The 288,358-nt window shown below is 44.0% G+C and overlaps 1 protein-coding gene across 1 annotated transcript; it reads left to right on the plus strand.

Annotated features, from left to right (window-relative positions):
- The first annotated feature begins 6,888 nt into the window (after positions 1-6,888).
- Positions 6,889-135,314, plus strand: lingo2 (leucine rich repeat and Ig domain containing 2). The gene is made up of 2 exons (XM_078558595.1): positions 6,889-7,008; positions 133,035-135,314. The coding sequence occupies exons 1-2, from the start codon at positions 7,000-7,002 to the stop codon at positions 134,886-134,888; spliced, it is 1,863 nt and encodes a 620-aa protein (XP_078414721.1). The 5' UTR covers positions 6,889-6,999; the 3' UTR covers positions 134,889-135,314.
- Positions 135,315-288,358: the final 153,044 nt, after the last annotated feature.

Raw genomic sequence — 288,358 nt, forward strand, 5'->3', positions numbered from 1 at the left:
CGTATCATTCCAATCCCACCTTATTAGTCATGCATTCCCAGGAAACACACCGTTTCACTGGCGGGCGGCCTCCAATTCGCCCGCCATGCCGTCACCTTGCCGCTTCCTCACGCCAGGTGCCAAAAGTAAAGTGCAGCCACGTGCACACTGCTCCGTGCTTCCAGCCCGGGCCTGCTGCTGCACAGAAGAGTGAAAAGTGCAGCCCCCCGAATCTGTGACACATCCCTGGGACGACTTGTGGACACTGTTGGACCCGCCGCGATGTCCTCTACCCTCGCTCTGTACACAGGAGGCCCATCAGTATCACCAATCTGGCTCGGGAGGCGGTGGCAGTGATGGTCAATGCCAACGCTGCACAGAAGAGGCTGGCCATCCAATGCAGAAGGAGGATGAATGATCTCATCCGTGCTGCCAGTGTAAGGCAACTATCTCATCACTCTAAACTCTCATACTCACAAGCCTACCACACATTCACTGGCATCTCACTCACTGCCAGCTCAAGGGACATTACCACTCACTCTCTCACAAATGCTCTCACATCTCCATCTGGCCTGATCTCCTCTGGAGACTGCCTCCTCAGCCTTCACCATCTTGAGGCCACTAGCACAGATTAACATGTGCCCCCCACACACACCCTAGGATACCCTCTTTCCCCAGTACAGCCCTCACCCTGCAGCCTCTTCCCTTTCCTGAGGCCACTTCTCCCCTTTTCCCAAGGAAGCCATTGCCCTGCAGCTGTTGAAATGCCACCCCTGCCTTAGGATGCTCTCGTAAGTAGAGACCCACCCGTGAGCCCCACTAAGGGCAGGATGTTCCGTGGCTTCGGGCACGAGCAGGAAGGCCAAAAGTTCCCACCATATGGCAGGAAGGCCAAAAATCAGTGTCACAGCATTGTGAAACAAGTTTGCAATCATTCGCTCCGCTATCAATGGTGGGCTGTGTTTCCCACTGCTGCACATCAGGAACTTCATTGTAATACAACTGCATATCATTATGAGCCCAGCTCACCGGAATCATCCTCCCAGGCTGGATCATCAGAGCATGTTGGGCTTGATTACCTACCTTGCTTTGGGCAGCAACCACAGTCACCAGCGCCCAGGCTTCACAGGCAGCACCACATCACTTTTAGGGGGGCCCATGGGTAGGTCTCTACTTACGAGACCAGCCATAAGGCGGATGTGGCTTTTCAACGGCTGTAGGGCTAGGGCATTACTGGGGAATGGGGGGTATTCCAGAGTGTGTTGGGGACATATGTTGATCTGAGCAAGTGGCCTCAAGATGGTGATACCTGAGGAGGCAGTCTCCAGAAGAGATGAGGCCAGATGGAGATGTGAGGGTGTGTGTGAGAGAATGAGTGGTGATGTCCCTTGAGCTGGCAGTGAGTGAGATGCCAGTGAATGTATGATGGGCTTCCGAGTGTGTGAATTTAGAGTGATGAGATGGTTGCCTTACCCTGGCGGCATGGATGAGATCATTCATCCTCTATCTGCATTGGATGGCCAACCTCTTCTGCAGAGTTGACACTGACCACCACTGCCACCACCTCCCAAGCCAGAGTGGTGACACTGATAAGCCTCCCGCGGCCAGAGCGAGTGTAGAGGACATCGCGGTGGGCTCCAATGGTATCCAGAAAGTGTCCCAGGGAGGCATCACTGAATCAGGGGCTGCAGTCTTCTTGCCTTTCAGGGCCATGTCTTCTCTGCAGCAGTACTGGGCTGGATGCACTGAGGGGTTTGCGCACGGCTGCACTTCAAATATGGCGCCTGAAATGAGGAAGCGGCGAGGTGACGGCATGGCGGGTGAATTGGAGGTCAGCTGCCATCGAAACGGCGTGTTTCCCAGAAATGCGTGATTAATGAGGCGGGATTGGGGTGATACAGCGCGAAAACCCGCCATTGCGGCCAGTGGGTAAAACGTCCTTTTTCCCCCCTGCTTCCACACCTCGTGCACATCTGGGACAAATCCGCCCTAAAAGTGAAGTTGTGCTGCCTGCGAAGCCTGGCGCTGATGACCCTGAGTGCTACCTGAAGCAAGGTAGGCACACAAGTGCAGCTCACCAAGTGCTTATGTTCAGTTGTGTAACATTTTGGCGTGCAATTACACCGACATGCTCGGATGATCCAGCATGAGGGGATGATTCCAGCGACCTGGAATGCAGATATATTACAATGAAGTCCCCGATGTGTGGCGGTGGGAAAGATAGCCCGCCATTGATGGGTGGAGCGGATGATAGCAAACTGGTTTCACAACATCGTGAAACCAATTTTTGGCCTTCCCGCCATATTGTCTGCTCACGCCTACCATGATGCCCGATGCCAGCGGGCACGGAAAATTCCACCTTTGACCCAGTGATGATAAAGAGACAGGGATGTGTTTCCACTTCAAGATTTTGTGTGACTTGCAGGAGAACCTGGAGATGATGGTGTTCCCATACGCCTGCTGTTCTTGTCTATAGTGGAGGTCACGGGTTTGGAGGTGCTGTTGAATAAGGCTTGTCAAGTTATGGACACCAAAGAGTGATTATGAGGTTCCATTTGATTTGAAGGTTCAAGTGATGATGATCAATTCGAAGACCTTTGCTGTCCGGTTTCATGTTGAATCTTTGATAAAAATTAAAGTTTTGTAAACACTCCCAGTTGTCAGTCATTTGCTACACTTTATGAACGTAGCACACTCACTGAAACAGTTCAGAAAGAGACATGATCAGGATGGGCACAAGTGAGACAAAACAGCACAGAGTTGCAGAAAATATTGTGAACAAGATCCCAATGCAGGAAATGGTATACTAGACTAAATAGCATCATAATGACAAGAAATGTTGATATACTGAACATTTTTAAATTGTTAATTTTAAGCAGTCATGTCATTGTCATCATCGATGGCGACCCCTTGGTTTGAGGATGACGTCTATTTGGGCTCTTGAGTTTCTGCCATGGGTCTTCATGTGACTGAACAGACTGATTCTCGTCCCACAGATCTTTGGGCACATGGAGCAGGACATCCCAGGAGTTGGTGCGATCCAGAGTGCAGGATTTGCTTCCTTTTCTTTTCTTCTCTGCCACCACTCTGCCTCTTCTTAAAGCATTTGGACACAAAGTGTGAAGCAGCTTGATGGACAACTTGTCGCTATTTTGAATAATTGGTAGCAAGCTCCTCCCAGTCATTAACTTCAATATTGCTGCACTTCAAGGAGCGGTTCAGAGTGTCTTTGAAGCGTTTTATTTATCCTCCTGTGAAACTCCCTCCCGTTTGACATTTGAGAGTTTAGAAAATAGGACCTGGTGGGGAAGATGCTTTTCAGCCACCCAGACACAGTGTCTGGTCCATCAAAGCTTATTTTGCAGGAGTTTTGCCTGAATGCTTCAGGAACCTGCTTCAAGAAGGAGACTAGCATTTGTTCGATGATCCTCCCATTGAATCTGGAGGATGCAGCGGAGGCATTGCTGATGGAATTTCTCTGGCGCTCTTATGTGTCACTGATACACAGTCCAGGTCTCACTGTAGTACAGGAGTGTGATGTTGACAACTGCTCTGCACACTAGGACTGTTGCTGACTTGTGGTCTTTGAAGTCAAACACTCGCTGCCACAGTTTGTAGAAGGCTGAGCTGGCGCAGCTGATCCAGTGTTGGATCGCCTTGTCAATGGTGGCCTTTTAAGAGATGTGGCTGTCAAGGTATGGGAAGTGCTCAGCATATTCCAGGTTTGGGGGTTGTGGGTGTTGTGGGGGGTGGGAGCTGGTGGGCAGGGTGGGGGCTGGTGTGGTGGTTGGTGGTGGGGTTCCTTTTCCTCCAAAGTCTGTAGGGTGAATGCATGGAGGCTACCCTCTTTCATAAAACATGTTGACCTTTCCTAATTACCCACGACCATATTTCCCTGCGAGGCCGCATCTGCCATGAAATTAATGTACTGTCCAGTTCTGGCAAAGAGGGCATCAGTTACCCAAGCAATGCAGTGATGTGCAGCCCTCTGTGAGATGCAACCAAGGTCCACAGCTGATCCTAGGAAGGAGCTAGAGGTGAAGATGTCCGAATTCACAATGGCTTTGATGGCCCCTGGCAGGGCACAGCGACCAGTGTCATGAGGTGTGGTTCTTCGGTAATGGGGGCATAGTTGACTGGAGAGTCACAGTCCAGTCAGAAACCTTCCTCCAGTGGGAACCTGACTAAGGTTCAGATTTTTGCATAGAGGCATTTCCAGGAGTTTCTGTCTTTTACTGTAGATCCTGTATTGAGGGTATGGATTCTGTTGCCTTCCAGTCCCTCTTTCCTTTCCTGTGCTGTCTTGACGCCCAGTGTTTCTCAATTCCCTCATCACCATTGGGTCCAAAATCTGGCATTCATTCTCCCAATGCCATCTGCAGCCTTCCTTTTGGACAGATGGCCACTCTGATGTGATTGGCAGCCTTGCCACCTGTTCTTCCAGCTCTGCAATGCCGGAGATTGTTCAGTGACGAAGCACTGATTGCCCAATCTCCCCACCATCTGTTTAGCACCAAGGCAGCTCCTTATCAAGTGTCAAGCCCTCCTTTCCCCTGCTGATCCTCTTACAGGGTCAGGGTGATACTCTGGGGCAGCAATGTCTGTCTCCGCATTCGGTACCCACCTCCCTTTTGCAACTGATGCCTCCTGAAATCCATGTGCCCTCATCAAAATCCCCTCCCCCCACCCACCTCCAATGAGCTCTTACTGAGCTTTTAACACACTTTAATTGGCCTCAATAGGGACGACAGCAAGATCACTGTCCCTTGATTAATATTGTCGGTGACAGTAATGGCATCCTGAGACTAACATGCTAGCTGACGCTGGTATTTTCAGGCTTCCTACCTCTGTTCCAAACCTCAGGGGCAGGCCCAAAAAAATCAGCTCTTTGTGTCCTCCTCACAACTTACTTTGCCACCCAGCTTTCTATTTTCAGCAAACTTGGATATACCACACTCAGTTTGTTCATTGAAGTCATTAACATAGATTGTAAATAGCTGAGGCCCCAAAACTGACTCTGGTGACACCCCAGTAGTAACAGCCTTCCAATCTGAAAATAATTCACTTATTACTAATCTCTGTCTTTGTCCTTTAATCAATCCTCAGTCAATGCTAATATATTACCCCCAAATACATACGCCCTTATCTTGTATACCAAACCTTTAATGTGGCACCTTATTGAATATCTTTTGCAAATCCAAATATACTACATCCATTGACTCCCCTTTGTCTGCTCTGTGAGTTACATCTTCAAAAAACTCGACAGATTTGAAAAGCAAGTTTTCCTTTTCATAAAACATGTTGGCCTTTCCTAATTATATCCTGATTTTCTAAGTGCCCTGTTACCATTTCCTTGATAATGGATTCCAACATTTTCCCGATGACTGATGTCAAGCTAACCAGCCTGTATTCCCTGTTTTCTTTCTCCCTCCTTTCTTGAATGGTGGTGTTGCCTTTGCTACCTTTTAATCCACAGGGACCATTCCAGAATCTAGGGAATTTTGGAAAATCACAACACACCCACTATGCCTGCAGCCACTCCATTTGAAACTCTATCATGTTGGTCATCAGCTCCAGAAGATTTGTCAGCTTTTAGTCCCATTGATTGCTGCAGTACTTTTTATATACTAATATTAATTACTCAAAGTTCCTCATTCCCATTACATCCTTGGTTTGCTATGATTTCTGGTACAAAATATTCACTCAACATCTCTACCATTTCCTTATTCCTCATTATTCCCTTATTCTCCTGTCTGAGCTTTTAGGAAGCCCTCTACTTTCTTTGTATTTACCTGTAGAAGTACCTACAACTTGTTTTCAAACCTTGTTAGTTAACAACCTCATTCTGTTTTCCCACATTATCAGTAAGGCTACTCTGAAGTGGTCTCTAAACCACCTTTGTCATTTCTTACCTTCATCATTAATGATTATACTTGGTGCTCTTCTGAGCCAAGATTATTTCTCACTACTGTCCCTACATCATCCTTTGTTATCAGAGCTACCTCCCTTCTTTTCCATTTTAGCTGTCTGAATTTTCAAACATTGTGATGAACATCATGCTTCAAGTTGATTTTGATCCTCCCTTTGCTGTGACACACTGAGTGCATATTTACCTGCCTTAACCTGGCCCTATGTAGCCATGCTGAAGGACAATTTCAATTGCTCTCACTCTGTTCTTTTCAGTAAATGATTAATACATTGTCTTGGTGTTTTGGTTATGATTTGTGTGTTAAAACTCTTGCAAGGACATCATCCAATATCTCACCCTGTAAATCAATATTACTTTCATGCTGTAATATCCGTTTCTGTGGTATTCCAACACATCTCAGCAGGTTTGAGCACAAGCATGATTGACCTGATTTCAACCTTATACTTTTGCCTTCCTTATTCCACCAAATAGCCATCTTGTTATTTTTGCCTTTCTGTGTCAGACTCAGTTGTTAACATTCACTCCACTAAGTTCGAAGGATTTGGGTTTAAGCCCCACTCCAGGGACTTGCGCACCAAAATCCAGGGCGATATGTTAAGTGGAGACCATGTCTGCCTCCTCAAATGGACATGAAAGACCCACTGGCACTTTGTCAAAGAGGAGCAGCTTAGTTCTTGCTGTTGGCCTGATCAATTTTTATCCCTCAACCAACATCACTAAAGCAAGTCCTCTGATTATTGTCACATTGCTGTTTGTGGGAGCTTGTGTGGAAATTGACTGGCACTTTTCCTTTCTTACAACAGTGACTGCACTTCAAAAGAACTTAATTGACTGTAAAAAGATTTGGGCCATTTTGAGATTGTGAAAAGTGCGATAGAAAACAAGTTTGCTTTTTTTTGTCCAGCCTGTTTCTAGCTTCTCACCAGCATCCTCTTTCTATTTCTGTTCACTCCCTAGGTAAGACCAAGTCAGAGTTACAATATGGGGGTTGGGGCTTAACCATGCTTCCCAGTACTGGTGAAAAGGTTTGAAAATAGGGAGAAGTTTCGGCCAGGAGAGTGGACATCTTACAGCTTGAGTGCAAGAGTATCATGATGAAGGTGAGCTCTTTTAATTTTGCTTGTGCCTATTCAGTTATAAAAATATACTGTAGTCATAGGCAACTGTAATAAGTACAGGAGTCTTATGAATTTGACTCTGGAAATTACTGGATGCATATAAAGACTTAAAGGTACACAGTTTTAAAAAATTCTTTCACATGATGTGGCTATCGCTGACTAGGCCAGCATTTATTGCCCATCCCCAATTGCCCTTGAGAAGATGATGGTGAGCTGAATTCTTGAACCGCTGCAGTCCAAGTGGTGTAGGTACGCCTACAGTGCTGTAAGGAAGGGAGTTCCAGGATTTTGACCCAGCGACAGTGAAGGAACAGTGATATAGTTCTAAATCAGGGTGGTGTGTGGCTTGAAGGGGTATTTGAGGTAGTGGTGTTCCCATTCATCTGCTGTCCTTGTCCTTCTCGGTGGTTGATGTCATGGATTTAGGAGGTGCTGTTGAAGGAGCCTTGGTGAGTTACTGTAGTGCATCTTGCGTAGGGTGTACACGGCAGCCACTGTGCACCAGTGGTGGAGGAAGTGAATGTTGAAAGTGGTGGATGAGGTGCTGAGCAAGCTGCTCTGCCCTGGATTGTGTTTCTCATAACCTAATACTAGAGATAAGCATGCACTTGAAATTCTGCACATGTGGAACAGTATTCCAGTTAATGGTGCTCACTGAAACCTCTCTGTATTGCTGCCATTATTAATTTTGAGTTAAGGGTATCCTAGATATAATGGCATCGATATTTATGTGAATTTTGGAAGGGGTGGGGAAGGTGGGGGCATGTGTTTTTTTATAATGCTGGGAAACCCAGAAATCTCATGAAGGCAGAGATCCTGCCAAATGTAATGATAGGACCTCACCGGAACTTTTTAAAATGCTTTTACCACACAGCAGCCAGCCAGTTTGAGAGGCTGGTTGTCTCCTGCGTGGGATAGCCTGTGGGCACAAGGCAGGCTGGGGATCATTGAAGATGTTCGTTAGCAATCAAGAAGGTTTGGAGTTAGTTGAGGGTGGGGGTGTCTGTGAGCAGGGAGGAGGGAGAGATCGAATGTGGGGAGGGGGTCTTCTGGAGATTGTGGGAAGGGTCAGCGGATTGCAGGGTGTCTGAACATTGCGTCAGGGGTCCAGAGATCGAGGGAGGAGGGTCTGGAGAACATGAAGTGTGACCCAGAGATCACGGGGAGATTTGCCTAATCAGAGGGAACCATGAGATTGCAGGGATCTCTGGAGATTACAGTGGGTAGGGGGTATGGAGGGGTGGTAGTGCAGTTGTTTGCTTTGGGGCCGGGAATGCATTACCGCTCCTCCTGGCCCACAAGCAGTGCCAGAAAAGGTACTTCGCTGCTGAATCTGGCAGCTCCTCTCTCCCTTTAGTTGCTGGGTTTCCCAAGCCCCTGAAAACCCAACCCACAGCAGTTAGAATCAACTGGCTGCCACAATCTGAGGTGCAGAGCTTCGATAGCATATAACAATCACTGACCCACCTTTCCAGAGTGGGTAATTCAGACACTCGCAAACCTACCACAGCTCAATTGTAAGTAGGTGCAATCACAGCAGATTGAGGTAACGTTTTAGTTTATGACAATTTAACCTCCATCCCTCTCTATGAACCCCTCCTGCAAGGCTAATCAAGCCTGGCCACCATTCATCGCTCAACGAACATCACCAAGACAGATCATTCATCGCTTTACTGTTTGTGAGACCTTATTCTAAATCAGTGAGCTGCTAAGCTTGCCTACAAAACAAATGATTATAATGCAAAATAGTTCAAAGAATTGTGAAGCATATTGCATAGGTGCTATATGCATGCAAAGTTTTTTGTTCCTAGTTCTTTGGCAGATTTAGAGCCCTTCAGTTCAAACCTGCCTGTTAGGATTTTATTATTTCATTCCATTTCAAAGTAAAGTCATTGTGCCTTCGCCTAGCTCTGTAAGCTGAAAGCATTTCTATTGTTACACTGGAACCAATGTTCTGTTCTTAATTGGGCAGGTATCATTTTAAAATATGGCTCACAGCACCATTTCTTACTGAAAATATAAGGTCCACTTCCCTTTTTATTCCCTAATGCTGTGTAAATTCTCTGTGTCTGCAAGCCTTTGCAGTCCTTTAAGCATTTATTATAAATTTGTTCTGGAATCAGAGGTTCAGGAGGATGATTCCGAAGGAAGAAATTATAAAGGTGACCCATCAGACAGAGCTCCCATTAAAAAGTAACTTTACAGGGAGTCCCTGATGGGAGATCAGCCCATTCGACATTTTAGCAGGAGAAAGATCAAATGTCATTTCTTGAAATGCACTTTCTATTAATACCTTTTGCTGCTGGAAGCACCCATCATGTACATACAAGTAGCTACGACTGCAGAAATTCACCAGGGAACACACTCTCTAACCTTGTGGTAAAATGTGTCATCTCTAATTTTTTATGACTTGTCCACCCAAAGTAAGAAATTGTAATGCTGTTGGGAAAGAGACCTGTTTTTAGCTTTGCTCCCAGTATGTAATGGGAATATGTTTTGTAGCTTAGTTGCTCTGGAGTGACACAGAAATCAATGTGGATTTAATTTTTTACCAACTTAGATTTCTTACTTTTAGACCACAAATAAACAATTTTAAAAATATATTGCGGGGGTGGGGGGGAGGATGGGGGCAGAAATTGTGAAAAAAAAGACAACAAAAATAGCAAAGTTTTATTGGCCAACAGGAAGAATATTACAATAGTCTGGCAATATATAGTTAGGTCTCCTTATTCAGGTGTCAGTGTGGTACTGGGCATATGTACAAATCAGCAAATACATTAAACATGATACCAGTGACACAAAAAAAGGCAAAATGAATTTGCACAAAAGAAAGAATAGTGTCTTTCTGTAAGCCCTAAAATGCTTTGTGGCCAATGGATTCCTGCTGACTTGCTGTCATGACAGAAATGCTACCTCCAATTATTAATGAACCACAAACACCTATGTCATCCATTTCAGTGATGTTAGTTTGAAACAGTGCCCCAGAATCTTTTACATCCACCTGAGAGAACAGATTAAAAAGAAAATCATGAGATGAATTATCAAGGTTAATGTAATTTTGTGTGAGTGAAGCATTTCCTACACATCCAGTTTTCAGCCTGACCTAGTGTTTGAAGTTATTAAAAGTGATGTAAGAGCTAATGACTTAAGGAGCACACTTCCCAACAATGTTCCATGATTTTTTGTGAGCCTTCATGCAGAGTATATTTTATGTGTTGTAATAATGCAGCTGGCAGATAAGAATTACTAGAGGGACTAATTCACCAAGGTTACTGCAATGGTTTATCATATAATTAAAGCTGCACTAACTCATAGAGTCATGAGGTTTATCAACAAATAACCTTATTCAACAAAAAAAATGCAGGTTTAAAAGGTGATTTGGGAGATATTTTTTAATAAGTATATTAGCAGTGCAGTTTGTGTCAAATATCGCACAAAAATAAACTGTTCTGCTAGTAAAAATTCTTAATTGAGGCAATGCAGTGGTTCAGGAGTTTAAGCTAATATGCTGTTTTCTGGAGCCATCCAGTGCATGTTCAGTTGAGTTCCCACCACAGTTGCTGTTGGACGTAGCCAAACTGAATCTGAGAATCTGCCCCTGCCCCCGCACCACCCCGCCCCACCTCCCCCACAACCCCCACAACGTCTGCGGTGCAAGGGAAGAGGACATGAGTTGAAAAAATGAGAGGAGGGAGGAGGGGTTTTTAACTGTCTACTTTTGTACACCTGGCACACTCAACAACAATGCTGCCAACAACAACTTGCATTTACCTTGCACTTTTAAATGTGTAAAAACATTCCAAGCCACTTCACAAGAGTGTAATCAAAAATTTGAGGCCAAGCCTCATGAAGAGATATTAGGACCTGTGACCAAAAGATTGGTAAAAAAGGTAGATTTTAAGGAGCATTTTGAGGGGGGGAAAAAGAGACCCAGAGAGACAGAGAGGCTTCAGACTTATAGGCAAAAATACAGCCACTAGTAATGGAGTGATTAAAATCAGCGATGTGCAAGAGGCCAGGATTGGACAAGTGCAGTTATCTCAGAGATTACAAATTTGGGGAGAGATGTGGTCAGGGAGGGATTTGAAAACAAGGATGGGAAGTTTAAAATTGAGGCTTAGCTGAACCAGGAACAAGTGGAGTTCAGTAAGCACTGGGGTGAGGGGTGAATGGGACTTGGTGCAAATTAGGGTATGGGCAACAGAGTTTTGGATCAGCTTAGGCATCAGCATTACACTAGTTTAATAGTGCTAGCATATGGAGTCAGAATGGGTCCACAACCATGGAGAGAGAAAAATGATTATACATCTAATATAAAAGCAAAATACTGCGGATGGTGGAAATCTGAAACAAAACAGAAAATGGTGGAAAAACAGCATCTGTGGAAAGAGAAAAAACAGAGTTAACGTTTCGAGTCCTTATGACTCTTCATAAGGACTCAAAACATTAACTCTGTTTTTTTCCTCTCCAGACACCTAATATATATTGGGCCAAATCCTGCTGGAGCAGTCAATCTCACGGTATGCCCCACTTGTTGGACCTTTCTTCCATCTTTCAGGCAGGAATTTTCTGCGCCATAACTTGTTGGAAATGGAAGATGATAGTGGCACGGTGAGGGTAATGGGACATCTGGAGCCTTAGTAAATGACAGAACCAACACTCTATCTTGTTAACCTATGAGATTTAAGGATCTAAGAGCGAAGGAAAAAGGATATATTAGAGTTGTTTTCTTTTTTTATATTCATTCACAGGCTGTGGGCGTCATTGGCTAGGCCAGCATTTATTGCCCATCCCTAATTGCCCTTGAGAAGGTGGTGGTGAGCTGCCTTCATGAACCGTTGCAGTTCATGTGGTATAGCTACACCCACAGTGCTGTTAGAGAGGGAGTTCCAGGATTTTGACCCAGCGACAGTGAAGGAATGCCAATATTGTTCCAAGTCAGATTGGTGAGTGGCTTGGAGGGGATCTTCCAGATGGTAGTGTTCCCATACATCTGCTGCCCTTGTCCTTCTAGATGGTAGAGGTCACTGGTTTGGAAGGTGCTGTCTAAGGAGCCTTGATGAGTTCCTGCAGTGCATCTTGTAGATGGTACACACTGCGGCCACGATGCATCAGTGGTGGAGGGAGTGAATGTTTGTGGATGGGATGCCAATCAAATGGGCTGCTTAATTTGTCCTAAATGGTGTCAAGCTTCTTGACTGTTGTTGGAGCTGCACCCATCCAAGCAAGTGGTGAATATTCCATCACACTCCTGACTTGTGCCTTGTAGATGGTGGACAGATTTTGGGGGGATTGGGTAGGTGAGTTACCCACCACAGATTTCCCAGTCTCTGATCTGCTCTTGCAGCCACCGTATTTATATGGCTGGTCCAGTTCAGTTTCTGGTCAATGTTAACCCCAGGATGTTGGTGGTGAGGGATTCAGCGATGTTAATGCCATTAGGATGGTTAGATTTACTGTTACTGGAGTTGGTCATTGCATGGAACTTTAGTGTGAATGCTATTTACCACTTATCAACTTAAGCCTGAACATTATCCAGGTCTTGCTGCATGCAGGCACAGACTGCCTCAGGACCTGAGCAGTTGCAAATGGTATTGAACAGTGGACAATCATCATCAAATATTTCCACCTCTGACCTTATATTGGAGGGAAGGCCAATGATGAAGGAGCTAAATATGGTTGGGCCTAGGACACTAACCTGAGGAACTCCTGCTTCAACGACCTGCAGCAGAGATGATTGATCTCCAATAACCACAACCATCTTTCTTTGTGCTAGGTATGACTCCAATCACTGGAGTGCCTGCCCCTTGATCCCCATTGTCTTCAATTTTGCTAGGGCTCCTTGATACTACATTCGGTCAAATGCTGCCTTGATGTCAAGGGCACTTATTCTCACCTCACTTCTTGGATTAGCTCTTTTGTCCATGTGTAGACCAAAGCTATAATGAGGTCAGGAGCTGAGTAGCCCAGGAAGAACCCAAACTGACCAGCAGTGAGCAGGTTATTGCTGTATAATTGCCACTTGACAGCACTGTTGAGAACTTTCCATCACTTTGCTGATGATTTAGAGTAGACTGACGGGATAATAATTAGCTGGATTGGATTTGTCCTGTTTTTTGTGGACAGGTCAGACCTGGGCAACTTTCCATATATGGCAAGTAGAAACCAGAGCTGTACTGTATAGCTTAGATTGGAGCACAAGTCTTCAGTACTACAGCCAGGATGTTGTCAGGGCCTTTGCTGCATCTAGTGCTTTCAGCCATTTCTAGTTTTCACGTGAAGTGAATTGAAAGTTGACATCTGTTATACTGGGGACCTCAGCAGGAGTCTAAGATTAATTATCCACTGAGCACTTATGGTTGAAGATGGTTACAAATGCTTTAGCCTTGTATTTTTCATTTACATGCTGGGCCCCCCATCGTTGTGCATGGGATGTTTGTGGAGCCTCCTCCTCCAATTAGTTGTTAATTGTCCATCTCTGATTGTCCATGAATGATGTGACAGGACTGCAGGGCTTTGATCTGATCCATTGGTTGTATGATCACTTTGCTCTGTTTATTACATGCTGATCTGATGATTTGCATTGTAGTTACAATTACCAAATCTTTAAAAGGTTATTTATGCTATTAATTATGTGCCCTGGCTTTCTATGGTGAGTTTAATTGACAATTAATGTGCAAATCCAGCAAGTTCTTAAAAAAAAGCAGGGAGACGAAGGATGAGATGTCATTTGTCTGAAACAAATAGCAAAGTGATATAAATCAATGAACAAGTTCTGGAGATTCATAACTTACAGTGTATCTCTTAAACTCCTGAAATAGCTGGCTGAGTTTTTTCATTAGTAATATGTCTTTAATATGCCGTTAGTTTTTTAAGGAAGACTTAGCTCATTAGATTCAATACTTGTGGCACACATTTCAAAGAAAAATCATTATAGGTACCTACTTCTTCTGATACTGGTGCAGTGATAGGCATTTAAAATGAAAGCCCCAATGTTAGGAGCAACAGCTATTATTTTTCAATGAATACATATGGCCACTGTGTTGTATATTGCACTAACACATGCTGATCTACAGGCAGCCATTATCGAACTAACTTTATTTACACCTCCCCAACAGAGAGGGCAGCAAAGAGGGCTGGGATCTGGCAATACAGTAAGCTGTGCAATATGGCCACTGGCTTTACATAAATTTCTTAAAATGCATTCTGAAATGCTTTATCATCCGCCAGTCTTCCTCTCAGTAACTGAAATTTCAATTGTACAAAATATAGACTTAAGCATTACATTTATCTACTGAATTGCTTTTTGTATTTCAATGCTTCCATCAAAATTGATAGTTGAAGCTTGCAGCCTGTTCCAAAAGGTTGCAGTTGGACTTGGTACTTTTGCCCAAAGCATTGTGTGGCCTGAGCATGTGTAGCATGCCTAATTTCTCAAGATTTGTTACTCTGATGTTCGGATGGAATTCTTTTTTTAGATTCTAATACTTTTTGCTCAGTAACTTTTCTTTAATTTTTGTTTAAACAAATTAAAAAGTTATTAAGGAAAACATTACTGATTTTATTAAAAATATTAAAGCCTTAAAGGCTGTGAGTATATGTGTGTTTACGAGAAACAATGAGAAACAAAGAAAAGAGAGCAGGAGATAGGAAGTCAGGGAGGAAGAATGAAGGGACCTTTAGCATCTTAGCACCTCTCCAGGAGACAAGTATGTGGCAGTGGGAAAGGATGAGTAGGGTAAGATGAGTGGCCGCAAAGAGTGGAGGACAGAGGATGCCAGGTTGACTGGGTTTGCAAAAGACAAGAGATCAGGATAGTAAGGGAGTCATGGGAACATGATTAAGAAATGGAAAAGTGCAGGGATGGGGAAGCATTGGGGGTGAGGGGTGAAGAGAGGGGCAGATGATTGTGGGAAGTGTTAAGAAGGGAATCAGTAAGGGCCACATTTTCCTGTAAACCCACCCTAAATGCAACCTGCAACCAGTAGTACCTCCTTTCCTGCCCTCGTACAATATGCCATGTACCACCTCTATATGAAAGACAGAAAGAGAAGACAAAGAGGGTTGATTGAGAAGCAAAAAGAATAATTAGGGAGACAGAAGATGGAGATGAAAAGAGAAAGAGAAGGATATAAATAGAATAGATGATACATAGTGGCTAAAATTTTTAGCTCGGCAGGCGGGCACGCGCCTGACCTGACCAAGCATAAGATGATGCACGATGACGTTGGACAAGTTTCCCGAAGTCATCGCGCACTTGCACGATATTTCGGTCGGTGGGCGCACACCGGGGTCGGAAGCCGTGCCCGCCAACAATTTAAAAGCCTATTAAAACCATTAAAGAGGTAATTAAAAGAAATTTTTCACTGCCTATCCAACCTTATGGCTGGCCGGCAGGCGAATTGTGCTTTTTTTTGGAAACCTCATCCACGGGCAGGATAAGGTTTCCAAAAGCAAATAAAAATAAAATAAAAACTTTAATTTTTCATGAATAACATGTCTCTGCTCGTGTGACGGAGTCACATAGGGGGACATGTTTCATTAAATTTTTTAACAAATTTTAAAAAAATATATCTCTTCATCTCCTTGAGGCAGCTCTGTGCCTCAGGGGGATTATGTAGCGCACACTCGCGAACTTGTGTGAAGATCATGCTCGCCCAGCTTGCACCCCCCTCCCTCGCGCACAGGCAGTGCTGAGCACTGCCGCTCACGTTTCACACTGGGTGGGCCTTAACTGGCCCGCCAGCGTGAAATTGCCTTCCAGCCCTGATGGCGGGCAGTGGGCAGCGTTCGCTTCCCGACTGCCCCCGCCAACCCCGCCTGACGCGGGTGAAATTCTGCCCAGTGAGAAACAGTCACACAAAGTAAGCAGAAACACGGAAGAGAAATCACAAGAGCTCAATTAGAATTCTTTTTAATTCTTTGATACAGATTACAATTTAATAACATGATCGTGGCAAAATGAAACATTCACACATTATTTTTGAAAAGTAGAAATTGAATTTTTAAATCTTCCTTCCATTTACTTTATAAATCTATTTTATTTTAATGGATTGCAAATCTCTCTGAGTTTCTCCTGCCCTGGTTGCTCTATTGACAACAATTATTGTGTTGAAGCACAGACCAGGACCAACACAAGCTCTGTGAACTTGGGAACATTATGAAGAGGAGGAGGCCATTCAGCCTCCTGGACCACCTCCTCCTTTCAGTTAGATCGTGGTTCATCCGCACTTCAACTACATGCTGCTGTCTTTGCTTCCTATCCCTGGTACAATTACCCAACAATAGTCTATCACAATCTACCTACCTCAGTCTTGACAGACCCAATAGGAAAAAATAATTAAGCATAGGGCAATGAATACAATTAAAATTGAGAAAACCTCTGCAGAATGGCACAAAATTGGCGCAATACTTGTCAAATAGCACAAGAAACACTGACAATATTTTTACATAGGTGCCATTGGAATGATGCAATTCAGGTTCATACACAAAATATAATATACTTACTTTGAGAAACGAGGGGGTTAATTTTAACCTAACTAACAAGCTGACTATCCCACAGGGTCAACTGGATCATCAGTTTTACATAGTGCCCAATATTCCCCCCTGTTAACTTCAATGGGAAATAAAATTGGATGAGTTTTAAACCCAACGTTTTTGTTTCCCAATAGATAGGTTAGATTAAAATTGCCCTTCAAATTTTCCTGAGGTGAGCCAGTTCTATTCATTGAGTGCAGCATCCAAGTGTCAGATTTCAGACAAGCTTCTCTAAGGCAGTACTATGTCGAGGCCTGACTCTTTAAAAAGAGGAAGGGAAGACTGGAGAAAGAATCATCCAGTTTATTCTGTGTCAATTCAATTGATCAATTTCAGTCATACTACAACAAACTGGAGAAGTCGGAGAAGTCATGTCATATGGGAAAACCCACAAGAAAGATTGAGATAAAATGCTGCTTACAAAACCAGTTTAAAAATCTCAATTGGATTATTGAATTTTAGACCCATGGAGAAATAAGGACCCAGAAATTGCTTAATTGTATACATCTAATGCATAAGCATACAACAAAATTAAATTCTCTTTAGTCTCCCTCCAAATGGGATAAAATGAAATTCGGTTCATTTGAAGGACTCTAGAGGGCATTGGTGCAATAGTTAGAGATGACCTTGGTTCAGGAGATCAGATGTAGAATCGGTTTGGGTGGAGATGAAGAATAGTAGGGTAAAAAAGTAATTAGTGGGAGTGGTCTACAGGCCCCCTAACAGTAGCCACAGTGTAGGACAAAGTATTCAAGAGAAAATATTATGTACTTGTGATAAAGGGACAGCAATAGCCATGGGTGATTTTAAACTACACATAAACTGGAAAAATCAGAGTGGCAGAAGTAGCCTGGATGAGGAGCTCTTAGAATGCTTTTGAGTTAATTTCTTAGAGCAGTATGTTCTGGAACCAACCAGAGAGCAGGTTATATTAGACTTGGTATTATGTAATGTGACAGGATTAATTAATGACCTCAGAGTAAAGGCACCCCTAGCTAGCAGCGACCACAATATGATTGAATTTTACATCCAGTTTGAAAGGGAGAAGAGTGGGTCTAAGACTAGTATCTTAAACTTAAATACGGTCAACTATGTAGGGATGAAAGCTGAGCTAGCTGAAGTGAACTGGGAAACTAGACTAGTGGATAGATCAATAGAGAAGCAGTGGCAGACATTTAAGGGGATATTTCAGAGTATTTAGAAGAAGTACATTCCTATTATAAAGAAAAATTCAAAGGAGAGGACCCACCAAAGAAGTTAAGGAAAGCATCAAGCTTAAGGAAAAAGCATAAAATTCCACAAAGATGAGTGGCAGAACAGATGAGAGGACATAATATAAAGAAAGGAAGAGAATGTCTAAAAGATTACCCAGGAGAAAGAAATTAGAGTATGAGAGGAAGCTAGCTAGAAATGTGAAAATGGATAGCAAGAGATTCTACAGGTATTTAAAAAGGAAAAGAGTAAGTAAAATGAGTGTTGGTCCTCTAAAGAGTGACAGTGGGGAATTAATAGTAGATAATAAGGAAATGGGAGAAGAAATGAACAAATATTTTGCTTCTGTGTTCACTGTAGAGGATACAAAAAACATTTCAGTAATAGCTGCAAATCAGGAGGTGAAAGGGAGAGAGAAATTGAAATCACTAAGGAAATGTTACTGAGTAAATTGCTGGACCTGTGAGCTGGCAAGTCTCCTGGTCCCGATGGACTTTATCCTAGGGTCTTAAAAGAGGTGGCCAGTGAGGTAGTCAATGCTCTGATGTTAATTTTCCAAAATTCGCTAGATTCTGGAAAGGTTCCATCAGACTGGAAAGTAGCAAATATAACCCCTCTATTCAAGAAGGGAGGGAGGCAGAAAACAGGAAACCATAGGCCAGTTAGCTTGACATCTGCCATGGGAACTTCTTAGAATTGATCATTAAGGAGGTTAAAGTTGGAGACTTCGAAGAGCTCAAGGCAATCAGGAAGAGTCAGCATGGTTTTGTGAAAGGAAAATCATGTTTAACCAATTAATTGGAGTTTTTTGAAGGAGTAACATGCATAGTGGATAAAGGGAAGCCTGTAGACGTACTGTTCTTGGATTTTCAGAAGGTATTTGATAAGGTGCCACATCAAAGATTATTATGGAAAATAAAAGTGCATGGTGTAGTGGGTAACATATTAGCATGGATAGAAGATTGGCTGGCTGGCAGAAAGCAGAGAGTTTGCATAATTGGGCCTTTTTTGGATTGGTAAGATGTGACAAATGGAGTCCCACAGGGGTTTGTGCTGGGACCTCAATTTTTTACGATTTACATCAACGACTTAGATGAGGTGAGTGAAGACATGGCAGCTAAATTTACAGATGACACAAAGATACGTAGGAAAGTATGTTTTGAAGAGGAATTGAGGAGGTTACATATAGATAAGTTGAGTGAGTGGGTAAATGGAGTTTAATGTGGGAAAATGTGAAGTTGTTCACTTTGGCAGGCAGAACAAAAAAGCAGAGTATTACTTAAATGGAGAACCGCTGCATAATTCTGAAATGCAGAGGGATCTAGGTGTTCTAGTACATGAGTCACAAAATGTTAGTATGCAGGTACAGAAAGTAATTAAGAAGGCTAATGGAATGCTATCCTTTATTATGAAAGGGATTGAACATAAAAGTAAGGATGTTATGCTTCAGTTATACAGGGCATTGGTGAGACTGCACCTCGACTACTGTGTACAATTTTGGTCTCCTTATTTAAGGAAGGGTGTAAGTGCTTTGGAGGCGGTTCAGAGGAGGTTTACAGGATTGATACCTGGAATGAGTGTGTTGTCTTATGAGGAAAGGTTGAACAGACTGGGCTTGTTTCCATTGGAGTTTAGAAGAGTGAGGGGTGATTTGATTGAAGTATACAAGATCCTGAACGGCCTTGACAAGGTGGACGTCAAAAGGATGTTCCCTCTTGTTGGTAAGTCTAGAACTAGGGGGCACTGTTTTAAAATTAGGGGTCGCCCTTTTAGGACAGAGATGAGGAGAATTTTTTTCTCTCAGAGGATTGTGCAACTTTGGAATTTCTGCTTCAGAAGGCTGCGGAGGAAGGATTATTGAATATTTTTAAAGCAGAGGTAGATAGATTTTTGTTAGGCAAGGGAATCAAAGGTTTCGGGGTTAGATGGGAATGTGGAAATCAAAATACAAGAAAATCAGCCATGATCTTATTGAATGGTGGAGCAGGCTCGAGGGGCCGAATGGTCTACTCCTGTTCCTATTTCTTAGGTTCTTACGAAATCGGAACATCACAGAGTTCCTGTTGAAGGTTTTGTGAGTCAGTAGAGCTGGGAATAAAGTTAAATCTCTCAGCATATGTCCAATATACTCTTAGGATCTGAAAATTTGGCCTTGGATTTTAGCCTGGAGATGAACTCTTCCCGGGGGGTGGTGCTGGGAGTGTGTTGTGAAGTCAAACAGCTTTAAATAGCTTTTGGTGGAGTTCCAGCCACAGGCCGTTTGATTGACAGGTTGGGGGCCTTTCAGGTTGGAAGCCTACTTCACAGGGCCAAAACCTGCAAGAGCATGTAGTAAAGCGAGAGAGATCGTAAGGGGTTGCCTGGATCACACAGGCAGGGGATCCACATCATCGAGGGCAGAGGGAGGGAGAATCTGTTGTGTTCCTGAGGTCTTGATTGCAATGGCTGGGGAATTTCTGATGGTAATCATGGCGTCTGATCTTGGTCAGGTGGAGCGTTAGTGGTCAGGACAGTCTGATGGTAGTCGGAAGAGCGCAGGCAAATTGTAGGGTATGGGGAGTGTGGTTATGGGTTTACTGGGTAGTTTGTTAAGCCTGAGGAAGCACTCCTGGTCCTCCTGACCCACAAGCGTTGCTGTAAAGAAACCTTGTGGATTACATAGAGAGAAACTGTTCCCAGAGACAGGAGGGTCAGTAACTAGAGGACACAAATTTAAGGGAAAAAGGACTATTGAGGAAAAGAGAAGAGGCTTTTTTTAACATAGTGAGTTATGATCTGGAATGCAGTGTTGGAAAGGATGGTTGAGGCAGATTCAGTGATAACTTTCAAAAGGAAATTGGGCAAACACTTGGAAGGGGAAAAATGCAGGGCTGTGGGAAAAGAGCAATGAAGTGGAATTAATTGGTTATTTCTTTCAAAGAGCCAGCACAGGCATGATGGCTGAATGTTCTGCAAGATCCTATGATCCATTTATCTGGCTCATAGAATTCAGAAGTCTTGCCATTTTCTGCATTGTTTTTATGTTTACAGTTCCACTGGAAGGTCTTCTATAAATTGCCTCGCTTTGATTTGGTTCATGATTCAGGAAAGCAGAGAAAATTTAAAGATATAAAGTCAGTTTTATATCCTAAAAAGATTAAGAAATGAACCACTGCCCACTGTGTTAATTGTGTACCAATTACGTTCAAGTGAATGCAGGTAGTAGGCATTAACTGAGGAATCACTTGAGCTCCTTTAAACAGGGACACACTGAAACTGTGGTTGTTGGATTAGGAGGTGCATGCATGTAATGTGTGCCTCAGTAAATAAATGCTTATAGAAGTGTGTAAAGACTGGTTGCAGTTCTGTCCTTCACCATCTAGCTTTCTGGAGTTTAACACATCATATAGGTATCTTCCAATAAACAATAACATTAATTGTTAAGGATAGTTATGCAAAGACCACGTTTGTGATATTCCATCATTTTATAAAATTAACTTGCCAGTTTTTAGTTTGTGCATTCATTGAAGTTTTCCAGCCTAATGGGGAGGTGAGGGTGGGGGTGGTGGGGTGGGTTGGGGTGGCGGCGGCGGCCATGGTGGGGGGTGGTGGTGGATGTATTCAATTACTTCAGGGAATTTGTACTTGATTTCCATAGTATTAGTTGGGGACTTGGGTAGGAGGATGTGGGGGTGGGATGGGTATCTGAGTTTCCTTGTGACCTATTCAAGTTATGTATCCAGAACCTCAGGAAGTCTATTTCTTTCCACAGCAAGCCTCTATTTTTGTTCAAGAAATTGATTTGAATTTGAAGCATTGTGATCTCTGATGTTCCACAGTGCAAATTATTTCAAATGCTTGTATTTTAATACTTAGTGTTGCAATTAAACAGCAGGATGCAGGCACTGTGATGTAGAAATGGCTAGAGAAGTATTGATGCAATAAAATACAGGTGGAGGTACATGTGAAATACTTTTAACCCATAAGTGTATTACAGCAGTATTTCTTTGCAATGAAACTGAGATTGGTTAGGGCTGGTGAGATTTATTAATTATTCACCACAGGGATATGCAAACTATTTCCTCTCCTGGGCCTGTAAATTGGGAAGCCCAGCATAGCTAATTTATTTTTGTTTCCAAAACATCAACAGAACTGGGAGCTGTGCTGTTCCTGTTTTCCCTCAAGTGTAATCATACACTGTTGCATTCAGATCTAGGCTAGCTTGGATGCAAATTGATGAAAAAGCAATTGCTTTAATCAGTGACACCATACAATGCCCTCTCCCCTACCAGAAGATGCCTTAAATAGACAATTCATTGAATGATTACGCAACAACATTTCACTTTGAATTTGTTCCAGAGAATGAATTGGCAGTACTAGGGAACTTGTGGTATTGAATATCACCATCAGGCACTTCGAAGCTAGACATGACATAGTCAATCTGTTAAAATGAACTTTCTGCATCAAGGAATGTGGCTTAATCTGAACATCAGGATAAGTGACCCATGCCACACCAGTCGGACATTTTCTGCTACAGCGGCAGCCATCTTTGTTCATTTCTCTTGGCTGTTTTTTTTTGTAGATGACATAAATTTAATTGAAGACTTTCAGGAACAGTGACAAACACTGCAAAACTACTGTCACCCACTGCTAAGGTGCCCATGTTTAAAATGACCAGTAACTTATCTCAGCCAAAAAAGGTGTTTACTATTAGCAATTTAAATTGCTGAAAAAAGAGACATGTCAAAGCTTTTTATCACGCACTCATCAGGACACTTCGCAAGAATACCAATATATGGGGAAAACAACAATTTATACTCTGTGAGAAGAGAGTGCTGATTGGATGGCAAGTGGACTTTGACTGGTGGAGGCATTGCCATGGAGAATGCACCAGTTATGGTGACTGACTGTTAACTGCCAAGCATTGTTTGAAATTTAAACCAGGCAGCTTGACCCTGATTGGTCAAGGCATTGCCCTGAGGAATGAGTCAGTGAATGACTGTCACTTATTTTGTTTAGCTGAAACAGGTGTAATGTGTGTACTTGTTCTTACTGAGTACAAGACAAAAAGGTTTGACATGCCTCTTTTTTCAGCAATACTCAAGTTCTAAACCACCAAACAACAATTTTAATTAATTCCAATTTAAAAAGGTAGCAGTTATAGTTTATGTGATCCATTTATTTTGGGCAGAAACTACTGTGCTTACTTGGTATTGTTTAAATGAAGTACTGAGAGAAACGCATATCTACACATAAACATCATTATTTTTATGTGTTTATGTAAAACAGTCAGTGATCTATATAGAACGTAAATACTAAAATCCATTTGCAGCACTTATCTGTAATCTGATAGAAAATTAAATAATGTTACAAAACCCTAAGCAGCTCTTATTTCTATTCTGACACCACACCTGTCATTGTGATTCACAATGGCAATGGGCCTGCCTGTCACTATCCAGAATATGAAGCATCACTCTTTGATATTCCTCATGTTTACAACTAAGCCACGATTCTCAAAAGAAAGGATATAGAAAAGGCTGCCTCGGTGTGACTTAATTTGGAGTATTACAGAGTTGGCATTAGAGATGACAGCTCCAGAGGAGAAAGGGGAACAACTAAAAAGGACTGGAATAAGTAAGTCCTTGGTCAGGTCTAGGGCTCAGCATTAAAGTGGTTCAGGGAGTGGTGGGTGTTGATTGTATTCATACCAACATGCCCAGTATAAGCGGTGGGGACTGTATTGACATTTGGGGCACAAGATAGAAACGGCATCAACCACTGATGATGATTTGATTTTCTACGTGGCACCAGTGCTAAATACAGGTTCCCCACAGGTTTCCCATTGACTTGTAGATCTACAGCATCAGGGAGGTACTGACAGGAACGCAGGGGGATTACTAGTATTGCTGGCTCACCGAATCATTTCTCAGAAAGAAGTTGACATTTTTTCCAAAAAGCAAAATAACAAACATAATCCCAGTGCCTTTCCCAAGTTAGATTTATTTTACTTCACTGATGGTAAACTGACACCACAGGTTGTATTCAGGTCATGCAGAATTCATGATCTGTTGAACAACAACACTGTATTTATATAGTATCTTTGATGTAGTAAAACGTCCAAAGCAACGGTCCCTCTAATTTTTTTGGTGAGCGCGGGGACGATTTGCTTAAGTGCTGACCTCTTTAAATTTATGTGTGCGGCCATGCACACGCAAGAACTTAAAAGGGTTAACTTGTGCGTGGCCTGCTTGGGGAAATTTGGTTGTGTGGCTGCACATCTTGCAGGGAATGTTGGTCTCAAGTATATTATTGTGTTGTTGGGTTGAGTAGTTTCAATAACTCCAAAGGCTGTTAGCTGCAAACACTCTAACTTTATTGTAGCATATTCACAGTTACGAGAACATTCCCTTCCACTAGCTTCCTCCTGTGCTGCTTTCTCCTGGACTCTTTCAGATCACATTAGGGTTGCCAATTCTCCAGGATTGGCCTGGAGTCTCCAGCAATTGAAGATCAATCTCCAGGACACTGCTGTGTGCAACCCTGGAGAAAAATCATAGGGACATTAAAAAGATTGTTTTTTTTTTCTTCATTTTCTTCAAACATTTTTCTTTACCAGATATAAAAATATTGAAAATGGGGAAATAAAATGTTGTTTGGCTGACAGCCAAGCATTGTCCAATTGGGTTTTTGCTTTCCAATTTGTTTAGGAAGGCAGTGAGAAGGATGGATGTGTTGGTTGACTAATGACTGGAGTGTGGGGGCCAAGTCATGTGATGAAACCTCCAGGAAAACTTTTAATTGCAGTTGGCTACCCTAGATCACATGAGTGTATGCCACTTCCTTTTGTGACATCACAGATTAGTATAGTTAACCCTTTATGGGACTTTGTCTAACATACTCCATTATACTGCACCAAGGTGCTCCACAGAAGTGTTATTAAACAAAATTTGATACCGAGCCACATGAGACACTAGGAAAGGTGATCAAAAGCTCAGTCAAAGAGGTAGGTCTTATGATGCCCTGAAGGAGCAGAGAACGGTCAGGATGCAGAGATTTAAGGAGAGAATTCCAAAATTTGGGCCCAGGCAGCTGAAAGCACAAGCAACAATGGTGGAGCAATTAAAATCAAGGGTGTGCAAAAAGTCAGAATTTAATGTCACAATCCTTCAGCCTCCTCCTCTCTCTCTCTCTCTCTTTCAGTACCACTAGATACACATACCACAATGGTCATGCTTAGTTGGATATAAGCTACAAAGCAAATTTCCTTTTTGAAATTCTCACTGGGTTCTTATAACCATTTCCTTCAGCATGAAAGAATGCTACATTATGGGCCAAATACTTTTCCACAGTGATAAAGAGGTACTTTTAAAATTTGTTTCAACAGGCCAGGGATATGTTGCCAAAGCGCACATAGGCCTATATCTTGGTCCCTATTTTGCAGCGATAATCAACACGCAAAGGCAATGATGGCAAAACTATCAGCCTTTGCTGTCATTACTCATCTGAAATCAACAGCACTTTTTGCTGTCTGCATGTATGCAATTAACCGAGGAATCCAGAAGCTGGTGTTAGTGATTCTACAATTCTCCATTGGATATACTGTTGAAGTCCCTCCAGACCACAATCAAGTAGAAATGACTGAACTGACAAAATCCTGCCCTGTTGTCAGTCTCACTGTAAAAACCCTTGAAAAAAGTACACTTTGTTGAATGAGGCATAATGGGATTTTAAGAACCTACTCAGTTCATAATCACTGGTAAATAGTCTCACTAGACCTGAAGAACTTGTGAAATGTTAAATTTCCCCACAGTGATGAAACACGTGCACACTTTTAAAATCTTTTTGTTAATAATATGTTAATCTTTATAATATTTCAGCTTCTACCTTAATCCCAATCATTTATTTTGCTCCCTGCAAAACTTTAATTAAAAGTGAAACATTTGGTGCATTTTGCTTCCTGGTTTGCTGTCTATGAGAATACTTCAATGTGACTGGCTGCTTCCCCTACTTGATGACATCACTGAGATCCCTTTGACTTGACGCCATGTTCAAACTGACATTACGAAGTAGAAATGTAAGAACATAAGCATGCATAGGCCATTTGGCCCTTTGAGCCTGCCTGGCCATTCAATAAGATCATGGATGATCTGGTTGCAGTCTCAACTCCACTTTCCTGTCTGTCCCCTGTAACCTTTGAACCCCTTATTAATAGGATCATAGGAGCAGGAGTGGGAAAGGGGGAATCCACACCACAGAGATTGTGAGAAATTTGTGAACAGCTTTCTTTGAGGTCTACCAATCTTGTGCAATAATGTGAAGATGGTGAGAGCGAGTCAGCAACCAGCTTTACCTCTCTCCCCATTTTTATTTCCAATACAGGTGGTTGATTAGTTTGCTCCAGTCTTTTTTGATCTTAAGTGTAAATAACAGAGCCTGAAATAAAAACAGAAAATATTGAAAAAACTCAACAGGTCTGGCAGCATCTGTGGAGAGAGAAACACAGTTAACGTTTCGAGTCCATATGACTCTTCTTCAGAACTGAAGTTAATTTGTTTTTTTGGACTAAATATTGTGCAGTTGGCATGAGCCATGGCACTGAAGGACATTGAACTGCTATTGCTAGTCAAATAGTTCAATAATTCTGCATAAAACAATTACATGCGGGCCTTGGCAGCAAAAGTGATGGATCTAAGTGACCAAGAATAATTACAGTGAAGATAAATTTGTTGGCAGGGAAAGTATCAGGGAAGGTAATAGTAATGGCAGAATGATTGTGTAAAGTTTAGTGGTCACTTACTGTCAATAATAATTCACTTGTCATCAATGCTTGAGCAGACAGTAGGGAGACTAAATTGGATAACCTCCAAAAACAGCCATAGACATTGTGCTGTGCGATTACCCTGTGCCCATTCAAGGTAATGCAGGCAGCATGCCATCTTCACGCTGACTACTCATTTTAATGATTGCTGTGTGCAGGCAACACTAACCGTGTTGGTCATTGGCTGCACGTATCAGCATGGGACCCGTAATGCTAGCCTAAACTGCATCACGCTACTTCGTATCTCCTAAAGGAAAGTTGCATTGTGGCCACTGGAGGCACTAAGACCATTCAGAATAGTGCCGTACAGCAAATAATAAGGGCTGACCTTGGAAGATTGTGTGCGCTGAGGTGTTACGATGCTGTTCTGGAGATGTTGATGGAGGAGCTGGAAAGGAGGACAGATATGCTGAATTCTTAGGAGGGAAAGGGGGTGGGGGTGGCAGAAGGCCCAGTAAACGCACAATGAGAAGGTACTGGGACCAGATAATCAAGGCAGCTCTCTTTGCATACAGAGCCACAGTTGCCTGTATTGTACAGCAGTGCACTGCAATCCACAAGTTGTTGCTAATAACTTCAACACAAGCCTTGAAAAGTCAAATGCTATTGGTTCAGTGCTGCAGTCACCTTCCCAGCCATTGGAAATGCAGTCCTTGCCCTGCTGTAAGGTTGTAGTTGTGGATGCAACAGATGGCATATTTCAGTGACCACCTCCTTTGTGAAGTGCAGGTGCCTCAACCATTGGCCATCGCTGAGGTTTAGATAAGAGGATTGCCCTGGGCTGATACGGCCAGTGAAAGCCCCACCTTTCTCTCTTTTCTGGGAACTTGTCCATCTATGCATGGCCCCTGCTCATTCTCCCAGTCACACTCCATTCTGAGAGGAAAGTCTACTTGTGCATCCTTGTCTGGGAGCAATTGATTTGTGCAGAAGTCTTGAGTTCAGCAAAAAGTACTTTAGCACCTGCTGCCCCACTCTCTGTAGATTTTTGAAACCTGAAATGATTATGGAGAGAACCAAAAACCAGTACAATTGCAGCAGCAGCTGAAAAACAGACCAAGAACAAACTTATTGGTAGTTGATGATCCCTTCAGATAATGCTGGCAGAGGGACCCTTCCTACTGCTGAATGTGTGTTCAGCTGTGTGGGAGACCAGTAGCTGGAGTACTGAGCTCCAAAATGGTAGCAATGTTGTCAAATCAGTGTGACATGCTAATGTCATGCTAATGTCTGTAGTATGAGGGTCTGGCACATATAGGCCGGGATTTTCTGACTCGGTCACGGGCGGGACCCGCTGTGGGCGAGGCGGCGCCATTGAATTGTGGCAGGACCGGAAGATTGCAGTGGCAGGCAGGTGCATAAAATCCCGCCCATAGGGTTAATGTGGGACTGAATACAGTAATGCCCGCACAGTGATGTAAGAGAACACATGACCCACACCTAGGAGTCAGCTTAATGTTGGACAGAGCCGTGTGTACGAACAAGCATGGAGACAGCTCCTCACTTGAACTCTTTACTGTATAACTGTACATAGTTCTTGTAGTTAATAAGTACATACAGTTAACCTACTTAAGACTACGAAGACTTGATTAAGACCAACCAAATGGTATGCAACACCACACAACACAGTAGCAGCTAATGGAAAAACCCAAAACCTCACAAAAATGCAGGGAAAAACTAAAATCCTGCAAGACTAAAGGAAAATTCAAAGAAGTATTTTGACCTGAAGAAAATCTTGAGAAGCAGAAGTATAGAGGAAAATTGCCAGGGTGAAGATCCAAAGAAAGGTGTGGAAGCTGAAAGCAGATGTTTAAAATTCCTCACTGCAGCAGAAGACTCCATGGGATTTCTTTGGAAGTCCAGTTTCAATTCGCAGAGTGAAGAGTCAGCAAACCTAGCAGGGTTTTCAGAGCTAAAACTTTTAAATTCCAGGATACAGCAAGTCCTGAGGAACGTTTAAATGGTTCAGTGGTTAGAAATTGCCGTTTAAAATTCCCGTTGGCAAAACCAGATTCCCGAGCCAGATTCCTAAGCTCACTACGAAAAGGGGAAAAAATAATTAATTAACTCGGAAGAAATGCGCCTAAACAATTAGCTTTAAATACCAACAAAGGTCAGGATTCGACACTTTTGTGACCTTGAAGTATAGTGCTGAAACAGAGAAATCTGCAGACAGTCGATCCAAGCAGCTATTGTTTAATTTTTTTCAAGGGTGAGCGTGAGCGCCATTGCAATGGCAACCCACCAAAAGCAGCAAGCATGGGAAAACCCTTTGTCTTCAACCGAATGGCGGTGCCATCTTGGATTTCAGCAACTTCTTAAAATTGAACCTACACTTTAAAATGTTATCATTTTGGATAGGAAATCCACTCTTCCAGATCAGTTTGGACCCATCCAAGGGCCAAACCTAATGGAAAATTGGGCATCCTGGAGAAGGGAGCACATCAGGTCTATGTACAAAGCCAGAAAAAGTCCAAATCAATACCTTTTTATACTGCTTTGGTGAACTTGCTGATTAAGTAATCCTAATGCAGCGCATTGATGAATCCTCAACCAGCTTTGATAAAATATCAAAAGCCTTTGGCCAACATTTTAATCTTCAAGTTGTGGAGCACATAGAGTTTAAAAAGAGGCACAGAAAACCCCCAGTAAAGCACCAAAAGGGCTAAAGACAATACTCAAGTAAACCACACAAGGGCACCAGAGAGGCATGGAACTTTCCAGAAATCTCAAAAATATATCTTTTTAGAAATCCCGTGCATTACCTGAACTGCAACAGCAAATGACAGTGCAGAGCAAGCAGTTGGCTATGATTGAAGGAAAGCTATTTGATGAAACCCAAAATAAACAAATGCTGCAAGAGGGAAATGAAATAAGATTGGAAAATGTTTGCATCAGAACTGAATTTGGAGATTTGAAACTCGAGATTCAAGCTGAGCATATATATGCTTGCAAATGCATGAGGCACTAAAGTCGTCAATGAACCAAACTGTTCAAGATCTGAACAAATTTTTGAGGTGTCGCAGAGGTACAGGAAAAAGACTACAGAGCTGAAGAAAATAGTTGGACACTTGGAAGAAAACTTAGAAAAACATTACAGTTTCAGGTAGATATATGAAGTGATGAAAATCAAGAACCTAGAATGGCAATAGAAAATGGGAGTTCTCTCAAAAGAGCATGAGGAGTCTCAAAAACAATTAACAGAAGTGCAATTACAGGCTGTGAGCTTGAATGATAGCAGGGAGGAATTGTACTCTGCCGAGGAAAAACTGATCAATGTAGAGAATCAACTTTCATATACAAAAGGTGAGTTTGATAAGGAAAAACGAGAACTAATGAGAACACTGGAATGTCGCTCAAATGAAGTAGAACACTTGAAAGAGGACTTGAAATGCTTAAATGATGAACTTGTAGAAACAAATTCAACAAAAATGGATCTTCAGTTAAAACTTGATGAACTTCAAGCATCGGAAGTCTCTAGTAAGCAACGTGCAAAATGCCGAGAACAGGAGAATGGATTACTGATGAATCAGAACAGTTGCTTGAAAGGGGAATTAACAATGAAAATTGACAGACTTCTTGAACTTCAGTCCAATCTGAACAACAGGGCGGATGAGATGCACAGTATGGAAAAGCAAATCTAGACTTTACAAGGAGAAAAGGTGAATCCTACAGAACAAATTGAAGATCTGATGAATGAATTGCAAGAGTCTAGGGAGCAGTTAGTAACCATGGAAGATAGATTCCGAAAAGAACTGAACACTCAGGCGAAGTTGTTAAAATAATTGAAGATTTCCCAGATAACTCTGAAACAAAAACAACTCAACATACCAGAGTTGTTCTTGAGCAGAATAAAAATATTCATAAGCTCTGAAAACAACTGGAAAAACAAATGTGCTAAAGTTATGAAACAAGTTGGAATGAAGGTTCCATTGTTGAAACATTAACTTCCAGATGTGTTGTGGCAAGTCACATGACAAAGGAAGAGGAAAAACTGCTATGGGCATGAGCATGGTATTCATCCACTCTGGGGGATTAAAAACAGGATAAATCAACAACTACCCCCATTGCCACAAATGCCAAACCAGCAAAGAGCCTTTCAATACCAAGAATGGAAAAGGAAGATGAAAAGATACCCAGATGCCAGAACAACCTCCAACTCAACAGAGTTTACCTGCAACAACAGAGCCTACCACTCCTCTGACAGATATGAATGGGTTTTAAGGCCTCCAGACCGCCTGAATCTATGAACTCAAGAGACTTGAAGGGAGGTGATGGGGGGATGCGGTAGTAATAACAATGTAAATACATGGGTTAAACAAGAATAACTTGAAATACCTTGAATAAAGACTTGGGGGAGGTATAGAATGTCTGGCACATATAGAGTTAACATGGGACTGAGTACAGTACTGCCTGCACTGTGATATAAGAGAACGCATGACCTACACCTAGGGGTCAGTCACACAGGGCCGTGTGCATGAGCAAACATGGAGACAGCTCCTAGCTTGAACTCTTTACTGTATATATGTATCTAGTTCTTGTAGTAAATAAATACATACAATTACTCTACTTAAGGCTGCAAAGGCTTAATTAAAATCTACCGAACAGTATTCAACACCCTACAACAATGTCATGCTATGTCTGCTCTGTACACTTCCAGTGGACTTTGAGTGCATGCCAACTAACCTCTTTGCAAAGATGGCACCTGGTGCACTTCATGCCAGATGTGTGCACACATGTCATAGATGCAATTTTGGATCCCAGAAACATGTGCTATGGAACCCAGTTTCACGCATGATCCACACAGACAGCACAATAACAGCATTAGTGAGACCTACTTGAGTGATCATTCCATAATGATTCCTTCTCCCTGCGGGTGAAATTCTATTGGCTTTGACAGAAAAGAGAGCCTGACGTCATGTAAAACACAACAGCTGAATGACAGCTGCCTTCTCATTTGCACACCCCACTTCTCCCACTCCACACCACCCCCTCTTCCCCCCCATCCATCCACCCCCGTCCCCCACTGGCTCTCCCACCACCTTCTGCAACTTCCTAGCATTATGAAAGTCAACACTTTCTTCTTAGTCAACTATCAACTGCACCTCTTGGAGCACCCATTATACAAATATGAACATTATTGTAGAACACCTCGTTGCAGGGAAAGAAATGCTTCAAAAAGCTCGATCTATACACATCCCAGAAATAAAACTTTGAAAGTTGGGATTTTTTTTGAGGTACCTGACTTGACTGGTGTCCAGTAGGTCTCACCAATGGGTCACAGTAAGCATGGCTCTTCTTTCATAAAGCTAAAGGCTCTCATAGTGGTTTAAATCATCTTTCACTGAGACATGAATGTAAAGCCTCACATACCTGTTCAAGTTGAGGTAAAAATGCCCAATAGCAGTATTTCAAGAGGAACCGTGGACTCTCCTGGTGGTTTCTTCAACTAACACCATCCAAAATTGAGAATCTGACATCAATTTATTTGCTGTTGGTTGGGACCTAGCTGTAAGCAAACCAAATGCCACGTTTGCCTAAATAAGAGTCACCAGAGGTTGATAACGTAATTCATCAGTGGAAAGCACTTTGGGATGTCCTGCAAGTGGTTTTCTCATAAATAATATAATCTGTATTTATAGCTAGTGCCACACTGCCACCAACCATTGCAATACGTGCTGAAAGTGTACAACACCAGCAAAAATATAAACCATAGAAAATCAATAATAGATGAGAGAACTGCACAACAGAACACCATAAGGCAGCAAAGAAATCAGATGTGTTGTCATAAACTGCAAGTTAGAAGCTATGTAATTTATCAACATCATCCCAGCCCAGAGGAGTATTGTATCCTTGAAATGCACTCTGGATTGTTTTATAATTTATAACTTAGAAGAATTTACAAGTTTCTCACCATTGTCCTTTTATTTTTAATTGCTGCTGTTGCTTTGACTATCTATGGTGGTTTCACCAACAGCAGCTCTGAGCAATTATTATCTATAATTTGACATCCAGTAACATGAAGAGTTATGGACTGTCAGTGCTTGTATAAACTGCAATGCAGCAAGACTTCATCTTCAAGGCAGCAAAGCCCCAGGTTATAACAAGTACAATAACGTAACGTCAGCGGTTTAAAGGAGTCGAGCCAATCACTAGATCATTGATGATATTGAAAGACCCCGTCAGGCCAGTTTCCCCATTTAAAGTGCTGTGAGATGTTTAATTTTCAGGTTGCAAAAGTTGCAATTTGCTCAAGATAGTAGAGTGGATGTAAAGAAGCAGGAACCTGTTACAAATCACTGCCATTTAATGACACGTTTTTGTCTTTGGGAAGTGGTTAATCTCGGGAGCTTACCTTGTAAACATTCCAGTTTTATCAACACATGGAGCAGTAAATGAAAGTCGTAATAAACAAAAAATATTTGAAATGAAGAACAGAAGTTTTACAGCCCTGCTTCCTGCCATGTTGTTATACTGATATAAAGGCACCAATCATTCATAAGGAATTGAGTAAACACAATGTGGGCTGATTTATTTAAATTAGGCACATGAGGACAGATTACATGGATAGAAAGCTTGAAAACATTTGCAGCAGAACTGTGTGCGTGTGTGTGCATACCTGTGTGTCGTGTGTGTGTGCGCGTGTGCATGTGTGTGCGTGTGTGTGTGTGCGCGCGCGTCTGCTTTGCTCAAAAGCAAAAGTGAACTATGACTGGATTGCATGACACATTTCCCTTCTAGTGATGCCATGCTGATATCCCTTAGAGGCACGTTACAACACTTCCTTACTTCATTAAGAAATCAAAGACTATATTTCCAAGAAGCTTGATATAGCCTTTCTTTTACTGTTTCCTGTTTCAAACATTGCAGCCAGCTCGCACAGTGCTTTGCAATTTGTAAATATTGGGGGTGGAATTGGTCTCAGGCCAGCAGTATGCAGTCGGATCAGAGCAAATCGCGAGCTAATTTTTTCACCATACCCAATCTTCTTTCTAATGAAGGTCACAGACTAATAGTTCAAACTGTTTCTTGTGGGCTTGTTTCCTGTCTCACTGTCACTTTCGTTTGGTTTGAAATGAAGGATCTTGGCAATATTTTCCAAGTCAACCGAAAGTAAAAATAGGAGCAGTGAAAAATTGGCTGGCTGCCATTCACCCTCTTTAAAGTATAACAACAACCTGCATTTATATAGTGCCATTAACATAGTGGAAAGATGCTGCACGGGAGCATAATCAGGCAAAATTTGACATGGAATCACAGAAGAAGATATTGGGATAGATGAGCAAAAGCTCACTCAAAGCTGTAAGTCGTAGGATTGTGTTAAAGGTGTTACAGAGGTTCAAAGGAGATAATTGCAGAAATTTGGGTCGAGTTAGCTCAAGGCCTGGACACCTGGGTCATGGAGAGGAGGGTGCAGATGGTGTCAAACACCAGGGCCTGGGACCAAGATGAGGGGCCCAGGCTCAGTGTTTTTAAATTGACAGCCTGCCAGTTCTGATTTTTAAAAGCCAATCTTTCGGGTCAGTTTCACTATTGCTGCTGGGCTTCTCAACTTCAGGAAGCTTCGTGGTTCCATTTTATTTCCTGAAAAGCCTGCCAGAAAACCACAAAGCTGTCCGAAGGTCGGAAGTAGTTCCTATTCTATTGTCAGGACAGTGTTCTCGGTTGAAAATCTGATCGGCTCGAAAAATGTTGAATGAATCTTGGCCTCATCAAAATAAATGTAAGAAATTAAAAACCAGGAGTGATGCAAAACAGGGTATTGACTCACTATCGCCTGTTTTATCGCTCTTGTAAAGCCTGGGAATGAATTCTCCATTTGTCACTAGGAGATTGCTTAAAGAAAGGTTTTACAAATCTTCCCTCCATCTAGGTTCACCCCAGATAAGCTGTGTACAGTGTACAGCACAATTTGTATGATAGCTTCTGGGGGAAAGGGAAACAAATCAGTTCTTCAGTTAAGGCTGCACTGAATTTTTGTATCTTGTATCGATCTTCTTTGAAAAATTCAGATCAACAATTCAATCTACATTTTTCCTGAGCTGCTAGTACATGTGTGATTGACGGGTCCTGGGGATAATGTAATTTGCGTAAAAGGGGCAGATGCCATTTATGATATTTTGTGGGTTGGTGCCAGAGAAGCCAGAATGGTAAGGTTGTAGTAGCTACAGAGTTGAATTGTTTTGTAAATGTAGTGATTTCTTTGTAGCCACATTACTAATATCAATTGATTGCTCTGTGATTAATTGTCCTCAGAGAATCAGCATTGGAACACCAAATTCACCATTGCTGCAGTCCCCCTGTCTGTTGCGTGCAGGTGTAATGAAAGAAAGACAAAACCTACATTTACACAGCACCTTGCACAATGTCCCAAATTGCTTTACAGACAATTCAGTACTTTTGAGTTATAGTCACTGGTATAATGGGGACAATGTTATTAAATGGCTCCAGCTTCCAACATGTATGTCCTTGAACACATCCGCCCTCACACCTTCCTCTCCCTCCCAGAACCATGATAGGGTCCCCCTTGTCCTCACTTATCACCCCACCAGCCTCCGCATTCAAAGGATCATCCTTCGCCATTTCCGCCAACTCCAGCTTGATGCCACCACCAAACATATCTTCCCTTCACCCCCCTGTCGGCATTCCGTAGGGACCATTCCCTCTAGGACACCCTGGTCCACTCCTCCATCACCCCCTACACCTCAACCCCCTCCCACGGCACCTTCCCTTGCAACCGCAGAAGGTGCAACACCTGCCCCTTTACTTCCCCCCCTCCTCACTGTCCAAGGGTCCAAACACACCTTTCAAATGAAGCAACACTTCACTTACACTTCCCTCAATTTAGTCTACTGCATTCGCTGCTCCCAATGCGGTCTCCTCTACATTGGAGAGACCAAACGTAGACTGGGTGATCACTTTGTGGAACACCTTCGGTCTGTCTGCAAGCATGACCCAGACCTCCCTGTCACTTGCCATTTCAACACACCACCCTGCTCTCATGCCCACATGTCCGTCCTTGGCCCGCTGCAATGTTCCAGTGAAGCTCAACGCAAACTGGAGGAACAGCACCTCATCTTCCAAGTAGGCACTCTGCAGCCTTCCGGACTTAACATTGAGTTCAACAACTTCAGATTATGAACTCTCTCCTCCATCCCCACCCACTTTCCGATCCCATTTTTCCAATAATTTATATATTTTTAATATCTATATTTTTTATATATTTTTTTTCTTTTCCCACCTATTTCTATTATTTTTAAATGTATTTCCATTCATTGTTTTATCTCCACTTTTTAGCCCATTTCGATCCCTTTCCCCTACACCTCCCCCCCCCCCCCCCCCTCCCAGGGCTATCTGTCACTTGCTCGTTCTGCTTTCTACCCTTAATATCACCATTAGCACATTCCATAGCTAATATCACCACTGTCAACACCCCTTTGTCCTTTTGTCTATGACATCTTTGGCAATCTCTTCTTTGCCTCCACCTATCACTGGCCCTCTATCCAGCTCTACCTGTCCCACCCCCCTCAACCAGCTTATATCTCATCTCGTTTCTATTTTTCCTGAAGAATCATACGGACTCAAAACATTAACTGTATTCCTCTCCACAGATACTGTCAGAACTGCTGAGTTTTTCCAGCTATTTTTGTTTTTGTTTCAGATTTCCAGCATCCGCAGTATTTTGCTTTTATCTTATGTATGTCCTTGTGTCATTCTCGATGGATAAGATGAACTTTACTCGATGATCTTTGTCATCCATAATTACCTTGCGAACAGAGGGTAGAATCATGGGTGGAGTTTTGTTTACTTTGTTGTTAATGGAAGTTTACTGTAAGTGGGATTTATGGGGTGAAATTGCCAGGACAGGAATACATAATGGGCTCGTAATGAATCAGTAACCTGTCTTACAGTGCATGTGATTCACAAGAGTCTTTTCTATTGACTTCAATCTTCTCCTTTTGTCTAGTTACCTACTCTCACACTCTATCTTGGTGCTTTTAAGAGTTTTTTGAGGTATTGAAATATTGAAAATTGTGATAAGGTTGCATCACATAGTAGATATTGAAAATATATTGTAATGAGAAGCAGCAATCGGCAGAATCTTCAGACTTGCTGATCAAGAAAACACAGATACAATTGTGAACCATTCAATCTTTGTCCTCTGGCCTCTTAAAAGTTGTGTTGTACAGAGACACCTGAGGGCTCCAATGCTTCTTACTGGCAGTGAAAACCTATGTTTTTTTTATTCATTCACGGTATGCGGCCTTTGCTGGCTGGGCCAGCATTTAATGCCCATCCCTGATTTCCATTGAGAAGATGGTGGTGAGCTGCCTTCTTGAACTGCTGCAGTCCATGTGATGTAGGTACACCAACAGTGCTATTAGGAAGGGAGTTCCAAGATTTTGACCTAGCGACAGTGAAGGAACAGCGATATATTTCCAAGTCAGGGTGGTGACTGGCTTGGAGGGAACTTCCAGGTGATGGTGTTCCCATCTATCTGCTGCCCTTGTCCTTCTAAATGGTAGTGGTCGTGGGTTTGAAAGGTGCTGTCTAAGGAGCCGTGGTGAATTCCTGCAGTGCACCTTGTAGATGGTACACACTGTTGCCACTGTGCACTGGTGCTGGAGGGTGTGAATGTTTCTGGATGGGGTGCCAATCAAGTGGGATGCTTTGTCCGGGATGGTTTTAAGTTTCTTGAGTATTGTGGGAGCTGTATTCATCCAGACAAGTGGGGAGTATTCCATCACACTCCTGACTTGTGCCTTGTAGATGATGGACAGGCTTTGGGGAGTCAGGAGGTGAGTTACTTGTCACAGGATTCCTAGTCTCTGACCAGCTCTTGTAGCCACAGTATTTATATGGCTTGTCCAGTTCAGTTTCTGGTCAATGGTAACCCCCAGGATGTTGATAGCAGGGAAATCAGTGATGCTAATGCCATTAAACACCAAGGGGCGATGGTTAGATTCTCTCTTGTTGGAGATGGTCATTGCCTGGCACTTGTGTGGTGTGAATGTTACTTGACGTCTGGGTCTTGCTGCATTTGGATATGGACTGCTTCAGTATCTGAGGAGTTGTTAAAGCTGCTGAAAATTGTGCAATCATCAGTGAAAATCCCCACTTCTGACCTTATGATGGAAGAAGGTCATTGATGAAGCAGCTGAAGATGGTTGGGCCAAGGACACTACCCTGAGGAATTCCTGCAGTGAAATCCTGGAGCTGAGATGACTGACCTCCAGCAACCACAACCATCTTCCTTTGTGCTAGGTATGACTCCAACCAGCAGACAGTTTCCCCCGATTCCCATTGACTCCAGTTTTGCTGGGGCTCCTTGATGCCATAATCGGTCAAATGCTGCCTTGATGTCAAGGGCAGTCACTTTCCCCTCACCTTCAACCATACCACTTTGTTGCTTAGGAGTCATTTGATCTTTCGACCCCATGAGATTACTGATAAAATAGAATCCAATTATACCCCTTGTATGAAATAATTATATTGAACACAGGCAGGAGAAAGTCTTTCTCATGACTTTCTCAGAACACTTTCTCATGCACACAGGCAGGAGAAAGTCTTCTGCTTCTTCTACAGAATGGAAACGATCTTGTGCAGTTTATCTAGGTTGCAAGTATTGAATCTTTCCCCCAAATATGATTTCACTGTCATCATGTCCGTATGGTGCAATGTGCAGAACATGAGGGCTGAGGCAGTCACCAAAATCAGTGTTGTCATCTGCACAGTGTTGTGAATAACTAATGAAATATTTTCCTGACAAGTTAACAATATTGCATGATGCTGTTAAAGTACAATTTGCACTTTCTGGTTTGTTGTATAATCGTAGTGCGATCACCAATAGGGCGCACACAAACTAACATTACATTATATTTTTGCTGCTCTGAATATTAATGACCCATGCTGCATAAATATCTGACGATATTTGTAGGCAGGTGTCAAGAATTGGCGTTATTTTTTTACTAGAACATTTCTGCGGCGAATTGATTGGTGAACCTTAAAAGAGGTAAAAATATCTTACATGATTGAGTGGGAGGGTTAAAGAGGATGGGGTGGGGAATAAGGGGCCCAGAAACCGGAGAAGCACCGGGGCTCATGATTTCTCTCTCGGCCCTGCTGGCCACCAGTAGAGAGTCCAAGAATGTCATGGATGTCCAAGAGGCCAGAATGGGAGAAATGCAGAGTTTTGTAGGGCTGTGGGCAGGAGGAGGTTGCAGAGCAATGGATAGGCTTACAGCAATACAGATAGTTGATCAGTCTTGTTATAACCCACTGCTCATTCACTGATTAAAGGAGGAACCTGTAGCCAGTCTTTTGTTAAAATAGGTTTATTCATACAACCCAAAGAATGCAGGTACAGACTTCATTTTCCTTTCCCCCATGTTGCTTCTTACATATACATTAAGAATAATGCCCTAACCTTTCCCCAGTTAGCAACAGCTGCTCTCACTTACTACTAGAGCATGCACTTCATTGTGATAAGATTGCAATATTAACAAGCCTGAACATATGAAGCAGTAGATAGGTAAGCCAGCTATTAGCTGCTTTAGAGTGTTCACCTTGCCACCACTAGCCTGTATTGGTATCCAAAAAAGAACAATGGACTAACATTTTAGAGGAAACGTTAATCAGGAACTAAGGGCCGAGGTTTTAGCTAGGCATGCGTGCGCGCTACCTGCTCGAGCGTAAAATAGCACGTGATGGACGTTGGGCAAACGTCCCGACGCCATCCCACACTTCTGCGATACTTTGGTCGGTGCGCGCAAAAGTCGGAGGCATACCTGCCGACAATTAGGAGGGCAATTAAGCCCATTAAAGTTCCAATTGTCACCAATTTTTCGTGGTCCATCCAACCTTACAGTTAACGGATGGGCGAATCTGCCAGGCAGACTTTGCATTTTTGGTGAAACCTCATCAAAGTGCGGGATGAGGTGTCTGTTATTAATGAATAGAAATAATGAAAATGTATGGACAGAATTTTCATCATGTATATGTTCAGGTGACTGATTCTGATGCATGGCTGTTTTTTTCCTGATTTTAAAATCTTTATTTATTGGTTTTAAATTCTTCAGCTCCCTGAGGCAGCTCTCTGCTTTCAAGGAGCTTTCATTCCATGTTCCCCCACGCCCCCACTTACGTCAACGCCCACTCTCCTCCCGCCCCCACCCCGGCAGCGCTGAGCATTTCAGCGCGGCTTCACGCTGGCTGGCTGTTAATTGGCCAGTCAGCGTAAATTGCAGTTGTGGGCCGCTCCCGGGCCTGCTGATCACACCCGCACGCCAACCTAAAACTCCTGCCCCAAATGTTAAGTTTGTTCAGATGCTGAGCAAACTTCTGTGGATTCCTTGTACATTCTGTTTTGCTTTACTTCAGATATCCAACACTTGTGGTCTTTATCCTTTAGGTGTCAGCTATGGTTCAGTGGATAGCACTCATGCCCCTGACTCAGGAGATATTAGGCTCAAGTCCTGCTCCAGGGACTTGAGCACATAATCTACCTGACACTCCATTGCAGTTCCAAGGGATGTTGCGCTACTGGAGGTGTCACCTTTCAGTTGCGATGCTAAATCTAGTCCCTGTCTACTCTCTCAGGTGGATACAAGAGATCCCTTGATATTATTTTAAGCTCTCCTGCCTTAACGTTTATCCCTTAACCATCCAGATTGTATAGTGATTATCACATCCCTATTTATGGGACCTTGCTGCACATAAATTGGCTGTCCAGTTCTCCACTACACATTGTCCCACTTCAGAGGTACTTTATTGGCTGTCATGTGCTTTGAGCTGTCATGAATAGCGCTCCATAAAAAACAAATCTTTCATTCTCAATAAATAGAGGTTACCAGTGGGAGTGGTTTAGTAGAGCCATAATCCAGTCGGATTATAGTAACATTGCAATTGCGAGACTGAAGCTTGAACAGTTTATTAGCAATCTACACCCTTTGATTGGATTACTACTCCCAGTCCATATAGCATATGCACATACAGAAAGACATGTTTGAAATGTCCACTGCTGTAGCCATCTCTTTATTTCTGCCAATGCTGGATGATGACACAAATGATAGGGACCTGCAGCATAATGAGGGTTATGAGAAGGAAAACATAATTGATGAGGGAACCATGGTGATAATGGACTGAAATAGTAAAGATAGAGCAATAGCTTCATAAAAATAAAAGACCGTAGCTGATAGAGCATGTTAAGCATTGTTCAGTAGCTGGAACTACAGAAGTGAAAGTAGAAAGGAAATAAATGTGAACAGAGCGATTTTCCCTGAGTATTTTAGGCATTAAAGTGTTGGTCAAGTTTGGTGCCTTAAGATGAACTGCTGGTTAAACACCCATTTTGTCAAGACACCATCTTGATAACGGATTTGAAGCTTGCGCTAGGAACAGTCATCCATAGAGTTGTTAAACAGCTGATTTCCACTTAAAATGCCTGCTAGCATACATTAAAGAAGCTGCATGGCATTTTGGTGGCTAGCATGTCAAGCAACACCCTCTCAAAACAGTGACCAGCTATTTGGGAGTATAAAGGGCATTGATGTCAACTTCAAGCACTATATTAAAGTGATACGCTCCACCTAAAGGGATACTCATTGCTGCTGGAGCAGTGAAGAGGACCTCTGAAACACACTAGGAGAGTTTCTGGGACATTTTTGTCAAGATTTCATCAACACTCAACATTTATTTGAGTTCCCTGAGAACTTCAACTAAAAAGATTAATAACTGTACGACTCCATCTTGTAGGATTCACCAGTAGTGCTTGGTCATGGGCAACTTGTTAGGAGTCCCGCTTGGTCTGGACAAGGAGTGGGAAGCGAGCATGAGGCCAGGAAGAGTAGCACCAGTTGCTGCAGCAGAGAGGGGGAGGGGGAGGGGTTGGAGGGTGATGGGGAGGGGTGGCATGATAGCATCCTTCTCGCTTTGAGTACAGGGCATCCCTCCTCCTTTGAACCTCCTCCACTAGAAGTTCTAGTGCTGCATCTGAGAAGTTGTGCACCCTTTCCCTTGGTCCCTGAGCCATCCGGCTATGTATCAGCCAATGCACTGAAGCGGGTACAAGGAGCCCCCTTACAATGCTCCACCCAAAACTGCAACTAATCAATCCTTGTTTAGTATCTGTTTAGCACCTCCAGGCAGGTTCAAATTTTGGTAATCAGCAATTAGGACCAAAATTGGGCACTTAAGCAGATGTGTCAGCACCCATTTAGCACCAGCTTAACCCCTTTTGACCAAACGAACGCCTGAGGTTTGTTCATCTTAACAGATGCACGTGGTGCAAAGTTTGTGAGGGGAAAACATCAATGGAAACATCAGTTGCAACATCGTGATGCTAGAGTTCTTTCCAATGGTCAATTTAAAGAAAACAATTCGTCATTTTACATTTAATACAATGTGTTAATCAAACACTGTGAGTGTACTTTCAACAATTATATCTATTGTTAAAGTTTGGAACACAGTTGGTCACTTTTGGGGCAGTCCTAGGAGACTGTATTATGGTCACAAAACTCCTTTTAAAGTCACATTTATAATTAAGTCATGTCTCACTTTATTACCAAATTAGATTTTGCAATATTCTAAATTGGGTGTACTTCCTCTGGTTATAATGAGTCCTGATACCTTAACCTTAGCTCACAGTGCAAACCTACAATTATTTCAAAAGTAATCTGCTGTATTGATGCTCCGAATACTGCCGGGTAGTGGCACAGAGGGGACTATAGCTTCTGTGCAAACAGACTCTCCTCCATGCAGGCTCCGATCAGGTGCTGCAAGCAATGGTTTGAATTTAATGGGCAGAGCAAGGGTGGCTCGGAAAATAGAAGGAGGAGAAATGCATTTAAACCATGCTGCTTCTAAAATGGACTCAGGAAGCTCCTCTCCAAAGTGTGATGATATGGCCATTGATCCAGGGCACATAGTCTGCAACGTGAGCCGTGCCTCAGGGTGTTGCATGCTTTCCTCTGAACTCCGATAGTTGTGGATTCAAATCCCATTCTGGGAGCTTGAGCATCAGAAGCGGACCAATACTCCAAGAGCAGTACCATGATAGTGCTGCCATCTTTTGGATGTGACATTAAACCAAGGCCTCATCCTTCCTCTCAGGTGGACATAAATCATCCCAAGATGTTATCTCGAATAAGAGCAGGAAAGTTCTTGCTAATGCCCTGCCAATAATTTATCACTTAACTGACATCACTAAAAAACTGATTATTTGGTGATTATCACATTGCTGTTTGTTGGCTTCTGTATTTTCAACAGTAACTATACATTTTTAAAAAGTAATTCACAGCTGCAAAGTCATTCGGGATGTCCTGGGGTCACGTAAGGCGCTATATAAATGCAAGCCCATCTTTTTTTTCTGCAAAGCTAAAGCACTTCAGATTTTAGGGAATTTGGGTTCCAGTTGCCAGGGTTTTGTTATTGAGTGAAACTGTAACCAGGAAAGCTGTACAATATGAAGCCCCATCAGACTATAATTGGTGAGGTGGTCATTCAAGGTTGTTGAGGATGTTTTGCAGATCTCCTATTTTCTTTGCATTTTTCGCTTGGAATCAGGAGCAATTGTGGTTGAATGGAAATTCACTTTTCAGCAAAGCTTTACATGAATATCATGCAAAAAAGTTCCAACGTGTACATGTGGTGTACTTGGATTTCTAAAAGGCTTTTTAAAAATTCTTTCATGGGATGTGGGTATCGCAGGCAAGGCCAGCATTTGTTGCCCATCCCTAATTGCCCTTGAACTGAGTAGCCTGCTGCACCATTTCAGAGGACTGTTGAGAGTCAACCACACTGCTGTTGGTCTGGAGGTCTGGAGTCACATGTAGGCCAGATTGGATAAGAATGGCAGATTTCCTTCCCTAAAGGACATTAGTGAGCCAGATGGGTTTTTTAATGAAAATTAACAATGGTTTCATGGTCACCATTACTGAGACTAGTTTTTTAATTCCAGGTTATTAATTGAATTTAAATTCCAGCAGCTGCTGTGGTGGGATTTGAACCCCTATCCCTAGAGTATTAGCCTGGGCCTCTGGATTACCAGCCCAGTGACATTACCACTTCAAAGGTCAACAAGATAAAAGTACATGATGTAGGGGTTAACATATATTAGCATGGATAAAGGATTGGTTAGCTTACAGGAAGCAGAGAGCAGGGATAAATGGATATTTTTTGGGTTGCTAAGCTGATGATAACACTGAGGGGCAACATCCATGTGAGAAATAAGAGGAGCCTGAGGTAGATCCTTTGGGGACAGGCCAGCAGAAGCATGAGGAGAATCCATTCAGGTGATACCCTAGCTTCCATTAGATAGATAAGAGTGGAACCAGATGAGTGCATTTCCAACCAGTTGGACAACAGTGGAGAGGCGATGGAGGAGGATGTGTGGGGAACCATGTCAAATGCTTCAGACTGGTTATGAAGGATGTTGTTTCATGGATCAGTGCTGAGAGACCAACTGCATAACCCAGACACCATTTCAAAAACTCCACATTCTATCCTTTGCCTTTGAAACCATTGGCTTTTAACCTTTGGCCAAATTCCTCCATTTCTATTTTATTTTCATTGTTTTCTCTTGTGCGTGTGGGTGTGTGTGTGAGAGAGACTTAGGATATCTTGAAAGAGTAATCAGTATAGAGTCAACTCCCGTTGTTGGCGGGGTTTCCGTTCCTGTGAAATCTCGTGAAGAGCAAAATCACGAACGGTGAACTTGCGCATATACAGAGATGGCACATGTGCAGTGCGCACTTTCTATGTGGGATCACATGGGAAGGATGAGAGCTTTAATATTGTAACTAACGGACAAGCGAAGTTTTGGGGCCGCGAACAGTGATTTGGTGTACATATATAATCTCGCGGGTAAACAAATTCATGATAGAGGGGGTTGCGAATGATGGGAGTTGACTGTAATTTCATATTCCATACTGGATGTTGATAAGCTTAGCCTTTCTATGACAGACTGGTTTTATAATAAACTAATAAGTTTGTTGTTAATTGAAAGAAGCTTGGTTAAAATCTCTTTTACTCTGGGTAGCAGTAGTGAAGGTAAACAATTGGCTACGTTGGTGAGTAAATTAAAAATTTAAACTAATGGAGTAGTGGGGTAGACCAACTGTGCACTCCTCCTATCCAGGTTGTGACAGATCAAAGGAACAAAAAGTGGGTCTTATGGTTAAGATGAACTCAGAGAGGTCATGAAGGGAGATAAGAGAGAAACTAAAGAGAAATGTGAGTTCAGGGCTAGGGTAGGGGTAAACCTTAGAGGAAGTTTGGCCCATTGGGCTACAGGAAAGGAAGAGAGTGGCAGAGGGCGCTGAATGGATGATCTCAATTCGAACACCAATGCAGTCCATGAGCTCCTCACACATGTTGGAGGTTAGGATGGAGGAGACAGGGAAGTCAGGTTTAAGAAGATGGTGACCAGAAACCAGGATTTATCTTTGCATTCCAGGAGGACGCTGGAATGGTGAGCAGTCTTAGCAGATTAGGGCAGGACCCAATCTTATATGGTCCATTTAAATCTAATGGTGGATGGCTAAACCAGTTGTCTGCCATATCCTTTCAAGTCTGCGTTTCTTGGGTTTAAGAGAGTGGAAATGCAAGTAACAACAGGGGAAATGGCCAGGGTGAGAGGGAATAATACTTTCCCTTGGGACTGTGGCATCAAAGGTTGAGGTGATGATTAATTGAACAAACCAACAACTCCAGAAATGTGGTGAGCAGAAGGTGAAGGGCTAGATGCTTTGGATTTTAAAACTGTGGTTGGAAGTGAATTTGGGGATAGTGTTTTCTTCCATAAACAGATACAGAAGGAAGTAAGGTGGGGTTGAGGAAGGGACATCTGGGGAGTGATACAAGGAAGTGATCAAAGATAGCCTTATCTGTGAATGATGCAACAGGACTGATGAGGCCATGTGAGTTGACAAGGTGAAGGATATGGCTGTGAATATGGACTGGGGAGTTTATGTGAAGGAAGAAATGAAAGGAGGCTAAGAGGTAAAAGAGGAGAGTGAACATGATGCATTGAGATAGAAGTTGAAATCACCAAGGACGAGAAAGCATTCAGTGCAGAGGCTGACGGTAGAAAACTTGAAGATATCATAGTGAGAATACTTTTTTTGGTGCCTGGGTTGTCCTTTATTGCAAGGGTTGTAGAGTGTAAAAGTAGGGAAGTCTTGCTACAACTGTACAGTGCATTGGTGACACCACAGCTAAAGTACAGCCTACAGTTTTGATTTCCTTATTTAAGGATGGATATACTTAGATTGGAAACAGTCCAGGGAAGGTTCACTAGATTGATTCCTGGGATGAAGTGGTTGTCTTATGAGAAAAGGTTGAGAACGCTGGGTCTATACTCATTGGAGCTCAGAAGAGTGAGAGGTGATCCTGTTGTAAGCTATAAGATTCTGAGGGGCTTTACAAGGTAGACGTTGAGAGGATGTTTCCCCTCATGGAAAATCGAAAACTAGAGGGCACAGTTTCAGATTCTCGGGTCTCCCATTTATGCCAGAGATGAGGAAGAATTTCTTCTCTCAGAGGGTCGCTAGTCTTTGGCATTTCTATCTCAGGCAGCAGAGCCTGGGTCATTGAATGCATTCAAAGCTGAATTAAACAGATTCTTGACCAACAAGGGTTATATTAGAGATTTAGTTGAGAGAATAGAATGGGGCAGTTGAGGTTGCTGCTAGCAATGAGGTGGCCTCAGTGGGCCCTTTGGAGGGCGTCAAAAGATACACAGAGGGACGCTTATCTAAGAGGGATCAAGCGTGAAACAATGGCAGGAGAGCTGGAGGGTCAAGGAGTACTGAAGGTTAAGGCAGGGATTTGGGAAGGTAGAATACCTAAGACGGGAAATGAAAGGAGGCATGATGTTAGAAGAGAGGGAACTAGGAGGGATAAAGAGAAAAAGAAGTTTCACAAAAGAAGAAAAATGTGGAAATGGAAGTGATGAACTCAGATCTGGAATGACAGTCAAAATATGTGCTTAAATGGATATAGGGAAAACTCAAATTACAGATTTACTGGTTACATAGAAATTATGAGGAGGGAGGGGGAGGTGGTGGTTTGGTGTAGTGGTATTGTCATTGGACTGGTAGTCCAGAGATCCAGAGTAATGCTCCAGGGACCCAGGTTCAAATCCCACCACAGCAGATGGTGGAATTTGAATCCAATATCAGTCTGGATGACAACCATGAAACCATTGTCAGTTGTTGTAAAAACCCATCTGATTCACTAATGTCCTTTAGGGAAGGAACTCTGCCGTCTTTACCTGGTCTGGCATACATGCAACTTGGTTGACTCTGAACAGGGCAGTTAGGGATGAGCAATAAATGTTGACCTAGTTAGCCATGTCCAAATCCCATGAACAAATTTTAAAAAATAATTAAGGATACAATAAAACCTGTTAGCGAATCAGAAATAGGAGATAATAGGAAGAAGTCCAGAATTAAATTAGAGGCCCCATGGTGGGGTAATATTTCCATCGGTAGTGTGGAGTCAGTATGATCATTATCAAACTGTTGTGTGAGTTTGGAGGGAGGTATGGTGTGGTGAATAAAGCCAAGAAACTATTTGAGGGTAATGATGGATTGGGGAACCTTACTAAAAGGGTTGGCAGTGGATAGGCAATGGCTAATATTTAAGGAATATATGCATGAATTGCAACAATTATTCATACCTGCCTGGTGCAAAAATAATGGTGGCTCAACCGTGGATTACAAAAGAAATTAGAGATAGTATTAGAACCAGAGGAGACATAAAATTGCCAGAAAAAGCAGCTAGCCTGAGGATTGGGAGCAGTTTAGAATTCAGCAAAAGTGGACAAAAAGATTGATCAAGAAGGGGAAAATGGAGTATGAGCGTAAACTTGCAGTGAACATAAAAACTGACTGTAAAAGCTTCTACAAATATGTGAAGAGAAAAAGATTAGCAAAGATAAATGTAGGTCTCTTACAGTCAGAAACAGGGGAAATTATAATGGGGAACAAAGAAATGGCAGAAGAATTGAACACATATTTTGGTCTGCCTTCACAAAAGAGGACACAAATAATTTCCCAGAAATGTTAAGGAACCAAGGGTCGAGTGAGAGGGAGGAATTGAAGATAATCAGTATTAGTAAAAAAAAGGGTGCTAGAGAAATTAATGGGGTTAAAGGCTGAAGAATCCCCAGTGCCTGATAATCTAAACCCCAGAGCACTAAAGGACGTGGCCCTGGAAATATTGGATGCATTGGTGGTCATCTTCCAAAATTCTATAGATTCTGGAGTTGTTCCTACAGATTAGAGGGTGGCAAATGTAACCCCACTATTTAAAAAAAGGAGGGAGAGAAAAAACAGAGAATTTCAGACCAATTAGCCTAACATCAGTAGTGGGGAAAATGCTAGAGTATTATAAAAGACGTGGTAACAGAACACTTGGAAAGCATTAACGGGATTAGACAAAGTCAGCATGGGTTAATGAAAGGGAAATCGTGCTTAACTAACCTACTGAAGTTTTCTGAGAATGTAATTAGTATAGATAAGGGAGAACCAGTGGATGTGGTGTATTGGATTTCAAGATGGCTTTTGATAAGGTCCCACATAAGAGGCTAGTGGGCAAAATTAAAGCACATGGGATTGGGGGTAATATACTGGCATAGATTGAGAATTGGTTGACAGACCAGAAACAGAGAGTAAGAATAAATGGGTCTTTTTTCGGATGGCAGGCGGTGACTAGTGGTGTATTGCCGGAATCAGTGATTGGACCCCAGCTATTCATGATATATATAAATGACTTGGATGAGGAAATCAAATGCAATATTTCCAACTTTGCTGATGACACAAAACTGGGCAGGGTTGTAAGTAGGATGCAAGGAGGCTTCAGGGTGATTTAGACAAGTTATGTTTGTGGGCAAACACAAGGCAGATGCAGTATAATGTGGATAAATGTGAAGTTTTACACTTCAGTGTGGAAAAATAGAAAGGCAGAGTATTATTTAAATGGTGATGTATTGGGTAATGTGGATGTACAAAGGGATCTGGGTATCCTTGTACACTAGTCAATGAAAGTAAACAGGCAGGTGTAGCAAGCAATTAGGAAGGCAAATGCTATGTTGGCCTTCATTGCAAGAGGATTTGAGTTCAGAAGTAGGAATGACTTACTGCAGTTATACAAGGCCTTGGTGAGATCACACCTGGAGGATTGCATGCAGTTTTGGTCTCCCTAACCTAAGAAAGGATATACTTGTCATAGAGGGAGTGCAGCGAAGGTTCACTAGGCTGATACCGGGAATGGCAGGACTGTCATATGAGGAGAGATTGGTTTGACTGGGCCTGTATTCACTAGGGCTTAGAAGAATGAGAGGGGATCTGATTGAAATGTATAAAGTTCTAACAGGCCTAGACAGACTGGATGCAGGGAGGATGTTTCCCCTGGTTGGGGAGTCTAGAACCAGGGGCCACACACTCAGGATACGGGGCAGGCCATTTAGGACTGAGATGAGGAAAAATTTCTTCACTCAGAGGGTGGTCAACCTGTTGAATGCTCTGCCACAGAAGGCTGTGGAGGCCGGGTCACTGAGTATATTCAAGAAAGAAATTGATAAATCTTTGGATATTAGAGGCATCAAGGGAGAGAGTGGGAATATGGCATTGAGATGGGGGGGATCAGCCATGATCATATTGAATGGCGGAGCAGGCTCAAAGGGCCGAATGGCCTACTCCTGCTCCTAGTTTCTATGTTTCTATGTTAGAGTATCAGAGGATGCAGTGTTGGAGATGTTGCTGTAGGAATGAAGACCCAGGAACTTGCAGGGCAGAATGATGATGGCTTAGCTGGCAGTCACCATAAAATCCAAAATCATCAGAAGCGAGTAAGCCTCTGGCTATGGGGCAAAGAGCTAGTTGAGAGAGAGTAGAATCAGGCAGCTGAGGTTGCTGCTTGCAATGAGGCGGCCTCGATGGGCCCTTTGGAGGATGTCAGGAGATACAGAGGGTGGCTTATCTAAGAGTGAGTCAAGCATGAGACATGTGGCAGGAGAGCTGGAGTCGAGAAACCAGTATAACCAACGGCCAGACACAGGCTCAGCAGGAGATTGAAGGGACATGATTGAGGGTCAGCCTGCTTTAAATTTTAAGAGATTTTAGTTCCATCCCGATATTGCCTACAAGACTGGACTACACTGAGCTCAAAAAAAAAAATCTCTGGACAACCAAGACAGTAAAATAAGGACAATAAAAAAGAAAACAGTAAATGCTCAGCAGATTTCTCAGCATCTGGGAATGGATGGTCATGTGTCCAGTGATCTGAATAAGAATTCATTCCTGGTTACATCAGATACACAGCACTCATTGACAAAGATTGGACAGGAAAGGGTTTATTATACTTTCAGTGTTATTTTCAACCTTTGTGAAAATGCACTACGGTAAAGCTGTAGTCCCTCCCTTGAGCCTATTCTTTAAGTACTGTAGATAGCTTCTACATTCTATATGAGCTCTGAAGAAGTGTCATATGGACTCGAAACTTTAACTCTGTTTCTCTCTCCATAGATGCTGCCAGACCTGCTGAGGTTTTCCAGCATTTTCTGTTTTTATTATTATTGCTTCTATATTCCAGTTTGCTACTGCTTACCATTCTGATGGGAAGGAACTGAGTGCTGGATTTTGTAACGTTTAGACGAAGAATTGGTTTAGAAAGCCACTGATGCTTGCCTCAGGAAACTAACACAAAAAGCCCACAGTAAAATATAATTATCTTTAATTCCTAAACAATGTTCTCATGAAGATTTGTAAACAACTAACGAATTAAGTCCCACCTTCACCTTTAACATTTTCAACCAAGGCTCACTAGTGTGGCCCTATAGCATATTGATCCCATAGTGTGAGGTGAGAAGGTCCCTGTGCTAACAGTTTAAATATTTCTAGAGCACATTTCAGCACAGAACACAATGTGATTGATTTGTTGAATCACAATGCTTGTCTGCTGCATTCAGCCTTTTTAATGTGCCCATGGAAACAGAATTAAACTTGAATTCATCCTTTCCCATCAAAAGATGCATTTGACAACTTGAGTTATTATGATTCAGCTTTTAAATGCAGTCAACTTTTCACATGAAAGGAAAGACAATCAACATCCAGGTGATGACTGCAGTGGACATGCTAAGACAAATCAACCACATTCATTGGAGAGACAAAGCAGCGAGATGAATTATATCTACCTTTTCAGATAGTCCAATCTCTTCCTTGCTCTTCCTGGATAAATGGAAAGGACTAACTAATTATCAGTTGGCATAAAATTTTGCTTCCAAGTCATTTGGACTTCTGAAGAAATAGATACTGAAAAAAATAACATAACCTTTAATAGTTTATGCATTAAGCTTGGGACCAGGTATCCAGTAACGTATTAAAATTGGTTGTTGTTCATAATTTGCAGAATTACAGACGCGTTTGGTGAGTTAAGAATCATTCTTGTTTCAGTATGCGACACAGCTGGTGAAAGGCTTAACAAAGCGTGATATTGCCCATGATATAATCCTAAACTGACCCCATTTGTTATGCAGTCAAACACAAATACAACGGTACACTGTAACTGATTAACAAAGACGAACATGTCCCACTAATATTTGCTTTCATTGTCGATTGGCTCTCTGTGCGCTCCCTCCTGAAAATGCAGGGAGGCCTGCAGAATGGAAAGCTCCATCAATCTGGCTTTGGAATCCTGGTGCCAGGATTTCCTGGGGGGTGACTCTCCCGCTAAAGTTTCTTCTATCAGCAGCATGACTCAAATTGGAGCCCACTGTGTGAGGATTAGGGCTGTAATGGCTAATGGAAACCTAGAACTCTCTTCCCTCAAAAAGGTGTTTGTTAAATGCAAGCTCAACTGAAAATGCCAAAATTAAGGTTGGTAGGTTATGCAAGTATATTCCGGGTGATGGAACCAACGCGGGTAAATGGAGCTAAGATACAGATCAACCATGATCTAATTAAATGGTACAACAGGATCAAGGGGCTGCGTGGCCTGCACTCATCCCTAAATTTCTATTTCACCATTTTGTAAAGCAGCTTGTTTGCATTCTGATGTGCTATGTCACCTTAACATATCTCTTCTGTGCTTATTGCAAGGTATGTATTGCTAAGGAATGGGACACATTTTGCAAGTCCATTAGCAGGACTGTGCTGCCCTAACAAGAGTCCTTAGACCTAATCTCAGCAGAGTAGTATTTATTGCAAAAGTGCAGTTTTCTCTCAGCTGCAATTGCAAAAGCAACTTTACAACCTTGCTCACGCTCTCACGAGGAGTTGGGTGAACATCATACCCAACATCACATTACTTGCAAAATGAAAGGAAGGGGAATATTTCTACCTATCAATCTGGGTCAAATTTGAAACCATTAATGAAAGGATAGCATGCTCACTCATTGTATTTTTAAGGAAGTGGTAGATAGACTGTTGTTAGGCGAGGGAATCAATGGTTAATGGGGGTAGGTGCGGAATTTGAAACACAGACAGATCTAACATGATTTTATTGAATGGCAGAGCAGGCTCGAGGGGCTGAATGGCCTAATTCTCCTATTTTGTATGTTCATATGTTTGTATCATCGTTAAATGGTTGGCAACTCAAGGCTCAATGGACGTTTCAGATGTCTCAAGTTCCTGTTATACTTATGATACCAGTTTAATGCCAGGACCTCGAAGCAGATTTTCAGAACCTCTGCTCAAAGGATTTAAAGGTAAATTGTATGAGTTTGCATTTTGGCATCGAGCTTTGCCTAATGGGAGGATCATACCTATCGAGGTCTGTTCACCAGATTCACAGCCGTAAAGATTTTCTGCATTTTATTTGTCCTACAACTTTGAAGGAGACAGTCAAAATTTCATCTTACTTTCTTCAATGAGTTCCTTTCTTCAATGATGGAACCAATCTTTGGAGAGGATTTTCCAGAGACATTTTCCACTAATTGTGTCAGATGCCTTTGTTGTGGCAGCACAGAAGTAGCAGAGGCTGGATTGTTGCCATGGAGATGGGAAACAGAAGCCAGACCTGTTTCTGTGCCAGAAACCCACATCCGGCGGGAAACTGACTGAAGTTCAGATTTTTACGGGGGGCAGTCCTTAATTGATATGGAGATGGGTTTCCTGTTCAATTAAAGCCAGTGAGGGTGGGAATGGAGGCAGGTCAGGTGAAGTGGGGAACTCATTTAGACATCCACCCACAGCAGCCATCGCTTAAGGCTGCTGGGTGTCCTGAGGGAGAGAATTTGTGTCAAAGCCTGCCTCTGCACCACAGCATAGGGAGATGTCACAGGGGAACTTGGCACCCATGAGGATCAGGAAGAAGGTCCTCTGCCCTAAGGGTGGCAGGAGGAGGCCCCCTCATCATGCACCAGTGGCACCTTTCTGTTCAGAGTTATTTCCCTTCAACTCCAATTCCTCCTCTTGCTCCTGCTCCTCCCCCAATGAGCTGTCCCCTTCCGGGGCCTCACCATGCTCGAGGTCCACAACTCTATGGAGGGCCATGTTATGGAAAGCACAGCAGACCCACCACAATGACCACAACCCTTGCAGGTGAATATTTCGGGGCACTGGCCGACCGGTCGAGGCACCGGACCCATTGGTCTCTCAACCTGTGATGCCCCATCATTTGTGAATCTTACATGTTGTCCAGCTTTGGCAAGGAGAGCAGTTGTCACCTGAGTGATGCATTCAGAGCATGCAGTCATGTGTGAGATGCCACAGAAACCCACAATGACAAGGGCACAAATCTCTGTGACTATCTACCTAGAGAGTGGCAGTCTCCTTCAGCACTGGATCTCAGTCATCTCCAGGTATCTCTCTCCCTCTGCCTGTAGGTCTTGTGCTCAGGGAAGTGTCTCCTGCTCCTTCGTGTCACTTGTCCTTCTCCTCTGGGCTCCTGATGCCCACTGCTCTGCAATTGTTGTGCAGGTTGCTGACCCTCATCTCCAACGGATTGGATTTCTGAGGGTACAGCACCCATTTCCATGTGCGCCCTTCCTGATGCTCAGGTGAAGTCGAAACAGCCTTGCCCAGTGCTCCAATGCCTATGTAATGTCAGGATGGTGCTGAACCCTTGACCTGGCAAAGATTTTAATGCCAACTCCTCCCCTGAGCTATGGTGGGCTACTACAGCTTTTACTTCAAAGGAGTAAGCCCTTTGAACTATGATCAGCCATTCTATTTACTGCCACAAACCTTTCTGGCCTCAATGACATGCACCCGACATGGTCTACACTTACTTTCAACTGCTCTGAAGTAGGCAGATGATAAGCACTGGCCACCTCCAGCAAATTCCAAAAGCTTTACTAAGTCAGACCTTTATCAAGCCCTTAACTCGCTCAATTGCCCTAACTTGCAGTCGAGTTCGCAGGCCACCCACCCTCATGAAGGTTGTTGACATTGAGAATGGAGCTGGGATGTCTACATGCACAACATCGTCACCATTTTGTCAGGCCTCTTGCCTTTTGTCCCGGCACTAATAGGGTCACGAACATTCCTAGATGTCTACAATTTTCTTGGAGTTGTCTGACTGCAAAGATCATATCAGTTGTGCTTCTTCATCTAAAAAGCTTGGCTCCGAGAGGCCTATGTTTGAACTCCATTGAGTACTCATATCCTGCTTCTCTTAATTTCTCTGTGGCCTATGATTATGTCTCTCTCACTTAGATTTGCTGAATAAAATATTCATACCAGAGTACAGGCCCAGAGGCATCTGAACACTTTTGCTCCTTGACCCAGCTGGCTTTCCTTCAGATAATGAGCCCCAGGAATGAAGCATATCTTCCAATCGTAGTGGACTTTATAAGTGAGTTTGAATCTATTCTTGACATTTCCATTTAGCAGGCGATTTCTGACTAATATTTCCACTGATTTGAACCTTGATCCTTTTTGACTTCTCTAGCTCAGTATGGGCCTCTCAGACCTCCAAAACCTAATAACCCATCACTCCTCTCATTCCACACTAACAGCTTTAATAAATGAATGTGTTCTGCTGGTCTGCAGTCACATTATAACAGGTAGTCGAAAACTTTGATGAACCAGATCAATAACTAGCATTTTAAACGTACACAAACATTCCATGGTACATTGGTGAAGCCAGCATTTTATTTCAGCTGTGCCAATTGGCTGAATTGGAGGCATTGAACTTCACTTTTATCATTGGATTTCTGAAGGTAGGAAAAATTGTTATTTTACAGGTGTATAATATAAATGTTGGTTTCAGAAAACACTGCTTTCACACTTCTCCATGTTGACTGGGTTTGACTTGGAAAGGGCGCAGAGGAGGTTTACTAGGATGGTACCTGGGGTAAAGGACTTCAGTTATGCAGAGGGACTGGAAAAGTTATAGTAGTTGTTCTTACAGCAGAGAAAAACATAAGAAGTAGGAGCAGTAGTAGGCTACATGGCCCCTTGAGCCTGCTCGCTATTCAGTAAGATCATTGCTGATCTTTGATGTCAACTCCACTTTCATTCCTGACCTCCATGCCCCTTGACTTACTTAGATTCTAAGAATCTATCGATCTCAACCTTGAATACACTCAACAACTAAGCGTTCACAGGCCTCTGAGATAGAAAATTTCAAAGATTCACAAATCCCTGAGTGAAGAAATCCTCATTTCAGTCCTAACTACCCAACCCCTTATCCTGAGACAATGCCCTTTCGTTCTAGACCGGGCTTGTCCAACCTTTTCACTTGATGGGCCACATTTCCATCTTTTTTTCACTCAAGGAGCTGATGGGCAAAGTTTGGATAGATAAGGTTTGGCACAACATTAAACATGAATTTCGAAATAAAGCTGAGGTATGAAGAAAAGAAATGACCTTGCTGAGCAAAAATAAAGCAGTATCAAAGCAATATGTTAATAATTAACAAAAATTGACAACCAATTTAAAATTGACAGTCAGGCTCGCTGTGTGGCACATTTGCGTGTACTGGAAGTTACATACATGAATACACAGGGCCCTGTTCTTTGCAAACAGAATGAGCATGTACACACATTGCGCCTGTTTCAGCTAAACAAATTAAGTGACAGCCATTCGCTGACTCGTTCCTCAGGGAAATACCTTGACCAATCAGGGTCAAGCTTCCTGGTTTGAATTTCAAACAATGCTTGGCAGTTAACTGTCAATCACCATCACTGGTGCATTCTCCATGGTGATGCCTCTACCAATTAGAGTCCACATGCCAACCAATCAGCACTGTCTTCACATACAGCATAAATTGTTGTTTTCCCCTTACATTGGTATTCTTGCAAAGTGTCCTGATAAGTACAAAATGAAAAGCTTTGACATGTCTCTTTTTTCAGCAATAATTTAAAAAGAGTAATTAATAAAGGTCACCATTAGAGTGTGAGAGGGTTGGAGTCTATTTTTTTGGCTCACTTCCCATCTCTTGATTCTCACTTAGTAACGCTCACCCACTGTGTGAGTGTGGGTGTGATTATGTGTTGGTGTGTGGGGGTGAGTGGGAACCCTGAGACTGTGAATGAGACACACACACACACATACTCACTCTCTCTCTCTCTCCCTCTCTCTCTCACACTCCCTCTCTCTCACTCTCTCTCTCCCACACTCACTCACTCGCGCTCTCTCTCCCCCACACTCATTCATTCTCTCTTTCTCTCTCCTACACTTACCCACCCTCTCTCTCCTTCTACACTCACTCTCTCTCTCTCTCACACTCACTCATTTTCTCTTTCCCCCATGCTCACTCACTCACTCATTCAGTCTCTCTCTCACACACACACACATACTCACTCACTCTCTCTCTATCTGTCTCTCCCACACCCACTCATTCACTCTCTCCCCCTCTCATACTCACACACTATATCTCCCTCCCATGCCACCGAACAGCGAGCCTCTTAACGTTCACCACTCCTACCTGCAGCACCATATCCAAACTCTTCTGGCCCAGCAACATCTTCCTCCCCCACCTGGCCTGGCCCAGCAGCCAGCCTCTTCCTCCCCTACCCGTCCCAGCAGCCAGACTCTCTCTGCCCCCGCTCCCGCCATGTTTCCCCCACCCGCCCTGCTCCCCCCCCCACCCCCGCACTCTACCCACCATGCCCCTCCGCCAGTACCTCTTTTCCAGAGCACATCTGCTACCACCAGTGTTGCTGCTCCTCCAGTCACAGACTGCTCCTCTCCCACATTTGCTGCTGATAGATTGAGCCTATCAGCAGCAAATGCAGAAGAGGAATGGCCAGCAATTGGGGGAGCAATTTCTTTCACAATCTTCCACTCCATTTACCGACATTTTAAAACTACCTCCTGGGCCCACAATGGGGGGCTTCGTGGACCACATGTTGGACAAGCCTGTTCTAGACTTTCTACCAGGAAACAACCTCTCAACATCTACCCTGCCAAGTACTCTCAGAATATGTATTTCAATGATATCACTGCTCATTCTCCTAAACTACAAAGAATATAGGCCCATTTTACTCAATTTCTTCTCATAGGACCATCATCACAGGAATCAGTCCAGTGAACCTTCATTGCAACCCCTCTAAGGGAAGTAGATCTTTCCTCAGGTAGGGAGACCAAAACTGTATGGAGGCTCCAGGTGTGGTCTCACTAAAACCCTGTACAATTGCAACAACACTTCTTTACTCATGTACTCCAACCCCTTGCAGTAAAGACCAGCATACCATTAGAAGGTTAAGAGGAGATTTGATCGGAGTGTTCAAGACTATGAATGGCTTTGATAAAGTAAATAAAGATAAGCTGTTTCCAGTGACAGATGGATGAGTATGAGGAAACAGATTTAAGGAGACTGGCAGAAGAGCTAGAGGTTATATGAGGAAGTTTCTAATTTATACAGCAAATTGTTGTGATCTGGAATATAATGCCTGAAAGATTAAATAAGAACATTGAGAAGAGAATTAGGTAAATACTTGAAGGGAAACAAATTGCAGGACTTTGGGGAACGAACAGGGGGATGGGACTAATTGGATAGCTCTTTCAAAGAGTCAGCATAGGTATAATGTGCAGAATGATCTCCTTCTGCACCGAACCATTCTAATATTCTATGACTGCATCAGTTATGATTGAAACTCAGAATGCTTTACTTTCTAACCTTAGAATGGACATAGCTCATTAGCATTGATGTCAATGCCCTCATACGCTAAGAACAAAGTTGGCGTTTCGAGTCCTCTGTGAAGGGTCATGAGGACTCGAAACGTCAACTTTGTTCTTCTCCGCTGATGCTGCCAGACCTGCTGAGTTTTTCCAGGTAATTCTGTTTTTGTTTTGGATTTCTAGCATCCGCAGTTTTTTGTTTTTATTTTTGATATCTTTCAAATTTTGTTTGCATGTTAGCGTGCAAGTTTTTTTTATTTTTGGACGAAATACCTTTTTGCTCATATTGGGAGGAATTTTACGACGGCGGGATTTTACGGTCCCACTGAAGTCAATGGACTTTGGAATAGCTCGCTGCGTATTACGGCCCTGCCCCCGCCGTGATGGGGCCGTAAAATTCTGCCCATTGTTTTCCTTTACTTCCCTGAGGTTGTTCCTGCTGTACTTGAAGATTTCTCAGGAATCGCTGGATTAATGTGAAACAAATGCAAAAATTGTACTGGCATGTGAGACTGAACTTTCGAAAGAATTCCTCCTCTCAACTCTAAACCCTAGGACATTGATTCATGCTGGGCAATGGTTCTCACCAGTGCTCCAATACTTTGCCCAAAAGACCATTTTTCTCAGGAGAACCTGGAGAATGAATGTAGATAGGTCTATTGGGCACTTGAACTGGGATTGGCCAGTCTAATCGTATCCACACCCAATGCCCCTGGAGGCAAACTGGATATTGATCATGAGCAAGGATTTTCCTCCCCCTCCATCAATTTGTATTTATATAGCACTTTTAAAGTAGGAACACATCCAAAGGTACTTCACGGGAGTGTTACCAAACAAAATTTGAAACTGAACTCATAAGCTGATACTAGAATGATTGATCAAAAACTTGGCAAAAGAGATAGGTTTTAAGGAGTATCTTAAAGGATGTGAGAGAGAGAGGTACCGAGGCATAAAGGCTATGGATGGAATTCTTGGTCTAGGGCCGAGGTAGCTGAAGCCACGAATGGTGAAGCGATTAAAATCAGGATGCGCAAGATGGCACAGTTGGGGGTGTGCAGAGAACTCAGAGGATTGTAGGACTGGAGGACTTGACGGAATTAGGGAAGGGTTAGGCCACGGCAGGATTTGAAATCAAAATATTTTTTTAAACGTACGGTCCTGACATTCTGCTTTAATGTAGAATGAATGACAGCGAGTCGGCAACCTGGTTTACATTTCTTCCTATTGAAGATAATGGAAATTTTAAAAATCAGCAGAGGTGAAACACTGGCCACTGACCTGCTATCATCAATTTTACACTGTTGCATAAATTCAAGATCAACCCCCTTAGGACCAATTGCAGTGTCCTTATTCTCATTTCATCTGAGGTCAACTAAGCAAGAATCATACTTGCATCATCTTTGGTCTGTGTGGGTCAGTTCCGCACAGGATGGTGTATTTACCAACTGATTCATTAAAGGAGAGTACACACATATTGGCTTCAATGGGCAGAATTTTACAGCCCTGTTGGGGCGAGGGTGGGGCTGTAAAATACGTTGAGCCACTCAAAAGTCCATTGACTTCAGCGGGACCGTAAAATAACGCCAGCGTAAAATGCCATCCAATGAGATAACATAGATTAAGTGTATCTCAGCAGCAGATTAAATAATCCAATTAATTAAAATAAAAGCAAAATACTACGGATGCTGGAAATCTGAAACAAAGACAAAAATTGCTGGAAAAACTCAGCAAGTTTGACAGCATCTGTGGAGAGGAAGACAGAGTTAACGTTTCGAGTCTGTATGACTCTTCATCAGATCCAATTAATTACTTTACTGAGTGTTCAGAAATGTATTATTAATATTATCTCTGCTGTTACCCGACAGAGAGTAAAAAAACAAGCAATTTTCATTGAAGTACAGTTGAATGATCCATACCAAATTAATAATACATCATGGTTTTAGCCTTCCCTGTACAGTTTCATGCATCCTGACTTGCATTAATCTTCATTTAATGCACGTCTCCGTGTTCGTTACTTGCTTAAATCAACAACTCCTCGCCCTGTGTAGGCTACAGTAATTGTTCAGTCATTAATTAAAGTGTCCCATCAGGATCTGGAATTGTTCTATTCACTGCTGTTGTTTTATTTGCAACGTCTAACTCTGATGATTTGGTTCTGTTGACAATCATATCCGCACAGACCCATTAAATTGTGGAATCTGAGCATCCCCAGAGCAGCTCTCAGGGGGTTAATTAAAGAATGAGGCAGCACCCAAATCTGTGTGTCAGACAGAACGCTTTAATTTTTCACCAATCCTACAGCATTCTATTGTTCTGTTGCACGATCAAATGCTCAGTGTTTGTGGTGTGTTTTACCAATGCTATTGTTTATTCAGTTACTAAGTTCTGTGGAAGAGACACACACGCCGGGCAATGTATTAATTAAACAATGTCATGCACAGTGTGGTTAGATGTGCTGATGTTGGCAGGGACTTAACTCTACTCAAACAGCCCTGGAAATGGCAGGGAAATATGCGCCTTTGTGGGTTCAAAGTTGCAGGAGGTTTCTGCCAGAGGAAAAAGTGGAGAGGGATGCCTGACCTGTGGAAACTACGCAATGTGTTTGCTTTTAGAAAACAAGGAATATAAAGCTGAAAAAGAAGATGAAGTGTTGAGCAGCCGTTGAACAGACTATAAGGGCAAAAGGAGAGGAAGTTTTCAAAGGTACTCCTTCATATTTAACTGAAGAAAGCTGTGCTTTTTTTTTTGTAATGCAACTGAGAGAGAAATGGTGATACAGAGTAAAATTAGGAAATGTGAGCTTTGTGAAGTCCAGAGATATCAAGGATTATTGGATTGTGAAGATTGTTTTAAAGGAAAAAGACCAAATTGAAGTTACGCTTTCAGAAAATGTAGGAGTAATATGTGCAGGAAAACAATGAGAGTCCTTAAATTATTGCTTTTCAGCTGAATTAAATAAGACCTTATTTTGTATTTTTTTTATATTGTGAACTTATTTTCTATAATTTGGCTGAATGTTTCTAGTGTGTGATACATGATCAAGCATGTTACTACAGCATGTATATGTTTACCCCAAAGTTAATAGTTTCTAATTAACTGTTGTGGTACAAAGGCTGCACTAGGCTCTGACAGTCTCCAAGTACAAATCTGAGCAATAAAGTAGAAGTAATGCACAGCTTTAAAATAACCTTTGTGTTCCATAGTAAAGATTCAGGAAAGAATAACACATCAAAAAGAAACCAGACATGATAAAATAAAAATACAGCTGTTGCTGTGCGAGAGGGAATTGAGTGACACAGCAATTCAACTGCATGAAAGGAATCGCTCCCTTTTAGCCAACTAAAATGTTTAAACCAATTCTCTCTTGAAGGCACTATCTCTTTAACCATGGAATGTGCTGCAGCTGTGTTTCATCCTGCCCTCACATGATGATCACATAGTTGTATTTCTCAGCAGGCGTCAGTAGACAGCAGTGAAGAGCAAAAATCCAAGCTGATTATATGTTCTTCCATAGGTCAGGGGATTTATGAAACCAATTATTGTGCTTAAATTGCTGTCTCCGCTCAGATCAACTACCTTAGTATAAGCTAGGACTGAAACCTGGAGTTGCTGATCTATTGCACTATCAGAGTACGTGGATGCACTACTTACAGGTCACCTACATGCAGCCCCTTAGCAACATCACCTGCAAACACAATTTCAGGTTCCACATGTATGCTGACCATGCCCAGCTCTATCTCAGCATCCAGCTCTCTGATCCCCACCACTACCTCCGTGTAGTCAGGTCGCTTGTCTGACTGAAGAGCAGAGATCTCTGCCATTTGAACATTGGGAAATCAAAAGCCTTTGTTTCTGTGCCTGCCTCAAACTCCACTCCCCAGATACTGATTCCATCCACCTCCCTGGCCACTGTCTCAAGCTGAACCAGATTGCTTGCACCCTAAGATTCCCACTTGACCCTGAGTAAAGATTCTCATCCCATATCCTATCGGTCACTAAGACTGTTCAATTCCTCCTTGATTTTCACAAATGTTGAGCTTGATTTTCAATGTCTCATCCTTGTTTTCAAATTCCTCCATGGCCTCGCCCCTCCATTTGTCTGTAATATTTTCCACCTCTACAAACAACCCTACAAGAATGCTGTGTTCCTCCAACTCTGGTCTCTTGTCCAGTTTCCTTCTTCACTTCATTGGCAGCCATGTCTTCAGGTACCTGAGGTATCTCTGGAATTCCCTCCTGAAACCTCTGCATTTCTCTAACTTCTCTCTTCCTTTAAGACTGTCTTGAATGCCCTCTTCTTTGATCAAAATTTTGATCAGTTGTCTTAATATGTCCTTCTTTGGCTTGGGATCTTTTTTTTTGTCTGATTATTTTCTTGATGAAACATCTTGAGAGGTTTAATACCATAAAGGTGCTACATGAAGAGTTGTTGTTGTCCTTGTAGGACACTTAGTGAAACATTGTTTTCTCAATTATAAGTTGATAGAGCATGAGGGCAGAGTTGGAAGCATACCATTAAAGATTTATGGTATGGGCTGCAAACCACAAATTCACCCTGCACGTAAACCACATACTCATCAGTTTCAATGAAAGCAGGAGGCTATGACAACGGTACTTTTCAGCATTGGGCTGAATCTCGCTGGAAAAACAACAAACGACACATCTGGTTATTAATGTGCAAATCAGCCAGCAAGTTCAGGGGATGAAGAGATGTTGTGAGTTGCGACTCCCTGGAATTTGCTGGTTGATTTACGTTATTCCATTGTTTGATCTGTACAAATAGCATCTCACCTTTAATCTCCCTGCTACTCCAAAGAACTTGTTGGATTTGCACATTAATTGCACATTAACTTCACCACAGAAAGTTAGGGCTGGTGATCAAGAGTGCAAATACCATATTAACCACATGATAATTGGTAATGACTGCCAATCACCCCCTTTGGCCCAGGAACAGAGCAATTTAAATAATTCAATCTCATTCCTGCATGTTATTGATAGACATTGCAAAAACTGTCAACTTTAAAATGTAATTTTGTCCTTACTTTTTGTTTCTTTTCTTCTCTCGCCAACCTTTCATTCCCTCTTTTTGTTTCCCTTTCTGTACCTGATTTGACTACAGTTCACTCTATTTCCTTCTTCATCTTCTAGTTCTTTTCCAATTCTTTATTATCATTGGTTAATGAGGCAGTCCGCTGTTCAATCAGATCTCGGATGCCCCTGGCTCTCAACATATCAAGATCAGCTCACACCGTAGTGCCTAGAATTCTGAGTTGATGGGCAAGCAGAAAAGTCCAGCAGTGCACACCATGAGGTGTCACCCTGCAGCAAAATCTCAGTTACTGTTTTGGAGAAAAAGCCACACCTAAGCTTCAATGCAAGCAATTTATAGTTGGTTAACATCGTCTGCTGGTAATGGACACATTACTAAATGGTTTAGACTATTCATCTCCAAGTAAAGTGCTTCACACAATCATATGATAGTGCAGGTGAATCTGATTCTGCTGGTCCTAAAAGCATTGTAAACCCCATGACTCACCATTTTTTGCCACACAACAATGGATAATTTTCCTTTATCCAGGATAACAATATACAAGAGGAGCTATGTATATGTGCTAAAAGTCATGCAATAGGTAACTCCCTGTCACATGTTCTTGATTGGGTGAAAGTAAAACAGCAGCAAATTAGAATTTAATGTTATCCTCTGCAAATAAATAATGAATCAATTGCATCACTCATATGTCCTTTTCTCTCCCCAGGAACTGAAATTTCTCATATCCAAAATAAGATTTTGAATTAAGGAGAGATTATAAAAATATACATTTCATAATATTAAACTGATCCAAAATAAAAGCACAAAATATGAGAATCACTCAGCAGGTCCAGCAGCATCCGTGGAGAGAGAGAGAAACATAACATTTCAGGTCAATGACCCTTCATTAGTATTGGACAAAGTTAGAAATTTAATGACTTTTAAGCAAGTGGAGAGCGAGGAGAATTTGAGAAGCTGCGGGGAGGGGATGAAGGGAGAACAAAAGTGAAACATCTGTGATAAACACAGACAGATTAAAATAATTTATTCAATTAGGACTCTGCATGATTTGCAGCACCAGTTTTCAATTTTGGATTACCCAGCACTTCACTGACCAAGTGTGAAACGTACTTGGCGCAACATAGCACTAACAGACAAGGAGATTCCATACTTAACCGAATATGGAGCTGAGCAGAGCAGAATACTCATCCTGACCTCATATGGAAAGAGCATGGCCACTTTACCTTCTCTCTGTCACCAATTGCTCCCACCACCCTGGTCACAGTCGCTCTCAGCACAATTGCAAACACTGCCACCCACAATCACAACCCCCTCCCCCACCCCGAAACCTGAGACCCCCAGCCTCATGCTTGATCTACCTTTGTTCCGAGACACAATCGTCAACTGACCCCGAGGCCCAATTATACCCCATCCCAAGCTCAACCTCCCCCACCGACCCAAGACCCACTGTGTCCGGACCCGAGCTTGATCACCTCTGACCTAAGGCCCACTTGGCCCTCTTGCTCTGAGGTCGAGCTCTTTGCCGCCTCCCCTCACCCCACCACCCACTCCCCCTGCTTCTTCGCTTAGCTAAGGGTCATTGTGTATGGCTTTTAAATAATTCTTCACTGGCAGTTCTCCACAGCCCACTGCCTTGATAGAAATGAGGTTTAAGGCCCAGTATTATGGATAGCTGAGGCCTCCTCATTCAGGTGCGTGGACATTATGAAAAAACAGGTACACCTGTGTTTCTAGCCTTGGGTCTTTCCTCATTAAGTATTTTGTTTTGTATTTTTCCCAAGCAAATAACTCATATATTTGGAACGCTGAGGCAAATATAAAGCCACAGATCACCATTTTGCTCATTGTTGGAAAGCAGAAACATTTCAATTATTGATAGTTGAGAGACAGAGAGAAACCCATGTCCAAGAAACAATCATAAAATAATTGAGAAGCTCCAAGGGACATTTTCTAGTGCTATCTGGCTTTTCCAAACTGCAAGGCTCGACCTCTCTCCGCCTGCCCATCCCCATTTGTCCTGACCCCAAAGGGCAATCTCTTCCCCTCAGGCCACCATTCAACCACCACTGCTCAAGTGCTCCACCCCTTCCACCCACCAGCCCCCCACCTCCCCCCAACCCACCCCACACCACTCCTGGCCAACATTCCTGTCCTCTGACTGTCCATGTCACCAGCTAGGCTTACCCCCTTTCTCCCTGGCTAGTGGTCTGCTTGGACTAGCAGGGGCCCCCTTTACCTTGGCAAGCCAATCCCCCAATTCAGTTAACAGGTTATCCACAGCGTACTACCTTCCCCTGCTTGACCCCTCACTCTTTGCTTAGCCGAGGTCCCTTGCGATGGCAGCAATGGCCCGGTCCTCAAACACTCTTCGGCGGGCAAGCTGCCTGTTACTTCCTGGAGCTTGCCCACTTCATGGGAATGAGGCCTGAGGCCCAAAATTGGGGGATCCTTCTGCCCAAGCACATGGATCGGATTCTCTGACCAAAAATGGTCATTGTACTCTCTTACTTTGTTTGTGTAATCTACTTAGTTTAGGTACATTATGAAAGGAAAGTCAGAATGTTATAATTAATATACATACAGTGGACAAGAAATTCATTGTTGCTGAACTGCAGATCCTTCAGATCATTTCTTACTGAGCCTCAAGTAGTGACATTTTTGCATTAAGTATGACAAGAAGCTATCCTTTAGCATTGTAAGTGACTTTTGTCCGATAAGTGGTGTTTCTTTCAACATTATGGAGCTTGAGCTGAAAATAATAATATTGTTCAGCACATGGGGGCAGTCATCCTTGGACCAACCAACAGTTTGGAAATTGGTCTGCTTATGAACCTTGTCAGCAGAGAACAAGAATAGGGCTGTCTGTCCATTGCAATGAGATCATTACTGCTGTCCCTAAAGTTGACTAAGCATAGAATAGACCCATAGACCCCTCTTATAAAAGCTGACCAGATTCAGCGTAGTGTATGATATAACTTAAATCCTTTTGTTTGGATGGCAGCATTATAATTGATCCTGAGTTCCCATTATCTAATGAATAGTGGGTTGGAAAGGGCATTTCTGAGAAATGATTTCAATACAGGATTTAGATTACATCAGCAATGAGGAGAACAACGTCTTAAACCCGGAGATAAAATGTTATTTTGATTGCATCCTGTTCCACGTTTCCAAGGTATTGTTTTACAACACAGTGATTATAGTTTCATTTGGGAGTCGTAAATATCAAATCTGAGTGTTTATTGTTACTGCGTGGAAGGTTGATGTCATACTTAGTACTTTCTCAGCCGATGTCTGATGACATTGTCACTGAAAGATTAATACTCACTGCAAAATTAATCTGTGACTAACAATGATTCATTTTTAATGCAGTATTTTTTTGGAGGGGGAGAAGTAAAACAGCTCATTCAGTTTTATCCCTTCATTCGTTCATTGTTGCAACATTGATTCATTTGATAAGAAAGGGGTGGGACCTTACTTTTCCTGAGAGATGAGTGAACGAGATAATGTTCATCATGATCTTCCATCTTTTAATCATGTCAGTCAAAAGTTGTAACAATCATTGCTCAACCATAGGCAATCATTGCGTATTTTTCACTCGTGATGATGAATGTGCCACATAATGTGAGTAGGTGTAACTTTAACACTGATGCAAATGAAAAAGTATTTCTATTCAGGACTTCAGAGAAGGTTGTTCGCATGGGTGAGGAGACCTGTAAACTTTGTATTTGTGAGCATATTCTTGAGTGTCAGCTGTGGCTCAGTGGTAGCACTCTCACCACTGAATCAGAAAGTTGTAGGTTCAAGCCCCCCTCCAGGGATTTCACGGGTTGAGACTGTCTCCAGTGCAGTATAGAAGGACTGCCATATTGTCAGAGGCGCCCTCTTAGATGAAAGATGCCATGGCACTGTTTCCATGAAGAGCAAGGGGGTGCTTCACAGTGTCTGAGCTGATAATTATCCCCCAACCAACATCACTAAAACAGATTATCAGACAATTATTCCATTGCTTTTTATGGGAGCTTGCTGTGTGCAAATTGGCTGCCACGTTTCATATATTACAACAGTGACTACAGAAGTTCTTCAGAGGCTGTAATGCACTTTGGGACATCTTAAAGTTGTGAAAGGCACTATATAAAGGCACCTTTGTAAGAGCAAACATAAAGACAATTGTTTTTGGTGACACATCATAGGGTGACTTAAAAACCAACATAATATCTATGACCAATGGCCCAAGAAACCTAACAAATTCAAGGGTAATTTTCTTTGTTAATCCCAATGTTGAGGAATGAACCACACCGGGACTCAGACAAGAAGGATGTGGGAGAGGCCCCTGATGTTGGAGGGCTCAAACAATTGGCACAGAGTCCCAGGGCGGCAAGATCAGCAGCCCAACAGAGGAACAGTAGTGAGAAAACCCTAAGGCCAGCCCAAAGGAGAGGAAAAATTCCATGAATTTCAGGAGAGAGGAGAAAAAGCTGAGCAACCTGGAGAAGCCTACCGCACTCGGCAGATGCTGACGATGGAGCTCAGTGACTAATTCCTTGGATGGTAGTGGCCATCTATCTACATAGGAGCTGTAGGCATCCGTGAGCATCTGAAACTCAGCACTAGAAAGTACGGTGCTAAGTTAACTTGTAAAGCGCAAGGTTATTTAATATTCTTTGAAATAAATTATACTGTTGTAAACATGGGGCCCAAATATAATTGTAATTTGAAGTAAGATATTATTAAGATGCTAATGAGTTATATCTTATTATTATTGCTTTGTGGCTCTTGAATTCAATGGAAATAAAACTCAAAAGAGTTGTAAAATAAGCTGGCAATTCACTCTCACCAACGTATATTATTTGCACAAAGTCAAAATTACCTCCAATATCTTTTGACCATTGTAAACCATCCTTCCATAATATTTGTTAAAATAATTAAGACATTCCAATTCTGAAGACCATAAATTTGCATTGCCTTAGATAGATTTGGCATTTTCCAACTTCTCAGCTTATGGCTAAATTGTGAACCAGGTCATTCCAGTATTAAATTTGCCACTTAACAGTCATTATACTTAAAAATCACAACACTTTGAAGTAAAGCAATTTGAACGGTGCACATTGCTATATAAATTGTAAGCATTAGTTGCACAAATTGCAATTTTTTTTTCTCCAACACATTCTTGAATACAATTCAAAATAAATTTGGTTTGAGGCTGGCTGTCTCCGGTAAGGTAAATCTAGAGTAATTCAGATATCATCATAAATATGCCCTCTGTGGCATCTTGAGTTTATTTTATCTATGTTCTTCTAACAGATAAGGATGGCAGCTTTCTGCAGAGGTGGAAAATAATGCGATAGTTACATAGTTAGCCCTCCAGTCTCGTACCATAGTGATGCAAAAAGATTCTAAATCTAGCTTTGTATGCGCGAATATTATATACAAACAGATATATGTACATTTACATATAGACATTCAAACACACACACTTCCAAAGAGGCAAAAACATTTTTCCAATTTCTAACTATTCTTTAAACACAACAGAAGGAGAAATGTTCTTTTGTAACACTTTTCATTCTTGGGATGTGAGCGTCACTGGTTAGGCCAGCATTTTTTGCCCATCCTTAATTGTCCTTGTTCAGAGTGCATTTAAGGGTCAACCACACTGCTGTGGGTCTGGAGTCACAGGTCAGCCAGATCAGGTAAGGACAACAGATTTCCTTCCCTAAAGTGGCATTAATGAACCAGATGGGTTTTTACAACAATTGGCAATGGTTTTGTGGTCATCATCAGACTTTTAATTCCAGATTTTTTTATTGAGTTCAAACTCATGGTGGGATTCGAACCCTGGCCCCCAGAGCAATACACTGGGTCTTCTTGAATACTAGTGCAGTGACAGTATCACCATACCACTGCCTCCCCTTAAGAAGGTGGTGGTAAGCTGAATTCCTGAACCCCTGCTGTCCATCTGGTGTAGGTACACCCACAGTGCTGTTAGGAAGAGAGTTCCAGGATTTTGACCCAGCAACAATGAAGGAATGGAAATATAGTCCCAACTCAGGTTGGTGAGTGACTGGGAGGGGAGCTTGCAGGTAGTGGTTTTCCATGCAACTGCTGCCTTGTCCTTCTAGGTGGTAGAGGTTGTGGGTTTGGAAGGTGCTGTCGAAGGTGCCTCGGCAATTTGCTGCAGTGCACCTTGTAGATGTCACACACTGTTGCCACTGTGCCTCGGTAGTAAATGGAGAGAAACTTCAGAATGCTTCAGTGCAGAGGGATCTGGGTGTCCTCATGCATGAATCGCTGAAAGCTAGTATGCAGGTACAGCAGGTAATAAGGAAGGCAAATTGAATTTTGGCATTTATTGCTAAAGGAATAGAGTAGAAAAATAGGGAAGTGTTGTTACAACTGTACAAGGGATTGGTGAGACCGCACCTGGAGTACTGTGCATAGTTTTGGTCCCCTTACTTGAGGAAGGATGTAGTTGCACTGGAGGTGGTTCAGAGGAGGTTCACGAGATTGATTCCAGAGTTGCGGGGCTTGTCTTATGAGGAGAGATTGAGCAGTTTAGGCCCATACTCGCTAGAGTTTAGAAGGATGAGAGAGATCTAATTAAGGTATATAAGATGCTAAAGGGGATAGACAAAGAAGATGTGGAGCGGATGTTTCCTCTTCTGGGGCATTCTAGAATGAAAGGCCATAGTTTTAGGATAAGGGGTGGTAGATTTAAATCAGAGATACAGAGGAATTACTTTTCTCAAAGGGTCGTGAATCTGTGGAATTCACTTCCTCAGGCTGCAGTAGATGCCAGGATGCTGAATAATTTTAAGGAGGCAATAGACAGATTTTTAATTAGTAACAGGTTGAAAGGTTATGGGGAGAGGGCGGGAAATTAGAGTTGAGGCCAAAATGAGATCAGCCATGATCATATTGAATGGCGGGGCAGGCTCGAAGGGCTGAATTGCCTACTCCTGCTCCTAGTTCTTATGTTCTTATGTAGTGGAGGAAGTGATGTTTAATTTGGTGAATGGTGAAGCGGTTAACATCAAGCTTTTTGTGTGTGGTCGGTGCTTCACTCATCCAAACAAGTGGAGAGTATTCCATTATATTCCTCATTTGTAGACAGTGGACAGGCTTTGGGGAGTCAGGAGGTGAGTTACTTGCCACATAATCCCCAGTCTCTGACTTGCTCTTGTAGCCATTGTATTTATTTGGTTAGTCCAGTTAGGTTTTTGGTCACTGGTAACTAAGATGCTGGTAGTGGGGGTGGAGGGGTGGGTGGGGTGGGGCAGGGGGCGTTCAGTAATGGTAATGTTATTGAATGTCAGGAGAAAATCATTAGATTTTCTCTTATTGAAGATGGTGATTGCCTGGCACTTATGGAGCACAAATCCTACTTGCCATTTATCAGCACAAATTAGGTCTTATCCAGGTCTTGTTGCAAACTGGCATAGATTGCTTCAGTTTATGAGAAGTTGCGAATGGCACTGAGCATCATGGACCAGATTTTTGTGGAGTTGTGGAGATTCTACGGACATTTATGTAAAAGATTATGAGGGGCATGGACAGGGTGAATAGGGAGTAGCTGTTCCCCTTAGTTGAAGGGTCAGTCACGGGGCATAAGTTCAAGGTGAGGGGCAAGATGTTTAGGGGGGATGTGAGGAAAAACTTTTTTATCCAGAGGGTGGTGACAGTCTGGAATGCGCTGCCTGGGAGGGTGGTGGAGGCGGGTTGCCTCACATCCTTTAAAAAGTACCTGGATGAGCACTTGGCACGTCATAACATTCAAGGCTACAGGCCAAGTGCTGGTAAATGGGATTAGGTAGGTAGGTCAGGTGTTTCACACGTGTCGGTGCAGACGCAATGGGCCGAAGGGCCTCTTCTGCACTATGATTCTGTGATTTAATAATGACAGACAGGACTTGAATCCGGAAGTCCTACCCCCATTTTTGACAGATCATATTTTCACCAGTAGGGGAAATGGGACACAGTGTGGCTCACATGAGTGAAACCCAAACTCAACAGAGTCATTTGAACTGAGTTCAAACAGATCCCATTTTTTCTGTAACAAGGCTTTCACCCGCAGCATGGGAGTCATGAATTTACGGAGGAATCTTAAATACTCTTGAAGGGAGGATAAGGTATGTAGAACTGTCAAGCTCTCAAGTTATTTAAATCGCCAACCCTTTAAAAAAATAAAGAAGCCTGCGAATGTCAGTGATAGTTCAAAAAACTCTAACTTTGAAGTTATTTAAATCCCAGCCCTTTAAAATTTTGATAGTCCCCAAGGACTAACATTATATCATTATTAATGGTTGGCTACTTTCCACAACCTACAACTCTCCCGACAGTGGGATTGTAAGTTCACAGTTTGATTGACAGCTCAAGGAGGTTACTAAAGGATTAGTTGTCTTTCATGTGGGGCTCTGAATATAAGTCTGTTTGTTGTTATTTGGATTAAGTACTTGAGGGGATTTTAAAGTTTTGAATGTGCTTTCACAAGTGGGAGTGTTTTCTTATTATAGTGAAAGCTGTAAAAGATATTTAGAAATTTCATTTTATTTCATCACAACATGGATGCTGAGGTCTAACCATGGTGGATACTGGGTGAGTTGGCATGGAGGGTGGAAAGGCAAATAGTGAGTGGAGGGGTTGGATTGGCATGCATTGGCATTAAGTTGGCATGGAGACTATAAGGAGCCAAGGGGTGGGTGGAGGGCATGAGTTAGCATGGAGGGTATGAGGGGCCAGGGGTGGTTGAAGGGCATGAGTTGGCGTGGATGGGGCATGGGGAGCATGTGGGGGTTTATGGGGTGTGAGGGCTAGAGGGCGTAATATTTAACAAAACAACTGGAATGAAATCCCAGAGAACTGAGGTGGCCCCTTCGAACAGCCCACTCAGCCTCTATGGCTGCCTGTGATATGCGTCAAGGGGTGGAGGGCCTGACTCCATTCCACATCCACACCCCCAGAACAGAAAAAGCACCATGCTGGGCTTTTCTTTCCTGTGGCAGATGTGGTGAGCCGGCAAATTTCCCAACTCATGCTACCTAGTCCGGGAGTGAAAATCTGACCCCACATGCTGCAAGTTTGTCTTTGATTTTCAAGATTGGCAGTGTATAATTTTTCCAGCTTTTATTTCAAAAGAAATTACATTTCAAAGAAATTCTATGCTCAGCAATGCTAACACTTCAAAGGCGTATATAAATTTACCAGATGATTTCATTTTGGACCCTTGCTGTTTGCTGCAGTACCTGTCAATAGTGTCAGCATTCTCTGCAGACTGTGTCCTTAACATTTTTATGTATTTTATACCATCATTGCTTTATGCAATTCAGGAAAAGGCTAAGCATCATCAATTTTTACCATTACTAGCTCAGTACGCTTTATTGTAATGGAGTGTTGTCAGTGTCTTCAACAGCACTCTTCAGAGTGGCACAGTTTTGTATTTTTACTGGCTTTGGGCTGCTGAGTTTGCGTTAAGATCTCAGGGCCAAGTCAGTCATTTTGTGACTATGAAAAAAATGATTGTTTTTTTTTTAACTTCTAAATTAGAAATCTAGGTAAAGGACATCATCAAACTTGAAAAGAATTGCAAAGAACATGGGAACAGGACCCTTTGATTCAGCCCCTCAAGTCTGTCCGCCATTCAATTAGATCATGACTGATCTCTACTTTAACTCCAGTTATCCACCCTTGTTCTGTAACCTTTAATACCTTTGCCAAAGTGTATCTATCAATCCTAGCTCTGAAATTTGCAGCTAACTCCCAGATTTTGGGGGAGAGAGTTCCTGATTTCCACTACCCTTTGTGTGGAGAAACACTTTACCTCATCGCAAAACACCGTGACTCTAATTTTAATGTTATATCCCTTTGCTCTGGATTCTCTCACCAGAGGAAATAGTTTCTCTCTATCTACCCTGTCAACTCAAACTCCTTTTAATTATCATAATTCTATTCTCAAGGGAATGTAATTCCAGTATGGCAGCAGCTCAGGAAAGGACTCATTGACTCGGAGCAGCATTTTCCCATCGGCGAGCGGGGGTGGTGCCCGCTCACTGGCGTGTAAGATGATGCGAGGTGACATTGGGCAGGCGTCCCGACGTCACCGCCCTTCATTCTGATCCTCAGTTCGGCGAGCGCGTAGCGGAGTCAGCTGCGTGCCCACCTAACTGTCAAAGGCCTATTAAGGCCTGTTAAAAACTAATTAAAGTACTTAACTTAGCTGCCCGTCCAACCTTAAGGTTGGCGGGAGGCAGACGAAGAGCCCAGGCGGCCTTCACATTTTTCATGAAACCTCATCCACGGGCGGGATGAAGTTTCATGAAGCATTTATTAATTAAATAAGAATGTTTGAAAAAATTAATTGACATGTCCCAGCTCATGTGACACTGTCATATGAGGGGACAAGTTTTGAAAGTTTTTTTTTCCTTTATTTAAATTTTAAAACCTTAAACTGACCTCCCTGAGTTCGCACTTATGCGCGAAAGAGCACAGGGAACCACTCAGGGAACTCCCCTCCCCCCGCCCACACAGGGAGCGCTCAGCGCTTCCGGGTGCGCACCACGATGAGCGAGCCTTAATTGGCCCACCCACGTAAAATGGCGGCACGTCCCCAATCGGGGGTGCCGATCAGGTTCGCGCCCACCCCCGCACAACCCCCCCAACGGTCGGGGTGGGGGGGGCGGGGGGGATATTTCTGCCCCTGGCAATTTTTAGACTAGAAAAAAAACATCTGTGGCAAAGAAGTTGCTGGTGGTGGTGCTAAAAGAACTGAAAATAATTGCAGAAGGGAATGAGGAGGAAGAGTTGGAGATAGCAACCAAAGAATGAGAAGCAGTTGGCCACCTTTTTAACCCCAGAGGTTGCTCTGCTTCAGTGGGGTGGCTGACCATCCCTGAGTTTCCAGGACCGTTCCGTAATTTGGCTTCTTGCCCCGGAGACAGTGGCATCGTGTCGATGTCACTGGTTTAGTAAACCAGAGACCCAGATTAATGCTGTGGGGACGTGGATTCAAATCCCACCACAGCAGCTGGCGGAATTTAAATTCAATTAATAAAATCGGGAATTAAAAGTTAGTCTCACTAACGGTGACCATCAATTTGTTGTCGATTGTTGTGAAAGCCCATGCCGTTGACTAATGCCCTTTAGGGAAGGAAATCTGCTATCTTTACCTGGTCTGGCCTACATGTGACTCCAACATTGTGGTTGCCTCTTAACAGCGCTCTGAAATGGCCTAGCAAGCCACTCAGTTCAAGGGCAATTAGGGATAGGCAACAAATGCTGGCCTTGCCCACATCCCATGAAAAAATAAATAAAAAATGGTCACCTTTGATCTTTTATCAGCAACTTAACTGATTTTCACACAACTCCAGTGCAACCATAAATAGGAGACAATGTTCTGCACATCTGCTGGATTCTTCCAACACAGAAAGACCAAGCCCAGATACTGTTTCTTCTGAACGCTGAGACTAGTGAAAAGGAGACTTTAGGCTCAAACTTTTCCTGAGGGCTGGATTTTTATTTAACCTGGGGGTTGGCTGCACAAACCCTTGATGCTGGCTTCATAATCCTCAGTGGCGCTCAATAAGCTGTTCCAATGCAGATCATGAGTTATCCTGCTGGAGGGCTGGGGACATGGCTAGAAAAACCACTTGCCTATTAGGTAACACCTTTCTGTCCAACTCAGCCCACTCCCTTATAAGTCAATTTTAAATTTCTTATCCTTATTTTCAAATCACTCCATAGTCTCCTCCCACTCCCTGTCAACCCGATTCCACCAGCCCTAGGACCCTCTGAGATACCTGCACTCCTGCAATCCTGGCCTCTTGCACATCTCTACCACTCTCTCTACCTTTAAGATGTTCCTTAAAACCTACCTCTTTGACCATGTTTTTGGCTGCCTTTGTGAACATCATAGTTGTGAAGAGTGCACCATTAACAAAACAATGGAGTTGGAAATATGGTGGAAGTGGGAAATTGGTGCTGCTTTTTTATTTTCCCTTCCAATACATGTAATGGAAACTTGAGGCATTAAGCATTTAAAATTTTCTAGATGAATAGAATACAAGGGGAAAGAAATTGTGCTTCAATTATACAAAGCTCTGATTAGACCACACTTTGTGTGGTGGTCAGTGTGCCCTGAATACTTGTTCAGTGACTGGACCAGGGAATCACTGGAAACCATTTTCTATTAATGCCTGGTACATAACCTCATTGAATGCACTTCTGCTTCTTCCTGTTTTCTATTTAACTAATAATCAGCCATCGACCTACTTTTCATTCTGCTGCATGCATTCTCTCTTTGTATCGGGAAATTAAGCAGCAAACATGAAGACTTCGGAAGTCTTCAATGAGAGGCCTTTGCTGGGCTATTTATGGTGCCTTTTCCTATCAGTTCAGTGGTTTAAGCTGTGATATAATGTGCATGTACCTTTAGGAGCAGTATCTTATACTGCTGTCAATCACTACCACCTCGACACAGGAAGTGATGCAGTCATCCCATGACTTGTAGTCAGTCTCCAGCAGAAGATGGTAGGAGTCAGACATGTATACTTAGCCTCCTAGATAACATTATTTGTATATGGTCTTATCTTTAAATAAAGAACCCAAATCATTGTTTCACCAATCCTTAGTACATTTAGGTCAAATAGAAGAACATAACAGTTTTCTCAACAGTCATTTCAGCACAGGTAGTGCCTGGCTGTAAATATGGTCTATTGTTCACGCCCATCATTAACCTTGGCTGCGGATGATATCCCTAGCTACCACCATCAATTGATTGGAGCCTTCAAATACGCCAGATATTGGGCCAGATTTACATCTCCCAATGGCAATGCGAATCGAGTTACAAAATGCTGAACTTAGTTTTTTTTCCTGGGGAAAAGAACAATTTTCCCCTGCCTTCCTGACCCCACAACAATTTCATGTGGCCTTTTCACAGGTTGGGAAGGCTTTGGATGCAAAACACACACACACGTTTTTCAAGGTTGGGGTCCCCATTGTGAGGACTGGAGGAAAATTGTATTTCCTCATGCACATAATTTTTGGGTGCTGGTGTGGGTTTCAGAAGCCCTAAATAAAAAGTGCACCTCCTTGGGGAGTTTGTGACCACTGGGAGAAGCCCACTGGAGTCAAGAAGTTTCTGAAAGGTAAGTGTAAAATGCTGACACCTTCAAATGTCACTATTAGATGTTGTATTGTGATGTAGATGTGCTTTTAATGCAGTGATTCAGTCTTGTCACTTCCAGGAAATGTGGTTGGAAGCTTTTGTTATGCCAGTTGTAAACATTATGAACGCTTGGCTGTTTTTCAGAAGCTACTAGTGGCTTCAGCTCAGCAGGCAGTCTATTGATCCAAGAACGATTGATACTTTTAAGAGGCTGTACTAACAGACCACGCCTTTAATGTGGTATCATGTTTGTTTACAAATCGAATAGACACTTAAAGATTACATATTTTTTGCAATGGAGTCATTTTTTTTTCTTTCCAGAACCAATGATACTGTGTTTGAATTTAGGTTTTCAGATTGTTAAAGCTTTATTTTTTTCCAATGATTTTAAATTAATTTCCATTGGGAAGGTGCAGGGCTCCTGAGGACTGTACATAGTGCACACTGGAGAGTAGCAATGAAGGATACATGGTGGGCATGGAGGAGGCATGGGGTGGCATGGGCAGCCTGAGGGGGCGTGGAGTGGTCTGGGTGACATGAGGGGGCATGGGGTGACATAGGCGTGAGGTTTAGGGGGCCTTTAAATGAAGCTGGGAGCCTGAGCTGCTGTGCTGGAGAACCAAGGCCGGCCTTCTAACTGACCTGCCTCCTTACCCACACTCCTCATGCACTCCACCGGGACTCTCAAAATGCAGTGTGAACCCAACCCCTGTGTGAAAAGACGAAAAATCCTGGGCAAAGTCACAAATGGGTCAGTGTGCATTCAAAGTGCGCAGGATGGGTTTCACCAAGCCTGCAGGAAAATCTGGCCCATTGTTTGCAAAATTGAAATGTTATATCTAAAACGAAAAATGTGAAGAAACCCAGTTAAGTTAGATCATTGACTAAGAGATTGAAATATCAGTGATGTGAAACCAATAAAAAGGCCAGAACAATAACAAATCAGATTGCAGAGTAGATACTGCATGGACCTACGACCGTGAAAACTGAGATTAAGAAATGTGGTCAAGCAAAAAGATACATATTGTTGTTATAAGTTAACTGGATAGAGAAAGAAAGACAGGGAGATATTTTTTTCAGATTCGCAAAAATGCCAGATGGTTAGCCATGGATGCTATCCATTACCCAGAACTTGACCAGCAAAACAGCAGACAAAGAGCTAAAGGGAAAATCCTATTTCCAGAGGTGGTGCAAGACTATTTCTTCACTAAGAGTTACTTTGCCTCTTATGGCTCTCTCCTTCACGTGCCAGTTGCCTGTGTGTAACATTGCTTTGTTTTTTTTTTGCAAATTATATGGTGTCAATTGTATTTGCCCTGTCTAAGATGACAGAATGTGACTTTAACACTTTTTCAAATCACATGAGAGAATGAGCGAGAGTGCGCGTGCAAGACAGAATATGAACTGGGTCCATAGAGTGCAGATGCACAAAAGAGAGCAAGCATGTAAAAGAGTGCACAGGAGAACTTGAGATCATTGGAAAGCGCCTGAGTAAGAGCTCAAGAAAGCTTGAGCGACTGAGCGCAAGCACAAGAGAGAGAGTGAGAGGGCGAATGTAAATGAAATCAGGAACAAAAGGGAAGAGTTAAGAAGGAGGGTGCATTAGAAAGTAAGAGTGAAAGTGAGATTGCAAGGATGAGAGCAAGTGTGAAGCATGAGAGAGTGAGTGAATGAGACAAAAGGAGAGGACCTGAATAAGTGTAATTATGAGGATTGTAGCAGAATGCAGGTGCAGCTCAGCCACCACTTGGGCCCATCTGACAGGTTTAGCAGACAAGCAGGTAAATTCTGCAAAGGACTCATTTCCACGCCTCAAACCATGGACACTTTTTTTCAGGGGATGAAGTCTCTAAGTCAGATATAGCAGTGAAAAGATGCTCATTTCGTCTTGCAGAGACTTCTTTCCTCAGGTTAAACAGTAGAGATCAACTCAGGTGCAGAGATGAATAAAGAGAAGGAAATAATAACTGATATAATAGATAAAACAACTTTGTGCATCTCTACCAGAAAAGAAGTAAAACTAGTAGTATAAAGGGTTAATAGTAAAGGGTTAATAGCTAATATACATCATCAGTGATGCCAGATCACGTGTCACTAGAACTCAGAGAGTGATGGTTCTGGAAGAAGCCTCGTGTTTATCTATCCCTGTACATAGTTGTACACTGTTAATTAATGTTTGAAAGTTCCTAGGGGCCTTGTTTCCAGTAGTCTGCGTTAAAAACACCCTAGGACCATTTACGATGGTACTTCATGGTGGCAACAAAAAAGCTACCGAATACTAAGGATCCCCTGTCAAACCGATGGTGGTGGGAAAGAGAAAACCATCAAATACAAGGCAGCCAGGGAATGACTGCAATAGAGAATCAGAGGAAGAAGTGCCAACAGAGTCCCAAGGCAGACGACTAAAGGTAATAGACCATCATGGAAAAAATCCTACATCTACCTGAATCATTTTACCGTATAGATGGCCCCGATCAAGCAGCACACTGGTGTCACAGATTCAACAGGTATAGGACTGCTATGGGGCTAGCACAAAAGACTGGTAAAGAACAGGTCAGCACACTCCTCCATTCCGTTGGCAGCAGCACAGATGACATTTTAATAAAGCAGGGTATTAATGAGGACACAGTGACCTATGAAGAGATTATTAAGGCCTTTAATTCATACTTCAGTCTTCAGAGGAACATTATTATAAACCAATTGAGATTTAATAGACCCACTCAAGAATCTGGGGAAAGTATTGACATTTTCATAAATGCTCTGTATTGTTGGGCTGATAGTTGCAAGTACGGGGCTCTAAAAGTTGAACTCATCTGAGACCACATTGTGGTGTGAGTGCTTGATGAAGCCTTATCTGATTTTTTGCAGTGCAGAGAGGAGCTAACATTATCCAAGGCAGTGCAATTAGTGAGAGAGGCTGAGTTATGGGAGCAGAACCAAGTTTTAACCTGGGGTGATTGAAAACCTTTGTGGAGTCAGACCACTGACTCAGTCCAATCTGTGAGTAATAGAGACACCAGCGCAGCCACTGAAAAGCAGACCTCAAATGAAGAGAGGGTGGTTGCCACCTTTATCCAATGATCCAATTGTGGCATGAAGAAATTACATTGGCATGAAGGCTCTCCTGCCACCTTTCTTTCGTGAAGTTGCAAAGTCCAAGGAGATGTTTTGAAGTGTGGATATCATAATCAATGACCACAAACCAATTTTAAATGAGTCATGGGAGCGGAAGCATCAATTCTTTCTGATACAGTAGTGGCTGAAACCTGAGTTTCTCCATCCATCTGCCATTCAACTCCACAGTCTAGGGTGCAGCCCAGTGAAGGTGCAAAGGCAAGTGACTGCTACACTTCAATGTAAAGGCAGAGAACTTACCAACACATTATTCATAATAAAGATTGTTCTTTGTTAAGCAGAGAAGCTTATATAAATTTGCAGCTTCTTTATCCACCAGTAACAGCAGAAACAACAAGGTGACCCAGAATAGTTTGAATTAGTTTCCATAGAGGAAGCCCCATACCTGCAGCCATGAGAGAACATTCTGGAAATTGTGTTACTCTTTGAGGCGAAGGAGGATGAAGAAGGAGACTGGAACATCGCTGACGACAGTGACCAGCCAGCGGAGGAAATTCTGGACCTCGCACTACTTTTTGAGAAGACAGTAAATGAGGACGGCAACTAAGATACCACTGGTAAGCGTGAACAGAACATTACAGATGAATGTGACCACGGTGCCAATCCACCTGACTATTCTGGTAAGGACACTGATAACACAGGACAACTCGGTGCTGGCACTGACTTTCACAAAAAGAAACCAGGAACAGAAGCTCCTAAAATGGCCAGTGAGACAACTGCAGGCACAAAACGGACTTCCCAAACCCTGGTGTCAACGTTGAAGGGGAAGTGATCGAAACTGCTGACATATTAGCCACAGGTCTGTCACACACTTCAGATGTACATAGAAGCGTAACTTCTCCGAACCTAGAGTCAGCAGAACACCAACCTAATCTTGTAAAATTTTATAAACAGAACTGAGGTGACATTCAGCCCTATTCCAGGTGTTGCATTGACTGTGGAAGTTCTTGAGATGCCTCCATCTAGTGAGCAGCAAATTCACACTGACCTGAAAGCATAGTGTGGACATGCTGAACAACTGCAAGCAGAAAGACAAAACTCCACAGTATTAATAAAGTATCATCAGCTCCACTTGAGAATAATCTTCATCCTTCTGTTTGTCCATCAGATTCATTCTTGAATGTGATGTTGGGACTACACAGCATTTCATTCGGGTTACAGGAATCAGTGAGTGGACACTTTTGCCAGACAACAACATTGCTGGATCAGAAGATCGCAGACCTACTCCAGCTGTACAAGCCGTTACGGAAGCTTACCAAATCTCATCCCTTCAAGAAAGACCAAGCAGCAGCACAACTTATGAAGGGGAAGAGAGAAGGTCTTCTCAGCGCCCTCATACTGTACACACATCTCCCAGGTTGGCTTTCACTTCGGATAGATGGGGTTGGCTACTGGGGTGTGGCAGACATTCCTTGCAGCTACTAGTTATGCCACCAGCACAAATGTCTTATTATGGGTACACAGCTACTCACGTACTCCTTGGAGACCAACGTTCATACTATCAACAGCCTGCTCCAGCCTTGAACCCTTTGCAAAGTGTCACATTGTTCTTGCATGCATTCTGCGTGATGCTACATGTGTCTCTCCATGAGATTGGCCATTATCTCATGGTGCAGTCCATGCAATCGAGCCCCGTGACAAGGTAGACCTCATCACTGCAGTGGACTCCTCCGCTCGGAGTTCTTGAGCTCACGTATCCTTAGGGAACTCCCCCAGATGTCCGCTTATCTGCTGATATTCCCCATAAGGTGACTCCTGAGACTCTACCTCCATGCTTACTGGAGGCTCATCGTGACCACCCTCCCCACTCCAAGGGAGGCTGTGCATCGATGTCTTTGACTCTGGCATCTCCTCCTGCACTCTGGTGCAGTGCCCTTCACCACATGCCACTGACTCTACAGATGTGCGAAATCCCTCTGATGTGCCAGTACCTGCGTTGGCAGAGTGTGGAATGGTCAGATGTGAAGGTGTTTCCTCCTACTGATGCCCGAATAATGAGCCAGCCCAGGGGTGGGTCCTGTGTGAGACAGAAAAGCTGCTGAGTTTTTGAGAGTATGCATGGATCCAAGTCGTTGCCTTCAACCATCTTTCTGGAACACTTATCATGCAACCCACCCTTCGCACTGTTTCTCATACCAATTTCCCCTTCTGCTTCGTGCACTAATCTCCACCATTCACACCATGGACTGGGTTTTACAGCCTGCTGCTGGCATGATTGAAGGTGGGGTGGGGGGACTCATAAAATGCAGCAAATGGCCTTCCCACTGCCTTCCTCCAAGGAGGCAGGTCGGGGGTGACCTGTCTCCCCATTTTACGGTGGGTGGGGGAGGCGTCAGGCAATTGCCCATCTTTATGCCAATTGAGGACCTTAAGTGGCTGATTAATAGCCACTAAATGCCTCATTGTGTCTCCGACAATATTTTACCCATGGCATGGTTGGCTTGCCATGGCTGGTTTTACTGCGCAGGTTGGTGTCAAGGAAGAGAGGGGTGGGGGGACCATATTTGGGAGTCCCCTGTGCCCATCGGAAGCACCCCAAAGGTCATACCACCCTGATTTAGCCCTCACTCCTGGCCTCTCAAACCCGGCACCCACCCCCCTCACAAGCATCTCTGGGGTCATACGAATATACGAACATAAAAATTAGGAAGCAGAAGTAAGCCATTCAGCCCCTCGAGCCTGCTCCGCCTTACAGTAAGATCGTGGCTGAACTGTTTGTGTTTCAAATTCTACATTCCCATCTACCCCGATAACCTTTGATTCCCTTGCCTAACAAGAATCTATCTACCTCTGCCTTAAAAATATTCAGTGACCCCGCCTCCACCGCCTTCTGAGGCAGAAATTCCCAAAGTCTCACAACCCTCTGAGAGAAAAAATTTCCCTTCATCTCTGTCCTATAAAGACGACCTCTAGCTTTAAAACAGTGCCCCCTAGTTTCGGACTCACCCACAAGAGGAAACATCCTTTCCACCTCCACCTTGTCAAGACCATTCAGGATCTTGTATACTTCAATCAAGTCATCCCTCACCCTTCTAAACTCCAATGGAAACAAGCCCAACCTGTCTAACCTATCCTCATAAGACAACACAGGTATCAACCTAGTAAACCTCCAAGTCTGCCAGCCAATACCCGAGACTTCCCTTGAAGTCTAGCTCCAGAACCTCCTCTTGTTTGGTGAGTGCCTGTAGTTCTAGCAGTGGCCACCACTCAAACCTGGCACTGCTGGGACTACAGAACTGCCAGCCAATCAGATTGACCACAAGGCACGACTTCCTCCCTAGATGGGGGTGCATATCTGGACTTAGGCAATCATCATTTCTACCAGCATAAAATGCAGCAGGTAACTGGCTTTTTGGTAGGCAGGTTCCCTACTAACTTTTTGTTGTGGGAGGATGGGAATATGGTGCCCCATAAAATCCAGCCCCAAGTTCAAAAGGACCCCTGAAATCGCCTTTGTTCACCTGCTATGTGCAAGTAATTCTCCATCAAGGTTAATAAGCTCAAAGGGCACCCTCGTTATTTCCATTACCGTCTCCTCGACGGTGCGAATCACCCATAGACTCGTGGACCCACCTACGGTCTGGGCCATCCCCATGGCATTGTAAACCCGCTTTCCCTGAAAGTGATTTAAGCCCATTCCATCATGCCACCATGAACAAAGCTCTTCAATGTGGCAATGGATCACAGTGGCCATTCAATATATCAACCTATAACTGCTTGTATCTACATGAGTGCCTTGGACATACAAGCATCCATGTCATAGCAGAGGTATGTACCAAGTTTGCCATAATGGGTGCAACATTCCGATGTCATCTATCATAGGGACCTCTGTGTGCTTCTGCCAAACAACCCACCTTGCCGAAGCACAGGAGCCGTGAAACCTCTGGTGGCATAGGATCCAGGAGCATTGATGTTCACCTGCAGCACTCATGGTGGAGGTAAGCTCCATCCACATTCTCTTCCTCACACAATACATGTTCCCCCTTCCTCTGGGGTATATGATCTCCCTCCTTCACTGCACCTCTTCGACCAGAATCTGGGTCCCGGTTGCAGATGTGGTATTCTGTCCTTCCCGTGCCTTCAGCAGCTGACCTTCTCTGCTACTTTCAGGCAATGCAATGAAGAAAGCACATGGGCAAGTAAGGCTTCTAGCTTCATTTATCGCCACACTTATCCCATGCCTGCTCACATGCAGGAATCTGATTCTCTAGTTCAGCATTGACTGTTGTTGGTCAGAGTACTGTGTCAATGCTGGGTGGCAGGGCCCACGTTCCTTTCACGCCAGCATGGCATATTGTGCTCCCGAGCATCAAAGAGCTAGCTGGCCTGCTCCCTCTGAGTCACACTCGTCTGCGATGGCAGTGTGCTGCTGAGAGGGTAATGGGCAAGGCGCAATAAATGCTGCACTCTGATAGAAGGGTGATGAGGTTGGTATATGGGGCCAAGGCTGGTGTATGGAGTTAAATTGCTGATCAGCCCAGATCTCACTGAAGGATGAATCAGGCTCAGGTGGGTAAATGGCCCCTACTTCTGTTCCTATGTCCAGTTGGGAAACCAGAAGACTTCACAAAACTAAAACAAACTAATAAAATACTGTGCAGATGTCCTATGAGCCTAATAGTGAGATCCAGCGCAACAGCACTAAACTCAAATTTTCACAGAGATGGTTCATTTCAACTGTGCCATATTTCTTCATGCCTATTGCATCTCTGTCTTCACACACATTTCTTTCTCTCTGCATCCTCATTGCCTCTCATTCTCCTGCCCTCTCAACCAATAGAGTGTGCTCACACTGGGATGCTCACAGATGGACAAATTGGGCATTAGAATGACTGGTATTTGAGGGAAATGACTGGGGGGTGGGGTGCCTGGTGGTTACAAAGGGAGCAGGTGGTGGAAATCACCAAGGATTTGGGCAAACTAACTGTGAATTAATATGTAACTAACATTTTGTTAATAGGTTTAAATTAAAAATCTTCAGGAGATATAATTATTATAGAAGACATAATTAATCTAAATGTAAGTGCTTAATTAAAATCTATGCTAGAGATGTGCATTACCGGGATATCAGAAAATTACTACTAAACATCTTTTGATAGCATTCATTTCAAGTGGCCTGTTCTCTACTGGCTTAATCTAAATTGAATTTCATTCCTGACTCCCGATTTGACACAAACCCAAAATATTTTAGTGTGTAAAATTAAAGCACATGGGATTGGGGGTAATATGTCAGCATCCCGAAGCCCACGGTAAAATCCAGCCTCTAGCCTAAAATTGAGGAACTAATGGTCAATCTTTATACATCATTAGTTAGATAAGTCAGTTGTAATATTGAAACCAGTTATGGGCACCATGCTTTCGACAGGATGTCAGGGTCTTGGAGAAGGTGTAGTGGAGATTTAACAGAATAATATCAGAGATCTGGGTCTTAAAGTATGTGGAGAGACTAGAGAAACACTGATTACTCTCTTTAAGAACAAAGAAGTTTGAAAGGAGTATTAATAGATGTGTTGAAAATTGTGAGGTGATATGATAGAGTAGATAGGGAGAAACTCTTTCCACAGGCAGGACAGTGGTAACCAGGTTCAGCTAATTGGCAAAAATGCTAATGGGGAAAAAGAGATTTGTTTTTTTTTGTTTTACACAACAGGTTGCTATGACCTGGAATGCAATGCCTCAAAGGGAGGTGGAAGCAAATTCAATAGCGGCTTCCAAAGAGAAATTAGGTACATAATTATAAAGGCCAAAGGGAAAGAGCCAGACTAATTGTTTACATCATTCAAAAAGCCAACACAGGCATGATGGGCTGAATGCCTTCTTCTGTGCTGTGCGATTCTGATTCAATCGATGCCAGGCGCAGCTTTGCATAAACAAAATGTGCTTTTACGTTTGAAAAATGTTTTCTCAAGCAAAGTCTAATTAGTATTACAAAATTATTATCTACACTTATTTACATATTTTGTCACTGCTCTTGCATTCCAATGTCTAATTTACTGTTAAATGCAGTTATGTGGCTACCAATGTAGCTGAACAGTTACCGGAAAGGCCCAGGATTTCCTGGAACCCGGTGTCACTATATTGGTACACCGATTCGTTGGGCCTGTTTTACAGTGCAAAGGTCCCAGGAAATTATGGCTTATGCCATTTCTTATGCCAAGTCAAAATTTCCTGGGACTTTTGGGGCCTTCCACCGCAACCCTTGGTGAAATAAATACAGTTAGTAATCATAGCACAACCACCCCCCTCACCCCAACAGCCCCCCTCCAACCTACCCCACACAGGCACCCATTAAAATCAATGGAAAATTTCCTGAACCAATGCTTTACCATTGCTGCCAGTCAAACTGTAAAATAGTGGCAGTGGTGGACCTTTGGTGACCTGGCAGCAGCATGATTTATAGCTCCAAGTTTAGTTTGAAAAATAGTAAAACTGATTTCAGTAGTTTGGTATGGCTCTGACTGAAAGTACCAATTTCTCAAATGGAGAGAGGCAGCCAATGGAAAATTGACAAATTATACTGTCTGCTTCAGTACTATTCAGAACTCTGAATCATCAGTCCTTTTAAGATTGAGCATCACTGTGCTTCTACATACAAGTAGTAAGACGATCATAATCCCTTATCATAATTACGATATTTTCAAGACATTAACCTTTGCACTTCTCCAATTCTGGCCTCTCACGTATCCCTGATTTCATCATTCCATTATTGGTGGACATGCCTTCAGTTGCCTAGATCCTAGGTTCCAAAATGTTGCTCCTGAATCAATCCTGCCCCTCTACAGCTCTCTGCTTTAAGACACTCATTAAATCCTACCTCTTCAGCCAAGCTTTTGATCACCTCCCCAAATATCTTCACAATGTAGCTCGGTTCAAATTTAGTCTGATAATGCCCCTGTGAAGCATATTGGTGAATTTTACTATCTAAAAGGTGCCATCTAAATGCAAGTTGTTGTTGTTATCTGTTTAATAACCTATGCCCAGATGAAAGTTCCCTGTGACCTGCCAGGAATGTGTCTCGTTTAACTTAAGCTAATGGCAATTTAAAAATAGGGAACTCAACCTGCACCTCAGCCCAAGTGGCTGCATGTAGTTGCAAATTTCAAATATTCCTGAAGAGTTGGGAAGTAGGAGTTTAATCACCTGTGAATCCAAAATTGATGCCACCCTTTTGGGAATGAAAGCACTGTGATTCGATAAACAGGATGCCACATTCCCAGAGTTCTATTCTAAAATTGTGTTGAATTTTTATTGGTCTGCCTCAATACGCTATTAAGTGAATTGGCCATTCAATATAGATTTAATTCCTGTCTATGACATAGATTTTCAGAATAGAGCACATTTTCCTTTGTTCACAAACATTAGTGAAATTTAAGGCATGGCCATAAAACTATATTTTTTTCTCTCTGCATTAACAGGCAGATCAAATGTACCCCATAACAACAGCTGCATTTGTATCTTCTTCTTAGTCAGTTCCTCAAGATCGAAATGACTTGCTTCCATTCCAGTCTGACAGGCTCCGAGATGGCTGATAAGTCCAACGCACGATCTGCTGACTCAGCCACATGTGGAACAAGTGATGCTTGAAGGGTTGGGCAGATGAGGTGTTTGGAGGTTTGTGCGCTGTCTCCGCCACATCAACTTCACCTCAGCACTATCCCGACAAAGTTTCTTGATATGCTTAATGCTTTTCTGAATGAACCTTCTCCATTTTGGTCAGTCGCAAGTCAGGGACTCCCAACGGCGAGGATGTCTGATCTCTTCTGCATGCTTTGAGGACCTCCATAAAGGGTTCCACTGGCCTCCTGGGAGTCTCCTGCTACGATCGAGCTCCAAGCAGAACAATAGCTTATGGAGACTGGAGTCAGGTATATGAATGACATGTCCCTGCCAGGGGAATGGGTTTTGAGTGATTTGTGTTATGATCCCCAGCTGAGGTTACCCCTGGACAAGCCTAATCCCAGAGTGGAACCCAGCTTGATAGATCCCAACTTTTATTTGTTTGTTTAAATACATGGGAAGTAGCTACTGAACAGAGTCACAGGAGTCGGCTGATGAACTTTTAGCAAAAGATATACCATCCACAAAGTTTTTAAACTCCTATCTGTATATTCCCAGAAGGAAATTCAATTAACATGCCTTGCATTCGTTGCTGTAGACCAAGCAACCCCATTTTTTGATCTTTTCATCTCTAAATCTTTTCACACATTTCAAGATATAAATCAACAAAAGATGTTATAAATAACAGGGGCTATTTTGTCCTCCATAGGGGTTTTGAATGTCTGACAAGTATCTGATCAAAGTCTAGCACTTTATATATTTAATTCCATCCTTTCAAGAGTGTCCATGTTTGAAGTAGACCTTGACATCCCTAGGTGTGAAATTCCATGTAACAGGTCTGCAGTGCAATTCATACAGACTTTCCAGAGAAGTAGTCAACTCATAGTATCCGATCAGGTGACTTGTGGCAGCCATTTTTGATCAGTGTCTTTTCTTATAATTTTTAGAAAATCAAGTCTCCTTTAAACAGTTCAATATGTTTGTGGTCAGCCGGTGAAGTTGTAGGTATGTCTCACTCAGTCACAGTTTCCTGTCGTTGTGACACAGGCAATAAGCATCTGCACCACAAGAGTATCAAACCATCTCCCTTTGACATTCAATGGCATCAACTTCGCTGAATCCCTCACTATCAACATCCTTGGGATTAACATTGACCAGAAACTGAACTGGACTAGCCATATAAATATTGTGGCTACAAGAGCAGGTCAGAGGCTAGGAATCCTGCGGCGAGTAACTCACCTCCTGACTTCCCAAAGCCTGTCCACCATCTACAAGGCATAAATCAGGAGTGTGATGGAATACTCCCTACTTGCCAGGGTGAGTGCAGCTCTAACAACACTCAAGAAGTTCAAAACTATCTGGGAAAAAGCAGCCCACTTGATTGTCATCCCGTCCACAGTCTTAAACTTTCATTCTCTTCACCACCATTGCACAGTGGCGGAAGTGTGTCCTATATACACAAGATGCACTACAGCAACTCACCAAACCTCCTTTACAGTACCTTCCAAACTCATGCCCTCTACCACCTAGAAGGACAAGGGCAGCTGATGCATGGTAACATCATCATTAGCAAGCTTCGCCCAAGCCACATACCATCCTGATTTGGAAATATATCACCGTTCTTTTACTGTTGCAGAGTCAAAATCCTGGAACTCCTGAATAGCACTGTGGGTGTACCTACACCACATGGACTGCAGCGGTTCAATAAGGCAGCTCACCACCACCTTCTCAAGGGCAATTAGGGATAAGCAACAAATACTGGCCTTGCCATGTCGCACTCATAACCCATGAAAGATTTTTTTTTTAATTGCTCATTTTTTTTTCACTCAAATGAAAAGCAGGCGTGTAACACAATAACATGTCAGACACTTCAGATCATGGTTTACATTGTTAGAGCAATGTCTGAGTAATTTATCAATGTCATCCTAAGCCTGCAATGTGTTCCTGCCTTCAAGCACACCCTAGTTTATATTATCCTCTACATAGTGGCAGGCCACAGAAGGAGGTTTCATCTCATTTCCTGACTTTTTTTGTTATTTTTGCTGGCAGCAGAGTACAATGAAGAAACAGTCACGCTAATTGAATCAAGCAATAGCAAAATACTGCAGATACTGGAAACCTGAAAACCTGAAACAGAAAAAAAATTGGAATGCAGTAAAGTCCTGCCTCTTGTGACTTTGTTGTTCGCATTTTCCCTTGCCCGCACTTTGCAGTTTGTACACTGCATCGCCTATCGCGTGAGCAATGTTCGCTCGTAAGCGTTTTCTTTTCCCTACAACAGTTGCATTCCAATACCGGGATCATGTGACGCAGACAAGATGCTCAATTGACTTCCTTTTACAAATGACTTTTGGCAGGGGCTGAGTGTTAGTGTGTTGATCCAGGCGGGAAGAAGCTTCCCGGCACGGAGGCGACACAGCGGCTCGTCTTCTAGCCTATGCTCATTTTTTTTTTAAGTGGCAATCGGGGCATTTTGTTTGGTCAAGTGATTATTATTCTGGGAGCTGAAGTGCAGCCCAAACAATTTCGAAATCTTCACTGATATACAGTATTGCTCAGAGGCTCCCCTGTCTGTCGTATAGAGGTACTGCACCTCAGTTTGCTGTAGAGTAACTGCCCAAAACAATGCTGTCCTCGCATGATTGGAACCTGTCTACTTGAGTCCCAATGAACAACATTGTTCACGATTTCGCCATTTGCGAGGTTTCGTGGGAACTCCACCACCGCAAATGGCGGGACTTTACTTTATAGGAGTTGTCAAACTGCGGAGGAGGTCAGCCAGCAGCTGTGGAGAGACCTAAATTATTAGGTCATGATCTTCCATGACTGATTGATTTTGTATTCATTCATGGGATGTATGTGTCATTGGTAATGCCTGCATTTATTACCCAACCCTATTTGACCTTGCGAAGGTGATGGTGAGCCGCCGCCTTGAATCTTTGCAGCCTATGTGGTGCTGTTTGGGAGGGAGTTCCGGGACTTTGGCCTAGTGACAGTGAAGGAAAGGTGATGAATTCCCAAGTCAGGACAGTTCCTCACTTGGAGGGGAAATTGCAGGTCGTGGTGTTCTTATGCGGCTGTTGTGCTTGACTTTCTAATTGACAGAGGTCACCAGCTTAGGAGGCAATGTCAAAAAAGTTTTAGCAAGTTGCTGCAGTGCATCTTGTGGATGGTATGCACTACAAGCCACGGTACAATGGCGGTGGAGGGAGTGAATGTTGAATATGGTGGATGGGGTGCCAGTCAAGCTGGCAGCTTTGTCCTGGATGATTTTGAGCTTCTTGAGTGCAGGTAAGTGGGGAGTATGCCATCACACTCCTGACTTGTCCCTTGTAGATGGTGGGCAGGCTTTGGGGTATTCAGCGATGGTAATGCCGTTGAACATCAAGAAAAGATGATAAGACTCTCTCTTGTTGGAGATGGTCATTACCTGGCACATGTGTGGCATAGCTGTTACTAAACAGCCTAAACCCAACTGTCATCCAGGTCTCATTGAAAGCATGCGTAGACCGCTTCATTATTGAATTATTGGACTTAAAGAAAAATAATATTGCGCCATGTGATATTATGAATTAAAACAAGCCCTGGAAATACACATGAAAATATTCAACGTCCAAAGAGCATTGCGTAACATTCAGAGCAGTGACCCTATATCAGGATTAATACTCTTTACCCAACACCTCTTTTCAGATTGTCGATAGGCACGCTAACTGTTTCTAGTGCTTTCAGCTTTTCTTTCCGATTTTCAATATTTGCATTTTTTTCTTATCTCTACATATCGAGTTTTGGTTCAGGACAGAGTGCAAAGGAACAGCAAACCATAAATATCCTCATGTGACTTTAATTGTGACTTATGCAGTTAACCTTGCTGATCAATTAAATCTTGTACCAGCTGAGGCACTGCCATTGGCATTGATTGAAGAATCAGCCAGGGTTCCCACTCCTGATTGCCAAGCAGTGATCCTTGCTGTAAATTGGATGTTGGCTGAGGACAGGACAGTAATTTACATTCGATTCGTTTTTTGGTACTCAAAGGGAAGAATTTTCCCCCTGTCGGGGGGGAAGTTCAGGAGCTGGCGCGTCTCCGATTGGCGCCCCCGATTGGGGGCGCGCCGCCATTTTACATGGGCAGGCCAATTAAGGCCCGCCCATCGTGATGTCCGCCAGGAAGCGCTATGCGCACCCTGTGCAGGCTGGGGGGGATACCCTAAGCCGAGAGTGCGCTCTTCCGCGCATGCGCATGAAAGAGCGCACTCATCTCCCTCAGGCTAAGTGCTGCCTCAGGGAGATTGGCGCCAAATTCAAAAATGTGAAATATAGAAAAATAAAATTTCCCTGACATGTCCCCTCATGTGACACTGTCACATGAGTTGAGACATGTCCATCACTTTTAATTAAACTTTTATTAAATTTTTAAAAACCTACATGAAACCTCATCCCGCCTGTGGATGAGGTTTCATGCTTTTTCTCAAGCCCACCAGGGCTCCCGGCCTGCTCAATTAGTTTTTAAATGGCCTCAATTGGCCATTGACAGGTTGACAAGCGCACAGCTAATTTGGCTGCGCCCCCCGCCAACCTGAAAATTGAAATGGGGCGGGGTGACGTCGGGAGTTCCGCCTGACATCATCCCGCATCATTTTACGCATCAGCGAGCGGGCCCCACCCCTGCTTGCCGATCTCAATATCCTGCCCAAATACTTGAAGGAGATGTGCTTCTGTTATAAGAGGAGCTACAGTTAAAATATGTTAAATTATATGTATAACATAGTGAATAAGACAATGAGATGCAACCTACAAATGTATATGAGGTGATAAGGTTTGGTTTTCCATGTGGCGTGACTTGGATGCTTGACTTGAAACACTTGGGTGTGGCTACATACGCTATGAAATCATTCTAACAGTTGATGCTGCAAGTCTACCGACTAAAACGAATCCTTAATTTCATTTATTTGTGTGCCCCTGAAGGTCTCCCATCAGCCATTTGATTGTCTCTAACGTAACCCATCTGCTTTTAACTACCTCATCCGAGATAACGCACCTGACCCGAGCCAACCTCATGCTCCTGCTTCAAACCACCCTATAAACATGACATAGAAAGATTCAATGGGTGCCTCCTTATGTGAAATTCTCCAGATGAGGGGTTAAAAATTGGATAGTTCCAGTTTCCAGATGCAGGGATCATAATATGTGATTAAGCCCTACTCATGATGGTGGTCACACACTCAGCAGACCGTCCAGGCTGACATTGGTTAAAGCTAACCTGTACGCCTTGAAGCCTGTCTGTAACTGAGAGACAGCTGACCAATTGATGCTGTGGAAGCCTGTCTTGTATAAAGGAGGATTAAGTGAATACATGATCCTTAAATTTAATATACTGAGGCACAGATATAATCTACATGTAGACAATCTACTTACTTGGATTGTGAATGCAAAGATAGAGAGCAGCAGTTCAAAATTAACTCCCCTCAAATGTCTATGTCTCAAATGCAGCCACCAACTGTAGTGTTTTCTTACATGGACCACGGGGATCCAATCCACCCCAGCCAGCTGTGGACTGAGGCCCGGCATACAGGCACTCCGCCGATAGTGCAAGAAATAAACTCACATACTTAATTTTTCTGTCCTAACCTTGCAGAATCCAAAGAATAATGGAACTCAACCAATTGCTAACCATCATTGCATAATGGCCTGCAGGTGGCGATGCCATTTATGGGATGTACATCCCAGAAGTATTCTGTACTAAACAAGCAAGCTGTGGGTTATTACTGGGACTATGGAGGTGAATAAAGAGAGACAATGGAGAATTGAGAGTGCTTTAAAATGACCTTGCTTCAACTTTAAACTCTCAACTTCCTCAAGTGGTGCACGCACATGTATGGCAAACTGAGTCTTCAGTCTGAAAAACATTAATAATTGACTCAGTTTTTAATTACTAACCATAAATATGTACATCATGCATGCAGTGGAAGCTTTGCATTGTGAACATTCAGTGGAAAACTGTTGTCAAACATCTGATTTGATCATGACTGTCAGTAGGTTATATTTATTATTTGATTAATTGGAGGCATTCAAGACCAATGCACAAGTAGATTATCAATTAAACCAATTATAACGGGTGGACTGGAGTAAAGTAAGTTTAGCTGCAGTTTTGCATCAAAGATAGAATGAGGAGGAGGAGAATGCAGAGACATTATCGTCTCCAAATCGATTGTGAAAAATTACAAAATTGTTTAAATTTGACAGGACAGCGGACACGGAAATGATTTGAATTCAATCAGCCAGTTCTCACAGGCCCACATCATCTGTTTCAAATTGATTCATAGTGATCCCTGTGATTACCTGTAGCCGTGAACTTCACCACCCCCATCAATTCCTCTGCTACTTTCTCTATGCAAATTCCAGGAAGAGGTCTTGGGCAGAATTTTCCCGGTCCCATGGTGATGGATTGGAGGCAGGAAAACAGCGGGGCAAGGAGCCACATTGGGATGGCTCCCTGCCACATTCCTGCCAGCTGGGGAGTTTCCTAGGGGCAGGCAAGAATCCAGATCAGCTGCCCGCACCAGGGAGGCGGGCAGTGAATTTACCTACTGAAGGGTCCAATTATTAGAGGCAATTTTCCCACCAAATAGGCATTTTGCCAGGAGCAGAGCTGCCCCCACACCATGTGCAGAGGCTGCCCGCTTAATGGGGGCATGATGGAGTGGGGAACATCAGAGCCAGAGATTCCATTTCCCAAAGCATGGGCTGCTGGCACCAAAGGATGTCTCTACAATCCCAATAATTCAATCCAAGGAGCCTGTCACCCTCTTAATTGATTATTTATTTTGACAGCTCTTAAAGGATACCTCCATGTTGAGGTGCCATTTCAGTCTCCCTCCTGCCTCAATAGCACCCACCTCTCCAAATGGAGTTGCGAAAGCCCTAGGGGATCTGGAAGCATCAGCAATTTGCCCGTTGCACTTGCCATAGGGGAAGTGCAATGAAGGTTCACCAGACTGATCCCTAGGATGACAGGATTGCCCTATGAGGAGACTGGGCCTGTATTTTCTAGAGTTTAGAATAACGAGGGGTGATCTCATTTAAGCATACAAAATATACAAAATTCTTACAGGGCTCGACAGGCTGAAGGCAGAATGGATATTTCTGGATATGGCTGGGGGGTTTAGAAACAGGGGACACTGCCTCAAAATAAGGGGTAGGCCATTTAGGACTCAGATAAGGAGGAATCCCTTCACTCAGGGGGTAGCGAATCTTTGGAATTCCCTACCCCAGAGAACTGTGGAGGTTTAGTCAATGAGAATGTCCAAGACAAAGCCCGATGGATTTCTGAATATTAAAGGTGACAAAGGATATGGTGTTAGTGTGGGGAAAATGATGTTAAGGTAGAACATCAGCCATGATCTAGTTGAATGGTGGACCAGGCTCGAGGGGCCGAATGGCCTACTCCTGCTCCTATTTCCTATAATGGGATATTGAATGTGGAAGCGGCCAATTAGCAGACCACCTCTGGGAAAAAAAGTCTGCCTGTTTGGCTCCTGGCAAGTGAGGCTCAAGACCGCCATTTGGCCCCAACATCCGAATCCTGAATCCCGTGGGAAACTCCTGCCCCTCGCCTCAGATTTACTCATATTTGTAAACATGCAACCAGATTTCATTGAGTCTCACTCTCTCTGGTTTCTTCTGTTTTCTAACCTGCGTGCCCTGTGCTCAGCCCTCATCTATCCTCCCTCAGCTTTACTGATTTTTCTCCTAGCTTCCCTTAGTGATCTTTTTTCTTTTTCTTTCTTAGTTCTTTTTCTCTTTCCCTTTATCTTCGCAGCAGGCAAATGCTGATCATTGACCCACTGGATAACCCAAACAATAACCTGTTGACTGCAGACACTGAACACCCTAGACAGTAAGAGGGAACACTGAGAAATGAATCCCTATTCATGTATATTTTGTAATATACATTGAGGCCATGATACCAGCCTCCAAATGTAGGGAATCAGCTGTCTGTGTGGTTGTTGTAAAGTTGGGGGGGAAAGGGGTACAGGAATTTAAAATGTTCACAGGCATGGCAGGATGGATCATGTCATTTGTTGGAGGCATGTTCAATGATACATTTGTCATTTTGTTTTGAACCTTTTTTTTAGGTAATTCATTTTATTTTTGGATGTTGTTCAGAGGAAGAAGGGCTATCAAGCTTTATTTTTCACAGGGATGTGATTGTATAGATTCTCTTTTGGTCGAGCATCACGAGGAGGAAAATTGAGCTGGTGCGAAATGGTTTAGTGTAATAAGATTAAAAAAAAACAACACTACGATAACGGTAGAAAATAACCAACAATTTGTATTTAAATAATGCCTTTAATGTAGTAAAAACACCTAAGGTGCTTCACAGGAGTGTTATCAAACAAACTGGTCACCAAGACGCGTGGGGAGGTATTAGGACAGGTGACCTAGAACTTGGCCAAAGAAGTAGCTTTTGAGGAGAATTTCGAAGAAGGAGGGAGAGATAGAAAGGTGGGGAAATTCAGGGAAGGATTTTAGGAGGTTAGGGGTTAGACAGCATGGTTGCCATTGGTTGGGGGAATGTGCAAGAGACTAGAATTGGAGGAACACAGAGATCTCAGAAGGCTGGAGGGCTGGAAGTGGTTACAGAGATAGGGAGAGATGAGGCATTGGAGGGATTTGAAAACAAGGTTTTGAGTTTTAAAACTGAGGCATCTCTGGACCAGGAGCCAATATAGGTCAACGAGCACAGGGGTGATGGATAAATGGGATTTGGTGTGATCAAGTTAGGTTATGAGCAGCAGTGTTTTGGACGAGGTCACATTTACGAATGGGTGACCCAATTGAAATGGAGAAATATCAAAGCTGAGACACTTAGCTAAGGAGAAAAAAGACTGGCCCACGTCAGCTGGTATGTTGCTCATGTATGTTGACTCTTAGAAATTTCATTCACAAAAATAAATCCTTTCATTAACATAACACCTGTGGCAAAGTATCTGGAAGCATTCACAAAATTAAGTCATTTTGTGACTGTAGTTATGTAGGTTGTTGTTAGCAAAATGAAACCAAAGGCAACCCTGTGAGTCATTCCTCATAACTCGCCCCCCCCCCCCTCCGCACAGAGTGATCTTTGTTGCTGTTCCCTGAAATTTCTGCAATGTGGCTTAAGAATGCTCAGAATGTCATTATGCATGTATATGTCAACTACCCAGAGCAATCCATAATTCTTTCATTCTATTTCACTGTTATGTGATTTATTTTTGAGACCTGTGACAGTTACACAGATGGCTGCTGAAGATGGTGAATAATAAACAAAATCACAGCTGATGACTCCTTTATACAATCTGAAAAAAACAAGCCAAGGAACTTGTCCATCTCATAGCAGGGGTAGTGAATTAGTTAGACAAGTGCCATTGCTATAAGGTTAGTCGTAGCCATCTCCAGCTTGTCCATCACAATACACTGTTTGCGTTACAAGGTCACACATAGTACAGCTCAAGGAATGGGCACAAAGAATATGACTGGTTACAAAATCACCCACGGCCCATATCATTAAAGGATTCTTTCCCACCTAACAGCTCATTGAGGTAATTGTTTTTAAAGTAGTAAATGGGCTACTTTGGAAAAATCTGACATATTGCTTGTCAGCATGTATTATAGCAATACAATCTACATCTGAATGGTTCTACAGTTCAATATTGTGTTCGGCTAAATTTTCCTCCCATGCTGCTCGTTTTGTCCTGAATGGAATCACATTTACTTGTATGATAAAATTCCACACGTGGTGTGAACCAGTCAATTGTTTCATCAGTGTTAAAAGCATATTAGCTTGGAAAACGACTGTATAAGCAATCATTGCTGTATTAGTGTGCCAACTACATAGTAAATCATATTGATTGCAGATGTTTGCATAAAGACATTTCTTTACAGAAAATGCCATGAGTTAAGAATTGAACATATTTTAATATATTGAAAATACATTCAACTCCTCAATGCAAATTGGAAAAATCTAACCATTAAGGTGCTAAGCCATGCTAATCAGGAAAGGCTTTGCTGTCAATATGCCACTCAATACTGTGGACTAAGGAAAAAGAAAGGAAAGACTTTCATTTATATAGCACCTTTCATAACCACTGGACATCTCAAAGTGCTTTAAAGTCAATGGAGTATTTTTGAAGTATAGTGAGTGTTGTAGGAGACGTAACAGTAAATTGGTGTTCAGCATGCCCCCCAAAACAGCAGTGTGATAATGACCAGATAATCCGTTTTTTGTGATGCTGATTGATGGATAAATAATGACCAGGACACCAGGGATAACTCCCCTGCTCTTCTTTGAAATAGTGCCACAGGATCTTTTACATCCATCTGAGAGAACATAGAGGTCCTCAGTTTTTAAAATCTGATACGAAAGGCGACAGCAATCCTTCAGTATGTCACCGGAGTGTCAGCCTTGAATTTTGTGCTCAAGTCCTGGAGGGGGACTCGAACTTGGACCTTGTGACTCAACCTCAACCGAGCCATGGCTGATACCTAAGGAGGTGAAAACTGAGCCACGGCTCTCATTCCTGGTCATTATCCAGTAACCTGTGTTGGTAACTGCACCATTGTGAGGACTTGGTTAGGCTTAGCTGTGAAGCACTCCTGGGCCCACGGTCATTTTTAAGACTCAAGTATGAAGAATAATCAGCTGGGTGAAGTAATGGGTTCTTCCCACATTGTGGAACTAGGCCCTAGCACATGCCAAGCTACTTAAGGGGAATCTGATACATTTAAGGGCAAGCTGGATAAACACATGAAGAAGAAAGGAATAGAAAAATGAACTGATAGGTTTTGATAACAACCTGGGGAGGGGGCTCATGTGGAGCATAAACAGTGGCATGGACCAGTTGGGCTGAATGGTCTGTTTCTGTGCTGCACGTTCTACATAGTTCTCTTTCAGGTAGATAGAATGAAAGGGAAATAAAACTATTTCTGTGTTAATAGTGTTGTGTCAGTCTTACCAATGTCAAAGAATCACCATTTTCATTTGTATTATGAAAATTGTCCAGTTAAGAGAAAAGAGAAAAAGGTGGATATTTTAATAATTCACAGTCAAAATGGCTAACCTCCTAAATTTGCATACTTCTTTTCCATACACACCAAGATCTAGTGCATTTCCTTAGCTTTACAGCATTAAGTAGATCTAGAAGTAAAAGAAACAATATGGAAGGCAAATAGAGGGAGTGGTAGGCAGGCACGTTCCTTTACATTTCCTCATCATTCCTCTAATTTGTGTTTTGGGTAGCAGTCTTGGAGGCCACAAAAACTGGCTTTATAATGACTTAATGTTTCACTGCCCTGCTGGCCCTGTCTGTTGGGCAGGTGCTCACTGCATAGAACATAAGCTATGGCAAGTAGAACCTCCCATAATAGATACCATGGGAAAAACATCAAGTGCACATATGCTAATTGGAAGAGGTGATATATACTTATATAAATTTCACCTAGGGCTCATAAAGCAAGCTGCTTAAGACTCAACCTAGAGGGCTGCCAAGTGCAAGCTCATATCCTTCACTGACATCCAAACTACTCTTAAGAGGTGGAGAAGCAAACCATGGCTAAACAGCAAGCTCCTGTCCAAAACTCAGCAAAAGAGTGCGTCCTAATCCTGCAAAATCTCCAAGCCTTGTAGGTAGAACCTCATAATCTCCCTTCTGTTCCACCTAATTGCCTGGTTGAACTAAATGAGTTGAGTAATTATCCAGTGTCCCCACCATTTGTATAACTGTGTCAACAATGACAACGTCCTTCCCCCAAGCGCAGGACAATAAAATTGTATGATAATTTTTCCTCCATATTTGAAGTCAGCTGTGTTCATACATATCATTACATTGGGCTGAATTTTACAGTCTCCTGTTGGCATATTTGAAGGTAGGAGGCTTGCAAAATAAAGTGGGTGGCCTTCCCACCCACGCTCGACCTGTTTGCCATATTAAGGTTGGGGGGGAGGTGGTGGAGGGAAAGTATTAGACAGCCAGCTCATCCTCACTTAGGCCAATTGAGGCCTTAAAATGGCCAATTAATGGCCACTTAAGGGCCTCATTCCACCTCCACCACTAGAATATATGCATCAGGGGAAGGCAGGGGCAAGATGGGCAGCCTGGCAGCTTTCACTGCGCGGTCTGCTGGGGGCAGGAAGCTCTCTAGGGTGGGACTTCTTCCCAGATGAGTGCGGAAATCCCGCTCTGAAACAAATAAGGCTGCTTCCAGCATAATATCACTGTGGGGCAGCTAGGTTTCAGGTGGGCAAAGTAACAATGGACTTTTTGGTTGGGGGAACGGGAGATACGGTGTCCCGTAAAATCCAGCCCGTCGAGTTACTCAGGATTGAATTTTAATTCCCCCCAAAAACAGGAAAGTTAAAATGTAAAAACAATCTCAAACCCAGCTACCTTGAACCTATCGGTAGCGTGATAACTTGTGAAAGTATAGTTCTGGACGTTTAATACTTTCACCTCACAATTTTCCACTTGGTTTGGACACACTGCAGAGTATATTTTTATTTTAGTTTTCACTTCATTTTCTGCTGGAGGAATGTCGTGGTTGACAATAATGGATCATCAACACCTGCAATTGAATCACATGATTTGAACAGAAATTCCCTTTTAGCATGAGACCTGAAGGCCTAAACATTAGAAGGCCTGACTGCCAATTGTGGGAATCAGGGAGATGGTGAAAGAGGCCAGAATTAGAAGAACACAGAATTTTTGGAGAATTGTCTGGCTGGAGGAGCTACAGAGATAGGGAGGGGCAAGACAACAGAGGGATTTGATCATGAAGAGGTGAATTTTAAAATCGTGGCATGGTTGGACCATGAGTCAATGGAGGTGAGTGAGCACAGGGGCGATGGGTACCTGCCACTTGGTGTATGTTAGGGTTAGGGTCAGAAGAATTTTGGATGAGCACAAGTTTGCAAAGAGTGTAAGGTGAGAGGGTAGTCAGAAGAGTAGTGAGCATTGGAATAGTCAAGTCCAGAGGTAACAGAAGCCTTCACCTCTTTGTTGTGCTTAGGCCTTTTAAAAGGGCTTCTGTTGCCTGATCTTAAGTTTCCCCTTTTATTCTCCGCTCCCCTTGTTTCTATCAGTTCTATGGAGCTGATACCATTTTCTACCGTTACAAGTTCCAATGAGATGCAAACTTATATTTCTCATTCAGATGCTGACTGAGCTGTTGCATATTTCCCTGAAGTTCCCATTTCTTGTTAATTAGGACACCAAGGGGGTCAGCAATAAATGTCTTTCTATTGATATTGAAGTAGTGTGAGAGCTGTGATGTGAGCCAAAAGCATTGTTAGCAGGAAAAGTTAAAGATTGTTTTTCACCAAACATCTACGAAGTGTACTGTCAACTCTTCAATCAACGATTATAACCTGGAAAGATGTGACCTTTAAATATCCGATTAAGTGAAAGCACTGATGAAAAGGTGACACTTGTTACAAGCTAATCATTTGAAATATTTTGGGCTATGATGCTTGGATTAAAACAGCCAACCAACTCTCAACACACTGGTGTTGTGAATGAGTAAGAAAGAAATAGTGGGGTAATTTAGAGAGCGAACATTCAACTTGCCACAATAAATGTCACATTGTTTAATTGGAGCCTATTTTGTCAAAGGGACTATTATTCATTAATTAGTATGGCAGTAGAATCAGCAAAATCGTAATGTTACAATTAACGGTCTGCCATTTAAAAGGAAATATACATAAGTTAGCATATTCTCACTCATAGCATCAAAAGATCTTTTCTGTTTCAGGCACTGACTAAAATTATGGAATCATAGAATGATACAGAAGGAGGCCATTTGGCCCATCATACACCTGCCAGCTCTTTGGTAAACCTATTCAATTCCAAGTCCCCTACTCATTCCCCGTAGCCCTGTAAATGTTTTCCCTTTACGCATTTATCAAATTCTCTTTTGAAAGCTACTACTGAATCTATTTTCCACCATCCATTCAGGTAGCTCATTCCAGATCATAACAATTCTATATAAAAAAAAAAGTTTACTCCTGTTATCCTTGGTTCTTTTGCAAATCACTTTAAAACTCGCCCTCTGCCTTCTGCCATTGTAACAGATTCTCCTTATTTACTCCATCAAAGCCATTCATGATTTTGAACATCACTATTAAATCTACTCTTAACCTTCTCTGTTCGAAGGAGAACAACCCTAACTTCTCCAGAATCTCCATATAATTGCAAATTCCTCATCCCTATTACCATTCTAGTAAATTGCCAAGGCCTTCACATCCTTCCTAAAGTACCATGCCCAGAATTAACCACACTACTAGAGTGGAGGTCTAACCAATGATTTATAAATGTTTACCTGAATTTCCTTGCCTTTGTAGTTTAGGACAGTTATTTTCGTGAAAGGGTGAAAACCGCTATGAAATGGATATAGCGCTAGTTATATTCTCTAGTTTGAAGGTCCAGTTTTAGCACGCATTTGCTGATTATCATAATTTGAACTTGGTTGACTGTTTTAATCCAAGCATCACAGCCCAAAGCATTTCAAATTATTAGCTTGTAACAAGCATCACCTTTAAAACCAATACTTGTGGGTTTTGCACTCAAGCGCTGATGGATAGAGTGTTCCAGCTGACACACAGCTGCAGGTTTCAGGCTGGCTCTGAGTTAGTGGGTGCACTGATTCTCAGATGTAGCACTGGAGGTCCTGGTGGGGGAGGTTAGAAGGGTTGCCTTGTACCTTCAGGTGGGAAAGAATCCATCTTACCCTCCTATCCTCCCCTGCTGCAGTTGGGGCTTCTCTGCCTGGCCTCATATCCTCCTGAAGGCCAAGGGGGACCCATTTCAAGTTGCCCATGACAATGCGCTCCCTTTCTCCTGGGGACTCCTATAACAAGGTGCTCAATAAACTAGAGTAGCACAGAACTCAGTCTTTTTGGATGAAGTCTTCAGTGCATTTCTGGAATAAATGTTGCTCGGGCATTGCTGAAGTCTTGACAAGAAAGTCTTCAAATGTGTTTCAAAAGCCCTGATGAAAGCTTCCACAGTGAGTGAACAGTAAAAAGCGATAAACCTTTAAGTCAGCCGGTGATGTTCTTTGAGGAGGATGTTTTCCCTGCGGATATCAGGAGGTTCAGTATGTGCCCACTCTGCTCCAGCTGTGTTGGCCTCAGTGTCCCAGAAATAACCCTCATGACTTCCTGAGGGTGGGTACCTACCACATTTGTGTGGCGGCTCCTGAGTCAGGGTGAGCTGTAGTACTCTGCCGTTGGGTAGACTAGAGTTAGTGGAGCAGTGCTTGGTTTGTTGGCTTTGCAGGCCCACGTGGTACCCACCAGTTTCCGTATGAGATTCACTCTCATCTTGACCTTGGCTCCAGTGTTCTGGAGATGTTGCTGGCACAGTCAAGAGTGATCCAAGGTATTTTGGTGTTGGATTGCGTGTGAGCATTCGGCCACGGTGCTGGACACCAGTAGCTGACAGCTAACAAAGCACTCCCATTGACACAAATCCATATACCTGTCTGAAATCCTGTAGCCCCTACTGGAACACACCCCACACCCTACAAACCGACGACTGCCCCTCCTCTTGATGGCACACCTCCTGGTTGACAGCAAACATCACCAACCACATTTTTAATCTATTTTACCACATCCTATTTTTACTTAGTTCTGTTGAAGAGTCAAACGGACTCGAAACGTTAACTGTGTTCCTCTCCGCAGATGCTGCCAGACCTGCTGAGTTTTTCCAGGTATTATTATTTTTGTTTTGGATTTCCAGCATCCGCAGTTTTTTGCTTTTATCACCAACCACAACCTGGTAACTGACCCGAATGGCAAAGTGCCAGGTTTCAGCCATCCACAGAAAACCTGGACAACCCTCAGCCGCTTGAGGACGGGCCAGGGAAAATGTGGCCGCTTTCTCCACAAGCGGAACGTGAGGAACAGCTCAAATCGTGGCTGTGGCTTTCAAAGTCAGACCATCGCCCACATACCGAACTCCTACCCCGAGAGATCCATTCCTGGTGGTGTCACCACCATTCACATTGCATCAGCTGAAGCCATTAACTAGACTGTTAATCTCAACATTGAGCTATGACTGCTTCCGTAGCCATACACATTTTAAAAAAAAACCTTTTGGTGCACAAGATCCTCTTGCAATGATTGTTGACTCGCAAATAACTGGTTGCCAAGAGGAGAGGGCATTAAGTCAAGCAATAGTCACCAAAATGTTGTGCAGCCCCATTAATGACCAGGCATTTTAAGTGGCAATCAATTGCTTAACAATCAATTGAATGGGCCTTCAAGTATAAGCTGCAATTCCTTTAGTGTTTCTCACTAAACCAGTGCTTCAGCTCAGCATCCCATTTTGAAGTCTCTTTATTGCCTAAATTATCTGGAAAAAAAATCACCCCATACGCCTCTAATTTTAGATTGCCATCATGCCTCATCTTCATTTTATTGTGCTGGCCTGTTTTTCTTTTGTTGAAAGAAATCCTGAACTTCGCTGTCCTCCATCAGTCCCAGAACCTTATCTTCTATGCTTTCAAAGCAATAATTGCTTATTAAAGTAAGCATTGGCTTGATGGTTTCAGAGGCTTCAGTGGTTTATGGCTCAGAAATGGTGTTTGTGGAAGCAATCGATGTTTAATAGTTTTCTCCTTGTACACAAATTGGGTAAAGACCAGTCATTTCTCAGTGTACCTTTCTGTTGGGAAATGATAAGGGCTTTCGTCACCTCTCGAGAAGTTCCCCTTTTATTCCACATGATGCCCTTGGGTCAGAATTCACTCTCACAACATACAATAGTGATTGCAGATTATGTTGTTCCTTCCAAAATGAATTAATAGCATAGTGGAAAGAAAGAGAACGAAGAAATTACTTTCAGCCAAGATAAAGCTACATTCTTATCTACCACTCATGGCATTTGGTATTAAATGATGAGAGCCCCTTGAACTGCAAGATGGTATATCTGGAAAGAGTTAATGATTATACCAGCACGATTGGCTTGATGACAATCTTCCAGCACCAAAGAATGCTCACAGTACCATGCTCCAACACTAAGGGCATGGAAATCCCTCTCTCTTTCTGATTAGGTTCCCTTACTGCTGTGTCTGGACTAGCATGCGTGATATGCATTAAATTAGATGATATTGTTAGGACCTCCATGTCCTTGGTTGTGCTGGGTTCATCATCCACTTCCTTCCTGACCAGCCTTGTAAAGTGATATCTTGGTCTCTTTATTACAGTTATAGAGTTAATTGGCTGAGTACAAAGATGAAACTCCACAGCATGTGGGAAAACTTGCACTTCAGCACTTGCTTCCAGTCATGGCAGCTTTAGTTGCATTCTTCCTGGGGCTGCAGCATGAGAGGAGGATGATGCAACAGCAGCAACTAAGAAGTCCAGCTGCTCACAGAGGGAGTGGGAGGAGGTGGAGAAATGCTTTGAGCGGGGGGTCTTCACCATCTAGGATCTTCCAAGAATGCTCCTCCAACCTCCACCTAAGGGAGGAACGGTGTGTTCAGCATCCATGATTCACAAAGGAGGTGGTCACAGAAATCTGCCACCTCTTTGGAACCAGGCCTGCAGCCTCAGAGCCGTGTGAAGTTGGGGCTGCCTTTGGCTGTCAAGGTGACCATGGTCCTTAATGTCTTCGTCAACAGGTCCATCCGGCCTGCAACTGGCAGCACAACTAATAGTGTGAATGAAATCCCTGATCCCCATTACTCAAACGTCTCAACCTTACCCTGTTCACCATCCATTGCTGCAACAGAGAGATGATGGAGTTGATGTAGGACAGGAGAGGGAACTTAATTGTCTTCTCTCTGAACAGGTGAAGTTGGCATGTACCTTTTTCAGGTAATTGGGGTTTCCCCATGTTGCAGGGGTTCATCGGCTACACACACACGTCTTGAGGGCACCGTACCTCAATGCTGAGGTAGACCGAAATTGCAACGATAACCACTCAATGTGTATTTGGCCCTTGACCATGCTCAGCATTTAGGGCTGAGATAGACGGATTTTTGGTCTTTCGGGGAATAAAGGGACATGGGGAGCGGGGGGGAAAGGGAAGTTGAAGCGCAAGATCATCCATGGTCGTATTGAATGGCAGAGCAGGCTCGATGGGTCACGTGGTCGACTCCTGCTCCTATTTCTTGTGTCCTTGTGTGTCTTCTGCTTGTGCTACAGTGCAGAGACATCAAATGCTGGATCATGGTTAGCTCTGCAGATGCTGTCATGGAGTCGGCAACCACTTCCACACTGGAGAATGGGCTCCAAGCTCTGTGCAAATCCCTATGCCAGGTCGGAGCTGGACTCCTTCATGCTTACTGGCAATGACAGCAGGCGTTCCAGCAGGCCTGTCAGTGTGCGGCAAGCATTTCTGCCTGCATGTCCATCAGCCTTTTCTGTTCTGCCGAAGGGCCATGAAGGCTCGAAACGTTGACTGATTTCTTCTCCGCCGATGCTGCCAGACCTGCTGAGTTTTTCCAGGTAATTCTGTTTTTGTTTTGGATTTCCAGCATCCACAGTAGCTTTTAGCTTTTTGTTTTTAGCCTTTTCCTATACGCTGCCCAAAGGACATCCCCATCTGAGAATTCCTCAGCAGAACTCACCTCGACCCAGCCCACCAAGGAGCTGGTACCCACGCTATCTTTTCTCCCAGTCCTGGCTGAAGCTGACTCATGTCCAGCACCTCAGAAGGTGCAGATCCTGCCTCCAAGCTCCCCTCTAAGCTTGGCGCAGTGCCTCTGCCTGAGCTGGTGTTTGCAAATATCAGATTGAATTACACTGTTCTTCCATCCAGGCCTTGATCACCCCACCTCACCCCCCACCCCACACCACTGCATGGCTAGGCAGAAGGCATCTGGAAGCATAAAGGCACAAGGATTGAGGTGAGGGAAGACAGGGAAAGAAATAGGCATGCTGAAGATTAAATATTATAATAGATTATGGGATAAGTCTGAACTGGGATTTAAGGAGGTAGGTTAAGGATCATCCTTGATGGTTTTAGCTACTCCCTCAGTGATGGCCAATCAAATAATGGTCAGTACTATCTCCTCCATGGGGGTAAGGACATGCTAACAGGGAACACGCACTGCTGTTTTACTGCATCTGTTGGCTATTATGGACCACCTTGTCCACAAGAGAAAGGAAATATATCAGTGAATATGATGCAATGAGATTAGGTGATATGCCTGCCACAATTGAATAACTGGCAGTGTGCAAGCTGTGAGATGTGAGTATGTGGCTTGCATTAGTGATAGGTCTGTGAGGGTGACTAGAGGCTGCAAATGTGAGACATGAGGTATGGTTGATGAAGATTGTTGGCAGGTGAATGAAGGAGGAGTGAATTATTTACTTATTCTTCTCATGAGATGTGGCATCACTGGCAAGGCCAGTAGTAGTTGCCCATCCCTAATTGCTGTTGAACTGAGTGGCTTGATCATTTCAGAGGGCATTTAAGAGTCAACCACATGTAGGCAAGACCAGGGAAGGATGATAGATTTCCTTCCCTAAAGGATGTTAGTGAACCAGATGGTTTTTTACAACAATCGATGACAGTTTCATGCTCACCATTACTGAGACTAGTTTTCAATTCCAGATTTTATTAATTCAACATTATGTGAGGCTAGCAATGCAATTATAAAGTTATGATGTGTGAAGATACATTCTCTGACCTCGATCACTTGTGTGAGGTCATTGAACTTTTTTTGGCACTGCATCCAGGTCTTCGAGTTGGATTGCTGGCATTGACCTCAGCACTTAGATACTCCCACTTTCTTCTTGGTGTCTGCTGGAGGGCCTCCTGGCCCTCTGAGGGAAGAAGACCTCTCTCCTTTTGATCACCTCCTGCACCAAGGCCTCCATCACAGCATCCAAGAACCTTGGGGCAGGCTCTCTGGTCTGCTTTGCCATTTTTGCAGGTTCCTCCTGCTCTTCAACTCTTCCTCAGCCACTTCCAGCCGCTCCTGCAGCCAGAATGCATCTTGCCTTTCAGAGATGCAGTCTAACTTTAAGCAGTGCAGGCTAGTTTTAAATGGTGCTAGGATCACATGAACTTGAGCCCCCTGTTGAGGCATGCAGCCACGCATTAGTGCATTCAATGCTGGACTGCACACTGCAGTCATTATAAGTAATAAGCAGCATGAAGTTTGTGTGTGGCCTGCATCAGTTTGAAGGGTTTGGGGGGCTGGTGGGGGCGGTGGGGGTTGGGCAGGGTGGGGATAATCATACATTGCAATTCCCAGGCACAATTTTGAGGCTAATTTATCCTCCTTTGGTTCTCAGCACCATTTCCAAATTCTTTGTGAAATGACTAGATTCCATTTGGCTGTCATTTTTTTTTTCTCTCAATCCCTAATGTGCACAGCAGAAATCCTCTGGTCAATATATGTAGTGGCATTAGCAGCATATTCATTGGAATACTTAGAATGTTACAGCATGGCAAGCACATTCTGTCAACAGGTCCCATGCTAGTGTTTATGCTTTAGAAGATCCTCTTTCCACTTTACTTCATCACGCATGATCAACATATTCTTCTATTCTTCTCTCCCTCGTGTACTTGTTTCCCCTTAAATGAATCAATACTATTCACCTCAACTGCTCCATGTGGTAGTGAGTTCCACATTCTCAGCAAGCTCTGAGCAAGTTCCTGTAGATTCTCTCTGGCTGATTTTTTTTGGGGGGAGCATTTACAGTTTTGCTAGCTAATATAGAACAGTGGAAATTTTCACAAAGGCATCTGAGCTGTTGCATCCCAGTTACAAAGCAAGGCATTTTTACCCTCATTATTATGCTAGAATAGTACAAATGGTGCTAAAATGCCTTTCTCTGTGAGGTATTGACTTTGAAAACAGGTGCCAAAGCATAAATTGGAACATGTCAACTGAAACAAAAAAGATCCAATTAATACATAGCAAAAGTAACAAACATCTCTGGCTTAGATGACTGGACAGGCATGGAAGGAAAATCTGCTCAGATCTCTATATTTTGCACTTTGCTTTATTATGTATTGTGATGGTTTGGATTGTCCTAAGCTTCTTCAGAGGAGGCATAACGAAAAGAAACAACCTAAGTTCATAATGCTGATCACTATATGCAACAAATTCCTGCCCGAAGTATCTCTCTATGGTTATCTAAGGAATGGCTCTGACGGCCATCAGGTTTAGCTGTAATGGGCTCATTCCTGCATAGCCTCCTGCTCCTCACTCACCATGTGTGCAAATTAAGAGTGGTCACTTGGCTGAAGCACAAAGGGCCTGTCATGGAACCCTAACTGCAGCCTGAATCACTAGCCCTGACATTAAAGGGGAGGCAAGCATGGTGCAGGGTGCTGGCCAAGTGTGGAAATAATCCGGCAAAGCCAGGGTCATGGAAACCCCACCGACTGGTAGTAGAAGCACAAACAAGTGGTGAGACGCTGCAGCTGGGATCCGTGAGGATGATCTCAAGTCGTCAGTAGAGACTGAGGCTCCATGCTGGCTTCAGAGTGGGGGGTGGGAGGACCGTGCACTTTTCCACAACTGTATTATTTAGCAATTTAAATCTTTCTAAAGCATATTATTTCCATCAGTTCCATTATTCAGTTAAATCAGGGACAAATTTTGTAAATTTGGGATGGAAGGCACTGATTCCCCCAAGGCCTTGGGGTAAGGGTCGGGGGCACATTCATGTTCCTTCTGGACCATAAGGAGTGCTTCCCAAACTCTTCCCCACTGTGACCGCATTTTGACGCTTCACATGTAGCATGACCCCAGATGTCAACAAAAAGAAAACAGCAGGAATAGTAACACTCAACATGTAATTATTAACATTTGCACAGATAAATATACAATACATCATATGTCCATGAAACTCTGTGTTTTTAAACTATTCTGTGAAAGTGTTATTTTATGTACTCAACTGGGCCGAACTGTTCAACTCCAGATTAGAGATTAATTTTCTGCACAGGAGCTCTCTTATAGCCACTTCCTCTCACCCAAACCCTCCAATTGCAGCATGACCTCCCTCCCACTCACCAAATCTTCCAATCCTTGTTCCTGTTGAATGATGTCATGCCTGGGGATGTTTAAATGTACTCTCCCCTCCCCTCCCAACAAATGGGGCCCAGAGGAAAAAAACCGGGTGGGCTTAAGGCAGGCACTGATGCTGCCTCAGAGCTCATTCTGTCCCCTTCCCTCTCCACCAACCAGGGCCAGAAAAAAAATTATTGCGCACGCGTGCGTGTGATAAGGTCTTGGAGCTGATCCCGGCCGTGACCCCAATTGCTCATCCTAGGGTCATGACACATGATTTAGGAGCCCCTGCATTAACGTTTAAGGACTGTGGGAAAATGGAGCCAACAGGTACTTGTGAATGTTTTAAGCAATGTACTAAAAATGACCCTAGAGGAAATTAAACCCTTTTATATTGTAGCCACATCACTTCAAAAATAAACATGTGTCTTCACTGAAGAGTGGATTCATTTGGCAGTGTTTTTGATAGCTTCCAAGATTTGCTACAGAATGTTTCTTTCCAGAAATCAAGAAATGAGGCAATAAAAATAACTCCATTTGCAGCTTTCTCCTCCCATTCAATTGTAGCTCTAGAATCTTCATACTGCTGTCCAGCTAGAGAAAGAGAGAGAAATATAAAGACAGAAGCATAAGAAGATAAGAAATAGGAGCAGGAAAGGTAACTTGGCCTTTCAAGCCTACTCTGACATTCATTACTATCATGATTGATCATTTACGCCTTCTCACACTATCCCAATATTCTTTCATTCCCTTAGCATCCAAAAATCTATCAATTCCTGCCTTGACTTTCTTCCATGACTGAGGACAGGACTTTCTGGTCCCGAAATTCCCACCCGAAGTCAGTGGACCTTTTGTTGCTGCGTCAAATTTTCTGCCCCACGGCAGGTCGGAATGGAAAGTCCCACCCTGGGTATCCAGAGCTCTCTGGGATAAAGAATCCCAAAGATCCAAGAACCCTTTGAGGGAAGAAATTTCTCTTCATCTCTGCCTTAAATGGCTGACCACTTATTCTGAGACTGTGACCCCTCCCAGGTATATGAGAGCGAGAGAAAGAAATAGAGATGTGGAGCAAATTCATCCCAGATTTGCACTAAGTGCTGTAGCGGGCGGGTAGAACCATGTTTTACACGTTGGCCACGATGGCGGGTTTTCACGCCGTATTGTCCCAAACACGCCACATTATTTATGCACTCCTCGGAAACACGCTGTTTCCATCACCTCATCGCTTCATCACACTGGGCACCATATTTAAAGTCCGGCCAAAAGTACGTATCTCAGTGCTTCCAGCTCACCACTACTGCACAGAAGACATAGCCCTGAAACTGAAGAAGACTGCAGCCCCCAGGTTCAGTGATGCGTCCCTCAAGTGCCTTTTGGATGCTGTGGAGGCCCGCCAGGATGTCTTCTACCCCTGCTCTGGCTGCAGGATGGGCAGCAACAGCCCTAGCCAAGCTTGGGAGGCGTGGCAGCGGTGGTCAGCGCCAATGCTCTTCAAAAGAGGACAGACACCCAGTGCCGCAAGAGAATGAATGATCTCTTCCGTTCCACTCGGGTAAGTCACTCTTCTCTCACACACTCACAAACCCATCGCACATCCACAGGGCCCTCACTCATTGCCAGTTCAAGGGACATCGCCATTCACTCCCTCACACTCATCGTCATTATCCTCATCCTGTCCATGAGACCACTCACCACCCACACAGGCCAGGCACATTTATCATCTGGCCAGGCAGGCATCCTGCTTACACTTTCTCCATCGCCATTCATGCAGGACAAGCTGGCACACAACACGATGGAGAGGTCACAGACTGGTGGCGGAATGCCCAAAATCAAAGTCCTCACAGACTTTGAAAACAGAGCCATCCAGCTGGCCGGCGAGGATCTGGACCAGTCCTGTGCTGACAGTGAGGTTGGCAGTGCTCTAGCAAATGAGGACCTAGCAGTGCAACATTCATCAAACAACCATGCTGTGAGAGATGTGTCCTGTTTCACAGCCCATTGCCATGCACAAATTATCTCTCTTTGGTTTCACAGGCACATCTGCCAAACAGCCGACAGAGTCCATGACCCAGGGCCTCCAATTAAGCCCCGAAGAAACCTCTGAAGAGAAATCTGGAGGCACCCTCCCTCAGCGCTCACCCACACCCTCCACCAACACAGAGACACAAACCTTGGTGGGACCTAGCTTTAGAATAGCCCTGGGATTACAGGTGAGCACATTCCACTGTCCAACCTACAGCAGTTGGAGGCAGGGACTACCCAGGTTTTTGGTACCCGGAGGACTGCCGGAGGCCAGAAATTTGCTGAGTCTAAGTCAGATGACAAGCCTCTGGATTCAGTCATGTCAAAGTTACAGGAGCTGCAAAGGCAAGCTCGGGAACATCAGGAAGGGATGTCTGCTGTACTCTACAGATTGTAAGGCACGATGAAGGAGTCTGCCCGCCTTCAGTCTGAGATGATAGCACCGGCATGCCAACGCACCAAGGTAAACACTGGTAGGATGGCGGCTGCCATGGAGACCTTGATCCAGGAGTTTGCTCCTGCACAGCTGCGCGGGCTCAATTCCATCAATTATGCCACAATTGGCCTCCAACCGTGTGTACATGAGAGGGATGTGGGGCAGCTCAATATCACTCCAGCTACCCCTGCTCCTCAAGGAGTCAGTCTGGGGCCCCTGGAGACCCATAGGGAAGGAGGATCAGCAGGTGTACATTCCGATAAAAACAAAAAACTACTGCGGATGCTGGAAATCCAAAACAAAAACAGAATTACCTGGAAAAACTCAGCAGGTCTGGCAGCATCGGTGAAGAAGAAAAGAGTTGACGTTTCGAGTCCACATGACCCTTCAACAGAACTGAGTGTAGTTAGGAGAGGGGTGAAATATAAGCTGGTTTAAGGTGGGGGGCGGGGGGAGAGAAGTTGAGGGTGGGGTGGTTGTAGGGACAAGCAAGCAGTGATAGGAGCAGATAATCAAAAGATGTCACAGACAAAAGGATCAAAGAGGTGTACATTCCGGCCCATCCAACTCCCCTCTTCCTGTGACCTCAGCAGCTCCAGCTCCACAGGCTGAGGAGGATGCCATTGCCACACAGCAGGATCCCAAAAGCAGGCCAGGGACCTCCAGGCCTCGGCTTTCCGAGGACACCTGCCAAGGTCATCACAGACAGGGCGTCGCAGTCAGCAGGCTGCCTCCACCTCTGCTGTGGATGTCCGGGGGGCACCAAGACGTAGCGACAGGGTTAGGAAAGTTAAGGAGAACTAGTCGCACAGCCTGGGCATGGGTGTTAATCGTTTGTACGTACTGTTCATTATTGTCAATAAACTCCCAAGAATGTCTCCCTGCCTATGGCTCCTTGTTCTGATGAACAGTGTTCTTATCACTCAGATGTGAAGCCTTTCTGCACAAGATAAAGGCAGATGTCTCAGTCCAGGGCCTCTTCTCTGTATTCTGTGCAGCCTTTGGACCAAAGTGATGATCCGGCCTCACACTCCCTGGAAACATTACTGATGCCTGTACCTCGCTGGTGCTGGTCATTGCTGCCTGAATGTAGTGGGCAGGTACCACAGAGTTCTCTCATTCTCTCTGTGTGCTCTCAGCATCTTTAAGGTGGGGCTGGCTCCCATCTCTCCAGCATCTGTGACCAGTGATGCTGTGCTGCTGAAGGGCTGAGGTGCTGAAGGCGGACAAAAGATCAGATGCTTCTAAAGTTTCATGGCTGTGCCTCTATGATATGACCCTGATCACAGAGTGCAAGCGATCTGCCCTTGGCCAGACAGGAGTCAGATATTCTTAGAGGCTGTGTGAAGATTCAGGGAGTGTCATCATCATCCTGCAATCGAGCGACTATTAGGGCCTCCACTGCATCTCCATGACAGGAGTATTCTCACAGAGAGTATTTGTGCTGCCATAAGCCAGTCTGAAGTTAAACATTCACAGATACAATGTGAGGATCTATGGGGTCACCTCACTGCATAGTGTCATCGTCCTCCACAAATCTAGCAGCTGTGAGGGACTCCCAAGCATACCTGCCTTATTTAGCCAGTGCGAGGGACTCATCCCCATCATTGCTGCCTCCAAGGACCTCCTCACCCTCATCCCCATTGGTGTCCTCGTTAGAGGAGATGTGCAGCTCCTCCATCTCCTCCTCAGCCAGCTTGTCTCCCCTTTGAAGCTCCAGGTTGTAAAGAGTATAGCAGACAATGACAATGCATGACACCCTCTGTGGGCTTTATTGCAGGGTTCCACCAGACCGGTCCAGGCACTGGAACCTCACCTTTAGCAACCCAATGGTTTGCTCCACCAAATCGCGAGTTGCAGCATGAGCCTCATTATACCATCGCTCTGCTGTAGTCCAAGGCTGCCACATGGGTGTCATCAGCCATGGCTTCTGTGGGTAGACCTTGTACCTGAGGAGTCATCCCTGCAGCTTCTGTGGGCCCTGGAAGACTGCAGGGATCTGTGACCAACTGAGAATGTAGGAGTCGTGCACAGTCCCTGGAAACTGTGCGCAGACCTGCAGGATGCGTTTCTAGTGGTCGCACAGCAGCTGCACATTCAGCAAATGGAACCCCTTGTGGTTGATGTAGTCCACCGTGTGTTTGATGGAGATCTGAACGCTACGTGAGTGCAGTCGCTCGCACCCTGTGCCTGTGGGAAACCCGAGATCTGGGCGAATCCAATCGCTCTTGCATCCTGGCTGTCCCGGTCCTGGGCAAAACGCACAAAGCTGTGTGGCCTTCGCAAAGATGGCATCTGTGACCTCATGGATGCATTTGTGGGTGGTGACTTGTGAAATCCCAGAGAGGTCACCCATGGAGCCCTGAAAGGAGCCACTGGCATAGAAATTGAGTGCCGCTGTCACTTTCATGGCCACTAGCCGTGGATGCCCTCCATGTCTCCATGGCGTCAAATTCTGCAGCAGCTGCAGATGTGACCAACCAGGTCAATGCGCAGTCTTCAGGCGATACTGGTTCTCGGTCATCTACAGGAATGAAAGGCGGTGCCTATAGACCCTGGGTGTCACTAGGCGCCAGCCAGGGACAGCTCGCTGTGGTTCTTGCGCGGCATGTGTGGGAGCCCCAGCCACCCCTCCTTCCTGAGGTTGCTGCTCCTGCCTCTGTGCAGCCATGAGCATCAGTCGCTCTCTCCTCTGTCGTCTTCGTGCTCTGTAGGCATACAACTAGTTCACCAGGCTCCATGATCCTGGTGTACTTCTCCTGTAGGATGAAAGAGAGAGACACGTGGTTAGCATGGGTGTACTAAAAACCAGCCCTGGTTAAGCCTGAAGGTCCCTTGACGATTCCCGGAGAGTGTTGGCCACCGCTTAGATGGCCAGAAGTTAGTGCGTGGCATGGCTGCCCTGTTAGCTTGGACCATAGGGGAGACTGGTCCAAACTGGGATGCTGACATTGCAAGGGGCTGTGAGCATCTCCATCAGTGACTGCTCCATGGCCAGTTTTAGCGAGGAGATTGTACAACGTGTGCAGTTGCCCAACTGTTCTGCAGTTCACTAAAATGCACCTGAATTTGCAGTCTGTGCCGGGCGGTGGGGGATGCTCTGGAGGACTTGGTGACACTTTGATGCCTCTGTGTTGCTTGAGTGGGCAGATAAGCTAGGAGCCCAACCCCAATCATATCAATGTGGCTGTGCCTGAACTGTCTCAGTTGCAGAGGAATGGTCAGTTCATACAGGTTTCCCTAATGCGTGGCCACTTCCCTCGCCCACCTTACCCCCATCCTGAATGCTTGTGTGCTACATTCAGTGGCAGGGCTGCCCCTGCCCCCCCCCTCCAATGCCCCGTCACCAGTCACCTCAACGCCAGGGCTGCCCTTAATCCCACCCGCCCCCGACGCCCCTGAAACTTGAAGTCCAACAGGCGACCCTGACAGGCGCTGCACAACATTAGTGTACTCCGCTCCGAGTTCCCCTCAAAGTGCAGGCGGCCAAGTGCACGCCTTTTATGTGCTGTTATGAAACACATCAGCATGCTTTACCATGGATGGTCCAGCGGGAGCGGGGGGATCGATTCCGGCGGGCTGGCCTGATAATGATATGCTAATGTATTACGATGAGGATCCCGATATCCGATGGCAGGAAAAGCGGTCCACCATCGGAGGGCTGAGCGGACGATTGCGAACTGGTTTCCCGCTGCCATAAAACTGATCGCGCCTTATTGTCCGCTCACGCCACTAATCACGCCCGACGCAAGCGGGCACGGAAAGTTCCGCCCATGAGAGAGGAGAACATGAGAGAGAAGTGGAATTTTTGAACAACTATTCCCTCTGGCAAGTGGGTCAGTAACCATAGGTCATAAATTTAAAAGCATTGGCAAAAGACGTAGAGGGGAGATGAAGAGAATTATTTTCATTTCCAGAGTTAGCTGAATCTGGAAGGCTCTACCTGAAAAGGTATGAAGCTTATTCCATAAATAATTTTGAAAGAGAGCTACAAAACTGCTTGAGGTTGAGGAGCTTACAGGGTTTTGGACAAGGAGCATGCGTGGGAAACTAAATGCAACCGCTCTTTCAGAGAACCGAGGAATGAGGGGTGAAATGGTCTCTTTCTATGCTGCAAGTTTCTACACTCGGGAGTTTCTGGTCCCTCTTACGAAATACGTAATGGGAAAGTACAACAATGCTCATTCCACAACATGAACATTGGTAGAGCAGACAATTGGCATCGTGAAAATGTGATTCCGATGCCCCGACGCATCTGGCGGAGCATTCAAGTACACTCCCCAGAGGATCTCACGGATCATCACGGTTTGCTGTGCCTTGCACAACCTGGTGCTGCAAAGGGGAGAGGACTTGCCAGAAGCCGGGATGGAGGAGCCGCACGTCTCCTCTGACGAGGACATTGAGAGGGATGAGGGCAATGAGGCCCAGGAAGCAGAGGCTGCAAGGGAAGAAGCCATAGCACAGGCCAGACAAGGCAGGCGTGCACGTGAGGCGCTCAAAGCCACCAGATTCCAGGAGGATGATGACAAGTGCAGTGCTTATCCTGTTGGCCAATGCCCTCCATGATGAACCCACATCATCACCAGTGTGGCTAGTCTTCTCACCCTCTTCATTTTGAGATTGAGTATTTACACATTCTGATCACCATGTCCTCATCATTTTGAGGATGATGAAACCTCAGGGGCATATGCCCTTGCTGAGATGAGTTACCAACTGCTGGAGGTCGTTCCGGTATAACATGACAGAAGGTGCAACCTCTTCAAGCATCTCTCCAGCATCCCAGTCGCTAAGGCCGCCTGCAAGAGGCAGGAGTTGCACTACAGCCCTCAGTGGGTATATGGCAGTTTACCTTCAGTCTGACAAAGCGCCTCAAGGAGATCCATCTCCAGCAACTGAAAAATGCCTTGTGTGTCACTTCGATGGTGATACTGCTAGGCTAGACTTGGACCAAGGCAGGCGAGGACGTCCAAAAGGTGTTAGCATTTGGTCAATGCACCCGGCCTTCAGCATTACCTTAATCCCCATCACATTGAGACCCTCCACTCTCGGTTAGGGATGCAGGGCCCCAGTTAGCCTGACCTTTCAATGGGCATAGATCACCTCACGATGACCATCAACGCATTTTCCTGACAGACATGAAAATGCCTCCTTTTTGATACCATCAGTTTCCCATGATGGTCAGCCCTGGCCCTTGCGACCCCAAACATGCAGACACAGCATAATGTCCTCAAGGTTCCTCTTCGTTAATAATAAAGAGCACACATCAGCTGCATTACATCCTAGCACCTAACCCATTTCTGTCCTGAGCATTGTCTTCCCCTCAAGCTAACACATGAGCATCGAGACCATGCTCAACCATTCGTTCCATTGTCAGCAACACATCTCCAGATGGATGTAGCATCGCTGAGCTCGGTGGGTTTTTAGGGGAGGGGAGGCTAAGCAGAATGAATGGGCCAGCGCTGCATCCTTTCTTTTTGACGATAGCCTCGTGGGCACTTTGGGTAAAGCTGTAGCTTTGAGCGGCAGGACAAAATTGTGCCTATGAGGGACAGAGCACTGGCACATTGGGATTGGAAGGTGCACACTTATGGGACAGCTTAGCAGATGTATACTCGTAGAGTCTGGTAGGAGCACACCCGACCTTTGGGTATGGGCTTATAGATTGCATACCCTCACGATGACAGAGAGCATGGAGTTCAAGGAAAGATTACCCTTCTCCATGCGCATCTATGTCGGGCGCCATGGCAGGCTGGGGAGATGGGGGGTGCACAATATGTTGAAACAGCCAAAAACTGGTTTCATGCCATCATTGCGATCATCCGCTGCACCCATCAATGGTGGGTGGCATTTCCCACCGCCACATGTTTCAGTACTTTTGCATCTCATTATAAGCCCTGCTTAACAGAATCACCCCCTCCCCACATTGGATCATCCAGGCGTGATTGCATGGTGACGTGTTTCACACTGTACATAAGTGACATTCACCTGGTAACCTACACTTTGCTCAGGACTTGGAGGTTTGTTTAGCCACCTTGCTTTGGGCAGCACTCGCAGTCGTCAGTGCCAGGCTTTGTAGGCAGCACCACATCACTTTTAGATAGGCTCACAGGCAGGCCTCTACCTACCAGAGCAGCCACGAGGTGGGGGTGGCTTTTCAACTGCTACAGGGCTATGGCTCTCTTGGGGAAAGGGGAGAAGTGGCCTCAGGCAAGGGATGAGGCTGCAGGGCGAGGGCTGTACTGGGGAAGGGGCGTATCTCTGGGTGTGTGCGGGGACACATGTTGAGATGTGCAAGTGGCGTCAAGATAGTATGAGCTGAGGAGGCAGTCTCCAGAGGAGATGAGGCCAGATGGATATGTTAGCTGTGTGTGAGAGAGTTTGTGGTGCTTTCTCTTGAGCTGGCAGTGAGTGAGATGCCAGTGAATGTGTGATGGTCTTGTGTGAGTTTAGAGTGATGAGATGGTTGCCTTACCCTGGCCCACCTCTTGTATGCAGCATTGGCACTGACCACCTCTGCCACCACCTCCCAAGCTGGGGTAGTGAGACTAATGGGCCTGCTGCAGCCAGAGCGGGGTTAGAACACATTGTGAAGACCTCCATGGCATCCAGAAGGCATCCCAGGAATGCGTCACTGAATCGGTGGGGGGGGGGCTGCACTCTTCTTGGCTTTGGGGGCCATGTCTTCACCAAAGCAGCCCTGGGCTGCATGCATCAAGAAGTGCGTGCACAGATGCAGTTTAAATATGGTGCCCTGCGTGAGGAAGCAGCAAGATAACGGTGTGAAGGGCAAACCTGAGGCTGCCCGCCTGCAAGACGGCATGTTTGCTGTTGCTGCATAATTAATGAAGTGGGCATGGGGTGATACGGCACGAAAACCCGCCATTGCAGCCAGCGGGTAAAATGACTTGTTTTTCCACCAGCTACCACACTTAATGCAAATCTGGAACGATTCCACCCAATGTATCCACATTGACGACAGATTTTTGTAACGTAGCTACTGGTAGTTTATCAAGTAACATATAGGATCCTGGACTTTATAAATAGAGAGAGGAAAGCTAATAGAATGTTATTATTTATTATGAGAGGAATTGATTACAAAAGTAGGGAGGTTATGTTTCAATTATACAGGGCACTGGTAAAACCACATCTGGAGTATTATGTACAGTACTGGTCTCTTTATTTAATGAAAGATATAAATGTGTTAGAAGCAGTTCAGAGAAGGTTTACTAGACTAATACCAGGAATGGCCAGGTTGTCTTATGAGGAAAGGCTGGGCAGGTTAGCCCAGAAGAGTAAGAGGCAACTTGACTAAAACATGTAAGATCCTGAGCGGTCGTGACAGAGTGGGTGTGGAGAGAATGTTTTCTCTTGTGCGAGAATCTAGAATTAGGGTCACGATTTAAAGATAAAGGATTGCTCATTTAAGACAGAGATGAGGATTTTCTTTCTCTCAGAGAGTCAGTGAGGCAGTGGAAAGAGAGTCTTTGAATATTAGTAAGGCAGAGCTAGATAGATGCTTGATAAACAAGGGGGTGAAAGTTTATTGGAGGTAGGCAGGAATGTGGAGTGGAGGTTACAATCAGATCACCCATGATCTTATTGAATGGTGGGGCCGAGTGGCCTACTCCTGCTCCTAATTTGTATGTTCATATGAGTCATGGGGCCGGATTTTTATGTCTCCATCCATGTTGGAATGGAGGGGGGAGGGGCGGAATTTTAAAATGGGCGAGACCTGCTTCTGGGATTCCCCCCCCACCCCCCCCCCCCCCCCCCACCATCCCCAATTCCTAGCATGTGGGATTTTTAAGGGCGCGGGATAAAGATATTAAGATATGGAAAATAAAATGAGCCCACACGCAACAATCATGATCTTGCACACTTCCTTATAGTGGTGGGCATTTTTAACCCTTATTTCTGTGGAGTTAGGTCCTTCCCGGTAGGAGACATGGTTCATGGTGCCTCATGAATCATTGTCTGGATTAGGGAACCAATTCAAAAGGTGTTGACAATTTCACGTCATAATATCATGGTGTATGATAAATTAAGTATCCTCTTACACTGTGCAATGATAGAGTTTTGTTTAGAAAATGTAGGTGACCATTAAATTAACCAGCATTGTGAAAGTGTTCAGATGCATTAGAGTTGAACATTCAATGGATAAAGTACTCTCCTGCATTCAACAGTGTTGAGATTCAGATTGTTATTATAAAATGCATGAGTTCTGTCCGTTGTGGATTCTGGGTGAGTGGGCATTGGATATGGAGGGGGCATGAGTTTATGGAAGGGGAATGGAGGTGGGTGCAAGATGAGGGATTTTGAGGGGTGAAGGCTCAGGTGCCTAACACTCATATACAGAACTAGCCAATGTCCCAGTGAATGGAGGCAGGCTTTTTAACCTGCATGTTTTGGTGCAACCCTGCAAGATATTGGGGCAGGAAAACACCATCCCACTCATTAGAATGTCAACACGGGTATGTACCTGATCCAGGTGTTGTCCACTTACATAGTTTAGGGCTTTCCCTTGAGGTTGGAGTGCTGACATTACAGACCTCTTTTTTTTAAATTTTGATTGTGCCTTTCAGACTCCAAAGATAGAGTGAAGAGGAATGTCAGCCTCATGTTCATTACATTCACTTCCTGTTTGTTTTGTCAATAACGAGTTCATCATATGAACTGGACTAGCCATATAAATGCTGTGACTACAAGAGCAGGTCAGAAGCTAGGAATCCTGTGATGCGTAACTCACTTCCTGACTCCCCAAAGCTTGTCCACCATCTACAAGGCACATGTCAGGAGTGTGATGGAATACCTTCCACTTGACTGGATGAGTGCAGCTCCAACAACATTCAAGAAGCTTGACTCCATCCAGGACCAAGCAACCTGCTTGATTGGCACCTGATCCACAAACATTCACTCCATTCACCACTGACACACAGTTTCTACCATCTACAAGATGCACTGCAGGAACTCACCAAGCCTCCTTAGACAGCACCTTCCAAACTCATGGCCAATGCCATCTACAAGGACAAAGACAGATGAGAATACCACCACCTGGAAGTTGCCCTCCAAGCCACTCACCGTCCTGACTTGGAAACATATCGCCGTTCCTTCACTGTCGCTGGGTTAAAAAGCTGGAACATCCTCCCTAACAGCACTGTGGGTGTACCTACACTACAGGGGCTGCAGCGGTTCAAGAAGGCATCTCACCGCTACCTTCTCAATGGCTGTTTAGGGATGGACAATAAATACTGAAGTTGACGAAGCCTCAGACTAATACTTGAATAGGGATCCTCACCATCATTTAATTTCTCCTAAAGAAAGCACTTAAACGTCTGAATATCTTAAAGCCAGACCAGTATGGCAAAAGAATGTAACTTGCTTTGACAGTTAATGTCGAATTAATAGTTAATTGCGTGATTTAGCCGACTTGTGTTTTGCAAGATGATAAATACATTGTTATTAAACACCAGGCAGAAGCAAAGCGACTCGATGAGAATGTTTATGACAAACAAAAGCAGGGACAGCAGCTGCTTCAAAAGTACAGATTAATTTATTGCAGATTTGAAAAGGTAACTTTTTAATATAAATCAGAAGCTGCCCGGCAAGATTGGACATAAGGGATTTTTGTGACAAAAGATAAGCCAACAGTGTCTGCTGCTATGGCAGCAGGACACACAATGTGAAAAACCATTAAAATGTTGTTCCATCTGGATAAATGGATAGAATAGTTGGGGAGATACTCATGCAGTCACAGTATGCAGGCTTACAAAGCACATGAGGCATGTCACCAAACCCCATGGAAGCTCTTCAGGGGAAAGGCAAGCTTCGAAAGCAGGTTATATGGTGAGTGTCACTACATTGGATGTTTATGTTTCAGCTAGGATTGGCAACACTCTTGGACAGTCCTGCAGCCTCCAGGAATTAATGATGGATCTCGAGAACACTGCTGCGAGCAATCCGAGTGCTAAATCAGTTGAGGCCTTGAGAAAAATTGTCTTGCTATTTACTTTAAATACTTTCGTTTTTGCATATGATATTCAAGGTGACTGAAAAGCAAGACTGTTTGACCAACAACTGAATAATGAAGAGCATGTTTGTTCCCCAATTGGTGTCGGAAGACAGTGTCGGGTGACCAGTGGCTGGAGTGTGGGGGCAGGATGCTTAGAGGTCGAAGTCAGATGGTGAAACATCCTGGAATACATGCAACCTGAGTTGGCAACCCTCATTTCAGGAAAAAAAGTGGGCTTCCCAGAAAGTTAGCAGAAGCATGCTGCATCACCTGTGTTGTAGCCATGTTTTGTATGTACCCAGAGAAGGTTTCCTGGATGGCAGACATTACTTCTGTTGCAACAGGAGCCTTAGCAATATATGCTTTTAGTGCTGAGGTTGACCAACTGTGCACAGACCAGGGATTAATTCTGGGGTCTCCCTGATGTGTGCGATTTAGTACCGTACAACAGCCTGGCATCTATCGAATAAGCCTTTTGTGGGAGCATGACTGAATATGTGCTTTCTTTATTGTTTAATTCTTCAGTGTGAACTTGTACTAAGGAATAGGACACTCTCTATTTTGTACACCCACTACCAATGTGGAGAAATCCTAGACCAATCTTAGCTGAATTAGACATAGGATAAAGTGATCTTTTTAGTGTATCCCAACAATGCGCCTCAGCACTGCCTCAGATGAGTGTCCCCTTCTGCACCACTTTCCAACTGTCATACTCGACATTTTGACATCTTTCTGTGAGGTAGACGTTAATGACAGAAATGGGAATAGCCTTGTGTCTATTAACCACTAAACTGTGACAACTGAAGGAATTTCATTTATATCCTGTTGGGCCCTTACTGCCAGCTGACAGAAATTGTTTCCTGTGAGTCTGGCTCCTTTCCTTTAAAACTCACATTACTGTCAAAAAGTAATTTATTCAATGTATCAGTCACAGTTGGTGATGAGGTTACATCACATTAATGATTGCACCTTTGCTCATTGGAATACGTGCAATCACGGGGAACCATTTTAACATGAGGACCGATTCCTCTGCTTTCCTAATTTTTCTTCCCGGGCCTCCGCTTGTTGACAGGGACCCAGATCTCCCGGTCTCCATATCCTTGGAGACCGACCTAAAACCCAAGGTGCGCCTCTGGACCCTGTGGAAGTCCTGATGCACTGATCTTCATGGGAGTTGCCCGGGAGGTCTCAACTTCCAACTGGCAATTCCCCTGCACCCCGGCACAGAGTCGGAGACCTTGGACAGCTCCGGGATACTTACTTGGATAGTTACCCAGGAAACGTTAGACGGATTAAAACCTAGGGCAGGACTTTCAGGTCACGGGTGGCTGTGATTGGCGTGCCCAGGAGCCAGGGAATGGACAACCGCCCACGATCGTCCCCCGACCTCGATTTCATGCTGGCTGGCCAATTAACAGCCAGCGTGAAAGACACACTGAAAGGCTCAGCGGTCCCGGGATGGGGGCCAGGAGGAGGGCGAGCGCTGAAGTCAGCACAGGCACGGGCAAGCGGAGAAGGCAGAGAGCTACCTCAGGGAGCTGAAGAATTTAAACTCAATAGAAGCAGATTTAAAAATGTGGAAAAAAATGTCCACGCATCGGAATGATGTCACTTGAACATTTGCTGAAATTTGTGTCCAAATGTTTTTATCTTTTTTTAAATTAATCTCGGAAATTTCATCCTGCCCTTAGATAAGGTTTCCTCAAAAATGCAAAGACCGCCTGGTCGATTCGCCTGCCCGCTAACTGTAACGTTGGACAGGCAGCGAAAGATCCCCGCCAACTGAAACTGTAATGGCCTTAATAGGCCTCTTAATTATCAGCGGGCGCGCTGCCGACTCTCACGCGCACCCACCGACTGAAATATCGTGCAAGTGTGCGATAACGTTGGGACGCTCGCCGTACATCATCGTGCGTTATTTTATACCAGATCGGGTCGGGCGCGCATCTGCTCGCAGGGCGTAAAATTCTGCCCCTACTGTAATTCCTAGGTAACTAGAGAACTGACCCTCCCAATTACTCACATTGACCCCCTGACTGCCTCCCACCTGTTCCCCCAACTACCCCTTGATCTCTTGACTACCCACCCTGACCCAACCCGACAACCCCCCTGACTACACCCAACCCCATGTGACTACCCCCCCACCCAAACAGACTACCCCTCCTGACCATGCTAGCCTCTGACACCCCCCAGCCACCCCCTGACCTGACCAGATTGCCGTTCTTCGGAAGACCTGGGCCAGGGTTGCAGGCGACTTGCTGCTGGATCTAAGAACATAGGAAGAGAGGAACAGACCCTTGAACCTGTTGCGCCTTTCAAGTTTATTTTATTTGTTCATGGGATGTGGGTGCCATTTACTAGGCCAGAATTTATTGCCCATCCCTAACTGCCCTTGAGAAGCTGGTGATAAGCTGCCTCCTTGAACTGTTGCAGTCCATGCGGTGTAGGTCCACCCACAGCGCTGTTAAGGAGGGAGTTCCAGGATTTTGATCCAGCGGCAGTGAAGGGACAGTAAGGCAGGGCAGAATTTTGCCCTTGTCGGGCAGGCTCGGTGGGTGCGGTCAGGAAGCCGACTGCCGCCCACGATCGGGGCTGGACCGTGATTTCACGCTGGCGAGCCAATTGAAGCTCGCCCAGCATGAAACGCGAGAGGCAGCGTTCAGCGCTGCCTGTTTTGGTGGTGGGGGGAGGAGGGCGAGCGGGGAACCTTGCGCATGCGCTTTGGAAAAGCTCCCTGAGGCACAGAGCTGCCTCAGGGAGATGAAGAGTTCTGTAAAACAAAATTAAAGAGTTTTTAATTGTTAAAAAACATGTCCCCTCATGTAACTCTGTCGGGACGCTCACCTGACATCATTGCGTGTCGTTTTGCGCTTGAGCGGGTCGGGCGCGCGCCCACCTGCCAAGGTGAAAATTCTGCCTATAGTTTCAAATCAGGATGCATGGCTTGGAGAGGAACTTGCAGGTGATGGCCTTCCCATGCATCTGCTGCCTTTGTCCTTCTCGGTGGTAGAGGTCACGTGGTTGGAAGGTACTCAAAGTGGCCTTGGTGAGTTGCTGCAGTGCACCTTGTAGATGGTACACCACTGTGCCTCAGTGGTGGAGGGTATGAATGTTTATGGTGGTGGATGGGGTAATAATCAAGTGGGCTGCTTTGTCCTGGATGGTGTTGAACTTCTGGAGTGTTGATGACAAGTGGAGAGTTTTCCACCATACTCCTGAACTTGTGCCTTGTAGATGGTGAACAGGCTTTGGGGAATCAAGATGAGTTGAATCAAGAATTCCTGGCCTCTGACCTGCTCTTGTAGCCACAGTATTTATTTATTAGATTGTGGTCGTTCTGTCTCTTGATGCCATCTACTCATCTTGGATCCGCAACCCTTAATAATCTTGCTCAATAAAAATCTATCTCGGTTATGATGGCGTGGAGATCCATATTTTCCTTACCCTGAATACCCAAACTCTTACGTTAATGTTATTCTCCATTGTTCTCCACTCTCCACATGCAGCAGCAATCTCCAGATCAGCTGTTAAGAAATGTTTGAGAGTAGCTGAGGACTCATGCTCAGTGAATTATCCCTCCCTCTCTGTTGGCAGGTGTCTGGCCTCCTTTAGTAACCTTGGAGGTAAAGACCACATTGTTGAGGCCGAAAGCTCAGCTAAAACAGAACTTGCACATCATCGTTCCATTATGCGGCACTCTCGAGCCAGTGTAATGTCCCTAAATTTTAAAAAAAGTAAGAGGCTTTGTTTCTGCAGAAATTCAATTTTTTACTCTGTTTAATGAGATATGCTCCAGGTATTTCTGTGGCTCAGAAATGTTACACTATATTTAATAGAGCTTCCCAAAATGGGGTATTTAAGTGAGATAGGAAGCTTAGAATGCAAATGCATTCCTCAGCACCTTTCGTACTCTGTGTGAAGTGAAGTGACTGGCAGATTTGCAAAGCCGTATTCATTTTAAAATAACCTTACCTTTGGTATGCTTCCATGAGTCAATCTATCACCGCATTATTCTATATAATTGTTATAGGCACTTCATATTCACCAAACCTCAGAAGTCGGGCATCGCCGACTAAATGAGTCCTACCCATAGTTCAGGCAGCAATGTAGAGTCAAACCTCTCTATCATGCTGCTTAAGAACCATACAAAAAGAACAATGAAGGGGGGGGCACTTTGCATACATGTTACCGAGGTCAATGGCTACGAGTTGTATTACATTGGGGGCTTTGAGGTCATAAAGTGTCTAGAATTTTTCAAGTGCTGACAGACTAGCATTTTCTGGTTTTATTTCTGGTTTTTAGTATCAGCAATATTTCCGTTTTATCTCCATGCCAGCGGTAGTGCTATTTTGATAAATAATTAATACTTGCTACTAAATGTTTCATTCCACATATGCTTGCACATAAGGCAATCCTTATATATAGGGATCTACCAATACCACATTGGAGTGATTTGGGTTTGCTTTTACTGCTTAATCTTCAAACAGGAGAAGATTTAAATTCCCTATCAGCTAGGAAGCTGGAGTTATAATTTAATCCACAGCGGAGTATTTGATTTTCTAAGGTGCAAAGAATGGAATGGAATGAATATAGAATGAACAAGCTTGCACTTGTTTGGTGGAATCTTATCAACCCTGGGAAGGTGGGGTTGGAGACAGAGGCAAAAATTAGAAACAAAAATGTGTTGGGTCAGCTCCCTGATGCATTCCCTGCTCTGAGCAAGAGGCAGGATAGAAGTGGCATGGCTGTCCGTTAGTCAGTGACGGGCAGGCAGTTACACTAATTTACACGCAATTTGCAGCATTTGAACAGGGAGTCAGGCGATCTTGTGAATATAGCATGGACTCTGTCAAGCCGCTGTGTCAACCCCACCTGCAGGTGAGAGGAGGAAACCTCACACCGGAGGTGAGGGGTCAGAGCCTCCTTAATGTTTAGACTGTGGAGAAGCTCAGTGGCAGCAAATGGCAAGGTTGCTGTCGGTACATGTCGCAGCTGAAATAGTGAAGGCAACTGTCTCCACTGGCTCTATTCACTCACCTATCAGGTGCTCCACAACCAATTTGCCACAGTTTTGCCCATTGACTTAATGGGCAGGATTTTTGGTCTGGTAGGCAGGTGGCATCGGCAGGCCCAGGAGCGGCCGGAGAACGGTCTGCCGACCGCGATCGGCCCTTGACCGCGATTTCACGCTGCCTGGCCAGTTAATGGCCAACCAGTGTGAAAGGCGCGCTGAGATGCTCAGCATTGCCAGAGTGGGGGCGGGAGGAGGGCAGGCGCTGATGTAAGCGTGGACGCAGGGGAGCGCGGTATGAAAGCTCCCTGAAGGCAGGGAGCTGAAAAATTTAAAAGCAATGAATAAAGTTTTAAAAATCCAGAAAAAAATGTCCGCACATCAGAATCAGTCACCTGAACATCAAGATGGTGAAAATTCTGTTCAAACATCTTTATTTTAAAAAATTTATAACGGAAACTCCATCCCGCCCTTGGATGAGGTTTAATCGAAAATGCAAAGTTCACCTGGAAGATTCAGCGGTCCGCCAACCATAAGGTTGGACAGACCACAAAAGATTGGAGTCAACTGGATGCGCAGGATAACGTTGGGACGCTCGAGCGGGTCGGGCGTGTGCCCACACGCTGAGCTAAAAATTCTGCTCAATCTATTAATAGCTGCTTGCAATTTTATGTTTCTAGCTACACTGCTGAAAAGGCATAACTTGGTGTCAGCAGTGAACTTGGACCGATGGCTTTCTGTCCCATCATCTATTTCGCTAATAAATATGGTGGCTCGTCGAAGCCCCAACACAGATCCTTCCAGAACACCGCTAGTCATAACCTGCCAATTAAAATACCCACCCATCATCCCTGTTCCCTCCTGCTGCTCAGCCAACTTCCTAACCAGGCCAAGATAAAAGTCCTGTTGAAGGGTCATTCGGACTCGAAACGTTAACTGTGTTCCTCTCCGCAGATGCTGCCAGACTTGCTGAGTTTTTCCAGGTATTTTTGTTTTTGTTTCCTAACCAGGCCAATAATTTGCTTTCAATTCTATGAGCTTATGTACTCAGTTTTATTTTCTTCCTGTAGCTTTATTTGCCAGATGTATTTGCCTATCCTTCCAAAGTTCAAAAGTAACACAACTCCAACTGTAAAGTGATTCCAAGCCACGACATACCCACCCAAGAATTACTCTTCTTCCTGAATTTGAAAAAATGGAGTTTATGATTAAGAACATAGAAGCATCTGTGTAAATCGTGCAGTTAAATGTGTCTTGGCTTGTCCTTCAAGCATTGGAAACAATTCAAAAATACAACATTTGTTTTGAGTGAGGTGAGGATTTAATTCTGACTGTAGATGGGTACTAACCTCCATGGGAGGAACTTAGGCCATATTACAACCCAGAAAAGATGGCAAACGGTTGAGAAAACCAAGGAGCGATTGTCCTTCACTGAACTGCACCCCCTCCTGCGCCCCCCCCCCCCCCCCCCCCCCCCACCCCCCAACTTCACCCATTGCCCACTCCACCGCAGGTCAATGCTGGTAAGAGGTCAGGGCAAAGGTCTGGTGGATTTCCTTCTGCTCCTTCTTCTGCACCATGATGCAAGGAAAGGCCTGAACAGAAGAGGCAGTCAGGGTATTGTGAGAGCAGATGGTAGCAGGAATGAACTGTTTTTGAATCCATGTGGGGAAATCTTCCACTTCTTCTTCTTCCATCGACCATTCCACTTGCACCTTATATTCAAAAGCAAAATACTGCAGATGCTGGTAATCTGAAATAAAAAGAGAAAATGGTGGAAATACTTAGGAGGTCAGGCAGCGTCTGTGGAGAGAGAAAAACAGTGTTAACATTTCAGGTCAATGATGACCCTTCAACAGAACTGACCAGATTTTTTTGCTGAGTTATGGAGACTCTGCAGACCTTTAAAGATGGCAGGCGGGACCCAGATCTGGAAGTCCCGACCCCATTTTCAACAGGGGAAAGGTGGAGGAGTGTGACTCACACACAGGAAACCCAAACTCAGCAGGGCCATTTAAATGCAGTGCTTAGTTCAAATAGACCGCATTTTTGCTGCAGCAAGGTCCTAACCTCCAATGTGGAAGTTACAAACATTTAGAGTAGCCATAAGATCCCTTTAAGGGTAAATAAGGCCTGTAGAACTATAAAGCTGTGAAATAATTTAAATCTCCAGCCCTTTAATAATTATAAAAGAAGCCTGTTTGTGTCAGTAAGAGGTTAGAAAAAAGATTCAAACTATCAAGTTCTCTAAATCCCTATCCCTTTGTTTTTTTTTTAAGTAGGCTGCCTGTGTCAGTGAGAGTTGGTAAAAATCTGATCTAGCAGTTACATTAACTGTGTGTTGATATTGCCCCATTGCCCCAAGGGCTATCATTATGTTACTATTAATGTTGACTGGTTTTCACAGCCTCTGATTATCTCAGTAGGAGATCCTCAGCTCACAGTTTGATTACCAACTCAAAGAGATTATTAAAGGATTAGATGTATTTGATGAGGGTTATAAATACAAATCTGTTTGCTTTTAAGGTATTACATCCTTGAGGAGATTTAAATGTTTTGAATGGGCTTTCATGAATGGATGTTTTTTAACTATAGCATATAGATATTCAGACCATTATTTTATTTCATCTCAACGTGGCTCCTGACATGTGCCCATGGGTGAGTTGGCACGGAGGATGTAAGGGCAAAACGGCATGATTGGGAAACATGGATTGGCATGAGTTACCTATAAGTTGGCATGGGAGTTATAAGGGGCCAAGGAGGCGGCTGGGAGACATGGGTTGGCAATAAGTTGACATGGGGCATGGAGGTGGCATGGGGAATGGATGTAACATGAGGGGGTGTGAGGTTTCAGGGCAAAAGGGCTTAAAATTTAACAAAACAACTGGGACAAAGTCCCAGAAAACCAAGGTAGGCCTTTGAAACCGCAGCACTCTGATGTGCGTCCAGGGGCAACAGGTCCAAATTTATCCCAAATCCCACGCCAGCCACCACCCTGGAGTGAAAATCTTGCCATCCTGGGGGATTTCTCCCGAGACAGGTGCGGAAAGCTGGGAAATTTCTCAACTCGCGTCACCTGCCTCAGGATTGAAAATCCGGGCTAATTACTCTGTTTCTCTCAACAGATGCTGCCTGACGTGCTGAGCATTTCCAGCATTTTCTGCCAATTATGTTTCATTTGGCTCATTCAAAGCCAATGAAAAATTTGCATGTGGAAGCTTTTGAGGGCTACATTGCCCTTTGAAGTTCACCCCTCGCTCACCCTGCCCCGATCATATATTTTGCTGCAGCACCATTATAGTTACTTTCCTCACTGGGGTAAATGGGTAGATTGCCACTAATGAATGTATAGAATCCATGCTGCAAAGCTAACAGTCTAAATGTGGTAGAGGAATCTAGGGGTACCAATGTGTAAATCGTTAAAAGTAGCAATTAGTCATTTGGTGGTACAGAACTTGAGTATTGCTTAAAAAAAAGAGACAGGTTGAAGCTTTTCATCTTACACTCATCAGGACACGTCACAAGAATACCAATATAAGGGAGAAACAACAATTTATACTGAATGTAAAGAGAGTGCTGATTGGTTGAAAAGCGGACTCTGATTTGTCGAGGCATTGTCATGGAGAATGCACCAGTGATGGTGACTGACAGTTAACTGCCAATCATTAAACCAGGCAGCTTAACCCTGTTTGGTCAAGGCATTGCAGTATAAATTGTTGATTTCCCCTTAAATGGTATTCTTGCGAATTGTCCTGATGAGTGCAATACGAAAAGCTTCAACAAAGCAGCAATGCAGGCTACCAAGGCAATTAAACATACAGACAAAGCACTGGAGTTTATTTCTGGAGCACTAGTATTGGAAAGCAGAGATGTTATGTTAGACTTACATAGACCACGCTTGAAGTATCATGCACATTTCTGGCTACCACATAATAAAAATAGATTTTTTTTCCAAAAAAGTTGCAATGTCTGAACATCTTCTTATTTCCTATATGGAAGCTATAGAATCTTACAGCCTCTCCCACCAGCAGGATTTTCCGGTCCTGCTGAAGTCGATGGACTTTTGAATGGCTCACCGCATTTTATGGTCCTGGCTCCGCTGCACCAGGGCCATAAAATTCCACCCCATGAGAGGGAAAAGAATGGGAGGATATGTTGATAGGGTTAAATGAAATATGGTGAGTGGAAAATTGCATAGAGCATAAACACAAACATGGACCACTTGGGCTGAATGGCCTGTTTCTGTTCTGTAAATTCTGTTCAATTCTATGATGGAAGAGATTTTCAGGTCACAATGGGAACTGTAGGCCAAAGGCTTGCCCCAACTCACATCAGACAGGTAACTCAAGTGTGTGAGAAAAATCCACCCCCGTACGTCCATTGATGACTTTTTAAAAATCTATTTAATTTTAGCTTCATAGCAAAGATACCTAATTTTTATTGCATACATGTTATGCTATTTAAATGAATATCTACATTAGGTAGTGTCATTAATCAGTGCTAATTAAAAGTTCACAGCTTGACCTGTTTTATTTTGTAACTTAACTGTGAAACTCTTTCGAGTTATCAACAGTCACAGATTGCAACTCTTTCGAGTACAATCACAGTTCTTGGTTTCCGGGAGTGGGACATGAACCCACAACCCTCTGATTCAAAGGCGAGGGTGCTATGAACTGAGCCACAGCTGACACCTCAACTTAACTGTGAAGAAGTAATTGCTTATGGAACACTATTATTGGATAAATAAGCCAAGATCTAATTCTGGATTAGCTGCACAGAGGTCACAAGTTCAGATCACACCATAGCAAGTGGTGAAATTGAATTCAGTTCAATAAACCTGGTGACTAGCAGCAGAAAAAATATACAAGAACTACTGGGTTGAATCAACGGACTCAGCGATGTGCTTCAGGGAAGAGAACTTGCCATCTGGCCAGGCGTATTTTGACTCGAGTGCCATGCAATTCAGTTGATCCCTAATGGCCTACGGGGAAGTAAGAATGGTTAATAAATACTGCCTTGTCAGTTTTACCCAAGCACAATTAATTGAGACAACATTGATTTATTACTGAACAAACTTGTTGTACAACTGTAGTGTTTCCAAGTGTATATGGCTGTCATGTCTATCACTTCACCAGGGTCAGCAAGCTTAGATGGACACTGGTGCGACCAAATAAAAAATAAAGTATTTATTTTCTTCTTGAACATGAAGTCCAGAGAAATATTTTCAAAAAGAATTTTTAAGAACGCACCTTTAAGTTACTCTCCAATCTATTAGATTCCCCCAACCTAGGCCTTAGTTTTCTTCAGGCTGTTAGAACCTCCTTGATGTCCCAAGCTACTTCTGTGCTGTAGCAAATGTTAACTGACATTCCAAGCCAAGAACTGCCGCATACATTTTCTGTTCCTTTTAGTTTGCCTCTGTGTGAATTAATCTTGTGTAATAAATTTAACTGATCACTTAGCCTGAATGACATCTTTAACATTGTGGTGTGGCTTTAACACGACAAGCAAAACAGAAGCATGTTGTGAAAAATTCATGTGCAATTCAGGCATGATGTGATTAAATCAAAGGGATAAGCGTAATCCTGCAGCAAACTAACTAAGTTTTTCCATATATATGATTTTAAACTTAGGTGACACAAGTCTATCAATGGAAGCTACCTTTTGTTATGAACAAAAATAAAGAGTGCTGGAAATGAACCCAAATCACAAAAAAGAAAGAAAATGTATCAATGAGTTTTTGCACCATTCAGAAAAGGAAGATTGTTTTCATTTCTTCTAACTTTTATTAAAATGGGATGGTTCTGTACACTTTTAAGGTCACTTATAAATTTGGATCAGCATTCAGTCCTATCTCAGCTTCAGTGATGTTAGCCAGTTCTGAGGGATTGTCTACATTCCCCTATATTTACTTGCGTGCTAGAGTCAGACCTGCAACAATAATACTAGCTTGTGACCTGCACTGGATCCCTGTATTTCATCATTTTTTCTGAAAGTGGATTTTGTTAATCCTAGATGAGAAAAGATTTGCCTTGAGTTGTTTAATTCTATGCTTCTATTTCTCTAGGCTGATAAGCGTTCAAAAGGCAATGGGATCAAGCTGGGTAAATGGAGTTGAAATACAGATCAGTCGCTGTCTAACCGAGCACCGAACAGGCCCGAAGGGCTGAATGGTCTATTCGAGTCCCTATATTCCAAGCCCAAGTTGGGATGCGGGTCCAGAATCAGACAGAAGGTGGCCAACATGACCATCTGAAGTTGTTTTCCTCTCTGGCTATGCATTTAGTGCTTCATTAGCTTTTTTTGAGCACATTGTAATTGCTCACCCATTGTGATTTCTACCTGTGAAAAGGAGAGTAGATGAGACAGAAGCCTTCTTGATGCAGAGAAAGAATCCTTCAGAACAGCACGGTGCACAGCAAATCAGGCAGGAAAAGACCAAAACTGTAGGGAGAGGTGGTTCCCTCTTAGTCCATGGGACACAGTGCTGAAGAGTTATCCTGTTTAAGTGAGATGACCCACCAAAGTAGAGCAGCACTGCAATTTTCTTAGCTTTATATCATGTAAAGAGAAGTTTTACCAATGGCCCTAAATGGATCTGATCACATTTTTTGCTTTGTGCATGCATATTACTGTGGATAAAGTCTTAATGGGTTGAATTAAGTCATGCCTCCTCTTGTGTTAAGGCAAAGAGGTTGAAAAAGTGTTAAGATGCGAAAAGAGACAGGGATCCAGTCCAAATCACAGGAAAGATTCATTATTACACTGCTTAGGTCCTGCTATTGTACAAGTAGTTCTTGTGAGTCAGCTCCCGTGAATGAAGGAAACTCAGATAGCTTATGGCAGAGATTGATGTCACTGAACTGACAAGGTATTGACTGCAGACCCATATTTGTATTGTTCAAAAACTGCATCAAAATCATTCCTATGTTGCTAACAACCATTTATTGTCTATTGTTTAAATAACTAAAGCTTTCTTTTTTTATTCTTGTCTCCCCTCTGCCACAGGCCCTTGACAGAATGGTGGACTGCATCAGCAAAGTCATGCTTCACGCTGCCATCTCATGTTGGCAGCCGTTTCTGGGCCTGGCTCTGATCATTGTTCTCACTGGGTCTACAATGGGATGCCCAGCTCGGTGTGAATGTGCTGCACAGAGCAAATCCGTCACCTGCCATCGCAAACGTTTGACTGTGATCCCTGAGGGCATTCCTATTGAGACCAAAATTTTGGACCTAAGCAAGAATAAGCTAAAGAACATCAATCCGGATGAGTTTGCATCATATACCTTACTGGAAGTAATAGATCTTAGTGAAAATATAATAACAATCGTGGAACCTGGATCTTTTAGTAATCTTTTTAACTTGCGCTCCCTACGCCTGAGAAGTAACCGTCTAAAACTCATTCCCCTTGGTGTTTTTACTGGATTGTCTAACTTGACAATGTTGGACATCAGCGAGAATAAAATAGTCATTTTGCTGGACTACACCTTTCAGGATTTACGCAACTTAAAGTCTCTTGAAGTGGGGGACAATGATTTGGTTTATATTTCACACCGAGCCTTCAGCGGACTGCTTGCACTTGAGCAGCTAACCCTTGAGAAATGCAACCTTACAGCAGTGCCAACAGAAGCACTGTCTCACCTTCACAGCCTCACTCACCTCCGGCTATGTCACCTCCACATCAATGCCATCCACGCATATTCCTTTAAAAAGCTATACCGATTGAAACATCTGGAGATTGATCACTGGCCTCTGCTGGACGTATTACCTGCCAACAGCTTGCATGGTCTCAACCTCACCTCCCTGTCCATCACCAACACAAACCTATCTGCAATACCCAATGGGGTATTCAAGCATTTAATTTACCTTGTATACCTGAATCTGTCCTACAACCCCATCAGCACTGTCGAATCTGGCATGCTGCAGGACTTGATACGTCTTCAAGAGCTGCACCTGGTTAGGGCGCAGTTGCTCACCATCGAGCCCCGTTCCTTTAAAGGGCTGCTCGCCTTGCGGGTCCTGAACGTGTCACATAACCTCTTGGACACTCTGGAGGAGAGCGCATTCCAAACAGTGAAAAACCTCCAAGTGCTCTGTATAGACCATAACCCACTGGCGTGCGACTGTCGGCTGCTGTGGATACTGCAAAGGAGGAAGGTGCTGAGGTTTTCAGAAGAGCAGCCAATGTGTGCCTCACCAGAGAGCATCAAAGGAAAACGGTTTCAAGATTTCAATGATCTTTACCTGCCCAGCTACTTTACCTGCCAAAAACCCGAAATACGAGACAAAAGTCCACAGCACGTGGTGGTCGATGAAGGCCAGGTGGCCCAATTCAATTGCCGTGCTGATGGTGACCCTTTCCCGATTATCTCCTGGCAGTCTCCACGAAGGAGGCTAATCACCCTCAAGTCAAACGGGAGGGCGACAGTACTGGGAGATGGAACACTGGAACTCAAGTTTACCCAGGTTCAGGATAGCGGAGTCTACATTTGTATCGCGAGTAACGCGGCTGGGAATGACACCTTCTCAGTGACGTTGCTTGTGAAGGGACTTTCTGAGAATCTGCATGGGAACAGGAGCTCTCTATACATGACTGATTTAAATGACACCCACTCCAATGGGACACATGTGTACATGACAGTTGCACTGGACCTCAAGACTATATTGGTGTCCACGGCCATGGGCTGCTTCACGTTCCTTGGCGTTGTGTTGTTCTGTTTCCTGCTCCTCTTTGTGTGGAGCCGGGGGAAGGGCAAGCACAAGAACAACATCGATATTGAATACATTCCTCGCAAGTCTAATGGAGCCACAGCTGACACTGAGCAAGGAGGCACGCGGAGGTTCAACATGAAGATGATATAAAACCAATAGCAGAAGGCTGTACTTTTCAAAATAAAAGAAACCTTTAAGCTGTCTGCTCGTTGTGGGGCTAAATCTTCCCTTAGGTAACGCTCCCTGGAACGTCACACAGCCAGGGAGCTGGTAGCCACTGATGGTACAAAATATGGTTTATCATGGAAAGTGGGGATTTGGAATTGCTTTCGTGGTGCCTGTGCCTTGAATTTAAATGGAGGAAGTGCCAGTGAACACTGGGCTTCTTTCTCTAATTTGGTTTAAATGACAGCCCCTGTTGCACATCTCTGATGACTAATCTCACTGGTGAACTGTTTGGTTGAGTGAAAGGAAAGGTCATTCAACATTTTGTTTAAAACTCTACCAGTCCAGAAGATTTGGAAAGCGGAGGTCTTCACTAAAGCATCAGTGGATTTCCACATGGAAAAATTATTGTCGCTGAACCCTCATACAAGTGCAGATTGTATTGCAAAATACTGAGGGGATTGATGGGTCGGGGGTGGGGTGGGGGGGTGGTGGGGGGGAAGAGATGATCACAGATGAATGGAGGGAGAGAGGGAGGGAGTAGGGCTGTTCTTTTTAATGGAAGTCTTTTTTTTAAGCAATATGAATGGAGTGTTTCTTGGTGTACAAGACATGCCAGCATTGGATTTGGGCAGAAGAAGCAATGCTGAAGTTTAGGCCTAAAATGTATGCTTTGTATACCTTCAAGTTCATAAGGCTATCGTACAATGACAATATTTCAACGTGAAAAGTTAACTTCACTGTCAAATCTAAATGCAAAATAAAATTCAAAAATTAGTAAAAGAAATTTTTAAAAATTGGAATTTGATATATATATATATATATATATATATGTTGATTTATTTTCTGCATTGATTTTGGGTACAAATCATGTGGTATAAAGTCTATGCTTGTATGATGGAAGTGCCCAAATGAAAAAGTCACAACATAATTCCAAAATAGTAGGTATCTTGATAACCCCATAGCTCTACTATCTGCAAGCTCAAGCCCCCCGCCTCTGGAGGGATAGGTTTCTTTCCTGATTCCATATGATTGGATAGCATCGGGTTTGTCTTTGATTTTCCCCCTTGGTCAATGATAGTTTGCCAAAACTCACTGCTCGTGATGCATAGAAAGAATGGTCAACTGGAAAAGTTACGGAAAGCTTGTTAGCACCCATTGAATCTTATCTCTGCTTCAGTGTCGTGAAGGGATGAGGGGACATTGAGCAGAAAGCAGGCAGTGAAGCTTGGCAAATGTGGGCCATTGAGTTGTTCTAACATTAACAGTATATGTTTCATGCATTTCCAATTACATTTGAACCCAAAGTCAACAAGCCTGAGGACCATATTCAATATTCTCTTATATATGTTTTATATTCTCTTAGCTGTCCCATCAGCTAAATTATGATTGTGACTGGAAAGGGATTTTTCGACTTCACCTCCCAGGATGTAATTTTAATTAACTAAACTTAATTAATCAATTTAAAATAATCCAAAATCTACCTCCTGGTAACGTAGAAACAGGGAAGTAGATTGAAAAAATCCATATTTAACTGACTGGAAACATGTTGGTGATGAGGTGTGTCCTTCCAGGCTGGAAGCAACCATCAGCCTAAAATAAGAAACAAGAATCAATCGTCATTGACGTTTGCTAAAAGCAATGAGTTACGAAACAATTGCTGAATTTTAAACAGACAACACAAGGGAAAAAAAAAAATTAATTTATTAATAGATCAAATATTTTTTACATTTCCACTGACCTTTGTGAATGGCCAAGCTGTAAAATTAATATCATGTTCTCTTGTCCCAGATTCCCCACAGGGAATGTTTAGATTTTCTAAAACATCATTCATATGCTGTTCAATTTAGGTGTAGAAAAGTTTACAACAAATGGGAATGAGCCTCTAATTCATAGACAAAAACACCAGATATACCTTTTTTAATGAAAGATACAGTTTCAACACCACACTCCAACTCCCATTCAAATTGCACGCCACTCATTACAGGGAAATGCACAGTGACTGGTTAAGCCCATTTGCTCTTGTTGCATGCTTTCTAAATCTCTTTACTTTTGCATAAAAAAACAAAGCATTTCGTCTCTCTTTCAGTTGTTCTTTCAGTAAGAAATTAAAGGGTTTTCACAGTGCAGCGCAGATTTGGAGCGTTGTGTCCATGGTTGCTATAACGACATTGAATCCCAATCACCAACTGTTCCGTGTATGCTTGCAGTTTCAATTTGCAGCCAAACCCAAATCATCACCCAGATGTCAGGGCTGCAAAGAACAGATGGACAGGTTCAGATCAGGAGAAATGGACAAGATGTTCATTAGCTGTCTCCGTAAAACTATCATCTGCAACCATAATCTAAAAGATGCAGACAGAGAGGAGACTAATGTGCCTATAAATGTGTCAACAACATTATAAAAATGTTATGGCTTTGAAGTATCATCTTACGATTTTCAGAGATTGAGGAGCCTCATAAATTGTGAATGGATGTCTAAAGATATCATCCATCATGGACACAGAGGTGAACTGTAAGGAACCCTTAAGCTACATTTTTGCTGCTCCACTTCAGCTATATTTAGGATCATCCACCTGGTTTTCTGACTTCCATCTACCTTTGTATTCTGTGTTTCTCCCCATTTTGCATGCTACTGCCTCAAATGCACCCCTTCCTATCCTTCCCTGATAGACCTGACTGCACCAATGCCTGTCATAATGAATTATCAAAAAACTAAAATTTATATTCCACTCATTGCACGAAACAAACTTGCAAATCCTCAAGTCAACCCATTCAGGCCCCATTCAAGGAGATAAATCTGTAATTTTAATTTATGCCCCCAGTGCAGGTCTGTGTGAGTTGTTACATTATTAGGGGGCATCTCTCTATGCCAGTGGTTCGCATGGGAGCCAAAGGTCCTTTTGGCAGTCTTTGAAAAGCAGAGAGTTCTTCCAATGCCTTAACCAGCACTCCTCCCCCAACCCAAAGATTAGCAACCCATTTGTGTTCACTGCTAGTTGTAGGATGCTGTAGTGTGAAAAATGAATGTTACACTTGCACGTCATATATTAGTTAGGCACTTCTAATCAAATCATTGTATGTGGCACAACTTGAGCAATGATATATAAATCCAAGTCTCTTTTTGTTTTCAAGTTTATTTCTTGAAATCAGATATCCCATGGGCCTTCATAACTTTTCTTTAAATCATCCAAAAAATACATGCAAATGGGCAAGTGTTTGACCGTGTTTAAGTTGAAAGGACACGTAGCAGAATATTCTCGAGGGCAATTAGGGAGCAGCAAATACTGGTTTTGCCAACAATGCTGACATCCATGAAAGAATACAACCAAAGAGGTCATCTCTACTGGAGGGATTACTAGCAACTAAGACAAAATATGGATGTAGCTCGCCAGCCATGCTTTTAATTTACAAACCCATTTTACAACGTTGTCTGACATTTCACCTGTTTTCATCCATTACAAGATGTGAGGTGAAATCATATTCTATATTGCGATAAAATTAATTCATAATGCAAGCCTCAATGTTGTGTTAAGCTGGAAGTCCATTACTCCAGTGGGACATTCCAGAATTCAGTCAGTTGCCGAGGATTTGATTTATTATGCATTATTCCAAGTTGGATTTAAGTTTAGCAAAGTTTATGCCACCTCCCTCACAGTTCCCTTGAACCCCCAAATATGCATTGTATTTGATTATATCATGGACTTGGAGTTTAGTTGAAGTTTAATATCAGGGTGATTTCACCAACTGTTGTAATGTAGAAAACATGACAGCCAGTTTACACACAGCAAAGTCCCACGAACAGCAATGTGATAATGGCCAGATGTAGGTTGAGGGGTAAATATTGTACACGATTCTGGGAAAAACTCCCCTGCTCTTCTTCTATATACTGCCAATGGGATATGTCTCATGTCCACATGAGAGGGCAGATGAAGCCTCAGTTTGACATCTGAATGCTGCACTAAAGTGTTAGCCTGGATTATGTGTGCTGAGGTCTCTGGAGTGGGACTCGAACCCATAACCCCTTCTGACTCAGAGGAGAAAGCACCACCCACTGAGCCACAGCTGACACTTGAAATTGTAAACTTTCCCATTTTATAATCAGTTTTATAATTAGCGCATAGCATGTATAAGCAACCATCCCCCACAATACGATGATAATTGAAATGGAATGCCATTCAGTCCAAAGACTTATTCAGACTTATTCAATAGGCCTCTCATTCTACTTCTACATTCCTAATGATAATGAACAAAACAACTGATTTATAATGGGGTGAGTTGAGATGCCAAAGCAGCCCACTTGTTTGGCACACCATCCACCAACCCAAACATTCGCTCCCTCTACCACTGACAAAAGATAGCAGCAGTGAGTACCATATACAAGATGCAGTGCAGCAGCACACTAAGGCTCCTTAGCAACACCTTCCAAACCCACGGCCTCTACCACCTGGAAGGAAAAAAACAGCAGGTGCATGGGGACACTATCACCTGCAGGTTCCCCTACAAGTCACACACCATCCTGACTTGGAACTATATTGCCATTCCTTCACTGTTGCTGGGTCAAAATTCTAGAACTCCCTAACAGCAATGTGGGTGTACCTACACCACATGGACTGCAGCAAAGATGGCAGGTCACCACCACCTTCTCAAGGGCAATTGGACATGGGCAATAGATGTTGGCCTAGCCAGTGATGCCCACATCCCATGAATGAATAAAAAATAAAGCTTTGAAGGCTCTAAGCTCAAGAAATCCTTCCATGAATCTCTCCACCACTCTCTCCTCCTTTAAGATGTTCTCTAAAACCTACTTTTATGACCAAGTCTTGGCAATCTGTCTTAATATCTCCTTTGTGGCCCAGAGTGATATGTTGTTTGATAACACTCCTGTAAAGTGCTTTGGGATGTTTTACAATGCTAAAGATGCTCTATAAATGCAAATATTTTTGACAAGTAGCTACGTTGGGTTATTTTACATTTTTTACATTAAACTATTTATATCCTGTAATAAAATAGCACATTAAATTATTGTCTAAGCTGACGGTTTTGAAAAAAACTGAGATTTTTTTAAAATTCAGTTACAGAATGTGGGCGTCGCTGGCTATGCTAACCTTTATTGCCCATCCCTAATTGCCCTTGAGAAGGTGGTTATGAGCTGCCTTCTTGAACCACTGCAGTTCCTGTGCTGTAGGTACATCCACAGTGCTGTTAGGGAGGGAGTTCCAGGATTTTGACACAGCGACAGTGAAGGAACGGTTATATAATTCCAAGTCGGGATGGTGAGTGGCTTGGAGGGGAATTTCCAGGTCGTGGTGTTCCCGTGTACCTGCTCCCCTTGTCTTTCTAGATGGTAGCAGTCATGGGTTTGGAAGGTGCTGCCTAAGGAGCCTTGGTGAGTTTCTGCAGTGCGTCTTGTAGATGGTACACACTGCTGCCACTGTGTGCCAATGGTGGAGGGAATGAATGTTTGTGGAAGGGATGCCAATCAAATGGGTTGCTTTGTCCTAGATGGTGTCAAGCTTCTTGTTGGAGTTGCACTCATCCAGGCAAGTGGAGAGTATTCCATCACATTCCTGACTTGTGCCTTTTAGATGGTGGACACGCTGTGGGGAGTCAGGCGGCGAGTTACTCGCTACAGGATTCCTAGCCTCTGGCCTGCTATTGTAGCCACAGTATTTATATGGCTAGTCCAGTTCAGTTTATGGTCAATGGTAACCCGCAGGTTGTTGATATTGGAGTATTCAGTGATGGTAATGCCATTGAATGTCAAGGGGTGATGGTTAGAGTCTCTCTTGTTGGAGAATGGTCATTGCCTGGCACTTGTGTGGTGTGACTGTAACTTGCCACTTATCAGCCCAAGCCTGGTTATTGTCCGGGTCTTGTAGCATTTGAACATGGACTGCTTCAGTATCTGAGGAGTCTCGAATGGTGCTAAATATTGTGCAATCATCAGCGAACATCCCCACTTCTGACCTTATGATGGAAGGAAGGTCATTGATAAAGCAGCTGAAGATGGTTGGGCCTAGGACACTACCCTGAGGAACTCCTGCAGTGATGTCCTGGAGCTGAGATGATTGACCTCCAAAAACCACAATCACCTTCCTTTGTGCTAGATATGATTCCAACCATTAGAGTTTTCCCCCAGACTCCCATTGACTCCAGTTTTGCTAGGGCTCCTTGATGCCACACTCAGTCAAATGCTGCCTTGATGTCAAGGGCAGTCACTCTCACCTCCCCTCTTGAACTCAGCTCTATTGTCCATGTTTGAACCAAGGCTGTAATGAGGTCAGAAGATGAGTGACCCTGATGGAACCCAAACTGAGCATCAGTAAGCAGGTTATTGCTAAACAAGTGCCACTTGATAGCACAGTTGATGACCCCTTCCATCACTTTACTGACGATGAAGTGTAGACTGTTGGGACACTAATTGGCCCGGGTTGGTTTTGTCCTGCTTTTTATGTACAGCACATACCTTGGCAATTTTCCACATTGCCGGGTAGATGCCAGCGCTGTAGCTGTACTGGAACAGCTTGGCTAGGGGCACGACAAGTTTTGGAGCACAAGTCTTCAGTAGTGTTGCCAGAATATTGTAAGGGCCCATAGCCTTTGCAGTATCCAGTTCCTTCAGCCGTTTCTTGATATCACGTGGAGTGAATCGAATTGGCTGAATCGACCTGTGATGCTGGGGACTCCTGGAGGAGTCTGTGATGATCACCCACTCAGCACTTCTGGCTGACGATTGTTTTCCATGAACAACTTGAATTAATGTTGTTCCTGTTCTGCGTGAGCTGGGATTCTGCTATTGTCCCATTCTTTTTATTCGTTGATCTCCACAAATCAAGTGCCACTCTTGGTCAAGAATTTTGAAATCGCCTAGCTGGAATGCAAACAAAATAAAATACTACTAGAACCATTGCAAAATTGTAATTATTCTCATATGCATAAGGTACATAGATATACCAATGTTTCTTAGCTTGATACTTCTCACATGGAAGAAAATCTAATTATCTGTGTTTGAAATTTATGCCAACTAATGAATTTGAAACATGCATTTTCTTGGTGCCTCATATTAAAAACCAATCTGATAAGAAATTAGGCAAAGCAAACTTGGAAAAAAGATTTTAAAAATGGTTTTAAAATATTCTTGTATTCCTTTGTGGATTAATTAAAGTCTGAAAATTGACAAGAAGATCCAGGCATGGAATATAATTCAGGTTTTCAAAATTTTGAGAGAAATAAATCGCTCTTCTATGGTACTTGGACTCAAGCTAGTGACGTCAGCTCCTGCTGTCCTAGTTAAGTGCAGCCAGCCTGCAACCCAAAATCAAGCTGGTTGGGTTAGTGTTAAGGCACTTGTTAGGAGCTGGCACCAGTAGCATGGCTCTAGAGAATTATCTGAAGTTAGCACAACAAGAGAAGACAGAGGTTTAACACTGATAGGGCTAAAGTGAGATTAGGGATTGGAAGAACTGCCACCCTCAAACACCTGCCTCACCCCATCACTGCAGAGAGAACTGTTGAGAATGAGAAGTATCACCTTGGTTGGGAAAATGATTAGAGAGAGACAGGCCCATGCTGAGAAGATGTTATACTTTGCTATGCTGCGGGTTGGGTTGCTGTCACAGAACAGCAGGCCAGAGATAAATAGGGGGAAAATGGGCTAGATAAGTGTGCTGAAATTTTGCCTGGTTGCAGTAGGGAATCAGGGAATTTGTGCAATCAGGAGATTACATAGCTAACAGGGCAAAGTCCTCAATAGGGTAGATTGTACAAGATGTGGTGAAAGAGGGTGTGATGGCCTTTTCTCATTCAGTGGCTTTTTTTTAAATTAGTCATTGTAGGCTTGCACTGAGTTTTGAAAAGAAAAACTACCCCAGTAATCAGAGTCCAATTACATCACCTCCACAATATTGACATTGTTACACACAACACTAATCTTGAGACAAGGTGCACATCCATCGTGTTGGATAGACTTGGGTTATTTTCGCTGGAGCAGAGAAGACTGAGGGGCGATCTGATCGAGATGTACAAGATTATGAGGGGCGCGGAAAGGGTGGATAGGGAGCAGCTGTTCCCCTTAGTTGAAGGGTCAGTCATAAGGGGGCATAAGTTCAAGGTGAGGGGCAGGAGGTTTAGTGGGGATGTGAGGAAAAACTTTTTTACCCAGAGGATGGTGACGGTCTGGAATGCGCTGCCTGGGAGGGTGGTGGAGGCGGGTTGCCTCACATCCTTTAAAAATTACTTGGATGAGCACTTGGCACGTCCATAACATTTAAGGCTATGGGCCAAGTGCTGTTAAATGGGATTAGGTAGATAGTTCAGGTGTTTCTCACGTTTCGGTGCAGAATCAAAGGGCCGAAGGGCCTCTTCTGTACTCTGTGATTCTGTGTCAAGTTAGGCAGTCCAGAGCATACACAGCACAACTCTTCCCCATTGTATGCAATAGCAGCGGGCAGTGTAATATTGCAAAGTCACTCTGAACATATAATTTAACAACAACAGAAGCAATAACAATTATTTGCATTCATATAGCATCTTCAAATAGTAACATGCTCAAAGTTTTACAGGAGGGATTATTGAACAAAATTTGACATAAAGAGATATTGGGACAGGTTACCAAAAGCTCGATCCAGAGGTATGCTTTAAGGACCATCTTAAAGGAGAATGAACAGGAGAGAGACATTGCTTGCATTGGAAGTTTTGAAAAGATGCAGGAGATCTGAAATTTTGCAATGAAGACCTGGATATACCCTTAGCCAAATATAATCTTGTAATTGTACAAAAAAATCCTTAGAACAACTAATTTATTATGCCACTTACCTTGTCAATTCAGAGAAAATCCCATGAAAGTAAATCATTCATGTCAAAGGGTTATTTTAGTAATAACCAGTATGTTTCCATTAAGAAAAATGTGTACTTCTAATTGATGATTTGTTAATGAGCTCCATGAGCCATAAACAGATGAACATTTCTTTTTAAAGAAAGTAGTCTATGGATTATGTGGGTTTGACAGTTGCCACGAAATGAAGTAGAGCTATGACCATATGCTGCAGCAGAAAGAATTCATGTTATTTTTCCTGCTGACAATTATTACTGAAGCTATTATACAGTTGATTATTTTTGTAACCTAATTGAGTTCAGAAGAAGTTCATTCTCATTGAAGCACACATCACCTTTAGTGATGTTAGTCCAGGTTAAATCGATGTTAAAAATTGTAAAAGTCAAAAATTAAATGAATCTCTGATGTGTTTGGGCTTTTAACATTTTGGAGCCATTATGTTCACTGCATGATGAAATAAAGTGATAGTATTTTATCATAAAGCTTCTAATTTGTTTTCTAATTTCAGAGCCTCTGTGTTGAATCTGACCCAACAGATAGGAGAAATCTCTTTGCTGCTCAAACTCATGGTTAAGGGCCCCCAAACAGAAATAAGATTCAGGCTGTTTCAATCTAGCTCCTAGTGCTATTTGAATCCGAGACGGAGTACTTTTTACCTTATTACTGCTGAGTTTCCCTTTCTCTCAGGAGGACACCTGGCTAATATGTGGCTGTGAGGAGAGGTGGGCGGGGCTTTAAATAAAAATGAATATGTTTTTCTGAAGACAATGCTCCTTTAAACAGACCAAATTCATATAATTATGCAGCACCGAAGGAAGTCATTCATCTCCTCATGTCTGTGCTGGCTCTTTGAAAGAGCTCTCCAATTAGTCTCACTGCCCTGCTCTTTTCCCACAGCTCTGCAATTTTTTCCTTTACAACTGTATACCCAATTCCCAATTGAAAGTTGCTGCTAAATTTGTTTCCACTGCCCTTTCAGCCTGCGCATTGCAACTCACCATGTAAAAAAAAAATTAATCTTCCATCTGAGTCTTTTGACAATTACTTTAAATCATTAACATTTCTAAATCATTGGCCTATTTCTAGAAGGTCTATTTTAAAGGCAGAAACATTTTCTCTACTATAGGACATCACTTCCCCATCAAAATGTATACCATGAATTATACAAATAACATTTCATATTTCTACTAAAGCGATGAGAATCACATTCATTTGAAGATAGTTTCTTGAACACATAGCAGCAAAAGCTAGAAAATATTCATAAAAACTTAAATCAGAGTCTAACATATTAAAAAAATAATAATAATTGATGCCACCAATGTTCCGTCTATGAAATGTAAATTCTTTTTATTATAGATATTTTGATACATTGCCTTATTATTTCAATACATAAAGCAATGAGGTTTACGCTTCATTAGAATCAAAGCTACTACAGTATTGAGTAACAAATTGGGAATTGTAAATAACTGCCTCATACATCATTCCTAGTTCTCATTCAGTTATGTCAGCAATGGTAATTTGCAGACAGACTATTCGAACAGCACAACTAAGGAAACAACCTGATCCTAAATAAAGTCTTTAACATTGCCCTTTCTCTCCTGTTCTTATTAACTTTTGTGGCAATGTCATAGGAAATCCCATTCATGGATTTTGCAAATGGAAAATCTTTTTGCAAACTACAGCGTGCTTGGGGTTGCCAAATCTAAGCTATAACACAGGACGACTTGCGTGCCAAAGAGCATAAGCAGCAAGTGATAGACAGAGCTAAATGATCCCACAACCAACGGATCAGATCTAAGCTGTGGAGTCCTGCCACATCTAGTCGTGAATGGTGGTGGATAATTAAACAACTCACTGGAGGAGGAGGCTCCACAAATATCCCAATCCTCAATGATGGGGGAGCCCAGCTTATCAGTGCAAAAGATAAGGCTGAAGCATTTGCTACAATCTTCAGTCAGAAGTGTCGAGTGGATGACCCATCTTGGCCTCCCCCGGAGTTCCACAGCATCACAGATGCCAGTCGTCAGCCTATTCAACTCACTCCAGGTGATATCAAAAAATGGCTGAAGGCACTGGATAGTACAAAGGCTATGGGCCCTGACAATATTCTGGCAATAGTACTGAAGACTTGTACTCCAGAACTTGCCGCACCCCTAGCCAAGTTGTTCCAGTACAGCTACAACACTGGCATCTACCCGGCTACATGGAAAATTGCCCAAGTATGTCCTGTACACAGCAAGCAGGACAAATCCAACCTAGCTAATTACCGCCCCATCAGTCTACTCTCAATCATCAGTAAAGTATTGGAAGGGGTCATCAACAGTGTTGTCAAGTGGCACTTGCTTAGCAATAACCTGCTCACTGATGCCCAGTACATGTTCCGCCAGGGCCACTCAGCTCCTAACCTTAGTTCAAACATGGACAAAAGAGCTGAACTCCCGAGTTGAGGTGAGAGTGACTGCCCTTAACATCAAGGTAGCACTTGACTGAGTGTAGCATCAAGGAGCCCTAGCAAAACTGGAGTCAATGGGAATCAGGGGGAAAACTCCCCACTGGTTAGAGTCATACGTAGCACAAAGGAAGATGGTTGTGGTTGTTGGAGTTCAGTCATCTCAGCTCCAGGACATACTGCAGGAGTTCCTCAGGGTAGGGTCCTAGGCCCAACCATCTTCAGCTGCTTCATCAATGACCTTCCTTCCACCATGGGGTCAGAAGTGGGAATGTTCGCTAATGATTGCACAATGTTCTGCACCATTCACGACTCCTCAGATACTGAAGCAGTCCATATCCAAATGCTGCAAGACCTGGACAATATCCAGGCTTGGGCTGACAAATGACAAGTAACATTCGCACCACAGAAGTGCCAGGCAATGACCATCTCCAACAAGAGAGAATCTAACCATCATCCCTTGACGTTCAATGTCATTACCATCACTGAATCTCCCACTATCAACATCCTGGGGGTTACCATTAACTAGAACCTGAGCTGGACTAGCCATTTAAATACTGTGGCTACAAGAGCACGTGAGAGGTTAAGAATCCTGTAACTAGTAACTCACTTCCTGACTCCCCAAAGTCTGTCCACCATCTACAAGTCAGGAGTGTGATGGAATACTTTCCACTTGCCTGGATGAGTCCAGCTCCCACAACACTCAAGGAGCTCGACACCATCCAGGACAAAGCAGACCACTTGATTGGCATCCCATCCACAAACATTCACTCCCTCCACCACCGACGCACAGTAGTAGCAATGTGTACTTTCTACAAGATGCACTGCAGGAATTCACCAAAGCTCCTTAGACAGCACCTTCCAAACCCACAGCCACTACCATCTAGAAGGACAAGAGTAGCGGATAAATGGGAACACCATCATCTGGAATTTCCCCTCCAAGTCACTCACAATCTTGACTTGGAAATATATCACTGTTCCTTCACTGTTGCTGGGTCAAAATCCAGGAACTCCCTTCCTAACAGCACTGTTTGTGTACCTACACCACATGGACTAAAGCGCTTCAAGGTAGCAGCTCACCACCCCTTCTCAAGGGCAATTAGGAATGGACAATAAATGCTGGCCCAGCCAGTGAAGCGCACATCCCATGAATGAATTAAAAAAATCTTGATTGAACGTATTCCCAGGTTATTCATCACATTACCTCCTGCCTCCAAACATCCTGTCCCACACACTCTCGCCACTGGTCAACCTCCATGTCCATCATTGTGACTCACTGCCCTCCAAGCCAATTGAAAAACAAGCAGTCTCTGGATGAATCTTGACTTTCGGTCAAATAGACCTGCCCCTGCCCCACCCACATTTTTTGCACTGACTGTCCTCGGCTTGCTGCAGTGTTCCAGTGAAACTCCACACAAGCTTGAGGAACAGCACTTCATCTTTCTATTCGGCACGTTACAGCCTTCTGCACTCAACATTGAGTATAACAATTTCAGACCGGAAGCTTTGCCATCCAACAACCCAAACCACTTGGTTTCAGATTATTTTGCATGTGCCAGTCTTAATCTTGTTTTTCATGTCTTTGCTTTTGAGAAGAGGTGTTCATTATCCTGCCATTCGCACCTACTCTGGACAAATCTTTTGATTCTTGACTATAACCATTATTACTCCTTTTGCCATTTGCACTCTGAAATCATTTAACAGTCAATCTCTCCTCAAGCCTATCACAGATCTAACCCTTTTTCTCCCCCTGTTCCCCACCCCACCACACCAACCCCGCCCCCCCTCACCACCCCCACTTCAAGTGCATAACCAAGTATTTTTTTAAATGCGATGAGGGCTCTTGCCTTTTAGGGTTCCTGCCTTTAGAGAGTTTTGGACCCCACCACTCCCTGGACGATAAAATATCCCCTCACTTGCCCTCCATTCCTTCTGCCAATTACTTTAAATCTATGCCCACTCTCTGCTAAGGGAAATCGGTCCTCCCTATCACTCTGACTAGGCCTTTTATATTTATATACACCTCAGCTATTCAAAGAATACCTGTTCTAAAGAAAACAATGCCAACCTTTCTAATCTTTCCTCATAGCTACATTTCTCCATTCCTTGCAACATCCTCATTAACCTCCTCCATATCCACTGTGCACCCATAGTACCTAACAGTCAATGAAACACTTTTAAAGTGAAGTCACTATTTAGTAATGCAAGAATTGTGGCAGGTAGTTTGCACAGAGCATGTTCCCAAAACAGTGATGTGCTATCAGCCTGGAATTAGCTATCAGTGATATAGTGAAGACACTCACCACTGACTTTGAAGAACGTGATCCACAAAGATCTATCAACCTCTATAGCGTGGATTTCATATCTTGTAGCATTAATTTCAATGTGGATCCAAGAGAATCTCCAGGAATCCAGTAACAGTCATGCCATTAAGAGGTAAGCAACCAATCATATTGAAGTATTCTCACAGACAGCAAAGCAGGAAGTAAAAAGCACTCACTATCCTTCACCACTTATAAATTTTCAAAGTGTGAAATAAAGATTGGGGCGTATGCATTGGAAGTTGAAATGTAAACAAACTTTCAAAAAAATTATACTAAAAACTGAAATTTATATCACACTGGATAAAAATTGACATTAAACAAATATAAAATTAGTTTTTCAGAGCCAAAGATGTTGTTTAGCAATCATTATGATGTGGTATGCCGCTAAAAAGGCAGTTGCACATTATTAAGAAGGCTTAACTATTTTGGGGGTTTTACCAGTGATATTATGGTGTAAAAGGGGAAGTTACCATAAAGACCATAACCATAAGACATAGGAGCAGAAGTAGGCCATTCGGCCCATCGAGTCTGCTCCACCATTCAATGAGATCATGGCTGATCTGATAATCCTCATTAGTTTTCATTAGTTAATTGGTTTAAAATAAATGGCAGTCTGCGGGGACTTTAAAAGTGAACCCTCTGAAGAAGCGCAGAATCACTGACAGCAACTTCTGGATTAACATATTTAACTGTATATGTGTAGACAGCATAAGGTGCTGCCAGTTTCAAAGGAAGTAATAATGACCAATGATGGCATTTTCACTGTCATTTCTATCACAAAATCCAAGGAAACTATGGAGATCTTGTATGATTTTGAAAGTGTGCCGTGGGATTTCTTTTAACTGAGAGAGCAGTATGGAGCAGTTTAACGTTTCACCTGAAAAGCAGCACCTCCAACAGTGCAGCATTCCCTCAATACTGAACTGAAGCATCAGGGACCTCAAGACCCTGGAGTGGCACTTAGACATACAAACTTCTGGCTCAGGGACAAGCTCCCCACTGAGCCACAGCTGACAACTAAAGAGGTAACATCCAGGGAATGGAGATGAGATAATAGGCTGTTTAACTATTATAATGTGGTTATGCGCCTCAGTGTTATTCAATATTTTGAATTTACCTCTGGACCAGCTTTGGAAACAGGACAGCTAAACCCATAAGAGGGCTGTTGAATCCAGGAGGTAATTGATTTTGGACTTATTAGCTGGATGCAATGTACCTCTCAACACTTGAGCCACTTGAGATCTCCCTCAACATTGCGCATAAGATCTACAGCCTTGCCCCTGGCCTCCGATTTCCCCTGCCCTAGGGCTCTGAACCCGCTCTTGCCACTCTGATCTGATTCCCCCAATCCCGCCGCATGTTTCTGATGTCCCTCTTATAGGAATTCAAACCCCTCCCAGGCCTCCGATCCCCAACACCCACCTCAGGAGCTTAGATTTGGCAACCCACTCCCCACTCCCACGAAGGATCCCGGGATCTCCGCCCCGACCAAGGGCTGACAACACTAGGGGGCGGCACCCACCCGCCCTGAGATTGTCAACCACCCATCCTCAACTGAGAGTAGATTGTGGGTTTGAAGGGCAGCTGAGAGAAGTGGGGGTCTTGTTCAGGACCTGTGACAGTGCATAAGCAGTGAGTAAAATGAGTGCAGTTCAAAATTCCTGTACAAAGCTGATTTTTGACAAAACTATGCAAGTTGCAGCAGTTGCAGGATACAAACCATTTATGCCTGACTCACAGGCAGGTCCCTGGTACCTTCTGTGTGGGGATATCTAAAGGTTCTCTTTGGCTCTGTGGGTCAGTTGAAAATGAATCAGGAGAGAGTTGGTGTCAATTTGCGCATCTCACAGAAAGGACTCGTCAGTTTGAAACTCCTGAAGGTGAGAGCTCTGTTTGAATTTTTTTTTTTTAAAAAGGCATAAATGAAGAATCAACTCACATTGGTCAGAAATTCTGAAACCAAAAACAATCAAGAAAGAAACAACTTCCATTTATATAGCACCTTTAATGTAATAAACCATCCCAAGGTGCTTCGTATTGTAAAACAAAATGTGATGCCCAGAAAGATATTAGGGCAGATGACCAAAAGCTTCGTCAAAGAGGTAGGCTTTAAGGAGTGTCTTAAAGGAGGAAAAAGTGGTAGTGATGCAGAGAGGTTTAGGATAGGAATTCCAGAGCTTAGAGCTCAGGTAACTGAAGGCACAGCCACCAATAGAGGAGCAAATAGAATCCAGGATGCTCAAGAGGCCAGAATTAGAGCAGCACAGATAGCTCGGAGGGTTGTGGGGCAGGGGGAGGTTAGAGAGATAGGGAGGGGTGATGGGATGGAGGGGTTTTGGAACAAGGATGAGATTTTTAAAATCAATATGCATATCGGCAAGCACAGTGTTGATGGATGAAGGAGGTTTGGAGCAAGTTAGGACAGGAGCAGCAGGGTTTTGGATGAGCTCAAGTTTAAGAAGAGCATAATGTGGGAGATCAGCCTGGACTGTGTTGCAATAGTCAAGACTAGAGCTAACAAAGGCACAAATGAGGGTTTCAGCAGCAGAAGGGCTGAGACAGGGGTGAAGACGAGTGAGGTTACAGAGATGGAAATAGGCACTGAGTTTGCAAAGAGTCTGGCTCAGCCTCAGACTGTTGCCAGGGAGAGAGATGGAGTCGTCAGTGAGGGAGTGACGTTTGTGGCTTGGATTGAAGACAATGAGTGGAATTTTCCGTGCCCACTGGTATTGGGCGTGTTCGGCGGCATGAGCGGTCAATATGGCAAGAAGGCCAAAACTCAGTTTCACGGTGTGGTGAAACTAGTTTGCAATCGTCCGGTCTGCCCGTCAATGGCAGGCCACATTACCCTCCGTGGGATGTCAGGAACCTCATTGTAATACATCTGCATATCATTATAAGGCCAGCCCATTGGAATCAGCCCCCGCCACCCCCCCACCCCACCCCCTCATGCTGGATCGTCCACTCACATCGGCAGGAATTCACGCTGGTGCAGAACACATCTTGACAAGTGTGACTTGCAGAAGTTGGGACTTACCACCAGGCCCTTGCTCACATCAGGGACATCCAAGGAGCAGAAGATATTGGAGCATGACAGCAACGAGACACTGTAGAAACGTCCATGGCATGCTGGGTGGATTTTTGTGGACATGGCTCCATCACAAAGCAGATCACAGAAGATGGAAAATCACCGTTGAGGGTCTGCTCACAACAGATGATGGTTGAAGGGGTGGAGGGGAAGGTCGAGCTGTGTTTGTGAGATGATGAACTGGGGGTGGGAGATGAAGGTTTAGGATCAACTGGGGGAGGAAGAGGTGTCAGGAGGGTAAGGTTGGGAGGTGGGGAGCAAAGTTGTCGAGGGGCTGATGTTGGGAGAGGGAGAACAAAGGTGTCATGGGAATGAGGTTGGGAGGGGGTAAAGAGAGGTGTTGGGGAGAGGGACTATGGGGGGAAGGAGTGGGTAACAGGGAGAAGATGGCAACTGGGGAGGTAGGTGTAAAGGGGTGGAAGGTGGAAGGGAAGAAGCTTGGAGGGGGAAAGGAGCGCAGAGAGGGAGGGAGTCTGAGGGAGAAAGGGGCCAGGGAAGGTAAGAGTGCGGAGACAGGAGGGAGTCCTTGTGGAGGAAGGAGTCGGGGGAGGAAGGAGTGTGCAGAGGGGAGAGAGTAGGGTGGAGGAAGAAATAAGGATGTCTGAAGGAGTCAGGAAGGGAGAAGGACCAAGGTAGGGGTGAGTCCGGGGTGGGGCAGGAAGGACTGAGGGGGTGGAGTCCAGGGCGGGAGGGGGGGGTGGAGTTCCAAGGAGGGAAGGAGTCCAGAGCGGGGAGGGAGTTTGGAGGGGGAGGGTTGTCCAGGTAAAGGTGCAAGGGAGGGCTCTGTTGACTACATGACTGCCTCCTGGGGGCGAACTGAGGGTGGGTGTCATAGGAGGGAATGACCATAAGACCATAAGACATAGGAGCCGAAATTAGGCCATTCGGCCCATCGAGTCTGCTCCGCCATTCAATCATGGCTGATAAGGTTCTCGACCCCATTCTCCCGCCTTCTCCCCATAACCTTTGATCCCCTTACCAATCAAGAACCTATGGTGAGAATGACTGAGGGCAGAGTGAGGCCGTAGGGTGGGAGACTGAGAGTTTGACGGTATCAGTAGAAGGGACAGCAAGGGTGGTTGGTGGGGACTTGGAGGCAGACAGAGACCCTGGGGATGGGAAGGAGGAGGCCAGGAGGTTAACGTGGATGGGCGTGAGATTGTTGAGAAGGAAGGGAAAGTGCACGTTCAGGGCTTCCAACAGCCCTGAGTGATGTTCTCCACGATGAGTTGGAAGGCCAAATCCAGAGGCTCGATGTAGTAATTAAGGTTTTATTTACTGTGATTTTTTTTTTATATTCATTCACGGGATGTGGGCTTCACTGACTGGGCCAGCATTTGTTGCCCATCCCTAGCTGCCCTTGAGAAAGTGGTGGTGAGCTGCCTTCTTAAGCTGCTGAAGTCCATGTGGTACCTTTAGGAATAACAGTTGTTAAGAAAAATCACATGATCTGTAGTAACCAATAGGAGAGTAGTGTGGGCTACCTCAGCACTAAGATAGACTTGGAGTTCAAAGTACACATGTAGTTGCTGCTGAGTATATTGTAAATAAACTTAATGTTTCCACCTAAGAAGTGTCTACAGGTCAACTCTATCATTAATAGCATAACTTGGCCACCCTACAACAAACTGGTGATGAGGATATAACAGGGTTGAGCAGAAGAAATCAAGTTTTTTAAAAATCGGCACTTACTTTACCCAGTGATGTAAGTAGCAAGCTCCGTTAGAATTGAAGAAGCTATCCCCTCTAAAAATGCCTCAATTTGTGAGAATTGATCCTTTTGAACCTGCCACAGACAATTGGTCCCAATACATAGAATGCCTCACGTTCTTTTTTCAAGCGAACAAGGTTAAGGGGGACGAGAAAAGATAAGCAATCCTCTTGAGTATTTGTGGGAGCAAAACCTATGGTTTGTTTCAAAGTTTGATGGCACCCAAAGCCACAGATTTGAAAATTTTCAATGAATTGTTGGACCTCGTGACGGGTCACTTTCAACCCTAGCCCTCAGTCACAATGCAGAGGTTCAGGTTTACTTCGTGAAATAGAGCCCCAGCTGAGACAACTGCGTGCTATGTGACAAATTTGAAGCAACTAATGCAACATTGTGAGTTTGGTACGACTCTAATGACATGCTCAGAGATCGTTTAGTATGGGGTGTAAAAAAAGCACTATTCAGAAAGGATTACTGTCTGAAGTGAATCTGGGTTTTAAGAAGGCTCTAGAGATAACGCTGGCCATGGAAAGCGCTGTCAGAGATTCAAAAATAATACAAGGTGCACAAAATGGCACTGTTCTCCACATCGGGTGGGAAACCTCAGCCGAAAGGTGAGACTCCGCCGAGAAGTGGGAAACAGCCCCCACCAGCTGAAGAATAAAGAAAAATTACTTTGCAGCGAAAATGAAGAATAATTTTAATAAAGGTGGGAACGATCAGCTTTTTAGCAATTGGCAGTTTAAAAAAATCAAAGGCTATTATTGCCACAGAAATGGACATATGATGAGGCAATGCAAGGGAAGATTCAAGCAGACTTGTAAACAAAAGAAGAAGCCCAATGAAATCTACGATGTAGGAGAGCCTGAAACAACAAATTCTGGCATTTACTCGTTGTTTAATCTGAAAGTTGGAAAGACAGTATCAATATTTGTCACAGTGAAAGTAAATGGCAAACCTGTTAGTACGGAAGTGGACACGGGAGCTTCCAATACAGTAATTGGGCAACATACCTTCAGATATTTGAATAATGGTGAACATTATTTAAGTTTAGAAAAAACAGCCGCTAAGCTGAAGACATAAATGTTTCATTCAAGTAAAAGGCAAAAGCAGAATAACTGTCCATTATGGAAGCCAATCGGCAAAGTTATCCTTGGTGGTAGCAGGTGAAAGGCCAAGCCTCCTGGAGCGAAATTGGTTAAAGGAGATTAAGTTAGAATGGTCCGAAATTTTCCAGTTGAGAGCAAGTGGGCTACCAGAGCTACTTGGAAAGTATGGCACCGTCTTCAAGGACAAACTGGGGAAAATCCAGGGCCTGCAGGCCAAGATTCATGTGGATCCAGAAGCAACCGCTCGCTTCATGAAGGCAAGGCCGGTGCCATATGCTCTGTGAGAAAAAGTCAACATTGAATTTAACAGATTAGAGAAGCTGGCATTATACAACCTGTTCAATTCTCAGAACGGGCAGCACCCATAGTCCCCATCCTTAAACCCGACCAAAGCATCCGAATTTGTGGAGACTTCAAGCTGATGATTAATAAAGTAGCTAAGATAGACAGGCACCCCATTCCAAAAATATAAGACCTGTATGCCAAGCTGGCAGGAGGGACAACGTACACAAAACTTGACATGACTCATGCTTATCAACAACTAGATTTAGATAATGCATCCCAGGAATTTGTCACAATTAATACCCACAAAGGGTTGTACCAATATACACGATTGCCTTTCGGTGTCTCCTCCACTTGTGCCACTTTTCAGGGAACAATGGAAAGCTTGCTGCAGGGACTGCCCCAGGTTGTAGTCTATTTAGACAATGTATTGGTGAAAGGATTCACTGAACAAGAGCACTTGGCAAACTTAGAAGAAGTCTTAAAACATTTCTTGCAAGCTGGAGTGCGTTTAAAAAAAGACAAGTGCACATTCCAAGTTAGGGAGATAATCTATTTGAGTCACCAGGTATGTTATTTAGGTATTCACTTGCATTGCCATAGCATACAGGGATATGGGCCAACCGCTGGAAAATGGGATTAGTGTAGTCAGATCTTTGTTGACCAGCATGGACATGACGGGACAAATGGCCTCCCTCTGTGCTGTAGACGCCTATGAATCTATGGAGTCTTCTCCTCCACCCAGTTGAGGAGAAAGTGAGAGGCACCTGCGCCAAAGAACAACTCAGAGCTCAAATCATCCCTAGGAATGATCAACTATTATGGGTGAGTCTTACCCAATTTGCCTATAGTGCTGGCCTCCCTGCATTCTCTACTCAAAAAGAACCAATGTTGGTCTTGGGAGGCGCCCCAGAAAGAAGCTTTCATAAAGATGAAACAATTGTTGCACTTGTCCAATCTATTAGTGCATTATGACCAGACGAAAGAATTGGTGTTGACATATGACGCATCTCCCTACAGAGTGGGAGCAGTGCTCTCTCATCAGATGGATGATGTATGGAACGGTCAATAGGTTATGTATCAAGAATGCTTTCCACAGCGGAAAAGGAATACTCGCAGATAGAAAGAGAAGGTCTGTCCTTCATCTCTGGTGTCAAGAAATTCCACCAGTATGTACATGGCCGCCATTTTACAATCATTTCAGACCACAAACCATTGCTAGGATTGTTTACTGAGGACAAGGCTATCCCACCCATAGCCTCAACAAGAATACAAAGTTGGGCTTTAATTCTGGCAGCATACGAATACACTTTCGTACAGAGGCCTGATAATCAAATTGCAAACACTGATGCCCTTAGTCATTTGCCTTTACAAGAAAATGATGAGCACGTCCCAGTTCCACAGGAACTTGTTTTACTATTAAACTTCTGAGATTCCTCGCTGGTATGTGCTCAACAGACCAGAGACTGGACAAGTCGGGACTCAGCCCTATCTCAAGTACAAGAACAAGTGCTACATGGTTGGTCACAGGAGCCTGTATCTGATGAAATGAAACCACACTTCAACAGAAAGCATGAAATAACCAGCCAGGATAGCATCTTATTGTGGGGAGCACAAGTGATAGTTCCTCCAAAGGGAAGGGAGCCACTTTTAATTGAACTACACAGTGCCCATCCAGGAATTTCCTGAACGAAAATCATAGCACGCAGCTATCTATGGTGGCCTTGAGATGGATGGTGAAATAGAGAGTTTAGTAAAGCACTGTGTGCAATGTCAGCAACTGCACAAGTTGCCAGTGACAGCTCCATGACACCCATGGGAGTGGCCAGGTAGATCCTGGGTGCGGTTACACTTGACTACTTTGGGTCTTTCCTGGGAACAATGTTTCTGCTCATTGTCGATACCCATTCAAAATAGTTGGACGAATATGAGGTGAAGTCACCAACGTTGGCCACTACAATTGCGAAACTACATCAGAGTTTTGCCATTCACGGACTACCAGAAGCGGCCATTTCTGTTAATGGCAAACATTTACAAGTGCTGTGTTTCAACTGTTTATCAGCCTCAACGGTGCACTGTACCGCCATTCCTCAAATGGATTGGGCAAAAGAGTGGTTCAAATGTTCAAGGCGGGCATGAAAAAGATAACTGGTGATTCCTTGGCAACCAAGCTGGCACGCTTTCTTTCTCATTACAGGTCTACCCCTATACAAGAACAGGTGTCACACCTGTGGAGTTATTGTTGAAATGCCATCTCAGGATAAGATTGAGTTTAATAATGCCAAATTTAGAGGTGGAGGTGGAAAGGAGTCAGGGAAGCCAGAAAAAGAGACACGAGTGGCATAGTAATGAGAGGAAATTTCCCCTGGGGGAGCTGGTATACGTGAAAAATTTCAGGGAAGGACTAAAGTGGTTACCGGATGAAGTAAGTGCGGTGACTGGACCTCGATTTTACCTTGTGGAGGTGGAAGGCCGGATTATCCGTAAACATGTGGACTATTTAAAGAGGAGAGAAACAAATCACCAAGATTTGGTTCCACCAGTGATCATGACCGGGTCTGTGTTTCCTGTTGTGGATATTCAACCCAGGACTGACATGGCTGATGTTCCTGCAAGAGTTGAGGATTCAGAACTGCAAGTGTCCACTGAAGCATTTGATGTTCAGGCAACTCCGGAAAAGGATGTTCCTGAAAAAGAATCTGTAGTTGTGAAGCTGCGGTGTTCCACACGTACCAGAAAACCACCTGAAAGACTGAACTTTTAAATTCCTTACCCAGTGTAAATATTATGTTGTCCTGAAAAATATTTCCTGGTGGAGGGTACAGCTAAGCACTGTGATGGGTCTTCCAGGCTGCTTATTTCCAGCTCTTCAATGGAGGAGGTGTCCTCTTGGCTGGAGGTGAGGATGTGGATGGAGCTGAGGGACTGGCTGTCTGAGGGTATTGGTCGCTAGGCAGAGCTCCCTGTGAACCAAGTAGAGATAATTAGTGCATGGCAGCAGAGTCAAAAGCAGGAGAGAGAGCACTCACAGCTGCGTTGAGAAAAGAATGATATGGTGCAGGATCCCCACATGGGTGTTCGCCGCTGACCTCACTGTCGCCACAGGCACGGCCCACATCCTCACCAGTTAGTGCAATGGCACACTCCTCAAAGTGAGTGAGGGGCCTAATATGAGACGCTGCACCCCTGGTCTGGGACTTCTCCCTACTGTTGTGAGCAGGCTTTTCCTGCATTAAAACAGATGGAGAGAGTGTGAGCAGGACACCTGGCACTTAATGCAATGTTTGTGTGGCGAGCGGAGACATGGACAGGATGAGGACATGAGGTCTAGATGATATGAGCCTGAGGAAGATGTGAGATGTGTGAGAGTTAGTGGTTTTGTCTTTTGAGGTGAGAGGTCCCTGTGGATGTATGATGGATTTGTGAGCGTGTGATTTGAGAGTGATGAGAAGAGTGACTTATTCGGGTGGAATGGATGATACCATTCATCTTGTAGTGGCACTGGATGGCTGTCCTCCTTTGCAGGGCTTAGGTGTTGACCACCGCTACCACCGCCTCACATGCTGGATTAGTGATGCTGCTGCCCGGCCTGCGGCCAGAGCGGGGGTGGAGGACATCACGGCGGGCCTCCACTGTGTCCAAAAAGCGCACAAGGGATGCATTATTAAACCGAGGGGCTGCAGTCTTCTTGCCTTTCAGGGCCATGTCTTCTTTGCAGCAGCCGTGGGCTGGAAGCACTGAGAGGTGTGCACACGGCTGGACTTTAAATATGGCGCCCGGTGTGATGAAGTGAAGTGATGCCGTGGTGGGCGAATGAGAGCCTGCCCACCATGGCAAAGGCGTGTTTCCTAGGAGTGTATAATTAATTAATACAATGGGATTGGGACGATGCACTGTGAGAAACTGGCACTGCGGCTGGTGGTAAAAAGTCGTTACTCCCACCCACTACCGCACTTAGTTGAAATCTGGAACGATTGCACCCAATGGCTTCAGTCTTCCCAATATTTAATTGGAGGAACTTTCTGGTCATCTAGTATTGGATATCAGATAAATACATTTAGAGGCAGTGGAGAGGTTGAGAGATGTGGCGAAGAGGTAAAACTACATGCCATCAGTGTTCATGGGGAAGCTGATGTGTTTTTGGATGATGTCATTGAGGGGCAGCATGTAGAAGAGAAACAGCAGGGGGCAGAGGATAGATCCTTGGGGGATACTAGAGGTAACTAAGCATGAATAGGAAGAGAAGTTATTGATATCTATTCACTAGTTAAGATAAGATAGATAAGAATTCAACCGAACCCAACCTCGCTGGATGGCAATGGAAGGGCATTGAAGCAGATTGTATGGTGAACTATGTCAAAGGCTGAAGACAGGTCAAGAAGGATGAGGAGGGTTTCTATCATAGTAATGTAGGATGTCATTTGCGATTTTGATATGAGCCGTTTGATACTGTGGCAGAGCTGCAAACCTAATTGGAGGGGTTCAAACATGGAGTCCTGAGAAAGATGGGCCTGAATTTGGAAAGTGAAAACACGTTCAAGAATGTTGCAGGGGAAAGGGACATCGGAGATGGGACAGCAGTTTGCAAGGAGAGGGGGAATCAAGTGTTGATTTTTTGTGGAGAGGCAGATTTGAAGGCAGGACAGAACATGAGGAGAGAGAACTGTTAACAATATCAGCTAAGACAAGAGCCAGGAAGGAAAGTCAGATTGTCTAATTTAATAGGTACTAGCAGAGATCCTTAAATATTTGCGGTGAAATTAGTATCTTTATTGCAACAGTATGACCCAGATTTTTGCTCCCAGGTCGGATACTCCAAGATGGGACAAGTACCGGCTCTGTGAACACAACCTTTAAAAACGGCAGCCTGCAGTTCTGATTTTCACCAAATTTTCAAGGTGGGGTGCTGGGGGGCAGGACAGGCTGGATTAGAATTCATGCTCGCTGTTCCTGGAATGGTGGCCGGGTGTGGAGGCCGGCTGGGTGGAAGGCCTGGCCTCTGTGCTCCGGCACTTTGTTGAATTAAACAAAAAACAGCCCTCCACCACCCCCCCACCCCCCCCACCCCACCCCACACACACACTCCCCATGCCAACTTAAGCCACCTCATGCCCCCACCTGCGTTTCATACTCCCTATACCAACTCATGCCCCTCTACCCAACTACCATAGCCTCTCTTACCCCTATGCCAACCCATGACCCCTACCCACCCCCATAGCCCTTCATAACTCCATGATCCCCATCACCCACCCCTTCATAGCCCATATGCCAACCTAGTGCCAACTCATATCAACCCATGCCTCCCCACCCTTTTCCCTTACCCCCTCCATGCCAACTCACCTAATATCCTTTAATAGCTTTGACAGTTCTTTGACAGCTTGACATTTCTTTGACAGCTTTGATAGTTCTTTGACAGTTCCAATAAGATTATGCACTTCTTATGCACAATCACGTTTACTTTTAACAATCCCAAAGGGTGCTTTACCTCTCCCAAAGGTGCCCCGGGACCTTATCTAAAGATACCCTAACCTCTCCAAAGGCATACCCTGGCTATCCAAATAAATTCACCAAGTTCAAACCAGATTTCACATTCCTGGCCTACCAAAATCCCACTTCAGTGGAAGCAGCTGGTGAGTTAAATGGTCAGTCTTTTCATCTCCCCTTTTTATGGCACTAGCCGGGCGGTCGGGAGGATAGTCAGAGAGTAGTTGGGGGTGGGGGTAGTAGGGGGATCAGGAAGGTAGTCAGAAGGGGGTCCAGCGAGGTGGGTGGGTGGTGGGAGGAATCCAGTACTATAGTTACCCAGTAATTAGAATTGGTTTTAATCCTTCTAACTTATCCTGGGTAACTATTCTGCTAAGGGAGTCATAACCATCCAAAGTCTCTGATTTAAATTGGAGTATTGGTTGATTCCAGGTGCAGGATAATTGTCCATTAGAAGTTTGAACCTCCCAGCAATTCCCATGCAGTTCTTATATGGGGGCTTCCAGGGGGCCCCCCAGTGTATCCTCTGGTGTTCCTCCCAGTTATGACCCCCTGGGGAATATAAGTTCTGGGCCATAATGTTTAACTGCTTTGTTAAAATGTATTTGACTTCATAGCTTTGAATTAATTGTTGGTGTTTGACAATGAGCACAGTTAATCAAAGTTATGAATTTATAATAACATTTACACTTATTTTTCGCACAATCTCCAATCTTCCCAGCCTTAAAGCAGCAGCTCAGTTCCAACAATGGGAAATGATGGTTCTGAAGTGGAGTGAATCTGTGCTTTGGTTAATTTAAGAACAGAGAATGCTGGAAAACACTCAGTAAGTCAGGCAGCATTTAGGAAGAGAGAAACAAAGTTAGCAGGACAAATTTTATCCTAACTTGCCTATCAGAAAGCTGACAACATTGAGAGCAATGCTGGTTTTACACTGTAGTATAAAGGGTTCATAGCTATTATGCAGCGTCAGTGGAGACAGATCACGCGTCACTGAAACTCAGAGAGGGATGCTTCAGGAAGGAGCCTCATGCTTATCACCCCCTGTTCATAGTTGTCTATAGTTAATAAATATTTCGAAGTTCATGTAGGCCTTGTTTCCAGTAGTCTCTGTTAAACACGCCATGGACCATTTATGATGATACTTCGTGATAGCAGTGGTAAACTTACCGAATAGCAAGGATCCCCAACGAAACTGCGGGTGGTAGGAAAAAGAAGACCACCACTGGGCAAACCAGACCCTGACATACCATCGTCACCACAATACACAGGATCTACCAGCACTCTCGCCACAGGAGTCTATCTGGGTCCGAGACCAGAACTGGCCCAGCCAGGTTTTGAGTCAGTCCATGCTCCTAACTTGTGCACATTGACCATGGCATCCTCAGGCAGAACAGATCTGCATTGGTATCCAATACAGCAGACAACCTTTACGGCACTGGACTGACTACCCGGATGACTGAGAAGACAACCCAACCACCTGACTAGATGGCTCAGCTGGGCCCTCCACAAGAGGACTGTGACCCTGGCCCCCTTCCAAAGGAAGCAAGTACACTACACAGCAGACTGGTCAAACCAATGAAAGATTCTTCCACTATGACCCGGGATGGTGGCAGTGACTTGAGGGCGGTGGAGGGAGGGGGAAGTAGGATATGTAAATATTGAATGAGTAGAATGAAAGATTTGGGGGTGATGTAATATAAAAGGTCAATAACTATTAGGTTAATGGTTAATATACAGCATCAGTGATGTTAGTTCACGTGTCGCTGGAACTCTGAGAGAGATGGTTCTGGAGGGAGCCTTGTGCCGATCTGTCCCAGTACATAGTTGTCTATAGTTAATAAAGGTGTGGGAGTTCCTGTGGGCCTTAGTTCCAGTAGTGTCTGTTAAACACATCATGGACAATTTATAATACTTCATACACCGCACCCGATTTTACTTTCCTTTGAATCTTGTGTGTTTTCTGCTCAGCAAGTTAGGGTAAAATTAGCCTGTGTTTCAGGTCGATGATCTTTCATCACATTTGCACTTTTGTTTGCGCTTTAAAACTGTACTTACAAGAGACTTGCCTTCATTTGAAAGAGCATGCCTTAATGTCATACCTGATATATCTGGGGAAAAGATGGCACAATACATTTAACACCTTGCAGCAAGCACTATCGTGAAGTTGCCTTGCACCATCAATTCCCCACAAGTTTTTTTGTGACCTCAACCATTCCATTGTAGGAGAGCGGTGACAGGAAATTTGACACTAATCCATAGATTAGAAAGAAAACAAAAGCCAGAATCACTCATGCTGCTATCACACAACTTTTACTGGCTAATTATAGAGCAGCACTGATTGAATAAAAGCAACTTGTCGACAAAAGGGATCAGAGCTTTGAGGAACAAAACAGAAAATTTTACAAATTAAATAAAAAGCATGAGATTTATTTTTATCCATACTGATTCCTCCCTGAGTGATGAACTTCCCTGTCATGATGTCACTGAATAAGGGATTCAAAACACATTTTCGATTCAATCACTTGTGCAGTAACACCTGAAATTGTGATGTTCATATTCAGTGATATTTTTGCTATATTCATTTCATGGGATGGTGGGTGTCACTGGCCTTTCCAGCATTTATTGCCCATCCCTAATTGCCCTTGAGAAGGAGGTGGGGAGCTGCCTTCTTGAACCACTGCAGTACCTGTGGTGTTGGTATGCCCACAGTGCTGTTAGGAAGGGATTTCCAGGATTTTGACCCAGAGACAGTGAAGGAACAGCAACATGTTTCCAGGTCAGGATGGTGTGTGGCTTGGAGGGAACTTCCAGGTGGTGGTGTTCCCATGTATCTGCTGCCCTTGTCCTTCTAGATGGTAGTTGTCATGGGTTTGGAAGGTGCTTTTGAAGGAGCCTTGGTGAATTCCTGCAGTGCATCTTGTAGATGGTACACACTGCTGCTACTGTGGAGGGAGTGGAAGGGGAGCCAATCAAGCAGGCTACTTTGTCCTGGATGGTGTCAAGCTTCTTGGATGTTGTGGGAGCTGCACTCATCCAGGCAAGTGGAGAGTATTCCATCATACTGCTGACTTGTGCCTTGTAGACAGGCTTTGGGGAGTCAGGAAGTGAGTTACTGATTGCACGATTCCTAGCCTCTGACCTGCTCTTGTAGCCACAGTACTTATATGGCTAGTATAGTTCAGTTTCTGGTCAATGGTAACCCCCAGGATGTTGATAGTGGGGGATTCAGTGATGGTAACACCATTGAACATCAAGGAGCAATGGTTGGATTCTACCTTGTCGGAGATGGTCATTGCCTGACATTTGAATGGTGTGAATATTACTTGCCACTTGTCAGCCCAAGCCTGGATATTGTCCAGGTCTTGCTGCATTTGAACATGGACTGCTTCAGTATCTGAGGAGTCGCAAATGGTGCGGAACATTGTGCAATCATCAGCAAACATCCCCACTTCTGACCTTATAATGGAGGGAAGGTCATTGATGAAGCAGCTAAAGATGGTTGGTCCAAGACAACTACCCTGAAGAACTCCTGCAGTGACGTCCTGGAGCTGAGATGACTGACCTCCAAAAACCACAACCATCTTCCTTTGTGCTAGGTATGACTCCAACAAGCAGAGACTTTTCCTCCTGATTCCCGTTGAGTTCAGTTTTGCTAGGGCTCCTTGTTGCCACACTCAGTCAAATGAGGCCTTGATGTCAAGGGCAGTCACTCTCACCTCACCTCGGGAGTTCAGCTATTTGTCCAAGTTTGAACCAAGGCTGTAGAGAGGTTAGGAGCTGAGTGGCCTGGTGGAACCCAGACTGGATGTCGGTGAGCAGGTTATTGCTAAGCAAGTGCCACTTGATAGCACTGTTGATGACCCCTTCCATTTCTTTACTGATGACCGAGAGTAGACTGATGGGCCGGTAATTGGCCAGGTTGGATTTCTCCTGCTTTTTGTGTACAGGACATACCTGGGCAATTTTCCACATAGCCGGGTAGATGCCAGTGTTGTAGCTGTACTGGAACAGCTTGGCTCGGGACTCGGCACGTTCTGGAGCACAAGTCTTCAGTGCTATTGCCAGAATATTGTCAGGAGTCATAGCCTTTGCAGTATCCAGTGCCTTCAGCTATTTCTTGATATCGCATGGAGTGAATCAAATTGGCTGAAGACTGGCATCTGTTATGCTGGGGACCGCGCCAGAGGAGGCTGAGATGAATCATCCACTCGGCACTTCTGGCTGAAGATTTAGCAAATGCTTCAGCCTTAACTTTTGCACTGATGTGCTGGGCTCCTCCATCATCGAGGTTGGGGATATTTGTGGAGCCTCCTCCCCCAGTGAGTTATTTAATTGTCCACCACAATTCACGACTGGATGTGGCAGGACTGCAGATCTTAGATCTGATCTATTGGTTGTGGGATCACATATCTCTGTCTATCACTTGCTGCTCATGCTGTTTGGCACGCAAGTAGTCCTGTGTTGTAGCTTCACCAGGTTGACACCTCATATTTAGGTATGCCTGTTGCTGTTCCTGGCATGCCCTCCTGCATTCTTCATTGAACCAGGGTTGATCCCCTGGCTTGCTAGTAATGGTAGAGTGGGGGATATGCCAGGCCATGAGTTTACAAATTATCATTGAGTACAATTCTGCTGCTGCTGATGGCTCACAGCGCCTCATGGTTTCCCAGTCTTAAGTTGCTAGAACTGTTCGAAACCTATCCCAGTTTGCACAGTGGTAGTGCCATGTAACACGATGGAGGGATTCCTCAATGTGAAGACAGGATTTTGTCTCCACAAGTGCTGTACGGTGGTCACTTCTACTGATACTGTTATGAGCAGATGCACCTGCAGCAGGCGTGTTGGTGATGATGAGGTCAAGTTTGTTTGTCCCTCTTGTTGGTTCCCTCACTTCTGCTGCAGACCCAATCTAGCAGATATGTCATTTAGGACTTGGCCAGCTAAGTCAGTAGTGGTGCTACTGAGTTACTCTTGGTAATGGGCATTGAAGTCCCCCAACAAGAGTACATCCTGTGTCCTTGCCACCCTCAGTGCTTCCTCCAAATGATGCTCAGAATGGACGAGTACTTATTCATCAGCTGAGGGGTGTTGTGGGGGGAATGGGGAAGAGATGGTGGAATGGCCAACATGTGACTCTAGACCAACAGCAATGTGGTTGACTCTGAAATGCATTCTGAAATGGCCTAGCAAGCCACTCAGTTGAAGGGCAACCATGGATGAGGGGATGGGCAAGAGTTACTAGGCTTTGCCAGTGATGCCCACATCCCATGAAAGAATAAAAAGAAAGTTTCTGGCTACCATGATGAGTGGTACAAAAGCATCAGTGACATTTACAACTGGAGGCGCAACAATGATGGCTATTAAAAAAATAAATTATAAATGCCCTAATAGCTGCTTTTGCCCATCAATGGTATCTACAACTTTAGATTAATCTTTGCAAACTGTCCTTCACTCTTCTTTAGCTTATTCTCGTGGCTAGGTTGAAGTAAGATTTTAAATAGAGTGACAGACAGGCAATTCTTAATCAGTATGTTCAACTTTATCTGCTGTCATACTCAACTCCACAATTTAACAGATGTAGTGATTCTCGAACAGAGCATTGAAATCCCTGGCAATGTAAGACCAGAAATCTGTTCAGAATAAATTGAATTCCTGTAAAACAAAAAATGCAATTCAAAGCAATTAATACAACTGGAGAATGGAGCTTCCTCACTTTTCATAAGGATGATAAAGAAAAAGAGGATTTCTCCCTTTGGAATACAAGACTACAGCCGCCAAAACATTTATTGACTTCCACAATAGTTATTTAATCGCTATCCTGCACATTTGAAATGACATCTTTTTTAAATTATACAGGACACTTTTCCCACCTGAAATTCAGGAATGACTGGTGGCACAAGGCTACGCCCCTTTATTTTTGAAAATAGGATTTAAACTTTTAACTGACTGCAAATTTTGCAATTTGAAATGAGTCAGAACTAACTACTTAAAAATGCAAGGATGGGGAGTATGAAGAGTGAGACATTTCCTATCATTCAGACGTCCATTGAAACTTGTCACTGTTGAAGGAAGAGGAATTAAAATGCAAAATGCTGGATATTGAAACAATAGCTGCCACAGACAGACCGACACAAATCCCTTTGGAAATACACAATGGGTGAAGTATAACAGGCGAGGTGGCAGCACTGCAGAGAGATTACAAGAAAGTTTTCAGCAGAGGAAGCAGGCTGAAAGCTGGGCTCTCTCCCTTTCTCTCTTTTGGAACAAGCGTATTACCTGGTTCGGAAGCCAAAGTCACTAGAAATCTACCAGCGAACTGAGATCTAGTAATTGCAACCTCTTCTACATCTGTCCACATCCACAAAACCAACTAATACGAATAGGCCTCAATATTTAAAAATCTACACCTCAAGGATGAGCAAAGGACATTTAATTGTACATTCTTTTAACTTTTTTTATTGGACTCTGACTTCACTTATTTCTCATACGTGTGTGTGTGTGTGTGTGTGTGCCTATGTATGTGCATGTGTCATTACATTTTTATTGGGCAGAATTTTTCTCTTGTTGGGCGGACACACGCCCGAACGAGTGTAAAATGTGATATTTCGGTTGGCAGGTGCTCGCGGGAGTCAGCCGCATGCCCGCCAAAAATTAAGTGGCCTATTAAGGCCCTTAATCAATTAATTGACTAGAATTTTTCGCTGCCCATCCAACCATTTGGTTGGCGGGTGGGCGAAAAGACCAAGCGGCCTTTGCATTTTTAATGAAACCTCATCCATGGAGGTTTTGACCAGTGATTAAAAAAAAATAAAACCTTATAACACTCATATTTAACATGTCCCTGCTCATGGGACAGAGTCACGTGAGGGACATGTTTTCATTATTTTTAATATCTTTATTTTTTATTTTAAAAATCTTCAGCTCCCTGAGGCAGCTCTGCCTCAGGAAGCTTTTACTGTGCGTACCCATGCACATGCACGACTTTCAGTGCTGGCGCTCCTCCCGCCCCCATCCCAGCAGTGCTGAGCGTTGCAGTCGCGATACACGCTGGCTGGCCGTTAATTGGCCAACCAGTGTGGAATCGTGGTTGGGGCCCAATGACCGTAGGCAGTTGGCTTCCTGACCATTTCTGGGCTCGCCCGTCGAGCCCACTCGACGACAGGAAAACCCTGGCCATTGTTTTTTCTCTCAGATTTAGTGGTTAATAAATTTACCCTTTCTTTAACTCAAGAAGAACTTGTTTGACTGGCTCCTTATTGCTCGCAGCTTAAATAGTTAAAGCAATTTGCACTCAAAAAAGACATTTCCTCCTGAAAAAAAAACTTAAACCTTTGTTGTGACCAACCAAGGAGGCTGAATGGAGGGGAACCAGTTCATTCCTTCCTACCTGATCGCCATATCACTGAGGTAAGATTATTGAGAACCTTGTGTCATGGTAGGTGATAACATTTTTTGGAGTGTTCTCCATACTGGATATGAGCTTTCAAGGTTTTCATACAGAATTAATTCTTTACCTAAAGAATGTCATACTTGCCCAAGAGGGAGTGCAATGAAGGTCACTAGACTGGTGTCTGGGATGAGCTGATTGATGCATGAGGAGAGATTGAGTAGACTAGGCCTACATTCCCTGGTGTTTAGAAGAATAACAGGTGATCTGATCGAACCCTACAAAGTTCTTTAGCAGATTGAAAGGGTTCATGCGGAAGAAATGCTTCCTCTGGCTGGGGTCACAATCTCAAAATAAAAGATCGGCCATTTAAGATTGAGGTGAGGAGACATTTCTTCACGCAAAGGATTGTGAATCTTTGGAATTCTCTACCCCAGAGAGCTCATTGAGTATAATCAAGACAGCAGTCGACAGATTTTTGGATACTAGGGGAATTAAGAGATATTGAAATAATGTGGGAAGGAGTTGACATAGATCAGCCTTGATCTTGTTGAATGGTGGAGTAGGTTTGAAGGAACAAATGGTCTACTCCTGCTCCCATTTCTTATGCTTGTATGACAACTTAAAATTTCCATTCAAATAGTTGGCAAAAAAGGAAAGGCACAATTGACATCAAGTCTTTTATGATTTCAGAATGTCCCAATGCACTTTACAGCAAATGGAGCACTCTTTTGAAGTGTTTCAATGTGGTAACTGCAGCAGCCAAGATCCCCAGAAGCAGCAATGAGGTCCTGACCAGATAATCTGTTCTTAGTGATGTTGATTGAGGGTTAAATATTGGCTGTGATACTTCTTTATCCAAATTACAGCTTGTGGCATCTTTGCATCAGATTCTGTGGTGAATATTGGGAAATACCTGTCCTCTTCCTTTCTATTGCAGTTTAATAACATGTAAATAAAGTATAACATTTCGAAGTATTGTGCTGCAGTCTGTCTTAATAAGCTTCAATTGGTGTTACAACACCTCCTAATGTATTGCTCTTTTGGTGCATTCTAAAGGATAATTTCATAAATTACTATCAGAAAACAAAAGGTTTGGCTGATTAAAATGTCAAACACATCCACTTGGTTGCAACACCATTATTTTCATCATAAAGTAATTACAGTCTGTGTCACAATATTCAAAACTGCACCAAATCAAGTATAAAAAAGTCACATTGTCCCATAAAAGTAAAATAATGCGGATGCTGGAAATCTGAAATAAAAACAGAAAATGCTGGAAAAACTCAGCAGGTTTGACAGCATCTGTGGAGAGAGAAACAGAGTTAACGTTTCAAGTACGTGTGACCCTTTTTCAGATCTCGACTCGAGACTCAATCCTTCCACCAATGCGGACTCGAAACATTAGCTCTGTTTCTCTTTCCACAGATGCTGTCAGACCTATTGAGTTTTTTCAGCATTTTCTGCTTTCATTTCACATTGTTCCATGTTCTACTCAACCCTTGGGAAATAAATGGCACTTGCAATTGCTGGATCACAGTCCAGGGTTTACTTTTGATGTTCCCACGACTTTGTGCTGCCTGTACATTTGAATGATATCTGCAACCAGCCAGCACCTAACTGCGCTATTCATTGGCTGGACGTATCAGCAGAAGGTCAATGTTGTGAGTAGTTGGAACCACTGCTGCTTAAAGCTAGTCTGCTCATGCATTGTGACTGGAGCAGGTGCTGGAAGTTATAGTTGAAGAGAATCTGACCTAGGAAAGGTTGATGAATGGCACAACGGGGGAAAGAGGAGGCTCCGATGTTTAGTTACCACACAGGAGGTTTTGGTGGAAGAGGTGGAAAGGAAGAGAGATGTTCCATATATGCAAAGGGGAAGGAGGCGCCCCCCACCCCACCCCCCCCACTCCAGACACATGCTCAGAAGGCCAGAAAGCCATGGAAGACTGTGCCAGGAATCAAGCCATGAGGACCTGCAAGCAGGGCCACAAGAAGTTCACTGCCTTCACTCGAGCGGTCAGTGAATGTATCTTCAAATGTCATGTCCCACCAACTGCACCACTATCCTCAGCCACTATTCAAATTACCACAAGTCCATCATTCACCCAACAACAATCTCTATCAATCAGGTCCATAACCTAACATTTATATGCCTCAAAGCACTGCTGTGAGCATCACACTCACATAGGGGTGCACATATTGCTAGCTATCCAACCATGACAGACACACCACCCAAACACATGGCACCACTCTCACATTCAACATGCAGACCTGAAAAGGGTAACAGAAAAGACCAAGGCCTGAGCAAATATTAACCAGAAACTAGCAGGCAGCAGCAGGAGATCCAGTACATTTCATTCTTCATACTGCAAGTCTTGTTGTTGTATAATCTTCAGCAGGATACTTCTCAGCTGAGTGAGTAGAGAGCAGCCACACAAAACTCTTGGACATGGTCCTCAACAAATCAATGCAGATAAATCAACAGCTGTACAATAGCTCGCAGTCCTGTCTAATTTCCCACCTTCTGATGTGCACCAGAAGACAAAAATAAAATCACAGAATGGTTACAGCAAAGAAGGAGGCCATTCGGCCCATCATGTCTGCGCTGGCCCTCTAAAGGAGCAATTCATCTAGAGCCACTCCACTACCTTTTCCCCACAGCCCTTCATTGTTTTTTCATTTTCAGATAATGATCCAATTTCCTCTTGAATCCCTCATTTGAACCTTCCTCCACTACACTCTCAGACAGGGCACTCCAGATCCTATACACTCGCTGGGTGAAAAAGCTTTTCCTCATGCCACTATTGCTTTTTTTGCCAATTACTTTAAACCTGTGCCCTCTGGTTCTCAATCCTTCCACCAATGGGAACAGTTTCACCTGATTAACTTTGTCCAGACCCCTCTTGATTTTGAATAGCTCTTTCAAATCTCCTCTCAACCTTCCCTTCTCAAGAAGAACAGTCCCAACTTCTCCACTCTTTCTATATTATCGATTCCAAGGATGAGGAACTTCATTCTCCTGCATCTTTCCTGCACACTCTATAATACGTTCACATTCATCCTGAAGTGTGGAAAGTGGACACAATACTGCAGTTGAGGCTGAACCAGTGTTTGATGCAAATCCAACATAACTTCCTTAGTTTTGAACTCTATGCCCCTATTAATAAAGCCTAAGATGCTGCATTCTTCATCAACTGCTCTCTCAACCTGTCCTGCCACCTTCAAAGAATTATGCACATATACACCCAGGTCCTTCTGTTCCTGCATCCCCTGTACAATTGTACCCTTTGGCCAGAACTTTTCTCTCGCCGGGCAGGCTCAGCAGGATTGGGCAGGGGGATGTTGGGAAGCTGACTGTTGCTCGCGATCGGCTCCGCACCACGATATCACGCGGGCGGTCCAACTAAGGCCTGTCCCGCGTGGATCACGAGTGGCAGCGATCAGCGCTACCTGCGTGGGCGGAGGGAGGAGGGAGAGCGGGCAGTTCACGCATATGGACAAAAGAGTGCTTCAATCTCCCTGAGGAACAGAGCTGCCTCAGGGAGATTGAAGCGCTTTTTAAAAAGACTAATAAAGACAATAAAAATTTAATAAAACGTGTCCCCCCATGTGACTCTGTCATATGAGCTGGGACATGCTTTTAATTCAAAAATAAAGTTTTTATTTAATGTGCATTAGCTTTAGAAAACCTTATCCCACTTGTGGATGAGGTTTCCTAAAAAAATGTAAAGGCCGCCAGCCGTTATGTTGGACGGGCAGCGTAAATTTGAACTTAATCACCTTGTTAATTCCTTAATAGAAATTTCAATTATCGGCCGGCGTGCAGCCAACTCTGTTGCGTGCCCGCCAAACAAAATATTGTGCGAGCGCACAATGACGTCGGGACTCATGCCCGAAGTCATCGTGCGTCATATTACGTTCGGGCGTGTCGGGCCCGCGCCCACACGCCGAGCATAAAATTCTGGCCTTTATTTTATATTGGCTCTCAGCAAAATTCCTACCAAAATGAATCATTTCACACTTTTCTGCATTAAATTTCATCCACCAATTGTTCCCCCTCACCCCCATTCCACTAACCTGACTATGTTCTTTTGAAGCTCTGTACTATCCTCCTCATGGTTCATGCCATGGTTCGGCCTCGCTCGGAAAGAGTGGTCTACACTCAATAGTGTCCGCACTCTCCGTGCAAGGACGTCATACCTCCTCCAAATGGAATTTCAAAGATAGCCCAGCATGTGGCTTTGCAAGTCAGACTGTTCACCACATTGTGAATCAACATGGCCTGCAAAAATTTGCAGCAGGATTCAAGGCAATCGACCTGACAACACTGTTGTCTGTTCTGTGACTTCGCTGTCCATCATGCACTTGCAAAGCTGCAATATGTCATAATCAAGAAGTAAAAAAGGAAGACTTGTTTATTCTTAGGCAGTCTCAATGATCCTTTTTATTTGCCTGACTTTAATAAGTGCACTGTTCTGGCAGCAGCTCAATGTCACTGATGATTTACTTCACACCTGTACATTACCCAGTGAGCATCACACACCAGGATTCATTTTGCAGCTGCTCATACAAAGACTGAATACACAATTTGAATGCAAGTGCTATCTCCGACGAACAGAGAAACATTAGAAACAGGGATAGGGAATTCAGTCCCTTGGGCCTGCTCCGCCAATCAATCAGATCATCGTTGATCTGTCCCTCAACTTCAATTGCACAACTTTACTCCCCCCATATCCACTAAGCTTCAGTTGTCCCAGCAACATCAACATTTTGGAGGAGAATGCGTCTACTGATTTTCATCCTGAAAGGCCTCGCTCTAATTTTAAGATTATGGCCAGGATTTTCCCGTCGGCGATTTGGGGGCGGGGCCCGCTTGCCGACAGGAAAATGGTGCGGGATGACATCGGGAGGAACCCCCGACGTCATCCTGGTCCCTTTAAATTTTCAGGAAGGCGGGTGGACAGCGAAATGAGCTGTCCGCCTGCTGACCTGTCAATGGCCAATTAAGGCCATTGACAGGCTAATTAAGATTGTTAAAGACCTGCCCGTCCAACCTTAAGGCTCTCAGGCAGGCCAGGAGCCCCAGCGGGCTTCTGATAATACATGAAACCCCATCCACTGGCGGGATGAGGTTTCATGTCCGTTTTTAAAAAGTTTCAGAAAGTTTGTGTTTCTTATATACATATCCCATCTCATGTGATATTGTCAGATGAGGGGGACATGTTAATAATTTTAATATTTTTCTATTTTTGGAGTTTTTTTACCTGTCAGTAATCTCCCTGAGACAGCATTTGGTCTCAGGGAGCAGTGCGTGCGAAAGAGCACACTTTGACAGATGGGGAATCCCCCCCACCCCGCACAGGAAGTGCATAGCGCATAGCACTTCCCGTCGGGCAGGCCGCAGGACGGGCCTTAATTGGCCCGCCCACTCAAAATGGCGGAGGGCCCCGTTTCAGCGGTGGAGTTCGGCTGCCCACCTGCCGCTGAGCCGGTGGGACCCGCCCGCCTACCAAGGGCAAAATTCTGCCCTATATGTCCCCTCGCTCGTGATTTCCCACCAGGGGAAATAGTTCCGCCATGTCTACTCTGTCAAATCCTTTTAACAATTTTTTTCACCTCATTCAGATTACCCTTCAATCTTCTAAAGTCGAGGGAATGTATTCCAGGTTTATGCAACCTCTCCTCATGGTTTAACTCTCTACACCCAAGTATCTTTCTGGTGAATCTGCACTGCACGCTCTCTCAATATAATTCTTCCAGAGGTAGAGTGCCCAAGGCTGCAATACAGAAGTAGCTATTAGCAGTACTCAGGGCATCCAATATCTTCTGATGTAAGGGGGAGGAAAAATAGGCTGTAGGTAATATATAATTTTGCTTGTCGTGGCTGCTGCACGTTGATTTGACTTTGTTTTGATGGCACAGTTAATTGATGCATTTCCATTTTCAACAATTTCAACCCAGACTCATCAAAACACCAAGTGTCCATCAGCAGCTGATTTACAAAATCTGGAGGGAACCTATAATTTTCAGAGGCTGCACTCTACTGGGCACTAATGCTTCTGTCTGAATATCATGAATTTGCAACGCGGCTAATTAAACTATCTCCAAAGAACAAGTGGGAACTGCGAGAGATTTTTGTATTGTGTTATCACAGAGCACACACATTTTATTTTCTCTCCAAAAGGTGGTAGTTTTCTGGAAAAACTAATTTTTAAAAAAAATATTATTGAGGCCTAAGGGGGGTTAATTTATCTGATGCCAAAGATGGAAAAGGAAGTCAGTATTGCTCATATACTTTTGCCAGCAGTCATCAGATATGCGTACACCGCACTTCACATTGTCTCGTCAATCTTCTCCAAGCTGCTATCCTATATAAAGTCAGGCCATCTGAGCTTTCAATTTTCAATATGTCACACAATCGCAGCTTTCCAACAGCCATTTTATTTTATAGATGATGATTATGTTATAGCTTTCCTGAATTCTGCATTGCTATCAATTTTGTTCATCTCCTTTCTCAAAAATAAAGAGGACTGTCCGTGTATCTTGTTCGGTTTCACGTTCCTTCCTTCTCTCCACGTTTTTCATGGATTCCTTTGACTCTGATCCCCTGCTTTTTGCAGTGACACAAGTTCTACTTTTTTTTCTTTTGACATTGCACTTTTGCCGCTGGAGTCATGCCGAGATTTTTGAAGTGTGTTGGCTCTGAAAAGACAGTGTAAAGTTACAATGCAGATGGGTATGACAGCAAGTCTGAGCTTATTGAGAGCTGATTTCACTTTGGTATCGCTTTGTATCTGCAGCTCTCCTGGCCAGCCGCCCGACTTCTACACTCCGTAAACTCAAACTCAACCAAAACTCTGGCGCCCATACCCTAATGAGTACCAATTCCTGTTCACCCTACTCGTTTACCTACATTGGCTCCCGGTCCAGGAATGCCCCAGTTTTAAAATTCTTATCCTTGTTTTGAAATCTGTCCATGGTCTCAATCTTCCCTATCTCTGTAACCTCCTGCCACTCCACTGAGATCCCTATGCTCCTCTAAATCTAGCCTACCATCCCTGGTTTTACCCATTCCACCATAGGTGGCTATGCCTTCAGCTGCATTAGCCCCACAGTCTGGAAAACTCTCCCTAAACCTCTTCCCCCTCTCCATCTCAGTCTCCCCCTTTCAGATCTACCTCTTTTGGTCACCTGGCCTAATATCTCTTTATTTGACTCAGTGTCAATTTTTTTCTGATCATGTTCCTGTGAAGTGCCTTGGGATGTATTTGCTACATTGAAGATGCTATAGTAAAGAGTCAATACCTTCAGGAGAAGAGGGGAAGAGAAAGTGTTAAAAGAAAATGCCAACTGCTGATGTTAATGTCTCCACAGCTTGCATGGAAAAATCGGACCAGTGCGGTGACCAGCAATGGGCCACCTTTGTTCAGTGTTGAGAGGTGACCTTATTAAAACATTTAAGACCCTGAGGGGATCTGATAGGGTAGACATGGAACGGGAGGGTTGGGGATGTGGGGGGGTAGGTGGGATTTTTCCACTTTTGGGGAGACTAGAACCAGGGAACGTGGTTTAAGAATAAGAGATCTACAGTTTAAGGTGGAGATAAGGAGAATTTTTTTTTCTCTCAAAGGGTTGTTAGTATGTGGATTTCTCTTCCCCAGAAAGCAGTGGAGGCTGGGTCATTGAATTTATTCAAAGGAGAGTAAGGCAGAATTCTGAGAGTCAAGGGTTATTGAGGGCAGATGGCAAAGTGGAGCTGAGATACAGCCAGATCAGCTATGATCTTATTGAACGGCAGAACAGGCTTGAAGTTCTGAATGGCTGCTCCTGCTCCTAAGTTCTATGTTCCTGTGTTCCTAATAGGATGACACAGGTTCAATTCCCTACATTGCCCATTCCTTGTTCTGGGCCCAACTGAGCAGGACATAGCCGGGTGGCATTGGTGAGGGAGCTCACTCTGCCCACCAGTATGGTTGAGGCCCACCGTAACCAGCAGGCACCAACATAAACACTCATAATTACATTAGAATTTAAGTATAAATTATCAGTTACAATGAAGTAAGTCAATGCTGCCCCCTTCAGAGCAAATATTACCACCTCCCCCCACTGACCCAAATATAAAGCAATGAACAGTATCAACCCAGGACCAGATATAAAACAGTGAAAAAGAGGAAAAAAAGTTAGGAACTACTAACAATGGTTTTCCTGTTTTTTATAAAAGGGCAAGATTTCAAATAAAGGCAAAGCTAATGTTGCTTAAAAAAATAAATGTAGTACTGTCTATTAAGGTAATTAGCCATAGTCCACAAAGGACTATAGGCTTGTTTTTATTCATTCACAGGATGTGGGCTTCGCTGGCTAGACCAACATTTATTGCCCATCCCTAATTGCCATTGAGAAGGTGGTGGTGAGCTGCCTTCTTGAACCGCTGCAGTCCCTGTGGTATAGGTGCACCCACAGTGCTGTTAGGGATGGAGTTCCAGGGTTTTGAATCAGCAATAGTGAAGGAACAGCGATATATTTGCAAATCAGGATGGTGAGTGGCTTGGAGGGAAATTTCCAGGTGGTGGTGTTCCCATGTATCTACTCCCCTTGTCCTTCTAGAAGGTAGTGGTCATGGGCTTGCAAGGTGCTGTCGAAGGAGCCTTGGTGAATTCCTGCAGTGCATCTTGTAGATGGCACACATTGCTGCCACTGTGCATCGGTGGTGGAGGGAATGAATGTTTGTGGATGGGGTGCCAATCAAGCGGGCTGCTTTGTCCTGGATGATGTTGAGCTTCTTGAGTGTTGTTGGAGCTGCAGTCATCCAGGCAAGTGGAGTGTATACAATCACATTCCTGAGTTGTACCTTGTAGATGGTGGACAGGATTTGGGGAGTCAGGAGGTGAGTTATTCACCACAGGATTCCTAGCCTCTGACCTGCTCTTGAAGCCACAATATTTACATGGCTAGTCCAGTTCAGTTTCTGGTCAATAGGATGTTGATAGTGGGGGATTCAGTGATGGTAATGTCATTGAATGTCAAGGGGTGATGGTTGGACTCTCTCTTGTTGGAGATGGTCATTACCTGGCACCTATGTGGTGTGAATGTTACTTGCCATTTGTCGGTCGAAGCCAGGATATTGTCCAGGTCTTGCTGCATTTGGACATGGACCGCATCAGTATCTGAGGAGTCATAAATGCTGCTGAACACCCTGCAATCATCAGTAAACATCCCAACCTTTGACCTTATGTTGGAAGGAAGGTCATTGCTGAAGCAGCTGAAGATGGTTGGGCCTAGGACACTATCCTAAGGAACTCCTGCAGTGATGTCCTGTAACTGAAATGATTGACCTCCAGCAACCACAACCACCTTCCTTTGTGCTAAGTATGACTCTAACCAGCAGAGAGTTTTCCCCCTGATTCCCATTGACTCCAGTTTTGCTAGGGCTCCTTGATGCCACACCTGGTCAAATGCAGCCTTGATGTCAAGGGCAGACACTCTCACCTCACCCCGGGAGTTCAGCTCTTTTGTCCATGTTTGAACCAAGGCTGTAATGAGGTCAGAAGCTGAGTGACCCTGGCGGAACCAAACAGAGCATCAGTGAGCAGGTTATTACTAAGCAAGTGCCGCTTGATTGCATTGTTGGTGACCCCTTTCATTACTTTACTGATGATTGAGAGTAGACTGATGGGGTGGTAGTTGGTCAGATTGGAATTGTCCTGCTTTTTGTGTAAAGGACATACCGCGGCAATTTTCGACATTGCCGGGTAGATGCCAGTGTTGTAGCTGTACTGGAACAGCTTGGCTAGGGGCACAAGTCTTCAGTACTATTGCCAGAATTTTGTCAGGGCCCATAGCCTTTGCAGTATCCAGTGCCTTCAGCCATTTCTTGATATAACATGGAGTGAATCGAATTGGCTAAACAATGGCATCTGTTATGAGGCTGAGATGGATCATCCACTCGGCACTTCTGGCTGAAGATTGTTGTAAATGCTTCAGCCTTATCTTTTGAACTGATGTGCTGGGCTCCTCCATCATTGAGGATGGGGATATTTGTGGAGCCTCCTCCTCCAGTAAATTGTTTAATTATCCACCACGATTCATGACTTTATGTGGCAGGACTGCTGAGCTTATATCTGATCTGTTGGGTGTGGAATCACTTAGTTCTGTCTATCACTAGCTGTTTATGCTGTTTGGCATGCAAGTAGTTCTATGTTGTAGCTTCAACAGGTTGACACCTCATTTTTAGGTATGCCTGGTGCTGCTCCTGGCATGTCCCCCTGCACTCTTCATTGAACCAGCGTTGATACCCTGGCTTGGTGGTAATGGTGGAATGGGAAATATGCCAAGCCACAAAGTTGCAGATGATGGTTGAGTACAATCCTGCTGCTGCTGATGGTCCACAATGCCTCATGGATGCCCAGTCTTGAGTTGCTAGATCTGTTTGAAATCTTTCCCACATGACCTCTGATCGCCACAAGGAGAGGCTATACCTTCAGTTACTGCAAATACCCAATGGGAATTCACAGGTAAAGTCACGCTTTGCACCATTACACTTTGATTGTGTCGTGGTACGAAAATAATCAGTTTCATTTTTATGATTGGTTCTCAATCCAAAAAACATGTGATAATTATCTTATGCTTTCTCTTGCCACACCTCCCACACACTTCTTCGCTAAACCTCAACTCACAACGAGAAAAGCTGCTTCTCTGCTGTAATCTGTCTTTTATTTGCATTGCCGTTTTTTTCTCTGTTACACCGTAAAATCTGAAATATGCCTTGATAGAAACATATGGATAAAATAATTCCTTCAGTGAGACACTCTGACGATGGAATAGCATGACATCTTTTAGCAATGGATGATCACATCAAGGTTGGATGTGGCATTTTCCTGGATGAGAGATTAAACAAGGCCCTGTCTGCCTTCTCAAGTGAACAGAAGCGATCTCATAACACTATTTCGAAGAACAGCAGGGGAGCTAGCCCTGGCACCCAGCTCATATTCACCACTCAACTATTCTTCCCTTTTCTTGAGTCTACCTGTATGTGTTATTCTCTATTCCACTTATCAATTTATCACTCTCTTGTCCCCTCCTTGCTCAGCTGCACCCTTTCAGTATTGTGGGTTCTAACCTGCATATGGTGTATTAGCCGGGGCCTTACCAATGCTCTATGTATTGGTAAGGTTCCTCCCTTTGATCTGCCCTTTTAACCAGCCAGCACTCGATTCGACTATTTGACTGTACTGGGCATATAATCCATCAGTCTGTTTCTTTTCCTTTGAATGCATTACTTTGTGATTATCACCTTACGCTGCATTTACCAGTTGTCTGCCCATTTTCCATTGGTTTTAACACAGTATATAATCTTTATCATCCACTGTATTAATTACAATTGTTATAGGGGTGTCAGCTGCAGATTTTGAGATGGACCTATTAAAAACTGTACCGAACCATTTATTAATTTCATTGGTCAGTTTCTTAGTAAATTAAATATTGTTTAACATTTAGAAACTTTTAAAATGTGCAACTCTAGTGATTATGAGTAAAATCTTTCCTACTGCTTTTATGGGTCATGTGATTGTACTGACGAATCAGCCCTAAGTGTGGGTAATCTTAGGGGTGGAGCTTTCTAGTCATGGACCTGGTTCAAGCATGTAGCTTCTAAAAGAGCTCTGTAATAAAGTTATCTGTTTCAAGTAAGAAATCTGTCCAGTACATCAACTTTCTTACAACTGGTGACGAGGATAAATAGACCCAATGGTGCATCTCGCCTTTGTGGATATGAGTACATTAATTCTTAATGAAAGAAAGAGAAGTATACTCACCAGTCATGCCACTCTTCGGCAGAATCAACCCTTATGGCTTGACCATGGAAGACTGGAGACAGTGTATAGAGCGCCTAGGTTTTTATTTCATGGCAAATGAAACAACAGCGGAGGAGAAGCAGAAAGCAATTCTCCTAAGTGTCTGCGGGAGCAAGACATATAACCTCATCCAGAGTCTGACGGCCCCGAATGAGCCCAATTCTAAATATTTTAACGAATTAGTAGACCTCGTGAAGACATATTTTCAGCCAAAGTCATTGGTAATTATGCAGAGATTTAAGTTCAACTCCAGCGTAAGGGCCCCGGATGAGTCAATCGGAGTTTACATCGTGAAGTTGAAACAGTTGACTGAGCACTGCGACTTCGGAGATACACCCAATGACATGTTGCAGGGCCGGTTGGCTTGTGGTGTTCACGACAATGCCATTCAGCACTGTTTACTTGCAGAAGTTGATAGTAATTTGAAGCACGCCATGGAAATAGCGCTAGCAATGGAGAGTGCCGAGAGAGACTCGCAGGCTTTGCAGAGTGTGTAACATGGTGCTGTTCTTCAGCTGGGGTGGGAACCTACTGCCAGGCATGGCGTGAAAAGGAGAGAGACAGCTGTGAAGTGCCAAACAGACTCTATTGTTCGAAAAATGAAAAGGAATACTGGAAGCACCGGAGCAGCGATTCAGAAATTAATCTGTTATCGATGTGGGGGTAACCATGTGCTGGAAACCAGCAGACTTAAGGAGGCAGAATGCCACTACTGTCACAAAAAAGGGCACGTAATAAAACAATGCAGGGTGACTTGGAGACAGCCAATCAGACAGCCGACCAAGATGATTGAAGTGCACAATGTAACTGAGCCAGAAGCTGCCGATACTGATATCTATTATCTATAAAATGTCAAAGCAGTAAAAACTGAATCAGTCACTGTCACCCTTCAAGTGAATGGGAAGCTTCCAGTCATGGAGGTAGATATGGGAACATCGATCACAGTGGTGGGAGAACACACCTTTAAAAACCTAAGTGAAGGTACCCAGGCACTGAATCTGGAGCAAACCACGGCTCAGCTGAAGATGTACACTGGAGAGTCAATACAGGTAAAAGGCATCGCCACAGTACCTGTGTCCTACAGGCAACAGACAACCCAGCTTCCAGTGATCATTGTTACAGATGAAGCATGTAGTCATTTGGGCCATGATTGGTTACAAAAAATTAAGCTCAAATGGTCAAAAATCTTTCAAATGAGAACAGGAGGAATTCCTTAGTTGATAAGGGAATCTGACAGTGTATTTCGGAATGAGTTAGGAGAATCGAAGGACCTTCACAGGATGCAAGTATCCACCATGTCAGAGTTGGGTCCACAGGAAAATCATGAAAAGAAACAAAACAAATACAGTGCCACTCTGAACAAACTGAAGAAACAGCTGGCAGAAAAAACTCAACAATGTTCAATTTTCCAGAAGGAAACCAAAAGATACAAAAAGGAGACCGAAGAGCTGAAGAATAAGCTGATTAAAACATAAGAGGTATTAGAAGGAAAAGTCGTAGAACTTTCCAAGATGTGAGTGGATAATGAAGCCATGAGTGCTCGACCAGCAAACTGAACCAAGTTAAGAATTCACCAGAGAGAAATTTGGCCGACTGTGAAATCAAAATGAAGGACGGGACAAGACTCTGCGGCAAACAGAAAAAGAAAAGACAGAAATCAAATTCGAAAGGACAATCGGCTATGGCTCCGGAAACTCTCTCTGCAGCCAAGAAGGATTATTCACAACTTGAAAAGGAAGGTTTATCCATAATATTTGGAGTAAAGAAATTCTATCAGAATCTGTGTGTTCGACATTTCACCACAGTGTTGGATTGTAAGCTACTAATGGGTTTATTTAGTGAAGATAAAGCAATTCTGCCGATAGCCTCAGCCAGAATTCAATGTTGGGCTTTGATTTTACCAGCGTATGATACATCTTTATGCACCGTCCGGGTGTGCATGTTACAGACACACTCTACCTACCTTACCAGATAGCATTGGACATGCTCCAGTGCTCCTGGAATCTTTGCCAGTCTGTGTGAAGCAAGTACGGAATTGGACAAACAGGGATCCAGTTTTGTCAAAAGTCCAAGACTAGGTATTGCAAGGATGGTCGAATTCACCAGTGTCTGAAGAGATACGATCATTCCATGCACGTAAAACTGAGTTAAGTTGTCAAGATGGAATCTTGTTGTGGGGATCAAGAGTCATCGTTCCTTCACAAGGAAGAGAGCCACTCTTGACAGAGTTTCACAGTGTGCATCCAGGCATTTCAAAATGAAGATAGTTGCGTGAAGCTATGTCTGGTGGTCAGGTATAGACAGTGATATCGAAAAAATGGTTAAGCATTGTCTCCAGTGTCAGCAACAGCAGAAGTTGCCTATTGCAGCTCCGCTGCATTCGTTGGAGTGGCCTGATCGACCCTGGGTTGGACCTCATGCAGACTATGTAGGTCCATTTTTAGGTGCCATGTTGTTATTGATCAGTGGATTGATAAGTGGATGGATGTGTATGAAGTTAGATCACCGACATCATGTGCAACGACTGAAAAATTGTGCCAATGTTTTAGTACACGTGGCCTACCAGGAGTCATTGTCTCGAATAACGTTACTGTCTTCAATAGTACGGAATTCCAGACATTCGTTGGTTTAAATTGAGTTAAACATATTAAAACAGCCCGATATCATCCCTCATCCAATGGGTTAGCAGAAAGAGCAGTGCAAAGTTTCAAATCAGGAATTAAGAAATTATCCGAAGGAATATTAGAAACTCGAATTTCACACTTTCTTCTCAATTATCATATGATTTCTCATGTAACTATGGGTTCAATACCATCTGAATTGCTGATGAAACGCTGCCTTCGTACAAGGTTAAGCCTGGTGCTTCCAAGATTAGGGGGGAAGGTAGAGAGGAACCAGAGCATTCAGAAATTGAATCATGGGGCAGGATTTTTAGCTCAGTGGGTGGGCGCGCGCCTGACCTGACCAAGAGTGAAATGACACGCGATGACGTCAGCTGAGCATGCTGGCGTCAACGGGCAGTCACACGACAGTTCGGCTGGCGGGCACGCGCCCAAGCCAGCAGCATGCCTACCGACAATTAAAAGGCCTATTAAGGCCATTAATTATTAATTGTGCTTAATTTTTCACTGCCGGTTGGTGGGCAGGCGAAAAGGTCAAGCGGCCTATGCATTTTTTTGGAAACCTCATCCACAGGCGGGTTGAGGTTTCCAAAATCAAATACAAATGAAATAAAAACTTTAATTTATAATTAGAAACATGGCCCTGCTCATGTGACACAGTCACATGAGGGGACATGTGTCATTAAATTTTTTTGTTGTTTAATAATTTTTTGCATATATTCCTCATCTCCTTGAGGCAGCTCCGTGCCTCAGGGAGATTATTCAGTGCTCTTTTGCACACATGCATGAAGTACACACTAGGCCTGCTTGCCCTCCTCCCCCCACCCGCACAGGCAGCTGCTGCTCGCATATCACACTGGGCGGGCCTTAATTAGCCCACCAGCATGAAATCATGGTGCGCCTTCGATCGCACGTTGGCTTCCCGACCACCCCCGTCCACCCCATCGATCCCGCATGCCAAGGGCAAAATTCTGCCCATGACATTCATAGCAAAGCAATTTTTGTGTGAAATTTTAGAAATGGGCCTAATTGAGTTCCTGGTATAATTGTCTCTGAAACTGGACCTTTGGCATACCAAGTGGAAATGGAAGATCACATTTCTCGAAAACATGTGGATCATTGAAGCAACAGAGAGTCCAACAAACAATTATTCCGCCTGTAATTGATGTCGAACCTTTAATCCCTGAGGTGACAGATCGACCTAGACTAGACATACCTGACATCTCTGTTGAATTACCTAATACTAAACTGCCACTGTCTAAGGATGTCCCTAGAGGTTGTTTTGTACTTAGTATCACTACTTCAAAGCATCTACAGGTAACTGTATTTTGAAATGTATTAAGTTATAATCTTTGTATCAGACATAGTTTTCCAGATGGATACTCTGACACTACACAAGGGCTTGGCTGAATCCTCATCACAACTTTTGACAAGACCAACCCAAGCCACTTGACAGCTGCTAATTTCCATTTTCTCACCATAATCTCTAATAAACACTGAAAGAAGTTAATGAGGAATGAGGGCTCTACAATGAACACGCTACTGTAGAGAAAAACGCTTTGGCATAATTGAAAGTTATTAGATATTCCATTCACAAACTACTGCAGATTTAAAATGACATGCTCATGTCTCAAATTGTTATTAAATGATTGATGTTTGTTGAACCCTGTAAACCATATCTTCCAGAGACCTCTATGGTAGAGGTAGCAGCAGTTTGGATGGTAGAATGCTGCATCTGCCATTGAACGTATGGATCCTATTACACCCCCTGTACACTGCTCATAATACGTTACTATTTAAATGTCCTTCTCTGGCAGTTAGTGTATGATGAAAGATATTTAATTAAAATCTGTATTGTTACCGAACTAAAGTCTGCTCTGCAAAATAACCTTTATTTGAAACATTGAGAACATGACAGACCATACCATTCAACAACAAAGAAGAGCTTGCATTTAATTTGTTTTGTCATCATAATATTCAGTAGAGACTTTGACAAAAACTTAGTTAATGAATGTGTTCTCCATAAAGAATGAGCTCATATGGACAGCATTATGTGATAATTGAAAATCATTTGCACTTTCATTCCCAAATCTCTAGCTGATTTATGGAAGTAATTACCTCTGTATAATAATGATTTCCAATCACTGCTGTTATTCAGAGATTCATAATGGCCTAGATTATGCTGTAATAATAATAGCATACAGAGGCAAATAATAGTGATGAACAGTGCTCACAACTCTGACATCTGCACATGAACAGTTAAATCCGGAAATCCAGATATTGCTTTCAGAGATAGCTGTTCCTCTGCAGTGTGCACTATTGCACTCTTGGCTGATAGACTTGGGACTGAAATGAATCTAACTGTGCAAACTTTGGATAATAACCCAATGGTCTCAAACCAAAAGTGGATGAAAATGTCAGCACTAGTGCAATCAGGAGTAACTGAACTTTTAGTGTTGATCATTACTGCTTAATAACTTCTCTAGCTCTGAAAATTAGCTTTTCAAGTGTGGAGTCTCATTCTCTCAGAAGAAAGCTAATCATAGTGTTATTTGAACAGTACAATACAAAAGACAGCCAGTTATCCCATTGAGCTTGTATCAGCTCTTTCAAAGATCAATCTAGTTAGTTTCACATGCCTGCTTCTATCCAGTTCCTGGTATTTTTTCCCCCATTCAAGTATGTATCCAATTCCTCTTTGAAGATTACTATTGAAACTGTATCTAACATTCTATCGGACAGTGCATTCCAAATCCTAACCATTTGTTGCATAAAATGTCCTTCCTCATGTCACCTCTGATTATTTGCTAATCACCTTATGTTTGTTCCCTCTGGTTATCAACCCTTCAGCTAAGGGAAGCTGTTACTCTTTATCTAATCTATCTAAACCCCTTCATGATTTTAAGTACTTTTATCAAATTTCCTCTCAGCCTTCCCTGTCCTAAACAGAACACCCTCAGCTTCTCCAATCTATCCACATGACTGTAATCCTTCATTCCTGGAATGTTATCTTCTGTTTCCTCTCCAAAACCTTCACAGCCCTACTATGGTGCTATATCCAAAATTGGACACAATACTCCAGTTGTGGCCAAAACAGTGTTTCATATGGTTTTAATTATAAACTGTGCCTCTATTTATAAAGCCCAGGATCCCATCTGCTTGATTAACCTGTTTGTTAACCTGTCCTGACAACTTCAAGCACCCACTTCTTGTAACCCCTTTAAAATTGTACTATTTAAGATGTATTTTCTCTCCTAATCTTTCCTGTAAAAACATATCATCTTACATATTTCTGCACTGAGTTTCATCTGCCATTCCACCACTCTGCTTATGTCCTCTTGAAGTCTGTTATGATATTCCTCGCTGTTCACTACATTCCCAAGTTTTGTGTGATTTGCAAGTTTTGAAATTATGCTCTGGACCCAGAAGTCCAATTCATAATGTATTTGAAAAACAACAGTGACCCTACTGCTAAACCCTGGGAAGCACCACTGTATACCTCCCTCCAGTTTGAATAGCAGCCATTCACCACAAATTTCTGTTTTTCTATCCCTTAGTCATTATGTATCCAATGCTGCTACTGCCATTATGTCCCTTGAGTTTCAATTTTGCCAACAAGTCCAATGTGTGATAAGTTAGCAAATGCCTTTTGAAAGTCAACATGCACAACATCAACTGCATCACCCTCATCCACTTTCCTTATTATCTCATCAGAAAACTCAACCAAGTTAGCATGCAGATTTAAGAAGGAATTATTTTTGATTTTCTGTTTTTCTCTTTTGTGGTTTCCTCCCTTTGTTCCATGTGTATGTCCCAACCTTGCTCTCACTTCCTGTGCTACAATTTAAATGTAATTTCTATTCTTTTAAAAGTGCAACTTCAATTCTGAAGAAGTGTCACATTGGACTTGAATTGTTGGGTGGAATGATCCGTGCCCACTGGCGTCAAACCTCATGGTGGGTGTGAGCAGACAATATGGTGGGAAGGCCAAAAATTGGTTTCATGCCATCATGCTCCACCCGTCAATGGTGGGCCACGTTTCCCACTGCCGGACATCGGGAACTTCATTATAATACATTTACATATCATTATAAGCCAAGCTCACTGGAATCATCCCCCCATGTCAAATTTACCGCCCACGTTGGCGGGCAAACATTCCGGTGCTGAACAGATTTTGACAAATGTGACATGCTAAAATCGGGACTTACCACCAGGGCCTTGCCCACATGGTGGACATCTGAGGAGCAGAAGATGCTAGATCCCGGCAGCAGTGGGACCCGGGAGGAATATGCATTTCATGCTGGGTGGATTCTCATGGACATGGCTCCGCCACGAAGCAGCTCATGGAAGGTGGAAAATCACTGTTGAGGGTCTGCTTTGGGACTTTGGTATTTTGGCCATGGTCTGCTATGGATGATCGTTGAGGGGGTGGAGAGGAAGGTCCATCTGTGAGTGGGAGAGGAAGATGTACTGGGGGGGGTGGGAGAGGAAGGTCTAAGTTTGACTGGAAGAGGAAGGTTTGTTGGGAAGGTGAGGTTGGGTGGGGGGGAAACGAAGGTATCGGGGGAGGTGAGATAGGGAAGGGGGGATGGAGTAAGGGAGGAGAAGTGGGTAATTGGGGAGAATATGGCAACTGGTGAGGTAGGTGCAAGGCGGGGTGGAAGGAGTAAGGGAAGGAGTTCCGAGAGAAGAAGGACTTCCGGGGAGAGAATGAGTTTGAGGGGGGAAGGAGATCCGAGGGGAAAAGGGAATCTGAGGGGGGGGATGGAATTCCGAGGGTGGAAGAAGCCTGGATGGGGAAGGAGTCCAGGGGGGGTGGAGTAAGGGGGTGGGATGTCCAGGTGATCATGCAAGGGAGGGGTCTGTGGAGTCCACGACTGCTTCCTGGGGAGGGAAAAGAGGGTGGGCGTGGTAGGAGGGAATGCGAGGGGGCAGAATGAGCCGGTAGGGTGGGAGGGTGAGGGTGCGGTGGTAGCGGTAGAAGGGATGGCAAGTGTGGATGGTAGGGACTCGGAGGCAGACGCGGAGCCTGGGGATGGGAAGGAGGAGGTCGGGGAGGATAATGTGGATGGGGGTCGGATTTTCGGGAAGGTAGGGAACATGAACATTGCCTGGACATCCCCAGACAGAAAACAATTGTGGCTGATAGGTGACAGTGATGAGGTCAAATGTGATGTCGGGAGATCGACAGTGAAGGGGGTAAAGACATGGGTGACTGGGGGAGGGGAAAGGCTGGGGGAGCTAACGATAAATGTGAAATGCACCATGCTTGTAAACCTGAAAGTGAAGGGAGACTCGTTGCATGGGAGTGTGATCAGTGGGTGGGTAGAGATGCAGGTCAGCTCAGATGGACAACTGAAAGAAAACCTCAACAGGCAGCATTGAAAATGCTCTGGATATTGAGATGAGTGTGATGGAGGAAGGATCCGTGTGTATGGGAGAGAGCTTGCACAAGGCTCCGAAGACCCTGCCATGCGTACACTTCTCCCTCCAGAGTCACTCATGGGACAGCCAAGTGCAGCTGAGCAGTTAGTTGGGGACGGAGGATGTAGTGGGAGGACTTGCAAAGCCTGTCAATGAAGCTGAAAGACACCATTACACAGTATTCAGTGAAAGTGAATATATTTCCAGATTATAAAGTGATAAAATGTGCTTACCCGTGCAACCAATTGTGATCAGAATTTCTTAACTTTTCTAGGCCTAACACTTCTAGGTGTTGCCCTGACATCCACAGCAGGGATGGAGACAGCCTGTGTAATGGTTGGCCCTGTTGCCTCTGATGACTTTGGTGTGGTTCTCTGGAGAGCCAAGGTCTTGGAGGCTCCGGCTTGCTTTGGCTGTCCTCCTGTGGGCCAGCTGCTCCCTCTGTGGTGACAGAGGACGAGGTTGAGGGGGTCACAGGCAAAGGAGACTCGCAGGGACAGGACAGCCTCTGAGGTTCCTGTGTGGATGACCCAGGGGTGTCAGCTGCCACTCTTCCTCCTTTCGGGGGCCTGAGTGGGGTGACAGCATGGCGGGCGAATGACAGCCCACTCACCATCGAAACACCATGTTTCCTGGGAATGCATGGTTAATGATTCGATATGGCATGAAAAACTGCCAATGTGGCCGGCGGGTAAAACATTCTTTTCCCTGCCCACTTCCATACTTAGTGCAAATCTGGGATGATTCCGCTCATTAACTTTGTTTCTCTCTAACAGCTGCTGCCAGACCTGCTGAGTTTTTCCGAAGCTTTCTGTTTTTATTTCAGATCTCCAGCATTCACAATATTTTGCTTTTATCCCTTGTGAGGGAGCTGGATTGGTTCACGTGCCTGATCTTGCTGATAAGAGAGAAAGGTCATCAAAGCTTTTTGTCATGCAGCCATCAGGACAAACAGAAGAATGCCAAATTTCAAACGAACACAACAATTTATACCACAGGAGAAAAGGGTGCTGATTGATTGGCAAGCTGACTCTGATTGGCCAAGGCGTTGCCATGGAGAAAACAAAGGAGAGCTCTATGCTCCCCCAGCTCTCAGGTAATTCAAATTCTAGACATTTTTGCTGACAAGCTTTCTAAAAGGTTTCTGGGCAACTATAAACTTCACCACTCGCAGCATAATTCAGGGCAACAGCTATGGGGCCTGGGAAGAGGAATTACAGTACACAGGTGATGAGCCATAAATCTATATAATGAAGTGCCTGCAACATTGGACAGAGTTTTAACTGCCAAGGGAAGACAGTTTTGTTGCAAGCATGGAGCTAAGGAGCCAAAAGGTGGCATTGGGTTAGGAAATGGCCATAATCCCACCCACTTTCCAGTTTAACCCAGGCAGATGAGTGGGTTATGCAGTTGTTGCGTAATTTAAAGTCATTAAATTAGGCAAAGAGGCAACTCAGGGTCTAACAAGGATTCAGGCACTAAAGCCAGTGCACAGGTTTCGCAAGTTGTGTTGAGCCCCTTGCCAGGTCATCCAGGGGAGAAAACAGTGGGGGCTGCTTGTCCAGTGAAACTGGAGGGCTGGGAAGCCTTCAAACAGTGTAACTGAAGAGCTGAAGTCCTGAATGGGTGGGGGGCTGTTGCTCACAGCACTTCTTCTGAAAGTTTGCTTGCACTGCTTGGGAGTCAGTTTGCCTGTCTTGGACCTTACTCACCTTGACCTGCACTTCCCCGCTGTCAGCTTTCACCACAGCACGGGAGCAGCTTACACAGTTCTGATGAGGAACAAGAGGAGCAGCAACGCAAACACCAACAGCACCAGCAGCGGCAGGAGCAAAACCAGCAGCAGCAGCACCAGCTCCCTTCTCCTCAGCCAAATGGTACTCCATAGGGCTGACAGGATGGACTCTGAAATCCAGCAGGTAGGGGACAAGACCCCCAAAACAGGTGCTACAGGCCTATAGGGGTGATGGCGGTGTTGGGTGGGTATCATTGAATATATGATATATCTGAATTATTGCTTTAGGTCTCTGGTAAATGCAGTAACAGGGCACTACACTATCTTACCCTTTCTGCAGGATGCTTAAAAACTTCAAAATTCAGCAGCTGTTTGACTGGGGTAGGGATAACAGCACACTAAAAATCATCCATGGTTCATAGATATTGTGGACATTTGAACAGGGTTTAAAAATGGATTGTACTGTACGCAATTCAAGAACATGTACAATGGACTGAAAAAATCAATGGCTGTCGAGTCTGCAACAAGGTCAAAGAAATGACTCCTGCTGTGACTCAGCCTGCATGCACATTGTAACCAGTTCTGGTGTATCAGCAAGGGACTGTAGCTTAACAAATGTTAGCAGGTGTTCTCCACTTTATATATTTTGTCAGACATTTATCATTCAATGTATCAACCCACTCATGTCTTATTGTGGCTACAATACAGTTCCAAGCAGGTTATGTAGTCGGGGAGGTCTTGTGGTGAAGTGGACAGTGTCCCTGCCTCTGAACCAGAAACTCCAAGTTTGATGACTACAGAAGGTGCCTTCATAATCAGCCAATCATCAACCGGCAGATCCTTCCCACATGCCTGTGGTGGGCATTAAGAGCGGGAGAGTCTCCTCGTCAACCCTGCTCGATTGGGAATGATGCTCCTCAAGCTATAGCCTCTGGCTTCAGGCTAGTGAACTATTCTGCAAAAAGAATCTATGGAAACAGATGTAAGCATGGGCGTTGTCTACTTGATATGTCCCTTGAAAAGCCTTCTCAATCAAAGTATATACAAGAGCAGCTTGAGGTATTCTATTAAGTTTCAAGCAAATTTGGTTCCAAACAATTCACAGCACCTATCAGATAAGTAGCAGCAATCAAACTGTACCATTATTGTGTATGGCTATGCTACTAGTGTCACATTAATGGAAAATGGCTTCAGTTCACCGATTTAAAATTGGCCAAGTCTCAATATGGCAGCCAAATGCACTGTTTTCTCCAAGGGAGTAAAGCAAGTTCACTTTTGTGCTGACTGTAGGAGAACCCCGGTCAAGGTGAACAAAGCTTAGATGGACCTCCAGGGAAACTTTTAAAGACTTTGGGTGGGATCGCCCCAGATTTGCACTCAGTGTGGTAGCGGGCAGGAGAAAGAACATTCTTTCACACCAGGCGCCATATGTAAAGCGCAGCCATGTGAACACCTCTTAGTGCTTCACGACAAAGACTGCTGCAAAGCCATAGCCCCGAAAGGCAAGAAGACTTCAGCACCCCCCCGATTCAGTGATGCGTCCATGAAACGCCTGTTGGATGCTGTGGAGGCCTGCCATGATGTCCTCTAGCCCCTCCATAGGCCACAGGAGGGGCAGCAATATCACCAATCTGGTTTGGGAGGCAGTGGCAGCAGTGGTCAGTGCCAATGCCCTGCAAAAGATGATAGCCACCTAATGCCAAAAGAAGATGAGTGATCTCCTCCGTTCCACCAGGGTAAGACACTCTCCTCCATCAATCTCAACTCACGCACTCACAAACCCATCACACATCCACAGGGAACTCATTCACTGCCAGTTCAAAGGACATCACCATTCACTCTCTCACACATGCATTCATTGTCCTCATCCCGTCCATGGCACCACTCACCATCCACAAATGCCAGGCATACTTATCATCTGGCCTGACAGGCATCCTGTTTACACTCCGTCCACCTGTATTCATGCAGGACAAGCTGGCACATAAGAAAAGGGAGAGGTCGCAGACTGGTGGACGAACGTGTGACATCAAGGTCCTCACAGACTTTTAAAATAGAGTCATACAGCTGGCCAGTGAAGATCTGGACTGTTTCTGTGCTGACGGTAATGTCGGCGGTGCTCAACCAAGTGAGGATCCAGCACAGCAACATCCATCAGACAACCATACTGTGAGTGATGTGTCCTGTTTCACAGGCTGCTGCCATGCACTAATTATCTCTCCTTGCTTCCACAGGCACATCTGGGAAACAGCTGAGGGATTTCATGTCCCAGGCCCTTGACTCAAGTCCTGAAGGCACCTCAGAAGAGGAATCTGCTGAAATCCTCATTAAAGACCCAACACAGCGTTCACCCTCACCCTCCACCAGTGCAGAGACACACACCTCAGTGGGATAAAGTTCTAGGGTAGCCTCAGGGTCACAACCTGGTGAGCACATCACATGGTCTGATCCACAGCAGGCGGAGGCAGGGACTTTCCAGGTTTCTGGAACTCGGAGGACTGCTGGAGGCCAGAAATCTGCTGCGCCTGAGTCAGATGAGGAGCCTCTGGACTCGGTCATGTCACAGTTGCTGGAGCTGCAACGGCAAACTCGGGAATGTCAGGAAGGGATGTCCGCTGCACTCCTCAGATTCCGAGACACGATGGAGGAGTCCATCCGCCTTCAGGCTGTGGTGATAGCATTGGCATGCCAACGCACTGAGGTCAACACTGATAGGATGGCAGCCGCCATGGAGACCTTGGTCCAGGACATTGGTCCTGCACTGATGAACTCCATCATTGACGCCATAGTTGGCTTCCAGCAGTGTCAAAGTGAGAGGGGTGCAGGGCAGCTCAATCTCACTCCAGCTTCCCAATCAGCCAGGGGCTCTTGGGCACCCATAGGGAGGAGGATCAGCAGACATACACCCAGGGGCCATCCACCTATGTGAATCTGGGAGTGTCTGGTCCATCCGAATCCCTTCTTCCTGTGACCTCAGCAGCTCCAGCTCCTCAGACCGTGGAGGGTGCCACTGCCACATAGCAGGACCACAAAAGCAGGCTGGGGCCCTCCAGGTCTCAGTCCTCCAGAAGACACCCACCAAGGTCATCACAGACAGGGCGTAGCAATCAGCAGGCTGCCTCCACCTCCGCTGTGGATGGCTGGGGAGCACCAAGAGGTAACAGCAGGGTTAGGACAGTTAAGAAGATGTGGTTGCACAGCCTGGGAACGGGTGTTAATTTCTTGTACATAATGTTCACTTTGTTAATAAACTCCCAAGAATGCGTCCTTGCCTATGGCTCCTTCTGATGAGCAGTGTTCGTGCCACTCAAATGAGAAACCTTGGTCCCTGCACAAGATAAAGGCAGATATCAGTCCAGAGCCTCTTCCCTGTGCTTTGTGCAACCTTCCCAGCACACTGATGGTGTGCCTTCACAGTCACTGGTCACATCAGTCATTCCTGCACCTCAATGGGTCTTATTATTGCTGCCAGAATGTCCTGGGCTGTCAGCACAGAGTCCTGTCTTTCTCTCCATGTGCTCCCAGCGCCTTTGAGGTGCGGCTGGCTCCCCATCTCCTTAACATCTGTGTCCGGTGACAGTGTGGTCGTGAAGGGTTCAGCTCATGAAGGATGCCATAGGATCAGGAGAAGATAAAGTTTCTCTGCTGCATCTCTGTGATATGACTCTTTCATAGAGTACAAGCGAGGTGCCATCAACCAGAGAGGTGTCAGATATTCACATAAGTTATGTGAGGATCCGTGGAATGCCCCCAGTGAATGTTATGATCATTCTCCTGGAATGTAGGGACTACAGGCATGTGCTGTGCCTCCATGACAGGAACATTATCACAAAGGGTATATGCGCTGCCATCAGCCAGACTGGAGTTAAACATTCACAGATGCAATGTGACAATCTATGGTGTCTCCTCACTGCATGTCATCATCATCCTCCATGAATCTAGCAGCTATGAGGGCCTCCCAAGCACGTCTACCTCACCTGGCCAATGCGAGGGCCTCATCACCATCATCCTCACCTTCGACAAGGTCCTCACCCTCATCCCCATCGATGTCCTCCTCATCGAAGGAGACCTCCAGCTCCCCCATCTCCGCCTCAGCCAGCTCCTCTTCCCGTTGCAGTGCCAGGTTGTAAAGGGCACAGCGGACGACAGCAATGCGTGGCATCCTCTGTGGGCAATATTGCAGGGCTCCATCAGAACGGTTCGATGGTCTGTTCCACCAAGGTGCATGAGCCTCATTATACCTTCGCTCTGCTGCAGTCTGAGTTCACCACACGGGTGTCATCAGCCACATCCTCTGTGAGTAGCCCTTGCCCCCGGGGAGTCAACACTGCGGTCTCTGTGGACCCTGGAAGATGAGGCCTACTGAGAATGTAGGAGTCATGGACAATCCCTGGGAACCATGTGCAGACCTGCAGGATGTGTTTGTGGCGGTCGCACAGCAGCTGAATATTCAGCACGTGGAAGCCCTTATGATTAATGTAGTTGACCGTTGTTATCATGAAGATCTGAGTGCCATCTGAGTGCAGTCAATGGCACCTTGCACTTGTGGGAAATCTGAGAGCTGTGCAAATCCCAGATTCTTACATCTTGGCTTTCTTGATCCCAGGTGAAATGCATAAAGTTGTGTGCCTTTGCGAAGCTGGCGTCTGTGACCTCATGGGTGCATTTGTGGGTGGGGGGGCTTGCAATATCCCACAGAGGTCATCTGAAGTACCCTGAAAGGAGCCATTGGCATAAAAATTGAGTGTCATGATCACTTTCACAGCTACTAGCAGTGGATGTCCTCCATGTCCCCGTGACGCCAAATCCTGCAGCAGGTGGCAGATGTGACCAACCAGTTCCCTGGACATGCTCAGTCTTTGGCAACACTGGATCTCGGTCAACTGCAGGAATGACAATTGCCTTCTATAGGCCCTGGGTATGGCTAGATGCCGACTAGCGACAGTTCTGTGGCTCTTCAGCAGCATGCACAGGAGCCCCAGTCACCCCTTCTTCCTGAAGGTGCTGCTCCTTCCTCTGCTCAGCCAGGCGCCTCCATCACTCTCTTCTCTTTTGTCTCTGCTTCCTGTACACCACCAGGCATACAACTAGGTCACCAGGCGCCATGCTCCTGATGTACTCCTGATAGATGAAAGAGAGAGATGCATTGGTTAGCTTGGATGTATTAAGAACCTCTCTTGGTTAAGTCTAAGGCTCCTTGACGCATCCCGAAGAGTGCTGGTCACCATTTGGAAGGCCATAGTTTAGTGCGCTGCATGGCTGTCCGAAACCCCAACTGCCTCCGCCCCACTCCACCTGACCGATTGGCTGCAGCTTTACCCATTGGATTGCATGCTGTGCTCTCTGCTCAGGCACAGGCATTCTCCTAACCCGCACTGCAAGGCTGCACTGTTAGCTTGAACCATGGGGGAGACTGGTCCAAAATATTGCAAGGGATTTTGAATGCCTCCACCAGTGACTGCTCCATGGCCAGTTTTTGCAAGGAGATTGTACAATGTGCAATTGTTCTGCTGTCCACTAAAATGCTCATTAGTTTGCAATCTATGCCCGATGGGTGAAAAGCTCTGGAGCATTTCGTGGCACGTTCATGCCTCTATGTTGCTTGAATGGGCAGATAAGCTAGAGGTCCGACTCCAAGCATGCCAATGTGGCTGTGCCAGAACTGTCTCAGCTGCAGAGGAATTGTCACTTTACACAAGGTTTCCCCAATGCATAGCCATTTCCCTCCCCACACCCTCTGCACATGCTTGTGCACTACTACCAACTGCAGTGCAGCCCTTGACCCAGCACCGCACTGTCAGCCAGCCAGGAAAATGCGACTTGTCTGTTCCATCACCTGAATGTGCGGTGCCTCAACTTTAAGGTCCAACAGGCGACCCTCATGAGTACTGCACCATGTTACTGTGCACTCACCTCCAAATTCCCATTGAAGTACAGCTCGCAGATGCACACCTTATATATGCTCACTACCGAAGGAATTGAATCTTTAAATTCTTCCAAAAGAATTACTTCTCCAAGAGCTGCATATGTTGTCTATATTTTTAATGCCCGTATTCACCGGTCAAAATTACTTTGTGTTACTCTTTCAAACTTAATATAAATTTGCCCAGGCTGTTTCCTCATATTCCTAAATGTCTGCCTGTATGCCTCAGGAACCAATCAAATGCACTCAAAATAGCCTTTTTTACCACGTCATAATTCACTGACATTTCTTCTGACAGCAAAGCATAAACCTCATGTGCTCTACCCACCAACCTGGATTGTAACAAAAATGTCCAGTTTTCCTGTGGCCATTTCATCTATTTAGCTATCTTCTCAAATGAAATAAAGAATGCTTCAACATCTTTTTCCTCAAACTTTGGAAGAGCTTGTACAAATTTCAACATCTCCCCACTGGGTTTTAGGTTAAAGGCTTTTTCCTCATCAGAACTTTCCTCAGAATCTGAGATCTCTGTTTTAACTTCCAGCCTTTTAAGCTGGTATGCCCTTTCTCTTTCCTTTCTTTGCCTTGTCTTTCTTTCTTTATCCTTCTCTGGAATTCCAGTTCCAGCTTCCTTTCTTTCTCCTGCCTTTCCACTTGCTCCCTTTAAAATGTCCTTTCTCTTTTCTTTTTCTGCCCTTTCTTTTTCTTCTGCCTCAAGTTTTCTCACTTCCTTTGCTTATTCACGGTCAAACTTCTTCATTTCTAACTAAAGTCTCACTACCTCCAGCTGTGACTCACTAGTGCCAGGTAATACTTCCAACCTGAAATGTTGTGCTATACCTTCAATTATACCTGCTTTCTTAGCCCCCACAGGTAACCCCAATTGTAATTTATCTGCCAATTCCAGTAACTTATCTTTAACTACCTTTTTGTAAACCAGCAAAAGTTATAACTTCAACTCCCTAACTATCGCGAGAGTATGTGTTGACGTCGGCACGCTCGACTGACGTCAACACGCTTTATTTCATGCTCGGGCATGTCAGGCGCGTTCCCGCACGCCAGGCATAATTTTCTGCCTGTATAGACACATGGACACATCCCACTATTACTCTATTTTACAATAAATTCCAATAACATTATGAGAATTATTGTATCTTCTTGACAGGACTTTCCACCATATTGCCCACTCACGCCTGTCATGGCACCTGACATCAGTGAGCACGGAAAATTCTGCCCATTGAATGGAATACTTTCAGTATTTTTACAAGTTGATGACTTTACCAGATCTTTGCATACTCTAAATTTGCTGGGTGTGCAATTATGGACGTGCACTTGAAAAATGCACTTGCAGCCTGCTCTCCTGGCTGGCCTCCCGCCTGCACTCTCTATGAACTTGAGGTCATCTCGGTTGCCTGTATCCTGACTCACTCTGTCCCGTTCACCCATCATCCCTGTGTTTGCCGAACCATACTGCTTCCCATTCTGACGATGCCTCAATTATAAAATTATCATCCTTGTTTGTCAAATTCCTCCATGCTCTCATCACTCCCTATCTCTGTAACCTCCTCTTGTCCTCCAACCTTCTGAGATATCTATGATCGTCTAATTCTGGTCTCTTGCACATCCTCAATTTTAATTGTTCCACCTTTAGCAACTACTTAGGCCCTAAGATCTGGGCTTCCCTCCTTAAACATCCCTATCTCTCCAATTCTTTCCTTTTTTACGATGCTCCTTGAGACCAACTCTTTGACCAAGCTTTTGGACACCTTTCCTAACATCTCCATTTGTGGATCAGTGTTGAATACTGTTCAGTGATGCTCCTGTGAAGTGCCTTGAGATGTTTTACTGGATTAAAGTTGCTATATAAATGCAAGCTGTTGCTATCATTATGACCAATTAAGGAGGAATGAGCTGGCTCCCCTTTCTTTCACCCCCTCGACTGATCGCAAATAAGATTTATTGAAATTTATTTCCCCTGTGGATACCTTTCCCAATCTGAATGTATTTACTTTTTAATAAGGAGCCAATCAAACCAGATTTTCTTAAGTCAAAGAAAGAGTAAGTTTATTAGTCACTAAAACCTGAGAAAAAATAAGAAAAGGCACAACACATATTCACACAGATCAGAAAAGAAAGTTAAGAGTCCAAATAAAAGTTAAAAAGGATATATAAATAAGTCCTTGTTTTGTCCGTGAGGCATAGATGGTGGTATGTTGCATTGGTTAGTTTGGCGATTTCTATAGAACTCTGGAGCTGACTTTGGCAGTTTCGCAGTTTGCTGGAGACACTTGTTGATTTGTCCCCAGAGGGAGAGATGGCCTGCTTGTCTCTGCAGGGTCACTTAGAAGGCTGGTGCTTCTTCTTGCTTCTGTCACTGCCTTCAACCAGTTTTAACTCATCTCTCTGTGTATCCCCAGGAGGGGAAATGGGCATGTCTTGCATCCAAAGTCCATTTTGCTTTCATATCAGAAACTTTGTGACACATGCTGAGTTATAAAACAATAGGAAATTGGTTTTTGGATGTCAGGTGAATGTAGGTGGCTGTGGGGGGTGGGGTGGGTGGTTGGGCAGTTTCTTCACAAACACAGGAGATTAAAGTCCAGCCTTTTGCATTTTCCATGCCTTCCTTGCAAGTGTCTGTTTGAAGTGGGCCTTGAACGCCTCTTCAGATGTGAAATTCCATGTCCTCTCAGGACAGGCCTGTCAGTATAATCCACATAGGAATTTTCCAGAAAGTGGTCACTTCACAGTATCAGGCATCTTTTGATCAGTGTCTTTTCTGGTATTTCTTTAAAAACACAACCACAGGTCTTCTTAAAGCAGTTCAATATGTTTATGGTAAAGCGGTAGGTAATAGGTTGCTCTCACTCTGACATCGGGTCAGCTGTCGTGAGACAATTTTTGCAGAATTAAGCTGCCTCATGCCTTTAAGCTGCTGGATAAGCTGCAGCATTTGCAGTTGTACAGAATGTATGTCAAAACAGTTCCGCTGTATTTTCATGCAGCGCTCTTACTTATGTGTCATAAATAATTGAATTAATTTAGAGGAACTGTTATAGACCATGGGATTTGAATTGAATCTTAGAAGTGAGCTGACCTGATAATTCATGAATAATGAAGTCAGACAGCCACCCTCATGATTGAGATACAAAATACATTGCATGGTTCTTGATCGGGTATTTGAAATAACAGTGTTCAAGAAAATCTGATCTGCTGGGGAAAAAAATCATTAAATAATGTTATATATTTTGTCATGTAGGCCAGCAATGAAACTGTTCTTGTACAGCATTAAATGTTTCTTATTTCTAATATGCTGAATAAGTTCATAGGGACAGGGATAGGCCATTCAGCACCTTGAACCTGTTTCACCATTGAATTAGATTGTGGTTGATCTGTGCCTCAACTTCATGGGCAAGATTTTACGTTTTGGATCAGGACCCTGATGTTGGAGGCAGATGTGGGCCCCGATCCCCGCACTCTGTTGGGAACAGTTACCCGACAGTAACTTTGCCTTGATTTGCCAATTAGTGGCCAGAGGCCGCGATCACCGTCCAATTAAGAAAGGGAGGTGGGTTCTCAAAGCTGGAGGGCCAATAGGAGCCCTCCAGCACAGAAGGAGCTGCAGCCTGCCATTGCAGGCAAGGGAGAGAGAGAGAGAGTGCCTCCGTCTTGAGGTGTCTTGCCAGCAACTTTAAAAAATTTGAAATAACAAAATGGCCATAGCTGCTGGGCCTCCATTGTGGAGGATAAACCCCTCCACATGGCCACCTGCGGCTCCAGGTGTAGCCAGCTAGGTGGCATGGGGGAGGGGAGGGCAGACCTCAAAATCTGGCTGGAGTGCTGGTCCCTGGGCTGCCACTGGGTTGCCACCTCCAGGTAGCTGGCATGCTGCCCATGCCATGGGTTCTACTGCTGACTGGAAAATTCTCCGGTCTGTGGCCCCAAATGGCCTTCAGTAAGCTTAATGGGCTGCCAGCCTCTTGCATCCCCCAATACCACATACCCCTCCTCCAAACCCTGTCCTGGATCTGGCTTCCAGCAAAATGGTTTGGTGGGGGATGGTGCCAGCCGGCGGTGTGAAATTAAGTGCCCGCTTGCCTCCAGCCCCACCCTCATATCGGTGCAAAAATCCTGCCTCGTTTATCCATCTTTGGTCCATATCCATTGATGTTCTTACCTAAGAAAAATCTCAGATAAAATTGTCCCAGCATTGACACCTGAGGTTGGGGTTTAAAAGAGTTCCAGATTTTAACCACCTTTTGTGTGAAGAAATGCTTCCCGAGTCCACTCCTCAAATTTGAAGAATAAGCTCCTTGTGTTGGATTCACCCAACAGAAAAATTATTTGGGATAAAAAAAAATACTTAAAATATATGACATGTCAGTCAGCATCTGTCAAGAGATAGGATGAGTTTTGACATTTCAGGTGGAAGCCCTTAATCAGAATGAAATATCATAACCTTTTACTCTTTACAGACATGGCAGATCTGCTGTATATACGTAACACATTCTGTTTTCATTTCAGATCTCCAGCACTTGCAATGTTTTTCTTTTAATTTTAGAAAAATATTAAAGAAATGCCTACTGCCATGCAAAGTGAATGCAAAGACTGTCTGGAGCAAAGATAAACAAAATAGCTGAGAGGCATTTCAAAAGCTGTGAAGATTTATACTGATCACTCCGACACGTAAAATGGAAGCTCTCTGAAAGGTATTCAAATTTCTTTCATTGAGAAGAAAGAAAAGAAAAAGAAATTTGCAATAATTTTAAACATTTTTCACATCCAAGGCTCCAATGCAATTATTTATGTGCATGTTGTTGTTTAAGCAAACATAGCAGTTAGCTTGTACACAGCAAGGCCCCATAGTCTGTAATTCGACAAATGATTCATGAATCCGATTTTGATGATATCGATATAGGGATAAACATTGTCCAGGGTGCTAAGAGAACTCACCTGTTTTTTGTTGAATGTTGTCATGGGATACCTCACATCCACCTGTAGAGGCAGCTGGGGCCTGAATTTAATATTTCAGTGAAAAGATGGCAGCTCCAATATTCCTTCAGGGCTGCTCTGGACTGTCAGTTTAGATTGTGCACTCAGTTAACAAAGCACCGCTGGGATCCACTATCTCTTGACTCATTTTGAGAATATTACCACTGTGCCAAGTCTGTTGCTGAAGTGACAGTGGTATGCCAAGTTCTGACTACTAGTCACACTGAACGGGAGTGAACAGAGGAAAGAAAGAATTACGTATGCAGAGACTCTAGAAGTCTCAGAAGGGAGGCAGGTGTTTAAATTCAGATGTAATCCCACCCTACATTCCCCACTCCCACCCTCCTGATCAGCTTAGCCTCTTTCTGCACAGATAGTTAATATGTTGATGTGGTATTAGAGGAAAAGTAAAATGCTTGTGTTTTATAGATTACACACTATGCTAATGCACTTTGCTAGCTCCAGGTCCACAGAGAGTACGGATGTTGCTTCCTCCAGACAGCTAAGAACAAACAGACTTAGAGCTGCATATGTGGTGGGAATGGAATGTCTTTGTGAATAAAAATTCACTTCTTTGCTCCATGTTAATTAGAAGGACCCACAGCCAGATGAGACCAGCATCTGAATGTATAACTTTTGGCAGACAATATGTTGCAACATTACAAAGGTATATTGCCCATAATGAAGGAGCTACTAAACAAGAGGTGTGACTGAATTTTTTACTACAGCTTTGAGTGGGAAATGACTGAGCTTCCCACCAGACCAAGCCTGCTTCTCTAGGCTCTGAAAGGAAACTTTAGGCTACCTTCGCATTGCCACAATCTGAAGCGCTCCTTCCCAATGCAGAGAAACCCATGGGACAACCCATAAACTGAACTGCTCAGCATGCCAGGCCCTACATCTATCTGCCGCCAGAGAAAGGAAGCAAGTCGGCCGGGAATATTTAAATAAGGTCCAGGGGGTTTCAAATTTCCCGTTTTGCTGCAGTGTTTGAATGGGTTCATCGTCAAAGCTCGTCAATCAAAGTCTGGCTCCCAGTTACGATCAGTCTGCAAAATATTAAATTTAATTTCATAAAATGAAATTTTAAGCACAAATTGTGTTCAGCGCAAATCAAAATTCCACAATCTTTTGCATTAGCTATAACAATAACAACATTGTGCTGGAAGTTGACATTGCCTACAAAACTGTTCAAACTTCCAAGGTGAATTAATTACCATTAGATGTTTCTGCTAATTGCTTTCGTTTAAAGGCTTCCAAGGAGGTTCCAAAGATTAAGCTGGACTTTTTGGTCACAAAGACACTAATAGGTATGTGCTATAATTTAATTTATGAATGAACTGCCTACTGTACCTCAATTTAGCTGTGCTCAGCAAGTAGTGTTGTATATTTAATATCTCAGAGCTATGCAGAGATGATACTAGTAACAGGTTTTATTTAGATGCTTTAAAATGTCTGTGGCATGCTCCTCACAGCTTCCAGCATGTACTACAGTTCATTTACTTTTCCCTGAGTCCACTCACAGGCTTAACCAATCATGCACAGTGAGCATCAATGGTAAACAGACTCACATAATCAACCACAAAACAATTGAACACTACAGGTAGCACCCTGACCTCTGAGTCAAAAGGTTGTCATCACTACAATTTACACTCCAGACACTGAGCACAAAATTTTGGCTGGCACTCCCGAGCAGAACTGAAGGAGTGCTGCAATGTCAGAGATGCAGTCTTTTGAAAGAATTATTTAATCAAGGCCCCAGTGAGACCTCTCAATTGGATGTAAAAGATCCCATGACACTATTTCAAAGAAGAGCAGGGGAATGTATCCCGGCCCAATATTTAACCCTCAACTAACATCACCATTACATGGTCATTGTCACATTGCTGTTTCTAGGAACTTGTACACAAATTGCTGTTGTGTTTCTTACAATACAAGTGGCTACATTTCAAAAGTACTTCATTGGCTACAAAGCACTTTGGAACATCGTGAGGTTGTTAAAAGTACTATGTAAATGCAAGTCTGTCTTTTTCATTAAAATGCACATTCCCTGATATCACTTGGCTTTTAAACAGAATTGTTCACAAGAGGTAAATGTTGTATAATTTCTTTTTCTAACACACTCCAGAATGGCTGCAAATTGGCTGCAGTGTTTCCTGGATTATGTCAGTGACTACACTTCAAAAGTATTTGAGAATTGTTGGTGTAAATGGGACATGAGGTGGGGACACCTGAAAAAAAAGGGGGCAAAACAATTCCCTTTTGAAATCCATGATTGAGTCCATCTCCACCACATTTTCAGGCAAACCGTTCCTGATTGTATTACACACTGCATAAAAAATGTTTTTCCTCATTGTTGCCTTTGGAAGAATTTTCTTGAGCTGTACGTTTCCAGTCCAAAGAAGAAGGAAATGTTGCTGTATCTGATTTTGGGGAATAAGGTGGGTCAAAAGCATCAAATGTCAGTGGAAAAACACTTTGGGATATTTGTGTCATAAGCTTTAGATTAGCTATGAAAGAGGACAAGGGATGATGGTGCAGGGCAAATGGAGCTAACAATAGAGCAAGCAAAGAAACGAAAGAGGGCCTCCATTAAAATTGGGAACAGAGGGCGTCAAATAAACACTATGGGCTGAATCTTCTGGCTGACATGTGGGTGGCAGAGCCTGCACGTCAGCGCTTAAAATGTCGCACGCTGACATCGCGCGAGCGTCCCGAGGTCAGCACACGGCATCGCGATATTTCGATCGGCGGACGCGCAATGCAGCACGATGCGCACCTGCCATTAATTAAAGGCCTTGTTAAGGCCATTAACTCACCAATCGACCAGGATTTTGAGGGGCCCGTGCGAACTTCGGCTCGGCACATGGGCCCAATGGGTAGGCGGGTAAGTGATTTTTTTTACAAACCTCATCCAGTGACGGGATGAGGTTTGATATCGTGTTTAAAAATGTTTAATAAAGGTTTTGTGTACTTCATTAACATGTCCCATCTCGTATGACATTTTCATATGAGGGGGACATGTTAATGAATTTTATTTTGTTCTAGTTTTAATCTTTGACAGCCTTTCAGAGATCTCCCTGAGACAGCACTTTGACTCAGGGAGACGTGCACTCTTATGTGCGCATGCACGAAAAAGCGCACTCTCACAGTTGGGGAATTCCACCCCCCGCCCGCACAGGAAGTGCATAGCGCTTCCCATCGGGCAGCAAGCCGGGCAGGCCTTAATTGGCTCGCCCACATAAAATGGCAGCAGGGCCCATTTTGGCGGTGGCGATCGGCTGCCCGCCCACCACTGAGTCGGCCCGCCCGCCCATCAAGGGCAAAATTCTGCCCTATAAGTATTCACCTGTTAATAATCTCTAGGTTATATTGAGAATCCCAGGTTCCAGAGTGAAACACAGGCAGTAAATGGTGAAGAGACCAATTGTGACAAATTATTTTCACTCTCTTTCTCAGCTCCAAATGACCTTTAGGCTTCTTCTCCCATCATTCACTCTGCCAGCTTCTCTGATTCTCCGACATGGTTTGGCTTCAAGTTCTCCATTTTCATTTCATTTCTTCAGTCTAGCTTGAGCTTCATCCATTGCTCAGTTTAATTCTACACTGTAGGGCGCAATTGGCATCAGCTTTCTCTCCGTCCCATTCTAAACGCTGAGACAATATGAGCAGATGATCAAGTTTGACAGATTCAACTGAAGTAAATTTGGGGAGGAGAAAGATTTCAAAGCCTCAAAGGAAAATAACTTGTGTTTTATTCAGCATCAGCAGAATGGCTGGGCAGGCCCGAAGGGCTGAATGGCCTACTCCTGTTCCTAAGTCCTATGTTCCCTATGATACACTAACGTATTGCTAGAAACTCAAGGTGAGTCATATCGTATGCACCATTTGGGAGAGCTCTAGGAGTTACTGCCTCGGCCATATTAGGTAGAACATCTCACAAGAGTGAATGGCTGGGAATTTCTGACCCTGTCGTGGTGGGAGAGGCCGTGGGAGATTCGGCGGCCAAGCCAAAAGCCCATTGACCTTTGGTGAGACTGGGCGATCCCGGTGGTGGATGGGGCTGGAAAATCCCGCCCAATAATTCCAGCTGCATGAAATTAATAACTACAAGACCTGACACGTTTTGCAGGAGCACACCTTCTATCAGCTTACCATGAGTAAGGCCTGCACAGAGGTCTTGCAAAAGTCTAGATTTCCCTGTCCCCTCAGTAAAAAGAGACAAACAAAAGGGTAGCTGACTTCAGAGGTACCATTGAAAGACAATAAACAAAATAACATAACAAGCCAATTAATTACAATCATTCTGAATAACTGTCAGAGACAGTTAAACTGTGAGTCACAGTTTATATTTTTACTAGAAGTGGTTAATGCAAAAAGAAGGTAGAATGACATAGGGTGAACATGTGAAAAGGCAAAAGAAGATAAAAATGGACAAGGGAAGCTTTTTTGAAGTTAACATATATAAATGAATGAAAATTCAAGGCAGGATAAGCAGAAATAATATTAGCAACAGGAAAGGATAAAACTTAAACCTAGTTTTATAAAAATGAACTTGAATGTTTTTTCACTGATGCAATATTAAAGTCATATGTTTTGTTTTACAAACCTCCTGACTATTTTATCCTAACTCTGTGTGGCTTATCAGGAATGAAATGTCACTTTGCATGAGAACCTACCACATACATCAGTGTGTCACAGAACCAAATTTTCTAGGATGCCTACATCACTCCAAATTTCATTCTCCTTTCGATATTTGTTCTATTGTGCAAATAGGAGTGATAACATTAATCAATCTGTCTGCAGTCACTAGACTGATATATCCATGATTGAGCCTCCTTTACTAGAGCTATACAAAAGTAAAGCTAACCTCCTAAAATATGAAGAACTAAAATGATAAATCCTTTCAAAAGATTCTGAAAGAGGAGCTTATCTTTGAATATACATCTACTGGTGATATCTGTGAAGTAAGTGGACTAAATAATGGCCCAGGCTAAACACAATAGCCTTTGAGGGCTTCAAGACATATCCATTATCAGCTGCTGTAGAATGAGGCACTTGGGAGAAAACATTCCTCAGTGTAAAGGGGCAGAACAAAGAGTAAAGAGTGCAGACATTGCCGTACCATAGTTTAGAAATGTAGACCAAGGGTTAGAGATAATTGTCCAGGGAATATGTCCTATCTTTGCAAATAAAAATAATGTACCATTACAGCAAAAATAATAGAAAAGGATTGGCTATGTAACCATAAGCTCAAGTTGTCGGGATAGCAATTATTAATGCCAACTCTCTGAACTTGAACTTGAACTTTTCCCCCCACTCCACATCCTAACCATATTTTACCTCCATGGTTTCCAACCATATAATATATCTTCCAACTCTATCTTGGCCTGTTTAATTTTTCCCAGGCTATAGCCAAGGCTTGTGTTTTAACCCTGTCTCGGCTTTGATCCTATTATTTATCTCCCAACTCCATCTGCTCTCCTGCAACTCTGAATTTCCTAGCCCTTTTTACCATGCTATGTGGCTCTAGCTTCTGCTTTGATGATCTCACAACGCTTCTGTTCTACTGGGATTTGTCATCTCCCAACAAACTCTAAAGAGCAGGGTAATCTACAATGCAATGTGGAATTACACTGTTCATCAATAAATCCGATAAAGATCAGCAGGTCACAGAATCTGGATTTGTATGTAACATTGTTTTTCTAGTGTTCTGTATAGTGATAGCACTTCATATAATGAATGGTGCACTCAACTACCACCTGCAACACCTATGGTTTTGTTTTGCTGTACTACAGGGTCACTCTATTTGTGAACTGGTTGTACGCTTAACTGCCGGCAGGTGGGTCGATTACAATATACTACAGACACAGAGACCAATATGGAATGAAGCACGTACTATTTATTTACACAAACAACACAGCACTAACATGGTTTGTGCTTCTCCAACCAGACCCTACTCTAGACTAACATTAACGTGGTAGCCCGTGCTACACAGTATTGGGTCTTACAGTCACACGGTCAATCTGCCCGCAGTCTCTTAAAGGTGTATTACACCTCAGATTACCTCATCCCTCCCCCTTTACTTGAAAATACGTTTTACAATATATTAACTACCTACAAAAATGAACTATTTACAAATTCAGTCTCTCTAGAGGCTTTTACAAACATATCGACCATCATAGTTATACGACTGCAGATGGTTTACCTAAGGTGTCCTTCTCGAGAGTTATCTGTCCACTAGGCTCATCAGTAGGAACCTGTAAGTTTGCCTCTTCAACTCTCTCAGGCTCTATGGGCCCTACAAGTACTTTCAAAGCAAGAGCAGTTCCTTCTACCTGTGGTGTAGACTCCAATAGGAATGTTTACGCACTCTTTCGGGCCCCATCACATGCACCCTTGCTGCCCCTCCCCTCCTAGTTTAACAATATGAAAGGCAACTGTCAGGCAAGTTCTGAGAATTAGGATAAAAGCAAAATACTGCGGATGCTGGAAATCTGAAACAAAAACAAAAATTGCTGGAAAACTCAGCAGGTCTGACAGCATCTGTGGAGAGGAAGACAGAGTTAATGTTTCGAGTGCGTATGACTCTTCTTCAGAACTAAAGAGAAATAGAAATGTGGTGAAATATAAGCTGCCTATGGGGGGTGGGACAGGTGGAGCTGGATAGAGGGCCAGTGATAGGTGGAGGCAAAGGAGAGATTGCAAAAGATGTCATAAACAAAAGGGCAAATGGGTGTTGACGGTGGTGATATTAGCTGAAGGATGTGCTAATGGTGACATTAAGGGTAGAAAGCATGATGAGCAAGTGACAGATGGCCCTAATGGAGGTGGAGTGGGGGGAAGGGAGCGAAATAGGCTAAAAGGTGGAGATAAAACAATGGATGAAAATAAACTTTAAAAATAATAATAGAAAAAGGTGGAAAAAGGAAATTATATATATAAAAAATATATAATAATTATCAGAAAAAAAGGGGATCAAAAAGGGGGTGAGTATGGAGGAGAGAGTTCATGACCTGAAGTTGTTGAACTCAATATTAAGTCCGGAAGGCTGTAAAGTGCGTAATCAGAAGATGAGGTGCTGTTCCTCCAGTTTGCGTTGAGCTTCACTGGAACACTGCAGCAGGCCAAGGATGGACATGTGGGCATGACAGCAGGATGGAGTTTTGAAATGTAAAGCAACAGGAAGGTCTGGGTCATGCTTGCGGACAGACCGAAGGTGTACCACAAAGCGGTCACCCAGTCTGCGTTTGGTCTCTCCACTGTAGAGGAGGCCACTTTGGGAGCAGCGAATGCAGTAGACCAAATTGAGGGAAGTGCAAGTGAAGCGCTGCATCACTTGAAAGGAGTGTTTGGGCCGTTGGACGGTGAGGGGGGGAGGTAAAGGGGCAGCTGTTGCACCTTCTGCCGTGGGAGGGGGTTGAGGTGTAGGGGGTGATGGAGGAGTGGACCAGGGTGTCCCGGAGCGAATGGTTCTTATGGAATCCTGCCCGGGGGGGGTGAAGGGAAGATGTGTTTGGTGGTGGCATCATGCTGGAGTTGGCGGAAATGGCGGAGGATGATCCTTTGGATGTGGAGGCTGGTGGGGTGATAAGTGAGGACAAGGGGGACCCTATCCTGGTTCTGGGAGGGAGAGGAACGTGTGAGGGCGGATGCACGGGAGATGGGCCGGACATGGTTGAGGCCCCTGTCAACCACCGTGGGTGGAAAACCTCGGTTAAGGAAGAAGGAAGACATGTCAGAGGAACTGTTTTGGAAAGTGGCATCATCAGAACAGATGTGACGGAGGCAAAGGAACTGAGAAAATGGGATGGAGTACTTACAGGAAGCAGGCCGTGAGGAGCTGTAGTCGAGGTAGCTGTGGGAGTCAGTGGGCTTGTAATGAATATTGGTGGATAGCCTATCACCAGAAATTGAGACAGAGAGGTCAAGGAAGGGAAGGGAAGTGTCAGTGATGGACCATGGAAAGTGATGGAGGGGTGGAAATTGGAAGCAAAATTAATAATTTTTTCCAGGCCCAGACAAGATCATGAAGCAGCACTGAAGCAGCCATCAATGTACCAGAGAAAGAGTTGTGGGAGGGGGCCGGAGTAGGGCTGGAACAAGGAATGTTCCACATATCCCATAAAGAGACAGGCATAGCTGGGGCCCATGCGGGTACCCATGGCCACACCTTTTATTTGGAGGAAGTGAGATGAGTTTAAGGAGAAATTGTTCAGTGAGAGAACAAGTTCAGTCAGATGGAGGAGAGTGGTGGTAGATGGGGATTGTTCAGGCCTCTATTCAAGGAAGAAGTGGAGACCCACCAGAGCCTGAGAATTAGGATGTTGTGCAAGGCTAAATGCAAAACAAAATGATCAGCTTTCTGTATTGTAAAAAAAAAATCAGGGCCTTGTCAGTAATTTCCCTTTCTCATCTTGCATGTCTTCTTTTGATGGGTTTTCTTCTTGGCATTGCTGACTTTAACCTCAGCCTCCTCTTCAATTTCCCATTCGGCCAGACTAGGCTCAGGTATGAGCTCAACTTGAGTGCACTCAGTGGTTCAGTCTTCCAGCATTTCCTCATCTGTCAACTCCTCTGGAAACTCAGGGGTATCTCCTTTGAAGGCTTCTTGGCTTCCACGTAGCTGATTCTTCAGCTCTTCCAGTCCTTTTTTATATTTGTTAGTTGTTTTCTGGAGAATTAAGCATTGTTGTGTTTTATCAGCTAATTGATTCTTCATCTCGGTCAGAGAAATGGGGAATTCATTCTGTTCTTCCTCATACCTTTTTAGTGGTACAAATTGGGATCTGAGGGAATCTTGCAATGTGTGAAAGTCCTTTAGCAGGTTTTCCTTTTCTTTTTGGATGTTGCTGACTTCAACTCAAACTCTGTCCTGAAGCATCAGCTCTATGAGTTCCTTTTGTTGAGTCTTTACTTGCTTCCTTTTCCAAACAGTAACATTTCCTGCTTCCAGCTTCTTCCGAGGAGACTCAGTCCTCTGCCTGCTATCACCATGGAGGGTAAATTAGCAGACTGGCTTCTATATTGTACTGGAACATTGCACATACCCTTTACTCATATGCTTTCGCCAGTGTATGTTTTTAGTCTGGCATCTGAGTTTTCCAGCTTTAGTGAGTGGCCTCTTCCATTCAGATATTTAAATGTGTGTTCCCCTATGACTGTCGTGGATGTGCCTGTATCCACTTCCATTCGAATGGGTTTTCTATTGACTTCCACTGTCACGTAGATTGACTCTGTTTTATCCATTTTTAAGTTGCATAGCGAATAAATATCTGACTCTGTTCCTTCTGGCTTCTCCATTATATAAATTTCATGACTTCTGCCTTTTTGTTTGAAATTTGGCCTCAATCTTTCTTTACAAGACCGCACAATGTGCTCATCACAATGGCAACAGAAATACTAGGTTCTTTTAAACTGTCATTTGTCTGTAGGCTGCCTGGTTCCAATTCTGCCATTATTAATGTGTTTTTTTATACGTTAAGCCATTGCTTTTTGCTGGTCTGTTAATGGCGGCTGTTTCCCACCTTTCCACGGAGCCCTGCACTTCCCTGCCATTTCTAGCCGATGCGTCCCTCACGACGTGAAGAACAGCACCATTTTGTGCTCCCTTACTTTCTTCTGAATCCCTGACTGCGCTTTCCGTTGTGAGCACCAACTCCAGAGCCTTGCTGAAGTCTAAATTTGTTTCTGACAACAACCTTTTTTGAATGGCGTCTTCGTTAGTCCCACACACTAATCGGTCTCTTAACATGTCATTAATCAATGTCCTGAACTCACAGTGCTCTGTCAATTGTATTAAGGCTGCTACACAGCAAGCCACAGTCTCTCCAGGGGTGCGACACCTCGAATCGAATTTAAAACGTTACATTGTTACCAAGGGTTTCGGTTGGAAGTGGCCTTTCACAAGATTCACCAACTCATCAAAGCTCTTGGAATCTGGGGTGTTGGGCGCTGATAGACTACGAATTAGGCCGTATGTTTTACTGCCACAGGTCGATAAGAGGATCACCTGCCTCTGCGATATGTCGTTGGCCAAAAAGAAATATAATTTAATAGTTCAATATAATGTGACCAGTCATCAGTGGTCTGATCAAACAGTTCGATGTGGCCAAATTGTGGCATACTGGAGAGCGATAGCTTCGATGACTATGGTGAGAGTTTACAATTGTACTGTGCTTACAATCGGCCTGCAAGGCATAACTGATTTTCTATAGTTGAGTTTTCGCAGCTGTACTTGGTGTCGTCGATGGTCCTGTTTTGCCTCGTCGCCAGATGTTATGTTCTACTACAGGGCCACTTCGCTCGTGAACTGGTTGCACTCTTATCTGTCGGCAGGTGAGTCGATTACAATATACTGCAGATGCAGAGACCAATGTGAAATAAAACACATGCTATTTATTTACAGAGACAACAGAGTACTAACATGATGTGTGCTTCCCCAACCAGACCCTACTCTAGACTAACATTAACATGATAGCCTGTGCTACACAGCTATTGAGTCTTACAGTCACAAGGTCAATCTGCTCACATTCTCTTAAAGGTTTATTACACCTCAGATTACCAAAGCGTGTTTTAAAGAGGTCAGAGATCATGGACAAGACTTCCCTTCTGGGCTTCAGGACCCTGCTGTCAGGCTTAAGTCAGGGTCAGAAGCATGCACTGTGGAGGAAGAGTCACCCAGCTGTGATTTTCCTCTAATTGGCCAAATAGTGGCCAGAGGGCAGGCTCTCAAAACTTGAGGGCCAATAGGAGGCCTTCCAGCTTGGATGAAGCAGCAGGCCCCAAGATGGAGAGGCCCCCTCTTCAACTTTTTGAACTTCAACGTAAAAAAAATCACCTCAGCAGCTGGGCCACTGTTGTGAGTGAGTCTGCAGCGGCAGCTGAAGTCAGGCAGGTGGAGAGGGCCTCTGCGCCTATGGTAGCTCTGCCTCCCCACCCCCTCAGCCCCAGGCTGCCACTGGGAGGCCACCTCCAGGCAGCTACATTGTTCCCTGACACCTTCAGGGACCTGAAGACGAACTGGAAAGCTCCAGTCAATGTCAGGCAATAGGCCTTAATAGGCCATTAACAAGCTGAATTGGCTACCTTCCGCTTGCTGGCTTTGCCGGTCCCCTACCACCACCAATGGGGAAATGGCCATCCGGCAGCCTGTATTTAATGTGCTCACCCACCTCCAATCGGGGGCGCCGATCAGAGGGATGCCTGCCCACACCCGCTCCCGCACTTCCCTCCCCCGCAACGGGGGGAAAATTATCCCGTGGAGTATAAACATTGGCGTAGACCAGTTACACCAAATGCCCTGTTCCTGTGAATTCCATAAATTACTGGGAAACTAATGATAATGGCTCTTTTTCCACCTTGAATTTAATACATAATGCATAACTCAAATCAAAGTTTGGTTTAAGTTGCTCCCAAACTTCTGCCAATGCTGCAGCATAACTCAGTACTAAGGCGTGCAGAAGACCAGACCACTGTAATTTTCCCTTTGATTGGCTGTCCCAATACATGACATCCAATTTGCTTCTCACCAGAGTGAAATGAATGGCCAGGAGTAATCTTGTGGGGGCCATCTGTTCACTGACCTTGAGTGCAGCTACACCGAGGTGGAAAAGCAAAACAGAACACTGGGGAAATAATAACCGGGCATGAACATCCCAGTAAAAAAGCAAAAAAATAAACACCACAAACTTTCTTTCTCAATATTTTGTACACAAGGTGAACAGCAATTGCAATTCTGCTGGAACTGCTTGTATTTCCCTGAATTGTGAGCATTATTGATTTGAACAACACATTTTGGAAACATTCAACTTGAAGGGAGAACAAATCTCTTTAACCAAGCAAACCTTCTGAGGGACATGGTTGAAAAGCCTTTGTGGAGTGTGTCAAAGCAGAAATTAATGGTATTTTGTTGCCACAATATTTCTGAGCACAAAATAATTTGTCTTCAGCACTCAATGCCTCTTAGGTGCTGCCGGCTTACAACTTACACAGCTGATAGCATAAGGTTAGTAGAAACACAAGGGACACAAAAGTTAATTCGTGCTTGGTTGCAATATGCCCTCTAACTTTACTCTGCTGAAAATGATTATCACATGATTTCCTAATAACAGCCTCCACTGTTTTTCTGACTGTCTTAAATTTTCATATGTTCACAGAAATATAGGGAGAATTTTGCCCTTGGTGGGCGTGCGGGCCCCATCGGCTCGGCGGCGGGCGGACAGCTGACCCCCGCCACCGAAACGGGGTCCGCCGCCAATTTGAGTGGGCGGGCCAATTAAGGCCCACCCAGCAGCCTGCCTGACGGGAAGCGCTATGCGCTATGTGCTTCCTGTGCGGGGGGGACAGAATCCCCAGCTGTCAAAGTGCGCATGCGCGCAAAAGAGCGCACTGCTCCCTGAGACTAAGTGCTGTCTCAGGGAGATTAGTGACAGTCTAAAAAACTTAAAAAATACAAAAATTAAAAAATTATTAACATGTCCCCCTCATGTGACAATGTCATACGAGATGGGACATGTTAATAAATATAACATTACATTTATTAAAGTTCTTAAAAAGGAACATGAAACCTCATCCCAGTGGATGGGGTTTCATGTATTATCTAGAGCCCGCTGGGGCTCCTGGCCTGCCCGCCAGCCTTAAGGTTGGATGGGCAGGGCATTTAATTACTTTAAGTACCCTGTCAATGGCCTCAATTGGCCATTACAGGTTGGCGGGCGGACAGCTACTTTCGCTGTCCGCCCACCTTCCTGAAAATTTAAAGGGACCGGGATGGTGTTGGGGGTTCCTCCCGACATCATCCCGTGTCATTTTCCCATCGGTGAGCGGGCTCCACCCCCAAATCGCCGACGGGAAAATTCTGGCCATAATGTAATACTTTCCCACATGTTATTGTAAATATCAGAGCCCTTGTTGGGTGGGCTCGGCGGGAGTGATGGGGATGGTCGGGGAGCCGACTGCCGCTCGCAATGGGCTCCGCACCGTGATTTCAAGTGGGTGGACCAATTAAGGCCTCCCCAGCATGGAACGCGAGCAGCAGCGCTCAGCGCTGCCTGTGCGGGCGGTGGGGAGGAGGGAGAGCCGGGCCTTGCACGCAGTTCGCGCATGCGCGAGAAAGAGCACTTCAATTTCCCTGAGCAGCTGCCTCAAGGAGAGTGAAGCGCTTTTTTAAAAAACTAATAAACATAGTAAAAATTGAATGAGACATGTCCCCTCATGTGACTGTGTCACGTGAGATGGCACATTCTTTTAATGTCGAAATAAAGTTTTTATTTAATTAGCATTAGCTTTAGGAAACCTCATCCCGCTTGTGGATGAGGTTTCCCAAAAATTGTAAAGGCCGCCTGGCCTTTTCGCCTGCCCATCAACTGTTAGATTGGACGGGCAGCGTAAATTTCACGTTAATTAGGTCCTTAATGGCCTTAATAGGCCTTTCAATTATCGGCAGACGCACAGCTGACTCTGGCACGCACCCGCCGAATGAAATATTGCGCGAGTGCACGATGACGTTGGGACGCCATCGCGCGTCATATTACGTTCCGGCGTATCAGGCATGCGCCCGCCCGCCAAAGGTAAAATTCAGGCCCAAAATTACTAATGCAGTTGGAAATTAGTCATTTTTGAGAGTTTCCATTATCATGGTGCAATGGCGGGGGAGCCTCACTGGATATACATAGCTGTTTAATTTACCCTTGCAAACAACGAGGGGCCACCATGTTATATCATCCATTTTTATTTTAACTGGGTAAAGATAGTAAAATCATTGGCCTGGAGTTTCTGCTCAGATGCATTTGCTTTTTCACCACTATTGACCTAAAAATAACCAAAGTAGCGCAAAAGGTTGCAGATTTTTAAGATGCAGATTAAATTCAATGCAGCTCAAGTTTTTACATCATTTGCACGTTAAAAAAAATCATTGTGCTAGAGGTTGGCCTCACCTGCAACCCCAGGATGAATTAATCGCCAAGCTGATTGTACTCGTTTGCAGGTTTTCGAGGAGGGTTTTAAAATGAAACTGGGTCTTTTGGATTCAAGGACAAAAAAAGACACAGTTAAAAACTATGTCTAGGAAACTAAACTAGGAAACCTCATCCCACTCGTGGATGAAGTTTCCTAAAAAACGCAAAGGCCGCTTGGGCTTTTCGCCTGCCCGCCAACCTTAAGGTTGGATGGGCAGTGTTAACAATTACAATAATTGCTTTGTTAATGGCCTTAATAGGCCGTTTACATTTCGGCGGGCAGGCGATGACATTGGGCGTCATTTTACGCGTCGGCCTGTTGGGCCCACCCCTGCACGCCAACTGAAAAATCCTGCCCCTTGTGATTGGCAAGTGTATTTCTGCAGACGCTTGTGGGGGAAAACACTCAATGGAGGCGCAATTTTCGCCCAGATAGCCTGCACACAAGGTGGGAATTCTACCCTACCAAGTAGTTTTCATCACTGAAGTAGTTGAATGCTTGTGACACCCATTGAGGCAGACAAACTTGGAAAGATGATGATTCTCCCTCTAATTTACTTTTCCAAATACGGAGGGTCAATTGGTTCTCTGCTCAAACCTCGAGGCAAATGAACCGAGATCAAGAATGTAGTTGGGGGCCAAACCAGTACCTAAAAACTCTGTAGTGCCATATGTTGGTCCTTTCTGGGGTAAGATTGTTTGTATTCTGGCTTTGACTCACTAAATCAGTTTTTTAAAATGCAAAACGAGTCAGGAATAAAATATGACAGTTAAACCATACCAAGAGGTGATGGTGGCATAGCGGTAAATGTCACTGCGTTTGGAATCAGGGATGCAGGCTAATGCTCTGGGGACAGGGGTTTGAATCCCACCAATTCAAATTTCAATTAATAAAATCTGGAATTTAAAAAGCTAGCCTCACCATGACAACCATTGCTGATTATCGTAAAAACCCATCTGGTTCACTAATGTCCTTTAGGGAAGGAAATCTGCCATCCTTACTTGCTCTGGCCTACATGTGACTTCACAACTACAGCAATACGGTTGGCTTTGAAATGCCCTAGCAAGCTATTTGGGTCAAGGGCAATTAGGGATGGGTAACAAATGCTGGCAATGCCAGTGATGCCCAGATCCCATGAAAGGAAAAAAAAAATCAACACAAGTAGGCAATTTGTCGAATTAACAATGAACAGCTTATTCTGTAAGAAGTTAATGAAAAACCTATCTCTTATTCTCGGTCTTCTCTTCCATTATCATCTGTCAGAAACCCTGAGAATTGTTCTCTTTGCAGTCAGGAGGAAATGCCTCATGACAAAAGATCCAGTTCCCCACTCAAAGTATTCATGCAGTCAGGAGTCGTTTGGCTGTGAAAAAAAAAAATTCAATCTTAACAGCTGAGTTAACCCAATAAGGACACTTGTTCTCACAGTCACCTTCAATTGCATCTAATGTGACGGGATTCTCAGGTTTCCTCACTCTAGGCCCCTATTCAGAAAGCCCTTTGCTGATCTTCTCAAATGCAATTTTCTGCAGATGGCAAAAATCTTCCAGCTGATCTGCAAAAACCTTTAGGCATGAGAAGCTGTGGCTTGCCCTGACTTCAAGAGCACAGTTTCTTTGCACTCCTACTGCATTTTAGAAACCAATTGACAGATGCTTCTCTTTTCTTGCTGCTCTCTGTAAGTGCACAAATGCAAATGGAAAGGTTTTGTGCTAATTCCCCTTTGTGTTCGGGAAATACTTCCACAATTTTTCCACCTACTGTAGCAATCCTGAATTTTCTACAAGATGCCAGTTGGCAGCAGTTTGAGTTGTGCCCCCATTTTAATCAAAAGCCCTGATTCAAACCAGAAAAGAGAAGTCTAGGGGTGGGGTGACATACTATGGAGCTTGCAAAATTAGGAAGGGGATTGATAGGGGAGATGTAGAGAGGATGTTTCTACTTGCAGTGAGTCCAAAACAAGGATCATATATACATTAGATATTCGCTCACAAATCCAAAAGGAAAATTCAAGCTTTACCCAGACAGTGGTTAAAATGTGGAACTTCTACCACAGTGGGCAGTTGAGGTGAATAGCATAGATGCATTTAAAAGGAAGCTAGACATGAAGCAGATAGGAATTGAAAGTTATGCTGATAAGATTAGACGACATAGGTTGTGAAGAGGCTCATGATTTTATTATTCTTTCAGTTGGTGTCGCTGGCTCGGCCAGCATTTATTGCCTAGTTGCCCTTGAGAAGGTGGTGGTGAGCTGCATTCTTGAACCACTGCAGTCCATGTATTGTAGGAGCACCCATTGTGCTGTTAGGGAGGGAGTTCCAGGATTTTGACCTAGCGACAGTGGAGGAATGGTGATATAGTTCCAAGTCAGGCTGGTGAGAGACTTGGAGGGTAACTTCCAGGTGGTCCTGTTTCCATGCATCTTCTGCCATTGTCCTCCTAGGTAGTAGAGCTCGAAGGCTTGGAAAATGCTGTCGAAGGAGCCTTGGTGAGTTGCTGCAGTGCATCTTGTAGATGGGACACACAGCTGGGACTGTACAACAATGATGGAGAGAGTGAATGTTAAAGGTAGTGGATGGGCTGTCAATCAAGCGGGCTGCTTTGTCCTGGATGGAGTTGAGCTTCTTGAGCGTTGTTGGAGCTGCACTCATTCAGGCAAGTGAAGAATATTCCATCATACTCCTGACTTGTGCCTTGTAGATGGTGGACATGTTTTAGAGAGTCAGAAGGTGAACTACGCTCTACAGAATTCTTAACCTCTGACCTGCTCTTGTAGCCACAGAATTTATATGGCTGTTCCAGTTGAGTTTCTAGTCAATGGTAACCCCCAGGATGTTGAGCATATATGTGCAGCATAAATATTAGAATAGACCTGTTCAGCCAAACGCCTGTTTCCTGTGTTCTAAATTATATGTAATTCTATGCAATAGAGTCTCATTGAAGGTGCCAGATCGTGGAAATGAATCACAGAAGTTTGTTCATCTGAAAAAACTTGAAGCAATTAAAGCCCTGCAATCAATTCTAGATATATTGGGGAAGAAATTGATTAAGATCCAAAAACAGGCACAGGGCATTGCATTATGTGATCAATACATGCTCGTTCTTTGCAATGCAAGCAGCAATGTAATGCAGTTAAATTTGTGCTGCCCACTGTTTTAAATGATTGCTGTATGCAGCCACCGCTGCCGGTGCTGTTCATTGGCTACACAGACAGCCTACGACTTAGGGGTAGCCTGCACCTCTTAGAGGGAAGGTGCATTGTGGCTGCATGAAGTGATGGCATTCCTTTGTGGGTTGTCTCTGTGCTATCGAAGAATGAAGGACGTCTGAACATGTGAGAGAATGTTTCCTGATGATGCACCTTCGTGGAAAAGATGGAACAGCTAGGGCAGACACGCTTTGAAAGTAGTGCAAAGAAATAGCAGAGTGGCAATTCCATGCATGTTGCTTGTCAAACATGATGCAGCTCAACAATCCAACACGACTTATTAAGCTGAACAAATTCACCTTCAAATGGCACATCCTACCAACTGCACCAATAGCCTCATCGTCTATTCAATTCACTTCACCCCTATCACCCACCTAGCAGCATTCTCCATCAATCAATCTCTAACATTCATATGTTTCACCTCACTCTCGCACACTTAACACTGTTGCAAGTCCCACGCCCACGGCTTACAGTTTGCACACAATGACAGCTGCTCAGTCATGAGAGCCACATCATCCAAACATATCCCATGACACTCACTGATACACTTCCCTCCTTTTAGCAGGATTGGTTGGCACACAGCCAGAAAAGAACAGGAGAAGGAAAAGCATGCAGCATGTTTTAACATCAATGGAGGAAACCTTGCTGATGATTAGAAGGGGCATCGCTAAGGCCATGCCATTGGCAACGCTGAAGCAATTGCTGCTGGCAGGAATAGACATATCTAATCCTTCCCTGAGCCCACTCCTCCCTCACCCCTCTTCTGACTCCCAAGCTGTAGATGGTGTAAGTATGCACGGATTACTTTCTTCTCTCTCCATAGCACAAGCCAACTCTTGCCTCTTTTCTCATTTCAGATCTCCAAGAAGTGGAAATTGCCCAGTCAGAGGGGGCAGAGGAAGAAGACAGTTAAGATGAAGAGCTACCGTCAGTCAAACTTATAATTTAGTGACTGACACTGTGTATAAGGTTAGTATAGAGGAGGAATCCACATGTGGTGAGACACTCGGTACAAGTGCCCAGGGGCCAGAGGAGATGCCTAATGCAAGGTCCAGTGCTACAGAGGGTGAGGTCACATACTGGTTCGGCTGTAGAGGAATCAGATGAGGACTTCGATGACTACAGAAGAATGCTGCTGGGCATTCATGCCCAAGTGCTTGGTGCATTGGAAGGCCTGCCAAAAGGCTTGCATTCAGTGTCAGGGAGCATGAAGTGCCTTGCTTGGCAGAACTTTGTGCAGAACTTGGAGCCCATCCTTTCCAACAGGTGGCCCCCCTCCATCAGCATGCCTGTGGAAGCCGCCATGGTGCAGTGTCGAATGACTGATGTCTCAGCTCCCGGTGCAGTACAAGCAAGTAGCCATCCAGAGCGGCAGTGGGAGCTCAGATTGCTGCCATGATTGCTGGTTCAGATATCATCATTCGAAGGGGCTTCCACGGTATCACAGTAGTCCAGCAATCTGTCCTCCAAATGATTACTAGGATTGTTGCGGTGCTTCCCAGGAGAGTGGCAATGGTTCCATGAAGCAGGAGCCTGTTGTCTTCTCTCAGGATGGCAGCATTCATACTCCCACCCTTGCTCCGCCATACTAAAAACTCCCTGTCACTTAGCATGCCAAGTCGGTGCAGTCTGAAGCTGGGCTTCTTGGCTCAGGGCTTCTCAAGGTCATACCTCAAGGCCACCTGCAGCCTCCTGAATTGAAGGTCAGCAGCCTTCAGTTAGACTTGCTGCAGCCTCTTCTCATGCGCCCTGCAGGAGCACTAAGAAAGGCAAAGGCACACGGAAGACATTAATGGAATACAAAAGGGTGACCAGATTATTTTTGAACGCATTATCTCATTACTTAATAACTTATTTCGTAAATTTGGATTGGACCGTGTATCTTCTGGTGGCTTTCACTTTTGGCTTGTCAGGAAAAGAGTGACGTGATGGTCAACAATAGAGAGGTAATGATTATAAGGGTGCAGGCTTCCCAATGAATATTGCAGGCAGACAGCAGGAGTACTGTCAGCAAAGAGAAAAAGTTTGCTTGGCTTTGCAAGCTACCACAGCCCAATACAGGAGGGAATTTAAAGAATTTAGGGCCCGAAATCTGTGATTTTTGAAACAATATCGCTGTGTGCAAAGTTGAGGCCATCGGTAGCGTGTATGAATGAAATGGAGTACATGTGAACAGATTTAAAATCTGTGGTGCACACTTAACAATTACCCCATCCCCTTCTGAGGAAACCAATTAAATGCAGGATCATAAAGAATAGCCATGTGAAGTTTTCTGACAACATCCAATTAATCTCGTTGCCATTTCCAGCAGGTTTAAAACAGAACAATATTGTTGCAGCAAATAGCTCTGTAGTAGTCAAAATACATTAAAATCTATTTAATTGCTTTTATTTTCTTTGCAACCTTGTGAGAGATGTGGTTATAGTTAATTGGGGATATTTTTGTCCGTGTCTGCTTTGCTACCGTGTTCTCCATGATTTGAGAGCAGAGATAGTTTTAACTTCTTTGGCAATGCTGCTCTATGTTAATTGACAACAGATCATTTTTTGAAGTATATCTACTTCCCTTGCCATTTTTCATCATCTTTCACACTGCTACTTAAATAAGCAATGAATTTAATTAATCATCAAACTTATAATGATCGAGCACAAGAACAAACAAAACCTGCCTTTATATAGTGCCTTTAACATACTTGAACATCCCAAGGCGCTTCACAGAAACTTTATCAAATGAAATTTGACACCAGTCCACAGAAAGAAATATCAGGACAGGTGACCAAAAACTTGATCAAAGAGGTGGTTTTAAGGACCATCTTGAAGGAGGAGCAAGAGGTAAGATAGATAGAAACGTTTAAAGAGAGTAGCCCAAAGCTGGGGTTGAGGCAGCCAAAGGTATGGCCACCAATGGCAGAGCAATGAAAATCAGGAATAAGAACGGAAAATGCTGGAAAAACTCAGTAGGTCCGTCAGTATCTGTGGAGAGAGGAACAGTTAATGTTTCGAGTCCTCATGACACGTCTTCAGAATCTGCCCAAATGAAGAGGAACACTGATGTCTCCGAGGGTTGTAGGGCTAATGGCTACAGAAATAAGGGAGCGGTGAGGCCATGGAGAGTTTTGAGTACAGAAATTAAGCGTGAGAAAAAGTGGCTTGATCAAATTTCCTGTTAAATGCTTCCAACACACGTGCTGCTTTAGTGTAAATGGTACTAAATGTTAAGTTGAGAACTGCAGCGGTCATTTTGGGCTATTTCAAATGTCATGTCACAGGCTAATAGCTATACCCGTGACCTCTAACACTTAGAAAGGTCAAGGGCAGTAGATGTATGGGAACACCACCGCCTGCAAATTCCCCTCCAAGCCACTCACCATCCTGACTTGGAAATATATCACTGTTCCTTCACTGTCGCTGGGTCAAAATCCTGGAACTCCCTTCCAAACAGCACTGTGCGTGCACCTACACCACATGGACTGCAGCGGTTCAAGAAGGCAGCTCACCACCACCTTCTCAAGGGCCAGAATATAACGTTTGTCGGACGGGCACAGGCCTGACCTGACCGAGTATAAAGTGACGGGCCCGACGTGCCAACATCATTGCGCATCCGCATGATATTTTGGTCAGCAGACACGCGCGGGAATCAGCAGCAGGCCCGCTGTCAATTAAAAGGCCTATTGAGGCCATTAAAGTTATAATTGAAAGAAACTTTTCGCTGCCCGTCCAAACTTATGGTTGGCAGGCAGGCGAAAAGGCCAAGCGGCCTTTGCATTTTTGAGGAAACCTCATCCACAGTCGGGATGAGGTTCCCAACAACAAATTAAAATGAAATTAAAATTTTAACATTTCATCAATAGCATGTCCCTGCTTATGTGACAGAGCTTCATGTTTTATAGCATTTTTAAAATCTTTATTTTTAATGTTCTAAACTCTTCATCTCCCTGAGGCACCTCTGTGCCTCAGGGAGCTTTCCCACTGTGCACCCACGTGCAGGCATGAACTTGCGCTCTTGCCCTCCTCCCTCCTCAACACAGGCAGCCCTGGCAGCACCACGTGCGTTTCACGCTGGGTGGGCCTTAATTGGCCGGCCAGTGCAAAATCGCCATCTGGCCCCGGTCGCAGGCAGTGGTCGGCTTCCCGACTGCCCCGCCCACCCCTGCCAAGACCACCCGATGAGGAAAAAATCCTCCCCAAGGGCAATTAGGGATGGGCTATAAATGCTGGCCTAGGCAGCATTGCACACATCTCATGAAACAATACATTTTTAAAAGGTGGGACAGAAGGATTACTATTCTTTGCTACCTTCTGTAAATGGGGATTAAAAAAGTATTCACAATATTGTTATAAAATAACGTAACGTGGAATATTTCCTCCAAAGCTGTCTGATCTGTCGTCCTCACAAGGTAAGATGGTAGGTATAAACAGAAAATGCTGGAAATCCTCAGCAGGCCTGGCAGCATCTGTGGCGAGGGAAACAGAGTTAACATTTCAGACTGATGACATTTGAAAGGATGCTGCTGGAGTCCTGAATAATTCCAAAGTTTTCTGTTTTTATTTCCAACTTTCAGCGTCTGCAGTATTTTGCTCTTGTAAAGTGTCTTATTGCTTGCTTTATGAAATTATATTAGATTTTGGTCACAAAATTGATTCATATTACTTTTATTTTGACAGCCTTACATCTCGTGAGACGATGGTTTGTATCTTGGTGGTCAACTCTGTGTTAAACATTGCCTGGTGTGGCTCAGGAGCCCCACTCTGGCTCTGCTGCATTTGCTGCAGAGAAAGACAGCGGGCTGAGAAGTTGCAGCATCCGCTGGTCTCTGTTTTCTCTGGGCTCGCTTTTCGGCCGGCAGAGCTTTCTGTTTCTGCTCACCTCTTCCGCTGTCCCTCCAGACAGTCAGCCTCCAGGGGTCACCGCTGTCAGGAACTGTCAATGGCAATGTCTGCCATCTTGATACCTCGCTCGTAAGTGTCCTTGCAGCGGAGTTATGGGCATCCAAGAAATCATAATCCACTGGCCTTACATGAAGACTTTGGGTAGGTGGCTTTCATCCATCCAATGAATGTGGCTGAGCCAGAGCAGATGTCTTTGGCTTAGTGATGAGTGTATGCTGAGAGAATTATCATACTTTTGGAACTCTGAATTGCAGGCCTTGTCCTGCCAAGAGATGTTCAGGATATGTTTAACACAGGGAAGGTGGGTACTGTTCAGCCTCTTCTCCTGCCCGGCATATGTTGTCCAGATCTTCGTATTGTTTTTATTTATTCATTCACGGGATGACCAGCATTTATTGCCCATCCTTAGTTGCCCTTGAGAAGGTAGTGGTGAGCTACCTTCTTGAACCGCTGCAGTCTATGTGTTGTAGCAGCACCCACAGTGCTGTTAGGGAGGGAGTGCCAGGACTTTGACCCAGTGACAGTGAAGGAATGGCAATATATTCCCAAGTCAGGATGGTGAGTGACCTGGAGGGGACATTGCAGGTGTTGGTGTTCCCATCTATTTGCTGCCCTTGTCCTTCTAGATGGTAGTGGTCATGAGTTTGGAAGATGCTGTCAAAGGAGCCTTGGTGAATTCCTGCAGTGCATCTTGTAGACGTTGTTGCTAATGTGCGTTGCTGGTGGAAGGAATGAATGTTTGTGGATGTGGTGCCAATCAAGTGGGCTGCTTTTTCCTGGATGGTGTCAAGCTCCTTGAGTGTTGTGGGAGCTGCATTCCTCCAGACAAGTTGGGAGTATTCCATCACACTCCTGACTTGTGCCTTGTAGATGGTGGGCAAGCTTTCGGGAGTCAGGAGGTAGTTACTCATTGCACTATTCCTAGCCTCTGACCTGCTCTTGTAGCCACAGTATTTATATGGCTAGTCCAGTTCACTTTCTGGTCAATGGTAACCCCCAGGATGTTGATAGTGGGGGATTCAGTGATGGTAATGCCATTGAACATCTAGGGGCGATGGTTGGGTTCTCTCTTGTTGGAGATGGCCATTGCCTGACATTTGTGTGGCACGAATGTTACTTGCCACATGTCAGCCCAAGATTGTAAAAGTGTGCATTGAGGAGGCAGGCTTGGTAGATTCCCAGTTTGGTGTTTTCAAACAGGTTGCTCTTGTTCTGCACTGTCTTACTCAGCTTGGGCATAAGAGCTGCAGCTTTTCACTCATATTCTAATAAAAGATATAAGGGCACTGGACAGGTGCAAAAAAGATTTACAAAAATAATGCCAGTAATGTGGGGATATACTTACCAAGAGAAGATGAACCGGCTGGGTTTCTTTTCTCTTGGAAGGAGCAAGGGTTGGGTAGTGACCCAATAGAGATCTTTATAATTATGAAAGGTTTTGATAGATTAGACAGAGAGAGAAAAGGAAAGAGAGAGAATGTTTCTACTTGGGCGAAAGCAAAACTGGATGTCATCAGTCTAAGATAGTCATGCAAACATACAGAAATTTCTTTATCCAGAGACCAGTGAGAATGTGGAATATGCTACCACAGGGAGTCATTGAAACAAATAGCATAAAAGCATTTGAGGGGAGGCTAGATATGGAGAAGAAGGGAATAGAAGGTTATACTGATAGAGTTAGATAAGAAAAGGTGCGAAAAGGCTGGGGTCAAGCATAAACACCATCCTGGACTGATTGGGCCTAACGACTTGTTTTCGTGCTGTTTATCCTTGTGGAGGTAGTGGTGTAGTGGTCTTGTCACTGGACTAGTAATCCAGAGACCTCAGGGTAATGCTCTGGGGACCCAGATTGCATCCGACCACGGCAGATGATGAAATTTGAATTGAATAAAAAAACCTGGAATTCAAAGTCTAATGATGGCCATGAATCGATTGTCATAAAAACCCATCTGGTTTGCTAATGCCCTTTAGGGATGGGCACCTGCTGTTCTTACCTGGTCTGGCCTACACAGCAATGTGGTTGACTCTGAAATGACCTAGCAAGCCATTCAGTTCTCAAGGGCATTTAGGGATGGACAATCAATGCTGGCAAAAATCCTATGCACTGTAATATGTAAACCCTAGTGTCATCAACCTGGAGTTTTGAAAATCATGAACTTATTGTGCCTCATGGCAATAAAAATAGCCTCCACTCAATTTCTGTGGATTTATATTCGATGTGAATGTTGTGAAAATTGCTGTCAGTCAGTGAGCAGCCTCCAAAACTATTTCTCAAGTCACTGGTATTTTAACCTGAAGGACAGCAATGCTGAATCAGCTTCCAAATGCCCCGTGTTAACAAATGAAAATCAAGCAGGCTTCCTTTGGCTCCTCTTTCTTCCCCTGTATCTTGAATGATAATTACAACTTCGCATCTATCAAGGATGCATGCGTAAAACAAATTAAAATATTTCACTATCAATTTACAGCCTGTAATATCCCAGAAGTGTGCACCGGTTTCCTTGGCAACAGCCACGATTCAATCATCCGTTACAATTCCAGACCACAGAGGATGCTTCAGGAAAGGGGTCTTGACAAGTGGCAAACTGCAGATGTCAAAGGTAACATACAAATCTACATTGTTAACATTACTGTAATCCTGCTGAATTGCATTACTGAAAGCCTCTTCAAATACTTTCTGCCTTCTCAGTAGCTCCATACACAACTCCCCTAAGGCAATTATTGATGACTCCTCCAGAGAGAAAAGCTGAAGTGAATGTACCCATGCAGTCTGTAAAGAGAGGAAAATCTTATATGCGCTGCATTAATTCTAACTACAGACCTTCAGCCACTTTAATATTCGTTTTTCATCCAGTTAATTTATACTGTCTCACACTATTAGCCAGGTCCTCAAATAATAGTTAGTTTCCATTTAGCTTCAGTAACCTACAAAGTGATCCCAAAATCCTACCCTCCAACATTCTTGTTATAATCACTGCCTAGAAATTTCAGCATTCCTGCAATATCACTGCAGATTTCACTTGCCAATGACTAACAATCTTCTAGAAGTCCATACTGGGGCTCAAAATTAAGCTGCCGAAAAATATAAAGAATAGTTTTGATCAACTTCAATTTTTTAAAATTTACTTTTACTCTACCCTTATTGGGGGAAAGAAATGTTCTCAAATTAGCGGATGTTACTTAGACCAAGATAACAAATATTTTTAAATGAACAAACCAAGTCACTTGAATTAAACAAGAGGTTCACTGGCTGATCCAGCTCAGCATATAAAACACAGAGATTGAATAATTTTGGGGCACAAGGTCATTTTTTGTTATTTGTTCATGGGGTGCAGGCATCACTGGCTCAGCCAGCATTTATTTCCCATCCCTAATTGCCCTTGTGATTGCTAGTCCATTTCAGAATCCACCACATATCGGCAAGATCAGGTAAGGATGGCAGATTTCCTTCCCTAAAGGACATTGGTGAACCAGATGGGTTTTTATGACAATCAACAACAGTTTCAACAATGGTCATCATTAGACTTTTAATTCCAGATTTTTTTTAAATTGAATCTGCTATGGTGGGATTTGAACCCCAATCCCCAGAAAATTACCCTGGGTCTCTGGAATATTAGTGCAGTGATAATACTACTACACCAGTGACAATACCACTATGCCACTGCCTCCCCTGAAGTATCATGAAACCAAAATACTGCAGAGGATGGAAACCTGAAATAGAAAATCGTGGAAATGATCAGCAAATCACTCAGCAGCTGCAGAGAGGATTTTTTTTTTCTTTATTCATTCAGAGAATGTGGGTGTTGTTGGTGTGGTCAGCGTTTATTACCCACCCCTGATTGCCTTTGAGATCTGGTGCTGAGCCGCCTTTCTTGAACCACTGCAGCCCATGGCCTGTCGGTGCACCCGCAGCGCTATTGCTTTTTTTATTAATACAATGGAGCGTCTTGCCAGACCATATCAGAGCACAGTTGAGAGTCAACCACATTGCTGAAGAGCAATCGGACATTCCTTCTTTCCAGCGAAGAGGTAGAAATCTTCATGTGTCTCAAGCCTGGTGTTCAAGCTGCTTCACATGACTGTTTGTTCCTCTCAGCTTTCGTTCCATCTTTTGACTGTGGCCTGGATTTTCCGGCCCCATCATGGCGGGACCCACCCCGGGAGATTCAGCGGCCCCGCCAAAAACCCGTTGGCTTTCGGCAGGACCGAACGTTCCCGACGGCGGACGGGGCTGGAAAATCCCTACCCTGTGCCTTTGCGTAGCAGTGAATGTGATCTCCAGACCCTCAATGTCTTGAAGCAGCCCTGAAAGAAGTGTTTGACAAAAGCACTGGGCATGAAACTCATAACCATAGCAAAACCTCCTGTATGCCCTGCGTGCACCAGAAGCAGCTAAACCAGTGCTAACCTGACATCACGCAGCCCGACCAGCTGACATGATGCCCATTGTCCCAATATGGACCATTCCGGTCCACTCAATGAATTCACTCAATGAATCACTCACCAAGAATTCAGCTTTCTGCTGCAAGAGGTGCCCGGCACTAGCGTTACTTAAAGGGCCAGGCACCCAACTTGAAGGGAGGATAAATTTGAAGAAATTCTGCTTTTGCAAAGTGTCTGGAAATACTGTGGCGTGTTTCTGGAATGTTGTGAGTTGCTGGATTTGACAGGGAGGGTTACTGTATCCTCACAGAGAGGGCAGTTGGTTTGGTGACCAGTCCATAGGCTGCGTTGGCAGTGCCTCTGGGTCTGCAGGACAACAGGCAGACGGAGCAGAGGCTGCAGAAAGGGCAAGCTGTGCAAGGTACCCTCTCCCAGGCTGTTGCCATATTCCTCCATGCTCCTTGACAGCACGAGGAGGCTGCCTGACAGGCCAGCCAATAGGCCAACTTCTCGGTGTGCATTTGCAGTGTTCTCCTGTATACTGCCACATCAAAACTTCATCTGATTCATTCAGCCCCACACCCTGGGGTCACTATTGACCAGAAACTTAACTGGAGCAGCCATATAAATACTGCGGCCATAAGCATAGGTCAGAGGCTGGAAATTCTGTGGCAAGTAAGTCACCTCCTGACTCCGCAAAGCCTGCCCACCACCTGCAAGGCTCAAGTCAGGAGTGTGATGGAATACTCCCCACTTGACTGGATGAGTGCAGTTCCAGCAACACTTAGGAAGCTTGACACCACCCAGGATAAAGCAGCCCATGTGACTGGATGGCTCGAGGCGAGAGCAGGGCTTGGGAGGTCCTAAGGTGAGAGCAGGGTCAGGGAGGGCCCAAGGCAAGAGCAGGGGGCCTGGAGTGAGAATGGGTGTTCTTGTGCCCCACTGGTTCTGATCTATTCCCCTCTATTGTGTGCCACTGTGTCCTGCAAGAGAATAGGCAAAATGCTAGTGATTGCATAGCAATGTGTTTAGATGATGTGTCTGTCACAATTGAATAGCTGGAGGTATGTGGAGGCAGCAATTGTTGGGTATGTGTTTGGCAGCATTGGTAGGTATGTCAGGGTGAGATGGAGTATCTGGATGTTTGTGACTCTGGATTTTGTGTGTGTTAAGTGCCAAGGTCTGGTAATGGGTAAGTTAGGCAAGTATGGTGGATTGATCATCATGAGGGGTTAGTGAAGAAATGAGTTAGAGATATCAAGTGAAGATTCAGTCACTGACCTTGACCACCACATGAAATCCTCACGCACAGACACTGGCAATTGACTTCCCTGGTCACCTGCTCCCATTCCCTCTGAGAGTGGTCTTTGAGGGTCTGCTATCCCCCCACAGAACTACAGCACCTCTCCTCTCCACCTCTCCCGCATAGGCATTGAACTCTGCTTCCGTGACCCTGGATTACTTCCTTGCCCTGGTGTTCCATTTACCTTGTTTAGTATTGCAGCAATAATACTCAGCAGTAGCCTCTTGTCATTCAGTGTAGCTTCCCCTGAACAAGGACAGACTGCATTTAAGAACAGAAGGCACTCGGCAGCACATGCTAGTAGCATCGGCTCTTTGGTTCTCTGCTGAGTTCAGAGACAGCCAGCAGCATGTGAGTCCCTCAGTCCATTGCTACTGTCAGGTAAAAGAGATGGCGACACCAAATTAATATGCTGCCCATCTCCACCGAAACCAGGGCAGGCAGATCGTGAATCACCACCCCCGTGCCAAAACAAATGGAGCAAACCAATTAAAATAAAAGTGGTCTGTTGTATTTCATTCACCCTTGAGTGCAATTATCAATTATATTCTTCATGGAAGGTTGTTTCAGTTGAAACAATTCATAACCTTCGCTTTCATAGTGACAATCCTACATGCTCAAAATGCATTGTGTAGATTAATTGGATATTTCTGAAATGGCTTCTCCGCTGTTCAATTGTATTGATCAGTAAAGTGGGTAGTCAAACTAGCCTCATATATGTGCAATGGAGGTCTTTTGGTAGCTGAAAAACACCGTACATGGCTACAATTAATTACATAGAGTATACAACACAGAACTGGGACATTCTTCACAACCAGTACATGCCAGTATTTATGGGCAGGATTTTGCCCTCAACAGGGGCGGGTGGGGCGGTCGGGAAGTCAACCGCCACCCGCGATTGGCACCACACCACGATTTTACGCGGGCGGGCCAATTAAGGCCCGCCCAGCGCAGAACGCGAGCAGCAGCACTCGGCGCTGCCTGTGTGGGCCGGGAGAGGAGGACGAGCAGGCCTAGCGCGATCTTCGCGCCTGCGCGCAAAAGAGCGTTTCAATCTCCCTGAGGCACGGAGCTGCCTCATGGAGATGAAGGCAGTTTAAAAAAACTCAGTGAACAAAATAAAAATGTCATAAAACATGTCCCCCCTATGTGACTCTGTCACATGAGGAGGGACATGCTTTTAATTCAAGTGTAAAATTTTTACTTCATTTTTATTTGCTTTAGGCAGATTCATCCCGCCGGTGGATGAGATTTCCTAAAAAGCGCAAAGGCTGTTTGGCGTTTTCGCCTGCCCGCCAACCGTAAGGTTGGACGGGCAGCTCATTTAATTATTTTAATTGGTATTTAAATGTCCTTAACAGGCCTTTGACAGTTCGGCAGGTGCGCAGCCGACTGCGGGAACCGCCGGCCGATCTGAGGATCTGAATGATGCGCGGTGACGTTGGGACGCGTGCCCGACATCACCACACGTCATTTTACGCGTCAACGAGCAGGGCCCACACCCACTCGCTGACCCGAAGGTTCTGGCCTTAGTTTTTAGTCTTTTTTTAACGGATTATTAGACATGAGACTGGCATGAAGTTGTGCCGGTAAATATCATATCATTGCAACAACTAAAAGTGGAGCGGAGAAAAGCTGCTCATAATGGTTGGACCAGGTTTGAGCGGCTGGATTTTCTGGGGCTCTGTTGTCCCTGCCCGCACCTGCACCCGCCCCGCCCCATGGCGAGAAAGTTGGGGGACAAGTCCGTCCCCATTCCGGCGAGTCACCCTGCAGGCATTTTACAGCCGCCAGGCTGTCAGTTGGTTTAAAGGGAGACTTCCACCCCTATCCGGGCAGGGAGTTATGCCTCTGAGAGCTGCTGGACAATCAGTGACCCAAGGGCCCGTTGAGGAGGCTTCCCTCCCTTGCCCACCCCCAGCCCGTGCAGTGAAAGCTGCCAGGCTGGACACTTGGCATGTGCCTCTCCCACCATGCTTAAACCCCAGAGACGGCGCGATGAAGCCCTTAAGTGGACATTAATTGGCCACTCAAGGGCCTCAATTGGGCCACAGTCGGGCTGGCCACCCAACACCCTGCCCCTGCCGATAGTAAAATTCTGTGGGTGAAAGGGGGCAGGGCAAGCAGGTAGGCAGTGGGCACCCGCCCATGACATTTTACAGACCCTGACCTGTAAACCCACTGTTGGGGCGGCTGTAAAATTCAGCCCAATATCTTCCAAGTTTGTACAGAACCATTTCCTACTTGGCATGGTGTGCTGGAGTTAATCCATGTTAATAGCTCTGCTTCAAAAACTGTGAATCTCTTGAGTGAAGCATAAACGTGACCTTGTTATTTAAGTTATTTATGTGGAGCATAAACACCAGCATGGCAAGTTTTTGTGCTATAAATTTTCTGTAAAAGGCCCAGCATCAAAAATCCAGGAGCAAAAAAACTAACACCTGCACAATGATGATTCCAAACAATAATTCCAGTGCAATGCCAAAATGATTGAAAAGTTCTTTCACCCAAAATGTATTCCATTCTTAATTAATTATAATCTTTGATGTTAGCATAATGCTAAACAGCATGGTGTATGAGCATAAAATCAAAATTATATTTTTCCTGTGGTTAGGAAGACTTGTACCAAAACAATTTGGGCAGAATTTTTAACTCAGCAGGCACGCACCCGGCCCGCTCGAGTGTAAAATAGCGCATGACGACCGCGGGCGAGCGCCCTGACATCATCCTGCACTCACGCGATATTTCAGTTGGCGGATGCGTTCTGGATGATCAGCCGTGATCATATTGAATGGCGAAGCAGGCTCGAAGGGCCGAATGGCCTACTCCTGCTCCTAGTTTCTAAGGCCAGAATTTTTACCTTGGTAGGCGGGCAGGCCCCACCAGCTCGGCGGTGGGCGGGCAGCCGAACTCCACCGCCGAAACGGGGCCCACCGCCATTTTGAGTGGGCAGACCAATTAAGGCCCGCCCAGCGGCCTGCCCGACAGGAAGCGCTATGCACTACGCCCTTCCTGTGCTTGGGGGGGAGGGAATCCCCATCTGTCAAAGTGCGTTCTTTCGTGCATGCGCATGAAAGAGTGCACTGCTCCCTGAGACTAAGTGCTATCTCAGGGAGATTAGTGACAGTATAAAAATCTTTAAAAATAGAAAAGTATTAAAATCATTAACATATTCCCCTTATGTGACAATGTCACACGAGATGGGGCATGTTAATAAGAAGCACATAAACTTTATTGAAGTTTTTAAAAACGGACATGAAACCTCATCCCGCCAGTGGATGAGGTTTCATGAATAATCAGAAGCCCGCTGGGGCTCCTGGCCTGCCCGCCAGCCTTAAGGTTGGCTGGGCAGGGCATTTAACTACCTTAATTATCCTGTCAATGGCCTCAATCGGCCATTGACAGGTCGGCGGGCGGACAGCTGATTTCACTGTCCGCCCGTCTTCCTCAATATTCAAATGGACCAGGATGACATCGGGGGTTCCTCCCCATGTCATCCCGGGTCATTTTCCCGTTGGCGAGCGGGCCCCGCCCCCAAATCGCCGATGGGAAAATTCTGCCCTATGTTTCTATGTTTATGAAAGCCAGAAGCGTGCCCGCCGACAATTAAATCTTGCCCTTTGTGTGTGTTACTGAAGTGGAATAAAATGATACATCAGTCAAGCTAGGGCCAAGTGTAACTTAGTGCAAACCTGGAACCTTCCAAAAATAAAAACAAAGGTCTTGATTTTACCGTAACAGCAGGCAGAAACCAAGAGGAAGGAAGTTAAAATGGAGTGGGGACTCGCCCGCTCCTTGCCAATCTGACCACCAATGAGTTTAAATTGCAGGCTGCAAGACAATCCATCCCCAAGCTAGTGGGGTCCTCTTTAAATACGGGGATTGGGCTCCAATGAGGAAATTGAGGTCTGCTGTAGAAATTTAACTCAAGACTTGAGGTGTTGGGGGTGAGCGGGAGGGTGCAATGGGGGGGAGGTGGTGAGTATTGTTAACTTTCACCAATACCTACCAGGAACTGAATCAAGGGCCCAAAGAGGCCCCACAAGTTCAGCTTCTTTAACATTTTAAAAAAGTTTCCATGTGAACCAGTTAGAGCAGGAGTGAACCTCTGGGCCCCAAAGGGAAACCTTGGGCATTCTCTGAACACAGGCTTTTCTCAGCCTGGATTTTCCCCTCCCCCACCTACTTATTTACCTTCACGTTGGAAGTTGTTCCCTCTTCCCCTTTGTTAAAATTAGGACCTCCCAAAGTGTTAAAGATATACAGCATTTCAAACAACATCTGATCAACATCCTGGGGTCACCATTGACCAGAAACTGAACTGGACTAGCCATATAAACACTGTGGCTACAAGAGCAGGTCAGAGGCTAAGTATCCTGCAGCGAGTAACTCACCTCCTGGCTCCCCAAAGCCTGCCCACCATTTACAAGGCACATGTCAGGATTGTGATGGAATACTCTCCGCTTGCCTGGGTGAGTGCAGCTCCTACAACACTCAAGAAACTTGACACCATCCAGGACAAAGCAGCCTGCTTGATTAGCACTCCAGTCACCACCTTAAACATTCACTCCCTCCACTACTGACACACAGTGGCAGCAGTGTGTACCATCTACAAGATGCACTGCAGAAACTCGACAAGGCTCCTTCGACAGCAGCTTCCCAACCCACGACCTCTACCAACTAGAAGGACAAAGGCAGCAGGTGCATGGGAACACCACCACCTGGAAGTTCCCCTCTGTAGTAATTATGGTTCTGTTAAATGTTGGACTGTACCTTTAAGAATGTCCTGTGATGTAAGATCACATGACCTGTGTAAACCAGTGTGTTAACAGTGTGGGTGACCTCCACAGTCAGTGTAGCGTTGGAGATGGAGTTGAAAACACATGTGTAGTTGCTGCTGGCTATATTGTAAATAAATCAGAAAGTTGTTTGCAGATCAACTCTATTATAAATAGGCGACAAGGCCACACTACAACACCCTCCAAGTCACTCAAAATCTTGACTTGGAAATATTTCGCTGTTCTTACACTGTTGCTGGGTCAAAGTCCTGGAACTCCCTCCCTAACAGCACTGCGGGTGTACCTACACCACATGGACTGCAGCGGCTCAAAAAAGCAGCTCACCACCACCTTTTCAAGGACAATTAGGGATGGGAAATAAATGCTGGCCTAGCCAGCGACACCCACACCCCATGAGCAAATTTTTAAAAAGAGGATAATCTATTGTTCAGGGTTGGAGTTCTATGTATCGATTTTCTTTACAGACGCAGGGTGTTCCCAATACTTTGGACAGAATTTTATCAGTGAAGCACTCTCCCCAGAGGTAGAAATGTGCACCACTTTTGCTCCTCACTTGCTTTTTGCCCGTTTCCCACATGATTACAATTAAAATTTAAAGTGCCAGCATTGTGCACGGGTGACATATGCGATACTGTGGTTCACAATGCCGAAACCCACTATTAGCTGACAATGCTGCAGCCATCAGTGGGATATAAGAACATAAGAAACAGGAGCAAGAGTAGACCATACGGTCCATCGAGCCTTCTCTGCTATTCAGCATGATCATCGCTGATCTTGGGCTTCAACTCCATTTTCCTGCCCACTCCCCATATGCCTTAATTTCCTGAGACACCAAAAATCTGTCTATCGCAGCCTTAAATGTATTCAATGATGGAGCATCCACAACCCTCTGGGGTAGAGAATTCCAAAGATTCACAACCTTTTGAGTAAATAAATTTCTCCTCATCTCAGCCCTAAATGATCAGCCCCTTATCCTGAGACTGAGCCCCTGTGTTTTAGACACCTCGACCAGTTACAACAAATTCTCAGTGTCCACCCTAATAGAGCCACCTGATTAAACAAGGAGGCTCTGCATCATGGCCAAAACTTTCCTTCCCAACTCCATTGCCATTTACTTAAGACTTATTGAGCACACAAAGATGTCATGGGCGTTTTTCTTTCTCCAAATTTCACATGTAAATAGTTCATTTTACATTAGTTTCACTTGATTCATGTGTCCCTCATCATTATTCATTGTGACTAGCTTAGTCAAAGATCTAAATGTACTTTCAGTTACAGTAAAGTTTGGGATATTTTCTTTATTGTGGAAGGAAGAAGTGTTGTATTTTTTTTGTGCAGTCATAGCAATTAACCCCCACTGGCCTTTTCCAACCTTGACCTATGAATGGCAATCTGACCAAGCCCAGGAGCAGACCCACAAGGAGATCGTCCGATACCCATTACCCTATCACCCTGTTCTACATACTGGGTGACCAAAGACCAGGACCACGGCCCTGCCTCATGATCCCATGCATTATAAAACTACCAAAGGCAATGCTCATCCTGACCTGTTATTCATAAATAACTCAAACGATGGGCAGAACTTTTCCCTCATTAGGCACGCACCCGCCCGACCTAACCGAGAGTAAAATAGTGCACGATGATGTTGGGCTAGCGTCCCGATGCCATTGTGCACTCTTGTGATATTTCGCTCGGCAGGCGCGCGCGAGAGTCAGCAGCGCACCGGCCGACAATTAAGAGGCCTATTAAGGCCCTTACTCAATTAATTAAATCAGATTTTTCACTGCCCGTCCAACTGTTCGGTAGGCAGGCGGGCAAAAAGGCCAAGTGGCCTTTGGAATTCTTATGAAACCTCATCCACGGGCAGACTGAGGTTTCCAACAGGAATTAAAAATAAAATAAATATGTTTTAACCTCGCTTATAACATGTCCCTTCTCATGTGACAGCGTGACGTGAGGGGACATGGTTACCTTATTTTTTAAATCTTTATTTGTACTGTTATGAATCCTCAACACCCTGAGGCAGCTGTATGCCTTCAGGGGGCTTTCAGTGGGTGCACTAGCGTGCCCGCGCAAACGTCCGCGCTTGCCCTCCTCCCACCCCCGACCGGCAGCGCTGAACGTTGCAGCGCGCGATTCACGCTAGCTGACCGTTAATTGGCCAGCCAGCGTGAAATCGCGGTTGGGGGGGTCGGGTTTCGCAGCCGCTTCCGGGCCCGCCTGCCAAGCCCACCCGACGAGGTCAAAATCCTGCCCAATGTGCCGAAAATGGCACCCTCAGAGTTCGATCACAAACTGACTACCTTCATGTATATAAAAACAGCAAATTAGTCTCTGGGTGGATTAATAAATAAATTCAATGTGAGATAAAAATGATACGCAGAGTAAAGGGGATAAATATAACATTATTGGGAAACATGTTAAAAGGTGATAGAAAGAGAGACGTGGGAAGCAGCTACAGGCGCAACATGAAAAGGAATAGTTATTTCTGTAATACAACTAACACAAAGAAAATGTGAGAAGCTTAAAATATACAAAAAGTCAAATTTAGAGGATCAACATGAGATCATAAACACTTTGAATGTTTATGTCCTTCAAGTATTCACAATGGAGCACATGAGTAAAATACCCTCCCCAAAGTGAGTTACCACAGGTAAAATTTAATAACTTTGATTAGGGTGCAGAGGGAAGTCCTAGGCAAGCTAAAAAGATTCAAAACCAATAAATATTCAGAGATAGATAGTGTTTATCTCAAAAATAGAAAGGGATGTGATTTGCCAATTATTCGATATATAAATGGCCAACTCCAGGCCCATCAATCCTGTGTAAATAATAGATTTAATTATCAGCTTTGAAAATTGATTATCTTTACAATAATAACTTAATGAACAACAGTCAACATGGATTTAGAAAGGCTTGGTCAATCTCCTTCACCAAGGGCAGGATTTTCCCATCTGCGGGCAGGGGGTAGGGCCTGCTTGCCAACGCGTAAAATGACGCGCGGTGACGTCGGGCAGAACTCCCAGCGTCACTGCGCCCCATTTAAATTTTACGGTAGGCAGGGGCTCAGTAAAATCAGCTGTGCGCCTGCTGACCTGTCAATGGCCAATTGAGGCCATTGACAGAGTCATTTAGCTAATTAATGGTTGGCGGGCAGGCCGGGAGCCCTGGCAGGCATTAGAAAAAGCATGAAACCTTCATCCACGGGCGGGATGAGGTTTCATGTAGGTTTTTAAAAATTTAATTAAAGTTATGGACATGTCCCAACTCAAGTGACAGTGTCACATGGGGGGACTTTTCAGGGATTCTTTTTTTCTATTTTTAATAATTTGTACATTAGAGACGATCTCCCTGAGGGAGATGTGTGTGCTCTATCATGCGCATGAGTGAAAGAGCGCACTCCCGGATTTAGGGATTACCTCCCCCCGCCCGCACAGGGAGCGCACAGCACTTTTATGCGGACTTCACGCTGGGTGGGCCTTAATTGGCCCGCTCACATAAAATGGCGGCGCGCCCCTGATTGGGGGCACCAATTGGAGGTGCGCCTCCGCGTGCCCACACTTCAACTTCCCCCCTAATGGGGGGAAAATCCTGCCCATAGGGAAAAATTTTCCCCCCATTGGGGGCGAAGTGCGGGAGCGGGCGTGGGCAGGCGCGCCTCCGACCGGCGCCCCCTATTAAGGCCAATTAAGGCCCGCCCGGCATGATGTCCGCCAGGAAGTGCACGAAAGAGCACATTCATCTCCCTGAGGCTAACTGCTGCCTCAGGGAGATCGGCTCCAAATTAAAAATGATTAAACAGATGATAGAAAGATTTCCCTGACATGTCCCCTCATGTGACACTGTCACATGAGTTGGGACACGTCCATAACTTTTATTGAAACCTTTATTAAATATTTAAATATCCTCATGAAACCTCACCCCGCCTGTGGATGAGGTTTCATGCTGTTTCTTAAGCCGGCCAGGGCTCACAGCCTGCCCGCCAACCCTAAGGTTGGACGGGCAGGTCCACTAATGGGGTTAATTAATTTTTAAATGGCCTCAATAGACCATTGACAGGTTGGTGGGCACACAGGTGATTCGGCTGCGCCCCCGCCGACCTGAAAATGGGAATGACGCGGTGTTCAGTGTCGTTTTACGTGTCGACAAGCAGGCCCCACCCCCCGATCGCCGACCGGCAGATCCTGCCCAGAGACTCAAGACATGAAAGTGCCACTGAGAGCCAACCCCCTGCCCTTGCCTCCTATTCCCCCTGCCATTCCTCACCTGTGACCCCCCATCCTGTGACCTCCCCACCACCACCCCCCACCCGCCCCCATCCCGCCCTCACTCAAACTTGGGCTGGAGTCCCACAATGTTTCTGGGCCTCTGGCGGGTGCAGTATCACCCAGCAGCCACCTGTCATACTGGCGTTAGCGACGATGAGTAGCTTCTGGCCGCTGATTGGCCTGTAGCTCCCAGAGGATGGAACATCCACCGCTGGGGACCTCAATCATTGGGAAGGCTGAAGGTGGCCATTTAAGTGCCTGAAGGGCTCTGGATTTTGTTGGGCCTCCTCTACATAACTGACAGGGTCCCCTCCTGGTTCTCGGACCAGCGGTCAAGAATTCTGTCGGCCCCACAAAATCCAGCAAAATCCATGTATGATAGGGAACCACATAAGGAGACATTAGGTCAGGCTATCAAAAGCTTGGTCAAAGAGGTAGGTTTTGAGGAGTGTCTGAAAGGAAGAAAGCGAGATAAAGCGGTAGAGAGGTGCAGGGGGGGGATATTGCAGAGCTTGGGGCCTAGACAACTGAAGGCACAGTCTCCAATGGTGGAGCAATTAAAATCATGAATGCACAAGGGGCCAGAATTAGAGGGGTACAGATATCTCAGTGGGTTGTGGGGCTGGAAAATATTGCAAATGATAGAGAGGGGTGAGGCCATGAAGGCATTTGAAAACAAGGATGAGAATTTGAAAATCAAGATGTTGCTTGACCAGGAGTCAATGTGGGTCAGCAAGCATAGACAAGTAGATGAAAGAAAAGGGAATAGAAAAATATGCTGAAAGGTTAAAATGAGGTGAATGGAATAGGGGAGTCGAATATGGGGTAGAAACACTAACACAGACTAATAGGGCTGAATGGCCTGTGCTGTATATTCTGCAATCAATAAAACTGTTTACAATTCAGATTTTCAACACTACCTTGTTTAAGAAATATTTAGATTTGAAAATTAATGAAATTGTGTTTTCCCCCAATATACAATGAGAGACAAAAAATTCAGATCAGTGCTATTGGACTTTGATTCAAGTAGATATTCACTTTTGAACAACTTATTCTTTTCTCAGTAATTCAAAATTACAATAGCTGTCTGAAAACTGTTCATTTAACTATCCATCTGTGAACAATATCTTGTCGCCTACATAAATAGCAAATGTGTTATGGAATACTAAGCTTAATAAAATATATGTATTCATCAGGTTTTCCATTTCCTCTCCAATATGAACATGATGAGAACTGTCTATCGAGCTTTTATGAATGCTGAACTGAAAAACACCAACATTTCACCATATTAAAATGTCTCATACACCGCCACACACACAATATAGATATATATTTAACTTCTACCCAAAATGTATGTAAAATCAGGTGAGCTGCCCATCCAAAGCCATTGGTAGGGAGCTTCAAACCATTTTTAGATTTAGACCCCATCAGCACAATCCAGACATGTGGCAAAGTTCTTGATGAGTGCAAGTGGCCAGCTTGTCACTCCAGGGAATGGGAAATCTGGCAGCACCATGGATGTTGCCAAGCCAGAAATGAGTATTTAAGGGGTGTTGGCGGGGGCTCGGGTGGAGGGGACTAGGAATAGACCTCGTCACGTGACTGGTTTCAGTAGGAGCATTCCTGCTCTTTTTGGCTCCAAGAAAACTCTCCCAGAAAATTGCAGGCATTTTCTGGAATCACCTCTGGGCGCCCCCTTTAAGGGATGTTGATTGGGTCACTCCACCACTCGGCGCAAATGGGCAGAGTGGTGCCGAGAACTTGCCACCCGTTCGCATTAGAAAATTGCAAGAACAGCAGCCTGGTTTAAGGCAATGATTGGCATACGCAGCCTTGTGCCCATTTCAGGAAAGCACTCCATGTGCCCATCTACCAGCTATGTTGAAAATCATATCAGATAGATCTTGTGCATTCAAAGGGTTTGTGCATTCAAAGCGTTTCTCACCTGAGAAATAGGGGCAAGGCCTTGTCCCCATTTCTCAGGTGAGAAACGGGCAGGCTACTGTTGAAGATCAGCCCATTTGGTCAGTTTTCAATGTTGGAAGTGGTAGATCAGGCTTCAGGGAGGTCAACAGCTGACAAGACCAAAAGGAAAATATTTATGAAAGTTAGTTATAAAATAATGGCTTAAACTTAGAGATTGTGAACATTCTTCTTTTTCTTTTGAAGCGTTGGTGCAGAATATCTATATTAAATGTGCATTTTTTATATTATTGCTATTTATTCACTTGTTTATCTATTGTTTAATAAATCCACTTGATCGCTCCATTCATTGTTGCTTCGCCAATGATCCCATGGAGGTATGGCATAGATCCAGTAGCGCAGGAGTTATTTAATAGAAGTTTGTCATCCCATTCACATAACCAAAATTTAGTGCCGGAATTTTATGGCCCCGTCGTGGTGGGGGCGGGGCCGTAAAATGCGGCGAGCCCCTCTAAACCCCACTGACTTCGGCAGGACCATAAAATCCCACTGCCGTAAAATTCCACATCTAGGATTTTTTAGAGGCAATGAAGATACTGTTGAGAACTTGAAGAGCTAAGAACTCTATTTAAAATACCAGAGTTAAAATATCATCAGAACCAGAAAAGCAGAAAATACCCCAAAATGTCACAGCCACTATAAATGCTATCATTAACATTCAAAGAGAGGTATACAACTGAACATAAGGGATCTATGGCATCACAGGAGCAGCTCTTTTAGTTGTCACATGTCCCACTGTAGATCATAGTCCTAAGATACCTTTTTTTTTATTCGTTCACGGGATATGGGCAACACTGGCTAGGCCAACATTCATTGTCCATCACTAGTTGCCCTGGAGAGGGTGGTGGTGAGCTGCCTTCTTGAACCGCTGCAGTCCATGTGGTGCAGGTGCATCCACAGTGCTGTTTGAGAGGGTGTTCCAGGATTTTGACCCAGCGACAGTTAAAGAACAGTGATATGGTTCCAAGCCAGTATGGTGTGTGATTTGTAGGGGGACCAGCAGGTGGTCATGTCCCCATGCATCTTCTGCCCTTGTCCTTCTCAGTATTGGAGCTTGCAGGTTTGGAAGGTGCTGTCGAAGGAGCCTTGGTGAGTTGCTGCAGTGCATCTTGTAGGTGGTACACACTGCTGGCACTCTGAGTCGATGGTGAAGGTACTGAATATTTGTGGATTGGGTTCCAGTCAAGCAGGCTTCTTTGTCCTGCATGGTGTTAAGCTTCTTGAGTGTTGTTGGAAATGCACTCATCCAGGCAAGTAGAGAGTATTCCATTACACGCCTGACTTGTGCCTTATAGATGGTGGAGGCCTTGGGGAGTCAGGAGGTGAATTGCTCGCCACAGGATTCCTAGCCTCTGACTTGCTCTTGCAGCCAAAGTATTTATACGACTAGTCCAGTTCAGTTTCTGGTCAATGATAATGCCCAGGATGTTGATAGTGGGGGTTTCAGCAATGGTGATGCCATTAAATGTCAAGGATTGATGGTTAGTTTCTCTCTTGTTGGAAATAGTTATCACCTGGCACTTGTGTGGTATGAATATTACTTGTACTGTACTTTCTGCTCTACTGTAAAGGTGGGGCTAGACTGTGGCTCTTCCATCCTCTTGGCCAATGTTGTAAAGTACTTTGGACAGATTTGTCAGCTGTGGGAGCAGTTTTACCTCTGGGCTAGAAGTTTGTGCCTTTAAAGAACCCCGCCAGAGCTTGAGCTCAAAATCTAGGCTGACTCCCCCAGTGTAGTACTGAGGGAGTGCTGCACTGCCGGAGGTATCGTTTTTCAGATGAGATGTTAAATCAAGACCCTATCTACTTTCTCAGGTGGACGTAAAATATTCCACAGCACTATTTGAAGAAGGAATTCTCTCCAGTTTCTTAGCATAAAAACATTAGAACATAAGAAATAGGAGCAGGAGTAGGCCATTCAGCCCTTCAAGCCCATTCCACCATTCAATGAGATCATGGTTGATCTTCTACTTCGACATCATTTCCCTGCACTACCCCTGTATCCCTTGATGTTTTAAACATGTAGAAATCTATTGATCTCAGCCTTGACCAATGACTGCCTCCACAGCCCTCTGGGATGGAGAACTCCAAAGATTCACCATCCTCTGAGTGAAGAAAGTCCTCCTCATCTCACTCCTAAATAAGCTGCCTTTTATTATGAGACTATATACAAATGTACATTGTTGAACCAACATAACTAAAACAAATTATCTGATCAGGATCTCATTGCTGTTTGAGGGAGCTTCCTGTGTGCAAATTGGCTGACGCGTTCATAACAGTGACCAAATACTTCATTCAACATTAAAGAGGGTTGGTGTGGCGATAGAGTAGATGACCCTGGTCAGGAGCAAGCTCCTTTTATAGACAGATCCAATGAGGCCCAAGTTTCCAGGTCTGTATAGTTGAAAAAGAAAGTGTGTGAGGCACATATTCCTAAATTCAGTGTCTAATTCCTGCAGTGGAGGTTTCATCCCTTTTGTTGCTTATAACAGCTGGTGAGGATGATGCACCAGCACTCTGGGATGCTAAATGGATGTGGGCCATGGTCCCAAGCTTACAAAACTAGAAAAGGAACATACGTTCTAATTTTGGGCCAAAGTCACCCCTTTTGAACCGGATTTGCATTTACTGGATACTTGCCAAATAATAATGTAGCAATTAAATCCAGCAACACGTTCAAGAAAACTGTCTGACATTTTAAAACAAACACAAGGGCTTTGTTACTTAAATGTCACGGAACTGTAATATTCTTCATAATATTATTGTGGGTTTATGGATGTCTGTGTGACCAATTTAATTAAATTAGGGTCAGACAGACTGCAAGGTTGAAATTATCTAAATAAGTTAGGTGTAAAAAGGCATTTGAAATGCTAATGAGTGAACGTAGATGAGGGCAACATGTAGGGTGTGAAGGAAATTAGCATTTTAAGATAAATAGAAAGGTGTTTGGGCTTCAAAGCGATGGTAAGATGTTTACAACTAACGAGATAAATAGAGCAAGGTTATTATGTTTATTTTTCCCAAAAGGAAAGAGGCCATACTGACAACATGAAAGATTTTTATATGGGAAAAGTAAAATTTCCAAAGGCCGGTGGAACAACGGAATTTACAGATTAGAGAGAGAGAAAACGTATATAAAGAAGGATGGAAGGCTATATAGCAGGGCTGGCCATGTAATATCTTGAAAGGTATGCCACGTAAAGTAGTCCTTGGAGAAAAGCCTCTAGCCACTTCTGCAAAAATCTGCTGTATCCAGTAACCAAAATTGGAAAAAGCCTTTGAAAATGCACTTTCGAGTGGGTGCTAAGGTAACATTGCTGGATTGATTTCATAATTTTAAATCTATTTTGGACTGTTGCCTTAAAGGGGGTGTATAGTTGGGAGCCTGCTTATTTAGGAATTTTGAGAACTGTTAAAACCAACTAACCATGTAACGGCAATCTTGTGTGTGTTTATTGTTTTATATATTTTTTTGTTAATAAATGCTCTAAATTAATTTTAAAACCTCTAAAGGTGTTAGTGGATTCAATTCTTCTGAATTCAGTGCATAAGCCTTCTCTTAATAAATACAAATTGCAAAACCGTTGTGATTGCTTGGCCAAGTTTCCCTTGTGGATTTGGTCCGCCTGGCACACATCACCTGCCATGTTATAACATGAACTATACATATGCACAAGCTTCCCAAACTTTATCCCACTGTGACTCCATTTTAATACCTCGCACTCGGTGCAATCCCAAAGTGAAAATTAGGAGGCGGCGGGGGTGTGGTGGGGGGAGGGTTGGGAGAGGTGATGACTGAAAGAGAGAGGGTTAGAGTAGCTGACCCAGGCAGGAGGAGCGAGGGGTGGGGGTTGGGAGTTTGGGAGTTCATGCATCAAGGGTAGAGGCACACAAAGATACTATCAGATACCTACCATTTTACCATTTTGCAGGCGTTGTTGCTGTCAGCTATCGGGCTTCACAGCTTATTACATTAGGCCATGCCCACATCACAATCCCAGGGCTGTCAAATCTTAGACTTTGTTCTCCAGCCGCCATTGCTGTCTTGGAACTTGTGACCACAATTGCTCGCCCCAGGACCCCACTGGGGGTCAAAACCCACAATTTGGTAGAGTAGAATGATAAAGCATAAGCACAGCAAAGTTTGAAGAAGATTTTCAAGGTGCAAAGGAAATGTCAGGGAACATGTTCCCCACCAGAATATTCACTTTTCGCATTAAAAATGACATAGTCAATTAAATTCAACACTTTGATATTCCACATATTATAGACTTTAAACTTTACGTAATAAGAACATAAGAAATAGGAGCAGGAATAGGCCATTCGGCCCCTCAAGCCTGCCCCTCCATTCAATAAGATCATGGCGGATCTGCCCCAGGCCTCAACTCCCCTTTGGTAACAGCTCCTCATAGCCCTCAGCTCCCCGATATTTCAAAAATCTATCCACCTCCTCTCTAAATACTTTCAGTGATCTAGCCTCTGGGATAGAGAATTCCAGACATTCACTACCCTCTGAGAGAAGAAATTCCTTCATATCTCAGTTTTAAATGAGTGTCCCCTTTATTCTGTAACTATGTCCCCTAGTTTGAGATTTCCCACTAGTGGAAATATCTTCTCAACATCTACCCTGTAAAGCTCCCTCAGAATCTTATACGTTTCAATAAGATCACCCCTCATTCTTCTAAACTCTAATGAATAAAAATCTGACCTATTTAGCCATTCTTGATAAGTCAATCCCTTCATCCCAGCAATCAACCTAGTGAATCTCTTTTGAACTGCCTCCAATGCCAGTATATCCTTTCTTAAATACCAAAACTGTATACAGTACTCCAGATGCGGCCTTACCAACACCCTGTACAGTTGTAACAAGACTTCCCTTTTTTTAAACTCCAAGCCCCTAGCAATACAGGCCAAAATTCCATTTGCCTCCTTAATTACTTGCTCCACATGCATGCTAACCTTTTGTGTTTCATGCAAAAGAACACCCAGATCCCTCTGTGCTGCACTTTTTTGGAATCTCTCTACATTGAAATAATAGTCTGCCTTTTGATTCTTCCTACCAAAGTGCATGACCTCACACTTTCCTACATTAAGCTCCATCTGCCAAGTTTTTGCCCACTCACTCAACCTGTTTATGTCCCCTTGCAGAATCTTTCAGTTCTCATCACAACATGTCCTCCCACCACTTTTTGTATCGTCAGCAAATTTGGATATATTAGACTCTGCCTCCTCTTCCAAGTCATTAATATAGATAGTAAATAATTGAGGCCCTAGGATTGATCCTTGTGGCACTCCACTAGTTATGTCTTTACAACCTGAAAAAGACCCATTAATCCCGACTCTGTCCTCTGTGTGTTAACCAATCCTCAATCCATACTAATACATTACCCCCAATAACATGAGCTCCTATATTGTGCAATAACCTTTTATGTGGCACCTTATCAAATGCCTTCTGGAAATCCAAATACACAACATCTACCGGTTCCCCTTTATCAACTCTGCTTGTTATATCCTCAAAGAACCCTAGAAAATTTGTCAAACATGATTCCCCTTTCACAAAACCATGTTGATTCTATTTGATTGTGTTAAGTTTTTCTAAAAGCCCTGCTCTTTCTTCCTTAATAATGGACTCTAGCATTTTCCCAATGATAGCTGTTAGCCTGACTGGCCTATGGTTTCCTGCTTTTTTTGTCTCCCTCTCTTCTTGAACAGGGGCATCACATTAGCGGCTTTCCAATCTGCTGGGAGTGAGTTCTGGAATATTTCGACCAATGCCTCCACTATATCTGCAGCCACTTCCTTTAAAACACTTGGATGCAGGCCATCAGGTCCTGGTGACTTGTCTGCCTTTAGTCCAATTAGTTTGTTAAATACTTTGCCCCTCATGATAGAGACTGTTACAAGATCTTTCCTCCCATTAGCACCCTGCTTACCTGATATCTTTGGGATGTTTTTGGTGTCCTCCACTGTGAAGACCGATGCAAAATATCAGTTTAAGTTATCTGCCATTTCCCTGTTCCCCATTATCAACTCGCCAGTCGCATCCTCCAAGGGTCCCATGCTCACTTTAGCTACTCTCTTTTTATATACGGCAAAATTAGCATTTGGATTTTCATAGAAAATCACTTATGCAAAATTTATCTCAGCAATCACTTTGTTGTGTATCAATCTCCAAACTGGTCAGGTAGCTGGGGGAGGGGTCGGCTGATCAGTACAGGGTGGTCACTGGGGGCATCAGGTGGTCAGGGGATTGCTGAGTGCCGTGGAGAGGGGAGGGCTGTCGGGGGAAGGGAGGGCAGTCTGGGGGAGCATCTCGAGGGAGGTCGGGAAAGTGGGGGGAGTCCCTTGGGGAATCAGGGGTGTATTGTGAGGTTAGTGCAGGGGGTGGGTGGTAGTCTGGGAGGGTCTTGTGGGCGTTCAGGTGCTAGTCGGGGGTCCCATGGGGGTTATGGAGTGGGGGGAGTCCTGTAGGGGGTCAGGGGTGTAGTCAGGAGCGGGGTAGGAGTGTTAGTGGAGGAGGTGGGGGGTTGTTGGGGGGTTCCCATGCGGGGTACTATAGTTACCCAGGAGTTAGAAGTTAAAAGTGATTTTAATTCTTCTAACTTTTTCTGGGTAACTATTCCTATAAGAAGTCAGAACAATCAAAAGTTTGTGATTCATATCATACTTGCAGATGGTTCCCATTGCAGAGCAATTGCCCATTGGAAATTTGAACTTGCTGGGAAATCACCATGCAATTCTTACCTTGGGACATCAGGGACGGGGTGGGACGAGGAGGGGGTTTCCCAGTGCATCTTTGGGGTACCCCCCAGTTACGATAACCTGGAGTTCGGAAGTTATGGGCCAATGATTAACTTGTTCTTTTTTGTGGGAGCTTGCTGTGTACAAATTGGATGACAAATTTCCCTACATTGCAATAGTAGCTACACTAAAAGTGCTTTTTGGGCTCGAAAGTGCTTTGGAACATCCTCAGGTTGGACAATTGCTATATAAATGCAAGTTCTTTCTGAAATGAAACAAGGTATTTTTCTACTGAAATTGTTATCCAAGAGTGAACAAACATTTTTTTAAAAAGACTTGCATTCAAATAGCTCTTTTTACAACAACAGAGCATCTCAAAGCTTACTTAATTTTGAAGCGTAGTCATTGTAACGTATATTGTAATGTAGGAAATGCAGCAGCCAATTTGCGTACACCAAACTCCCACGAGCATCAAAGTGATAATGACTAGATAACCTGGTCATAAGTTTTGTTGATTGAGAGGTAAATATTGGCCAGGACACCAAGGATAACTCCTCTGCTCTTGTTCAAAATAAGCGCCATGGGTTCTTCTACATCCAGCCAAGCAGGTGGATGGTTCTCGGTTTAATCGTCTCATCCAAAAGACAGCACTTCTGACAACACAGCACTCCCTCAGTACTGCACTGGAGTATCAGCATTGATTTGTATGCTGAAGCTCTAGTGTGGGATTTGAATCCATGAATTTGTGATATAACAGGCAAGAGTGCTACCAGCTGAGCTGTAGCTGACACTGCAAGAATGATTTTCATTTTTCGTCAAGAGTTGATCAGACCCCTGTAGTATTACAAGATATACATTTTTTGGAAGAAATGGCATAATCTTCAGAGTTAGATTTTGCATTTTGAAAGAGATAATTAGCTTTGATCTTTCACATAGCCTTGAGGGGTTAACAGAATAAATACTGTGCCTTTAATTTGAGACCATGAGTTATGTTTCCCGCTGAGAGAGTTACCCCAAGGAGTATATGAAAGGAACGTTTTGACAGTTTTCAAAATATTTTCCCTGCAAAAGAAAGACAAGTGATAAAGAGAAAATAGAGAATCGGCTTTAAATATTATTTTATGCACACAAAGAGTGGAAATGATAGAATCTTTATTGTGCCGTCAGACAGTCAATGGCATCAGTTATTTTTATTTTTATGTTAATGCCAGGAGCCTATTGTGCTCCTTCAATCAGTTTTGATCAGAGCATGGGTTTATCTGGTTACACAAAACCACTTAGAGAGTACAGTACAGAGACAGGACATTTGGCCCAATGTGTTCATGCTGCATACAAGCCCTCTCCTACCCTTCTTTGTCTCGCCCTGCCAGCATGCCCTTCTATTCCTTTCTCCCTCATATGTTCATGTGGCTTTCCCTTAAATGCATCTTTTCTCTTTGCTTAAATGAATGACTTAGATGAGGGTACTAGGTGCAGAATGTCCAAGTTTACCGACGACACAAAGTTAGGTGGGAAAGTAAGTGGTGAGGAGAATGCAAAGAGGTTACAGAAGGATATAGACAAGTTGGGTGAGTGGACAAGAATATGGCAGATGGAATACAATGCGACAAAGTGTGGAGTCATCCAAGCTGATAGGAAAAATGAAATAAATTACAGTAAAATCTTTGTTATCGGGCATGCTCGGGGAATGGGTGATGCCGGTCAAGCAAAAATGTCGGTTCATGGGTAGTTACATTAACCCGGACACAAGACAAGATGCTGCTCTGTCTTTGAGAGGTTGAGGGTAGAGGGGTGAAGAAGCTGGGCAGTCAAAGGCCGCAGCACAGCAGGGCATCACAGTAAAACCACCACAACTGAAGGCCAAGTGACACCACAACTGACACCACACAGATTGACTATCTAAAATAATCAAGCTGTCAATTGCACAGACAGTTGCGTCGAGCGGAATATCTTTCTTCAGGCACAATGACCAAAACCGATCCAATAACTTAATAATTTCAATATAAAGCCTAAGAACAACTTCTGTAGATTTACAATCTAATGTTATTATTATTAGATTTTTAAAAATGCATTATCTGAACACTGAAAGTGACCGGCCGTTAAAAAAAAATTTGAACTACCGAAATTCCGGTTACTAGAGAAATCCAAACGGTAGAGTGTTGGAAAGCTTACTGTAGAATGTTTTGTGAATGATAGAGACAGGGAAAGGTTTACATTCATAGGAACCTAGGTGTCGTTGTGTTATAGCGTTGATTTTCTAGTCAACTTTTCTTGGTGGACGCATTTAACTTTATTTACAAGACAGTAGCAGCAATTACACGTGTGCATCAAACTCTATAATTAAAGAAGAACTCCCTCCTAGAGGTTCCCTGTGCTGCTAACTCAATGGTTTACACAGACCATGGGCAGAATTTTCCTCCCATTGGGGGGGAAGTTGATGGGCGGGCGCGCTTCCGATCAGCGCCCCTGATCGGAGGCGCGGCGCCATTTTAAGGGGTGGGCCACCGTGACATCCATAGGGAAGCATTATGCGCTCCCTGTGCAGGTGGGGGGGAATGCCTAAAATCGAGAGTGCGCTCTTTCGCTAAGTTCTGCCTCAGGGAGATCGCCTCTACTTTCAAAAATATTAAAAATAGAAAAGAAAAAAATTCCTTTACATGTCCCCTCATGTGACAATGTCACATGAGTTGGGACATGTTCATAATTACCAAAACAACTTTATTAAAATTTTTATAACCCTACATGAAACCTCATCTCGCCTGTGGATGAGGTTTCATGTTTTTTTCTACTTCCCGCTGGGGCTCCTGGCCTGTCCACCAACCTTAAGGTTGGATGGGCAGGTCCACTAATTACTTTAATTGATCTGTCAATGGCCTCAATTGGCCATTGACAGGTCAGCAGGCGCGCAGCTGATTTTACTGTGCCCTCGCCTTCCTGAAAATTTAAATGGGGCGCGGTGATGTCGGGAGTTCCGCCCGACGTTACCATGCGTCATTTTATGCATCAGCAAGCTGGCCCCGTCCCCGCTCGCCGACAGTAAAATCCTGCCCTATGTGTGTGTGTGTGTGTGTCTGTGTGTGAAGGCACTGAATACTGCAAAGGCTATGGGCCCTGACAAATCTTTGTGGTAGGAAGTTCCATATTCTCACCACTCTCTGGGTAAAGAAGTTTCTTCTGAGTTCCCTACTGGATTTACCTTCCATTTATGGCACCTAGTTTTGGTCTTTCTAACAAGTGAAAAATACCTTCCCTATGATGATCATATCAACCCCCTTCATAATGTAAAAAAAATCTCCATCGGGTCACCCATCAGCCTTCACTTTTCGAGAGAAAAACTATCCATCCTGTTCGACGTTTCTTCTTCAGGTATAACAGGGGCTAAATTGGAGAACACCAAAAAATGGTGTGGGGATACTCAGAAGGCAGTGAGTACAGATAGTTGGCCAATGTCAGGGATTGAGCACCAAGGACCTGGAAGTAGTGCCAGAAAAAGTTCAAAATTCTGATATTAGTGGTCAAAGTCAGTGAATGCATCTTCAAATTCTTTATTCTATCAGCTGCATCATTAGCCTCAGCCACTGCTCAATGCATCACACCTGCATCCCTCATCTACCAACAATCTCAATCAATCAGGACTCATACCTGAAATTCATATGCCCCTCCTCACCCTCACGCACTTGTCAGGAAGATACAATAACTCTCATAATGTTATTGGAATTTATTGTTCAATAGTGGTATCTGTGTGTGTGTGTGTGTGTGTGTGAGAGAGACTTAATTGGATTAAAGGCAGCTGGTCTGACGGCTTTGATGTAAACCTGCTAACCATGGGGGATGTTTAGAATGTAAGGTGTAAAAGTACATTTGAATTTGTTAAATACATTAGACTGGCTTGAATTACACCTAACCAGCAGAAGTTATGAAAGACTGTATTTATTTTTTCACAAATATTACTGGTAAAACCTAATGCAATAAGAGATTTTTATTATCAGGAAGATAAAGTCCAAAGACAAAGTGAAACAATGGGTATTTGCATTCAAAGAGGAAAATATGCATAAAGGAGTGAAGGCTCTGTGTAAGGGAAGGCAGTCTAAGATTCAACAAATGTGAAATGCTTTCAGCCTGTATGTACCAAACTACTGCCTTCAGTGACTGAAGTTAAGGGAACTCACTTTCAATTCAACTGTTCAGGGTATCATTTACTTTGCCTGGATCCTTTAAAGTCTATGTGTCTTACTGTTACCTTAGCAAAGGTGTAACTGGGAATCAGATTAACTAGGAATTTTATAAGTTATTGTAGCAGTAATTTGCAGACATATGTGTGTGCTTACAATCTTTTATTTTATTAATAAATGTTTAATTTAGTTTTATAAAAACCTCTAAAGACTCAGTGGTCTTATTATTACTGAATTCAAAGCCCACATCTCGAAACATACAAATTGAAAATTAGTTGTGACCATTGTTTCAAGTTTTCCTCTGGGATTTGAGCAGCTCAGCATTTACCACCTACTGTGTCATAACAAAATTTGGGGACTCTTTGCAGGATATATCTGACATTCCTTGATTGGTCTGGAGTTGGTGAATCTTAAGGTTATGAGTAAGAGAAGCACTTTGAATTCAGGAGTTGGTGTGAGTTTTTTTCTGTAGTGGTAAGACTGCAAAAATGGCTTTGGCAATTGTTAAGACTTGTCTGAGAGTTGAAGTTATTACTTTTGATTGGTTTACAAAAGAAAAATAAAGCTAAATTGATGGGATTGGCAGATGAGTTACAATCAAAATTATCCACAGGGGCGAGGAAATCAGACATAATTCAAGGTATAGCACAGCATTTGAAATGGGAAAGAATACCTGAGATATCGAATTCTCCAAGGGGTAGTTCATTAGAATGGACTCAAATTCAGTTGCAAATAAAAAAAAATGGAGCTAGAGGCAGCAGGAAAAAAAGGAAAGAGATAGGGCACTTCAAAGGGAACAGGCAGAAATGCAGGAAAGAGAAAGAGAGGGAGACAGAGGGCAGAATTTTCCCATCGGCGATTTGGGGGCGGGGCCCGCTCGCCGACGGGTAAATGAAGAGGGATGATGTTGCGAGGAACCCCCGACGTCATCCCGGTCCATTTAAATATTGAGGAAGGCGGGCGGGCAGTGAAATCAGTTGCCCACCCGCTGACCTATCAAGGGCCAATTAAGGCCATTGACAAGATAATTAAGCTTGTTAAATGCCCTGCCAGTCCAACCTTAAGGCTGGTGGGCAGGCCAGGAGCCCCAGCGGGCTTCTGATAATACATGAAACCTCATCCACTGGTAGGATGAGGTTTCATGTCCATTTTTAAAAACTTTATGTGCTTCTTATTAACATGTCCCATCTCATGTGACTTTGTCATATGAGGGGGACATGTTACTAATTTTAATATTTTTCTATTTTTAAAGATTTTTATACTGTCAGTAATCTCCTTGAGACAGCACTTAGTGTCAGGAAGATGTGCGCTCTTTTGTGCGCATGCGCGAAAGAGCGCACTTTGACAGATGGGCAATCCCTCCCCACCCAATCCCGCACAGGAAGCGCATAGTGCTTCCTGTTGGGCAGGCCACTGAGCGGGCCTTAATTGGCGGCGGGCCCCATTTCGGCGGCGGAGTTCGGCTACCTACCCGCTGCCAAGCCGGTGGGGCCCGCCCACCCATCAAGGTAAAAATTCTGACCAGAGAGTTCTAGCTTAAAATGCTGGCAGTTAAAAAAGAGACACCAGGAGGTGAGGAAGGACTTATTTCCAGATCAGAACCAGTATGGAGATGTTTAAATTTGTACAAGCTCTTCCAAAGTTTGAGGAAAGATGTGTTTGAAGCATTTGTTATTTCATTTGAGAACATAGCTAAACAAATGAAATGGCCACAAGAAAACTGGACATTGTTGTTACAATTCAGGGTGGGGGGTAGAGCACATGAGGTTTATGCTTCTCTGTCAGAAGAGTTATTCGTGAATTATGATGTGGTTTTAAAAAAGGCTATTTTGAGTGCATGTGAGTTGGTTCCTGAGGCATACAGGCAGAAATTTAGGAATATGAGAAAACAGCTTGGGCAAACTTATACTGAGTTTGAGAGAATAAAACAAAGTAATTTTAACTGATGGATATGGGCCTTAAAGATGGAGACAACATATGCAGCTCTGAGAGAGGTAATTCTTTTGGAAGAATTTAAATATTCAATTCCTTCAGTAGTAAGAACTCTTGTGGAGCAACAGAGAGTTGAATCTGTAAGGCAAGTAGCAGAGATGGCTGATAATTATGAGTTAGTTCATTGATCTAAACCTTTTTCCATCACCCTTTCAAATCAAAAAAGGATAGAAAGTGGGAAGGCGAAAAGAAGGTGGGTAATCAGGGAAGAGAAGGAGTAGGTGGAAATTCCCAGGAAGTTTTTTTCTTAGACAATAAAGGAAGGTGATGAGGGTAGAAGTGACAGTCAAAAATGGAGGTATTTTCATTGTAATAAAGTTGGACACACAAAGTCAGTGTGCTGGAAATTGCAGGAAAAATCTGTTGGAATTATAGGGGTGCAGAAAAGTTCTGGAAGCAAAGGTACTTTGGGTTCTGAGGTTCAGGCACAGGACAACTCAATGGTTTGTGTACAGGTAAAACAGGTAGAATCAGTGATAGGTAAAGAAGTGGGAATGTGGTTACAATTTACCCAAAATAATTCTGAGGAGCAGGTTGCAGAGATGTTTAAAAATTTTGTATGAGAAGAGAAAATCTTTCCATGTGTACAGGGTGGAGTAGGTAAAGATGTAAAGATTTTAAGAGACACAGGGGCTAGTCAATTCTTAACGTTGTGGGATAGTGATATTTGTTGTTCAGAGGGAATCTTGCAGGAACAGGTGATAATAAGTGGGGTTCATGGAGATGCTAAACCTATTCCCTTACAGAATATAAATTTAAAGAGTAAGTGGAAAACAGGTGAAGTGATTGTTGGAGTGGTGGAAAAATTGCCCATTGCAGGAGTTCAATTTGCCTTGGGTAATGTTATAGCTGAAACACAAATGTGGGTGATGCCTATGGTAATTGAGCAGCCTGTAGAGATGCCATCAACAGAAGTGTTGCAGAGATAGAATCCTGGATTGTTTTCAGATTGTGTGATAACAGGCTTCTAGGTTCAAACAAGAAGAACAGGAAGTTCAAAGGTGGGGAGAAGGTATGGAAGTCCAATTAGCTGGCATTGTGTTTGATAACATGGTTAAGGAGGAAAGAATAGGGGACAAGTCAGCTGAAGTGTTTAACTCAAGGCAGTTGGTGGAGTTACAGAAAAAGGATTTGTAAATAAAACATTTATATTAGTCAGCTTACTCAGAAACAGAGGCAAAATTATTCCAGAATATTACTACCTTAAGGGTAATGTTTTAATGAGAAAATTGAGGCCCTATCATGTTTCAGCAAATGAAAGCTGGAGAGAGGTACGTCAGATTGTAATACCATTTGGATATAGAAATGAGATTCTGAGGATAGCTCATTAAATTCCAATGTCAGGACATTTAGGAATTAGATGACACAGGCAAAAAGAAAAAAAATTACCTCGATTGCACAGGGAATTAGTCAAATTCTGTGGGACATGTCACACTTGTCATGTGATAGGGAAACCACGTGCAGTGATTAAGCCGGCACCTTTAATTTTCTTTTGTGTTATTCATTCACTGGCTGGGCCAGCATTTATTGCCCATCTGTAGTTGCCCTTGAGAAGGTGGTGGTGAGCTGCCTTCTTGAACTGCTGCAGTCTATGTGATGTAGTACACCCACAATGCTGTTAGGGAGGGAGTCCCAGGGTTTTGAACCAGCGACAGTGAAGGAACAGTGATACATTTCCAAGTCAGGATGGTGAGTGGCTTGGAAAGGAACTTCCAGGTGGTGGTGATCCCATCTATCTGCTGCCCTTGTCCATCCAGATGGCAGTGGTCATGGGTTTGGCAGGTGCTGTCGAATGAGTCTTGGTGAATTCCTGCAGTGCATCTTGTAGATGGTACACACTGCTGCTACTGTGCGTTGATGGTGGAGGGAGTGAAAGTTTGTGGATGGGGTGCCAATCAAATGGGCTGCTTTGTCTGCTGATGGTGTCAAGCTTCTTGAGTGTTGTTGGAGCTGCACTCATCCAGGCAAGTGGGGAGAATTCCGTCACTCTCCTGACTTGTGCCTTGTAGATGGTGGACAGCTTTGGGGAGACAGGAGGTGAGTTACTGGCCACACGATTCCTAGCCTCTGACCTGTTCTTGTAGCCACAGTATTTAATTGGGTAGTCCAGTTCAGTTTCTGGTCAATGGTAACCCCCAGGATGTTGATAGTGGGTGATTCAGTGGTGGTAATGTCATTGAACATCACGGGGCGATGGTTAGATTCACTCTTGTTGGAGATGATCATTGCCTGACACTTGTGTGGTTCAAATGTTACTTGCCATTTATCAGCCCAAGCCTGGGTATTGTCCAGGTCTTGCTGCATTTGGACATGGACTGCTTCAGTATCTAAGGAGTCGTGAATGGAGCTGAAAATTGTGCAAACTTCAGCGAATATCCCCACTTCTGACCTTATGATGGAAGGGAGGTCATTGATGAAGCAGTTGAAGATGGTTGGGCCGACGTCACTGTCCTGAGGAACTCCCGCAGTGATGTCCTGGAGCTGAGATGACTGACCTCCAACAATCACAACCATCTACCTTTGTGTTAGGTAGTCCAATTCCAATTCCAGCATTTGAAGATGCTTTTACAAGGGTCATGATTGATTGTGTAGGACTCCTCCCTTACACTAAAGGTGGAAATAAGTACTTACAGATAATAATGGACATGCCTACAAGGTTTTCTGAGGTGATGCCTTTGAGAAATATTACAACACAGAAGACGGTGAAAAGGTTAATTAAATTTTTTACAAGATATTGTTTAATAAAGGAAATACAATCAGATCAGGTTCAAATTTTATGTCACAGCTGTTTAAAGGAAGTAATGAACATTTTGGGGATAAAACAATTTAAGTCAACAGCTTATCATCCTGAGTCACAAGGGGTTTTGAAAAGATGGCATCAAACTGTAAAAATTATGATGAGAGCTTGCAGTCAGGATTATCCACAGGATTAAGTTGGAGGAATTCCATTCTTGTTATTTGCTATTAGGGATGCTTCTGATGCATCAACTAGTTTTATTCCTTTCAAACTAGTCTATGGTCATGAAATAAGGGGACCGCTGAAATTGATTTATGAGAAATTGGTGGGTCAAAATTCAGAAGCTACTCTCCTGGACTACATATCAAACTTCAGAGAGAGATTGGACAGAGCATGTGAGTTGGCTAGGGGATGTTCAAAAATATCGCAGCAAATGATGAAACTGAAAGCAGACAGGAAAGCTACAGCTCAGAATTTTGTTGCTGGAGAGAAAGTGCTAGCTCTGTTACCAGTACTGGGTGACTTGTTAAAGACAAGGTTTAGTGGGCCTTACAGGGTTGAAAAGAAACTGAGTGAAGTAAATTATTTAATAAATACTCCAGATAGAAAAAAGAAGCAGAGGGTGTGTCATGTAAAGATGCTTGAAAAGTAATTTGGCAGGGAAGAGGGCCAAAAGGAGGTGTTAGAGGAGGTAGATAATGAGAAAGAAATAGAAATATAGGATTCTGAGATTGATTTTCCTTTAATCGAATTGGATAATGAGGGAGTACTTGAAAATTTAAATGTAATATTGAATTACCTTCCAGACAAGTGTCAAAGTGTTTTGGAAAAACTATTGCAGTCACACAAAGTTATTCGAGGAAATAAGTTGGGGAAGGCAGATTTAGCTATACATGATGTGCCTGTAGAAGTTTCATCTCCTTATAGATTAAATCCGGCAAAGTTATCACAAGTATAGAAAGAAATTGACTTCATGCTTCAAAATGATATAATTCAGTCTAGTTGCAGTAACTGGAGTTCGCCTATTGTACTGGTACCAAAACACAAAGACTGTGTGTGGACTATCAAAAGGTGAATGTGGTGACAAAAGCAGATTCATATCCCATACCACGGTTGGAAGGTTGCATTGAGAAACTGGGGCAATCAAAATTTATCACAAAGATTGACTTGCTAAGAGGATATTGGCAAGGACCGTTATTGGAGATAGCAAAGCAGATATTAGCTTTTGTGATGCCAAATGGACTATATCAGTTTAAAGTCGTGCCATTTGGTATGAAGAATGCAACTGCAACATTTCAGAGACTGACAAACAAAGTAATTGCAGGACTGAGCAATTGAGCTGTTTATATCAATGACTTGATAGTTTCCGGTCCTACATGGGAGGAGCATTTACAGCATCTGGAAGAATTGTTTTATCAAGTATAAGAAGCTAATTTGTTGTTGAACTTGGCTAAAAATGAATTTGCAAAAGTGCAAGTTACATATCTAGGCCATACCATTGGACATGGTAAACTGGCTCCAAGAGATGTGAAAGTCAAAGTGGATTTCCCAGTGCCTACAACAAATGAGAAGTTTTGAGATTTCCGGTCATGAGTGGGTTTTATCGGAAATTTGTACCAAATTTTAGCAGTGTGTTTGCTCCACTGACTGAACTATTAAAAAATAATCAATGGATGCAGGAGTGTCAGAAGGCATTTGACGGTTTGAAAATTATATTAGCTATGATACCAGTTTTGGCAGTACCCAATTACGCCAAGCAATTTAAGATGGCAAGTGACGCAAGTGATATAGGCATTGGGGCCGAACTTTTACAAGAAGATGAGAATGGAATTGAAAAACCGATAGGGTATTTTTTCTTGAAAGTTGAATGTACAACAGTACAACAGAGAAGATATTCAATGATTGAAAAGGAGACTTTGGGTTTGGTGTTAGCATTGCATCATTTTAAGATTAATTTGTTGCAAACAATTTGTCAGAAACAATTGGTTATACAGACCACAATGCTTTAAAGTTTCTAGTCAAATTTGGAGACAAAAGTGCAAGGCTATTCAGATGGAGTTTATTATTGCAACCATTTAATCTACAGATTATACATGTCTCTGGATGAGAAAATCTGATTGCAGGTGCTTTATCAAGAGTTTGAAGCTTGAAGGGAAAATTGGACATTTGAAACCTAGACACTGAACTGAAATGATTTCTGATGATACGAAGGATTTGTATATATATTATGTTAATGCATGCATCTGCTAATGTAATGGTGTAAGCATATAGATAAGTATAGGAGATAGTATAAGATGGCTTAATAAAAATGAAGCTGTCTTTTAAAATTATGACCATTCAATTTTTAATAAGGAGGGGGATGTCAGGAAGATACAATAATGTTATTGGAATTTATTGTAAAATAGTGGTATCAGTGTCTGTATGTGTCTGTGTGTGTGTGTGCGAGACTTAATTGGATTAAGGCAGCTGGTCTGAAGGCTTTGATGGAAACATGCCAAACATGTGGGAAGTTTAGAATATAAGGTGTAAAAGGGCATTTGCATTTGTAAATAAACTAGACTAGTTTGAATTCAAAAGAGGGAGTGGAATATTACACCTGGCTAGCAGAAGTTATGAAACAGTGTGAAACAAAAATAGAAAATGCTGGAAAAACTCAGCAGGTCTGACAGCATCTGTGGAGAGAGAAACAGAGTTGACATTTCAAGTACGTATAACTCTTTTTCAGAGCTACAGGGAAGTAGAAATGTGATTAAATTTATACTGTTTAAGCGGGGGTGGTGCAGGTGAAGCTGGATAGAAAGCCAGTGATAGGTGGTGGCAAAGGAGAGATTGACAACGATGTCATGAACAAAAGGAAAAAGGGAATGTTAATGGCAATGGTAAGGGCCAAAAAAGGTGCTGATGGTGGCATTAAGGTGAGAAAGCAGAATGTGATAATACCAGGAGAAGGGTAAGCACTCTGTGAATGAACAACATGAACAAGTAACAGATGGCCCTTGTGGAGGTGGGGTCGGGGGAGGAAACGGTGGTGAGGGGAATAAAAGGGATTGAAAATGAGATTAAAATGGGGGGAATAAAGAGAGGGGGAATAAAACAATGAATAAATGAATGAAAATAAAATGAATAAAAATAAGTGGATTAAAAAAAATGAATATTGAAAAAGGGATACAAAAGGAGTATAGATAGAGGAGAGAGTTCATGGTCTTAAGTTCTTGAACTCAATGTTAAGTCCAGAAGGCTGTAAAGTGCCTAGTCGGAAGATGAGGTGCTGTTCCTCCAGTTTGTATTGGGCTTCACTGGAACATTGCAGCAGGCCAAGGATGGACATGTGGTCATGAGAGCAGGGTGGTGTGTTGAAATGGCAAGCGACAGGACGGTCTGGTTCATGCTTGCAGACAGACCGAATGTGTTCCGCAAAGCGGTCACCCAGTCTGTGTTTGGTCTCTCCAATGTAGAGGAGACCGCACTGGGAGCAGTGAATGCAGTGGACCAAATTGAAGGAAGTGCAAGTGAAGCACTGCTTCACCTGAAAAGAGTGTTTGGGCCTTTGGACGGTGAGGAGGGGGGAGGTAAAGGGGCACCTTCTGTGATTGTATGGGAAGGCGTGCATAGCATGCATCTTCTGAGCAGTCAAAGCAGTGGAAGCATCATTTCAGCACCCTATTGGGTTTGCTCTATCAGGTTTTGGTGTGGCAGCATGGCTTTCATTGTATGCATGCTGTGCACTAAAGTCATGAGCAATGTCATCAGCTTTTGCTGCCCACTGGTCACCCTTTGGTTTTCCATGGTGGCTCTCATGCAGATGGCATCATGGACTGCCGCAGAATGAAGGTGGCATGACTGCTGCTAAAATATCGGACATTGACCCACATGATTTGCTGCCTACAGTCACACAACAGTCAAATTCATTTTTTATTTGTTTATGGGATGTGGGTGTCACTGACTAGGCCAGCATTTGTTGCTCATCCCTAATTGTCCTTGAGGAGGTGGTGGTGAGCTGCCTTCTTGACCGCTGCCGTCCATGCGTTGTAGGTACACCCACAGTGCTGTTAGGGAGGGAGTTCCAGGATTTTGCCCCAGCGACAGTGAAGGAACGGGGATATATTTCCAAGTCAGGATGAGGAGTGGCTTGGAGGGGAACTTCCAGGTGGAGGTATTCCCATGTATCTGCCGCTCTTGTCCTTCTAGATGGTAGCGATTGTGGGTTTGGAACGTGCTGCCTCACCACGGAGCCTTGATGAGTTCCTGGAGCACAGTTGAGGGAGTCCAATTCCTTTCACTTCTGGAATAGGGCAGAGTTGAAATGCTGCACGAATGAGGCATTGTCCCTGGGAAGCAGATTTCAGTGAGGATATCCTTACTGAAGTGCAGGCATATCACCCACTGCTCTTTGCTGGGGTTCAGATAGGAGAATTGCTCCCTTAAAACCCTGGGTAGATACTCCACAAAGGCATTTTGAAGCTCTAAGGTCACTCATAGCACCCATAAAAAATGGCTACAAACAATCCCTATTCCTCACTGAAGCTCTCATTTTTGGTATCAGCCTTGTATATCTTTTTGTACCTTCTCCTATGCCTCAAGATCCTTTTAATAATATGGAAACCAGATGTTACTCCTGATTGATATAAATGAATAAGTCTAAAGGATCATTACTCTCTGTACTTGTTCTTTCTTGTCCTTGCACGATGGATCAATTTAATTTCTTAAATAGTTAGGTCAAAGGTGGGGTGGATGGAGAATTATCTCTCTCTCATATTTGTCAAAGAAAACCATTGAGATATTTTGGGAAGTGAGGAGTCAGTGCAGAGAACACAGAAGAATAATGAACGGTGAAATGATGATGTCCATTAAATGAATCAGAACTAAGTCCGATAAAAAGCTAGCATTCTGTCAGAGTGTAATAGTTCTTCCCCTTAAGGAAACGTAATGAAACAGCCAAATTTTAGGACATCCTGCTTAGCACAAATACACGCTGAAAATAATGAAGCTTTGCTTTGAACATACAGGGTAGAATTTTCCGTGCCCCTTGGCGGATGCTTTGGAGGCGGTGGGGCCGAGGAAGCATTGGGAAATCCCGATGCTATCCCATCTCTGGGCAGGTTTCCCAGTGACAAACAGCCAAAGGGGTCAGCAGCCCAATCCAAAGAGACAGGCAGTCAATCTATCCAATTATGGCCCTAATCAAGAGCCATTATTCCATGCTGATGGAGGTTTCCCAGGTGCAGACGGGCCCCTCCACTGAAACCAGAATCCAGCAACTACTTATAGGCAGCATCCCATTGAAGGGCTCTCAGAACCTCCTCTCAAACCCCAATGATGGAGCTACAATGCTCAAATGGCCACAGTCACAGTCACAAGCACTCCTGTGAAGGGGTTCCCCCTTGATATTGATGACCCTAGTAGCCCTGGACCGTTTTTTAATGTTTTACAGCCACCTAAGAGCACCTCCATTTTAAGAAGCCCTCGTGCTCACCCACCTCCCTCAGCAGCATCCACGGCTCCCAGTGGGGCTGCTGGCCATCTAGTGCTGAGTGGCTTCTCATTGGCCCTCCTTGTCAAGGTCCTGCCCACCATACTTAATGGATTGATGATCTCTGGGCCTTTCTTTTACCTCTATCCTTAGAGTCACAGAAAGCTGCAGCACAGAAGGAGGCCATTCAGTCTATCATATCAATATCATCCTTTTGAAAAAGCAGTCATGCATATTCCACCACCTCTGCTTTTGGTCCATAACCCTGTAAGTTCCTCATGCTCAATTAATGTCCGGCTCCCTTTAAAAATTATTTATGGAGTCAGACGTCACCACCTTTTCAGGGAGAGCGTTCCAGATCTTGGCAACTCTCCTGAGTGAAAAACAAATTAAAATTACTTTCAGTTCTGTCAAAGATTTTCTCGCAATGAGTTAGTGGTCACGTTATTATAAAGGACAATGGGATGGGGTGGGGTTATAAGTTGATGGAAGTGGGGAATGCGGTGACATCTCCTTTGAAAGAATTTGAAAATAAATTTATGATAATTCATCAGAGGCAGCGGAACAGCATTTCTGGAGAATGGATAATTACTGGTTTTTCCTTAGAAAATGGAATTGGATTAAGAGGTAGCAGTGCTGCACAATTAAAGCTTTACGTAAGCAATTACCCCTTTTTTGAATTTTTCGAGTAAGCAAATAAAACTGAGGTGTGGTAGCCATTTCCCTGTCTCATATTTTTCTCTTTCGTTCAACCAGTAAAGGTTTCAAAATGGCTTCCCGGTGAAACATTAACTTTATGTGAATGTTTTCAAATTCTCCCTCCAGCTTATCTTCTATTCATTCGAGTGACAGCCATGTAAGTGCTGTCATGGCCTGAAGCCAGACACATGCCCTGGTGGTGCATGCTGGGAGATGCGTCACCCTGCCATATTCTGGGATTTGCAGCTGCTCATTCTCCTGGATTCCAGGCTCAAGCTTTTGACAGGAAATGAGGCCTCCAATTAAAAATCTTAATGGAAGTATTTAATGAACCATAAGATAATTCTGTGGGTATTTTCAATCATGTTGTTATGATTTCACTTTATATATTTTACTATGCTCTACTATTACTAGGAATCTAATTTGAGCCCGGAAAGAAAAATGGAAATTAAAATGTCTTTTTTACCTCTCAAGCGATTTGATTGGATCCATTTCTGTTTTGTTGAACCAGCTTTTCATCACTTCTCATTGCTCCTGAATTCTGCTTGATTGCTGTTTTATGAATATGAAATTTGAATGCATGTTGGCACAAAGGTCTGCTGAATTACAGAGTGGTACTCAAATGTGACAAAGGACTTGTGCTGGACAATAGGAATAATATACAGTCGTATCATTTTTATAATAAGATGGATAAATAGATGGCTTTAAATGAATGGAGTTGCCATTGCCTCAGGCAGAGTCCTTTAGATCTCTGAGACACAGATAAGAATCTAGTTAAGAACGGATCAGATGAAAATCTGCTGTGTGAGTTTGTATATATAATTTGGCTGATTGGATGCACAGACAGGTCTTGTGAGCCATTTTGCCAATATGGCTAAATTAGTTTTATAATGATAAGTACATATAGCATGTAAATTATGTGTGTGCAAAATGGCCAGAGACTGACTGTGACATAATCACTTTCTATATTTAATGATATATACTTTGTGCCAGAAATCACATTCTAAGAATAAAAATGCTAACATATTGTAATTTTTGCAATGATAATAAACTGCTGAAGCTTGGATATATGGTTTATTCGCCATTTTAGCACATCAGGTATTATTCTTTTGTAACCCTGTTTTATTGAATTAAAGCAATAAATACTGTGTAACATCAAATTCAATTTTTATAACGTTTCTGTTTTATTTTTGCAGGGCAAAGCAATCTTGATCTAACACTTGACTAATAATACGACTAACATAACTACTAATATATCAGTTACTTCAAGACACACACTATTACACGTAGTGAATAAAAATGGGATCACAGAGCATTCAAGGCACATTCCAGGACCTAGGATGTAAACTGTATCAAAATAAAATGGCTCAGAGGGTAGCACTCTTGCCTCTGAGTCAGAAGCCCATAGACCCACTCCAGAGGTTTGAGCACATAACCCAAGCTGATATCTCAGTACTGTACTGAGGGTGAGCTATGCTGTTGGAGATGTCAGCTTCTAGAAACATTATTAAACGGAGGGTCTGTCTGCCCTCTCAGGCAGATGTTAAACATCCTAAACATTCCCAGTGTCTTTGTCAACATTTATCCCTCAACCAACACTTTAAAAAATAAACTGGTCATTTATTTCATTGCTGTTTGTTGGAGCTTGCTGTATACAAATAGGTTTTCTATTTTACAATGGTAACTACACGTCAAAAATAATTGGCTGTAAAATGCTTTTAGGTATTCTAAGATGGTGAAAGATGCAATTTAAATGTTTGTTCTTTCTTTCCTTCTTCTCAGTGTCTTGCAAGAACAAAAGTAGAAATTCTGGAAACAATTGCTGCCTGATTTGCCAGTTTTTATTTCAGGTTTCCAGCATCTGCAGTATTTTACATTCCTCACACAATGTACTACCTCTTTCATTACAGCTCATGATATTAAGCTCTGCATACATGTAACCAAGCACTATAATGCTAATTAATTACTGAACCATTTTTCTGTTTAAATGCTAAATTTTTGAAGATAGTATTACTGTATGTATATTCTCACCACCAGGTTATTCTCTGTATTTAACGCCATCTACAATTAGTGCTCTACTGGGTATCAAGTCTTCACAGAAGTTCTCAAAATTGATGTCAACAAGATGGTTTAATTGGTTTCACTTTCACAAGACTATAATCAATCACAATTAGTACTTTTAGACCAAACAAAAATTCACATCTGGACTTCTTCCATCTCACAGAACCTAGTAGATCATAAACAAAAATAGCTAACAAGGAAGCTGAAATAGACAGAAGCAGCAGTAATGCTACAGTTAGACAAAGCTCTGATTAGACAATATCTGAAGTTCCATTCTGGGCACTGCACCTCAGGAAGGATATATTGACCTTTGAGGAGGTGCAGCCCAGATTCACAAATGATGCTGCGGCTAAAAGGGGTAATTTAGAAGCACAGGTTGCATAATCTAAACTTGTACTCCACTGAGTGTAGACAATTAAGGGGTGATACAATTAAGGTGATTAAAGTATTTGATAGGTAGATGGCGGGTGAGTCCAGAATAAAGGAGTATAACCTTAAAATTAGAACTAAGCCATAATGGGCTAGTGTCAGGGAGCACTTCTTTGCACAAAGAGCAGTGGAATTCCGGAATTTCCTCAGCCAAGAAACTTTTGAGATTGGGCGATGGGGTAAATTGATTATTTCAAAACTGAGATTGATAGATTTTTGTTAAGGAAGAATATTAAGGAAAGGGAACCAAGACCCGTGGTACAAATTAGCCTCATGATCTGAAGTAATGGAGGAACAGGCTTGAAGAGCGAAATGGACTACTGCTGATCTTATGCTCCTGGCGGAGAAGATTTACGAATGTCAAAACAAAATGAAGTGGCCCTTTAGGGGTGCATTTTAAGAGGTCAAGTACCAAACTGCTATTCAGCATCATTTTAAAACCTCAATTAAATCATTCCTCAGCTAAATGCTTATTTCACCAAGTAGATAGGAGCTATATGCAACCATTTATAAACCCACCGAAAATTTGTATCATGCAGGCATGGGTATCTGTATTGGGATGTTGAGAGTGATGGCCCCCCAACCCCTCCCCAATCTACCACCGCCGGTTTATTGCTTGTCAAGTGAGGCAGGTGCAAGTGGTAATTCAAAACTCCCCCCTAAATGTTTTGAGACTAGTTTTGGAAAATGCTCATGTCTCCACAGACATGCCCCGAACAGTTTTCAAACCCAGTTTAACAAAGCTCTTGATTTACACGTGATGAAGCATTCATTAGAGATAACAAAATTGGCCACTTGGGAGAATCTCGCTACTATTGTCTGCAGTTTTGCCTCTATATGACTTTCTACAATCAGAAATAAGAGTCTTATTTTTTGGAAATGTTATTTAAATGTTTCAACATGACCTTTGGATATGATTTCCTCTTTTCCACAAGGTAATGTAAATCTTAGATTGCATCTAATATTTTGTCATTGCTGAAGAGCAACCTAAACATGATGGTATAATGTCAAAGCCAAAAAGAGGACATACTCCAGAGAATAATAGGAAGATTTTCCCAAGAAGCCAATTTCATGACTTCTAATGGATGCTTTATGGAGTAGAAATCGAGAGCAGTGTTAAGCTGGGTTTAAAAAAGTTCAATTTGCCACCAGCGCCTGTCTTAACTGACAAAAAAATGAGCTGATAGAGGAAAATTTCGGGTGAGTTAATAGGGGATATTTCACCACTTAGTCCACCCATTCCCCCCACCACTTGCTTCACCCGAACAAACAACCACATTTCCTGGATTTGGTATTGTGCACCATGGTTTCCAGTGTTGTGTACCGTGTCCCGAAAGTCAAACGGAGCTGTGCAGCATCCAGGGAAAGATGGGAATATCAGGAATCTTGACTACCTCTCACTAGAACCAATCATCATCCAAACCAAAATACCCAATAGGTTACTTGAGGCTTCCTTCCTGCTTGAGCCAAGTCCACGAGCGTGGAGCTCAGCTCAATAAATCATACCATCAAAACTTTATGTAAGCTCAGATGTAACTGTCAGGGCTAGGCCAGAGTGGCATGTACTCTGTAATTATGAGGTTCAATACATACACCAACTCCAACAACCTTCTCAGCTTCATTGAACCAGTCCAAAAAATGCCAGCTTGAAATCAAGCAATTGCGCTACCTTTAATTTGAAGGCGGTGGCGTAGCGGTATTGTCACTGGACTAGTAATCCAGAGACCCCAGGGTAATGCCCTGGGGACCCGGGTTTGAATCCTGTCACGGCAGATGGTGGAATTTGAATTTAATAAAAATCTGGAATTAAAAGTCTGATGATGACCACAAAACCATTGTTGATTGTTGTAAAAGCCCATCTGGTTCACTGGTGCCTTTTAGGGAAGGAAATCTGCCATCCTTACCTGGTGACTCCAGACCCACAGCAATGTAGTTGACTCTTAAATGCCTTGTGAACAAGGGCAATTAGGGATGGGCAATAAATGCTGGCCTAGCCAGTAACGCCCACATCCCATGAATGAATAAAAAAATCCCTCCCAATCTCACAGTCACATGCCATTAAAGTAATAAGCAATGATGAGAATTACTCACTTCCAAAACCTTGCCAGAGATAAAGAGCTGATGTGTTTCTATGTAATAAAGAGATTGATCGTGCTGTGGCTCTGTCAGTAGGAGCACAGATAGCACGCGCAGGCTTCCACCCTTTCAGCAGTTCTTTTCAGCTAGGACCTACTTCAGAAAACCACAATAAATGTAGGTACCAATGCTGAAAACCATGGGCAGAATTTTTTGCTGAGCGGGCAGGCGCGCGCCCAACCTGCCCGAGTGTAAAATGACACGCCATGATGTCAGGCGAATGTCCCGTTGTCATCATGCACTCACGCGATATTTCACCCGGGGGGCGTGATCGGGAGTCGGACCCATGCCCACCATTAATACATTGTCAAGGGCCAGTTAAGGCCCTTGATAACCCAACTGACAGTGATTTAATGTTGCCCGTGCGAGTTTTCGCTCATCGCATGGGCAAAACAGGCAGGCGGGCAGGCCACAATTTGCAAAACCTCACCCATGGGTAGGATAAAAAGGGTCAGCAGCATTGCCAATGTGAGTAGTGAGGAGTCTTGGAGATAGTTTGCTGGTGGTGGCTTATTCTGATTGGGCTGTTATTCTTAGCATTTCCAGGCTTCATTTCCGGACTCATTGGTGTCTTCCAGGCCCCAAGAGGATTCGGACCGTGTGCACCCTTCCAGGTGTCAAACAGCCTTTCCTTACCCTGTGGTCTCGGTTAGAGGCCCCTCCTATGAGGAGGAACAGAGGGGCAGATGGATGAGGAGGCCAGGTGTCCCAATGCAGCTTCCAGGAGAGGGAGGAGAGGCACAGGCACAAGTGGCGCAGGGCCAGCAGGAAGGCCAAGGCGGAAGGGGCCGCAGAAGATGCCATTATGCTGCTGCCAGGGTTTACAGGCGGTGATGCAGCTACCTCAATATATCTAAGATGCAATGCCGAAGGAGGCTCCGTCTCTCAAAGGAGACAGTGACCTCCGTTTGCCAGATGATCGCACCTGAGATCAGCTCCGACTGTGTGGGTGGACACCCAATGCCAGTGGCTCTGAAGGTCACAGTGGCCCTCAACATCTATGCCTTCAGCTCTTTCCAGGGCTCAGTGGGCGATCTGTGTTGAGTCTCCCAATCAGCTGTCCACAGTTGTGTCAAGCTGGTGACAGAAGCTCTGTTCAGGCGAATATTGACTTTCCTTAATTTCCGTATGGACAAGGCCAGCCAGGCTGAGGGAGCCAGAGGCTTTGCAATGATTTCTGGGTTCCTGCGTTTCCATGGTCCCGTCGACTGCACACATGTGGTCATCAAGGCGCCAGCGGGTCAGCCGGGTGCCTTCGTCAACAGGAAATGATTCCACTCCATGAATGTGCAGATAGTGTGTGATCACAGGATGCAAATTCCGCAAGCCTGTGCAAGGTACCCTGGCCGCTCCCATGACGCCTACATCCTCAGACACTCCCAGGTGCCGAGGCTCTTCAGTGCTCCAACCCAACTGGATGGATGGCTGCTGGGTGACAAAGGCTATCCGTTGAAGAGGTGGCTCATGTCGCCTCTCCACCACCCAAGAACAGAGGCAGAGCAGCGTTGCAACAGGAGCCACGTCTCCACAAGGGCGGTGGTAGAGAGAACCATAGGCCTTCTCACGATGCGCTTCCAATGCCTGCAATACCAACCCCAGAGCATGTGTCACTGATCGTGGTTGCATGCTGCGCTCTTCACAATCTGGCACTGGCAAGCAGGGACCCACTGGAGGAAGAGGATTTTTACGCAGCTGCACAGGCCACAGAGGATGAATCCAGTAGTGAGTCAGGAGAGGAACGCATTGAGGAGAACACTGAGGGTGTGGATCCAGACCTCGGTAACCTCCAGGGACCCAACACTCCTTCAGCTAGGCTGCCAAATAAGATCTACCACCTCATGCCAGGGCTGCCGCCTCCATCATGGATTGCAGAAATGACCATTTCCTTGGCCCCCAATATACACTCAGTGCCTGTGCAATAAAGGTTCGAGCCACCCACATCCAGCATTATATACAGGCCTACCCTGCACCCACAAAATAAATGAAGCATACGCAGGCCAATAACACAAAAGCAAATGTAATTTTATGTTGGAACTCACATTGTCTTGAACAGACAAAACCCGGTGTTGGTAGTCACACCATTAAAAAAAGAAAAACAAATTGGGGGAACAAAAGATCACCCGTGACCAGTCCCCCTTGTTCTTAAGGTGCTTTAAAGTTACTTTTACGGGTGCTACATCTAGGCACTCCCCCCTCGCTGGCAGCGGCATTGGAGACAGCCTGCTGACTCTACTGTCCTGTTGGCCTTGATGACCTTGGCAGTTGTCCACTGGCTAGTGGAGCCTGTGCTAGACCTGCCTGGAAGGGAGCAGCCAGTGCCACGGCTGGCATCTCCCCAGCCATCGCAGCCTCATCGGATGCCACAATCACTGGCAGAGGGGCAGAAGAGATGCTGCCATCATCCAGAGCACACTGAAAGGAGCCCGCAGAGACGACAAGCAGCTCATGTGCCAACGTAAGGTCACTGTGGACCTCCCTGCTCACCATTGATGGACGGGCACCTGGCTGGGATACTGGATGCCCCATCCATCTCACACATGGACACAAACCAGCTGAGGTCAGGGCCTGTGTGAGGGCTTGCAGGTTCGAGCGCAGCCCCAGGAAACCATGATTCTGTTCCTGGAGCAGCCTGTCCATGAGAGTCACCACTCTCTCCATGGGGGAGGCATTGCGCTAGGCCATGAGTGTCAACGCAATGCTCACGCTCCACAGGGACTCCTCCACAATGAAGACCTTGGCACGTATACCCTCTTGGATCTCTGCCAGGTCCCCCCGTACCCCACTGGACATCCAGCATCTGCTGCCTAATGGATGACTCCAGAGGCTCATCATCAGCCTTTGACTGAGCATTGTCCTGGTCCCCAGCACTCCTCTGATTGCTGGCACCCTAGGCACTCTCTGCCTCCACCTGAAACTCAGGCGAGTGTGAAGTGCCTTCACCAATGTGAACCAAGATGCTAGCCGCCGAACTGAAGCCCACCGAGGTGCTGGCATCTGCACTGGTGTCTGGTTCTGAGAGTGGGTGTGACGCAGGTACTTGGAGAGCATGCTGGTCCTCCGGTGTCGGGGTGATCCTGCAGGGTCCGGAGAGCGAACACCTGCAGTTGAACCTAAAAGGGAGAAGAAGGACATCTCATTAGGTAAAGTCATCACACTGTCATTGTGCATGCCAGGCACCCTGGTGAGACAACAGAGATCTACATCATGGTGCCCTCATCTTTCAATGATTAATGGGGACTCCAGGTTCGAGGATCACATCAATGAAGAGACTACACTAGAATGGTTGCCTCAAGCTGACATTCTCACTTCAGTGCACAGTGCTCTTACCTTCATCTGACACCCAGCTGTTCTGTGGCTGCTTAACCAAGGTTCATGTTACCTCCAAAGCCTCCTTCTCATGCCAGGAGAGGATGAGGAGGTGTAGGTGTCTTCCGCCAGTCCATGACCTCTCAATATTGTTATGGGATGCCTTCTCCTGAAAGGACAAAGGAGTATTGATTAGTCCACACTGTACCTGCAGCACCATTGCAGCCTGGCCAGCCCCAGCTGAGGAGCACCTTACAGGGCAGATCTGAGTCGTGGCCCTCAAGGCGCAAGGCACTCAGTCCAATCAGCCGGGGCTCAGCCCCATGGCCAACTCCGGTGTGATTGACAATTGGCACTCAGTCTCTAACACCCCTGAGCTCCACAGGTGGATGGCCAGCCCAAAACACTTCAACACATTGGCCCATGCCAACATGGTACTTACCCTTCCTGAGCGCAGCAGATCTTTGAAGAGCTTCCGGCACTACACCCAGGAGCGCCTCACCGCATCGTGGCTGCTCACCCGGGCTGCCACCTTCTCCCATGCCCTCTTGATGAGGTGCGATAACCTCCTCCTCCCATCTCTGGGAACAAGGGCATCCCTTCTGGCAGCCACCTCCTCCAGGAGGGCAGCAAGGGATTCATCAGTAAACCGGGGGGAGGGCCGAGTGCCCACCCGACCTGCCATTTGCTGACACACCGGACTCCATCCTTGCAATGGCAGACAGACATCCTCCCCTGGCAGCCTTTCTGGGGCTCCCTGGGCTGTTTTTAAACAGGCCGCCGGGTCGCCATTGGACCCCATGGCTGACAGGCCCCTGCCCCCCGCTCAGCCCTTCCCAGCCAGTGACAAGCCGTGTTTCACGCTGGATGGGCCGCAATTGGCCCGCCAGTGTGAAATCGCAGTCCGGCCCCAATCGCGGATTCCCAACCGCCCCCACCCGCCCCCACCGAGCCCACTCGACGAGGGCAAAATTCTGCCCCATGTATTTCTACATTACTAATGACTATCAAACTCCTTGGCTTTCATTGTCTAGAGGTGTTGTGCTTCAGGGAGACAAAGAAACTCAGAACAGATTGCAAGTTGGATGTATACCTTATTCATGATTCTGTCCGATCCGCAGAGTTTAGCCATATGTGGTCCATCACTCATTGTGACACATAGAGCTGGCCCACTGCCCCAGAAGGTACAATGCATCATTGCCTGAGAATCCGTGCATAACTCAATTGTGTAATCTTGGATTTGCGGAAGTTTTGTCTCTTCCAAACTGACCAGCAGCAGTTGTGGCCTAAAAGATGTGAAGGTGCTTAAAAAAAAAGCTGTAACCAATAATACTTTTTAAATCCAAAATGAGTTCTTGCTGCTAAGTGTGAGTGATTCATTCCACTGCCAAAAGACATGTTAATTAGCTCTAGTATAAAGCAACTGATTGCAGTTTATTACCATTCAATGGTCCATACCAAGAACAAATTCATCTGGAAACCCACAGCGCAAATACTTTAGCACGCAGCTACTGAAGTTACGTCACATATCTGTCTGTCATATGATGAAATCAATCATATGGAGTTAATCGGGAAGAACTCTCAGCTTTTTTGGTGTCTATACAGGCAGAAGTAAATTAAATTAATCTCAATTTAAATTACAACTTGAGGTTGTGTTACAGGAGAACAGAACTGGCATGAGTCATCCAAGGCCTCAGTATGTCCCATAGTGCTTTACAGTGAGTAAAGAACTTTTGAAGAGCAGTCACTGTTCTAATTAGGAAGCACAGCAGTTAATTTGCACACAGCAAGCTCCCACAAACAGCAATGTGGTGATGACCGGAAAACCTGTTTTAGTGACGTTGATGGAGAGGCTAAATATTGGCCAGGACAACGGGGATAACACCCCTGCTGTTCTTCAAAATAGCTCCACGTGTTATTTGCCATCCATCTAAAAGAGTGGCCGAGGCCCCCCCATTTAATGAACCCCACCCCCCACCCCGCTGCAACTTAATTCACATTTTGAAAATAGTCAAGGCCTAAACATCAAAGTAAATTTTGTGTATTAAAATGAAATGATCGTTAAAACTGTACAATAATCATTCTACAGGGTTAGCAACACCTTATTTGTTGTGGATTAATTATTGTAACTCAGTACTTTCTACCTATCTGTCCTGACCTGGGCAAGGCTATAAGCCACACATGCGAAAATTGGCAAATTTAACAGAGCTAAGCCAGCATTTGAGTGAAGATTGTACAAGGTCATTGCTCCAAATTAACCCCATTACATGGCTGAGCAGATTGAGACAATTATTTTGCAGGTTTACATCAGAATGCATTGGCAATTAAAAGCCCAGAAAAAAAATTATGTGTAGCCAGCTGGCAGATTTGACCAAAAAAATGCACAAGCAACTTTGTATCTGAGGAGTCTTGGATATAAATAGAAATGCTGGTGCTGAAACAATGAAAAAAAAGATATCATAAAGACAAAGGATTGTGGACTGAGATCTAAATGTAAATGGAAATCATATATAATTCTGTATCAATAGGCATCAGACCGATAACATCTCACATCAGCAATTTGCATTTGGTTGGAAAGAAGGTAAACTAAACCGTTCAAAACCAGTTTCAAGGTATTGGAAGCTCCTGATCATTCTACCTTGTACATCCTTCCTTTATGATTGTGTATGTGTGGTACATAATCACATTTTTTGCACATATTTTAGATGTGCACCACAGAAATCATTTCTACATCGCGCGAATCCAATTGTTTCATGATTTGCAAATTTTGATTAAAATTTGATAATCAAGCCTCGGATAAACTGAGCATAAAATGGCTGCGGTTTTTGTTATATTATTGATCACAATTCCTACAGAACTGGCTTACATCATTCGACATAGAATAAAGTAGAATTATAAAAAGCTCTTCAAATTATTATGAATATATTATATATTATGCACATGTATAATGTTTTTCTTTTGACTTGATTTTTAAGGGTCAACTGATCAATTTCAAGCAATAATCAAAGCTAGTTTATTGCTGAAAGAAGAGACGTATTGTTAAATTTTTCGTCTTTCACTTATCCAGACAGAAGAATGCCAAATTTCAAAGGGAGCAACAATTTATATTACGTGAGAAGAGGGTGCTGATTGGTTGGGAAGTCAACTCTGATTGGTCGAAGCGTTGCCATGGAGAACGCACCATTGTCCTCCATGATTTGCTTAATTCAAAAAAAAAGGCACAATGCCTGGACATGTTCTTTCTGCTTGTAGATGAGCGGTCCCTGGTATGAATATATGTAGCTTCTGGGAAGCGTAAGTGAGCATCTATGTACTGGCCAAACTGAGGAGAGAAAATAGTAGCCAAAGGAATCTGATAAGTCATTTGAGCAACTTGATTGGTTAATCTTGTGGCAATTGCTGGTTCTCAATTGGTTAAACAAAGTGAGTGGTTTAACTGATTGGTAGTGAATGTTTTATTTAAAACTGATTCAATAATTCCATAAATTATCATGGTGAATTCACCAGTGGCTATTTAGGCCATTCAAAAAGGCGGGAAACATGCTATAAGTAAAGTGAGGAATGTGCATGGTTCCCACCATTTTCTCTGATCTTTTATAAGTTTATCACAATTATGGCAACTAAAGAGCTATCATGCCATTAGAGTTACAGTAATATATGCCCAGACCAGCTGATGCCATAAAAGGAGGGTATGTCCAGTCTTACACCATGCGCTATTCATTTGCAATGGGCTTCTCCGATGTACTGTACGCTTTGCATTTCTGGAGAAGTCTTACTTGGAAGACCCTGCCAGAAATGCAGAGCAGCATTGGGGGTGTGGAAAAGTACAGCCGAGTGGTAATCCAACAGTGATCTACATATCTCTTGATAACCTTACTCAACAAGTTTATTGATTTGATTTTTGATCATGACCCAATATCAATTTCAGGGAATTTTACAGAACCCGCCTCTACCTAGCGGGCAAAATGCTACCAAAGGGTAGAAACTTACACCCCTGCCCCCTCTTACCTGGGAACAAGCCGGCAGGCAGGTTGGAGGTGGGGCGGAGATGTTTGTAAAATTGCACAGGGGTTGCACAGCCAAGTGGTGTTTGAGGGCTGAGGTGGTCTCTCTTGTTTGAACAACCTGTGCATAACGGAGGCCAACCTTCACCCCCCACCCTCTTGCATCTGGTCCTTCATTGCCCCACTGGGGCCTGCCAGATTGGGCCCGGCAAAATCCCCGTCTCACCTTTGAAGCTGACTCCATTGCTCCTTGACATGATGCACTGCCTGCAGTCCCAGCTGTGGCCACAGCTCCCTGTGGTGTTGCTGGGACTAGGGAGCTGCCAGCCAGCTGATTGTCTGGCAGCTCTCGGGGGCGGAACTTCCTCCCAGATGGGGGATGGGGCAGAAGTCTCAGCTTGCCAATTAACAGTCCGACAGCCACAAAATCAGCTCAAGGTGACGCAACCAGGTAGGAGCAGGCTCACCCTAACTTTAAAGCAGGTGGTAGGGCCCCTACCTCCTCAGAGTATCCAGCCCAATGTCTTTGTTTCTACCCTATTGGATCATTTTATCAGTTTGGACACTTTGATTAGATCAGTCCTCAACCTTGTGAACTCAAGGAAATACAAGGCAAGCATACAAGTTTTCTTAGCTTAACCCTTTTAAGCACTGGTATCATTCAGGTGAATCTGCGTTATCCTCTCTCCAATGCCAATATATCCTTCCTGAGGTGAGGTACTCAAAAACTGTATGCAGTACTTCAGGTGGGGTCTGAATTATATGCTTACTCCAACCCCTTTAGGATAAAGGCCAACATTCCATCAGCCATTTTGAATACTTTGGTACCTACCCACCACCTTTTCTGAATTTTGTGTACACAGATTCTTAAATTCTTTTGCTCTCCACAGCTCCTAGTCTCTCACTACGGAGAAAATGTTCTTATTTGTCAACCTCAGACTTAAAGTTGATGACCTCACACATCCTCATATTGAACTCCATCTGACAAGGCTCTGCCCTTTCACTTAATCAGTGCCCCTTTATAATTTCCTGCTTGGCCTTTATGTCAATACTCTCTGTCTTCTGTCCTCAAACAATTACCCACCCATCAAAAGCTTATCTCCGATTCATGCGATTTCATCTTTGCAAATAGACGTTTAAGAAAAACCTTATTAAATGTTTTGGAAAGTCCATATGGACAACTTCCATGGATAATCCTCTATCCACCATGCTAGTGACATACTAAAAAGAAAAGCAAGGCGCTTTGTCAAACATGACCTATATTTCACAAATCCATGCTGACTCCCCACGATCAAATTTTCTAACCCCCTCCCTCCTTCTATAATAATGCAGTTACATTAGCAATTGTCCAATTCAAGAGCAGAACTCCTCAATCTAGAGATCTTTAAAAAATGATGACTAGGGCATCTGTAATTTCCCTCACCGATTTTCCCACTTCTGCTTCGAACTCGCTCATTTTTTTCTGTACACTAATCAGCTCCTGAACATCTTTCTCATTTGACCCACAAGATTGGAGTCACATTTCCACCCACCTGCCAGTGGACAGGGGAAAGGAGATCATATAATGGTAAACACTTGTGCGGTCTTTAGGCAAGACTAGGCTGAAAGAAACAGTGGATCAAAGAGTAAAACATGTCAGAATTTTTCTGCTACTCCAAAGAAATTCCTATCAATCAATTTTAAATTGCTTTACACTTCCAACTTACTGAGCTTGTTTTGTTCATAAATTGATATCAATTAATTTTGTTGGTGTCTTGTTCTGTATTTGAGACTTACATTATGCTAATTCCCACTCCAATCAAAATATGTTGATTTCCTATACAAACCACTAGAGTGATTCATTCAAAAACTGATTAAACAGAAGAATAGGTGAGAAGAAAAAAAGTATTGCATAATTATTATAACTTGTTTTGGCTATGTGGAATCACCTACGCTAATCAACAGTCCAAAACATGCGCCCTAGAGAAGGAGCGATCAGCACATCTATAGAGATGTGTGAGATGACCTGTTATTATGGTTGTATCTCCAGTCAGGTTTTAGCTGAAAGAAGCTGTGAAATTCATGGCCTTCACTCCACCAGGCCAAGCACAGAATCAAAATTTAAATTAACTTGAACACTCACCCCTACAGGGGTTAAAAAAAAAGACTTAACCCTGCCCCAAGGCATAAGAAAGGCAGATAACATTGTTTACAAACCATTAACCATGTACCCTTAGGAATGGCATTTATCACATTACTGTCATGAAGCTATTAATGTATATCATATTATTGGGAAATATTTTTATCTTAAAATAGAGATTTAGTCTGTGGGTGTGTCTTAATTGGATTAAAGCCAGCTTGTCTGGGTGCTTTGATGTGTACTAGTTTTGATATGTAAGAGAGATAGAGTGCATTTGCATTTTTTGAATTGAGCATTCAAGAAATGGGTGAATTCTAGCACCTAGCGAGCAGAGACCAAACAATATGTTTATGTTGCTAATAAAATTGGTACTATGAAAGGGGTTTTATTGTTAGAAGAGGCTCATGATACAATGAAAATTTACATTCAGTGGGCTGTGCTAGATATAACAAGATGACTGCTTTGTGTGTGTAGAGCAGAGACAATGTGAGATCAAAAGCAGCTGTAAGCCTCCAACAGTCTCCACAGGAATCAAAGTGAAAAGAACCTCATTTTGAATTTGTAAGGTGAAAATGCTTTGCCTTGTGTCTGGTTAAGTCTATGCGTTGCTGTTGCCTTAATGGAGATTAGTTTGGGAATTTGTTAAAAATTATAATCGTAGTAATTTGTAGCCATGTGTATATATCTAACTCGTGTAAATTAATAAAATGCTTCATTTAGTTTAATATAAAACCTCTCGAGAACTGGTGGTCTGATTCCTGAATTAAGAGCTGCATCTCAAACATAACACTTAAAATTATAGGTTATGACAGCTGTTTAATGTTTCCCTTGGGATTTTTAAAAATAACTCAGCTTTACCAACTGAATCGGTCATAACAGTTAGTTAGCATTTATTTAATCATAAATTCACACAGAATTTCATAAATAAAATCCCTATCTTTAAAATGGCTACTAAAACTGAGAGATTATACCTCTTAGGGAAGATTGAGCAGAGGGGCCTCTATTCTCCAGAAAAGTGAAGGCTCAGAGGAGACCTGATAGAGATCTTTAAAATTATGAAGGGAGTTGATAGGGTAGGTGTAGAGAAGATGTTTCCAATTGCAGGTGAGACCTGAGTGAGGAACCATAAGTTTAAGACTAATTAGATCTAATTAGATACATTCTTGATTGACAAAGGAATCAAAGTGTATAGGGTAGGAAGGACAGTTGAGTTGAGGCCACAATCAGATCAGCCATGATTTTATTGAATGGCGAAGCAGATTCAAGGGGCTGAATGGCCTACTCCTGTTCCAAATTCATTTGTTCGTATGTTCTAATGAATCCAATTGGAAGTTCAGGAGAAATGCTTTGCCTAGAGAATGGTTAGAGTGTGGAACTTGCTACCACAAGGAGTAGTATATAGAATAGGATAGACACAGTTAAGGGGGTGCTTGATAAACACATGGGGCAGAATCTTCTGGTCGGCATGCGGAGGTGGGCCCCACATGCTGACGCATAAAATGACACACGGTGACGTTAGGCGTGCGTCCCGACACCACCACACGTCATTCTGATCTTCAGTTTGGTGGACGCGCACCGGAGTCAGCTGCGCGCCTGCTGAACTGTCAAAGACCTATTAAGGCCATTAATCACCTAATTGAAGTAGTTGTCAGGGCTGCCCGTCCAACATTAAGGTTGCCGGGCAGGCGAAGAGCCCAGGCGGCCTTTGCATTTTTCACGGAACCTCATCCACAGGCGGGATGAGGCTTCACGAAGGGTTTATAACTTCAATAAAAACTTTCATTTAAATTCATTGACATGTCCCAGCTCGTGTAATAGTGTCACGTGAGGGGGCACGCCTGAATAATTTTTTAAATTCTTTTTTTCAAGTTTTCATGATCACATTAATCTCCCTGTCAGGAAGATCCCTGCGCTCTTTAGCACGCATGCACGAAAGAGCGCAGGCCCTGACACAGCCTCCTCCCCCTGCCTGCACAGGTAGCGCTGAGCGCTTCTGGGTGCGCCTCACACAGGGCGGACCTTAATTGGCCCGCCCACGTAAAATGGCAACGGGCAGCTGATTGCGCCCAGCCCGCCCGACAGGGAGAAAATACTCCCCATGAGGTAGAAAGGAATAGATGGTTATGTTGAAAGGGTTAGATGAAGAGGGGGTGAGAGAGAGTTTGTGTGGACCATAAAGACTGAGATGCTCCAGTTGGTCCAAATGGCCGGTTTCTGTGCTGTACGTAATAACTTCCCCAACTGCATCTGTGAACGGAATGAGATGCTTGTCTGGCTTCTGAGCATCCCGGAATAACAGTGCAGTCTTCCAGACACATTTCACAATCCCCACCTGACTCCCCTCAGATAGGAACCACCTTTCTCCGACCCCCAGGCTCTGACGCATGCCATGCTGCAAAGGCCACAGAATTAATTATCGATCAAGTCACTGGGTGACATGAATACCTCAGGAAAGGAACCCCAGCTGGAAAGGAGCAGGCTTCTTGCTTTGTATAAAACCAGCCCCATCTCCATTTCCACAAAGGCTGATCAGAGCTTTCTACATCGGAAAAAATCTATTTGCAGAAAAATAGCTTTCATCCCCTGTGGCTTAATTTAGTAGATTTCAAAAGGGAAGAGGAAGAGAAGAAAGACAGAGACTATAGGGGAAGTGAAATGAAATCTTGGAGAAGGGAAACACTGATCCTTGGGGGTGAGGAAGGTAGAGAGAGAGCAAGAGAGAGAGAGAGGGGAAGAGGTGGCTTCCTCCACTGGGGGAAGAAAAGGTAGAGGGATGAATGGAAATCTGGTCTCTTGGATGCAGGTGAAGAGTGGTTAACAGGCTGACATTACACAGCAGCATAATTTTATAGAATCATGCAGCAGAAACAGAAACCATTCAGCCCATCACGTCTGTGCCATGTTCTGAACAAAGAATCTTCACAGATTTTGTGATCTGTACAGTTTGTCCAATGCACCCTTTTTGTGTTGTCTGGCTACCCAAAGCAAATATGAATACTTAAAATGCAGACTGGGTGACTGCTTTGCGGAATACCTTTGATCTGTCCACAAGCATGACCCAGACCTTCCTGTCGCTTGCCATTTCAACACTCCACCCTGCTCTCTTGCCCACATGTCCATCCTTGGCCTGCTGCAATTTCCATTGAAGAACAACGCAAACTGGAGGAACGGCACCTCATCTTCCGATTAGGCACTTTACAGCCTTCCGGTCTTAACATTGAATTCAACAACTTCAGACCATGAACTCCCTCCTCCATCCTCACCCCCTTTTTGATCCCCTTTTTTCTAATAATTATTATGTATTTTTAAATATTTTTTTTCTTTTCCCACCTATCTCTATTATTATTTTAAAAATTTATCCCCATCCATTGTTTTATCTCCACCTTTTAGCCTATTTTGATCCCTTCCCCCCAATCCACCCCCACTAGAGCTATCTGTCACTTGCTCATCCTGCTTTCTACCCTTAATGTCACCATTAGCACATTCCATAGCTAATATCACCACCGTCAACACCCCTTTGACCTTTTGTTTATGACATCTTTGGCAATCTCTCCTTTGCCTCCACCAATCACTGGCCCTCTACCCAGCTCCACCTGTCCCACCCCCCTTAAACAGCTTATATTTCACCACATTACTATTTCTCTTTAGTTCTGATGAAGAGTCATAAGGACTTGAAACATTAACTCTGTCTTCCTCTCCACAGATGCTGTCAGACTGCTGAGTTTTTCCAGCAATTTTTGTTTTTGTTTCAGATTTCCAGCATCCGCAGTATTTTGCTTTGATGAATACTTCACACGATTAGGGCTGAAAAGTGAGCAGCAAATGACATTTTTTTAAAAATTCTGTGATGACTAATAATCCCTTTGCATTCATATTTTTATTTTTGTATTAAAAACTGTTATATTTTAGAAAAGAGGGGAAAGCTACAATTATATAGCATTTACATGGCCACAGGATGCTTCCAAAGCACTTTACATTCAATGGAGTATTTTGAAGTGTGGTGTGCACTGTTGTAACGTAGGAAATACAGCAGCCATTTGGCACACAGCAAGCTCCCACAAACAGCAATGTGATAACAGCCAGATATAACCTGTTTTTCTGATGTTGATTAAGGGATAAACACCATTCAGGTCACCGCAGATACCTCCACTGCTCTTCTTGGAAGTTGTGCCACGGGACCATTAACATCCACCTGAGAGGACAGATGGCACCTCAGTTTAACATCTCATTTGAAAGACAGCACAGCACTCCCTCAGTACTGCACTGGCATATCAGCCAAGGTCTTTGTGTTCACATTTCCGGTGGAAGGCTTGAACTCACAAACTTCTGACTCAGAGTTGAGAGTGCTGCCAACCAAGCCATGGCTGACAGTTTATTTGATTCCAATATTATTTCTTATGCATGATATTACATCCAGCAAACAAATATCAGTCTGAGAATAAACCATGATTTCCCTTATTGTAGTTGTGGTGACGTTATATTTGCTAAACTCGATAGAAATTCAGACCCCATCACTTGCATTACATTTTCCAATTTTGTAGTATTGCTTGAAACCAGTCATTGAACTAACCATTTGGGACTAAACAGAGATGTGCAATTTGAACTTTGAGTCTTGTAGTACACAAAAGGCTTAGAAATATGTGGTTAAATGATGATATGCTAATTGAGTGACAGAGGGGAAAAATAGTCATTTCAGGATACATTAACATTTGATCAACGTGTTCAAGTCAAACATTGTTATAAGAGCTGAGGAGCCAACAACAAACCATGACAAAACTAAATGACTGCAACTATTCCCACTTAATTTTCTGGGAAAATAGACTTGCAGTCACATAGATTAACTTTCTTTACAATTGCTAATTAACTTGATGCATCGTTGTAATAATTTCTGTTGCCACCAATGACATGATTTAGATGTAAGGATTTGCATGTCAACGTGATACATTTATAGCTCGTGCAATCAATTCATATTTTCAACAGCTTTGAGGAAAAAAAAATCAGAGGACAGAGATGAGCAAAACATAACAAGGGAACTGCAGGAGGTGTGATTACATTTGGAAAAGCAGAAAGTGGTCTCAGTGGTGTAATGCATACAATTCAAAAGTAAATGCAAAATGGAGAGGGAGAATATCAAATAAGTATGAGCTTAATTGCTGCTTATAAACACTGTGTTACATAAACTTCAAGGCAGTATGAAGCCAAATTAACCTAGTGTAGTAATTGTAAGTAAAACCTTTGATACTGTTATGGGGATATGTGGCGGCACAAATGAATCAGCCCTAAGTGTGGGTAATCTTAGGGGCGGAGCTTTCTAGCCTTCTTCTTGGAACAAGCATGTAGCTTCATCAGGAGCTCTATAAATAAAGTTAACTGTTCCGTACAAGAAACTTGCCCTGCACCCCAAGTTTATTACAATTGGCAATGAGGATAAATAGCTCCAATGCTGCACCTCGCCTCTTGAATGTGAGTATTTCAATTTTTAAGGGAAAAAAAAGTATACTCAACAGCAATGCCACTCTCAAGCAGAATTGATCTATACAACTCATCTATCAAGGACTGAAGTCAGTACATTGAGCGCCTAGGTTTCTACTTTGTGGCAAACAAAATAACAGCGGAGGACAAACAGAAGGCAATTCTCCTAAGTGTCTGCAGGAGCAAAACGTATAACCTAATCCATCGTCTGACAGCTCCGAGTGCGCTAAATTCCAGATCCTTCAGTGAGCTAGTACACCTCATGAAGGCACATTTTCAGCCTAAACTATTGGTCATCATGCAAAGATTCAAATGCAGGTTGAATCGTGAGCCAATCGCAACGTATATTGCGAAGTTAGAACAGTTAATGGAGCACTGTGATTTTGGTGATACTCTAAACAACAAGTTGCGAGATCGTTTGATTTGTGGCAGGCATGGTGATACCATTCAGCGCTGTTTGCTTGCACAAGTTGATATAGACCTGAAGCGCGTCATGGAAATAGTGCTAGCAATGGAGAGTGCTGAGAGGGACTCGCAAGCTTTACAGACTGTGCAACATGGCTCTGTTCTGCAGTTAGGGCTGGAACCTGCCACCTGGCATGGCATGAAAACCAGGGAGGTTGCCGCGAAGCGGGACATGGTTCCTACTGCTCGAAAAATAATAAGAAGTACTGGAAGCAGCTAACCAGTAATTCAGAAATTAAAGTGCTACCGATGTGGGGTAATTATGTACCCAAAACCTGCAGATTTAAAGAGGCAAAATGCCACCACTTTCACAAAAAAGGGCATGTCGTAAAACAGTGCAGGGTAAGATCAAGACAACCATTCAAACAGCAGGCGGAGTTGAATGAAGAGCACAATATAGATGAACCAGAAGCTGCTGATACTGATATCTATTCCCTACATAATCTGAAGGCCAGGTAAACAGAACCAATCACTGTTACCCTTCAAGTGAATGGAAAACCTAGTCATGGAAGTTAACACAGGAGCATCGACCAGGGTGGTGGGAGAACATATCTTTAAGTTCCTCAGAGAAGGTACCCAGCCTTTGAGTTTGCAGCAAACCACAGCTCAGCAAAAATTGTATACTGGAGAGGCAATACAGGTGAAAGGCATCACCTCTGTACCTGTATCCTACAGGCAACAGATAGCCCAGCTACCAGTAATTGTTGTAAGAGGTGAGGACCTAGCCTTCTGGACCATGACTGGTTGAAAGAAATTAAACTCCACTGGTCAGAAATTTTTCAAGTCAGAACAGGAGGAATACCTGAGTTGTTAAAAAAGTATGACAGAGTATTCTGAGATGAGTTGGGGAAAATAAAAGGTCTACAAGCTAAAATATGCATGGATCCTGAAGCAATGCCCTGGTTTTTTTAAGGCCAGACCTGCACCTTTTGACCTAAAGGGGAAGATGGATGCAGAATCCTGCCACTTGGAGAAATAAGGAATAAACCAACCAGACCAATTGTCAGAATGCCGACTCCCACGCGTGCCCACCAACTGAAGTATCACGCGAGTGCGCGATGATGTCGGGATGCTCACCCAACGTCATCGCACGTCATTTTACGTTCATTCGGGTTGGGCAAGCACCAGCCTGACAAGCAAAAAATTCTGTCCCTAGTATTTCAGAAATGAAGGTACTCGCACAAAGCTATAGCTGATGGCTAGGTATAGACAGTGAAATAGAAAAAATGGTGAAACACTGTCTCCAGTGTCAGCAACAGCAGAAGTTGCCTGTTTCAGCTCCACTGCATCCATGGGAGTAGCCTGGTTGACCCTGGGTTAGACTACATATAGACCATGTAGGTCCATTCTTAGGCACCATCTTTTTATCGATCATCGATGCACATTCAGAGTGGATGGATGTGTATGAAGTGAGATCACCTACATTGTGTGCAACTATTGAAAGCTGCATCAATGTTTTAGTGTGCAGTGCATGGCCTACCAGAAGTCATCGTGTCGGATAATGGTACTGCTTTCACGAGTACGGAATTCCAGAGATTCATGGACCTAAATGAGATTTAATAATTCAGGACAGCACTCGCCAATGAGTTAGCAGAAAGAGCAGTACAAACCTTTAAAACAGGCATGAAGAATCTGTCCGAGGGAATGTTAGAAACATGAATTTCAAGATTTCTTTTCGGCTATCGCACAACTCCACATGTACCACGGGTTCAACACCGTCTGAATTGTTAATGGAGTGTCGCCTTCATACAAGATTGAGCCTAGTATTCCCTAACTTAGAGGGGAAGGTGGAGAGGAACCAAAGTAGTCAGAAAGTGAACCATGATGTTCACAGTAAAGGTCGAGAGTTTGCTGTGGGTGAGGCTGCTTTTGTACAAAATTTTGCAACTGGACTGAGATTGGTTCCGGGTAAAATTGTCTCTGAAACAGAACTTTGTCATATCAAATGGAAGTGGAAAACAGGATTGTTGGGAAACATGTGAATCATCTCAGAAGTTGAGACACACTCCAACAACCAGTTACCCCCCCACTGAAATCAAAGTCGAACATTTGATCCCTGAGGTGCCAGATCGACAAAGAATCGACATACCTGATGCCTCTGTTGAAGTAAATAATTCTGAACTGCCATTGTCCAAGGTTGTCTCCGATCTTGCAGTTCCTGATCAAGTTGATCCAAGGTAAAAATCTCAAGCTGCAGAGCTGCATCACTCTACCCGAATCAGGAAACCACCTCAAAGACTATGGCCAGGATCTTTAGGTCAGCGAACGGGGGTGGTGGTGGGGGGGGGGGTGGGGGGGGTGGGGGGGGGGGCGCTCGCCAATATGTAAGATGGCGTGGAATGAAATCGGGTGGAACTCCTGATGTCACCCCGCCTCATTTCAATTTTCAGGTCGGCGGTGGGGCGCAGCCGAATCAGCTGTGCGCCTGTCGACCTGTCAATGGCTGATTGAGGTCATTGGCAAGGTAATTAACGTAATTAATGGACCTGCCCGTCCAACCTTAGGGTTGGTGGGCAGGCCGGGAGCCCTGGTGGGCTTCAGAAAAAGCATAAAACCTCATCCACGGGCGGGATGAGGTTTCATGAGGGTTTTTAAAAATTGAATAAATGTTTGATTTAAAGTGATGGACATGTCCCAGCTCATGTGACATTGTCATATGAGGGGACATGTCGGGGAAATTTTGTTTTTGCACCTTTACCATTTTTAAATTTGGCGCCGATCTCCCTGAGGCAACACTTAGCCTCAGGGAGATGAGTGCGCTCTTTCATCCGCATGCACGAAAGAGCGCACTCTCGGCTGAGGGAATCCTCCCCCCCCCGCCCACACAGGGAGCGCACAGCAGTTCCTGGCGGATGTCACGCTGGGCGGGCCTTAATTGGCCCACCCCCATTTGAAGGCGCCGATCGGAGGCATGCCTGCCTGGGCCCGCTCCTGCGCTTCCCTCCCGACAGGGGGAGAATTCTTCCCTATATCTATAATTGCATAAACTGTACATATTTGTATATGCTATGGGTTAAAGTATTTTTGTAAATAAGAGTGGTAAAACAAAATTAAAGGGGGAGGAATGTAGTAATTGCAAGTAAAATCTTTCATACTGTTATGGGGATCATGTGACTGTACAGACAGATCAGCCCTAAACTCAGGTGATCTTAGGGGGCGGAACTTTCTAGCCTTGGTCTTGGAACAAGCATGTAGCTTCATCAGGAGCTCTGTAAATAAAGTTTACTGTTTCTTACAAGAAACCTGCCAGGTAATCCAAGTTTATTAAACCTAGCCATGGCGGGTAAATAATTAAACTTTGCCCTAATTCGTTGAGTCAAAGACTGACATTATTGTATACAAAGGGGATTTGAAATTGTCAAAATGCATTTCTCTGGATTTATTTTCAACTGGCTGAATTTGATTGAACGCAGAATTGTGTCATTCCCTAAAACAGGAAAGACTCCAATGATAAGTGAATATTCTTTACAGTCGGGTGCTTGAATATGGGAGCGGGGATCCTAATGCTGGATTACCCTCACCCGTTGTTCCTGATTCACGTAAAATGCAAGCTTCATGCTGTCTGCTCATTTAATCGACTGTAGCATGCAGCCAGTGCTAAAAGGGCAGTTGAATGCTTTCATCCCTGAGCAATCTGCAAAATTGTGAGAGGCTAATGTGAATTAAAACCAGCCTGCACTGCTTAAAGCCAGTCTACACTAAAGGGGAGGTGCATTATGGCTGCAGCATGTGCTGAAAGCCATTCTAAAAGTGGTTCTGACATGGGGAACACCCAATAATGGCACAACATGAAGCAGGTACCAAGATTTTCAGGTGCGAAAGGTCCAGTGGCCTCACACGAGTGGTCAAGGACAGTGAATGTATCTTCAAAGGCCATATCCCACCATCTGCACCCTAGCCTCACACACTCTTCAATCATGCCCCATTACTCACTGACCAATAATTTCTATCAATCAAGACTCACGTCCAACGTGTATAGCTTTACCCCACCTTCACACACTTAGCAAGCCTCACACCCACATCTCAAACTTGCAGCTACATCACCCAAACACACTGCTCACTGACTCATTTTGATAGCATGGATGCTGAGAGAATGTCACAAGTGGACACCATCAGTATAAGATAGTCACCAAGAAATCCACTGGGGAATTGATAAGAAATTTCTTCACCCAAAGAGTGGTGAGAATGTGGAACTAAATGTCACAGGGAGTGGTTAAAGTGAATGGTACAGATGCATTTAAGGGGAAAAAGCTGAGCTAAAACAATCAAAGGTGATGGTATCCTGAAACCTAATTCTCCTTTTCACTGACAACTTCCCCCTCCTCCCACAATCTCTGCTGATATATGAGCTGCAGATGGTCTAAGCAAGGACCTCTAGCTTACACCCCCCCCACCCCCACTCCGTCCCACAACATAACCTTACCCTTGTCCCTTTCTCTCTTCAGATACTCAAGAGCTGCCAGCAGGTCAGACCACAGTGCTGGAACAACAGGAGGAAGTGATGAAGAAAGAACACGATCTTGTGGTTTCACGCTCGCAAGCTGCCAGCTCAGATACTAACACTGCGTGTAATTTTGAGGAAAGCATACAGTGAGAGACCGGACATGTGGGCCCTGCAGCCAAAGCAGGGGACAAGAATAGAGCAGTTTCCAGCTCACTGGAGGGAGAGGTTGCACATGGGCGCTGCTGCAGTGGACACACTTTATTGGGGCGGGTTATAGAAAACGGCCGATGGGCATGCACCATGAAATTCTTAGTGCATTGACAGGCCTCCCAAAAAGCCTCCTGACAGCGTAAAGGATCATTGTCCAGCACTGACTTTACACAGGTCTTTGCACAGGGTTTGGCACCCATTCTTTCCAGCCTGGAAGTAGTGGTTTTATTTCATTAGCATACTTGTGGACCCAGCCATGTTGTAAAGTCTAATGGTTGATCTCTTAGCTTCCATTGCAACGCCATCAGCAGCCACCCAAATCCTGGGTGCTGCAGCGGAAGCTGAGGCTAAAGTCATGCAAGGTCTGCTTGCTGCCATCATGGCTGCAGATGCCAGTACTCAAAGGGGCTTTCAGAGTCTCATAACAATCAAGCAACCTCTCCGCCATACAGAAGACTAGGTTTGCTGAGGCACCACCCAGGGGGAGCGGCAGTGTCTCCATGGAGCGCGAACCTGCTGTCCTCTCTCAGGATGACAGCATTCGTTCTCCCATCACCACCACTGTGCCAGCTGCCCTTGCCAGCCAACCAACCCAGATCGCTGCCGCCCAGGTTGAGGTGGTGCTGCCCACAGCTCAGCCTTCTAGGGCCAGAACTGCTCAAGGTCATCCTGCAAGGCCGTCTGCAGCCATGCTTCAACCACTGGGGTAGAGCTGCGTAGGGGCATTAGGCCCAACAAAAACACATGGAAGACAGACACTAAGGGAAAGTGTAAAGGCATCTGTGTGCAACATGGCATGATTTATCTTAAAAATTTGGTTTGGAATGTTTATTTTGCAGTGGCCTTTATTTTTGTATTATGGCCAAGCAAATACTGTGATGGTTAGTAACAGAGGGAAGGTAATGTGTGGGATTGTTTGTGAATGGGGAATCGGGGTTGCATTTACTGGTACTACAGCTGGATGAACCATCCAGGGAGGGTCCAGGCAGAAAGGGGCTGTGTTGGTCATCTCCTTCTCCTCTTCCTCCTCCTCCCCCACCTTCCCTCCCCAACCCCTCCTCCTCCCTCCTCCCCCTCCTCCTCTTCCTCCCCCTCCTCCCCCTCATCTTCCTCTTCCTCCTCCTCGTCTTCCTCCTCACCTTCCACCAATTCCCATATAGTTGCCTTCATGAAGACAAGGTTGTAAAGCATTTAGCAGGAGCATCATAAACCTTGACACCCACCCTGCTGAGTACTGCTGGGCTCCTATGGAATGGTCCAGGCTGCGGAAGTGTTATTGCAGCACTCCAACAATGTACTCCCTGTGATGTGACCACATGGTTTTCATTGTGTGCATGCTGCCTTCACATACATGGGCTGCGCATCAGGTTTGTAAGCCATGCTGTCACCTGAAAGACCTTAATGCCCAGTTTGGCTTGTCATGATGGTGTGAATGCAGATGGCACAGCAGACAGCTGCATAATGAAGGGATTGTGACAGTTGTCAGGGGAACGGGCAACCCCCTGCGTAAGTACAGCCACTAGATGTTGAAGGAGTTTTGGTTGTGGTACATTGGAGAATTGACATGCAGCTACTACAAAGAAACATACGTGCTGCCAATGGCACCCTGCACCATGGGGAGGCCTGCCATCTTTGCCAGTCTGTGTGCTCAGTTTGTCTGCTTGTCTTTGGGAAGAGAAAAATGGTATCTATTCTGCTCTCTTGGAATTCAGAATCTCAGTGATCTCTATTTAGGGAACAGTGGGTGGCAAACTGTGAGATGTTGCAAATATCTCCAGCTCCAGTGAGGAATGAGCCAGATGAATGAAATTTGTTGCCAGAGGCCCCTACTCAACTATCTCTTCCCTGCTCCCAGGCTGCAGTTGTGGCTGCAGCAGGTGGAAGATTTTGGTGAGGACTCCCTTATTGAAGCACTAACATCTGACACACTGTTCTCCACTGAAGTTCAGGTAAAATATTTCACCCTGAACACCCTGGGAAGATACGGCCTCCTGCTCAAAGTCTTCTCCTCCTCCTCCTTCTTCCAGCAGCTGTCCTGCTCTGCCTCACCACTGCTCACTCTCCAAGTCATGCTGTAGTCCGATTAGAATGCTTCCTACTACACCTATATCTGGTGATTTTTGCAGAAGCCTTGAAGTCAGGACAAAGTTCTTCAGCATGTACCACGCAACTCCCTGTAGACTGTACCAACTTTAAAGAGCTCTAAACATCACTGAACACTCTTACAATTGCAGCAACGGCCAGTAGAAATCAATCAACAACTAACCTGAAAATAGTTGATGATTCCTTTCAATAGTACTGGTGGAGAGTCCTTCCTTCTGCTGAACACATGTTTAACCAAGCACGACTGAGAGAGGACACTTGCTGCTGCTTTGAGCTCCAAAATGGCAGCGCTGGTGTTATATAAGCATACCATGTGACTGACATCATGATCTGCATGCTTCTGATGGATGTTCACTGCACGCACATTAACGCCCTCACCAAAATGGTGTCTCCAGTGCGACTCACACCAAGAAATGTAAGTGTGATGCGCAGATGCATTCTTTGACCCCTAAGACCACCTATAGCACCCAAAATATGGGTGCTACACATCCTAATTTTATGATTTCAATATTCCAGTAATAAAGTCCTCTTTTTCTCTCTGTCTTCAAGGCTAATCCTGATGCACCCCTGCATCCTGCTTTATAAGTAGGGTGGGATCTCAGAAATATTTGTGACTTTCAGTGGAAGGGGATAGGTGTGTAGCCACTTATAGGGGAGTCCAAAGATGGAACAAGAAATCACTCCATCTTAAACACTCTTCCTTTCTTCAAACGCTTATTTGAAGGAACGATAAAGAGCACCAGAGCATCGCACACTGAAGAAAATCTGCTCCGGCTCTTATGATCAACATATAGCAAGGCAGCAAGCAGCATCTGGAGCCTCCCTAGGGAAAGAGTAGAGCTGTTAAATAATTACTCTGCCTTTTTTTTGGAGGCAGGCCTTTAAT

This window comes from Cetorhinus maximus, chromosome 2, assembly GCF_964194155.1.
Source record: "Cetorhinus maximus chromosome 2, sCetMax3.hap1.1, whole genome shotgun sequence".
Classification (NCBI taxonomy): domain Eukaryota; kingdom Metazoa; phylum Chordata; class Chondrichthyes; order Lamniformes; family Cetorhinidae; genus Cetorhinus; species Cetorhinus maximus.